The sequence below is a fragment of the Poecilia mexicana genome, unplaced genomic scaffold, assembly GCF_051168715.1.
Source record: "Poecilia mexicana isolate PSO_F unplaced genomic scaffold, ASM5116871v1 scaffold_13, whole genome shotgun sequence".
NCBI classification, from domain to species: Eukaryota; Metazoa; Chordata; class Actinopteri; order Cyprinodontiformes; family Poeciliidae; genus Poecilia; species Poecilia mexicana.
The window spans coordinates 11,392,605-11,600,989 of NW_028263382.1; the positions used below are offsets into that span (position 1 = coordinate 11,392,605).

The 208,385-nt window shown below is 37.2% G+C and overlaps 14 protein-coding genes across 18 annotated transcripts in view; 4 read left to right on the forward strand and 10 right to left on the reverse strand.

The window, feature by feature from the left end:
• Window positions 1-15,455, forward strand: part of cadm2b (cell adhesion molecule 2b) — a 151,480-nt gene extending 136,025 nt beyond the window's left edge. For all 3 annotated transcript variants that reach the window (XM_088011661.1, XM_088011662.1, XM_088011663.1), the window contains 4 exons: window positions 1-62; window positions 229-407; window positions 13,304-13,426; window positions 13,527-15,455. The exon at window positions 1-62 is cut by the window's left edge and continues 29 nt beyond it. In XM_088011661.1, the coding sequence (XP_087867787.1) occupies window positions 1-62; window positions 229-407; window positions 13,304-13,426; window positions 13,527-13,645 (483 nt within the window). In that variant the 3' untranslated portion in view covers window positions 13,646-15,455. The remainder of the gene's footprint in view (window positions 63-228; window positions 408-13,303; window positions 13,427-13,526) is intronic.
• A 12,065-nt stretch (window positions 15,456-27,520) lies between these two features.
• rwdd2b (RWD domain containing 2B) lies at window positions 27,521-30,665 on the reverse strand. The gene is made up of 4 exons (XM_014990551.2): window positions 30,332-30,665; window positions 30,180-30,247; window positions 28,747-29,115; window positions 27,521-28,652 (listed from the first exon to the last, which is right to left on the reverse strand). The coding sequence occupies exons 1-4, from the start codon at window positions 30,542-30,544 to the stop codon at window positions 28,400-28,402; spliced, it is 903 nt and encodes a 300-aa protein (XP_014846037.2). The 5' UTR covers window positions 30,545-30,665; the 3' UTR covers window positions 27,521-28,399.
• A 276-nt stretch (window positions 30,666-30,941) lies between these two features.
• On the forward strand, window positions 30,942-36,805 carry usp16 (ubiquitin specific peptidase 16). Its single transcript, XM_014990549.2, has 18 exons — window positions 30,942-31,298; window positions 31,428-31,495; window positions 31,594-31,784; window positions 31,878-31,981; window positions 32,072-32,184; window positions 32,540-32,772; window positions 32,849-32,944; window positions 33,044-33,174; window positions 33,276-33,363; window positions 33,635-33,716; window positions 33,824-33,915; window positions 34,359-34,412; window positions 34,508-34,675; window positions 34,793-35,441; window positions 35,542-35,636; window positions 35,716-35,802; window positions 35,881-36,022; window positions 36,401-36,805. The coding sequence occupies exons 2-18, from the start codon at window positions 31,435-31,437 to the stop codon at window positions 36,520-36,522; spliced, it is 2,508 nt and encodes an 835-aa protein (XP_014846035.2). The 5' UTR covers window positions 30,942-31,298; window positions 31,428-31,434; the 3' UTR covers window positions 36,523-36,805.
• A 42-nt stretch (window positions 36,806-36,847) lies between these two features.
• On the forward strand, window positions 36,848-43,599 carry LOC106919886 (transcription regulator protein BACH1-like). The gene is made up of 5 exons (XM_014990550.2): window positions 36,848-36,978; window positions 38,786-39,043; window positions 40,235-41,383; window positions 41,468-41,674; window positions 42,468-43,599. The coding sequence occupies exons 2-5, from the start codon at window positions 38,804-38,806 to the stop codon at window positions 42,819-42,821; spliced, it is 1,950 nt and encodes a 649-aa protein (XP_014846036.2). The 5' UTR covers window positions 36,848-36,978; window positions 38,786-38,803; the 3' UTR covers window positions 42,822-43,599.
• Window positions 43,600-48,197: 4,598 nt separating this feature from the next.
• Window positions 48,198-70,016, reverse strand: LOC106919877 (glutamate receptor ionotropic, kainate 1-like). 2 transcript variants are annotated; one of them, XM_088011664.1, is made up of 16 exons: window positions 69,586-70,016; window positions 61,870-62,037; window positions 61,515-61,772; window positions 57,326-57,507; window positions 56,873-56,926; window positions 56,479-56,652; window positions 54,912-55,055; window positions 54,381-54,488; window positions 53,645-53,683; window positions 52,446-52,559; window positions 52,148-52,351; window positions 51,835-52,058; window positions 51,418-51,536; window positions 50,516-50,733; window positions 50,146-50,371; window positions 48,198-49,417 (listed from the first exon to the last, which is right to left on the reverse strand). In XM_088011664.1, the coding sequence occupies exons 1-16, from the start codon at window positions 69,785-69,787 to the stop codon at window positions 49,128-49,130; spliced, it is 2,724 nt and encodes a 907-aa protein (XP_087867790.1). In that variant the 5' UTR covers window positions 69,788-70,016; the 3' UTR covers window positions 48,198-49,127. The 2 variants fall into 2 exon arrangements, with proteins under 2 accessions (XP_087867790.1, XP_087867791.1); XM_088011665.1 differs by lacking the exon at window positions 53,645-53,683.
• A 1,600-nt stretch (window positions 70,017-71,616) lies between these two features.
• LOC106919878 (claudin-4-like) lies at window positions 71,617-74,311 on the reverse strand. The gene has a single exon (XM_014990538.2). The coding sequence runs from the start codon at window positions 73,446-73,448 to the stop codon at window positions 72,609-72,611; it is 840 nt and encodes a 279-aa protein (XP_014846024.2). The 5' UTR covers window positions 73,449-74,311; the 3' UTR covers window positions 71,617-72,608.
• Window positions 74,312-74,454: 143 nt separating this feature from the next.
• On the reverse strand, window positions 74,455-76,545 carry LOC106919888 (claudin-8-like). The gene has a single exon (XM_014990552.2). It carries the CDS (start codon window positions 76,341-76,343, stop codon window positions 75,270-75,272), a length of 1,074 nt encoding a protein of 357 aa, XP_014846038.1. The 5' UTR covers window positions 76,344-76,545; the 3' UTR covers window positions 74,455-75,269.
• A 147-nt stretch (window positions 76,546-76,692) lies between these two features.
• Window positions 76,693-78,932, reverse strand: cldn8.1 (claudin 8.1). Its single transcript, XM_014990553.2, has one exon. It carries the CDS (start codon window positions 78,684-78,686, stop codon window positions 77,913-77,915), a length of 774 nt encoding a protein of 257 aa, XP_014846039.1. The 5' UTR covers window positions 78,687-78,932; the 3' UTR covers window positions 76,693-77,912.
• A 3,499-nt stretch (window positions 78,933-82,431) lies between these two features.
• Window positions 82,432-83,849, reverse strand: cldn8.2 (claudin 8.2). Its single transcript, XM_014990539.2, has one exon. It carries the CDS (start codon window positions 83,764-83,766, stop codon window positions 82,867-82,869), a length of 900 nt encoding a protein of 299 aa, XP_014846025.2. The 5' UTR covers window positions 83,767-83,849; the 3' UTR covers window positions 82,432-82,866.
• A 1,963-nt stretch (window positions 83,850-85,812) lies between these two features.
• On the reverse strand, window positions 85,813-86,930 carry LOC106919880 (claudin-17-like). Its single transcript, XM_014990540.2, has one exon. The coding sequence runs from the start codon at window positions 86,809-86,811 to the stop codon at window positions 86,122-86,124; it is 690 nt and encodes a 229-aa protein (XP_014846026.2). The 5' UTR covers window positions 86,812-86,930; the 3' UTR covers window positions 85,813-86,121.
• A 4,752-nt stretch (window positions 86,931-91,682) lies between these two features.
• Window positions 91,683-142,961, reverse strand: LOC106919890 (rho guanine nucleotide exchange factor TIAM1-like). The gene is made up of 27 exons (XM_088011667.1): window positions 142,336-142,961; window positions 120,514-120,600; window positions 119,511-120,426; window positions 117,370-117,829; window positions 116,165-116,337; window positions 115,038-115,262; window positions 113,200-113,385; window positions 112,116-112,262; window positions 111,875-111,949; window positions 111,137-111,307; window positions 110,878-110,982; window positions 110,398-110,479; window positions 110,171-110,257; window positions 109,199-109,411; window positions 108,237-108,337; window positions 100,317-100,502; window positions 98,192-98,260; window positions 97,787-97,912; window positions 97,569-97,677; window positions 95,779-95,958; window positions 95,545-95,663; window positions 95,337-95,445; window positions 94,787-94,845; window positions 94,585-94,690; window positions 94,414-94,501; window positions 94,121-94,293; window positions 91,683-93,292 (listed from the first exon to the last, which is right to left on the reverse strand). The coding sequence occupies exons 3-27, from the start codon at window positions 120,414-120,416 to the stop codon at window positions 92,757-92,759; spliced, it is 4,791 nt and encodes a 1,596-aa protein (XP_087867793.1). The 5' UTR covers window positions 120,417-120,426; window positions 120,514-120,600; window positions 142,336-142,961; the 3' UTR covers window positions 91,683-92,756.
• Window positions 142,962-143,661: 700 nt separating this feature from the next.
• Window positions 143,662-170,558, reverse strand: LOC106906776 (SR-related and CTD-associated factor 4-like). Of its 2 annotated transcripts, none has more exons than XM_088011668.1 (18): window positions 170,343-170,558; window positions 168,767-168,850; window positions 168,599-168,643; window positions 168,111-168,272; window positions 167,892-168,009; window positions 167,650-167,750; window positions 167,427-167,573; window positions 167,266-167,339; window positions 165,892-165,985; window positions 165,677-165,754; window positions 165,455-165,534; window positions 160,499-160,680; window positions 158,384-158,484; window positions 158,171-158,284; window positions 157,924-158,080; window positions 157,733-157,824; window positions 144,820-144,958; window positions 143,662-144,644 (listed from the first exon to the last, which is right to left on the reverse strand). In XM_088011668.1, exons 1-18 carry the CDS (start codon window positions 170,370-170,372, stop codon window positions 144,184-144,186), a joined length of 2,259 nt encoding a protein of 752 aa, XP_087867794.1. In that variant the 5' UTR covers window positions 170,373-170,558; the 3' UTR covers window positions 143,662-144,183. The 2 variants fall into 2 exon arrangements, with proteins under 2 accessions (XP_087867794.1, XP_014827677.2); XM_014972191.2 differs by having other exon boundaries at window positions 167,650-167,771; window positions 170,343-170,557.
• A 31-nt stretch (window positions 170,559-170,589) lies between these two features.
• On the forward strand, window positions 170,590-173,564 carry mrap (melanocortin 2 receptor accessory protein). Its single transcript, XM_014972193.2, has 5 exons — window positions 170,590-170,693; window positions 171,795-171,940; window positions 172,028-172,124; window positions 172,242-172,309; window positions 172,754-173,564. The coding sequence occupies exons 1-5, from the start codon at window positions 170,674-170,676 to the stop codon at window positions 172,783-172,785; spliced, it is 363 nt and encodes a 120-aa protein (XP_014827679.1). The 5' UTR covers window positions 170,590-170,673; the 3' UTR covers window positions 172,786-173,564.
• Window positions 172,530-189,556, reverse strand: urb1 (URB1 ribosome biogenesis homolog). Its single transcript, XM_014972190.2, has 39 exons — window positions 189,295-189,556; window positions 189,078-189,217; window positions 188,836-188,987; window positions 188,196-188,322; window positions 188,009-188,105; window positions 187,837-187,922; window positions 187,633-187,758; window positions 187,421-187,551; window positions 187,139-187,334; window positions 186,348-186,485; window positions 186,097-186,267; window positions 185,897-186,017; window positions 184,829-184,951; window positions 184,630-184,742; window positions 184,431-184,550; window positions 183,212-183,328; window positions 182,856-182,994; window positions 182,609-182,767; window positions 182,223-182,419; window positions 181,115-181,333; window positions 180,853-181,038; window positions 179,933-180,767; window positions 179,634-179,838; window positions 178,995-179,181; window positions 178,851-178,909; window positions 178,565-178,752; window positions 178,359-178,469; window positions 178,193-178,256; window positions 177,930-178,098; window positions 177,704-177,806; window positions 177,443-177,603; window positions 177,254-177,365; window positions 176,941-177,047; window positions 176,562-176,705; window positions 176,262-176,371; window positions 175,398-175,604; window positions 175,043-175,284; window positions 173,843-174,403; window positions 172,530-172,913 (listed from the first exon to the last, which is right to left on the reverse strand). Exons 1-39 carry the CDS (start codon window positions 189,419-189,421, stop codon window positions 172,723-172,725), a joined length of 6,741 nt encoding a protein of 2,246 aa, XP_014827676.2. The 5' UTR covers window positions 189,422-189,556; the 3' UTR covers window positions 172,530-172,722.
• Between the last annotated feature and the right edge of the window lie 18,829 nt (window positions 189,557-208,385).

A 208,385-nucleotide genomic window follows, 5' to 3' on the forward strand; every position in this document is an offset into this window, starting at 1 on the left:
CTGATAATTCCACAGGAAGGACAATACTTCAAACTGGAGTGTGTCTCCATAGGCAACCCAATGTAAGTTTGACTTCATTCAAAATTACAATTTGTAGTTGCTCACTTTCAAAAACTGCATTTCAGGTGTCGTTTCTGCCCTTGTCTCTCCTTTATGTAGCTTATTAATTAGAAAACCTTTAGGAAAAAACACAACCTACAGGATTTTCTTTGGTGTTTTCTTCCTCAGACCTGAACCAGTGCTCTGGTCTAAAGATGGAGGAGAGCTGCCAGACATTGAGCGCATGATTGTGGAGGGCAGAGAGCTGACCATCACGACACTAAACAAAACAGACAATGGCACATATCGCTGTGAGGCCAGCAACCATGTGGGGACCAGCTTTGCTGAATATATTCTGTTTGTATATGGTGGGTACTTAACTGAAGGCTTTGTTTTGTTGTTTAAGATCGAAAGTTTTGCTTAATGACACGTTACTGCTTCATATCAATAACTTATTGATTAACGGAAAGAAAACAGAAGTATAGCAAGTCTTTACCTAGCACAAGAAAAACAGAAATAAAACTGTTAGAAAAAGATTACTGGTAAGCATTAACTCCCATTTTATTGATAGAAAAGCTTTTTTATTCTCCGAGAAAAGTCTCCTAGAATTTGTTTGACAGCTCCTGAAAGTTTTAAAACAAAAAGTACATAATTAAAAATATGCTGTAATAAAGAAGTGTAGTAAATTGAATAAAAGTAAACCTTGTTGTAAGTTACTATTAATTCATGTTTCCTGTAAATGGAAAGGTTTTTAAACTGTTCAGCTAAATATTTTATATATAACTAAGCCACAGATTATTTTAGGCATAAAATGTACAATCTTAAGAAATTAAGCCATAAAGTATTCTTGGTCTGGTTAAAACTGGACAGCAATATATTGAGGTTTAATTTTGTAGTTTATTAATAAGTGTGATATTGTAGGATGTCATTTCTCTTCTACCGCCCACTCACTGTATTTCAAACTGACCTAATTATTGTTCTGCTTCCTCCATCCACCATGTCATATGTGAATAACACATTTAAATGTGTGAGCATTTAGAGTTTTTCACCAGCATCTAAATCACTGTGAAAAAGTATTTATTCTCTGCCAGATTTGTTCTGCTTTTGATTTTTATTTGTCACACTTAAATGTTCCAGTTCAATTCAGGTCAATTGTAACATCAGATAATCTGAGTAAATATATATATATATATATATATATATATATATATATATATATATATATATATATATATATATATAAATATAAAATTCAATTTTCAAATGTGTATGGTTAAATAAGGGGGGGGGAGCTGCATAAACAATTCTGGTCCTTTGTGGAAAAAGCAATTGCCCCCTAAACCTAATTTTCTGATTGTGTCACCTTTGACATGAACTGCTGTCAAACGTTTTTTTAATAACTGACAATCAGGCTTTTATATCGCTGAGGACTTAACCCCAATACTTTTCACAGAGTTGTTCAATCTAGACATATTGGGGAGTTTGCAAGGATAAAAGTTTTTGTGAAATGTCACAAAAATGTCACAACACCTCAGTTGGGTTAAGTTGAGGCTCTTGCTAGAGAACTCCCAAGTATTTTTAATTTTTTTTAAATTCTTTGCCATTTAACTGGGGATGAGACTGGTGATTGTCTTACTGTACAGTCCAAGTATATTTGGGCTTGATGTCATGAACTGACTGTCAAATATTCACTCTTAGGGTTATCTAATAAAGAGCAGAATTCATGGGTTTATCAATTACAGCCGTGTCCTAAAGCAGCATCACCCCATCACACTGCTACCACCATGTTTAAGTGTTGGTATAAAACCTTTTTCTCTCTCTTGGACATGTTGGTTTACCTAGTCTGTTTCCTATTGTCTGGGTTATTGAGTAGAACAATCACTTTAACGAAAGGAAATGAAGCCTGCAGAACATTAGATGTAGTTCAAGATTCATTTGTGTCCTCCTGGATAAGTTGTCAGTTATATTAGTGGAGTTATATTATATTATTCACAGATGGAGAAAACTAAACAGTATACCACTGTTTAGTTTTCTCCATCTGTGAATAATCCCTCTCACTATGTAGTTTACTGGCGTCCCTGAGTCACAGAGATGGCTTTTCAATCCTTTTCATAGCGATACATGTTATCATCTGTGCTTGAATATCCTTCGATTCGGACATTGCTGCTTTTTGAGATCTTCCAGCTTACTTTCTATTGTTAGATGGGTTATAGTTAAGCAGTTTCTTGATTCTACAGGTCAGCCAATAATCAGACCTGAGTGTGTGGACTGAAACTGAATTAATTCATGATTTCGCAAGTGGGTGTTATGCAGTACGAAAATTTGTGTGTTGATTTAAAACATTTCATTTTGGACAAAAAAAAAAAAGCAAAAACCTACAAGACGGCAAGCATATTTCTATTCAGCTCTGTATCTCAATATGTATTGCCTAATAAAAAGATTTTGTGCTGTGTACAGAATGTATTTAGAAAAACTGTCAGGTATTGGGAAAACATAAAGTACCTTGAGTAAAGACACTTCAGAATCTGAAACACAGACTGTTTTATATATTTTATTTAATAGTGAACCTAAAATTGCTAGAAAATCTCATTCAATAATAAAATTTGGCCATCCATTACTCGAGACATACCTACATTTTTTTTTTTTTTTATATAATTTTACAAAGGCATTACCCACATGTTTAGAGAAGACCTCATTCAAGCCATGAATCGTCTGATTATGTTGTATTAATTGAGTGGAGAGCAGAGGTGTGCTGTTGTCGAGGTAAAATGCAAAGGCTCCCTTGTAATTACCATCATTATTTTAACATAGCTGTGGGAAAGAACATTCTAAGTTAATTTTAAACAGTTATTATTGTGCACCTCTTTGTGATGGCCAGCCCAATTCTCTTGGCTCACTGCCAAACCTTGTACGCAAGAATCTCCTCTCAAACGGCTCTGATAAAGTCCAATATCGGAGGATGAGGGTGTAAAATTTAGCTTAGTTGCGGTTCAGGAAAAGACATTCCAATCCCAAGACAATCACTGGGTTGAAAAAGCAGATGCTATGTTTGCAGGAAATAAATCATCACTGCCTTTCTATTGTGTTTATAGGTTTTATTAAATTAATCAATGAATACAAATTTGAAACAAGAGCACTGTGTTTTTGAGGAGAACTTCTTTCGACGGAGGGGAGTTTCTCGCCTCACAGGTCATTACTTGATGCATAGCAGGATCTTTGGGAGATTTGGGAGGGCTTTAGGATAAGGATAAAGAAGTGGCACTATTTTTCTTTCAAATCATGTTATCTCTGTGCTCTGTTCTGTTATTCAAAGAGTATGCTGAGAGAGGACAAAGTACGGTCTATATTATCCTATCATACCTGCTGCCCTTTGGTGAGTCTTTTGTCACATTTCGTAGCTAAGCGGCTGCTTAAAAATTTGTAGTATTTCAGACTTTTTTTTTTTTTTACTTATTGCATTTACTAGTACTGCAAGGTTTTTATATGTTCAGAAGCTTTTTAAGTCTCACAGTCAACTAAAGAAATGTGAAGTACATCTCTCGGTAACCCTCGCACACCGAGGTCCTAGTTACTTGTAAAAATGAAAAATTGAGTCAAGCAGGTAAAAGATGTGTTTGACAGACTCATTTCCACTGATGATGACACTCATTCTTCAGGGCTACATTGTGATGAGCTGAATTCTTGCCAGGTCTTTTCGGATCATCTCAGCCTCTAAACCTAATTTGCTAATGACAGGGAAGCCGAGGAGCCATAAATGTCATCCATCAAGCACAATTTATCACTGTCTGAAAATACTGCCTTTAATAAACCATCCCAAGCACAGTACGAGACACTGGATACAAGACTTTGAAGCTGCACAAAAATTAGTTTTCCTAAATAAAGATGAAATTCCTATGAAGTCGTTTACGTTTTACCGTCATATCACTCTGTTTTTTGAATATACAATTCCATCTCAATAGACTTGAATGTGTGTTAAAGAAACCCCGAACTCTTCCGCTTCTGAAAGTATTTGCTCCAAACATACTTGTTTTTTCCACATTTAAATGTCTCAAATCATCAAACAAATGTTAATATCAGACAAAGAGAACCTGGGTAAATCCGAAACACAATTTACAAATAATAATTTGAGATTGAGAGGGTAAAATCAGTCTTCAAGCTACACTAAGCCCATGTGGAAAAGTAATCTAGTACCTGGTTGTGCCATCCTCAACACAGCAACAACTTCCCTTACGCACTGGTGATAACTGGCAATGAGTCTTTTGAATTGAAGTGGACAAAGTATGGAGATTATTTAATTCAGCAGCACTGGAGGGTTTTTAAGCTTGAATAGCTTGTTAAAGGTCATGTCTCCTGAGTCTTGCTGTATAACCCATTGGGAATGGGCTGAAGGTCATGAACTGATAGCCTGACATTGTTCTTCAGGGCAGGGGCAGAATTCATGGTTTTACAGATCCAGCAAATTATCCATTTTCTGAGAAGATGTTGTCTCATTTTAAACTGCTTCATGTTCTCAGGCACTATTTAAAGGATTTCCTCTTTCTGCAGATCGGCTAATAATTGAGCTGGATTTGAAAACTCAAGAGGGGGCAATCACTGTTTTACATAATGCTAGATTGTTTTTTTTCTAATAAATGAAATGGCCATTTGAAAACTACTGCTTTAACGTTATTATGAGAATTAATAATGTTAATTTTCTGGAATCAAGCAAAAAATGTATAAAACATTTTTTTTTGTGCTGACCTATAAAATTGACTCCAGTAACTTTACATTTTCAAAACATGACCAACCTTCCATTTGTCAATTTTTAATTTTTGTAATGCAGAGATTCCATCATCAGTTTACTCAGAGCGGCATTAACAGGGACACTTACACCCTCACCAAGGCCCCCCAACTCTTCATGCACTCACAAACATGATACTGAGCACACACTTGATGATTGATGAGCTAACAACCAAGCTATGAGCTAGAAAATAGACTTGTTTCAGATGATGAATTCAATGTGCTCTCCTTTTCGCGTTCCCTTTTTTGTACACAGAACTGTTTTATTACACTGTTCCAGATTAGTTCAGATATTACAGGAGCAAGTTACCACATTATTTATTTAATATTCACAAATGACTGCACAAATAAAAATATATTTGCAGAGGCGGAAAATAGAAAACTCAAGCTGTTTGGAGTGTTCTTATGCTGAAGGGTTTCTACCTGCTCAACAAATCAATAAGCATGCACTTGTGCTACAATGATTGCCAAAATCATATAATCCATGTGCAAGCTTTGGTTTATATCTCTGAATGTTATTAGTGCAGTAGTGTTTATTATGCATGACTGTTTCATACTGATCCACAAGAGCACTCTGCAGGCAAAATATAAATGCTTACCTTGACAGTCAAAACAGCTTTTGTCTTATAATGGGAAAACATAAATAATGGAGAAATATTTCAGATGCAGTTCATTTTGATAAACTAGTCATAAGCTTTCTTTGGAGCAATGATACATTTACTTGTAAACAGCCAAAGGTTTTGTTTTTATCTGATGCTTTTAGTGAAATGAATTCTGTTTGTCATTAGGATTTGTCAAAAATGTTGAAGGAACATTTGCAAGACTACTTTAACCATTTCAAATTATTTGCAAAATTGAATCGACTGCAGCAAAGAAAGTCAAGATGCTGGAAATGCTGTTTAGCAACTCCAGAAAAATGGCTTACATGTTTGGAACGAGGAACCTATAGTAAACCTAAAACAATAATGTCCACCACAGGGTTTACAAGGAAACTTTGCTGTCACAACTTTAATCTACGCCCACTTTGCCAGCATGAAGAACTTTAAAAAAAGCATCCCTTTTCTATATTTTCTGTAAATAAAAATTTGATTATTGTGGTGAAAAGTGAAAATAATGTGAAAAAAAATCATCTAACACAGGGTTAAGTTGTCAAATAATATTTCAACCTTTGGACATCTTAAGGAGCTCTGTTCAATCTATTTTGTAAAAATAGAAAGAGACTCTATGGCAAGACAAATTTGGTTTCCACAAATACTATTAAACCTGTTTGAGCTTAAATTGATTTGTAGAGAAGAATGGGGATAAGAGTTCCAACTTTAGATGTATAAATCAGATCTCAAAACAACTGCAGCTACAAATGCAAAAAAACTGATTCTACCAGGGAGCTGAATAAATAAATACATGTCACATTTTCCTGATTTTCCTGATAATCTATTCTTTTTTTTTTCTACCTTACAATTTTCTCATACAATATATAGCTCTGTCACTAGATTGTATTAAAATGCATTGACATTTTTGGCTGTAATATGCAAAATTGTGAAAAAGTTTTCGTGCTAAGAATAGTTTTTGCAATACATGGTAGATTAGGAGTGGACAGGACAAATAAGCAACAATAACAAAACAAAACAAACATTAAAAAAATTTATAAAGTCCAGTCAATTTGACAGAGGAAGTGCAACTATTTAAAATTGAAACAGTAACAGTTTAAGATTTAAAACACAGGCACTGTTTGAAGGATTTCCATTTGTGGTTTCTTAAGATGAAGTGGAAAGCATTAAGTAAAACAAGTTCTGACATTTTCAGTTCACATTGGAAGCTGTTCCAAGAAGAGGGGGCAGAGAAACTGAATGCCAGCGCTGCTGCACAAGAGAAACATAGACACACAGAATGTCACAACGACATAACCACTTTTATTTCTCAGAAGAAATGTGCATAAATAAGTAGTATCCGAGCCAATAAGAGCCTTGTGAATCAGTCATCCAGTGCGTTTATCGTCTTCCATTCCAGGCATGCCAGCTTTAGAATATAGTTCATAGTTCACAATGCTGGAACTTAATTATTAGGAAAAAAATGTCAAGTTACTATGTCCTCAGCACAACATCAAAGCTTTTTCTTTAAAAATATGTTATGGAGACAATGATAAATAGGCATATTGCCAAAACATATGCAGAGCATTCAAAGAAATATGCAGGTAACAAGCCCCAGGCACAGATTGACTGAACAGTCACTCAAGACCATAAAAATAGAGGGATGAATCTGTTCTCTGCCTATGACTAAGGAAGACTATATGTGTGCTGCTATGCAAAAAAAAATAAAAAATAAAAATCATCATACACTGAGAGCTTTAATCCAGCTCTCAATTGGACTTTAGAAGAGAACTAAAGGCCCACTGAAAGCTGCTTTCTGCACAAATTATTGCCGCATGCAAGAAGGATTTGCTCTGTCCTGTTGCTTTTCTGATCAGCCTTGGAGATCCCAGACATTCAGTCACAACCCAGTCTACTCCAACAATTTAAATAGCACTAGAGTAAAAACACAAAAGAAGACTGCAGACAAAGGTCTAAAACACCTGACATTATCCCATAGATTTACTCGATACTATCCAGAACATAAAGTCAGCGGATATATCAGTCATACGAATGTTGAGAGAAAAACCTTAGAAGGAAGTGGACATCGAAAGAGCCACACCAGGTCCAGAAAAAGAAGTGATGGCTAACCAACTGTATGTTGTCTGAGTTTGATAAACTGGATATAAGACCACCAGTGAAGAAAATCAGGCCCAAGTAACTACTTTATTGAGAAGAAATGATAAGAGAAGAATGAGACAATTCAAATGTAAAACAAAATGTAACAAAGGAATAGAAATTCAGGTCAAGAGCAGCACCATTCCACACCCAAACTCAAGGAGAGCCTTCCTAGGAATATTCATAGAAGAAGGTAATTTATAATATAAAACACTTTATAAAATATCACCTGTTTATATAAACTTTTATAGCCAATTCTTTGTCCAAAGTTCGACTGTTAATCATGCCTAGCACTAGCTACTACTAACAGTAGCTACCACTAGCACTAGCTTGTGCCCACTACTTAGTTGGTAAAATGCTATTGTTACGTGAAAAGAAAACAAACTCATTCAAGTAAGACCTGCACATTATTATAAAGAAATGTTTTAATATTTCCTATTTAAAAAGGTTCTGTAAATATGTGTCAGGTCATTCCCTAGGTTAAAAATGGCGACTTTTGAACAGTGAGGGTCCTTTCAGACTTTTCTTTCAACCCAACAGACAAGGTCACAATTGCCCTCTTGGTTGGTTTAAAACTATCACACTTCTGTCTGAATAGCACAAACCCAGAATTTGGATTCAATAAAGAAATGTTTCCTAAGAGATTAAAGGCCTGTGCATTCTGCAAGAACCGAGAAATGTATCCTTTCTCACAGAGCTGAAGTTCTCACAGTTTGTTCTCGACACATAAGCATGGCAGTTCTTTTTACTGTTGTTGCCCCCGGCAGTTCGTTTTATTGTTGTAGCCCTTGACAACCATTGGGCGGCTGGTCAGAAATTTGTGAGTGTAGTAAATGGTTGACTTGGCCTTCCCTGGGGTACTTTAACTGAGTGCCTCGTGAAGTTTAAAATACCTTCAACAGAAGAAGCACTATTGTTCTTGCCAACTTTGAATGGGTAAACAAATTTCTTGATTCTTGTGGAGTGTACACAGGCTTCACGTGTTCCATGAAGAGAAGGGGAAACTCGTGAATTTAATTCCTCATTGCTAATGTTGGGTAGAATACTAAACATGTACTTTGAGTTATGTAAGAACATGTATATAACATAATCTTCTGTTGCTCACCTAGGGGATCATTTTTCTTCATTCTGGCTCGGCACGACAGCAAGCTTCCCTTTTTGTCACTTTCGCACTCAATTAACCAGAACCCAAGATCATGCTAAGCTATTACGTTTTGCTTTGAAACCTGTGGTCACCTTTTATGTCATGGTGTTGTTCCCCTCATCTTTTCCTACTGCTGTCACTGTCTACAACCATGGCAACAGCCAAAGACTTTCCAGGGCCTACAACAGGTAAATATCCCAATGGATGATCATTGCAAGCCAGAATTAGTGTGTGTGATGCTGGAACTGGCTCTGGGTCAGGACACATCATGGCCTCACCCTGCATGAGCCAAATCATCAACATGCATGGATGCTCGCTCTGCTGACACTAGACGCTTTCTCTCTATTCATACCACGGACTGCATAAGTTATAACACAACATGTTGGTATTTTGGTTTGCCTTTTTCATACTAAGTTATACCTCAGAGAGGGAAAAAGTGGACCTTTGTGTGATAGTGTTGGTAAGTGTTTCATTGAGCATACGAAAATGGAATGGAAATTCATAAATTATTTGTGGAGTCTGTTCATGTTACGAATTTAGCCGAGACATTTCTGTTGACTATGCGTTAGGTTCTTTTTGCATTAATCTGCTTGATACGGTGTTTGTCGCTTAATCATATCTGATATGAGTGCTGCAGGTTTAAACTGAATGGGCAGTAAAATTAGTACGACAAAAGGGTTATTTTCTCAATGTCACTTAATATCAGATCAGCCAAAATATTGCAAGGTAATTTGCTGGTCTCTTTGTGAGCGGCTTAACCAAAGTGACTGCAGTTTTCCAAGAGATGCATAGAACCAAAAGTGGCTGGTGTCATGCCACTCCTGCTGTAGTAGCATATGTCGACTCTTTTGTGATCATCCGCGACTCTAGAATGAGATTTAGTGGCATATGCCAAATCAACAGCAGTGACTCACTGTCCTCAGATGGAATGCTGCTCATGTTAGAACGACGCCAAGAAATTTTCGATGCCTCAGACTGTCACATTAGTACTGCTTGCTTGGTGCTTAATATACATTGTAAAGCAATTAGCCAAGCTTTATTGTCAATGGAGTGCTATGAAAAGTACTTGAGGAAATGTAATAGCACCATAATTTCCGTTGCTAAGTGACATCGTTATGAAAGGCGGTATTTTAAGGAAATGCTTTTCAAATGTCTTTTAAATAACAAAATGAGTGAGCTCTCTAATCAAGTTAACTGAAAAATCAAGCAGTGTGTTAATATCACTTTTACATTGTAATCCTTTCAATAATATGCCAAATTAACACATACTGTTAGAACATCCTTAAAGTATCAGTCAGAAAGTTGCATGACAATCTGATGTTAGCAGAGAAAAAAATAATTTTAATATTTAAATTCAGGAACAAAAATTCAATTCTTGGAGAATGCCATATTACTTTTGGACATGATACATTATATACCCAGAAAGGAATGCTGACACAGCATACATTTTTGCAAGGCTCAAAATTGTGCATGCAGTGCACTCCCATTCATATTTGGTCATATGTCCTTTAGCAAGTTACAATCTGACCACAGATTCTTTTGAAACTGCCACACTTCAGGCATGCTTCTCGTTGAATATTTGACCACTTTTCTAGGCACAACTCTTTGACCAACATAGTTTCAGCTTTTAATTATAATCCACACATTGTTAAAAAAAAAAAAAAAAAGGCTGAGATCAAGCAATACTAGAAGTCTGATCCACTCCAAAACCAGTTTTCATGTGTTTGGGATCATTGTCTTATTGGTGCACCCACTTGTATGAAGGTTTTTAGCACCTGATCCAAACTCTCATCCTCAGATAAAAGGTGAGGATGTTCAAGGACACTCCAGGAGCTACTCAGACTCAAGCCACCTTAAACTTAAAAACTGCCGGAGTGTTTCTGTCAACGATGAATCAAACTTAACGTCGCTTTGGACTGAGTCAAGGAAGTCAAGTCAGTCAAGGAAGAAGCTCCTGCACCATAATTTTAATTATGCGCAAATGAAACCTACAATTGCCTACATAGACATGTCAGAGGTCTTTTAGAGTAAAGTTTTTTGTTTGTAAGTGATAGAAATGAGCTATTTGATGAGATGATGAGAAAAATGTAGGAGTCAAAGTAAGACTTACAGCCTAATATAACACTGTCAAATGTGGTGGTGTTAGTACCATGGTGATGGTCTGTTTTGAAGCCAGCCCTACTGATCCATAATGTGGAACACAGAAGATTCTTCAGCACTCCGCTCTCCACACGAGACAAATGTACCAGTGATAAAAGAAATAATAATAAAAAACTCTGCAACGCCTCAACATTGTAAATTATAATCAAATTGAGATACATGTTTGCATTTGGACCAATGTTTACTTGTTTGCACACCAGAGTTCAGATGAGATTGCACACCTGCTGAAAGAAATTCACGCTGTACAAAGAAATCTGCTTTTACCTGTGCCGATTTCAAAAAGTTCACAAATTCAAACTTATTCATCCGATTTGTGTTTTTAAAAACAATGAGGTTGAATATTGTACAAGACTAAATAAAATCATCATAAATGACAAATTAATATAGCATCATCCATGCAGATAGTTGGTGTAAATAAACATTGCATTAATTACAACAAAAAAAAAAATCTAAAGTGCACTTCTGTAGAACTGGTATCTGAGCTAGAAAAGTTTCCCCATCAGCTGTTTCGTGGTATTGGCACTCTTTAGTTTTCCGTTGTGGCTTTCTGTGATGCATTACATGTCATTCTGCTGTTTTTGTGGCCTTTTTCTTAATTTTGCTTTTCATTTTAGCTCAGGATAAAAATAAGAAAGGATTTATTGGTTACATTTACAGAGCATGTTTGGGTACATGTGGTTGCCTATTCCAGTTTGTATTTTGTAAGGAACTGCCAAACAATAATTACCACAGTGATGAGAGTGAATGTGAACATGTCACATGACATTTGCTTATGCCATCTGCTGACAGCGGATTCATTGGTACGAATCATTATACCCATCAACATCTAACCAAACCCAGGTTACTTTGGAACGTGATCATTGTCTCAAAACCTGATGTTGCAGCTCATGAGTCCCTGTATTGTATTTAAAATGCATGGGATAAAAAAAAAAAAAAAAAAAGAAGAAGCATGACACACAACTTCATCCTTTCAAGTTTTGTATTTTGGGATGGTAAAAATCTTTTGTGTTTACAGGATTTGTTAATATAACCATCATTTCCCAGGGTCACTTTGCAAAACTGAGCATGAGCCATGGCTATTTATCAGGTTGAGATAATGAGAACACAAGAGGTGCACCATAAAGACACAGGCGCTCAGTATATAATAGGACGGACACGGGGGCATCATACTGAAGCTTGAAGAAAATGCTGTGCTCATTTTCTGCTCAGAAACCTAAATGCGCATTCTTTTCTGAAAAAAAAATTATCAATAAACAAGAAGTATAAAATGAGCACATTCAACTCTGGCAATATTAAAGCATTTCTTCTTTATGGTAGCTTTTTATAGAGGTTTGTGGTTGCATCTGAAATTATTTGTGCAGTTCAGGAAGATTTGTTCATTGTTTTGGTCACTGGTTTAATAGGCACACAGCAATTTTACAAACATTTTTCTTCAGTTGAGTTCTGGTTATTTCGTTTATGACTGCAATTTAAAGTTGAATTTGACACTTCAAACTCAGTCATCAGTACAGAGCCCAATGTCCACCCAAAACAAAAGTAGTAACGCCAAAAATATTCATAAAGTGAAGACTTGTATAGTAGTTTCTTCAATGAGGACGAGGAGGCCAGGAAAACTGTTGTCTAGGAGCAGAAGCTTGTTCACCCCACGATCTGGCACACAGCTGAAGGATTTTAAGAAGTGCTGTCGTGAGTCCAGTCTGCCTGTAGCTAACCACTGTTTAGCTGTTTAGAATAACCATTTCTGTCAAAAATTGTACTTCAAAGCCCAAAAAAAAATTGCCAGCATTCTGATTGACATAACCTCATTGTTTTTGCAAGTCTCACTACTCTACATATAATAAGTTTGTTTGATCCACGACAGTTTATCTGTGTCTTACCACTCTTCTTTAAGGCTGTCTGCAGTTAGCTTACCTTAAACAGCTTGCCACTTGTCCATGAAAAGTTAAATAAGCCTGGATCTGTAGATTTTTTTCCCCCATTAAATCTAAGATTCCTATTATTTCATAATCCTAAGGCAAAGTTGTTTCCATGCAGCTCACTGTTTTTGATACGAAACCACACATGCTGTCGCCAAATTCCCAATACAATATTTTAGTTTTTTTAAATCAAGAAAACTCTTTGAGGTCTCATAAAGAGTCATTGGGTCCAATCCCATTATGTTTATCTGGCAGTGCCTTCCTGTTTTAGTGGACGTGACAAAAATCTGTTTTGCTTTCAGAAAAGTATGCTCTAAAGAACGGCTAGCTGTTTTCAAGATTTTTAAGTTTTCTGGCTGAAAAATATAAAATAAGCTCCTTAAAATCGACATCTGACATTATCTTCAGCATACATGCTGCAGCCAAGTAGTTTTCTAAATGTCAGAAACTCTTAAACAGTGGCATCTTGCTATTGATTTTGCTCCCTCGCATCCATGCCGTCTCTCATTGTTTTCTTTCAGATCCTAATGCTTTAGGACAACGTGGACCTGACCACGCTTTAATCGGCGGGGTTGTTGCAGTCGTGGTCTTCATCACCTTGTGTTTGATAATAGTTCTTGGAAGATATCTGGCTAGACATAAAGGTAAAAGAGGTCACTTGCTTTCTTTTTTTGTATTGAATGAAAAGATGCTGTGAGGTTTTCCACCGGTGGGTTTTTGATTTGTCTGCATATACATTTACAGGAACGTATCTAACACATGAGGCCAAAGGAGCAGAGGATGCCCCCGACGCCGACACGGCTATTATCAACGCTGAGGGAAACCATGTGCATGCAGAGGAAAAGAAGGAGTACTTCATTTAGACCTCTGGCTTCTTTCTCCTTCGTTTCAATGTTCAACAAGAGACATGCAATTTCAAGCTGCCTCAGTGTTACAACATGATCTGGGTTTTACTCCTCATTTATCTTTTTTTTTTCAGAAAACTCCTGCTTGGTTTAACTTGACTTTAAAATAGCGTTCTCCTTTTGTAATCAATACAAACTAATGGTTGGATTAGATTTTAGTTTTCTGGTGCCTAAACGAGACGTTTTTTCTGCATTTCTTTCATTGACTGCATTTACAGGTTTCTCTACTCCCTTACATAACTGTCTGCAGAATTGTTAAACACAGAAGGGACAGAAGATGTGCTCGATTTTAAGACAGTCAAGGTTGAGCTTTTCAAAGTGTTTTACTGTGAGAACAGAATAGCTGGAACACATCAGTTTATGAAACATTTACATAATATGACTTTTCTTTCTGAATTAAGCAATTGTCTTGGATGTCTCCTGGATTTTATCCTACCATAGCCATAATGTATGACATAACATGACAGACACTTTGATATAACAAAACATAGAAGCACAATCTATGCGATTGTCCCAAAAAGAAACCACCTCCCTCTTATGAAGGTGTATACTCTTACACCTATTCGTTTTCAGTTGTCTTTTATCTTGTTATTTTATACTATGAAAGTCGGAATTTTAAAGCACAAAGTCTGAGGACTAAAAAAAAAAAAAAAAAAAAAAGAGGGAAAATACGAGAACTGTATCTTGTCTCAGGATTCAAAATGAGTCTAGATGGAGAAATGGAGTCTGACGTGTAATAAAAATTTTGGTCATCATAATGGATCAGGAATATTTGTTTTTTTGGTTGGCTATTTAATGTAAAATCCAAACTGAATGAGTGGACTTTGTGGGGCTTTATTATTTATGTTGAATTTTATTGAACAACAACTATGCTTAATGTGTGGATATTGCTGTAAAATACTTTGCTGACGTGAATATTTGTGAACAATATTGTTGAATCTTGGGATCCCTGGCACATTATGTTTTGTATATTAGCATATACACCATTTAATGTATTCCACATCTCATGACTTTTTTTTCTATATTTATCTAACCAATTTGTTTTGCCACAAGCCATGTATATAGCTGTGAAACAGTTTGTGTTTCCTTACAGATTTTGTCTGTTTGTGTTTTTCATTTATTACGGCAAATGTTTCAGATCAGACAAATTTGAAACTTTGACAAAGATAACTTCAAAAATGACAAAACATTGTTTTTTAAAAGCTTACCAAATCAACCTGGCATTAATGTATTTTTTAAAAGTCCCCCATCTTATTAGACCACAATGCATTTTTTTATTCAAATTTTTCTTGCCACACCCTGGTTTGATTACTTTCAGAGCTGTATAATCGATAAATAACTTCAATAAAACCTGTCTGACAACATGAGGTAGGCTAAAATATGCCACAAAGCCACACATTAGGACCCGGTCCACATAAATTCAAAATTATTTACATCCATCAATCTGCAAAGTGTAGCGAAGTAGTTCTTGAGGCTTTGTTACTCTGACGAACCACAGTGAAAGCTTTTATCCACAAATGGAGAAAACATGGAACAGTGGTGAACCCATCCAGGAGTGGTCAGCCAAACAAAATTACTCTAAGACCACATATAGAACTAATCCAGGAAGTCACAGAACAACATCTAAAGTACTGCAGGCGGCACTTGCCTTAGTTAATGTCAGTCTTCATGATTCAGCAATAATAGGATCAAAAAAGAAGGGAATGGTTATGGGATAGTATTGGGATCAAAAGATAGAAATCTTTTCTGACAAAAAGAAAAATACAAAGTGAAATACCAGTTTCATATTTGCCAAAAGCTATCTTGGTTATCATGAAATCCTTTGGGAAATTTTTTAGTGGACTACAAAGAGTGGAGCTCTACCGCATTGTGATGGACTCTGGCTGCTTCCAGAGAAGCATGACTTACTCTATGGAACCATAAAACCAACTCTCTAGCATGGCAGAAAATCCTCCACCTTTTGTCGCCTAGTCAAAGTCTGGACTTAAATCCAAATGCAGCGACGCTGGGTTTGTATTTACTCAGCTTATCTTGAAAAAAGCTGTTTGATGATCTGAAACATTCCAGTGTGTCAACAAAGCAAAAACAGAGAAGATCTGAAAAGGGGAAAATACTTTTTCACGGCACACCAGATGTTTTCAGTAGAGGGAAGAGGAATGCATTCCATTCCTGTCACGATGAGTGTTTTCACACTTTTGAAGGTTTCTTCAAACAGGGATTCTAATGAATTACTTACAATTGAAAAAAAAATGACTATATGTATTTATTATTATGACTGATTCAGATTTATTATATGATACTATATTAATTAGTATTATTGTTGTTAACACTGAAGTAGTTGTCTGACATTACCTTTTCCATTTTATAATTCTGTAATTTATCATGAAGAACAGTACAAGGATCACCGTTATGGCCTTTGAGTTTGCTGCAAACAGTACATGACATGACATGTTGAGGACCTGGTGAATCAAACATCCTCAAATTGTATATAATCATTGTATCAAAGAAATTGAACCACATTCCCAATGCCCATACATGTTATTTTATTGGTTCCGTATGATGCTATAAATAGTCATTTTGTACAAAGATTGAATTGCTGTAATTACTTTGCTTTTTATGGAGGGTGTCTGAGGTCTGCTTTATCTCTCAGTACTGAATATTCATTTTTCAACTATGCCACTGTAAAAAAAAAAAAAGAGGGACAAAGTGCGAATTAAAAACATGAAGAACTTGAAAATTGTAATTTTGTTGTGACTAGATTTGTGGTGTGAAAAGAAAACTCAAGATCAAAGATTTTTACGTGGGAATTACAGAGCTCTTATACCTGCAGTCATAATATGAGTTTTTACGTTTTCTGGTGAGTGAAAGTGGCATATTTTGATTGACAGCGCTTAGGCTGAAGCTGCACTGCAATTGTTACACAATGGAACACTAAATCTTGCTCAGCCTGCAGTATAACACATGTATACAAAGTGCCTAATTTTAGAAAGATGGATGGACTCTCCCGCTTCCAATCATTTAACGAGTATTATAAAAATAAAAATCTACATGATTTTCTTCCCATTTCATGGGAAACAGAGTTCAATATTATCAGAGATGTCAGCAGGCTGCCTTTTAAGTAGTTTTGGATTTTATTTGCTTTGACAGCTTTGACAAAGTAGAGAAAGTACTGTGGGAAGTGAAAACTGAACATAAGGTGCTCGCTTGAAGCTTTGAGTCATGAACTTTTGGGATCCGAACCTTTCGACCCTAACAAAATTTTCCTTTAAGATATATAGTATTTGATTAAATAATAATCAACTCATGGTAAGTATTCATGAGACAAACAACTGAAGTGTTATTTAGGAGTTTAATACTATAAAAAAAATCCGCATTTCTCACGTATAACTGCAAAACACAATATGTTTCTTGGGTATATTATGTGATAGACCAAAACAATTTAGTTCATAGTTATGAAGGGAAAGGAAAATTATATATATTTACACTTCAGCTGTTTAGAAAACAACTGAAAAGTGTGGCATGCATTTGTATTCAGTCCTGTTTAGTCTGACACCCCTAATTCTCTTGTCTACTATGACGTATACTGCTGCCTTTCTCAGTCAGGTCATCTTTGTGAAAGAGGTCTCGATCTCGGCGGCATCAAGCAGTGGGAATGTTTTTTTTTTCTCTGCCAGAACAGGGAAGCTGGTCAGAGTTGATGGGAAAATGGACAAAGTTAATCCAGCCATCAGAGGGACTCTTACAAAACACCATTAAGACATTTATTTTTAAAAGGCTTTATAAATCATGTGTCTATTTTCATTAGAAAATAGATACATGCCTTTGTGCCCTGCCTTTGTCATGATCCTTGAACTTTCTTTTTCCATATTATTACTCTTTGGACTTTATTGTTTACAAGGGGAAAATGACTCTATGTGTTTCACTCTTTTTTTTATTTATTTTGTAACTTGAATTTTAACATTGTTGTGTTTTTTGTGTATAGGTTCAGGGTCTTATTTTAGTGTTTGTGTTTAGATTTTTATTTAGAAGACTCTTCTGTGTCCTGTTTAGTTCCACTGTGTATTCAGTCTGTGTTCATTATTCACTCTCCTTCAACAGTTCACTCCTGTTCCCCACCCATGCCGACACGCACCGCGTTAATTAACTCCCCAGTTTGACATTCCAGCAATTACTCCTCTCTGGTATTTAAGCAACTATTCTTTTTTTTTTTTTTCCCATTCCTTACTTGATTCTATGTTAATTTACATTATTTCTGGTTCATCTGAGTTTTTTTTCCTCCGTATTATTTTTTTATAATTATTTTTCCTGAACTTCTATTACTATATATACACACACACACACACACACACACACACACACACACATATGAACATATATATGTTCATGAGTCCCCCAACAACAATCCTAATTTGAGAATGTTGTGTTGGTCTATCACATAAACCGCTATCCCCACAAAAAAAAATTACTTTTAAATTTGTGGCTGTAAGATATGAAAAAGCTCAAGAGTATGAATATATTTTCAGGGCACTCAAAGGCTTTTAGTGAGGATAAATGTTCTCACAAACTAAATACACATAAATTTTTTTAAAATTATTTTTTAACAATTAAAATTCTAAAAATAAGTGCACAAGTATTCTTTTTATGCACAGCACATTAGCTTATGTGTATGTGAATAAAGTGTAATGATCTGTGTAAGCAGTGTAAAAAATCTGGGTGATCAGAAGTAAATCGAAAGCTGATTACTGAACCTTAAAAACTGATCTGAAAGCCACCTGCATACTGGCTGAAAGACATACCAATGAAGCAAAAATAAAATAATACACCTTTTATCGTCTATTGTCACTGCTTCAGTGACACAAATTGCCCTTTTGAAATTTGGGAATTAATTTGGAAGCGTTGTGCAGATTACAGGGGTCACATTAAATATCGCAACATCCTTGCAGGAAGATCTCGTTCCAGGACACAAGACGCAAGTCGTAATGTTCCTCCATTCTTCAGCTCCCATTGACCTTGAGCATAATGTTGCTTCCCAATAGACTAATGTCGCCATTATCAACAGACTGTCCGGCCAACCATCTGCCTGCTTCACGCAGCACAGCTCCCCCTCTCCTCTCACAGACACCGCTCCCAGTGCTCACTTCATAATCATTACCAGCAAAAGCCCAGCCAGTTCAAATAAACATCAGCTCCCTCTATTGCACTCCTTCTCATTATTAAAAGCTCAGTGCTTCGTTAAGCTATGTAAATTGTGATAGACTGTCTTGAGTAATGCCTTGCAGAAAATAATGCTTAAAATCCATCATAATTTAGTAATTGGATATTGAGACAGGGGAACATTTCTGTGCAATCACAAATAGTGAGCTGGCAAATGGATTTTCTCCTTACCCTTGAAATTTGAGAACCGTACCCTGGGCTATGTGAGAATCACAGCGTGACCTCTAAGGAGGCCTTGTAAGTCTGACAAAAGTGAAGAAACTGATCCCCGCTGTACCCTGTGGGCACAGTCCACATAAGTCATCCCGCTCACAATAAGCTCTTATCATCGCAGAACAGAAGAGTCTAACAAAAAAAAAAAACCTCTTTGGGGAAAAATTTGTATCTCAAAAAGAAACATTAACATTTGCACACATTATGTATGAAATACTTTTTTTGATTTTGAAATTACATTAATAACACGAGTTCCTGTTTTTAAATCCTTTTTTTTTTTTGCGTGCAGTGTAATTTAATCCTCTTAAGTATTTAGTCTGTCTAGTCCAAGCATCAACAGCCTGGTAGGTTCTTCTTTATCCCTCAGTTTTATTCGAGATTGGTAAAAATCTAGAAAGTCCATATGGGACACAAACTGGGATTTTAAAGATGAATTGGAAGCTGCATGCTTAATAAACAGGTATGATGAAGAAATGTTGTCACCTGGACCAAGCTTTAATTAATTTTCAATATGAATGAGCTTTTTAGTCGGTACAAGTAATAAGAAGCATTGGCAAGAGTTGTATGAATAATGCCTTAAGATCACTCTTCCTTCTGTCACCCTAAACACACTAACCTCAGATCTACACACCTGACAGAAATTATATGTTACATGGTTTTATATGTAACTTATCAGAACAATTTTGGAACTATTTTTCCTCATCAAGAAAAAAATTATAGAAATTTTGCAAACTGCAAATCTGGCACTAAATACAGTGCCAGCAGCCCAACATCGCTTTTTATTGTAGATATTGTAGATCACTAAAAAAGGCAAAATTCCAATTCTCCTGATAATTTTTGTGAAATTATTGTCAGTTACATAAACATGGTATGACAGACTGCACAAATATTTTGACATCTATATTTGAGGAAAGCACAAACTATTCGAGTAGGTGTAAATGTTTTTCTCTGGAATTTTGGACAATTTTATTAGTGCAGACATTACTATGGCCTACAGCAAGCAGAAACCTAAAATTAGGTTTTTCAGAAAATTAGAATATTCTGTAAGAATTCATTCAATACGGAGAGGTTATATTTTGATCATGTTATGTTCTACACAGCGATGGCAATGCTTGCAAAGTCCCATAGTTTGGAAGAAGACTGGAGCGGCTCAAAATCCAAGTTGCTTGAGGTTTGATGACTTGGGAGCACTGTCGCCTGCTTTTATTTATCCCAATATTTTGGGATACATTGGGATCAAATCGACCTTTCCTTACCTTACAAAATCCTTCCCAAGATGATTTGAACACAGGATTAAAGAATATTTTCTAGAGATTTCTCTGCTATTGATCATATTTCCTGAGATTCTGCAGATCACTCAAAGCTCTAGTGATGTGCTCCATAAGGATGGTGTCAAATGATCTGGAACAAAGAACCTAAACTTATAAATCCCTGAGGATGCATCACCATGCTGTTAGCTTGGATGAATGTGTACAGTCAGAAACGATTCCTTGATTTGCCGCATGAGGGGCTCCTTTTTTGTGTGATAGTGGCTTCCCTGCTCGAATGAGGCCACACGCAGGCCCATGGATTGATGGCAGAAACGGGGCTAAGCATGTATTTTATACCCATTCATCTAAACTGACTCTCACTCTCAGTGGTTCATCTTTAAATAGCCTGCTCAGGGATGGTATGTCTGCCATTTGATTTATTCTGCACCGTACCTTCAGACCTAATTAAAACAAACTGTCTGCAATTGTTAGGGTAAATTTAAAATGACATGGACAAAATAGCACAAAAGGGGCTACTATATGTGGAAGTGGTGGAAGAATGGAGGGGAGTACCTGTAGCACAAAGCTATGCAATAAATAGCTTGCCATCTGTTGGAATCTGAGCAATAACGATTGCTTCAAATAACTCGCTAGGGACTTAATTAAAGCTGGAATGTTATTGAATAACTGTTGCTTCAGTAAAATGACATCAAGAAGATTTCTCTGTTTTTTAATATACATAAGTTTTCTTTTTAAAGCCAATAAAAAGGTTTTAATCGAAGATTATTTTAAGACAGACCTCTTGTAATTTTAGATGAACGATGGAAGAAGAAAAGTAAAGCAAATGTCTAGAGATGGTACAGTGTAAATGATTTAAGAGAAATGCTAAATACGCATTCATTTACAGTACCACTTTAATTAATTTGAAAAACGTTTTTAAAGCAATCATCGTCTCAAGACGAATCATTTTCTTTGGAAATATAAAGAGCTGATAGAGCTTGCAGTGCTATGTGAACTCTGTAAAGCACAAATGGACTAATATAATTTGAGGCCCTTTTGGAGATGACTGGCTTTAAATATCAAATATCAAGACATGTCATCTTGGGTTTGAAATATCTGAGAAACAATTATATGTTTGTTTGTTTGTTTGTTTTTTTTTAAGTTAGATGTACCTAATTATATAGCCTGGTAAAGACCAGATTATATTTATGTTAAAATCATGAAATCTTTGTCAATATTTGTCATGACTGTGAATCCATCCAAAGTAAGAGAAAAGGCACTATTTATAGCAATACCATCACACTTACAGATGCATCTCATATTATAAAAAACTTTCATGTAGTTCCATAATTGAGTTCTAAAAGTCAAACTCGTTATCTGTGTACACTGAATTGTCATATTTTGTCATTTTCGTTTTCTCGTAACAATCAACTTTGCTGATAAATCTTTGCATCTCTTTGTGCATAAACACATAAATATCAATTAAAAAAGACCAAAAACACTTCAAGACTTTGAACAGACTGTCTGAATTTGTTTTAAGCAAGACGTTGCTGTCATTTCCTGAGGCAATATTCTTGAAGATATATGAACAATAGATTAATTATGCATAAATGGTGGGATATAATTCAGGGATTAATTTATTTTTATTATGATATCTGATTGTCAGCAATTAGGAGTTGACATTTCTACTGTCAGTGATCATTTAGAGTCATGTCATCTGCTGGTGTCCTAAACCAGTGAAGTGGTGTATCAGAATATTCCATAGCTCTTCATGCTTCCCTCGACTGATAAGCCTTATGGAGATACAAATTAAATATTCCAATAGAATTTGGCAGCTTTCCACACTGCTAAAGGTTCTGATACCTGTTTTATTGACCATTGTACCACTTTGCTTGATTGGCCATAAAACTGGCCTGACCTAAACCCCATAGAAAACCTTTGGAGGACAAGAGGACAAACAAAGACACCAGACCCAGCTATGCAGATGAGATGAAGGCCGCCATTAGATCCGTCTGGGCTTCTTTAACACCTCAGTCACGGGATTGTCGCCTTCTAGGTTTAAATCCAACCCAAGCATTTCAGTGTTGTGTTTGCTTCTTCTCCAGGTGCATGAGTGGGTTTTCTCTTGGTACTTTCCCATCCTAGAACATGCATATTAGAATAATTGCCCACTCTAAGTTGCCCTTAGGTGAGAGAGTGTTTTTGCATGCATGTCAGTCCTGTGTCTCTTTGTTGGACCTATGACAGACTGAAGACTATGCTAAAGTATACCTAGTTTATCCTCTGTGGACAACTGAAGGTAGGAAGCGAAGCTGATCCTGAACGGACGAATGGACATCTATCTACATATTCTTTCCAATGTTCCACTGTAGGTGTTTTCCAGACAAACTGGCAGCTCTTACTGCCAACAGAATATTAATATGTAAACAGCATGTTGAAAAGGTTCTGACAAACTGCTGTGCCTGCAGGATGCCAGCTGTCAAGATGTGGGTGGGAATCAGGTGGTGCCATTAGCTTCATTATCATAGTATTATCATAGGACGACATGAAATTTAATCTTTGTAATTCAACATTTGGTTCTTCACACACACACACACACACACAAAAAATCTTAATCATGTTGTTCAAAGATAATCATAACAAGTTAAGCACAAGCAGTTAAAACAGAATAGTCAAAAAATGTTAATTAAAAATGCGTACTTATTCAGAGAGCGAGTATACAGCTGTTACTTTTTTATTGTAATGAGATGTTGGCAGTGCTCACCTCAGCAGTGTTCACCTCAGCAGTGTTCACCTCAGCTGACTCTTTTGGATTTTCAGCTGTAGGATTGTGGTGCAGTTTGTAGGATTTTGGAAAATATACCAGAATAATTCAATAGTCGAGCTGCAATATGTTATTATTTTTAATATTAATATTTTATGGTGCTGTTTAAAAAAAATAGTTACCAGGGCTTGTCCATAAAATGTTAAGATGTCTCACTGATCCAGGAAGGACCCAGAGGTTACTAAATGGACTTTAGATCTATCAAGGCACTAAAGGATCCTCCAAAATGAGCTGATGTGTGGCTGAAGGGAGAAGGACTTCTGGGTTCCACAATCTAAACCCTCATATCAGATATGCGGAAGACAAAAGATGGATGGATACATGGGGTGCAGAGTGGTGTATTAGTCAGCACTGCTGCCTCTCAGCAAGGACTCTTTCAAATTTCCTTTTTGATGTTCAGTCTGCATATTTTTCCTGGGTGCTCTGCGTTTTCTACACATACCAATTTCATCTTCGACCAGAAATTCTAAACTGACCTTTATTTTTCTGCCTTGAGACAACATGTGTTGTGAGTTGGTGCGGTATAAATACATAGAACTGAACTAAGTTGGATAGAATCATGAATGATTAATCACACCTTTCCCCCCATTCCAATGTGAAATAGGGGAACTTACTACAGTGCACTGAGATAGAGAATCCAGAGAAACTGGGTAGAGAAAATCCTGTAACTCTTAAAATCAAAAATGTTTAAATTGAGAAACAAAGACACATTACAGACAAGCAAATATCTATAATACCTGACAGCTGACAGAATTGATTTGTAGCGCTGTAGTGGATAATAACTGCTTAAGGCAATCAAAAAGCACAAAATGGTCAGTGGGATGTGAGGTTTACATTTTTCCAGAAGAGAAACCATGGCTATGTGCTTTATAAGGCCAGTCAGTGGAACAGTGGAGCTCTGGGACTACTCTAGTCAGAGAGCTTGGTAGGAAAACTGATTAAAGAGAAGTGAGACAAGAGAACATGTTTAATTTAACCATATTTGGTATTCAGAGGGCGACAAACCATACAAAGGTTCACCTTGAGGGGTCATCAGGAGGGAAGGTCCAGAATCCCAAAGAGAGACCAGGTAAAGTTTTAACACAACACTTAGAAATACAATTGATCGCATTGTTAATTGCTTTGATTATCAAGTTTATTTTGGCTGAATTGAAAATGGTAGTTCAACACATAGAGAACTGACAGACTGTTTTTCCTTTAGGAGTTCTGGAGCACAGCCCCCGTGACATAGTAATGGATTTACAACTATAATCAATGTAGAAACTTCAAGCACTGAATACAAATGAATACATTCCTTCATTCTTTCAGTGTACTCCATCATTACAGTCAAATCAAATGTACTTCTGGTGTACAGGCTTCCTGCCTGTACACCATAAGAGCAATGTCATGGTGAGATATTGCTCTTTTAACGTAGTGAGTAATTTTGTATGAATGCATTTTCCCAAGTTCTATTTTATAATCGTAATGAATTCACTATGTCAAGGCACAGCACAGAATTTGCTCCACAAAGACAGAAAACAGTGAAAATGTGACCCATTTTGCTAAACTATTTAAGTAGAAATACATCTAGCGGTGTGGTCTAAATGCGCAGTGCTTTTATATCCCTTTAATCATTTCTGATTTTCACAATCTAGGATTGCAAACCTTAGTGTTTTCATGATATTTCCCTCCCCTATTTGCTACAAATGGAATAGTGTTGTGAGGGTAATACACTGTGTTCATTTCCCATGACGCATAACATTTTGCTCGTGCATACCTTTTGGATGCTTTGCTGTTTAATGGTCTATTTCCGTTTGAAGTTGTGCCGTTTTTTCCATGTACGTCTAGCATGTCTATGTATGTCCAGTCTGGGAGAGCCCAAGACCAACACAAACTGCTACTTCAACCATATGGAACTCCAATCTCAAAATTGTTATTGCATATTATAAGATTGCTATTTTATGAACCTCTACGTTTAAATTGAGAGGATACAGATGCAGAAGTTGTTGATTATGTGCTTGGAAATGGATGTAAGAGGTGTTGGACTGCTAACAATCTTCCTGTGTGAAGCATCCTGAGAACAAAACGTGAAGCTTTTTTTTTTTATGGAGGGTAAACATCTCATAGAAAAGTAAAGAGGTGTAGAAAACAAAGGTTGTAATGGTGTTCCACCACCTTCAACATAAATCTTTTTTATACAACTGCCCAACACAAATATGACAGCTAAAAGATTTTAGAAATACCTTCTTGTGACTTTTTGAGTCGTTTTAAGGTGGCAGAAACACAGTTTTGTGTTTCTGCCACAACTCTTTTGGATGCTACAAGCCCCCATGTCCAACTAATCTGGTTTTACACAAAGTGAAGACACAAAAAGTACCTCCTGCAACCAACATTTAACCTGTCTAAAACCTTTTATTTGAACATATAGCTTTGTAAATCCTGAAATATTCAATAAACATTTCACAAATATTGTGGGATGGTATCAATCTCAATATTCGATATTAACTGACACCTTACATTTAAATTCTTGATTTCTATTAAGTGAACCTTCAAACATACCTACCATTCAGTTTATGCTTGCTAGTCACAATCAAGCTCTTACTTCACATAAAAATATTACCATGTCACTGAACAATGAAATACAGTGAAGCGAATAGGTGGGGGGGAAATAAACCGCACTGTTGCCCTAACCTTCACCTCCTGCACCACCGTCTCGCTGCCATTTTGTGATAATGATGCTGAAGTCACAGAGGCCCATGAAAACCGAAATGCCCCATAAATTCCCACAACCGCAGAGCCTTGATCTACTGAACCATCTCATTGACATGGAGCTTAAATTCACATTGTCCAGGTAAGAAGGATAATCATCCCACTCCAATATCCTGCCATATGTGGAGCAGTATTATGATCATACAGCTTGTTAAAGAAAGGTAACTGAAACTTTGGACTCGCGGTAGAATAGCACAGTTACATTCCTATGGCAATTACTGAATTTCGAAAAAAATCTAATTATCTGAACATCTAAAAGCTTTCTCTAAAAAAAAAAAAAAAAGCTTCTGTGAGCAAAGAACATATATCCAGATGACCTCTAAACTACGCCACAGAAAATATTCACTAATTTAAACACTAAAAATGTGTTTATCTCTAAGCCAGCTTTAACTTAACTGAAGGCAGTTGCCCCAGAGCTATTACTGTTAAATATGCATGATAGTAAATATCTTTCATGCTTTAAATTTTTTGTTTGAAGGAAATGTGAGATCTCCTTAAATGAACCTATAGAGGTCTAAATGTCAATTTGGACCTCTGCTTAACAAACCAAGCTTGATTTTCCGAGTCTTTGTTTAGGAAAAGTTTGGATGGAAGCTTTAGGCTATAAACGTGCAGGTTTTGCTGTATTTTTTGGGCCAAATAAAGAAGAGGACTGGCCAATCTTAATAAGCCACAAAAAGATGCTCACAGATGCCCAGTGTTTGGAGGGTAGTGTTTATTTAGCGAAAACTGTTATCTGAAATTGAGTGAGGAAAGCAAAGAACATGCAATGAGTAGCGATGGGTTTGGTATCTCGTAGAAGGAATCTCGGTAAATAAACGCAGGGATAGTCTGAATTCAAATTAGTAGTTTGGTCTTCACAATCACCAAGAAAGCCTGCTGTGAAAAATTAAGTTTAATATCATATTAATATTTAGAGTTGTTTCTTTTTCTTATCAATATTTTATCCTACTTCACTTTGTCATTCAGGTTCAAATAGTTTTTTCTTCCCTATAACTTTGGCAATAATAAATGAATTAAGTTAGTAAAACTGAATACTGTACAACTTCCTAAGAAATGTTGGTTAATTCAGTTAATTTATGATTTAACAAAAGAAGTGATTACTTATTTCATATGGCCAGGTTTGGCTGGATAGTATGTTTAAAATTAAATGAAAATAATTTAAAAACAGCATTTTAGATATGCTTGTGCGATCTTTGTCTGACTTTACAATTTGTTGGATTATCTCAATTATTTAGGTGTGACCAAAACAAATTGAAGAAAACTACACCAGCATACTTAAACCACAAGGAATCACTCCACCTTCTTCCTGTTTAGAACCATGGGCTCAGATTTAGAGAAGTTGGATTTCATTTCACCTGTTTTACATTTGCTGTGAACTTTTTCACCTCAAACTGAAGGTCAAAATACGACATCATCTGCAAAACGCAAAGATGAGACCCTGATGTTTCCCAAACAAACATCTTGTTCATGACGATGCCTTGAGATCTAGTCAATGAAAAACCACAAACAGATTTGACGACATGGGGCAACCCTAACAGAGACCAAATCACACCAGAACAAAATTTTCCTCGATGCCAAGAATGCAAAGACAACAAGACCAGATAGTTTATTTCAACAAGATACCTTGAGTCAATTGTTAATCACCAAATTAAGTATGCAAGTATATATGACTTCCTTTGGATATCTGTCTGAAAAGGGCTTACCAGATTAAATAACTGGATTGTTAACCATAAATGAAATATGCAACATTGATTTGGATTAATATATTATTATACAAAATGAACGTTTAACAACCACATGGTTACTGTTACAAGTGTTTGAGTTCATATAACCCAAGTTCTCAGAATGCAATGTTTGCATTTCCACTGTCTATTAGTGCCATCTGCTGGACACTTTTAGTTTGTAAATTAAAACTTTGCATTCATGTAAAAATGTTAATAATTGTTCAAATTTAATTCAACAGGACTTTCTGGCATTTAGTAGTCAATCTGAAAACGAAGTGCTAAAATACATTTTCAGTGAGCAGGTAAAAATCTGGATAATGATGTCTATACTTTGAAACAATTGTGCTAAAAATGATTTTTTTTTTTTACAAGTTAAAACACATTAATACTGTAAACTGATTTTCACAAATTGTTCAGCAAATATCTATAAAGACATTTCATACAGTACAAGGAGATTTTGCTGTAAGAACAGCTTGTTTAAAAATGGAAATCATGCATCAAAATAAAACTAAAAACAATGGAAATTAATATTAGGAACATACTGGGGATCTGCCAGTGAGCCATCATTTTTATTTCCATCCGTTTTCTTTAGTTTTGCCAAAATAAGGAAATAATCTCTAAAATGTCAATGTAATTCTTTCTGTATTTTTATCATTGGAGCTGCTTTAATAAAACAAAAAAATATATAAATTAATTTATTTTACTTTTATCACAACCTGTGCACAGACATTGACTGCTACCTGCCATCAATGCCAAAATAAATCTGAAAGACATCACAGCAGCCCTTCTCATTTAAGAACTGGTAGAGCTGTCCAAGGTCCATGTGATTGCCTCTGTTCCCATGAGGGTCAAACATCGCCTCTTCAAAGCCTGTGAATTTGCGGAGGGAGTCTAAACTCTCAACAGTGTTGCTGTTGTCGCCTTGGCGATTAAGGGTAATATCCTCTCTGTGTCGAATCATGATCTTCTTCCATGTCAGAACCTTCACTCTGAAATAAAAAAAGTTGTTGTTTTTTAACAAATGGCAATCTTTTTTTTTTCTGTTACAAAATTCTCAAAAAGTAGAAGTAATCAAAAAAGCACCTGGACCAAAATTCCTCACAGGCAGATTGAGGACCTTCAACACACACAATGCCAGGCTTTCCAGGCATGCTGAATCCTGAGAGGCCCAACTCTTTTGACCACTCCAAAATGTTCTTCCTCTTTGACTTGTTGTAGATGTGGTGGCTGTAGATCCACAGTCGACTGAAAACCTCTTGCGTAGGTTGAGAAGCAGACTCCAGCTTAGGAGCCGGTGCTGTTGATAAGCTCTTCTTAATGAAATGTACCAGGTTTTCTTTCACCCAGTCCACTGCAGCAAGCACACATAAGTCTCCCAGGCAGTTTTTCATGAGGTACTTATTGAGATCTGTCTGGATCTCTGTCTGCTGGGCCCTGCTAAGAGCTGAACACCTAGACCATCAATAAAACATTTGATAAATTAATACATACATTTTGGAAAACAGATCCAAAGAAAGTGCTAGAGTGAAGTAAAGGGATGATTCATTGCAAGATCCTTGTCCTAAACATTTTTCCGTCAAGATTCTATAGTTTACCAAACTCATATTTCTCCAGTTCTCAGATATTTTCAGCCAGTCAGAATGGAAGGAAGAAAGCCAGTAGATGTATAAATGGATCATATAAATCCAAAAACAAATCTGAAAAGTGTCGTTTGAAATTGTATTCAGTTCCCCTGAGTCAATATTTTACAGAACATTTGTTGCAAATGCAGCTGAAAGTTAGTTGGTGTATGCGTTTAGCTATACACACTTAAATTCTAACGTTTTTTCAATATTTTTTTTTTCTTGCAAAAATACAGTCAGAGTGAATGGATGGTAGAAATTGAAGTCTATCATACAGTTTATCTTTATTGTGATTTATTGTGAAAATGCTAAACTCTAACTGAAAATGTTTGCCAATCCCCCAAAATGACAGTATGGTTTGAAATGTAGCATTTGCTATTTTCCACTTTTGTTTCATGAGTTATGTAGTTAGAAGTAGAACATAATTATACTAAACATAGAACTAAATACCAGTGTTATGCGTTTGTGTATCCAACTTTTAGGACACTGTTTTGGAATCTAACCCTGCTGTCTCCACTCAGTCTTTACCGCGACCTGTTTGATGTGTTCCCTGGTACTCATGAGGCTGTATGTTTAGAAATATTCTCAAACAAACCTCTTAGACCTTCAAAGAACAGCTGTATGGTGATATTGAATGACACAGTGTCTGGTGGATACTTAATTAATAAACTGATTGTAAACCATGTAGAATTATATTTCCACTTCACTTTTAGTCACTACTTTAATTTGCTCTACCACATGAGCAGCCAATGACATGTTTCAATGAGACTTATGGTTGTAATGAGAAACTATGAAAGCAGTATGAAGGTATATCAAGTATGTTGTAAGCATTTGGTCATTTTTCCAAAACCTATTCTATTTAACATTTATTTTAATAACCAAAGACATGCTTACCTTACTGTTATATCAGGTAACACACTGGGATATTCAGACGGATAGGCACAGGTCAGAATAAACTCTGTCTAAGAACAAGTTAAAATAGAAAAGACTAAATAATAAACCTTTATAAATTAACAACTTTTAGCTTATCATTGCACACTTATTACCTCATTCATAACTGAAGAGTCCAGTCTCTGTTTGATGAAAAACTGGGGTCTGGAGGGAGGAGGCTTTTCCCCAGAAGTCGAGTTTTCCACGTAGCTCCTAAGTTCAGCCAAAGCCAGCTGGTCGGTGAGCTCCAGCTCGTCCTGACCGGGAAACATGCTGGTTAGCAGCTCAACTTCAGCGAGTTGAGACTCGGCCCACTCCATGTAAGACATGTTTTAAAAACAAATTGTGACGTCGAGTTACATTTATATTAACCCGACCTCGAAATCCTAAATAATTTTCTAGTTAACTCCCGGAGATTTCAACTCGGACATTTACAAACGGCGCACACAGGAAGTAGTCGACCATTACTAACGGTCCGTCAACACTTCCGCCATATTGTGAGTGGTTTATTGGTTCCTTTTGGAAAGCAAGTGTGCATATATTTGCTTCTTTCCCAAAGGAAACAAACACATTAGCTTACGTTAATCTTATTTGATTAAGAATTTATATAACAAAAAGGTATGCTCATTTTGTGTAGCATGTTGATCGATGAGACAAACATTTAAATAGTTCTACTTGCGTGCTTGGCCTACCTGTGAAAATCTATTCACTTAATTTGACTCAGTTTCAAGATAATGGTCATATTTTAAAATATACTGTGTGTGCGTGCGTGTATGCGTTCTTCAATAAAAAAATGCCACTCACAATATGGGGGGCGTCATTCACGTTCGATCCCGGAAGTTCATGTGGCTTCTTTCACACACATCACATTTTTGTTCCTCTCCTGGTCGCATGTGTGTCATCTGGTGTTTTTGAATCAAATCACCTTATCGCTCTGATCCAAAGTTATATGTATTTTGAATTCGTCTAATCGTTCCTGTTTCTATTATCGAAAATAAGTTAATGATGTCCGGACTTAAGAGCCCAGCTGAACAAAGTAAACGAAACTGAAAACGGTAAAGGCTTTAGCCTCTGTGTGCGACAGTAAGTTGACTTTAAGAGTTTCTGTCACATTTGTTCTTTTGAAATGTTACAGTGTTGTGTGACTCGTTGTAGACGTTCTTAGGTAAACCTTGTCTCTTTTGACATTCATCACTAAATTAATTGACTTAGGTAAAGAATGGGAAAGAAGAGGGGGAAAGACAGGAGCTGCAGAGAGGATGAAGACGTTGAGTTCACAGGTACATTTTGAAGTCAGATGACTTGGATGTTATTTAATAACCTCCCGAAAAATATAAAAATGTTTTTTTTTTTTTTTTTGTTTTTTTTTATTGCATAGGTCCATCCTGCAGACATATTAGGAAAGGCACTGACCAAACTCTTATAAAGAAACTGTCTGCTGTTTCTGATTGGACGAGATGTCAAGAATGCAAGCCTGAGGACAATAAAGAAAATATTAGTATGACCAAGTCAGAGGACTCTGAAGAGGAAACAGTTCCTTTATGGATGTGCTTAAAATGTGGACATAGGGTGAGTTTATAATAGGTCTTTATTGCACTGATTTTTTTTTTTTTTTTCAGTGTATAAATCTTTTTAGATGACTACTCTTTTGCTTCTTACTAGGGATGTGGGAGAAATTCTGAGAACCAGCATGCCATCAAGCATTATGAAACTCCTCGGTCAGATCCACATTGCCTGGTGGTCGGTTTGGACAACTGGAGTGTGTGGTGAGCATGTTTTTTGTGTGTGATAAACAGGGACAAATATAATGTATAAAAAACCACCGGCCATTTGTTATATATTTTATTTTCTTCAAGGTGTTACATGTGTGATGATGAGGTCCAGTACTCGGGTACAGGGCAACTGGCACAGCTGCTGACCATCCTGAAAAAACAATTTTCTACAGATCCCATGAAGAGACCTCAGAAAAGTAGGTTGTAGTGAGTAACTGGATGTTTTATGCAAATATGGGATTAAATGTTTTTATTATTATTATTATTGCTTTAGTAGATTTAATGTTTAGAAGACTTACTAAAAAAATAAGTATTCTCCACCTGAATGCGGAGAATAAAGTTATTGTGAAGATGTAGTCTGCAAAGACTACATCTTCACTTAATTGCTCTTTCTTAAGCTCATCCATCTTTTCTATTAATAATAGGGAGGCTTTAAAATTCTTGTGGAGACAAAGCACTTGTTCACAGAGAGGACAGGAAAAGTCATAATTTTTCAGCCCAATGAAATAAATGACATGCACTTTGTATTACCAAATTGTTTTCCCTATTTAGGAGTGAAAGAGGATGTGGATCTGATGGAAATTAAGCCGGAGACAGAAGCTGTAAACACAGAGGAAAGTGAGGACAATGAGAACAAAGATGGCAGCAACAGGCGGAAGAAAAACATCAAAAAGGAGAATGCTGTAAAACCCCAAAACCATAGCGCACCCGAAGAAAGCTGCAGTGTTCCAGTGAAAGGGTTGAGCAATCTTGGAAACACGTGTTTCTTTAACGCAGTCTTGCAGGTAAAGCCGTGCCTTTAGCATATTTTCGTCTCGAGAGAAGTCGGAGTTAATCATTCTCATCACTGTCCATTTGCAGAATCTTTCTCAAACTCAGCTCTTGAGACAAATTCTCAACAAAGTAACAGAAGAGAAAATGAGCCTCGACATTAAACCCGACGCCTCCTTGAATCTGGTATGTTTTCACTGTGCACAGCCACTTCATTACCCACGTAGACCTCACCCAGTTTTTAGATCGTCATTAATAAAACATTTTTATTCACTCTGAGTGCAGGAGCCCATCCTAGTGCAGTTAGACCAGCCTGGGTCTCTTACATTGGCTATGTGTAAGCTACTCAATGAGATCCAGGAGTCTAAAAGGGGTGTGGTAACGCCGCGCGAGTTGTTCACACAAGTTTGTAAAAAGTAAGTGTCATTATTAGTTAAGTTGGAAGTGCTGTGCTTTACTTTTGGTTCTGTCCCTGGATGCATTAGAAGTTGTTCATCATTTCCTCTAATCTTTGCAGGGCTGCCAGGTTTAAAGGATTTCAGCAGCAAGACAGCCAGGAGCTTCTCCGCTACCTGCTGGATGGGATGAGAGCTGAGGAACTTAAAGTATGCATGTTTTTAACGGAGTTCCCTTCATGTCAAACCAGAAATAAAGTTTCCTCTGGAACTATGCTACAGCAGACACAGTATTTGTAAATAGTGATTCTTATAAGTCCAATAAATATGGGACATTATAATGTCCCATATTTAGTACACAAAATAATCATGTATATGTATATTACAAAACAGTTACTGAGTCTGGCTGTAAGACTCGTAATCTGTACTGTGTTCTACTTATGATTTTTTTCATAATTTATGTCTAAACTTTGTTCTGCAGAGAGTAAGCATGGGAATAGCAGAGAGTTTGAAACAGTCAAGTAAAGTTACAGATGAAGACAAGATAAAAGCTGCAGTTAAAGGTAAGTTGATTAAACCTGGTGTGGTCTATCTTGCATGCATCAAAATCGATGGTTTGATTTTGGTTTAGTAGTCTTAACTGTGTTTCCTTACATTTTATTTTTTAAAGAGTATGAGAAAAATGGAGTTCCTAAAAACTTTGTGGATCAGGTTTTTGGCGGTGAAATGACCAGCACAATAATGTGCCAGGAGTGCAAAACGGTGAGTACTTGTAGCACAGAACTCATTCACATTTCTTCCATAGTTTGTCACAAACTTACATGTGTTTTATTTGGATTTTAACTGCTATGCTAGCTAACACAAAGTAAACGGTCATTAGGAATTTGCAGGAAAATTGTATATGGTATTTGAAAGTTTTCATAAAAGAATATAAACCAAACTCAGCCATATCTGAACACTATTTTTCAAATCTGGCCTGTTTGTAGTTTCTGCTATCATCTCATAAACTCTGACCATCAGGAAAACCCTGCCACTTTGTCCACTTCAAAATTACATACTGTAATGTAATTATGATTACATTAAGATCCAAATTAAATACATTGAAGCTTTTGATTGTAAAATGACAAAATATAATATTCCATATCACTGTACAGAATAATAATAATAATAATAATAATAATTAATTTACTCTAATTTTTTTTCAGGTGTCTGTTGTCACAGAGATGTTTTTGGATCTTTCCCTTCCTGTTTCCGATGAGGTGAATCAAATGTTTTCCTTTGACCGTGTGTTGATATTTGTCCTAGAGATGTTTCCATTAACATGCTTGTGTGTCTTTTTGACAACCTCTTGCAGGCGTACAGAAAGAAAAAACCCCAAAAAGTGTTGCCTAGGACCAGTGAATCAAGCCAAGATGAGAGAAACGGCTCTGATTTGATCCGCGAGAATGACGATTCTACAACTGGGGGCAGCAGCAAGTACCAACAGAAAAAGGCTAAAAAGCAGGCAAAGAAGCAAGCAAAGGTATTTCACTAATTGCAAATGCGTCTTTTTTTTTTTTGGAGCTTTTGTATAAATTAATCTTTCCAGTGTGTAAAAATAAATTTAAATATACATTGTGTTTTTTGGGGGGGTTTTTAGAAACGTCAGCACAAACTTGAAACCAGAATAACTTTAGGAAATATGACATCTCCAAGCAACGCAGACGGTGACCAAATTGATGTTACAGAAGATGCAAAGGACACAGAGAATGCTGACCAAATGCCACATGAGGAAGTCTCACTGAACGAACAAGATCCTAAACCTGTCTGTGAATTTGAGCAGGATCAGAATGTCGAGCAGGAGAACGGGGAAGACAAGGATTCACCGAGTGGCGATGTCTCATTAGCTGACTCGTCAGTCAGCAACCGTTTTACTGTCTTGTCAGAGGAGCAGCACTCGCACGACAGCACTTCATGTAACGAAACGTCCAACACGGATCTGGAAGGAGAACTGGACACACAGTTGGCAGATCAACTGCAACAAGTGACTCTGAATGATGCATTCATAGAGGATCTCGATTCCATGGATCCAGCCGAAGAGAGTGAAGACGAAGTGGAGTACACCATAATAAACCAAGACCCAGAGCTGGCCTTCAACACCCTGTCCACCAGGACAAGCCCAGAGAAACAAGAGTGTTCAGTGCAGTCGTGTCTTTTTCAGTTCACCGAAGTGGAAACGCTCACACAGAACAATAGTCTGCTGTGTGTCGCTTGCACTAAGCGACATAAGAAGGGCGAAAAAACTGGAGGTATGAAGGTTATTGGTTCGGACTAACATGACCCACAAATATTTAGTGTTTTTAGAAGTGACTAAATGTAATAAAAAATATTATGTTTTTATGGATTTAGGATCTAAAAAGAACATCTACACTGATGCCTTGAAGCAAATGTTGATCTCCTCCCCACCGTCTGTACTTACCCTTCATATGAAAAGATTTCAGCAGGTACGACAGCTTGATAAAGTGTATTTAAGCCTTTTAAAAAAAAAAAAAAAAAATAATAACTTTTGTCTTTTTCCTGTAGAACGGTTACAGCATTTGTAAAGTGAACAGACACGTTCAGTTTCCTCTGATTCTGGATCTTGCTCCCTATTGTGCAGCCAAATGCAAGGTTAGTGCTGGAAATATTTCTTTATGTTTTGAAAACAAGCAGTTTTGCAATTACTGACAAATATTTTGTTCCACACAGAATATTTCTGAAGGAGACACTCAGATTTTGTACAGCCTGTATGGCGTCGTAGAGCACAGTGGGACTATGAGGTCAGGTCATTACACAGCCTATGTAAAAACTCGACCCGACTCTCTAAAATCCTCATCAAATGGTAAACAAGGTAGGTGCAGTTGAGTATGTCAGTCAGTAGAACAGATCGTTTCTGAAAATAGTATTGGTGCCCTTGAAGTTCTTCCGCATTTGAACCACAGTCTTCCATGAAATCTTAAAATATAAAGCTAGTGAAAAACATACTCAAAGACTTGCAGCAAAACATGATTCTACAAAGCAATAACTCCCAGGGTGTGAATACAAATATATGCCACATTTTGTAAAACATTTTTTTTCATAGATTTTTATTTCTACAGTAATTTAAAAACCACATATCACTTTCCTACAGTAAAACACTACTTTTGTGTTTGTTTTCACATAAAGTTCATTTTTAATGTCTACTTTTGCAAGGTATATTACATTCAGTAATGAACAATTTCCCTTTCAGGAGAGACAGACCTTCCCAGAGGATCCTGGTTCCATATCAGTGATACTAGTGTTCAACCTGTCAGCGAAAGTAAAGTTCAGAGCTGCCAAGCCTACCTCCTGTTCTACGAAAGAATCCTCTAATTTAACTGTGCATATATATACTCAGGAAAGACCAACCGACTTGCTGCTTCAACTCCATGCACAAGAAATCCTATCTAGGACTTGTATAAGTTTTGCATAAAGAATATTTGACAAAAAAAATATTTGAGTTACTTGTTGTTCTGCTAAATATGTCATTATATTCAGCATAATACACATTAAGCCAACTGGGAAATGAGGGACGAATGATAATCTACGAAATCTATAAATGCCTGCGTTTATTTTTATGATAATTTCTCATGTAATTAAAAGCTTTAAAACCGGAGTCTTTTTGTGTGCAGTCGTTCTCTGACGTTCACTGAGCATGCGCAGTAAGCGCTGTTTGGTTTTCCTGTTTCTAATGTCACATGATAAGAATAAGAGGAAAGTCCAGCTTCGGTCGACCACAATCTCTTTCCCAAATTTACTTATGTCAGTGTCAGTCATCTAACATGGCAGGTCAGTGAATGTTTAACTCTTTTCTAATAAACATCGTTCGTTTAAAGTTATTGACGGATGCTCCTTTTTTAAGGCAACAATAGAAAGGAAGATGTAGTTAAAGCTAACGGTGTGGCCCGCCTATCGCAAAAAATAATAAAAAAAACGTTTTGTAAACATTCATGACTGTAAATGTCATAAAGATTTTGGTTTTGAAAGGAAATACGTAGGAGTCTGAAGAATTTTCAGATATTCGGCGCTTTCCGTTGCTACTCTTGCTTCTTGGCAAAACATGAGTCAGCATTTTTTTGCTGTTGAACTTATTTAAAGCTGAAGTGTTAAACTTTAATCCATTTTGTGGGCAGGAAAGTACACATTGATAACCCTGCAACTAATTTCAAATAGGTATGTTCACCATAGTATTAACAATCGCAGATTTCTTGTATAAAACATTTACTTTTTTTTTCTTTTGTATTTTTAATCTAATCTAAACATATCAGCTGTTTGTTCTCTTTGTGTCTATACATGTACCAGTAGTAGCAGTAGAACATAAATGCGTTGTATTTTGTCATACTCTTAATGTATTGCCATAAGTTTATTTTGATTATGACTTTGAAACCGAAAGCTGTCGATTATCTTGATTATGACGTAATATAGTATGTCGCAATACACAATCGAAATAGAAAAATGAATAGATATCAAAATGTTTAAAATATTAACAAACTTTTGAAGCATATTGATAAAGCATATTTTGTGAATAAAACAATGTTATATCCACCCGCTTATACTTAGAGGCGAGGGACTAAAAAAAAATGCTGATTGTAATTATGAAATCGACCTCAGCTAGGAGATAATGCCTCTTAGCCAATAGCATTTATTGTTTAAAACCTCTTGCCATTATCAGACTGCAATATTTGCAGGTCATTAAAGGTTACTGACTTTTAGCATTGCTTTCTTACATACAAGAAAAAACATTACCCTGACTGACTAAGAGCAATGATAAAAAAAAAAAAACACTATTACATTATAACAGTGCATGACCAAAGAAAAGTCATCAAATAGTGCCTAAGCAAATAGGCACTATTTAGCAGCTACTGCAACATTATGAGCCCAAAGAATTGGACCTGGTGAATACTTGAACATGCTGTATGATCAGGTTATTCCATCAGTGGATGTGTTTTCTTCTCTGATGGCAGTAATTCCCAGATGACAATGCCAGCATTTATGAGGCTTGAATTGTGAAACAGAAGTTCAGGAAGCATTAGCGATCATTTTTACACATGGATCGGTTCCCACAGAGTCATGATGACTATTGTTACAGTAGGAGGAAATAGAGGGAAGCTTGCCAAATTTATAAAACCATTCTGGGTCACAAATAGACAAATAGCTCTTCTAAATAGACAAAATTAAGTTAAAAAGTGGCTTACAGACAACAAAGTGAATGTTTTGAAGTTACCATCATAAAGTTCTGATCTCAGCCCCCATAGAAAGTGTTTAGTCAAGTTGAAAAGGTGTAAAAGATTCAAGCAGCTGACAGTTAAAGAAGTTACATGAAATGAAGAAGAAAGTTATATATAAAAAAAGATCCTGTAGTTATTCTGGAATTTACCTTAAAAAGATCATTTTCAAACTGAACTAAAACAACAGAGAATCCCAAATGATTTAATAATCACATTTTACACACATCGCTTGTTGTCGACTTGTAATATTACTTTATTCTCGCCTAATAGAATTTTGGCTTCACTTCATTGTGTGTGAAATAATATTTAAGACATTATGCATGTCTTGTTTTTAAAAACTATTACAAGAAGCTATTTTTGCCTCCTAGGCTGAGCCTCTGAGAACCATGACTCTGCAAACTCCTCGCACATCAGCATTCACCTTTCAGTCTGCGTTGCACAGTGCCCACGTTCTCCAGTGTCTGAATGAGCAGAGGCAGCAGGACATCTTGTGCGACGTGACGTTGTTGGTGGAGGACCAGAGTTTTCGGGCCCATTGCTCGGTCCTGGCCTCATGCAGCGAATACTTTCGCAGTAGGGTTATTAGTGTCACCAGACAGAATCCCATCATCACCTTACCTGAAGAGGTTGGTCCGCCAGCATTCACCTAAATGATTTTATAAAACTGCTAGTTCTGTAGATTATGTTAAAGCATAACCTGTTTGAGGTTTTTCAATTGAGGAATTTGATCATGTTGCAACCACAAACGTCCACATTTGTACTTTATGTGGTGGACCAACTCAAAGCATGGCTATTCATTCCAAGCTTTGTGCTTCTCATGGTGGGTTACAGTATAACTACAAACTTCCAAGATATACCTGTCCACCAACTGACTTCCTGAGAACGACAAGACAGTTACTGAGAAAAACATTCAGTTCTGGGGAAGCTGCAAAGATCCCCATCTCCTGGAGTTTGCCTTTTCTGTAAAAGAGGGAAGAAGGAAGCTATTATGAAAACAAAGCAGAAAGAAGTCTTACTCATATTTCCGTTTGTATGTTCCACTAGTCTGAAAACAAAACTTCCAGAAAACTGCAAAACTGCTGAAACACTGACTAAAAACCCACTGTTTTAGAGTTGATGTTAATAACACCTGGAACATTGATCAATATATTTGATGTATATATGTTTGATGATTTTGATGGTGGCATTTGACAAAATGGAATGTTTATTCCTTGTTTCGTAATTGGGAACTGTGTTGTGTTTTTGTGGTGTAAAACACTTTGCCTTGTTGCTGAAATGTGCAATACAAATACACTTGACTCATTTGCAGTTTGCTGCTAACCATGTAGGAGCCACAGCAAAGATACTGTTATCAGTTTATTTCTGATCAGAGACCAAACGTGAACTTTGTGATTTTCTTGCACAATGCTATGTGTCAGGAAACCAACACTGTGCATCACCTAAACAAACCAACCCCACAATGAAAAATGGTAGAAGCAACATACAATGACGAGTTTTTTCAGCAGAAGCATCAAAACTGGTCAGCGTAAGATAATTCAAGCTAACATATGAGAAGAAAATGGTCAGAGGTTGCAGAATTGTTCACTTATGAACTACTTTGTGTTGGTGCATCACATAAAATCCCAATAAAATGCATGGAAGTTTGTGGTTGTGACTTGACAGTATTTAAGAGCATGCTATGTTTAAGTTAAAAAAAATAAATAAATGCAGTTATTTTTATTTTAATAACCAGTGCTTCTTTACAAGGTTAGTCAAGTTTTATTTCAGCTTCTTATGGCGGTGATGCTTCTGGTTTAACAAATGTCCGTTTTCCACAGGTGACCGTGGAGGGGTTTGAACCCTTGCTTCAATTTGCCTACACGTCAAAGCTGCTTTTCACCAAAGAAAACATCCATGCCATTCATACCAGTGCTGAGATTTTAGGATTTCGCAACTTGGAGTCAGGTTGCTTTGATTTCCTCATCCCCAAGTTTTTAGAGAGTAAGAAAGCCTCCCAGGAGGTCAGGAGTAAGAGCTGCTGTCGAAGCTCGGAGCCCGGTACCAGTTCGGACTCTTGTGTAGAAGGTAGCCATGCAAAATCATTTGAGTCAAACAGCTCAGCGCCTTCGGGGGGTGATGAGCAAACCGACTTCTCATCACAGTGCCCTCAGAGCACACAGGGTCAGACAAACAGTGTGGAGGAACACTTTTGTTTTGAGAACAGTGGGCCGCAAATGACTCCCTTATCTTTAGAGTTAGCAAATGGCGTGTGCCCCCTGTTGTCTCTGCCGTGCCCAGGCCCCGATAAAGCCGATCATTCCTCTCATTTTTGCGAAAAAGACATTTTACAGTTGGGAGATGTAAGTGATAGAAGTGAGTTGAGTGTGGCAGGGTGTGACGCACGATGTGAGCTGTCAACACCAGGGGATGAGAATCCACCAGAAATCACTGAGCCAGGAAGCGCAGATAATGAACCGACTGTTGAGACGCTTGGTGCTGAAGCCAGCTGTGCCCCAGCCTCCTGTCCACTGAAGACGTCAACGGCAGAAGATTGTACTGCAGTATTACAGCAGGGTGAGGTTTGTGCTGGCGAGTTATCAGGACCTGCTTTAAACCCCCAAAGCTTAGAGGCAGCGAATGGAGAGCGCAGCCGCGTAGAGAGGGAAGTGGCCGAACATTTAGCTAAAGGGTTTTGGTCTGACCTGTGTCCAGGTCAGTCTCCACCACCATCCCTTGATTCGGCAAGCCAAAACAATTTGACCAAGGCCTCAGACTTTCACTGGCTCAGACACCTGGATCTGAACTCCAGCGTAGGCGACTGTCCCTTCCTACGGGACCTTGATACGGATGACGAGCCTGGTACACATGCTGACAACTTTTCCCAAGCAGAGAAGAGTCCCTGCATGTCCTCCCCACTCAATTCTGGGGATGAAAGTGAGCTGGAAACAGACGGGGACACTGAGGCCAATCACAAAAGAGCAGCAGAGGTCATCGTCATAGACAGGCAATTTTTATTCTAGAAGTTTAAATAGATAAAAGTAAATCTAACATCTCAGCCTTTTATTTTATAGATTCAGCTCCCATTCCCGGTGGAGCAGATCTCTGAACTGAGCAGAAGTGCATTCCAACAGCTCCTTAGAGACCATCGCCTGACAAAAGAACAGCTTGAGTTTGTCCACGACGTCCGCAGGCGAAGTAAAAACCGTGTGGCAGCACAGCGCTGTCGGAAGAGGAAGCTCGACAGCATACACCAGCTGGAATGTGAAATAAAAAAATTAGTAAGTTCACTTTTATGTCTTCAGCTTTCTTATTATAAATCAAGGTTTTAGTCATAACACTTGATAGGATCATCATTCACATTAAATAAATAGTGCAGGTCTGATAAAAGGGTAAAAGCAGTTACATGTAGATAATCCACTTGGCATCTTCTTTTGGCATCAATCTAAGACCAAACTACACTTATAGCATCTAAACATAACTCCTATTCCAAAAACATTTTTGGTTTATGCAAATGCTACTTTATGAACTTTTAAACCATTGTCACATTGCTTTGAGTGATTATTTACACAAAGCTGATCTTATATGTAAGTAAATTGTAAAAGACCTAAAACTTCACTTCAGTTTAAGGGTACATTACTTTATTAATTTTAACTCTGTTTTACTCTCCTATTAAGTAACTAATACCTTATATTCCCCTGAATAAACCATGATGTTCGTTATGTAGCTGTTTCAGCATCTCAGTGACTGAAAATATAGACCAACTGTGGACAAAAATGGTACAATTACAGCCTATCTAACTGACCTAATACATTAGTATGGTGGCTGTGATATTCCTAATTATAGTATCTTACCAAATATTGAAGGAAAGCAGTCTGTTGTAATTGTGGTATCGCACACACCAATATTTTAATCAAGAATGCAGATTTATTTTGGTCCAGAGTTTCAAGTATAATAAAAAAATATGTATTTGTCTAAAGGGAATCTTAAAAAGTAAAAATGAAAATGTACAAACTAATGAGTTACCATGTTTAAATTCTTTTAATCTACCAGTGGTTTATTTCTCTCTCACAGAAAAGTCAAAAAGAGCAGCTGATTCAGGAGCAAAGAGAGCTAAAGAAAAATCTTGCAGAGATTAAGCAGAATGTGTGTGGCCTCTGTAAGAGCGTCAACATCGAGCCCAATCAGGACCACTTGCAGCTTCTCGCTAACCTGTCTTCATCTGACTTTCCCGTCTCATCACCCAGCCTTGTAGCAAATAACACAGAGTCACAGCTTGCCGTTGAAATGGTGAGTTCCTCTTTGGAGTGTGGACCGATTGAACCACCTTTAGTTTCCGTTCAAACTGCAGAGCCACAACCCTGCACAGAGGACACAGGCTGTCCTGTCTCTGCTCCTTCGCTGTTGGACATGTCCAACAGCTTGTAATTGGGTGTGAGTCTCAGTGTTGTTCTGAAATTTACACGACCAAAAAGCAAACGGTTAACCATCGTTTTACACTGCAGTCTTCTTTTTGCAAATACATCCTTTTTATTTCATTGACTCATTTCCTGCTTTAATGGAGGAACTGAATCCTAACACAAATATGTATAATTTCATTTTCTGTGAACCTAACGGGCATTTCTCCACAATAAACACAGAAATAAGTATTCATGGTTTCAACAGTGATGCACTGTTCCCAAATGATGTCTTCAGAATGTTTCTGAACTGACGTTAGTTTTTCTCAGGGAAAATTACAGCCTGACTGTATTTAAATCCCACTTCATAGCTATTTTAAAGACAAAATTATTATCCGCTTTTTAAAAAATTAAACATGCACAAAAAAATAAGTGTTCAGTAGATTTCAAATAAATGTTAGAGCTAAACTACCTTCTCAGCAGCATTATGCAATTGCACATGCAGACAAATTTTCATCCTCTTACATTTTGAGAAATGGTTCTTTTAAATTTGATAGTGTTTTGTGAAAACGTTAGAACTTATCTGATATGAATAAAAATGTGCCTTATGCTTCAGTATACTATCAATTCAACAAGATTATGTTGTTTAATGAAAAAATGTTTTTTTGTCTTAAGCACTGTTGCACATTAACCCAATACTAATGTTGATGGCATTATCTTTAAATGTTAGTTCTTTTGCATGTTGAGCATTGTTTTTATAAAATGGTTTTATGAATTACAAATTCAAATAAACATTTTGTTAATAATCAGTTTTCTTTAAATCATTTTAACACACCACAGTGTTTTTTTTTTCTGTTTTCTGTACATTTGCAAACTTTGGCCAGCAGATGGAAGTGTAGCTCTGCCTCAAAAGCTTGACTTTATTGATTAAGTACAAAAGTCTTCAAATTTACAATTTCTTCATACAAATTGCCGTCAGTAACCTTATTTTGCAGGCCATTATTTTTGAATAGTTGATGAAAAAAACTAACAAAGATTTCAAACAACATATAAGTTTGATCGCATAAAGCCCAAGGTATTACATTATAGTCATCATATTCTTATGTAACCAAATTGACCAATTGAGCATCATATGGCCTCTTGCTCCTTTTGAAACTCAAATCAGATCACTGAACTGAGACACACACACTTTCTCACTAAAGTCCTCTGTCATATGGATAAAGCAAATGAAACTATTTGATTTTAAATTGTACAAACCATGAATTGATGTGCTTTTTAATCTACAAGGGTTGATATTCTAAGTAGACACTTAGAACAAGAATGTGGTGTAATTTAGAAATGCATAACCTTTAATAAAAAAATCCTGTCCCTAAGATACAGTCTTCAAAACATGATGCTCACAAAGTATTGCCAAATCCTTTGTTGTGCTTATTACATCAATCTAGCTCTTCTGAAGATGAAAAGTGTTTTCGCATTTTAGTCAGTGAGAAAGGAATTTTAAATTGAGCATGCAGGAATGTTTTAAATGAGATACAGATTACCATATGAGTGTTTTCTCCTCTCCTGAACCGCCATTGTCTGGCAACTTTTGGACACATTCCTGCTCCACCTGAAGCAAAGGACTGAACTACCTGTTAACAGATTTATGTTTGCTGCAGCACGGATCCATCTAAAAGTTGATGACAAAAACTAACTGGCACACAGCTGTTTTAAAGGGATGGTATTATATATTTTCTGGGCGCTGCATAGTTTTATTTTGTAGCACAATCAAGTAACTATGATTGTTATAAAAAATGCCATGTATATAGAAAACATGACTCAAAAGAAATTTGACTTTGTAATTTGACGCCATGAAATTGGGCATCTATCTCTTTAAGAAGCTCCTACTCTTTCCCTCAGGAAGTCATCACACAATCCTTCTCATGTTGTTTACATCAGTTATTAGAAGCGCTGGACTCAGAAGTAGTTCCTATGATGAGCTCAGCAGACTCGCAATTCCAACAGATGTTTGCTTACTGCTGCTGCTGCTAGTCTGAAGGAGTTGAGTGGGGAAGTTGTTAGGGAAGGGTGCTCTGTGACGCGGAAGTTTGGCTGGAGATTGTAGCTCCGAGGAGGAGCCTTGTGGAAATAGGCGGCACTTTGTGAGAGCAAGCATTTAGGTACCCGCAAATGGTTTCCGCGGGAGAGTCAAGGATTCCTAAAACATACATTAAGAAATCAAAACAACACTCCAGGTATGTTTTTGATGAGGGAATAACATAACATGATATAAAGCTAATACTCCCCCTTTAAGGCAGCATTTTTTTTCAACCTTTTTAATATTATGAATTGTTAGAAGATTGAATTCAAAGTCGTTGCAAATTTGTCTTTATGCTTTTGTCCACTGCTAATTTTTTTTATATCAGTTGAAATGTAATGGCTATAACTTATGGATGGTAAAATAACTTTAAAAAACCTTTGCGTGATATATTACCAAGTTTAAGTATTACATTTAGAGCAACAAAAACAAACCATTTTCTCATTCAAAAATAGACAATAGCAACTTCCAAATCAGCATGGGATAAATTAATTTGTAAAATCTTCTTCACAGAAAGAATAGGGTTCTAATGCTCAGTGTGTGTGTGTGTTTTAAACACAGTTTAGATCTTGGAGCATTGTAGTGCAAAAGTAAGATTATCCTGTTTTTCAAGCTAAACGGGACGAGAGACTTGATTTGAGGCGGAAGCAGCTGTGCAGCATGGCAAGGTCAGAAGCCCATAATCCGCGGCCTCATTCATGCAAGATTAAAAACCTGCTCTGAGTTCTGATTAAGAACGCAGGGTTAGAAGATTAAAGACCAGCAAACAAAATGAAAGCAGTTAAAGCCCAATCCTGGAATTCATCAGAATACCAGAACCTTAAACAGTCATATCGTGAGATTAATGCAAAGCCTGCTGTATCTGTCTTGATGAATCTTCTGTGTCAAAGCCGAAAATTCTCCTTTTACCCTAAAATCCAAAAGATCTGTTTCTGTGTTGGCATTGTTTTGTTTGTTTGTTTTTTATTCCGTCCTTCACACCATTTCAAGCTGCAAAATTGTAACATTATTATTATGCATGACACAAATTATTATTGGAGGATCTTTTTGTTACATATATTTATTGTTTAAATAGATAAATCTACTTATTTCTTAGTAATTTCTGTATATCTAATCCTTAACCTCTAACAGACTTTACATTTAGCACTGGAAGAGATGGAAGTCAGAAAATAAAGCATTTCAAAGTTAGTTTGTGAAAAAACATTAAAGGTTATAATAACAATGATTATATGTTGTTTAATGTGACATACTGTTAAATAAGGTTTAAGCTTATTTTTTGTCAAGATATACCAAAAATTATGTTTGTTTGTTTTTTTATATACTTATTTTTTTATTGCACCATTTCTACCTAGCAAAGATACCAAAGTGACCGAAATTTTAATGTAAGAATAACACCCTTGCCTTTTCCTCCACCCTAGCAGTTAGCTTGTCAAGTATCACCACAACAAAGGCAAAGGAAATTGTGAAGATGCTGATTGAAGCTGGTAAGAGTATCATTGACCACGCAGTGAACAGAATCCTATACAGACATTAACTGAAAAACCACTCAGAGAGAAAGAAGCCATTACTAAATCTAGACTTTTTCAGACTTCGCAAAAATGCATAGGAATTCTGCAATTAATGTTGATTTAAATAATAAATATTAAACAAATTGAAGTACATGAGTTCTTGCTATTCCTCACAATAAAGAAACAGTGAACTGTGAAAATTTATAACATGAACATTTCTCCAGCATGGGTCCTCACAGATACTAAAAAATGACACAATACTTGAATCAATCCCAGTTTAAGATCCATGACCTCACAAAGTCTTAAGCCGCTGAACTACTGCGTGCTCGCTGATTACATACCGAAGTGACTTTGAACTTAAGTTTGATGGTGGGGCTGTGCCCCATTCATAAGGTTATATAAACGAGGTCCATAATACTGTAATCTCAAAGAGAAATGAGAGAAAGCCGGGGACATGCTGACCCTAGTTAGCTAGAAGCCTGATATGCAACAGTCAGATTAACAGCTGCTTGAAGTGTGACAAATTACACACTTGTTGGTGTTTAGACTTGACAACCATCCCGGTTACACCGCAAACACTAGATGAACAAGTTAAAGAGAACATAAGTGAAGCATTTCATAGAGGTGATTGCAGGAGTTGAGATTATTTAACATGACAAAGTTTCAAAAGCTTTTGGGGAAAAGCAAAAATCCATACAGATAATGGTTTTTTGTTTGTTTGTTTGTTTGTTTGTTTGTTTTTCTTGATTTGGAAATAAGTCATTGTTGTTTTTATGTTGCCACAGATGAAAATGTCGCCTTATTGTTTTTTTTCCTTCCCAGACTTAACCAACACACATATTGTGTATTCAGCTGTAGTAATTTGCCAATTTCTGATGATTAATTGCCAGTTAATGCAAACAAAAATCTTCGAAAACTGGTAGAAACAGAACAGCAGTTCTAAAACCAGGTTTATTCTTGATCAGGACACTTCAGCCATTCATTTGGGGGAGTCAGGATGCTTGCTGTCAATTCTGCTTATTGAACTAAGAGCTACAGATTATATTGGATTGGAATCATCAGCAAAACTTTCATCTGTCCAATGTTATGATTGCAAAGAAAAGCTTGAACACAATATTTGGTTGCCTATAATGTTTTAGGTGTTATGAATTAATATTCTGATTGCCCGTTGGATGGAATTTGACTGCTCTTTATGCCTGATGTATCTTGATTGCCAAGATCCTGAGTCCATACTACTCTTAGAGAGAATAGTAGGGACATTGCTATGATGGAAATTAAATAGGAAAGTGAGGAAACCCTAAGTTAGTCATTATTAGAATATTCATTTTTTTTCACACAAATGCTTGTATTTTCATGCTTTATAAACTTTTTGAGCAGAAAAAAATTGTAGGTTACCTTCCTAGCATACTGACTTAACACAGGAAATTTTTAGTCAGATTAAAGGTGACAGGTTGAAAATAAGGTTAAATGTCTAATGTATTTCTAAATGGCAGCATTCTTTTAACCACAATTTTGACAATGCACCACAAAACATTTGCAAACATTTCAGATATCTCTAGCTGGAAAACTGGGTTAATTCATATTTCTCTGACCTGCTTTAGTTCTAGCCAACACCACAGAGAGTTGATTTTGCCCCTTTTCTTTTCCTTCACCAAAATCACCACCAACTTTCAGGCAATCTGCTTAGATCCTCTGTGTTTTGTTGTTGTTGTTGTTGTTGTCATAAAAACATGCACATTACTTCCCCATTAATGTCTGGATAATGTCTGAAGTGATGCCATTTACTCTTAATTGCTCTATAATATTAAGCTTTCCTGAAACAAAATCTGTTGTAAAGCAAAGGTGGAGTATTTGAGAAATGATCTGTTAAGTGCAGTGACAGATCTGTGATGTTGTTGGTTTGTTTGTTTCTCTTCCGAAGACCCAGTGAAATACCAGGACATTTTGAATGCAAATCCTGTGTATTTTGCCAGCAATATGAAAATAGCTTGTCGTTTGAGCATTCAATAAGATGACTATCCAACACACATACATACCTATTAGAGTTTTGTATTAATACCTCTTATCAGTAAAAAATGGAACAAAAAAAAGTCGAATATTAAAAGGTGCAACGTTCTCATACGACTTTAGTCATCCCAAAACAAATTCAACACAACAAATCTTGAACAAGCATGTTCATAAACTTCATATAAGACAAAAAAATGTAAACCAACTTCATGAACAAGTATTTCACTGAACAGTCATTCATAAACAGTTTGAAAACAACAGTGAGCGAATAAGTCCATTTCTGTGCAATGCTGTGCTAAGATTTAAATCCTCCAAAAAACACAATTTTTGAAGCTGCTATGGCAGAAAAAAAATGTTCTCAAGCCTCTCCATTCAGACGAAATGTGACGGCTTAACAATAATGCTTCCGACATGCAGAACAATGTTACACTGCATTCCAAAAAATATGGCCAGCCCAGATAGTCAAGTATCACAACTCATATAATTTGTTTTCAGAGAAAGGGATTCTAATAAAAACTTTAATCAAGACTAACATCTTTGTGTTTGCTACTTTAAAAACTACTAAAACACACAACGTTTTTGTTAAAAACATATTCTTTGATTGTAGCAATGCAGTTTTTAAGTCTAGGTTTAATCGGACTTATATTTTTTTATTATTGGCTCTCTTACAACCATAGTCCTGTAAAAGAATATGATAACACAAAGTTATAGTAGGTGCATTGAAGTCTTTGAGTCCCATTATTTGTTAATATTTGTTGTGCCACTCACACTGGCCAACACTCACCTCCTCAATGTCCAAGTTTTTTCTGGATTTGTAAATAAATTCTCCAATTGCAACAAAAACTGAGAGGACTAGTCCAGCTGCCAACACTATAAAGATCCCTCCTATGTTCTCCACACCCAAAGCACTGGCCTCTTTGCTGTCCTCCTCTGGACACCCATTCCCTCTCCACCATTTCTCCTTCATCATGTGCAGCTTTCCTTCTTCCTGAAGCTGCAAGATGGCGATGGTGACCTTGTCTCTGTAAGGGGAGCCTGGAGCAGAACACAGCAGAATTATGCTGATATAATGCCTTACTTTGCATAATGCTGTTTATTGGACAAACATTCTATAGAACTTTTCATAACCTTGGAAACTTGTCTCATTTTGTCCTGTTACAAACACAAAATTCATAAACCAACACATAGCAGCACGTAAGTTTGAAGTCAAAGGAATATGTGTGACGTTTTCCAACTGTATATCATAAAATCAAAAATACTTGATCTGCGTTTACATTCAGCTCACCTAATTTAATACTTTGTAGAATCGACCCTTTATTCAATTAGCATCCTATGTCACATGATGCTGTCAATACCATGTTTCAACATGGTGACGGTGTATTACAACATGTCTGAAAAACATCACAGAGCTTCAAATGGTACTTATACTGAGATGAAATTACATCTAGGTGGACTCCATTTGCTCATTCGGTGACTTTTGAAGGCTAACCGTAATGTATAGGGTTACTATGAGTCTAAATATAGAAGCACACCACACTTTTCAGATCTTTATTCAGAAGCAACTTTAAATATTATTCCTTTCACAACAGAACCGTGTTCTACATTGTGTTGGTCTATCACATGAATTCCTAACATAGTGCACTGAAGATTGTGGTTGTAATGTGACAAAATGTAAAACAAGAATTAAAGGGGTATGAATCCTTTTCTACAGCAATGTGTTAGTGTCCCTTTTTCTTACAGGTGTTATTGGTCTGCTGTCTTACCAATTGGAGTTCCCACACCGTAGCCCTTAGAATCTATCAAGCCTCCAATCTGCGTGAGGTTGCAGTTGCGCTGGCTGATATACTCGATGCTGGTAGACTCCATCAGAAGAGCGTAGTCTGTGGTGAGGACCCTCTGAATCCCTTCGCGGTTGTTTTTCACCAATGCTGTGTTTTTTCGGCTGCTCATAAATGCCCACATTTTCTCATAGGTTGAGATCTTAGATTTCTGTTGAAAACAAAATTACAAATTGTGTACAAGTGAGCAAACATTTCGCATTCATTTCAACAATAAACTACCCAGCCGCTGCACTTAACTTTATGTATCTAGACACATCTGTCACAATACATTTTAGCATGAATAAAAATGTACCTTGAAAAAGGTCATGGTGGACCCATCTCGCACTGCACCGTACTCGATCTTTGTTTGCTTGGCCAAGTCGTCTGCAGAGTCAATCGGTGAGTCCATTCTCTCCACAGTGAGGAAAGCAGCCAGATTGGCAGTGTATGAGGAGATTATGATCAGAGTGAAGAACCACCATATTCCTCCTACTATCCTTGTTGAAAGAGCCTTAGGCATCAATTCAGACCCTGGAGGGGTAGTAAGACATATTAGATCATCCGTCCAAAATTAAAATAATGATGAAACCTGGAGTTTTAGCAGTATTATGCATGTGGTTATGCTGTGAAAACTACATAAAAAATATGCAGTGCCCTCCAAACTCATTGGCACACATTATAAAGCTTTATAAAGCTTTACTTTAAAAAGCTTTATAAAATAATTATTTATTTCAGAAATGTGATTCCACAAAGAAAATCAACTGTTTTACAAAAGCTTTACAAAAATTTATTTTTTTAATTTAATAAAATTATCTTTGTAATTATCTTTGTAATTTTTTTGCTGGCCAATTTGTTGGTGAGCCCCTATGCTCAGTTTTAATTTTTTTACAGGACTTATTGGAAAGCCAATACTTGCTGCACCAGCAATTTTATAAAATAAAATTTAAAAAAATCTTTGTTATATTATCTACATTTTTCAGTTTGAGGTACTGCAATGTCCATCCACCTATCCAGACGAGGGGCAGGGTACATCCTGTGCCATCAGTCCATTTTAAGGCAACAAATAAGCACAGATGGTAACTGAAAACACTGATGCATAAACTGACATACTCACTCCTGAGGAGAATTCAAATACACTGAGTAACCTAATACGTATTTTTTTGGACAGTGGGAAGAAGCCGGAGTACTCGGAGAGAAAACCATTAATAAGCATACCTTGCTGCATAAGTGCTCCAACTCCAAACCAGACACTGTTGATTAGGGTAAAGTTGTTTTCAACCACATCTGAGTCTGGATTGCAGGGGTGAGGGTTATACCATTCATATGGAGTGAACCTGAAGGTCATGAATAGAAATTGAATGAAATACAACATAAAACAACCACAAAACTTACATTTACTCTGATCCTTTATTGTTTAGTGAAACATTCCATTGCTAAGTTATATGCCAGCTGGATATTGGTCGCATCCTAACAATTACATCTCTAAAAATGTCGTAATCATAAAAAAAAATCCTGCTTCTTTGTCTATTAGTGCATTGCTGTGTGAAAAAAACATTTTGAATTTGCATAATTAGGTTAAAGCTGAACTCGTGAATTAACCAATTTTGTTTTTTCAGTCTTGTGTAAGAATACCTGGCGATGACAAACAGCACACAGCTGACTCCAAGGCATGCCAGCAGCACATACATCCAGATATCAGGAGAGAGTGGGTTGAGAAAGGAAAACACCCCAGGATTTGTGCCATTTGGTTTGTGGTAGAGGATGCTGATTCCTAATGTCATGAAGGGCTTGGAGAAGTCTATCACCTTTTCCCTGACGTAGGTAATGGTGAGAGGGGCCACAGCGAGGTCAGCCACCTGGGAACAAAGAAAAGCCGCACATTCAGGTGATGCTGCAGACGTTTTGTCATTCCCATAGGAAAAAGATACAATGGAGTAATACTCACATGATCAATAAGTTCACGCACCATGCCGTTCCACTCCCCCTTGTCATTCTGTGCTCCGTATTTTCCATCTGACACCAGTTTTACCTCGTAGGAGAAGCCCAAAATGTTTGAGAGCTCTTTGAGTAGGTCAAGGCAGTAACCTTCAAAGCGGTCATTCCCATATAGTGGCTTATCCGATTTTTTATACATGACATAGGGATTTTCCTGGTAATGGACACAAAGGATGAACTACCTTAGTTTGAAAGATTCTTATGGTAATCAAATGTTTCCTGGTGACAAACTTTTTTTCTGCTCCTACCAGAATAGTAGTGACAACGAGGGTCCTGTTGGCCATCGAATCTGTGACATTTGTGGAGGAGTCCCTGTTGGTTTCTGTTAAATTAAGGCCTGTCTGGGAGTTCCAGATACCAATCTGTAAGGAAGAAGAAAACAAGAATAACTAAACCAGAAGGAGAGATGCGATCTATGACTAAATCAACTAACACACAATCAGGGAAAGCAACGCAGGAGGGAACAGAAACACGTACAGATACAGGTACAATTCCAGGCAGAACTTTAAACATGTATTTTCAGCATGAATCCTTTTTTTTTAATTTTGAGTTTTTAATTATTTATTTTGACCTGTTCTTTCTTTAGGGTGCAATTATCACACAGCATACAACAGTAATGTTATTAAGTTCCTGTTGATGTGGATTTTCTCTAAAACATGTGGTCAAAATTGTAGCCATTAGCAAACTTCTGACCGGAAAAAAGCTTGTGGTTCCTTTAGGGCATGCTAAGTGATAGTTAACCAAATATTAGGGGGGCAGGAGAGAGGCGGGAGGGCATTAAAATTGTTGGAAACAAACAACATTAACCTTTTGAGAGGATCCTGACCTCTACCTTGTTGAAAATGTAAGCACTATGCTTAAAAGTTGGGTTCATAGCTGCAAAACCAAGCAATTTAAATGAAAGCCAGAATTATACCAGCAGCTCTCTAAAAGTGAATGTTAGAGGTTTCACTAACAAAGCTACGTTTGGCCAAATATTAATTGAGGTGTGTGTTTGTGCCTAAATATATAGTTTTGTCCCTTTTTATATTAGAAAAACATTATAATAAGTTCAAATGTCTGCACTCAATATTATTGTTTTTTAATCACCGCAGCTGTGTCATATAATTATCCCCCCGAGGGAAAAGGACAGTTATTGAATTATTGTGACATTAATCCCCATGATGAATGATTGAAAACTTCTGACCAGAACAGGTGCTGTTAGCAAGAAAATAAATAAAAATGCAGCAGAAGGAAAGGTTTGGATTTTTTTGCAAATTGAAAAATACAGGGAAGGGAAACAGAACACAACAACTAGAATCAAAATAGCCAGAGCAGAAATGTTAAACATTTCTTCCCATCAGTTCCCAAATCTCTTTATGAAAAAGAGAAAACATCACAGAAAGCACAGGGGTAATCACTAAGTATTATTAATATCTTAGCCTGCAAAGGCAACTAAAATACAGACCTTTTTCCACACTTTATTCAGGCGGCTGCCCGTCATTGACTTGCAAAAATAATAAAGAGAAAAAAATTTTATCACAGAGCCCTGAGCTTAACTCTAAATACAAGAATGGATGTTAACTCTAACTTCCTGGTAAGTTTTCAATTAGTTCTAATGTAATTTTTCACTTTTAATTGTTTGAACTTGCCTAAAAGCTTTTAGGTGTTATTATTCCATTACCAGATAATAAACCTCTTACTGCACTGCTGTAATGTAGTCTGCTATTTTCAGTGAGCTTAAAGGAAGGTGAAAAAAAAAAAAAAAAATCAGGTCCAATTATTTGCATCACGGTATAAAAATATTTTACAAATTTCTTCATGTGAATTATATTTTGAACATCACATATCAGGGTCTATGTTTTCATGTAATTATTACTGAGCAAAAAAATGGTTGAAAACCTGTTGAAAAATTAATAATACCAGTAATCAGAGAAAAATGTGTTGTTGTCTTAGTGTCCGTTAACTTAAATAAAATACATTTATTTCACAAGTGTGCCGTGGCAAAGTATTTGCCCCGACAGATTTCTTTTGTTTTTGCCTTTTTGTCTTAGATCATCAAAAAGACTTGAATGTTAGACAAAAATAACTTGATACGGTTTTCAAATGAAGATATGACTTAGACAGGGAGAAAAGTCTTGCGAATTAAAACTTTGAAAAACGCCAGTGTTGTTCACTAACAGTACATGTGTCAGAGGGTTCACCTTCTCCAAGCCATCCTCCTTTAGGCTGATCACATCTAAATCAAATTCTTTGCGCAGACCGTCTGTCTTGTTAATGGCGATTTGTCCTGTCAAACCGTCCCATTGTGTCTGAGGCAAAAAAGAGGACAGAAAACACAGTTACTCTTTTGTTTTAAGAATAACTGAAAAATCAAGCAAAAAGAAAAGAGAATTTTTTAGAGAATTAATAATTAAGCAGAGAACCACATTAACCACATTAAGTGTATTTCAATGGATTTTTTTTTACATATGCTGGTTTACCTGATGAAATATAAAATATTTCCATCTAGAACATTGTGATGTTGAAATAAGCTAATTTCATCCTGAGTAGGAAGCATTGCTCAGACATATCTGATGGATGGATGGATGGATGGATGGATGGATGGATGGATGGATGGATGGATGGATGGATGGATGGATGGATGGATGGATGGATGGATGGATGGATGGATGGATGGATGGATGGATGGATGGATGGATGGATGGATGGATGGATGGATGGAGCTAACTCACGTCCTTCAGCAGGTTTATGAAGCGCGATCCGAAGCGCCAGGGTTTGTGTCGGTGGCACTGCAGGGAGCTGACGGTGATCTGTGAGGTGCGTTGTGAGGCAGCAGCCACCATGTAAACAGCATCATACATCAGAGCCGCCTCAGTCTGGAAGAGAAACACGTCCATCATCATAATCCATCTGCGGGATCACAAATCGCATGCCGCGCACTTATCACATCAGGACTGTTGATGCATGTGCACGGCCTCATGTGGTTCTTCGAATCAGATGCAATCACACAGAAGACCACAATCACTCATGGTGAGCACAGTTTGGTGTTCAATTTTCAGACTGTACACACAACCTGTTGCATCCACTGCATCAAATAAAATGAAATTAATCTCAATAAAAGCCTTTTTGCCTCTAAAATTATTTCATTTGCAGATAATTCCTTGCTTTATGATAACAAAAAAAAAATACATTGTTTCATTTAACATAACTTTAAACATTCTGGCAAAAAAAAAAAAGATATTGTGCAAAATGAGCGAAGAAAAAAACTCAGGGTTTTTTCTTACTTTTTCTTTATCCTAATTAATTGCTCAGAGCCCCAGGGGTGCTTCATATTAAAGTTTTTCTCTGTAATCTGGTCTTGAAATTAGACTTTAAATATATTTCTGGTCAAAACAGTCTTCCTGAGCACGAATAGCCTATTACATTTAGGCTGTTGTTGATTTTCTTTAAAGTACATCTAGACCTGAGGGGCACATGTTTACATTTACTAGACATGTTCTATAATCTACACATCCTCAAAACTATCTATAGAAGGGTTTTAAATATGTACAAACCCTCCACAAATGTGTTGTTAAATATCCTTTAGAAAACTGCTTTTCAACCACACTTTTTTTTTGGCATCAACAAGCATTTGGCATAATTCTGGCTGGATATTGGATCACATTTTTTGGCAATAGTAGTAGAGTGCTTTTCAATTGATTGGTTTTCTGGCACAGGTTTGACTTTTAAGTAAAATCTACAAATTGTCATTACAGTTAAGGTGGGGATTTGGGCAGGCCATCTGGAAGCTGAATGTTAGCCTTTTTTATCCATTTAAAACTCTGTTTTTATGTGTCTGGAATCATTGTCCTGTTGGAACAGCCAGTTAGGTCCATGTTTTAACTATCTAATCAGATCATTTCCCCTAAGAAGAAACAAACTTGGTTATAAAGGGTAGGCAAGTTATCTGTACGCCTTCTACTCCAAAATCAGTATCATCAAAACTGCCCATATGGATAAGCCAAATGTCTTCTGGAGAGAATGTTAAAGGTCAGATAAGACAAATATTTCCGACTATGAAAAATAATAAAAAATAATCAAATACCGTATCACAGTATTTGATACTTTCCCTGTAACCTGCTGAGCAGCATTTAATGAATGTGTGTGGGATCTAAGCATATATTTAAATACGCAATTATTGACCCTAATCAGGAAAAATAAACTGTTCTAATAAATCAGGCCAGTAACAAAAGTCATTTCTGTGTCTATATTGAATGTCTGTAGGCTTCTATCCAGATTTGTATGTCAGATTAAACTTACGGTCATCATTCCCTCCATCATTCCAGTCTCGATTTTGGAGGGAGCCTGCAGGCGCTCCATGGCCCACCTCTCCAGCACCGAAGCCACTCTAGGATTGTCCACGTTGAGCAGCCTAAATCCCGTCATGTTGACCCCACTGTAGCGGTAAGGCTCCAGGTCAAGGGCGAACAAGTCCTGTAAAATTCAACAACTGGGTCAAAGATGAAGAATCAATACAATGTGCATTAAGTTGAAAAGAAAAATGTCATGTTTTCTTTAACTAAAGGCTTTTAAACGTTCGTTTCAGTGTAACTCATTTGTTTCACTTTAAAAATATTAAATGTATTGAATAATCATAAAACAAAGCGCTTATACGTGCCATAAATCAGCTCATTGATGGACTATTTTTTCTTACCAATGTGGTGAAGAAGTAGTGATAATACTCAGTCATCATTCCCATAGACAGGATCTAAACAGAAATAAACATGGTGTTCAGTTTTCCTTTTAGTTACACTTTTTACAGGGATGAAGTGAGAATAAAATATAGTCTTTTTTACATTTTAGATCACACCCAAACCACAATTTTGGCAATGCATTCATTTACTTTGATCCATTTTGTGCTATTTGGATAGTTTGTATTAACACGAATCCCAGTGAGTAAATGTCATAATTTTGTTATTTTTCCAGTTAATCTGTGCAATGTCTCTTCCTGGACTGGGAGTAGAAAATAGGATTTCAGAGTAGAATTGGACTACTCTTGCTCAGGGTCAACATTAAACCCAAAACCACAGCAACACATGTCACCTATATTTGAGAATGTTAAATAAAACTTCTATCTGTAGTACGTGTATCTATAAAACTTGAGTACCTGCTTTAGGACGTCAGCTGATGTTTGGTAAGAGCAGTCAAAGATAACAAAGAACTCCTTCCCCTTCTTCATCTCTTTCAGTAGGGGACGGGCATCTTTGCTTCCTGATGGCAGCTGCCGGATCTTGATTTTGATTGTATATCTGGATGGAGCTTTGATCAACTCTTGCAGACGAATCAGACCTTTAAATTAAACAGCAGGCCACAATTATTGGACTATACACATTTCAGTAGAACTAAACCAAGAAGTAAATAACATTTTTCTATCCCGTGTTGCCCTACTATTCACTTTTATGTATCTTATCGGGAGTTACAGTCCAACACATTTTGTCACATTTTGTTGAAGGGAAAAACACAGAGTACAGATATTTTGCATTTTATTTCTACAAATAGAGTCCGGAAAAACATAAGTGGGCATTTGAATTGATAGCTGCAAGCCTTTAATTATGTCTCTGCCAGCTTTGTACATCTAAAGACTGGTGTTGCCCATTTCTCTTTGCAAAATGGCTCAAACTCAGCCAGAGTAAATGGAGAGCACCTGTGAACATTAATTTATAAGTCTTGCCACATATTCTCCATTGGATTTCGGTCTGGAGTAACAAATCAATATGCTCTCAACTAAGCACTGCTTCAAGCTCTAGGTGAATGCTTAGAGTTATTATCCTGATGAAAGATAAACCTTAGCCTCAGTTACATGTCTCAGGAATAGAATCAAGTTAGCATAATAGTACCACTAACATGTTTCACAGTACATGAAAGATTGGCTTTGTTCTTTCTAGTAGTGATGGGCTATCTGAATCCAGGCTTCGAGGATTGTACCGAGTAAAAAGGGGGCGTGTCCGATGGAGCCCCGCTTCGAGCCTTGTGTTGTCTTGCTGAAAACCACGTGACTGGCAACAAACAAGGCCTCACATTGCATGGGTCACGCGACTGCTTTATTTTGCGTGTCGGTTTTCAAAATAAAAGCGCGATGAGCCATGCTGCTTCATGGGTTGTTGTCCATTTGGTCGCGCATCAGAGGAGAATATTTGTCTTCAGTGGCCAAAATAAAATGAACATTGACCAACATATTTGATGTGTATTGATGATGGCACTCATCAAAATGTAATGTTTGATACTGATTTTCTCAATTGTAGATTATGTTGTTTTTTTTTATAACTATATTTTTGTGATTTTATGATGTAAATCTCTTTGAACTGCATTGTTGCTGAAACGTGCTACACAAATAATCTTGATTGATTGTCTGAAATGGAGCCAGCAAGAGGAAAATCTCTGACATCTGGGAATACTTTGAGATTATCCTCACAATCACCTTCTGCAAAGTTTCACTATTATTTGTAGTCTGATTAGCAAAGATAAATCAGTCTTGCACAGCAGAAACAGATTTAATCCTGTTGCAGAACTAAAATTCAACATGTAGCCAAACATTAGGGATGAGAGCCAACTAGAAATCCAAGAAAAAGTGAATGCACCAACAGCCACTGCACTCCCAAGACACTAAAACATCAAATGTCTTTATTGTCAAATCTGTCGAAGAAAACCCAGCACAACCACTGACGTTCAACATATACCAGGATTAGATTGGCTACAAATAATTTTAATAATTAAAACTGAAGTCCTAAAAGGGGTGTGGGTTTTAATTTTTTTATCTTTTTTAATCTTTATTTTTTTCAAAATCTCTTTCTCGTTTTTACTGTTTATTCAATGTCACATGCTGTTTTTTAACTATGTAAAGCACTTTGAAATGCCTTGCTGCTGAAATGTGCTATACAAATAAAATTTGATTGATTGATTGATTGATTGATTGATTGATTGATATGACAATTAAATATGGTTTCATTGATTCTCCTGTTACTAAACATGAGTTTGATGAAAACTTTGTGACAATATTGCATTTAGTAGTTTCTGGAAGTATGATTCAACTGAGTGACAAGGGTTAGAAAGCTTTATTGCTTCATGAGGCTTCATTTGCCCATCACCACTTTCTAGTTTTCCATAAAGGCTACATTTCTTGGGTGTACAAAGACTGCTGTAAGATGAATGTGAGAGAATTATAATGAAACAGTGACATTTTTTTGCTCAATTTGTCAAGTGTAACTTTGACAGATTGGTTTTTGAGATGACCTGTAGGGGGCAGTGATAGGAAATCTCAACCAATACGTTTAGAACCACACAGTAAAGGAAGCCAATCCTGATTAGTTTTGCTAGGTTAGCAATACAATGAGTAAAATTAAATTAAAATGATAACAATACAATCCGTTTTTTGTACAAGTAAAGCCATAAAGGACGTCTGTTTGTTGCCATAGTTGACCGTTATACAGCTAATTGCTATCCTTGTAGCATTAGAAAGTTGTCGAAGAAGCGAGAATGTTTGACTTCCACGTTGGTAAGTTCTTGGTTGATTTTGAGATAAAAACTTATTCGTATCAACTGAAATATGCCTGTAAATTCCACCTTATGAAAACATTCAAATAAATTATGCGACTTTCGATATCGTTTTATATCCTCCTATTTAGAATGTTATGTTAATTTCGGTATAGTTACTTCGTCTCCCTCTGGTGGACACGAGGGGAAACTACAAAAGTCACTTTTCTGCATTCGATTTAATAAATGAATAGCCTACTATTTTCTGGTAAAACTGAGAAAGTGGGTTTCGTTTGTAAAAGTGGGTTTCATCCTAAACAGTGCAGAAATGTTGTGCAGAAAAATAATTAATATTACTTACGAACTGCTAAAAAAATATATGAAAATTGTGTTTGTGATTATTTTCAGAAGCACATTTGGACACCGACAGTTCCACGAAAAGCTGGGAAAACCGCATTTGAAAAAGAAGCTGTTTATTTTAAAGGTAGGAAAGCTGTTTTGTTCGCTGGGTGGAATTTAAACATTTCAACTTTATTTCTAGTACCTATTTTTATCCCCTATGAAGATATGTTCTATTTCTGTTTGATTTATGTGCAATAGATTTTATTATCATATAGTCGTGCTGTTGTGGTCTGCTGGTGAGTGACAAATGTTGTACATAGCAACAGTGGAGTGTAGTCTCTCACAATGGAAGCCGGTGTTTCAATATCAGTAGGGTATGTTGCCCAAGTGTAACAGCTGGAGAGTGATGTGTTTTCTTTTAAGCTGTGATAAGTTTGATTATTTTTCATGTCCAGTTGCATTTGACAGTAGCCAATTATTCTATCTTGTTGTAAATCTGTAGGTTATTCATGAGAGCTGTGGGGCTCAGTTAAATTATTTTTGCTGTTTCCTGTATTTTTAGAGTACATAATAACTGTTTAAAGTGGGTTAGTTCAATTCAGATTTTAAGTAACGACCAAAAGTATAGATTTTTGTTTTATTTTTTGTAATATTGTTTTGTTTCAGAAGTAACCTGAAAAGACCATTAGAAAAACCTAGAGTAACTGTTTAGGAATTCTTTTCTCTTTTTTCCCCGCTCCTATTTGTAGTACAAATCAGTAAATAAAAAAAACATAAACACATAAATAGGAAATTAATTAGTATCTGACAACCATCCATTGCATTTACATGCATGTTATTATTTTGCTATTATTTTGCTATTTTATTTATTTCGTACAGAAAATAATACTATAGGAACAAAAAGATTTAACAATTTTTTTAAAATACTGGAATAAATGTTTGTGAAGTAATTCACAAACATTTTTTCCATTATTTAAAAAAAAAGTGTTAACTAAAATTACCTATATTGACTGATATCAGCTCACTGGTTCTCAGCTAGATTTCACCGGACCACACCAACACTTGAATGCTTTATTGTGAACCATTCCTTTGTGAATATGGTTACATGTTTAGCATTGTCATCCTGGTGGAAACTGAATACATTTGCCTTAAGATCAGGACTTTTGCAGCCTCTGCCAGGATTGTCCTAATAGTTTAGCTCAGAGGTTTACCACCTGTGCAGTTTCCAAAGACAATTTGTTGAAATTGACTTTATTTAGGTGTAGCGGAGGAGTAGAAATGCACCTTTCAGATTGGCAAAAAAATTAAAACCATTGACCATTTTCCTTTAAACTGACAACTTTGCTACTTTGTCTATTACATAAAATCCCAATGAAATGCATCAAAGTTTGTGGTTGTAATATACAAAAATACGAAAAAGGTACAAGAGGTGTGAAAAACATTTTCATACCTCTTAATTTTGTGCATATGTCATTTCGACTCACCAGTCGCATCCTCATAGACCACAGTGACTGCTTTCCACTTGTAGAACTGAACTATGTCTAACACAGCTCTGCTGATGGAGGCGTATTCAGGGTGGAGGTTAATGTAGAAGCTGTCCTTGTTGTCCACTGAGGGGTGTTTCCATCGGGTCTGGATGTGAGGGACTTCCAGTGCGTTACAGATAGACTGAACCGCACTGACCGATGAGCTGTGAGATGGACCAAACACAGCCCCAACTCCCAGAGCCAACTGGTCACATGCTGGAGGAACACATGGAACAAACAAATAGCCAAACAAAGGGTCAAATTCATAGCTCTGCCTCAACTATAAAAAGATTAGGGAGCGAACGATCCTTACCTCTTCTGGAGGCTTCAAAACTGTCAAATAGATTTATTCTCTGGATGTCGTAGGTCAGCGTGGTGTTTGGCATTAAGGTCCGGTTCCTGTTTATGTTGGTTACAGCAAATTTAAAGGCCAGTTCTTCAACGCTAATTGGTTCATTTTCAAGGGTCTCAAAGATGCCCCCTGTAAGAGAGAAAATATAGGTTGAGAACCTTACGAAAACCTTATCAGGTACAGTATATAGTCTCACCATTGTTACCAACACAGTGTTTACATTTCGTACCATTGTGTCTCTGTTTTTTCCCTCAGTTTGAACTGAATTCTCACAATTGCATTGGTTCAGTGTCATGTTTATTTCTGCCATGTAATACCTGCTAAGAGTCCTACATGAGATGACTGGATTTAGTTTCATTCGGCTCAGAGCTTGACCCTCCCTGACGTGAGCTTATTTACATAACCTGATTTTCACAAACTGACACAATAGCTTTCAAAAAAGTATCAGAGGGTTGGATAAGGTCGATGTACCAAAAGATATATTTTCTTGCAGTCCAGTGGAAGAGTGAAAACAATGTTGGAGGTTAACATCTCCAGCACTATGACAACGTTGGAGATTGTAAAGTTTGGAATCTTGGCATATGCATACATATAACATATAAGCTATACATATAACAGCAGTGTTACTCTTTTTCGTCCATTTAAGTATAACATTTCTTCCTGTTATGGTACATACTGAATTTAGACATGTTGGCAGCATTGTAGGAATCTCAGTCTCATTTTAAGGATGCTTATTCCCCTATAATATATACAAAGACACTGCTGTTTCATATATTAATGGAATGCTTCTAAAAAAAAAGGCTGGATTGGATTGAATTTCCTTAAAAAATTGTATTTCATAACATCAGGTTTACAAAACCAGAGATGGCAAATCAGTAAAGAAACAGATCAGTGGATCTCTAGCCATAATGAACACTTTAAAGAGACAGTAACACTCTACTCCGAGATCTTTCTGTGTAAAAACCACTGAAAGATTGCACTTTTCCCCCAATCAAAACATTCTAAATCCAATTACATCATCGCAATTCATAAACACTAAATATTATTTCTTAACTTAATTGACATCCATATTGTCTTCTTTATTTTCTGCAGCGTTATCTTTCATCTACTGTGACTGCGCGCTCCTCTGCCTCAAGGAGGAGGGGGGTTGTTCCAGTGTTTGGGGGGAAAAAAAAAATTCATTCTGAAAACTATCCAAATCTTAATCCAGCCTGCTGCCCCAGAAACATGGCTGCCCTGGCACAGCTGGCAGTATACACATACGTAACTCCAGCCAGGCATGAGTTCTACATAAAATATGTAGATAAAAAAGCTCATGAAGAACATTGAGATTAAGGCCAGGGAAATGTTGGATTGTCACCACTTTTGCTAGTGAATTAGTGAAAATTAAACCTCACCTTTTGAGGTGAGGTTTATGAAAAGACACTCGATATACATCTCTAGAATTGCACTGAAAAGTAGATTTATTTCAGTAATTCAATATAGACTCATCACATGAATAGTATTATAGTTTATTTGCTTATTTCAGTTGATTTTGATGACTTACAGCTAATAAAAAACGATTTGTTTCCCAGAAAGTCAAAATATTACATAAGACTCATAAAAAAATAATAATTTTTTTTTACAAATGTTAAAAGGTTTTTAAATATTATGTCATGGCTTACACAATCATGGGAAATACTCCTCATTTGACAGTTTTCCAAAAGACAATATAAAAATGGAAAATTAAGCGGAAGGAAAAGTTGTGGTAACATAAAGGTACTTAATTAACTAGCATAAGCACAGTTTTGTGAGTGTTGTGAAGCCAAGCCTAAAAAAGAATTTAGGTAGATTCTGAAGATGTGGGTTTTTCTGTGGAATGTAACTCCAAATTATTTGTGGAATTTTTCACAGAGCATATCAGAAATATGCAAAAGAAAATACAACTTGGGAAGCTAGCATAGCTAGGGACAATGCTAGTTGACTTGCTATTGGCTGACGTTTTGTCAAGCAACCAATCTTGGAGCGCTATTTATTTTCCTTGGCAGTTCCCCCATGAGTGGCGATATGGAAGACTGATATTAGCCTCTGTGGGAGACTGTTTCCCCTGTGCTGATTAAACGTTTTCAGAAGATTTCAACTGTTTGTAACTGGCTGTGGTTCCTAAACCCTACGAATATTGGCGGCATACCATTTTCCAATTTTTTTGAGAATCTGAATGTTTGATTTTCATAATTTTAATCTTAAAGACATAAGACTCTCACCTAAAACTATTATATTAATTCCCCACAAAGTGACACATTTATATTAATAAAACAGGGACTAAAATATGGCAATTTAAAGTTAGAAAAGTTCAGAATTGTCAGCTTGTAATTATTTTTCAGAATAACCTAGATTATTAATACAGATTCAGTTCTGATGTTGAAACTAGCCTGACTTTAACACAGAGGACACAGACGTAATAGGTCATTGCACTGAACGCTCTTTGAAGAATTGCCTGTGAAATTGTAATTGATTTTGGAAGGAGAGACTCCTTTAAAAAAGCTCCCCTTGAGACCCTGATTGTGAATGACCTTTTTCTTCGGTGTAGCATAGCCTGGAACCCCAAACTGAGAGAGCCTTGTCCGGACTCCCTGGTCACTAAAAGCATGCTTGAAAGTGCCAATCCTAATTATGGTTACCAAGCCTCAGAGAGCAGCTGCTGGGATCTGTTGAAGTCCTTAATTCTCTGTCCACTGGAATATACAATTCTCAGACATGCATGCGATGCCTACCATCCTAAGTGAAATGTGGGCACATGCTCCACCTGAGATGGTTTTTTATATGCTCTGACAAAATGGGAAATAGGCCTGTTCTTGACCATCTGGTCCATTTTGTTAGCCGGGTGTGCCAAGGCTGCAGCTTTAATATCGCTCCAGAAACAAAACAATCCAAGTGGCAGTCCCACAGCGGGATTTTTCATCGTATTTGAACACTTTAAAAAGCATCCATTATTAGCAAGGAGTGAAAATAAATGCTGGTATTCAAATATGTTCATTCACATTTTTTTTATTGCAATCCTCATTTAAAGAATTTCCCTTACATTTTAGCCAAAAATGTCTTATTAATAAAACATTGATTGCCAAACACGGATGATACAATAATAATTATAAATGCCTGAACATTTTCATCTACTGTTGTTGTCAACAAAGGACAAATGTATCTGATTTGTTTTACTGTTTTTCATTTCCTCTCTGAAACTCAGTGGAAAGGCACAGAGAGAGAAGGTAAATTATTTCCCGTTCATTTCCACTTGAATCAAGAACTTTAGATTTTCTGCTAAGTGTAATGAGTTTCTTGATTTGAACAGTGCAAAAGAGAGGATTAAGAGCCATGGTTATTTATCCTCAACATGAGGAGTGTTGGTCTAAGAAATCAACCCTGTTCCGCATCAGGACATATGGAGAAAATGTTCTCACTCTGCAGAAAACCTAATATCTAGGATGACACACATCATGAACATTAGATGGCAACACAAGAGTTCCTCTTGTATTGTGAAAAATGATTTTCAAATGAGCTTATACATGCATGGTGGTGAAAACTCGGAGCTTTCAATTATTAGACTATGCAAATTATTCTGCTTGTATCAACCAATAATAATTATGTTTGTCTATGCTTTAGGCTCTGACAAATGCACTCCAATGAGAATGGGTAAACGTTGTCCGCAGTGGCTTTTCATGATTGCCCCTGACTTCTGGAGAGAATATTTATAATGTGCAAAAGTGATTCTGAAATTGTTTTCCATATCTGGGAATCGGTTAGCTTTAAAATACGTCAGTACAAATGACAGTAGAAATTATTCATGTTTAGTAGAAATCCTTCACACTACCAACAGACTCAAACAAGCTTGCAGAAGTTACAATAAGCAAATACAAGCCCAAATAAGTGTTTAGTTTTTCAAAGATTGTGACAGATATGGAGAACGAGTGACACTATAACTAATCCTTCCAACTTGTGCAGTGTAGCTTTTAATTTTAACGTGATTTGTGTGGAGTAGATGCAAATCTTTGAATGTATGATAGGAATTTGGTTGCATGCAGGATAAAAAGACGCAGTGAAACATAATTTCATGACCCAATTTAAGGTTTTAGCTACATGGCATGACTTTTATTATGCAATATAGTAGAATTGTTTATATTGGTGCAACATTGTGGCTTTTGTCGGCCAATAATTCAATTTTTTCATCAAAGCTTTTGTTAATAACTTCAACAAAAGCTTATTATTAAAATTCATATTTTATCTGATGCAGATTTGATGTAAATCAAAGTACATGCTGCTTCCTGATGTATTTATAGAACAGAAATTATTTCCTTTTGTTCGCGTATTTAACGAATGAAAATAGTCAAATTTTTCAGAATTTGTCCTTTTCACTCATCAGAGCTGATGAAGGAAAAGTCGTCAGATTCCAATTTATGACCATTTGATTGATGCATAGCATTTTGTCCTAAAAGCTGCAACATAAAAAGACCTTCATGATACCTTCAATTTTTATGTCACATTTTTTTTTATCATTATTTAGTTTAATAAAAAAAAGTCACAATAGATTGAAATTCATTATGTGTACTGAGAAAAATAACACAAGGAGTAAATATTTCACCCTGTCTGTTTAGTGTTGACACATGGGGCAATCTGCTCCCTTTCTCCGCAAGTTACCAAGAAAAACAAACAAAGGGATAAGAAGGTCACAGCATCAGGGATGATGAACATCTCTGACCTATTTTTGGTTTATTATCTGACTTTTAAATTGTGCCTACTTGCATCTTTCGGGAAGTAATGGGTAAGAAGGACTTGAAATTTTATCACTATATTTGATAGTTGAAGTTTTTCTTTTTTTTTTAATGTTGCAGTCTTTTGGAAATAAATGTCTGTGTGAAGTCAGAGCCTCCCAAAAACAAATAAACAAAATGAATTATTCATTATCTAAAAGCATACTTCACGAAATGTGTTGCATTAAGTTATGCTGGTCTACTGCTAACAGTACATAATATTAAATTCAATCATATGCAGCACAAATTGATGATCTGAATCAACTAATAGCTTTACAATAGTTCAAATGGTATGAAGAATAATCCTTACCACACTGTCAGTTCTTTTTGTAAGAGGCACCATCATAGTTTTACTAAGCAACAAATTCCTGTCATTGTTTTTCACAATAACAATATAAATTACAATACTTGTTCATCGCTGTATTTTGCTACCTTTGTTTATCTGTTTAGAAACTAAAGAATTAAAAAAATAATGGTCAAAAAACAAAGTATAGGTTAAACATTGTTACACACAGTATTAGGATTAATGAGCTCTGGAAAAATCTATTATTGCTGCCATCAATAATTTCATAGATAACATTTAGGATCATTGCCCTTCCATTTGTTTTCTAATGGACCGAATAATGAATGCTAGCAGGTCACTAAGATAACAGATTCTGCTCTGGTTTCTGGCAGATTCTGATAACCTTTAGGCAGTGCTTGTTATAGACCTATTTTCCTTTCTTTTATTAGAAAATAACTATAATGCCAATGACTTTTATCCCTCTGGTCGTAAATTTATAGGTTACTCTGAAGAACTTGATTTTGTGACTCAGAAATATCTCTTGAAGAGGAGTCTTTTTAAGCGCAGAATCACAATGACATAGTGTTGTCTTTTTCTTCTCCTCACCATTCTGGGCTGCTACCCAGTGAGAGCTCTTTCCCCCTTCCCCTCCCAGCCCTTCAACGCCACCACTCCAGCATGGGTTCATGCCAGACTGTGAATGAAGGAGGAGGGTCCTAAACAGTCTAGTTTGCTCGTTTGATGTGGAGCACTGAGGTTTCTCTGTGTACAAGATAGTTGCTCACAAGCCCACGAGCAAAAATATGATCACCATAAATAAGCAAATCTTGTATCATCTACATAAAACACACAGACTTCAGAAAAATAAATCTTAAATCGGGAAATATAGTGGAAACCCGAAGCTGCTGCTTCTCCCCAGCGATGAGATTTATGTGCTGCCTAAGTACCATATTTGGGGAAGAGACTTTTCTGCATAAAGAAGATTAGTGTTAGTTGTTTAAGGGCTTGGGGGAAAAGATTTACCATTATTACCAACCCCAGTGAAAAGAGAGTGAAAGCCGGTCATATTCTCAACACTTGCCAAGTTAGGAAAACGTTAATTGAGTCAAGCCACACACCATATGGGGGAGATTAAGAAGTGTGGGGGTCATGCAGAGAATGACAAAGATTAGGTGACCTTGGAGAATGATAGACGATTGAGAGAGATTAACAATACTGAGCTCAGCTGGAAAAAGAGGGTGATAGCGAAGGCCTGACAGCCGTGGTAGTTATGCAACTCCACAATTATACAATATTAAAGACTTAAGAAGTTAAAGAAATTGAGAAAAACACAGTGCCCGTGGCTATAAAAGTGGAGAGCAGGGAGTCCTGAGGTCTAAATTTTAAAAAGCTATATTTATGATGCAATCTTCTAACCCATCGGAGGAACACAAAACTAATGGCAGGGAAGAAAAGAAGTAGCGATCTTTAATTTGCTTGCAAACACCAGCTCATTGTTGCAGACTTGCATCAGAAATCAAAGGGGAATAATGAAACGGGAGCAATGGGATTCACTTGAGGCTAAATGAGCTTGAAGGAGGGCTGGCCCGAGGTACAAGTAAACTCTGACAACTGAGGGTCCCTTGGTTGCTTTGGAGCCCCTTCCCCCAAAAATAAGACATATTGCCAAATATATATTATGTCTTACATGTGACAATTATTGCCATATGTAAGCACCATTAGTTTACTTGCATGTGAAATCCTTCATAATTTGAGAATTGTGTCAACAAAGTCCTACTTTTAAGCTGAATTAATAATTTTTCCTTTTTTTTTCTGAGCTGGAAAAACATTTCATTCACACCTTAACTGAGTAATTACATTTTTATCTGTTTGAATGTGAATGTAATAGAAAAAAGAAGCACAATCATGGACAATGTAATGGTGCGTAAGTGATGCTGTGGTGGACGATGGGCCCCAAATTAAGTTATGCTTACAACCTTGAGCCGGCTCTGGTTTTCAATATAAAGGCTGCTCATTTTTCTGTTTTGTGTATTTCACACTGCTATACTACAAAATATATTTTTTTGTTGTTGTTTTTTCTAGAACATGCTGTAAGTTTCAACTGATGATTAACTAATTCATCCATTTCACTGCAGGCTGTAATGTCAACATGATAGCATAGGAGCGAGAGAAGGGCATTGGCAAACCAAAGGGGATTAGCATGATTTTGAATAAGAAAATTAATGTCATTGAAGAGCCAACAGCTGTATCCATACCAAAAAAAAACTGCTAGTTATGCTACAATGTCATTGTGTTCTACATAAACATTCATATTTAACTGACAGATATTCTCTAGTGTTTCTGAGCGTTAAAGTATCACATTTTATTGACAGCAGAAATTTTTTGACTGTAGCTAGAATCTGTCTTTATGTAGGTGTTATGATTGATTTTTGTTCATTTCTCCTCATATATAAAACATGCAATATATTAATGCCACAAAATGTCCTTTATTACATTTTAAATTATTGAACAACCCCCAGGCTCATTGAAAAACAATGAAAAGTCACACACTAAAAGAGCTAATGAGTGCAAGGCGGAGATTACTTTTAAAAATGACTCTTTTTAACTTACCAATTCTCAGGACTTGCTGCGAAGTGAGCCAAAGCTCCCCCATAAAATACACCAGTGAAAATAACAGTCCCGTTCTTTTCACCATGGTCAGTCCTCCAAATTTGAATTTAACATTGAGATCAAGTTGTTTTTTTGTCCTCAGTAATTCATGCTGATAACTTGCCAGTCCTTGTATCCATGGCGAAAATAAACTGGAATCCATCCCATATCCATCCCTCGCACATTGTGAAAAACAAAACAAACCCAATGATAAAACATATGTGTCACAGTTTTTAGCTGCAGTTGCCACTAATCAAAAAAAAAAATCCCATTCTAGGATCTGTTATATGCCTCCATTCTTTTACTTTCCAGATTCATTCTCAAAGCGAATTTCTTATTATGTTTTCCCGGTGAACACTTGAGTTGTAAGCTGCGACGGAGGAGGAGGAGGACCGTGCACTGTGCTCCTTCTGTCAATTATGAAAGAATAGAAAACTCTTTCTGTCAGAAATTTTCAAAATAAAAGTTAGAGAATAAAATATTACTATGCAAAAGGAGTCAAATCCTAACTATGCTTTGAGATAATATTTCAGACAACTTCTATTAATTATTTTCATTTATTTCTCAAAGAAGAAAAGTCAAAGTCTGCATTTCTTAAATGCTGGTCTATATCATGTAATTTTGGAATGCATCCAAATATGAATGCTCTCTAACTTTATTCTTATGTCTATTGTGGTCATTATTCTGTTTTTTGTAAAGTCTATTTATAGTTGAAGAGGTAAATTTGGATGTTTATTTTCGGATATACAGATTTGGAATTTATTTTGATTTTCAGCTCAAGGTTGTTTTTTAGAACTTTTTTCTACCTCTACTTTTTAAATAATAAGACTCTAATTATTAGAAATATCTCTGCATTCACCCTGGCTCATCTTAGCGTTTATATTAATGCTTTTATTCTGAAATCAAGCCTGTCTTGTTTCTCCTCTAACTGCATGTGCCTTTGGCTGATTTGACACTGCCGAATACCCCCACCACTACCACCACCTCCACCCCACACAGTCGCTCGATTGAGGGCACAGCCAAGCCGTTGATCTCCAAACATGGATACGTTCTGAAGATTAACTTCAAATCTGGCAACATTCGACCTCAACAACATCTTTGCTTTGGTACACCGAGGAATGATTAAATCTTTGCTCTAGTCCTGATGGAAATGCAAATTTAATCCACAAACTGCATGGAGATGCTCCCGATAAGATTAACTATCTCAGACTGCTTATATGACACCATATTTAAGTTAAATGCAATATGTTAGTGTTACTTTATTTCAATCTGCTTTCTTCCTTAAAACAGTGGTTTGAGAAAGAAGTTTGTCAGGCCCACCGGTCCTGATAGATATTTTAGCCCTTGAAGCATTAGGGCTAAAATGCTTGTGCCTCATATATAATTAGATGAAAACATAAATACATGAGGTATATATATTTAATTTGACCTGTAGGTAATTAAATAAATTTTAGATGAAATCATAACTTTCTGACTTAGGCAAAAATCCAAATTTAGAAAAAAAAAACACAATTTCATCACATACTTTGTGTAACGCATAAACTTGTTTGGTATTTCTAAATTATTCCTCTTATGTGTAGTTTCTATCAAAAAATAATCATGGAACACAGTGGATGGAGAGAAGTATTCCTCTAACACCCGCTTCATAACATTTAGAGATATACAATCATGTGTCCAGGATCACATCGCTTTCTTTTGTTGTCATCTAGTGGTTTAAGTGTGGAAGTACAGGGGTGGTTCTAGATGCATAATTATTGTATTTTTACATAGTTTTTTATTTCTATTAGAAGAGTTATAGTAAGTTACTTTTGACAGTATGATTTTATAGTATAGTATAGACCGTATAATTTTAAAATGCAGCATATACTATGTGTGTATATATACACACATAGTATAGAGAAAAAGATAAGTTAATCCAAGAACCTTCGACTTGGACTAACTCATCTTTTGTAGACTGTCCCACTTCAGGGTAACAAGAAAAAACAAAATATACCAAGTTAATCTGCTTTATTATGCAAAATATACCTATTTACTATCAATCTTAACTCAATTTCTTTTAATAAACATCCATCCATGTTCTATCACTGATTAGGAAGGGTGGTACTGATCTCTAGTTGTCAACAGGTAGGATGCACCTTAAACAAGTTGCCAGAGACAAAAGCACATGAGACAAACAACCATTAATACACTCATAACTATGGACAATATATTATCTCTGAATAACCTGCCGTCTAAATTTGGTATTTAATAAAATACCACACAACCCAGAGAAGTGTGATGACTGAGTTACATCAGTTCAGGCAAACTATTGTGAGAAACTTTTTGAAGGATACTGCAATTCCAGCAATTACTAAAGACAATTCCAGCAACTACTAATGAATTGTGCATAATCTTCTGAATCTAAAGAAAGACAAAAGAAATTGTCTAAATCTAAAGTATTGTTTCTTTATTCTGGCATTGATTTATTTTGGTGACCCTGGCATAAAACAGAAAAAGTTTAACGTAATTAATTAAAACCGTGATGATGTTTTTATACAATGGATGCAAATATCTGGTGTCTATTTTATATTCAGAGTCTGAGGCATGATGCTCCTGAAAGATTATTTGTTTTTTCCAATAAACTTTGATTGGGTCAAATGTCTGTTCATATTATAACCATAAATTCACAGTTTGCGTATGCACTTATTAGTTCTAAACACATTAAATTACATCATAGATCATGTTTGCTTACGAAGGAAACTGAAATCTATACAGCAGTGTTTCATAAAGATTCAGAAACTGTAAATAAACAACAGAATAGTTTTGTAAGGCTATCAGATCATAAATACAACTGCTAAAAGCACAGGGATGCCATAAAATCATATGTTATCTATAACTGGATAAATGGATAAATCACCCCACATTAAATCATCTTGACCTATGTTCAGATCACGTGCATATTTTTCCCTGTCAAAATTCATAAAACGGAAACATACTGGCTTCACTTAATAATAGCAGTTATATGCAACTGGGTCACACAACCCATTGAATGGTTTGATGTTTGCAGTAACATACAGTGAGTTCCCGGGAATATGAATGCTTCCAGCCTGGATAGAGGATGTCGGCTGGATCACCAGCGCTTCACTGTTTGTCATTTCTCGAGCAACATTGTGGAGTGGTACAGGATGTTGTAGATCTAAAGTTTTGCTGTTGTGAGAATTCCTAGTTGACTTGAGGGTTGAGACGGGGTGATAGCTTGTCATAGTTGGTTTGTTGTCTGTTGGGAAACATCGGCAGGTAAAAAGCAAGGCTGAGGCAAAGAGGAAAGTTCCAGCAACCCAACCGATGTAGAGGGCTCCTCCCATTTCTCTTTTTTGGGTATCAGTCAGTGGTGGATCATACAAATCCCTTAAGATGACTTGACCAGTCCATGATATGGGTATAAGAATACAGATGCAGGCCATGAACTGTGTTCCTCCAGCAACCATTAGGATCATAGATTTAACCCATTTGATATCCTGAAACCAAGGAATGCATTTCATTCCTGCTAGGGCGAACAATAGCCCTAACCCTGACAAGGTTACTGAGGAGCACATCAGGCCTCTTCCAGCTTGCAGATCAGGGGACAAATGCAACAAGGAGTCATACACCTTACACTGCATCCTGATGTTTGCCTGATTGTAGCAGTTCATCCACAATCCCTCCCAGCGTCTCGCCATCTCAGTTTTGTTTTCTCCACTGGTAACTGTGACCTTCCACATTGGCAAGCCAGTCGTAGCAGACGCACCAATCAGTCCAATGAGGCCAATGCAGATTGCAGCGATCTCAGAAAAACCTTGAGTCATTGTTTAGTATCCAAGAGTCCCGTGCTCACATTTACAGCTAATATTTTCGTACTACTTAGCACAACATTTGAGAGCTAAAGAACGTGCCTTGTTGAGATGAAGACATGTCTAGTGCAATGTGAATCTTTTCCACAAGCTTGTTTGGTGTAACAGCCTGCTTGTTATGGGTAGATGCTGTGCAACCCCCTGATTGGTTCAGGGATTTTTGGGTAAATACAAAATTTATGTTCTGTGTTTATGAAACACCAGCAAAAACCATCCATAACCTCAGGAGCTCTGTTTGCATTTATATATTTTATAGAAAGCACTCTGTAAGCCATAAGTTTTAATTTTACATTAATTTGTAATGCTTTTTGAACAAATGTTACTGTTGACAAAACATTAGCCTCAGGTATGACTGTTTGCTCTAGTTAATTGGAGGAAAATTACAGTTTGAACATTGGGAATTGACCTCTTCAGTTCAATGGAGTGCCATTCAATTTCCACCTGCTATTGAAACAGTAACAAAAGTTGAAAATCTTCTCCTCTAAACTTGTGCAGTTCACTTTAAATGTAATAAACAATAATTATTTGTATTTAGGTAGGTGTATCCCCTACTCCTCCCCACACTTAGCTGTTCCCCTTAGTGTGACTTGGCACTGTCTACTATGGTGGAAATTATGATGGATTTTAGCTGACCCTGCCCAAAATGTGGCATGCATTTATATGTCGTTCAATTTAGTATCAATTTTGAAAGAAAAAAAAAATCATTTAAAAAAAAATCAAGTGGGAAAAGAATTTAAATCAGTGGAAAACTATTTGATGGCATTACAGCAATTAAACCAACTTCCAATGGTGTTCTGACAATGCCGGCAAAGACGATATGTGCTTATGTTGTGTTTACAGTTTTGCAGTTCATGAGGAAATAGCACTTGAATGTTAGTTTCTTCAGCAGTAGAAATAAATAAATAAATAATAATAATAATAATAATAATACCAAAGTAAAAAAAAAAGACAGCCATAGGAATGACTTAAGAAGGTCTGTTTTTTTCTGTAATTATGTGTGATACAAAACAAAGAAAGATTAGTACACAGCACACAGACTTCCTTAAACATGACTCACTTTCCTGTTTTGTCCACTGGGGAGCAGAGAAGAGCTTTGAGTTGATGAAATAGGAGGTTCATAGTATGTCAAATAGGATTGGAGTTTCTGGCATTTTCTGACATTCAAAATGAAAGACACCACCAATATTTTGTGATATTGTAGACACAAAATACTAACATAATGTATGTTTTTCATTTGTTTTACATAATTATTTGTGTGTTTCAATATTTACTTGTCACCATTAGATTTGTATTTATATTTTGGGCCTCCGGCCAATCTGTAAAAAAGAAGTGAAGCATTTATATATCGGGATATCCTTTTAATAAACAGTACAAAATTATATATATATATATATATATATATATATATATAAAATCACAAAATGATTATTTTTACATTGATCCTAAATCTCATAAAAATGTGAAATAATTTCCAAAAATAAGTATTGATCAGGCTGTATTCGTAAAGTTATGGCAAAAAGAATTACAGTAATAAGTATAAATTCATTTTACTCTTACTACAAATTCACTACATAAAATAAACCAAAACAAAAATGTGAAAAAGCAAAAAAAGCACAATACAATACTTATGTTCCCAAGAGCAGATTTGATACATTGAAGAAATAAACCCATATCAGAGTGATGTGATCTTAAGTGGTTTATAGCTCAGGAAAATTTCTTTTTCATGAACTTTACTTTTACATACAAGTTTACATAAGTTTACATATAAACTTTACTTTATATGTACACACCATTGTGGCTGAGGCTGCGAGACTCTGGGTGAACCATGGATTCCTTATAGGCTATGAAAACTGGAGTTTGTGCAACAGGATGAAAGCTTGACTGGAAAGATGAAGGTGTATTGCCGGTGTAAGTTGTATACAGAGTGGGGGTTTGGTTTCCTGGAGTGTATATGTTTCCAGGGTGGTGAGAGCTCCGCACTGAAGATTGATGAGCCATGCTTCTTTGATAGAGGATTGATGCATTTTCAGGAGGACCAGGAGTGTAGACAATAGTTGGGTTCATCAGGGCTCCATTGCTTGTTATTACTTGAGGGACATTTTGTGGAGGAAATAAGTTTTGTTGCCCAACCAAGCTGTTGGTCTCAAGAGAACTTTGATGTCCATTTGACTGGACGCTTGGAATGCTGGAGACGGGGTGATATCTTGTCATTGCAGGACTGTTCGCCTCTGTCCTGTAATTCAGCAGTTTAAGTGGGGGATATACGTCAAATGACCCTTTTTCTGAGGGTATCCGTCTACAGATAAACAGTAAAGCTGAGGCAAAAAGTAAGGCTCCCGTCACCCAGCCAATGTAAAGAGCTTCTCCCAGCTCCCTCCTCTCGGCATCAATCAACAGTGGATTGTAAAAATCACTTATAATGACATGACCAGTCCAAGACACGGGTATAAAAACACAAAGACAGGCCATGAACTGCATTGCTCCAGCAACCATTAGAATAATTGTTTTAGCCCATTTGCTACCTTGAAAGCAGGAAATGCATTTCATCCCTCCTAGAGCTACCAAGAGCCCTACCCCTGACAAGGCCACAGAACAGCACATCAGACCTCTGGCAGCTTGTAGGTCAGGGGGCAGATACAACAAGGAGTCGTACACCTTACACTGCATCCTGATGTTTGCCTGTCGGTAGCAGTTCATCCACAAGCCCTCCCAGCGCGTCTCCATCACAATGATGTTTGCTCCAATGAAAGCGGTGACCTTCCACATAGGCAAGCCAGTCGTAGCAGAGGCGCCAATCAGCCCAATCGCTCCAACACACATCGCTGCGATCTCAGAGATGCCTCGAATCATTGTTTTTTTTATTCAAAACTCCTCTGTGTAAGTCCAAAACGTTTTATGATCTTGTAGGCAGAAAAAGAGAAAAATGGGTATTGTCGATCTTTATCAGGATCTTTGAAGAAAAAAATTAGTTTAAGGTGAAGGTATGTCCAGGCATCGAGGCTTTGTCCTAACCGTTTGCTGAAAGAGGCTGTTTGTTATGGGAAAGATGCTTTACCATCACCTGATTGGCTTGGAGAGATGCAGGTAAAGAGGATGTGTTCTTATTTTGTGTTTACAGGTAAGCAGTTCATGTGGGCAGGACACTGATCATTTTTCTCAAACATAACTTCTGAGTAAAAATAATACACAACTCCAACAGTTAACAATGTCAGATTTTTATTTAAATGTGATCAATGTCATATAAAACAAACAAAAATCAGTATACTGTAAAATGAACAACTGTGAAAGCTTTCTGCTTTGTCCACCGGAGAGCAGAGTCGAGCTTTGAGGTGAAGAAATAAGAAGTTCACGTTATATGAAAAAACATGTATTTTCTGACATATTAAGACCAGTGATATACTATTACATTTGAAATTGTATTTGTTTGAAATGGAAGAACACATATGCATGTATCAACATTTCATTGTATTTAAGGTTTCAGAAAGAAGTTGTGCTTCTAGAAATTGAAATGCCGTGACCTTTTAGCTTAACTTGATCATTTATACACTTTGCAGAAAAAATTCTAAACTTGAAGCTCAACAAACAAAATAACAGGGATGTGTTGGTCTAAATTCAAAGTGACTTGCATATTCTGGTCACATGATCCCTTTCTCTGTTTACTTGGCTTGGTTGAGTTCCCCTTGCGTCCACGCCCTTAGTGAGAAGTGTTATCTGAGAATCTCATGCTTGTGCTTCCTATTCAGTAGCTCCCAGGAAAGCATTACAGAATGCCCATCTTTAGTCAATATTCAGATTAAATAGACTTGAATTGATTTTTTATATAGCTATTAGATTCAGTGTAACATAATCAGTCACTGTTTTAACTTGTACTTTATAAGTCATTATGGCACACCTGCCATTGTTTGAATGTGTAAATAACACTGGGTGAAACTGGTACCAGAAGTTTGGGGAAAACAAAGGCCTTATTGAGGTTTGTAATTCTGGTGAAGTTTTGGCTCGTAAAACACAATTTAAAATGTGTTTTTGTCACTTAAACTGCATGGATCATATGCCAGCAATAAAATACATTTCACCAATGAACACACATACACTTCTGTTACATTACCAAATGGTTGAAGATTGCATAATAGATATACACAACATACAGATTTTCAATATTTTGTTCCATTTTGACAATACAAGTATAACTTTTCACTTGGACAAACAATAAATTTTACATAAACATGAGTGGTTATCTCTTGCAAGCTTCTAACCTATTCTAAACTGTTTTTTTGTTGTTTTTTTTTTACAAAAAAATATAAGTACAGTTAAATGAGTACATAAAATGTATTGAGATTTCACCTCTAATTAAGAATTTAAATTAAGTGTTTTTACCTTGTACCACCATGCCAGGAAAAAAAATATAGATATTTTAAGGGTTCACAGATAAGCAACTCCACTGTGGACAGAGGGGTATCTAGATTCGGAACTGTAGACGGTTGACGGATGTCTTGACAGCATTGAGTGAGGTTCGGATCGAGGGATAAACACCAGCTGCTGAGGCAGAGGCTGGAGTGGTGGCTGTGGGGTGTAGGGCCTGTACCCTGAGGTTTTTAAGTACGTGTACTTCTCTGGTTTTTCGTCTTCAGACTGTATATTGCAGCAGATGAAAATGCACCCTCCAGCAAACAAGAAAGCACCTGCCACCCAACCAATATAGAGAGCTTCTCCGAGCTCCCTGCGCTGGGCATCAATCAGCAACGGGTTGTAGAAGTCCTGAATGATGACGTGGCCTGTCCAGGACACAGGAATAAGGTCACAAATGCAAGCCATTAAAATCATGGTTCCTGCAATGATGAGGACCAATCTCTTGGCTCGATCGTTGTTCCTGATGCACGCTGTGCACTGCATCCCGACCAAACTGATCAGCAGACCAATGGCACCCAGAGCCAGAGAGCAACACATTAACCCTCTTGCAGCCTGCAGGTCTTGGGGAAGAGCCAGCAGAGAGTCGTAGACTTTACACTGCATCCGTATGTTAGCTTGGCGATAGCAGTTCATCCACAAACCCTCGTAGCGAGTCTCAAACACGATGATATTCTCTCCAATGAAGGCTGTGACCCGCCACATTGGCATTCCGGTGCTTGCAGCTGCTCCAATCAGACCAATCAGGGACAATAAAAGTCCCACTATTTCCAATGTTGAGTTGGCCATCCTGTCTCTAGTCACTGATCCAAGTTTAGAGGCACAATGGCAGTTGGACACTGTTTGGATACAGCTCAGAGCAGTATTTTTTTTCCTGTTGAGAGGCAGTTCAGTCAGATGGAGGAGGAGCAGGTGGTTGTTCCCTTGTACAACCTCTTCCCACTGGGTGTTATAATGGGAAGGGGTGGGAATTTGTACCTGTAGCTAGGAGACAGAGTCCTTTGTGTGTTTTGAACCTCTGTACACCAACACAAGTACGCTGCTACTTTGATTATTTAGAGGTATCCATTTACATTCTAGGTTATCTCTTTTACAAGAAAGTATTGAGGGAAAAAAACTAAGACTTTTATGCAAGTCAATAATTTTTTTATAATAGCATTTTATCTGCTGATTTCAGCAGGTTTTATCAGTAAGTTTGACTTCCAAAATGAATAATAAAAAAAAAACTATCATCAAAACAAAAAAATAACTTTAGTTTGAACTGCTGACAAGTGGTTCAGGTAAAATGCTTTGGCCCTTGTTTTCTTTTTCTCTCATTTAGCCAAGTAAAATGCTTCTGACCTTATTTCTGGAGAAACAGAGCAGTTTTGTACGGAGCCCCCCAGGGGACATGGGGAATTTTTTTTCTTTTGCGTTCCCTCGCAAAACTTTTGCGTTCCCTCGCAATACTTTTGCGTTCCCTCGCAAAAGTATTAATAATAATAATTATTAATACTTATTAATAATAATAATAATCATAACAATATTAATACTGTAATAATTAACGCAAAGCGTTAATAATAATAAACACGTTTTCACTGAGGCTCTATAAGAGCAATATGAATGAAATAAGTAATTATTGATATGACAGGAGCAGCGGCTTTGACACCTGGTGGTGGGCGTGTCGATGTGGGAGTGACTGTCATGAAGTATGAATGGGAAGGTGACGTTGCTGGCTCTGTGTGTGAGGCAGCGGGTGAGCTGGGGGGTCAGTCCTTGCAAAGTTTGGAGCATAATAAAAATTTAAAAAATCGATAATTGTGACAGAACAAAGAAGAGGTTAGGAGTTGATTGATACACGGACAGATGAGATTCCCCGAGTTAATCCAGTGCGGCCGTCTACCACCATTAGTTTGCTGTGTATTATAATAATAAAACGTGTTTATTATTATTAACGCTTTGGTGCAAAAAACTGATTGAAAATCGATTTATTTACTGCATGTTTATGTCTGTTAAGGCTCAGATGGAACGGCACAGAAAGCAGCCCTTTAAACCATTCAGACACGAACACAATAGAGACACAATCAGATGACTTATTACCCCGCGATAATAACTCAATAGTCCGTGGAAAAACCTTATAAGCTTGTATTAAAGCAGAAAGTACGGCTTCCACCGTAAAAAAGGCTTATAGTATCAATTATGCCGCATGAACTGATCAGTAGATTATTGCGAGGGAACGCAAAAGTATTGCGAGGGAACGCAAAAGTTTTGCGAGGGAACGCAAAAGGTTTTGCGAGGGAACGCAAAAGTTTTGCGAGGGAACGCAAAAGTATTGCGAGGGAACGCAAAAGTTTTGCGAGGGAACGCAAAAGAAAAAAAATTCCCCATGTCCCCTGGGGGGCTCCGTAGTTTTGAACTCTTTTGAGTTAGCTTACAGTATATGTGGTGCCTTTAAAAGCACCGATCCTACCCACACTGCATCCTGACCAAACCTTATTGCTGCACATGAATGCCCCCTCCCCTCTACTCCTCCTACTACGAAGGAGCAACACACTACCAGCTCTCCATCTGACGGGTAATATGAGTTTCCTGAGCATGCTGAATATTAAACTGTTCAGGACTGAGAAAAACTCTACTTAAACTGACCTGTCAAGGAAGACTCTCCTGGTTTCTAATGACCTAATTCTGAGTGTCCCACCCTGCTTTCCTCCCCATGAATTAGTCGGGCTGAGAAGCCCAGCAGCAAACTAGAAATGCATCATGGACTTCAAACCCCATTGCCGGTCTATTGGAGAAATGAGCTCAGGCAGGAGGACCAGGCAACAGAGAGCAAGCAGCAGTCCTCAGAGATGATTGTCTGTGACCCCTATTTACTAGATAATGATAGAAGTCCTTGCTGAAGAAAAGAGTATTTGCTTTTGCCTTGGTTATTTGCCTTGGGCCTCTATTGCCTTAGCCAACAATAGAGGCCCAAGTCAGAGTCTTTCAAAATTGAGGTTGATTCTTCATATGCAAAACAGCATTTGGCTGACTGCAGGTCATAGATTCACTTTGTGCTGTGTTGCAGGGCCATTAGTCCATCTTAATGTGAGCATGATGAAGGCTTGGAAGGAAATTCCGATGTTCCTCTGTGGTAGACTTTATGGGGTTCTTCTTGCTGCTGTCGCACATGCTCTCGCCGATCTCAGAAAAAGGAGAGATGCAAACTTCATCTTCAACCTGCCCATATTAGCCACTACGCCTGCTTTAGATGGAACTCTTGTTCCTGCCAAGACGCTTTAATCCAGGGTGGTTCACCAGCCACTTTCCCAGCACTTTGTCTTTCCCCTCGCCCATCTGTTTCAGTTCTTTCTTTTGGCCTGCGTCTGCTTCTCTGGTGATTCTACGGATCAGCACTCATTCTCGGTTTCTCTCTTGCCTCTGTCTCTGCGCTCTTTGTTCCACATTGGCCAACACATGTCTGCTCTCAGTTCCTCACTTCCCTTGACCTCAAACAGATTGCATACTTACTTATGATTATCATTGCATTTATAGTGATCACAGAATTATTTATCTTTAAAATCATCAATACATCTGGGCTGCTTCTACAAGCCCTGTCATTCCTAGTTAATCATAATGGCATTTCTGAGAATCACATGAAATATTGTATTCAAAAAGTCCAATTTCAATCATTCTTTGTTTTAGTTTCCCATGGGAGTAAGGGTCAATCGCCCTCACTTTGACAACCTATAAATCTACCCCAAACTCTTGCTATCTAATAAAATCCACTAGTTCTTTAAATAATCTTAAAAATATATATATATAAAATTAAAAACCGTGGGATGTTGGTGACTGTCTGAATATCTGTCAAGACAACAGTCCCCCATGATTGTGTAGCCTATAACATTTTTGTTATGTTAAGCTATGTCTTACTAGACTTTTAAGTGTTTTTCAATTAATATTGTATTTTATATAATATTTAGCTATTTTTTGCTAAATGTTATATTTGCTAAATGTTATATACACCTATTTTAATAGGTGTAAAATTTAATTTTACACCTATTATTTTTTTTTTTTTTATTATTTGGGAGATTATTATTCTTATTTATTACATTCATACATGAACCTGTTTTCGTAAAAGTCTATACATCATGATGATATTGTGTAATATGACAACAAAAATCTCAGATTTCACACTTAAAGGCTTTTGTAGACATAATTAAATAGATTTTAATATGTTTGCATAATTGCTTAATTGTGTATTTTTAAGTTGACACAATGTGTTCTTTCTGAATTGTATTGACAATTTCTTCTTGTCTGTCATGTAAGTCTGTAGCTAAAATCTGGAAGTTGCACCTTTTAAGTTGTTGAGACGTAATCTTTCAGTGCCTGTGCTTTTTTTAGATGTGCTTGTTGGGCTGGTTTGGGTACATTTCTCCTGGCAATGATTAAGATGACACACCCGTAAGTGAAACAACCGGAGTTTCGGCAGGAATATCTAGATTCCCAGACAAACAAAAGCTTTTGGAGAAATGATTGTTAGATTAAAGAAATAAAACTGATGAAAACAAACAACTTTTATTACCATTTTTTTATTTTGTATAACAGCTGATATAATTTTTCAGTATCGGTTTTGAAAAAGAGTATATATATATACACACAATCTCACAAGTAAACAGAAGTTACCTACAGGTATGAAATAAAGCTAGTGCATAATTTTAACTCAAATGAGCATGGTGTACAGATTCTATAGACATCGTTATCACATTGCTGCTTTAACATTATGAAGGATGTAAAACACCCACACAATAGGTGCAGTAAAACAAAGAATCATTTCGGCAAAGGTCTTCATGATCAAACTCAATCACATTCATAAAACATTTCAGTCTTAGCAATAGACTTTTTAAAGTAATAAATGGGCCTTGTCTAGTTATCCCCTGTCTTTGTCACTCCATCATCCTTTTCATTTGAATCATGTTTTTCTGGTTTAAAAATCAAGTCCAAAAATCACCTAGTACTGACTCGGAGCATATCCCACAGATCTTGGTGGGGGTGCAGAGTATGCAGGTTGGTAGTTGTATTCTGGTTGGTATGAGTATGGCTGGTATCCGTATGCAGGTTGATAGATACTTCCAGGGTTGTATATGACCCTCTCCTCTTCTATATTGGTGCGTGGAGCATGGCGGCACAGCAGGATCACTCCAGCTGCGAAAAGTAACCCAGACGTCATCCAGCCGATGTACAGAGCCTCCCCAAGCTCTCTTCGTTGGGCATCAATCAGCAGTGGGTTGTAGAAGTCCTGAATGATGACGTGGCCAGTCCAGGACACTGGGATCAGGGTAGTGACACAGGCCATGAGGAAGAGACAGCCTCCAGTCACAAGGACAATGTGTTTTGTTCGAGCACGGTGGTCCACCATCTTGGTACATTTCATTCCCACCGCTGAAACAACCAGGGCGAAGCATGTGAGAGCCACAGCGCAGCACATGAGGCCTCTGGCTGCTTGGAGATCTGGTGGTAGGTACAGCAGGGAATCGTACACCTTGCACTGCATCCTTATGTTGGCTTGTCTGTAGCAGTTCATCCACAAACCTTCCCAGCGAGTTTCCATCACAATGATGTTTTCCTGAATGAAGGCTGTTACTTTCCACATGGGCAAGCCAGTCACCGCTGCTACTCCTATCAGTCCAAGAAAACCAATGACGAGAGCCACAATCTCACAGCAGACTTCGTTACGGCGTTTCCTCTTCTCAGCTTTTTTCTTTTCCTCGTAAACAGAGTCCTGGTAATCTGGGTTATTTTGGTAATCTGTGTAGGCCTGGGGTGGCTTCTGCAAATTTGGGTCATAGTAAGACCCAGCATAGGACATTGGTGGCTTGGTATAGCCACTGTAGGCTGTGTAAGAGGCCATCGCAGGAAGCACCAAAAGCCAAAGATGCTCTCTCTGGCTTTACTCTTACAGCTCCGGAGGCAAGTCTGAAGGAAAGAATGATGAACACAACATATACACCCACAAAAACATGCAAATGATGCAATGCAGCCTGACCGGTTCATCTGCCCTGCACCCATCAGGCAGGTGACAACAAAGGAGTACTCCTTGTTCAATTGCAAATGAAACTGCTCTGACTTTCAGTGAACTGTTTAGTGTTTTTGTCTTGTCTTTATTTTTTTGTTATATGAAAAGTGCAATAATTTGATAAGTTGAAGATAATCAATTTCTGTTTGAAATATTAGCTGGAGAAAGAACATAAAAATATGTAATTTACACAGGATTGGGAAAGAGTTCAAATATACATGAATCATGATTATATTTAGTTTTGGATACGTATCAATTTTCAAAGCAAACAAAACAAACTTATTTGTATAAATGCACTTATAGGGATGTTTTTTATAGGGATGACTAAAACTGGTCACAGATCCCAAAGCGTCTACATTTTCTATGTAAAGTGAGCTGGTAAGAAGGTGTCGGATGCAGAAACATGAGGAGGATTGGTTTCACTTGCCAGAATTTCTCAACTCTTTGCTAACACATTGACGTGTTACTGACATATTTATTGTGATAGCTTCAAATTCATAATTTTCTGGTGGAAAAAGATTAATTTTATTGTTACCGACCTTGAAATGGTTCTTTTTTATTAGACCACTTTGACTTCTCAGAACTTTTTAACCTCAGCTTATTTGACATTAAAGAAGCTGTTTAAACAATGCCATGTTTGCTTTGGAACTGGAGCCCTGATGGGTGCAACCACTGTCAAGAACCGAACTCAACTTGTCACATAATTTTATAAAACTCTAATCGGGTTGTGGCTAATCAACTTTGTATGAAGCAGTGGTGGTTAGTAAGTTTGGAGCCCAAGAGAGGACCCTGATAAATATGAGCAAACAATAAGTGTGTTCATTATACACTCAGCTTTGAAGTGTGAATCAGTGATACAACTCCATGTCTACCAGTTACATTGTACGTCAATAATCCAATCTGGATAAATAGATTAGGTTTTTTTTTTTTTAGGGATTTATTAATACCTAAAGTATTTGACTTGTACTGCTGTAACTGTAGATATCTTAAAATGCAATTTCTCCTAACAAATGAGTAATTAAGGATACCCTCAATTTCAGTTTCAGCTAATAATCTTTAAATTTTGTCTCAAAAGATTCTCTTTTTTTTGTGATGGCATGAGAAATATCTTTTAACATTTATCATTTATCCATAAAATAACCTACCTGATGAGCAGCTACTGATATGCCAGGAAAGTTGCATCTAATGCCTCATTTTAAAAAAAGGATATATAAAGAAAGAATAAAAAAAGAATATTGTAAATAATAAATGGTGACTGCTCTCTGAGGTTAGACATGTTCGGTCTGCTGCGTTTTTACCTACATATGTATGGAAACAATTACACATGTTTGACTGCTTCAATGTTATTCAAATGCAATCACCTTTACTCCATCCTCTTTTAATCACATGTATTTGTTTACTTAACATTAATATATAACTTACACATTTTTAGAAAAGAAACACTTATAAATACCATTTAGTACACAGTTAAATTCAAATTTTAGTAAGCTATATCAGATAATAGAATATATCCTTTGGTGTAATTAGGATTAAACTGAGGCCTATTTTGTTTTATTTCTTAATTTAGACAAAATTTTCCCTCTGAATACTCTGGCTTTTTATTTGTAAATGCATAAATAGTAAGTTTATGCATTTACTTACTATTTAATGGTTAAATTATTTAAAATAATTTATTTTTAAAATACAAATGACCTGTCTTTGGGGAAAATTGTTTGCTTTGATTAATAGCAAATTTTAAAAACATTATTAATATAATGCTTCAGACTGACAGCTCTAATCCAGTGCAGTCAACTAAGTTGGTTAAATGACTGCTGACTGACTCACAAACATTGTTTTAATGTACAATGACCCATGTTGAGATGGAAAAGCAAATTCATCAAGAGCAGTTAACCAAAATTATTTTATTGGAGCACAAAAACGTCAAGGACATGCAGGACATTTGTTAAAAATAAAAGTAAAAAAAAAATGCTCTTAATAAATGAATACTTTTTATGTACAAAATTGGTTGAATGGTAAAGAACATTTGATACCAGTACTGCTTGTAGTAACGTAGCCACACCTATGAGTCACTAAAGCCCTTAATTTTGACAGGCACGTGCAAATCGGCTTGTGAAGCTTTTTTTAGATTACATGTTGTAAATTTTAAATGCAAATAAATACATTCAGCAGAAAGCAAAGATTATCAATTATTTACACATATTCTTGAAATTTATGCAAGCCGGATCCTGTCTGGGGGAGATATACACTGTCCTCTTTGATGGCACTCTTTTCCTCCATACTGTATGCATCATGGTAGACGTCTTCTTCTTTGGATCTTCGTTTGCTGTGTCTGACGAGCAGGATGATTCCAGTGACCAGTAACACACCAGAAGTTCCCCAGCCAATGAAGATGGCTTGTCCAATCTCTCGTTTCTGAGCGTCCAGCACAGTTGGATTGTAGAACTGCCTGATAATCGAGTCACTCACCCAGCTGACAGGAATGAGTGTGGTCAGAAAGGAAATCAGATACAAACATCCCCCGGCAGCCAGAACGATGTTTTTGCTCCTCATGTTGTCACCACAACAGTTGCTCCTCTGGATTCCAAAAGCTGTGACAATCAAGGCACTGAAAACCAGGGCGATGGAGACACACATGAATCCTCTGGCCGCCTGCAGCTCGGCTGGGAGAATCAATAGTGAGTCGTAGACCTTGCACTGCATCTTGACGTTAATCTGTCTGTAGCAGGCCATCCACAGGCCTTCCCACAGTTCCTCCATGACTATAAGATTAGCCCCAATGAAGGCAGAGACCTTCCAGGTAGGCAGAGCTGTAACAGCTATTGTCCCAAATAGGCCAAAGAAGCCCAGGACCAGGGCTAAAATTTCCAGCTTCTGTTTCATGGTTTAGCGTAAGATGTACGTCCTCGTCTTGTCTTTCTTGTCTAATGCAGGTACTACCTAGCCTGTCTGCTTTACAAGGCTCTAAATCTGATAGTGTCACAATGCATGCGATGTCACCCAGCTGGTTGGAATGATCTCAACTTTAAAATAACAAGTGGTTTCAGTAAAGGGAAACTTGACTACGTTTGTCTGTCTCTTAAAAAAAAAAAAAGTCAAGACTCCTTGTCATGCATAACACGAACAATGTACATGTGATACAAGACAATGGATCACCTGCCAGGTCAACATGGCTGCCCAGGTGTTCAGTAGTGACTAAATCTACAACTTTAGATTTAGTCACTAAACTAGCTGTTCCTTCCCCAGCTAATTTACCATTCAAAAAACATTGAATGTTAAAAATCAGGTGCTTTGGAAATAAATCCTGTTTTAAATAAACTGCTGTAACTCAAATTACTAAAACTGAAAATTATTTTTATTTCCTCAATCTATGGAGTGTTAAATAAAGGCCTTAACACATAAATCTAGGCCTTTATGTTAACACATAAAGTCCTAGATTTAAAAATACACTCTTACTAAGACTAAATTCACAAAGGTAGACTTGATGCTCAATTCTGACTGGTCTGCTGAAATATCTTTTGTGTGTGTGTGTGTGCGTGTGTGTGCGTGTGTGTGTGTGTGTGTGTGGGTGTGGTCATTCATACTGCTAAATTAAAGGATGAATGAACTAATTTCATTGTCACTATAGTTATAGTGACAATGACAATGACCAGCAGGGTGACATCACATGCACTGTGACACTATCAGATTTAGAGCCTTGTAAAACAGACAGGGCAAAAAGAGCCAACTCCAAAAACAGTTCAGGCAGTGTAAGAAATACATTGTAAACATAAAAATTGTGACTTTTTTTTTACAAGATAGATATAGAAGTATATTAAAAAAAAAAACAAAGCTGCTACTACAACATACACACACATACATATATTCACCTTAGAATCAATGCTAATCACAACCAGACTTGTGTGTGTGAATGATTTACGACCTTTCTTCTTCTGCATACACAGAAGAAGAACGTTGATGTCACACAGCAGTCCACTGTTTACGGGAGTAATAATAGATGGAGCCATTTATGGATCATATTTAAAGTTATTCAGCAAAGGGAACTGACAGTATTGTCACAAGATTGTAAGAGTGTAACAACACAAAGGAAGCTAATAAAAATAAAGCACAATAAACCACAACATTTTGTTGAGCATTAACTGAACTGTCTGTAGGAAGGTCTGTTTGTTTGTGTACACAGAGCCAGAAGTTGTGGGATTATGATGTTTCACTTCAGTAACATCCTTCTTTCATATGTTCATAATTATAACTTTCATCCATTGTTTACATCCATATTTAGTGTCTGGCTTCTGCTGGTGCAGAATTACAATGCATGTTTTACATCAATGATAGAAAAGTCGGATAAAATGCGATATGAACGTTCTGACTGCAAACGCTTTTAAGACAATCAGATACTTATCCAATTTTCTATAACCTATGGAAGTGGCGCAGATCAGGTATAAATTGGAGGTGTAAAGATCGGAATTAAGTCGTTCAGACTGCCATGAAAAAGTTGTCTGTCGGTCGCATATGGACCAAATAATCTGACTTGCATCGTATTTGTCTGTTTGAACATAGACCTAATACTTGGACAAATGTTATCAAGCAATTTGAAAAAAAAATCAGCAAGCTTTTAGGATATTTTTTGGCAGGATATTTGACTGTAAGGGTGAAAGATAACCAGCCAGAAACTTTAGTTGCAGCAAGAATTATAGTCCTGCTCACAGTGTTTCTGTTTGAGGATCCACATCCTGCTTCTATGCAGATTTATTACTGTCCATGATCAGTTCCATCGTGAGGCTTTTAAACCGCAGAACAAAGCAGAGTTGTATGATTTTATCAGGCCATCTTAAAAAAATAAAAATAACCAAATTACTAAAAGTCAAAAATGAATAGAGCATTCATACTGATGAGTGCATCTGTAGGTCCAACTGGATCAGCAGGTCAGTTTTCAGTGTTAACTCACACGGAGGCAACTTTCTGAATGACTTTGACTTAAGGTGTGAATATACTTTCCTTCTGCTAATCCCGGGGGAGTAATTGTTCAAGATTTTTCTCAAACTGGAAAACTTGGACTACCACTAATTGTATCTACAATACCCATATTATATATTTAGCACAATACTCTAAGGTGTTGTGACTATTCAGACTTCTGTATTTGTATTTCATTCCATGACAACACAAACGGCATATTTAAACAAGAGTTTTAGTTTGCTTTAACTTTAAGAGACACTGTTTTAAAACAGTTTGGTATTTCAGGGTGGTGAAGATGAACCACTCCTTCCTCCAAACCTTTTATGGTCTATAAAAGGTGACACCCAGTCGATCATCGTGTTTCTGAGAAAAGTAAGAGACACGAAAGAGTACCAGAGGGGGGAAAAAATGTGGCATGAGAGGTCATAAGACAGGAACAGAAACTGGAAAACCTGCTGAACAGGTTCTTAGGGCAATACTGTCGCCAGCTGCTTTGAATGTAAACAGATAGCATCATGATGAAAAACCCATGGAGAAAAAGTTGGATATGAAAAGGCAGGCTGTGTTATGGAAACTCTGTTATTGCTAAAAGTTTAATCTGTGAATTCTAATTTCAATCCTGATTTGATAGGAAGAAAATAACAGATTTTAACCAAAAATAAATTGATATGAATGAGTGAGCAGTATGTTGTTACCCTTTGTTCGAGGTTCATAGGATGAAAACAACAAAATTACAGCAGGCTCAATGCGCCCTCTGCTGTATGCAAATATGACTGCAGATCAGTCAGTGTTTACGTTGATGAAAAGCCAAGTTTTCCAAGTACAAATATGCACAAACACATTTTGAATTAATAGTTTACAGGACTTGAACCTTTTAGTTGGTTGTGTATTTTATAATGACAAAAAAAGAAAAGAAAATGTTTTGTAAACCCGTCTTAAGATGAGAATTTAATTGTGAAGGTTTGAGGTTTCTCGCAAAGCTGTCTTCAAAAATCTGTCATAAATTTCTCCCTGACATTTTCTTATTGAACCTTTCCTTAAAATAACAAAATAATAGTGTTCGTTTGCTATTACATTACCGTATAAAGGACTAAAAACAAAAAGAAAAACATTAACGTATTATAATAAAAATGGAACAAGAAAATAAGAAATGGCATAAAGTTATTTTGAACAAAAATTTGCTAATATTTTAGTACTGAAGTACTATTAAACTTCTATATTACCACTGTTGCTTATTGACCACCCAGTAACAAATCTTACATAATGTTTTTGATCTGCATCTGTTTTTCCACACAAATAGACTAAGTACATTTATTTGGTATGTATATGCAAAAGTTTTTTTTTTTAGAAAATGATATAAAACATATTTTTGATTTTTTTTTTAAATATTTTTGATAATCAGATTGAAATGACAAAATCCAGCCCCATTCTAAAATCCAAAAAGGAATGATGGCTACTAACTCCTGTAGAAAACTGAGTTTTATGGTTTGTATCTCTCACACACATGCTATACAACCTACAAACATGTTCCTTCTATACTTAAAATGCTAAGAAACATGTTTTTTATTTTTTCAAATTCAGTGCATACAGTTTCACTTTGAACAAGGCTGTTTGATCTCATTCCCAGATTCTAGTTCCTAGTTCTGACTTTGTAGTCATGTGTAACAAAAGAGAAACACCCAATAGTGTTAGTTCCTGGTTTATTCTTGTCCGCATGAGCTTACACTGGGAGGAAAATTCATCCACTTCACTCCTCTTTTGAGTCGTTTGTCTTTAAAGCATACTTGTATTAGAACGACTCCTCTTTTTTGCTTATCACAGTTGGTTTATAGTAAATACTGTACTGTATTATGGTCTAGTTTAGTATCTACTTTAATAGATTTATAATGTTGGAGTAACATTGTAAAAGAATTGATCATTTTTTTTCTGATAAAATTTATTGCCAGCTAGATGAATTATTTTCGTATTAATTTTCATAAACATTTTAACACTGTAAAATGGTCTAACTGTACTTACAGTGCTAGAATATCAACACAATATGGTAATAATAGCAAATAAAAAACAATACTTTAACATTGATACTCAGAATGATTTCAAAGCAAATGTGTTATGTTGCACAATTATTTCATATTTTATGGGGGAGTATAATTTTTTCATTAAACTGGATTAAGAAACCAAGAATCCTTTTGCAACTCACCTTCATATCCTTTTCACTCTTAGGTCTACTTCTGCTGATAATGCACAGCCTTTTCTTGATGCTGGTTTTCTCGTAAAATGATCGTTATCAAAATGTAGGGATTGATTAAAGATGTTTAATTTTATGTAGTACTGATATGACTTTGGCATTACAGTTTTTCCTCTTCTGTTGTGCAGTTGTATACAAATGCTTTGTTGCATGCAGTTAAGGATTCATTTCAGAAAACAGTGGTGGTTCTTGCAGGAATTGTACCCTGGGCATGCCCCCTGCTGATTGCTGATCTTCAAAAGTTTGACATGCTGATTTTCAACTGAGGCAGATACCAATTTCTTTTTTTTTATTATTATTTATCTGAGAAGTTGCTAAATTGGCAACAGCGGAGTGACTGTTAGCTCAACTTCAGACGTGAGCTGGTGGGTAGACGGGACAGGACTGAAGACTCTGAATTTCAGATCTTTATGGAGGTAGATGTGATCTACCTCCATTTGGGTGCCGGTCACCCAAAATGAAGAAATTTGGGGCATATTTGGTGGTGCACTCCAGAGAAAACTTAATAAGCCGTTTAAAAATGAAAGCAAATAAATTAAAACACAACAGTTCTGAATTAGAAGTAGGAAACAAATGTATTTATTATGATATCAATACGTTTTATATATACACAAAATAAAAATGCAGTCCTAGAAGCATAATGAACTTTTTTTAAATCATGACTTCTTTCATTGGTCAGACATCTTGCCAGTCTTTCACCTTGATTGCATGAGCAACTTTGGACTTTCTTTGTGGGGAAAAAAAAAAAAAAAAGATTTCTGTTACTAGCAAATTATTTTACACACAAATAAATAAAACAATTGCTTTGAAATCCATTACTAAAAAAAATAAGTGAATACAGAAAACCTTCTGAAGAAGCTGAAGTGTAAAGTATCTACAATATTTGTGTGCATTTGATGTGTCAGTGTGTCTGAGCTGCAGTACTTTAGGTAGTACCATTGGTAAAATATAACGTGATTTCACAGTAGTAAAAAAATGACACAGCAAATACAAATTCAAGTAAAAACAGGATAAGGTTAAAAAAAATTAAAAACCCATTGCTTCAGTGACATTACGGCTTTCACATCATTCTGTTATTAAATGTTACAAGAGAGCTAAAACTAAAGATCAAAATCATGACACATCAGTGTATATTTATGTGAAAATGTACAGTAATCTATGCAAGACTGTCATCTGGAATTTATTATTCTATGTCTTTAAGGACAAATAATATACAGCCCTTAGCTATGATAATATCTTGAGTCACAGAGACGAAACAAATATAAATGTTCTCACAATACCCAAATTTGGCAACAGCAGGCAGGACTACAGAATGCCGCCCAAATGTGCAAACCATGCCAATCAAAGCAAGTGATTAGATCCCATGATTGTACCATTATTTCACCTCTCTAAGCAAACACTTGACCGTTATGAAACAGCATCTGATTTGGGATACAGCCCCCTCATTCTGGGTTAATTATTGCTCCACAAATGGTCTTACCTATACAAAAAAGCATTCAGCATAAAGTAAGGTAAAGGAGGGTGTACTGTTTCTTTACTAGCTGTGTGATATACATCAATGCTCATGCACAGTTTGTGATGAGTGATCGTTGTGCGGCAAACATGGGGAGATTCCTGTCCCCTTCAGCTCTTATGTGGGGCAGTCTGGAGATGAATCCGACGGCTCCCTTCGAACCCAAACCTCAGCCTTCACTGCTTGATTCTTGTCCTCGGAGTTGTCGGTTATGGAGCCCTTCCTCTCTGTGTCGGATATCTTCTCTTCATCTGGTGTGTCGCTCACAGTTGGAGACGGCAGGCTCTTACTCCCGTCGGTTTCTGCACCCTCCAGGGATAAAGCCATCAGGGGGCTCTCCAGATCAGCCTCTTCAGATAGAGCTCTGGGTGTTTGGCAAAACTCGTCGTCATCATCGCTTAGGATGTCTGTCTCCTTCATTTCTTCCTGGTCTTCATACTCTTCTAGGTCAAACTGCTCCTCCACCCAGCGGTCTGTATCTCCCGCTAACTCAGACTGCTGCTCATCCTTCTGCTGCAGCGGAGCTGAATCAGATTCCTGTGGTGAAGTGATATCCTGTTGTTCCGAGTCCCCATCAAAAACAATGTCGGTGTCTATGGTGAAACGATTGCGCACCAGCTTTCTCCTGCCTAGAGTCCTGGTTGGGGCAGATGCTGTTAGGATAAATAAAAAAAATAATAATTTCAGTAGAAGTAAGAATTATTATAAATACTTTTGTCTATGGCACTGAGCATTTGTATTGAGCCATTGCTTTACATAAAATTCTTCTGTATTTTTATAGACAAGTCTTGTAAAGTATACTAGTTCTACATCCACCTGGCCATTATGTTGCTGTGCAGTTCTAATCTGCTCAATTCCCATCTTCATTCAGTGCTCCTAGAATTTCTCCTATTGAGTTTGATTTCTCTGGTAGAATTTCAATTAAGCCGATCAGCGAACAGAAGGCATCGGAAACAATGTTGATTTTCTGAGATGTATTTGAGTTGTGGTCTGCCTGTGTGTGTGTAGGGTTATATTTTGGCAATGGAGGAAGTGAACAAAGCTGTTCAATCCATGTTGCTCTCGCTTTCAAATACTGAATTAACATTAGAGTTGGGGTATTATTTTATAACCTATCTCTTTTAAAAGTTGCTTAAATTTAACCCTGACTTGTCTGGTGGGTTTGTTGGTCTTCATGATGCCGTTTGTTCACTGACATTCTCTAACCCCTCCGATGGAGTTTCTTGCACTGGATTTTGTCTATAAAAATTACAAATACCCTGGAGCTTTTTCTTTTTAAATGTGACAAAACATTGAGAAGATTAAAGCAGTATTGCTAACTTTGCAAAGTAATATATTAGCTGGTTGCAAATTGTTTGGTCGCACAGTTGAACATATAAATGAACAACCTGGATTCCGCCAAAGATCCTATCTGTGTCAGTTTGGAAGGAATTGGGACACTTTAAGCTGTAGGGTGAATGCAGCCACCGACTGGCATTTACCGGCTCTATTTATGGCTGGACGGGCTCCCTTCAGGGCACAGAGTCGCTTTCCTCCAAATGGCACATACTGCTGGTTGAGGGGTAAACTTTCTGTCTTTAGGAGCTGTCGGCGGTGCTTTTCTCTCAAGATGGAGTGGACTGTCTTCAGAAATTCCTTTCGGCTCTCTGGAGAGCTGAGAAAGGAAAAGGAAGGGTTGGGTTATCAGTTTGTCATTGTGTTGAGAGCAGCAAGGAGCAGTAGACAGGCTTAAATCTGAAGCTAAACTCCGCCTCCTTCAGACGAAAATCCTCACCTGCAGCACAGGTGAAACGTCCTCTCTGGTCTTCCTTCCGACTCTGATTTTGTGTGAACTATTTCACACATAGCAGAACTCTCACCGTCTGTGGGATACAAACAATCTGCATCATTCGCAAAGAAACATGGTGAAATTAAAACACAGAGCCGCATTTAATGGAGCATCTACCTGTGTTTGACATGGATCGGATTTGAAGGGCATCTGTAGGAATCATGTGACGGAATCGGAAAGGATCTTTTTCTTCCGAAGATACAGAAACTCGATGTGAGCCGCCCTTAAATCAGATAAATATAATATTTATATTAAAGCTGCTTCTAAATGTTGCTTGTACAGTTACAGAATGCATGTGCCTTTTTGTGTGAAAACGTACAATTTTCTTCTTCTGCTTGGACTCTTCTTTGCATACAAACACGACAGCAGTTTTGAAAACTGAAAGGCAGAAGAAGATGGCAGACATCAGTTACCTCCAAATAATCACTAATTATTGTGTAGCAGACTCTTGTACCCTTTTGTGGGGGCTTTGCATTTTTAATCCATTGGAAATGGAAATGCAGATGTTTGTTTCTCTACTGTATCTGACAAATATTAAAAGAAATGAAATTTTTAAAGCACATTTTATGTTTGTTCATTAATTGGATTTGTTTGATTATTTTCAATCCTACATATTTTTGCATATAAATATATTTTGTTACTAAATAAACCCCAAATATCCTCACTGGGTTACCTTTCCTTAATTGAGCATAAGATTACTTGTGGTTATTATCATAATGGATACTAAATGTCAAAGTACAAGTGATAAATGTTAAATTCTGGGTTTTATAGCCTATTTTAACAAAGTACCATATTCTAGTGCATTTATTGCTGAAACAGTGTAGGAAAACAAAATAGATTGATTAAACTGAATATCATCACTGACATACCAAATGTTGCCATCTGTGGTTCTTTCTTCCATTTTCCCAGAGAAATGGGTGGGTTGATCCATGTCACAGTGTTGTGAAGCAGCAAATCGCCCATCGATAGATCAGCCACCTGGCAGTTGTGTGAAAATATCAACATCGTCATCCCACAGGGACTTTTTTTTCTTTTTTTTTTTTTGACAACAAAAAGGCTGCACTTGTCCAAACCTACGTCTTTCTTTTCACTGCTTTGCTCAGTGATCAGCTGGTCAAACACTGCTCCAAACTCCTCGTGGATCTTCTGCATTTCATTGATGTGGCTGGCAACCTTGTTCATGGCTTTTATAGCAACTATGTCAAGCAGAAAACATGTTTTCAGCTAAACTGTTGTGTCCGTTCAGGGATTCATTTCAGTTCTGTGATAAAAAGAATTTTGTATCCTCAGTAAACTCTGACATTGTCTTACCATCCAAGTGGTAGTGTTCCTCACTGTCTGGGTCTGTCAGTGAGTAGAGCTCCCTTAGCAGAAGGGGGTATTTTAGCACCCTCTGTATGGGTTTAATCAAATAGGATTCTAGGGTGGAGGAGTGCTGCTGCTTGGGGTTCCGCTCATCAAGAAAGGCCTTGAAATTAGGGTCGGTTTTGGCTGCAATGACAAAAATAACATTGTGTTTGCAAAAGGTTGGAAGAGATCATGCAATCCTTAGCAGTGTAAATAAATATTTTTTTTTTTACATGTGGTTTCGCGTAGGTCAGGTGAAATACTTGTATTCAAGGGATATCAAAATATAAATTGCCTGCTTAGGTGAAGCGGGCAGTAATTATTTGGAATATAATAGAAAGTAACATGGTCATTTTTAAATATAAGCTTCAGTCTAGGACCTACCTCGTTCATTACCCAAATGGCTACACTGAACGCCTCGAACGGGGCTGCAGTAGGTGACACGGCTCATTAAACATCACCTACTCTAACCGGAGAAAAGCAGCCTGATGCAGGTGTGCGCACAGGAATGAGTGGAATCAAAGCAGCATAACACACAGGCTGAAGTTAGTAGTAAGTTCCCAATTATCACAGATTCATCCAGCAAGACCTAAGGTGAGGAGTAGCAGATACTCCATTCTGTATGACAGGTTCAAACTGGTACATTACATGTAATTCCATTGAAAAAATCTAATTCATTGTCAAAGACAGATATGCTGGCAGCCGGATCGTTTGTCCACAATGACATCACATGGCAACAAGAATTTTGATATTTGACTCTGCTTTATGACTACACTTGGAAAGTCGTAGGCTTTAATAGTTTTTTTATTAGTAGTAACCAATTAAAAGCAAAATTTTGATTAAAACTTTGTATGAATGCAAAATACGCATTTTTTGTCTTTTTTTTCTTCTTCATTAGACCTGTAAGGTTGTACACAAATTGAAAACAAAGTAAAATGTTATAACTGTATGAAAATACCATAGAACTGTGACAGTTTAACTCAGAGTTGTCATATTATGAGAATCCCATAGTCACCATGCCCAAAAGTACTTCAATTCAATTTAGTTTATTTATATAGCACCAAATCACAACAAATGCCATATTGAGTCACTTTGCAAAAATAAAATAAAGTCAATTCAATCACGCATACATTGCCATCAAACAGTACATTAAGCTCTGTTAATTATCCTAACAAGTTCAAAAATGTCTCAATCTGCTAAACCCAGTAGACTGCAGTAAGTCATGGACTTGAGAGATAACCAAGAAATAGTGGTAGTAATAAAGGCCTTGTTATTGATCCAGAGGGCACACATTTCTGCTCGTCTCTCAGAAAAGCAAAACAAAACCACAGGCTTACCAAATACAACCCATTTTGTATTTTTGTGTGAAAAGCGAGGAGGAAGAATCAATAAGCATATTTAAAGTGCTTTATTTTAATACCGCCATCAACACCTGCACAGCAGAAAAGCAGTTGACTCACTGAATATGAATGTGGCAAACAAAGCCATCCAGTGAAGTTAGAAAGGGAGTGGGTGTAGTAGCTTCAGAAGAGTCTGTTCAACACTTCTAATTACATATCATATAATCTAGCCAGGCTTTTAACCTCAAGAACTTCTAGCTGGAAAGTATATGGGGGTCAGATGGACAACTGCGGCTGGCAATGATGAAGAGCAGATTTATGGAGAATTGCAGTATACAGCAGATGGTTAAATACACACTGTCCTTTGAGCCAAGGTGGAATGTCAGCCCAATGAAAAAAAAAAAAAGGACTCACCCTTCACAAGAACCTTTGGGACTTTAGTATGACTGGCACAAAAAGCACTGTAGATCTTAAAACGGTCCGCATAGTACAAGAAAGAGCCTCCCAGAGAAAAGAGTATTTTCTGTGAGAGAGTTCACAGAGTCAGAAAAAAGTTCATAGGTTGTCTGAATGCTTGATGCTGTTTATATTCTAGGATTATGTCTAAAAAAAAAAAAAAGAAAGATTTGTACCTTAAACTGATCCACACTCTCCAACTTCTCCAGATCTGGAACCAATCTGGTTCCGTCTTCCAGCGTTTTTAGGAACTCAACCTGGAATTCCACCATTTCTGGCAAATTGCCAAATAGAACATCCAGCTGGGGAAAAAAATTATAATTTCCATGTCTAGTAGTGTCAAATTTTTAGTACTTTGTGACAGTTACAAAAACTCAAGCTAACATACAACATGAATTTTAATATTGCAAATGCATGTAAAAATCTCTCTCTCTCTCTAATTACCATCCATCCGTCTTCTTCTACAAGGCAACACTTCACATGATTATGCAACAAACCATTAATAGAATATTTCAGCAGCACTGGCATCTAAAAGCCAAGCTACCTCTTAAAAGCTCATGCATGGGAAACATTTCACATACCTCATCCTGTGTGAGGAAATTCTCTTTCTGCAGTGGGGTTAAATATCTCCCAATGAGACAATTGAGATCCTGCAAGGCAAGAGTTAAGTGTGTTTAATTGTGTTCTGTCACTATGTGGGACGCTATAGGAAATAGACTCTGGGTGATAAAAGTCAGAGAGAAATGTTGCCAGTCTTGAGGACTTGTTTTAATACGAATGAGCAAAAGACTATTATAAACCACTGCAGGCACCAACAGATTCATAAATGTGATATGTGGAAAGTTTTTTTTACAAATAACAGTGTGTAAAATGGCTGATTCTAAATCATCCTAAAACAAGCAGTTTTTCAGAAACCAGCACTAAAGAGACATCTGAACAGCAAACGATATGATCTCCAGTCTAAAGCCAAAAGACAAACAGGAGTATGAGTGGAGCTCAATAATAGAAACAAAATAATTCAAAATGCTGATTAATTTCAGTAAATTAATTTTGAGTTAATTATATCTAGATTTATTACCCACAGATTGATATGGTTAAAATATTCATATATATTCAGTACATTTTGATGATTATGGTTTACAGGCAATGAAAACCCAAACTTCAGTTTCTCAGTATGAATGATTACATAAGATCATAGTGACTGGATTTTTCATAAAATAGTGCTGTTTCTACACACTGCAATCAACTGGGGGCAAAAGGTTGCACATTTTTAAGTATTTGCCCACTCACTATTCTTAAGACAACTGTGTTTTTAAACTGTAGTAGGCAACCTATAGGCAGCAATTCACTCAAAGTTCAGTTTCTCAGAAAATGACAATATTCCATAACGACAATTTGAAGAAAAAATATGTAATACAGACGTGTTATGACTCGTACAATCATGGGAAAAAGTGTGGACTTGATAGATGTATAGCAAGGCAGGGGTAACCAACAAATTCTCATCATGAAATGTGGCTGGCGTTTTACATATAAATTGACTGAAAGGAAAAGTGTGGTTTGAATTTGCGATTCACTATTTTGGTCAGGATTCAGTGTGACTGGAGTTGGTGCTTCAAGAGCCACCATATGTAGGGCATAGTCTACAACTGTAACTTACTTTGTTCAGCGTCTCTTCAACCAGAGACATGACCTGTGCTACGGTACAACCTGTGCTAAGGAGAACTGGACTGTTGTTCAATGGACAAGCAGCTATATGGTGGTTCTTAAGGCACCGACTCCAGTCACACTGAATCCTGACCAAACTAGTAATACCAAAGACTGACCTTTGGTATTACTGTCACATTAATATAGTAGCAATGCCAAAAAAACAACAAACATCTAAGTATTGAACATGCATACTGTACAATACAAGAACAAATCTTTATGAAGGGAGACATTCCCGTATTAAGCCTTTTATTTTTAAATTTGTTCCTCAAAAAAATCAGATTGTTATGAGACAGAGTATTGGGTTTTCATTAGCCATGAACCTTTATAATAAAAATTAACAAAAATATCGCTCTGTGCAAATCATTACGAGTTTCCCCTTTTTTAACAGAATTAATTAAATAAATGACCATTTGGACAATATTGTAAGTCATTGAAATGCATGCGTATAATAAACTTGTATACCAGCAAACTTAAAAATTAATTTGACAGCAGCATTCATTTCAGATCATTAATTATCACTAAAGACTTTTATTCCTCTGGCTTTTAAGTCCCTGTGGTGTTTTTCAGCAGCAATTAAACCTACAAACATAAAGTGCACCAGATTAAAACAAATCACCAATTCCCCTTGAACCTTGTGCAATATACAATCAATCATTTGTAATGTGATTTCTATAGTAAGCCCATTTGTGCCCCCTGGACTGAGAATCATTAAGACAGTCTTGACATTTTCCCATTACATACCATCTCTAACCCAGTTATTCCACCAAGCCATTTTTATTCCAAGCTGGAAAAGATTAGAAAATATCCAGACAAGGACACAGCTGTGTCCCCCATCACATCTCCGGGGACGCAGAGATAAATATGGATCGGTTATATAGAATAGACAATATGAAGGCGGATCATATCTCAAGATGGATAGAATCTCTGACTGCTGCACAGGAGAACATATGCACTCACAAACACCATCTGCTTGGAACGAGTCTGATGATCGATACTGACTTTGACATAGGTGCGCTCGGTCTCCACGAGTTCACAGATCACTTTGCGGAGCTTGTCGGCATCAGACAGCTGTCGGGGAGTCGCGGTAGGCGGGAAGGGTGAGTCCGGGCTCGGCGAAGAGGACACACACTCTGAGGGATTCATGTCATGGAGACTGCGGCAGAAAGCGGCGACCTGCTCTGTGCTCTTTAAAGGAAAAAAGGAAGACAAAAGAGACAGGTAAGTGATCAAAAACAGGCAAAAGTGTAATCCAAATGTGAGGATATGAAAGGAAATCTACATGAAGCAACCAATCAGCACCTTGGAAGAAAGTGTGTAGGCATCACCTTCTACTTACTGATGTGCACAGACTCATGACTGTGCAGAGAGTGAGCCTAGAAAGAGGCAGAGAGGCAGCTCTAAAAAAATCTTTTGCACTAATTTGGTCTATTTCAGTCTATCACAACTATGACTTTCCGACCTCCTCTTTTTTGCTCACTTTCCCGGGTGCTTTCTTCCTGCTGATGGATTAGTGGTGTAATGATTCAACTCTTTCACTGGATCAAAATATACACACACTGTGTGTCCACAAAGAGTATGAGTTGCCATGGTGACTGGCCCTGATGTGCATTAGACTATTATTTTGGACAAAAATAGACCCCTCTCAACAAAAGCCTACATGGCTGAACAAATAGTTACTTTGTTTGCAAAAGGCTACAGCCTCGCCAGCCAAACAAAAAAATAAATGAAAACAAGAAATGCTGGCTTGTAACATCAATACAAACACAAAAGAGAACGCACAAAGAGGCTCCTTCCTTATCCATCACAACTTGATGTCATCATATTGTGGATTATCATGACACAAAAGAGATCAGCTGAGAAAATCCAGCAGAGTGGTCGGGGGGCCATGCAAAAGGCACAGCCAGCAGGAGTACATTAAAAACCGGGTGAAGGAGGGCAAAGATCTCACCCGCTTGTAATATGGCCAGTTTTATAGGCTTGATGGAAGCAATTTATCCTGTCTCACCTACAAATACCTCTGGGAAATAATAACGATATGGACTTCACACAGCTGCAAATGATGGATGCTTGTAATCTTAATTAAGATCAAAGTCGCTGCCAGTCAGCACATCTCACAATCTCAACACCATCTCCTGGGCATAAAACGCTCGCCAAACAAAACTGTGACATTTGTTTCTTCAAAAGGCCCGTTTCATTACATGCAATTCAATTAAGATATTCATGTTTGTTTTTAATTCATCATTCAGTTGGATGTAATGACTGCAATAAATTCAAATATCATCAATGCCAGACACGTCTAATCTCACGCAGCTTTTATAAATTAAACTGATTGTCAGCATTGTTATCTAATCAAGGAGACATTTATGTGGACCGTTTGTTCCGCTTGAAAATTCCCCAAAATTCTCAGACGGCTTGCACACCAACTCAGAAGTGGTAAAATGGCTGTAAATGTATTGTCACAAATGCACTTTATAACATATAAGTAGGACGTTTGCTAAATTTGTGGAGCAAGCATCTATCAAAAAGGACAACAAAACAATTTCTGAATGTGTTTGAGTATTTGAAAACTGAAGACTGAAAGCACTTTAAACTAGAGCCACATTCAGATACCCAGTTCTTTCTTTGCTCAAATACCAAAAAAGTAGAAGTGTGTCTTTAAAAGCTCATTAAAAGTCTCCAGACTTTGGAATGGTACATTATTTCACAAAGCAGGGACATTTTTGTTTGGACCTTGGAACGTTCAAGTGCAATTTTATTTTCATTTTTCCCCCTTTCTGTGTTTGTGGATGTATAGCAATGGGGGAAATCTTTAAGACCCTTAAAAAAAACCAGTAAATTTTTGTAGCAATTCTGTAATAAACAGCAAACCGTTGAAGTGAAGCCAGAACTGGAGCTAGGTGTTCCTGTTTTCTAGTTCCTGATAGTTTCAGTGTAACAATTTTTACTGCCCACTTTGATCCATCTCTTTATGAAGTTAAATTACACAGAACTGACCTTTTAGGTAGTGTTTAAAATCCATGAGAATTTGGTTTTAAACAAAATGAACACATTCACAAATAGATAGCATTTGGCATGGCATTTGACAAAATGTAATGTTAATTGCTTGTTTCACAATTGGTGTCTGTTTTATGTTTTTATGGTGTAAAGCACTTTGTTTGAACTGCCTTGTTCCTAAAATGTGCCATACAAATTAAACTGACTAGACATTCAGCAATACTCTGAGTGTCGTCGGTTTATTGAGATGCAAGCAGTAAGAAGTGCTAATAACTTTTACTACTTTTTACATAATGCAGCAGTTATTTAGATCCTTAAATCTGGTGCATTTTAACTCATGACAGTCAGCACCTTTAACACACATTAGAAGTGTCGAGATGAAATAAATGATTAGACTCAAGAATTGTACCATCGCAGACCAGAGGCAGCAGGTGTGGTATGTTTGATAGAAAATAATAGAGCTTGTTTTTTGGGTGGTTGTGGTGGTGTGTGTGTGTGTGTGTGGGTGTGTGTGTGTGTGTGTGTTTGTTTTTGGGTGGTGGATTCATGTAGTGCTTTTAGTTTTCCTAACGATGCTGTTTAAATCTTTTTTTTAATTATTATTATTATTATTTTGATCTCAGGCACATGGAATTGTTCAACTGTGTCTAAATAACAAAAATAAAGAAGCCATCAGCAGTTTAGAAGAGCCTATTAATCCAAGATGAAATAAGTAGATGTGTTTTAGGATCTCTAGTTCAGAGCTCATCATCACACACAAGAGGAGTGTTATAATTGCCTCTGACTGCCACCTTCTGCCTGTGCTTCAGATCCAACTAATTATCCCCTGCTTAGTTTTGTTCTTTAAGGCGTTTGTGACCATAAGAAAGAAAGAAAAATGGAAATACATTCCATATGATAACTAATCAGTGGCACTCATTTTCTACTCGACTGTTAAATCAGTGGTGAAGAAGGATGTGCAAGAACATTTGTGCAGCACTAATGTAGAGAGAAAACTAGAGAAATAATCCAGACTTTTTTTTCCCACTACTGTACCACTTCTCAAATGGTGAGAAGAAACATAAAAACACTGACATATATTAACATGATTAATTATGATTTGCTGTTTCAATGCATGTAAACAGAGAGCACTATAAAATATTGGCAAAGCTGACTTGAGTCTGCACACACAACAAAACGGGATGACAATTTATTAATTGTGACAGCTTTTAGTCAGAACACCCGCCTCGTTCTATTATGTGATATTAAATTGAATATGCCAGGACCAATGTCTGTACAAGACTCCTGTTGATCTTCAGCAGGGTTGGAAATCTTGCCAGACTGATTATTAAGAGAGGTCAACAAAGCATGAATGTGTGCCCAATTTGGCTCCATGCCATGGCATAGAGAGCCTCTGAAAGCAGTGACTGAGATGGAGAAATCCTTTATTAATCTGGCCTTTTTCAATATGGCACTTTATATCTGCATAAATGTTCAGAACAAGTAGTATCTGTGATCAAACTCTCTTTGAATATTTAAGAAAGCAGCTCAATGATTCACAGCGCAGATTACTTGCCAGATCATTTGACATTCTAGTAGATGAAGCGCGTTAAAATGCATTAGGACTGTTTAGTTTTTAGGGGGTTTTATATGTTACAAGTAGTCTGCACCAGTTACTAATATCGAGATACAGCGAGAGATTTAAAGTCTCACTTTCCAAACCACAAAAATGCTCATCAAAATGAGACACCAGAGAAAGTTCAAAGCAACCAGAATTTTCTCCAGCTGTATGGAGCATAAAGCTGCACAATGTTCCCTCCTTCCCCGTTTGTTGCTGTAGACCAAAATGAGCTTTTACACACTTTCCTTACTTACAGGAAAGACAGAAAATGCAAACATTCATGGTGTTGAGCCTCAGGACTGCTACTCATAACACTCATCTCTAAATGTATGTTGTAATATGAACCACAGCATAATCTCTAAGCACATTTATTTCAATTGCTTTATCAGTAAAATTTAAATAATCTGTCACATACAGACTTATCGAACAACATTCTTAAGGCATCTCAGATTATTACGACTTAGTAATGTTAATAACTTAGATGTTTGTCTGAAAATTAGAATATTATATAAGACCAATGAAAAGGGACTATTAATTCAAGTTTTTTTTTTTTTTTTTTTTCCTTTTGACTGTTGACAATCACACGTATGATTGCTGACAGCACAGAGAGTCCTGATGCCTTCAAAAAGGAGGCTCTGTCACAAAAGGCTGTTTGCAAAGCATTGTCTGCAAGTATGTTAGTGGAAAGTTAAGTGGAAGAAAAAAAAACTATAGTATAAATAGGTGCACGAACAAGCCAAGGATTGTTCATGCCATACTGTTAATTAACTCTGTCCATTAACAGAGTTGGGGGGGAAGTGTGAACTGCAGCTGGACTCAGAGGATGCAGGCGATAATCTACAACTGTTGAATTGTAAAAGCATTCTTACTCTCTGTATAATGAATATTTATATCAGTTTCATGTTTGAATTGCATTCCTGACATAGCTTTTTGTTTTCCAGTTTGTAGAACTGCACATGTATAGCCCATTAAACAATCAGTGCCTTCGCTAGAACAAATATGCAAAAAGCCATAAAGTAAAGTCATCTGGATGATTGCAATAGCCATATAAGAACTAAGTATGAAGTCTTCCGATTCCTCCTGCCTTGGTAAATTGACAATACAATTTAACAAGTTTCACTGAGCCACGCAAGACGGTCACAGTCTGGTCATAGTCCTCACAGTTTAGACTAATTAACACCATTGCAGTTGTGAGCTTCTAAACAGTCATGAGATGGCAAAGAGACAGGCGACAAGAAAAAACGACAAAGCTTTTAGGATAAGTACGAACAGAGTGTAAATCAAAGACACTGTCATGGGTGAAAAAAAAAGTGTGAGACTCCAGTTCATTGTCTCCCCTAGCTTATTAAATATGGATGAAACACATAAAGCAGCACAGCGCTGATGAGGTAGAGAGAAGGTTACATATCTGCTCTGTGAATCTGACAAGAGATTGATAACACAGCCCAAGACTGCGAGGGAGAAAGCTCCCCCAGCAGTCAATCACTGCAGCAACGCGGAGGGTAGTTTCTCAAAGTCGTGTCAGGTCCAAGTTTCACGGGAATGAACTCCTGCACGTAGCCGTTTATTTCCTTATTATCTTGTGAAGAACTCCTGTGATTATGGGGCAACTATGCGACACATCGATGACTCACAGCTTCCTGTCCTTAGCAGCCGAGAGGGGGGCTTTAAACAAAAGCTACGAAGGTGTTTTCCTCCCCCTAACTAGGACAAAACAGCTACGACCGCAGCGACAGCAATCCAGGTAAAGAGATACATGACAGAGATCTCACCAGATGAAGCATGTCATAGATGGAGTCTGCGGAGGGCTTTCTGTGCTTGCTCCACTTCAGGACGGACATTGCCCAGTGCCAGTCAGTGGACAGTCAGCGGCAGGTAAAGTGCCCGAGAGATAACTCCAGGTTTTTTTTTTTGTTTTTTTTTTAAAAGTCAAGCCTACATCTCTTCGCCCCCTTTTGTCTTTCCCGTTTTAAAAAAGAAGGTGCTGTGGTCCTTGAGTGAAGCTGCACAGCCTCCTCCTCTCCGCCCACCAGCACTTACAGCCTTCCAGCTCCCCCTCTTTTGCGCCTTCACAGTCTGCTGTAGCTCTGTCACTAATATTCTCCCGTTTTCTCTCTCTGTCTTTCTCTCTCCTTTACAGGCTGGCTAAACTCGGGCACACGGAGTGAGTGTGAGGATCTGTCCAGCTTTGACAACATTGCAAATGAGTTTTAATAATCCCTGTGACTGAACCCAGAGCAGAGCAGAGCAGGAGGAAAGGAGCCTCCTCCTCGAAGGTTGCAGTGCAGCAGGATTGGCTGGGTGAGCAACACAGCAGTAGAATATAAATGTAGGGTTTGATGAAGAGGAGGGGGGTGAAGGGAGCTGCAAACAAGCAGGCTTTGCAGGAACAAAACAGATAACGGGGAATGTTATATATAAACTCTTATAAATTAAATGATATAGAAGCTTAAGTGGGCTATATACTCCTCTTACAATGATGACTTCTACATGTGCTTGTAAAATTTGGTTACCAGATAATTTGATCATAAAAGCAAGTAACACTAATCATAGGTCAGAGAAAAGACACTTCATTTTGTGTAAGCCTTAACAAGAGGATTCACTGCATCAGGACTGCTTCAAGCTCAGTAAGTGGAAATGAAAAAACTGCAATTGATACTCAGGAAACGTGAATCGGTGAACATAATAAAACAAACAGTGCCTTGCAAAAAGGCTCATATACTGCAGAATTGTATGTGATAGACCAACACAAAGGAGTTATGAAAAACATGTGGTCTGAAGACTTTTGATAAATAAAAATCGAGAAGTGTGAATTTCTGTTCGACCCTCACTGCGTCTCTTGGTCCTGATGGTGCCGTTTGTTCTAACAAACCATGAAGTTTCACAGAACAGCTGAATTTATAGTGAGATCATAGCAAACAGCTCGCCTCGACTGATTGGATCACTTCTGTAGCTCTTCATCAGAGAAAAGAGCTTACATATATCTTATAGATTTTTATTTGGGGAAAAAAAAAAGTTTTTCGTTCTGTTTCACAATTAGGTTTGTCATGCTAAAACACTTTGCTGTACGATAAGTAATTTTAATAATTAATGCAATAAACAATAATTGTTTTGAGACTATTCTCAAGTAATATATTGATAATGGCATAATCCTGCAAGCTCACCCCCTCAAAGACCAATAAACTTGAATTTAGTAAAGAACACTTAACACTGGAACTGGGAGATATTTTAAATATGCAAAATAAAAAATAAAAATAAATAAAACTGAAATAGTACCAAACCATAAATATGATGCTCTGAAAGCAAAATTGCCCTTCAAAAAAATATTAATCTTCATAATTGAAATTATCAAGCTCATTTTAATTCATAATCCAATGAGTAATTTCTTATCGTAGCAGTTTATTCACAATGATACGCTACTTTTTGTTGGTCCATCGCAATCCCATCCCAACAATCCCAATAAAACAGTTTTTGTAAACACAATGTAAAAAAGTCAGGGGGTGTGAATACTTTTGCAATGAACTGTACACCGTGTTTAGTCATCAGGAAAATAAACATCTTGCAGAAGCATAAATATGCTAAGCATAACCTTATTTGGATTAAGAAGACCAGACGATGCTGTCTACACAGAGACTTAATCAGGTCCTAAACTGGTGTGATGACTGATTAGAAATGTTGCAATCAAGAAAAAGACACTGGGGAAACCTTTTAAAGTCGGTTACGAAGAGAAGATTAGAGATCGGTGTCTTAATTAAGCCATATTTCTCCATCAGCATGGAAAAAATGTTACCATCAGCCAAAAGCAAATTAATGACAATGTTACTTCTTCATCTTGACAGTTATGCTCTTCTGCAACTTGTCCTTTGATGAATGAGCCTCATTCATCCTAATGGCTAGTAACTGTGCATGATAAAGACATTAGAACTTAAGCTTAATAAAGACAAATATCACCAGCATGTTTCATTTAAAAAGCTTTAAGTTTATGTACTTTTGTTGAGGCATTTTTAATATTGAGCTGTTATTAATGTTATGCTGTCAGAGGCTGCTATATTCCTTTACAGCAGTAGTCAAAAGGAGGCGCGATACAAACTTGCACTTAACAGCAGCACCCATAAGTGAATGTGAACAAAAACTGCAGAGCTTTCGTAAAGTGCTGAAATGAGCCAGTAACAGGTGGTGACTCAAACTGTGCTGCAGCAAATGTTCATAAGAGGGTTTTTTTTTTTTTTTTCCCATAACAACAGAAAGCTGAGAAGGGTTGCTGTGAAGGACAAGTAGGAAGCATCAAAATAAGACGTGCTGTCACATGTTTGCTGCAGTCTTACCTTTCCGCACTCGTCAAATTCGCTAAAGATCTCCGAATCATCATCCAGGCTGTCTCCGGAGCTCTCCAGCAGCAGTCCCACACCATCGTCCAGAATCTCCTCTGCATCGAAGCAAAACACAAACACAAGCTCTTTTTGTTTCCTGTTAAAGCATTTCACTATTTTGCCATGTAAGAATGATATTTCTAAAGCCATGGTTGTTTAAAGCTAAAAGTCTAAAATGTGCCACCTTTCATTTCTCCAATTTATCTAGAACTGTTTCGGGACACATTCTGTGTCCTCCCAATATTTCCATACATTTTGCAATTAAAATGTCTCGTCACCCGTGAAAGTGAACAGCTATTCAAAAGCTGTTAGAAATACTGGGAACATGAATTAACTTTGGACAAATTTAGTACATTTGACAACTAAGCATCTGTTCATGTAGGTGAACATCATGCATCACCGTCTGTCTTTGAGAAGCCATTACAGCCACCAACTCTTCCTGAAAACATGTTTATTTATAGTTGTGTTTGTTTATGGCTCATTTCCCTTTGGTTTAGTTACACGTACATTATTTACAGTATTTTTGTTGAAATAATAATTATATTAAAAGTCAATTTAGCTCTATAAGCCCCAGTGTTTTCATATATCATATCATATCAAGTTTTAAATCATATGGAACCATTAATGTGCTTGTTGCACAGAAAGTATGAATGCAACTGCAATGAAAACCTTTTAAATGTCAGGGGGAAAAAAAAAGAAAAACAATTTAAAACTTTTTTAATGTCTAAAGATAATTTAAATTAATTTCTGATGGAGGTCATGCATGACGGGGTTAACAAAGTTTTATTTTCCGTAATTTTATTCTCTTATCTCACTTATATGTACGTTTATATGTACAAATGTGTTTTAACATTGCAGGGGAAGCTATTTTCACTGCTACATTTGCTCAAGAGGCTTTACTTAAAAGTACTTTTTACCTTGACTTTGGGAGAAGATGTCAGTGTAGAGGTCTTCTGCCGCATCAGAGCGCCGCGGTGGAAGGTAGCACAGCTGACGGCGGTCCACTGAGGGCAGAGTGTTGACCGTCAAAGCCAGAGACACTTGGGAGAATGCAGCCTTCATGTCTGAGAAATTCAGACTGTGGGAGTCTTTCCAATTCAGCTGGAGAATTTCATCGCCGGCATTCAGACCTGTTAAAAACGTAAGAACAAGATTCACTTCATGTTATTCCCCTTTAAATTATTCATGCAAGAGTTAAACGTCTTTAACTGTCTGCAGTGACAGATAGAAATATAGGATGTCCAGTATTTCCAGGAATGTCTAACAAAATCAATAAAAGTAGGAGTTTGTTGAACTTTTACATTCCTTGACATTTTATATGCAAACCATTTACTTTTCTTGAGTTTTAGCTTTAGTTGGAATCGTCTGTCTTAGAAATGAAATGGACAGTTTGGAAAAACTGAACATATGACAACATAAAACAGGTCAATAAAAACTCTCTTTTTGTCACTTAAACCAGGCCCAGATAAAAATCCACATGAGCAATCTGACACCCTAGAGGCAAAAGAACTGCCAAAGAGCGATGTGCCAAATCCAAGATAAAGGACATGAATGGATCATAAATCATTCATAAATAACTTTTCTGGTTTTTATTCTTTGACATTTGAGTAAGAAATAGACTCTAGAAACCGACCAGAACTGAATAAATCAAATCTTTCCCCGACTTTTCAAGATTGCGTAAAAACCCATTTATCCTCATTTATGCAGTAACATTGGCCAAGTTACAAGTTCATCACTAAACTGCATGAATATGAAAACGGTAATCAAAAATATGTAAATAAAAATTCATAAGTGCAGTGAAACATCTAATGCATTTTTTTTTACTGCTCTTTGCCATCTTTGTAACAAATTAACTGCAGCAGAAGATAGCTATCCTATGAGACACAAACCTTTGGCAAAGGCTAACCCCCCGGCCTTCACATCAGTGATGTAAAGCTGCTGTACTCCATCTTCTTCCACCACTGAGATAGAAAAACCTGACGGACAAAAAGGGAAAACCAGAAGGGTTAAAAACAGGAACACGACTCGTGTCAGGGTTAAACATGATCATTTCTTTCTGATCAAAACAAAAGTGAAAAATCTGACATTTTCATTATAAAACAAAAACTGCTCTCACCATAACCAATCATACAGGATTCATCTCTGTCAAACTGGATGACTTTAGTTATTTTGGAGCAGAGTTCGATTTCTTTGTACAGCTGTGAAGAACAAAAAGCAGTTATTATATAAATCCTGAAGCTCTGTCTAACTTTAGTCATAGAGTGGTGGGCGGGTTATCGACAGCAGAAAAATAGAGCATTCATTTTCTTCCTTCTCACACAAAGCAGCACTAACAATATCTTGACAGGGATGATGTAAATACAAGAATGTATCAGTTTATTGTAAAAAAAAAAAAAAAAAAAAAAGAAAAGGTCTCCATATTCATGTTTTGGAGCATGATCTCCCAATGATTCTCTTTTTTTATGAATGAAGTATTTTGCCTTGTGAGTCCTCATATAGCTGAAGCACTTTAAGGTTAATTTAATTAAGTTTGACTTTATGAAGGCTTTTGGGATGTAAAGAAAAAGATAATTTCCAATCAGGCATTTAAATATACCAAGTCATAGATGTCCTCTTCTGGCTTGGGAATGTAGAATTGCGTTTGGTTTTCCATAAAGAACTTAAGTCGCAAGTAGTGTTTGGTTGGGTCAAGCTCATGGGTCTGCAAATTCAAAAACAAGTTGTGTTTAAATACCAAAGTAATTGTTTTCCCCTCATATTTTCATAACAGCACATGCATACAGATCCTTGCAGAGAGCAGACTTAGCATAAAAAGATACACGGTCAAAGTGATATTTAAGGCATAGTTCTGATACCTTGCATATAGACTCCAGAACACACAGTGCAGACTCTCCTGGCTGGATGGTGGTTAAAACAGGCTGGTCGTTTGGCAGACAAACCCAGGAGGGAGTGAGGTTTTCAGGAGCCCACATGTCGCTGTCGGTGTTTGGTCGAGCAAGGTTTTTCACAGTTCCGTCTTCTGTTTTCTGACAACACGGATATTAGAAGGCTGGTAAAATACAGCCCTTTAATTAACTGCCGTCCTTTAATTTCATCATCTCGGTAGAACCTCGCTTCCACTCTTCTCCTAAATAATTATTCTTACTCAAGAGTTCACCGATTTAATTTCGGTAGTTATTCATAATATGCGGGAGGCATTCGTGAAGTAGAATAACATCAAAAATCAAGTTTATTTCAGTAACTCGGTCTGAAAACTGGATGAATGAAACTGATTCTTTCATTGATTCCTTCATGTGAATTTAGGTGATTATGAGCAAAACTTAAATCTTGAAAAAATAGCATATAACTTAAGCCTAATATCAGTGGTTGAAAAAAAACTAGAAAATTAGTGGTACCAACCAGGAAGCACTGATTATAAAAATTAGAATGTTACAAATAATCTGCCAGTGAAACAAGTACTTCTTCACCAATGTGAAGGAATTATTTATTTAAAACAACTTTTAGCCTGCTGAAAAGTTTGCATAGAATGAAGTAAAGGATGTCTGAACTATTCTTTACAGACTAATTCGTGTTAACAGAGAGCGAAAGCTTACTGTGTTTTCTTTCACAGAATCAACAAATATGCGATCTGCTGGTTTTTTCTCTGGCTCTTCACCATCAGCAAACACCTGCAAGGCCAAAAAGAAAGAGGTGTAGTGTTACCTCAGGCAGAATAGTGAAGGGCTGTTTTTAAACAAAAGGGCAAAGGGAAAAAAAGATCTGTGCGGATAACTCTGCCGTGCCGGTACCTTGAGATTTGAACATATCTATTCAAGAATGTAGGACCACACAGACCTGGCTAACCGTAGGGTGGGCTTTTGTTTTCTTCTTGGAGGTTGTGTCTACACCCCAGAGGGAGGAAAACCTGCTTTTGCGCTTGCTGCAGGAATGAGACATGGCTTGCGTTCTGCGTCTCACTCCAGTCTCTGTGCGAGCTGCCACCTGCAAAAACACGAATTAAAAAAAAAAAATAAATAAAAATCATGTTCTACGAAATCTTCGCGACAAGACACTAACACATATTTTGAAGATTTATCAGAAGACATTTAACTCACAAGCATCTAATTGCAGTACACACACATCTAAAGCTTTTAAATAGACTCATCCTCGTACACATGCTTGCATGCTTGTGAATGTAGGGATAGGCAAATGAGACAAATAAAACAGCAAGCCAACTCTTCAAATCACAAACTGCTACCAAACAGCCTGAACACCCACCTGCCCTAGAACGCTGCGTTGGTGGTTGCAGAAGAAAAATAGCACCTGAGCGAAGTCTAAAAATCAAATTGACGTTTCTTTCTGCAACAGTTCGCTTTGTATTTGGAGTGCATGACCCCGCTGTAGCCGTAGGAGGCTGGCACACAACTAAAGCCCATCAAATGGTGACCCCTGGTAAACTCAAGCACCTAAATAGCCATCTTGGCATAAAGAAATGTTATTTGAGGCAATTTTTTTTGTGCCAGGTGAGTCATCAAGTTAACTCTGTGCTGCCAAAATATACTATGAAGGAAACCGTGCCAATGCTTTCTCAAAAAAACATCCTCCAAACTGGAAAATGGAATTTTCAACAATATTACTGTTGAATATTACAATGAAAATATTGGTTGTGATTAACCAACATTTTGTACCATGAAGTATCATGATGTACTTTGATCAGGTTTACCCATGAAAACGCAAAACATCCTTCCAACTGGCCAATAACGCAAACTGGTAAACCAAAGTTTGAATAGATGACATTTGCTGTGTTTCAGTTTATCCAAACAGTCATTTACAGTTTTTCTTTTTAAATTACAGTTTGGTTTAAATGCATGTACACATGCAGTAAGATCATATATTATGGTTAACTAAAGTTAGAATGAAATATAAAGAGGGTAACTACCAGTGCATGAAAGGAAGAGACTGAGAATATTCCCAGTCTGCCCATGGTCAGCTTGGTGGGGCGGGAGGCAAAGGCCAGGAGGCGTTTAGGGTTGGGCAGCTCTCCTCCTTGCAAGCTGGCCAGGTAGCACCGAAAGCGAAACAGATCCATGTGGAACTGCTCCAGGTTCTGCTCCCACAAGAAGATCTGAGGGTCGAAAGAGACACAACAACCCATATATTTAATTATTTGTCAACATTAGTTTACTCAAAGCTATCTGCACTTTCTGGGCCAAACAGTTAAATGTTTACTGGGCCAGTAGAGCGGGAGATTGTGATTATTCACTGGGCCGTCTGCTCCCAGTCACGGTTCTGAGCTGGTGTTTGGAAAAGGTCTCTGACATCGCCATTGCCATTGGAGAAAGTTCTGTTTTACTGCCAAGTAACCCAGAGATGGAGCAACAATGCTGCACATTCCACTGGCAGATAGAAGCAGGAAGAGTTCCAGTTTTTTTAAAGAACCCAGTCCTGTAGCCATTCAGCTCTGCAAACTTCCCAACCTGACGCTGCCAAGCAGAGCAGCTCCAACCAGGCAGTTCCTAACCGACCGAACAAAGGCCATTTGATGTCCCCTCTCTGTAAGCAATCCTATTAGACACAATGTGAGCTTCTCAATTATTGGAGAATGGGGCTCTGTTCAGCAGTGCCAACAGCATGCCAAGTTCAGAAAAAGTATGTGTGCAGCACCACCAGGTGTTCAGACAATAACGCTGGAAAATGTTTTAGCTCGTCTCTGCGTGCAACTCTTCTTCTCTGCCCCACTCTTTTTTTGTCATGATAAATCTCTCCAGCACTGATTGTGAAACCAAAAACATTCAAATTGATAATGCACTCTCTTCCTCTTCTCTTACTTTAACTTAAATGCATTAGCAATTAGAAATGTCCCCCAGTATGTTGTTACTTGGAAACTTTAACAGTCACAATCAAGATACTTATAAATATTTTGAGAACTACCATTTATTTGTCGTAATTTTATTATCACTGATGAACCCATTGAAGATGTAAAACACTGTTTACTCAGAAGAGTTTCATTAATGAGGTGGAGCATTATATAAACCTAATTATAACCTAGAAATTTTAGCGCTGTTTTTAGTCAACATACATTAACATCAATAAAATAAACCTTTTCTACTTTTAGATATTTCGAAAGCAATATAAGTGAGTCAAAGCATATTTTGCATTTTTAATAATGAGGCTGTTATTTTGGTTTTATTGCAACTCTAATACTGAGTTTAACTCAGCTAAAGCCAAAATGATAGCATGGAAAATATAAAGTTAGCTCTTTTGGAAACACTTGTTTCACATAGAAAATAACAAAAAAGGGGGTAAATTTCATTGTTCCATACTTTAAATCAGTGTTTCTCAACCCTGGTCCTCACCTGCATGGCCCTGCATGTTTTAGGCATTTCCCTTCAGCCACACACCTGAATTGTATCTCTGGGTGATTAACAGGCTTCTGCAGTACTTGATGGTCATGCAATCATTTGAATCAGCTGTTCTGGAATAGAGGCACATCTAAAACATGCAGAGCAGGGGGGCGCTGAGGACCAGGGTTGAGAAACACTGCTTTAAATAATACTTCCATCTTTTTTTGCCATCATCAAAGTGAACAAATAATATTTCAAGCAGAAACTGTCACGTAATTAACAGCTAAAAATCTCAAAGTAAACCGATTGTTCAAGCTTGACCTCGATATAATGAAGGATCGGAGAGCAGAAAGTTCAACACATCAGCCGATGGGATAAACACCCAGCACGCCGGCAGAGTGAGGGGCGTATCAGCGAGGGTTATGAAACCTACTTGATCCAGGATTGTCTTCCTCTTCTTGGTGTCAGTGACAGCAGACAGTTGCATCTCTCCCATCTTTTTCATCTTTTCATCCATGTCGATCTTCTGCTCCAGCTTCTTGATCTCAGCACGCAGCAGCCTAACGGTGTCCTCTCTGTGATGCTGGCGAGCGACGGCGGTGGCGCATGCCGAGTGGATGGCTGTGATCCAGTTTTCTAGCTCTGTCTGGCTGCAAGTCTTCATGGAGGCAGAAAAGACGTTTGGAGGTTAAACGCATCGACATGCAATTTCTTGCAAAATCATTTGTGTTCCTTTTATTTATTTTTAGTCACATTACAACCATGAAGTTGGATTTTATGACAAATCAAACTTTAGCGCATCAGTCGAGCAAATGTGTAAACTGTAAGTGAAACTATACGTTTAAAAAATTTATAAAACAATCAGTTTGCCTCTTGAAAGTGTGTGCATTTACTCTTTGTCCAAATATATCATTTCTGTTACCATCCTCAGATGTTTGTTAGACAGCAATAGTTAACCAACGGCATCATGAATCACAGCAGACGGATCAGGAACAGATCACAGATCCTTTCAGAGTCAATGACTCTGAAGAGAATGGCACAACTGCAAACCTATACGATGTCAGTTGTCTTAATTAAACTGAAATTCTGCGTAAGAAGAGCATTAATCATAGAAGCAGCCAAGACACAGATGTGATGAAAATATGGATGGAGCTAAATACAGACAAACCTGGGGGAAAAAAAAAAAAAAAAAAAAAAACTTTATCAAGGCTGCAAAATACTTGAGAATGGGGAGGACGTTCATCTATCAGCTGGATAATGAACCTACGTACAGTAGGAGGACAATTTAGATTGAAGCATGTTCCTGGGTGGTGGCTGAATTCAAAAGAATGGATTACTTTTCAAAACTTTGGTCTCTCAAACAAAATTATAGTAAAACAATTGGAAATTTGTGTTGAATACTTATTTATTGCTTTGATAGACATTCCTTTTAAAATCTTCTACAGTAAAGCTCAGACTTTGATTTTAATGGAAACAAGAATTATTTAAATATGTTGAACCTTCATTTTTCAATGGCCACCTGGTGACACTGAAACATTTATATTTATTTATTTTTTTTACCTGGAAAAGGTATGCATCCCCCAAGGAATTGCTGAGGCAGAACACAAAGTCCTTTTTGGGGTGCTCTGGCACAGCCTGGACGATACTGTTCTCCACCCATATGGCGTGCTTGGGAATACTGTTGTTGTCAATCCCAGACCGGCCATCGGTTTCATAAAAGAAGAGAGTGCATCCTGGAAACCAAAACATATTTTTTAAGAAACATACTTGCTGGTTTCAGTCTTCATTTTCCATGAAAGCCTAAATCGCTTCAGCAATTTACTTCTGCTCTCCAGTGGCCGAGATTAAGAAGTGCAGCAGTGCTGACTTGGACAAGGCCATGATTTTTATTTTAAAATACTGTCAAGCAACACAACGGTAAAAACACAAGATTATATGAATTGCTATTTCCATGATGCACCTTGCCTGTACCAAGGTATGCAAAGGTTTTAAGTCAAACATGTCATTGTTAATATACAGTTTAAACCAGAAGTTTACATACACTATATAAAAAGCTTGGCTACAATTTCTACATGCCTGGATGTGCTACTTTTACCTCTTCAAACAATTAAGCACAATTAAAAAGGACAATGTCCAACCATCACACTGTTCAGTTAGGAAGACGGGTTCTGTGTCAAGGAAATGGATGTCAAAAATGTGCATTTCAATCGCAGAACAAAGGCTAAAGGATTCATAAAGATGCTGGCTGAAGGGCCATTCAGCAACTAAGATGCCATTTTCACTCCAAAAGTACAGTTTGCAAAGACACTCAGGGACCAAGATCGTTATATTTGGAGTCACATCTTGTGTTCTGCTCAAAACTACTTGAAGAGTTTGGCCATAGCAACCTTTTGTACATTGGGAAGAATAAAGAGAAAGCTGGCAAGTCTCAGGGGTGACAAGTGCAAACAATTTGTGATTATAGCTGAAAAGTTGTGTGAGTGTAAACAAGGTGGCCTACGAAACCTCACCATTACTAAAATTCTATGAAACTGGTGTGAGAACTCATTGAAAGATACCCAGAACATTTGACCCAATTCAGGCAGCTTTAAGCTATTCAAACAAATAGACAAATAAACAGAAATAATTTTAGAAATTCAAATCTAAGACAGGAAAAATGTGTACTGATTCAATGTCTGACATTGAGAATAAAAAGGTAAACCATGTGGTCTTGGTTATAATTTTAGAGTTATTTAGTAATGTGTGATGCCAATGTTGGAACTTACCTTTTAGGGAAACCCAGTAAGTCTTCCACTTGCGTCTTGTGGCAGATTCAACTTTCTTGTTCTTTTTGTGCACAAGGAAGTTCTTTACAGCAAGTTTTCCAGCTTTACGGACCATCCCCTGGACGACGCTTAGCAACAGATCGGACTGGTAGGCGGAGCTCATGGTGCTTTGCTCATCGCTAAGTGCGGAGCCCGCTTCCTCCAAGCTCTCCGTCTGGCAAGAACTCATTTGTAGTTCTTGACGGAAGTTCTCGTACACACCCTGCACGCCCTCGCTGGCGCCACCGCCGCCACTGCTGCTGCCGCTGTCGCTGCCAACAAACACGTTCCGCCCGTGCATGGAACAGACGGAGAAGGACGCCGACATCGTCTTGTAGCGTCGAGGTTGGTGCACTGCCTCCACCATCACCCCGTCGATCCCGCTGTCTTCATATTCACTGCCGTCTCCGGCCGTGACATCCTGGAAGATGAAACAAGGCAGATGAGACGGCATGGCAACCGCCTTTTCTTCATCACCAGGAGCACAGCCAGGAAACGATGAGAAATCATGAATGACAACTCAGTGATATCTCCAGATACATGATAGAGCTATTCCTGAACAGCAAGCAAGTTTTAAAAAATCCTAGACTACTATAAGCTAAAGATGGATCTAGAATGTCTAATGCTGAGATTCTGATTAAAATTAATGAACAGGAAGGATTCTTCTGCATGAATACGGCCTGCCCTCCCTGTGGCACCACAAGGTCTGCACTCTCCTCCTCACAGGGCCAAAGGCTCCTGGGAGATAAAAGGGGATACACAGAGCCTGGTATCTCCATCTGGTCACATGATCTAATCATGCGCGCTGGAGCTCCATTCAACAAGGTTGACGGTGCCCTGTCATGACAGGGGCCACCACACACGTTTTACTGTTACACTCTTGCACAGGCCTCCCCTCATTATCATAACAAAGGCCCTGGGCATTTCTAACACAGTGACTAAATCTGCACTCACTCCCTCTCTTCTCTCCAGTCTCCTTTCCCAGGAAAAAAAACAAAAAAAAACATGGTTTCATCAGAGGTGAAATGCAGAAACTTTATGGGTTGGGTTCAATACAAGAAATTCTCAGAGACAACGAGGATTATTAATAATCATCAAAAGTAAAATAATGCCATGTGTTGTCCTGTAAATGACAGTGGTCATTTACAGTTTTTCTTTTGCATTAATTAGCAAATTAATGCAAAAGAAATCTCTTTCTTAGAGATCTTAGCTATCTTAATTTTTCACACTTATTTTATATAAAACTAAATTTTGATACCAAAGATAACCAGAGTAAGTACAAAATGCAATTTTAAAATTATTTAATTGATTAGGCTAAAAATGTATCCTTATTAACTTGATCCCAGTAACCATCTCCTGTACATAGTAACATCCTTTAGCAGCTACAACTGTCATCAAGTATTTGAGACTGGTATTCTTTTACATCACTGTGGAGGAATTTGGTCCAACTATTCTTCATGGGCTGAAGGTTCATGCACAATATTTCAATATGGAATTTGACTATGGCACTCTAAAAACGTTAATTGGGATATTGTTTATTCATTCAGAGGTGGGCTTAGTGGATCGGATCATTGAGCTACTAGATGACAAACCCTAAAATTACGGCAGGTCCAATGGACTCTGAGGAAGCAAAGTAGCCCCAGACCATTACACTACCACCGCCACTTTTGACAGTCACTACATTGTTGTTTTTCTGAAAATTGCCACCATCACAGGAGATGTGCCTATGGGAAAGTTTAACTGTTGACTCTTTTGGGATCATTAAGATGTTTTTTTGGACCTTTATAGTCCAAAAGAATAAAGAATATAGACAGATGTGGTTTATTTTATATTTTTGCTTGAGTAGTCAATTACAACTGTAATATTAAATATGCTAAAGGAACAAATGTGTCTTTTCCATTCTAGGAAATGTAAAGGTCATGTTACATTTTGTGTAAATACCTTTATGTGACAACACCTTGGTGTGTTTACCTAAGCTTATCCTGTTATGAACAGCTGTTGCTGTTTCATTTTTCATGAATCCATGTTGCATTTCAGAAATGATACGCCAAATATTATTAGAGATGTGAAAGGTGAACTCACAGATAAAGCAAAGATCTCACCTGTATGGTCTGCGCCCTCCGGCCCTGCATACTCTTGCACATTGTGGCTTGGAGGTTGCTCAGGCCTTCAGACAGGCAGTGAGAACGTCGGCAGGGAAGAGTGTACGCGCCGTATGAAGTCCCATCCTCCTCTGACGGTGACAGCCTCTTACCATCCTCTCCCTCTCCCACGGACCTGTTGGTGTCATGCCACTTGGCATAGCGGCCGTGGGTTCTGGAGGCAGGGCTGGTGTCACTGTACAGTTCATCCAGCGAGTTTGCTCTGTCGGCGGAGTCTGTTGGGCTGAACTGCATGTGGCCTTCACAGTCAGGAAAGTCTCTCTCATTAGCCATGTCGATGATCTCCTCAGTGCTGGTTAAATTATCTTGACTGACATCAGACAGGGAAAATTCTAGGCTGTCATCTCGCCAGGTGTCTGCAGATTTCGATCTCTTTTTGAAGCTGATTGTCTCTTTGGAGCACTCTAAGGTCTGCTGAATATATTTAACCTCATTTGTGTACACTTCCTCATCCTGCGTCTCTTCCGCAGTGGGACCAGGTAGGGTTATGTGCATTGTATTCATATGCACTGAGGGATTGGCCAGATCATTATGAAAGGATATAGGGCGCAAACTCATTGCCACACGATCCACCCAAATGGGGCTTCCAAAGTCAGGGAAGTTGTTTGTTTCATTGAAGGGTTCCAACCCATTGTCAGCTAAGGATTGTGGGATGCTGGGGGTGCTACTTGACCGAGTGCTCGTCTCAGAGTTTCTGTGCTCCATTTTCCCCGACGAAGCATGCCGAGAACGCCTGGACTGTTTGTTGGAAATGCGGAGAGACCGAGACATGTGCTTCCGTGACAAGTAGCCACGTCCAGTACTGTAGAGGGCATGTTCCCCGTTTTGGCTCTCAGTGTTCCCCATGGTTTAGAGTCTAAATGGAAAACAGATACATTTATTTTGTGCTCCATTTACAAATCAAACCAATAGACATGGAAACTGTTCAGCATTTTTGGCATACCTGCAGAACTTTAATGATTTTTCTGGCATCTTGTCACCGAAACTTCAGACAACTTGAGACCTCAGCAGCTGTCAGGTCCACAAAACCCTAAAAAAATACAAATCCATGTTTGTTTTTCAAGAAAGCATTCTTTATTTTATTTCAGTAAAGAATCAATGGCAACATTACAAGAAATTACAAAGTATACAAAACTAATTAAAAGAATTGTAGTTCGGGAAAAGAAGATAGGAGGCAGTTTGTCACTAGTGACCTTCCTATAAGGAACACACGTTGACAACAGACCAGGTAAATTGTTTCCAGTCAAGTACAAAATATGTTAATTTAATTAAACACTAATTTTATTGAATTTTTTACTCTTAAACTTATCTATCTTCCCATATTTTTAGACAGGAAATGCTGAACATGAGTAATTCTTAGTGCCTTTAACAAAGAAGGATCTTTGGTGGCACATCACCTCTAACCTCCATCCTCCATCTAAATTACCATTGGGTCCTTTGTAAATAACAACCCAGTGCAACCATCACAATAGTTTAAAGGTTCATAAAATTTAAAAAAAAATGCACAAATTGTGCCATTTTGAGGGTTTTCAAGGGGTAGTTTTAGTTTTGGTTCTTCTCAAACTAGCCATTAGCTTCACCCCAAAAGCCCAATTACTCTGGATTTATACTAAATAAAGACTCTCTATTGCAGATAAGCAGTTGCCTTACTTATAATGTTTTGACGGAAATGTCAGCAAAAATCCTGCATTACACCTTTGAGCCACTGAAGACAAGAAAATATAAATATAAGAAGTGATGTATGCATGTAACGTGCTACACTTCCTAAAGGAGATAACAAAGGGACATTAATTTCAATACAGGACGGAAATAGCAGTGTAATAGCGTAAAGCAAATGCAACTTCAGCTGGTTTACTCAGCTAAAACAACCTTTTACTTTCTGAACAAGTTTTGGTTGTATTAACCAGCCAAAACCTCCTATTAAACCGTGACTATATGATGATTGAGTCAGCCCCTTTTAAAATGCACCACAGACTGCAGTGACAGGCTGAGTGAACATGAGTTATTTAAAGCTGAAGTGAACCAACGTGTTGTTCAATTACCATTTGTTCTCAGAAGCTACCCCCTGCTGTATAGGGGGACTGCAAGCAGGAGGAGGGTTTTCACCAGACCACTTATTCAGACTCCATCCTCCGTCCTCAAGGCAGGACAACTCCCTCCGTTTTAAACCCAGAGACCATCAGCAGATGGGAGTGAAGATTACCCAGGGATGTAGCTCTTATCCCCCCTTCATGTTTCCTTTTCTAGCTTTAGGACTCTTTAGGGGTTGCAGTGTTTTAGTATGCATGTGTGTAGCTGATGCATGTAAGTGGGAAAAAAAAAAAATCCCAACCTCCTGCTGCTGCATGCACTCAAGCTTGCAGTGATGGGCGTGTTACATAAACTCTTGCTGACCTTGTTTTTCTACCTTGTTGTGCCCATTTCTCTCTTAATTATGTTCTCTGATCACCACTGACTTGCACTGCAATGGATAATGTTTTAGATTATTAATGTAATCCACCTCTTTTTATATAATTCACAGGAAAACAAACAAACGGGAACAAACACAAAGTATAAGTGCCTGCAACATTACCCTCTGCGCTACATCAGGGCCGTACCATTTCCTGCTAAAATTTCTTCATATTTTATTTGTTTGAATGTTAAAAATTAATGGTTCTGCAGATGTCATCTTGTGTAGAGAAAAAGAATGTATTTTAGGCCTGAAGTCTAAATCTGTGTCTGCTAATGAAGGTTCTGCTACTTAAAGAGGATCTATAAAACTGTGGAATAGTATAATATAATATTATATTACATAATATAATGTTGTTATATTATATTATATTATACTTTATGATATTATACAAATCGTCCATCTATTAATGCTGCATCGGGAGTTAATCACTTGCTAACAAGTTGGACAGCAAACTGCACACAGATGTTTTTCTTGTGGCACAGTACAGTCTGTTGTCCACTGTAGCTTACTAGTGAGTGTATTTATGAGAAAACAGAACTTATTCAAATGTCAACAGAACAGTCACTGATCACTGTCCCAGATATCCTCCTATAAAAAAGATAGTACAGTTCTCTATAAAGGCTTTTTTTTTTGGCAACAAAACCCGTAACAACTGTGCATGACTGAACCTGCCTGCCTCTGTAACCCAATATGAGTTGCAACATATGTGTGCTTTTGCTTTTTAAGCCTGGATCCACAAATTAAGGTAACCATTTTAAGGCACATGAACAGTTAAGTAACAGAAAAACAGAAATCTGGGGTAACAATATCTCTCTGTCTTACTAACCTGCAATAGGAAACAAGTAGAGTATTGTTCCAACTTTTTCTAACCCGACTTTCCAATCCCCTTCAGTACTTGTGTGTGTAAATTGTGTAGTTGCAACAGTATTAAAAAAAAACACTCCAAATTAAAAAAAGGTTTCCACAGTGCCAGGGCCAATCAAACTAAACAGGAATAGAGCCGTTTCTCTTCTTGACAGCACAGAAGAAATGTAGCCACTAGTGAGAATGTCAATCATTCCACATTGATGCATGTGCAGGGAAAGCATCATGCCACTGGGACTGTTGGACACCGATCCGGGTCAGTTCAGCTACGTGTCATAAATCCTCATAGAGGCTCATCAACATAACCATGCTCTCCATAGAAAACAACCTTTAGTCGCATCACAAACTGCTACCCCTGTCTTGGAAAAACAAAGTACACATGAACATTTATGGATTTTGCTTAAAGCTTCATTGGTGCCCTGGGACTTTTAAGTTTCCTAAACATGAGGTAAACAGCGATTCGCCTCTCATTTCAGCGGGATGTGTGGGTGCGGAGAATAGCTTGACTCATAATTTGCTTCTGTAACAATCCAAAAATAGGAACACAACCACAAGACTTTTTTTAATGTGTCTACATAACAGCAACAAAACCGCTTCTAGGAAAGTAGAGATTCAACAAAGCTACCACCTATTTGGGAAGGTGTGAATACATGGAAAGCAATATGCTGCCTTTAGGTAGGCAAAAAAATATACATTTATCTGTACCTTTATTTAACCATGAACATTTTCTATGTTCTCCCTGTGCATGCAGGCGTTCTCTCAGGGTACTCTGACTTCCTACCACAGTTACCAAACATCACTGTTGGGTTAATTGGTCCCTCTAAATTGTGTCCAGGTGTGAGTGTGTAAATGGCTGTTAGTTATGTAAATTTTTGTGCTTCAGGTTAAAATCTTATTTTGCATTTGTTAGATGTTTTTCATGTCGTACTTACTGTCCATATGTAAATTAAAGCTGTTTGGAGTCTGAGCTGCAACCTTAAGGTTTTCTGTTTGCAGTTTCTCAGGATGCTGCGCTTCAGCGGGAGCTTTCTGGGACATCTACACTTTGGAGTATTGCCAACTCTCTTAAATGCTGTATCCACAGAAATCATTCTCTCTGCAGAACGGGTGTGTCTGAATTATCTTGGACTGGCCTTATAATCCATAGTGATTCTCCAGGATCAATGCTGAAGTGCTTTTCAAATGCATTTTGTAAAACTGGACGCTAAAGACCAGCAAACTGCAACAACATCCGGTCAAACTTAATGATAATTAAGTAAATCGATGCATCTAGCAAGATGTGCCCCGCTGCTAATTAACCTCATAATTCAAATACACTGCTTTTCCATGATAGATGTGGTTTTCCATTTGGAATTGTTATCTTTATGTATTCCCTGGTAACACCACGATTTGTATAATGTCCTTATAAATAAAGATTTTTCTAAACAATGGCCTGAGGGAAGGGGGTGTCATTATGTCAGGTCTAAGCTATGTGAAGGGTACATTTAAGGTCCTTTTGTTGCAAAACAACACTTAAAGGCACATCTTACGACTGAGAAATTCCTAGGCTTGCTGGAACAGGAAGAGGAAACTGTCAAAACCCCCATTTAACTTTGTTCCTTAGACACTCGGGGACCCAAAGCCAACTTACTTTTATCTTCTGAAAATCCCCCCAGAGGCAAAAACGGATTTACCAACAACTAAAAGTGAACAAAGATTCTTCAAGTCATCAACTTTAAATATGCGGTCTAAATAGTTTAGCCACAAAGCCTATAAAAAAATAAAGGGTAATATAAAAAGGCAACAAAAAAAAAGATGTTTGCAGGGATGAGAGACACCAACTATGCTGTTGAAAAGAATGCGCTGGGCTCACTAGTGACGAGCTGAAACATAAAACCCTGTAATCTAAACACAGCAGGCTCTTAAGATAATAACACAGGTAGGTATACAGAACAGGGGAGGGGTTCGGCAAATTAGGGCTGCACTGAAGACGGATCATATTTTCCAGTTAACTCGCATCCGTATGTGTGCAGGAATAAGACCCAAATAGCAACACTATGACTGCTTTTCTTCAATCAGTCGTTGTTTATCTGCATATAGCTGTAATCCTTAGTACTGTGCAACGGTACTATTCCGACAATAATTTTCCTACCTTCCTTTTATTTTATATTGTCTTTTTTTTAAACTGAAATCTCGTTTTTTCTATATTTCTTCTCTATTTTTTTTAGTTCTGGTAATACTTACAGTACAGAACTATACAGTTAAAACCAGAAGTTTACATACACTTAATAAAAGGCACACCTTTTTTTCTCACTGTCTGAAGATGGACTGGACCAAACGTCTCCTGTTATAGGCCAGTTAGAATCCTCCAAGTAATTTCTATTTATCAAGGTCCAAAATAATGGCAGAACAAGTTGCTATCCTCGTGGCTATTGATGGCTGCATGCTCAGTGTTGGGGCCAGTGGGGTCTGAGCTCAGTGGGGTGTTGTGTACTAAGCTGACAAGTGGCCATCTGGAGTGTCAGTGAATGTCTGGCTGTGTTGTATAATGTGTGTTACTCCAATGCCTCCGTCAGAACCTGTTAACACCGTTTCTCCCCCTGATTTAACAATGGTAAAATCTGTGGTGTCATTAACTGAAAATTAAAAGCCCATGTCATATTATTATGATAATACTGTACATATAAATGTACATTAATCGAGCAAACCACACGTGTTGGTTTAAAATGAATTGCAGGTTTTAGGATTTACAATTACAATAATGCTATTATACATATTGTAGTTTATAAAAATGCAGACACGATAGTTTTCACTGGATAATCAATCCTTCAGTGGAGACAAAGACGACCTGTGTGTCTTATTGGACACATTGTTACATTTTAACAACTTGAAAGCATGACACATTGCACTTGCAGGGTATATTTGACTATGTCTTAGTATCAAAATGTTCTGAGATATCATTTAGGTTAATAACTCCTAGTGAAATGCATTCTATATTAATTCATTACAGACTGATGTTTCCAAGCGTTTCGTTCTATTAATGATGATGATTTTCTGCTTGCAACCAACAAAACATTACATTTAAGATTAGAATATTGAATTAGAGTAATACAAAACGTTTTAAATACAGAACTGTAGGCTTAAGGAAAAGTATATTCATTACCTGCTTAAATGTTTTCCTTTAAAAAGGCCAAACCAAATGGCATCATCGGAACATGTTTTCTTGTCATTAGGTTGGAAACTGTGATTTTTTTTTTTAAAACGTCATTTTCCACCAATAACGTCTCAAAAAAGCAATTGTTTCTGTCTTCTTTTTGGAAAACTTGGATATTTTTCTTTATTTTGCAGCCTATAAATAGAAACATAGTGCCCTCTTAAAAAGGGCTGCAGACCCCTGTTTTAGACCAAACAGAAAAGTTCTGCTTCAAACAAACACGCTGGGCTGAAGGAACTGAACAGCAAGACAATTTATGCGATTGCTGTTTGTCAATTAGTTTGTTTTCACCTTCAGGAACACAGTGTGAGTTGTTAAAGTCGGTGTACACATGTTTGTGTAAAGCGCCGCGTGTTGTTCTTCCATCCGAGCCCATCAGAGCCTGGAACCAATACTACTACAAAGTCATTTCATGAAGGAAAAAAGTAACCGCTTTACACCTTCACATTGGTCTCAAAAGCAAGATGACAGTGTGGTTGTTAGCAGGTTTTAAGAGCAGTGTAAAAAAAGGTCCCGTGTTCTTTAAAGTGACATGGAGTCCGACGCTGAGCTGCAGCTGTTGTTAAAAAAGCCTAATGACATCTTGGTCCCTACCAGTGTTTCCTCTAGGGTATCCCTGCATGCAGAGGTCACTACTATCCCTGGCAAAAATATGAAACCACCACATTGCAGAATGGCTCACTCAGCTGTTTTGCTTTGTACTTAAAAAGAGCAAATGTGACATTTTTACTTGACAACTCCACATTCTGGTTTCGTAAATCTAAAAAAAAGCCTAGTAATCGGATTTTTTTCCGATTAAGGAAGTGTAATTCTGCAAATGAGTTAGAAGTTTAAAACTAGAGCTCTTCTGTTTTGCAGCTCCACAATTTTCAGTCAAAACAATGCAAAGGATCATTTTTGTACTTTACGTTAGAATATGTAACATCATTCATATAGAAACTTAATGTAAGAAAAAAAAATGCAGGAATTCATAAATACCTCAAAAATGGAGTGAAGAAACGCTAATATGGTCTGGTCTTGATATTTAACATTTCACTTCAGGATTGGAGTTGCCAGTTCCAGGCTTTCTTCTCCACTGAGCTGCTACTCAAATGCCAACTCCAACACACAGACTCACAGTTTCTCATTGACAGCTTTTCAAAGCACCTCAACAGCTGCAAGTTGAAAGCAGTCATAAACCACTAGACCTCAGACCAGCATTAGGTTCCAATATTAGCACCTTCTCATGTTTATTATTTTGCCGGGGACGAAATTTGCATTTTTGAATCATGAAGGAGCCAGAGGGAGTTTTGATAAACAGTCCACTATCTTGTCTTTCAGTAAACAAATATCCATATGCAAATCAGAAAAAAAAAATCATTTACATCTGCAGTCTCACAACGGTTACACAGTTACATCCAATCAGAGGAATGAAACCGGTGACGATGTAGGAAAGAAAAAGGGCCCATTTTCCTTTTGACATTAATATTGTGAAACAATGCCCTATGTCATAAATGACTCTGACTGGCTTCGTCTGAAAAACGTTGGGTGGAAATATTAATGAGAGTGGAGCCAGATGCATAAAATGTGAGATTTGCGATGTAAACTGATCTCTCAGGACTAATACGTAACTTCAAAATATAACAGTGTTCTCAAAAGAGAGAGCAAGATTCAGAATTTCTTCTACCTGGAGTTTATCAGGATTTCCGTAAAATAAATATTTATATATTTCATCATTAGGCGCTGAGAGCCCTTTTCAGACTCAGATGTTTAGAAATAATTGAAGAAGTAAGAAGCTACGTCACATCAACGTAGGGTTAATTCAGGATGCGAAAGACAGCGAGTGAAACTAATAGATAACAAGAAGGATGAAAAGAGCTACGCTGTTTTATCAGTTTGAGTTTTCAACCTTTGTCATGGAACATGCTAGATTTGGAGATGTTGGCAGCTTTTCCTAAATCTCAAAGTCAAGGTAAGGATGGACATTCGTTAAAATACTCGTACACAGACTACATTGTTAGCAATGCTAGCTGCGCTAACATAATTTGATCTCTAAAGATCTCCTAAATTTGTATGCCAAAATATTTCCAAAGGGTCCAAACTTAAAGTGTAATCAAAACAATGGAACAATATTTTCCAAAAGATTCATTCATGCACTTCCCTTGGGCATTTCCAAAAAGCCAAACATCAGATTCCAGGTCAGTAAATGGAGGAAAACCATTCATGGCTTCAGTCTGACTGTGTTTCCTTTTATACACCACTATAAGTACCCACTCCACTCAAAATCACAACTGGGTCAACGTCAAGATGAATGTTCACATTTATGATTCCAATATTAATGAGCAGGGAATTCATGTTCCAGGTTGTTTTGCAAATAGAAACTAGAGACACAATAAGTCTATTCCTGTTAGATGCTGCAGTGGGGGAAAAATGCGTCTGTTTGTTCCCTACCTCATAGTAATTACAAAAATAACTTTCATGAGCCGAGTCTGCTTTTAAAGTAGATTCAAACTAAACCTTTTTCATTTTTGTCTTGCATTTTTTGTCTTATTGTTTGTGGTTTGTATATTTTGTCTTTCCTATTCCTTGGAAGAACTTTGTAAATTAAAGTGAAAATATAAATAAATATATTGAACACAAAAATAACTTTCCAAAATAAAAAAAATGTGCAAAAATAATTGTGCTATCTTTTAATTCCTGCATAACGTCTCCAGCTCGCCATCAAGGCTGCATGTTCAATGTTCAACATCTTTAAACTATATTTCTAAACCCATGAAGTTGTCTACAGCACACCCAAACAATAACTTGCCTGAAGCTCCCAGCTTTCTGCTGTGATGCACTTGTTCCACAGAGCAGAAACAAACAAGATCTCGGCACACATGACTGCACAAGGCAAGGTAGAAAATTAGTCAATTTCCTCCCAGCAACTCTGTTTACAGTTCCTATAACAGTCCTCTTTACTAAACTGCATGTGCTGGACCCTAGTACATCCAGGTTAAACTCGACGTCACTGCTTCCCTGTGTGTTACGTAGCACATTATGAAGGTTAATGCAAGCATAAAGGAACTAAAAGCTAAAAATAAGTGTTTAAATGTTAACAAATATGCGCGCATGTGAAATAACATTGGCTTTTACATTGTGTGGAGAGAGATGTCTGCATCGTGGCCGTGATCCTGCATTCTGCTTCATATGGTCAAAGCGTTACAAGCTTAGTTCTGAGAGACCACATGATCCTGACAAATGCTTGTGGCTTGTAAATCTACAATATAGCCTTTGTTCAACTGTACAGAGGCTTTCCAAGCTTAAGACTGTGCAAGCAAGCTCCTCCACACGTTTGCCTTTTCTGGAGACAATTTTGTTGAACGAGAATAAAAGCTAATTACATTTTCTGCATATTATTTTTGGGTACAAAGCGTTTTTTTTTTTTTCTTTCTTTTTAAAGAGAAGATTTGTTTCATTATTAAGGTTGCTCTACTTGATTCAGAAGCACTGTTAAGATTTACAACCCAGGCCGTCAGAATCTGACCTCCTGTCCTGCTGAGCCTTGAACGGCACATACATTACCATAACTATGACAGCAGATGACCATTTCTCGCCCTTCTCCCCACCGCAGGAGTCGCAGCGCCTTTTAAGCACAATGCTCTGATTTTAAATGAACTCGGACATCATGAAGTCTGCAGCTACCCCCCTCCAGGATGTGCTCTGGGGATTCTTTCTGACTTTGACCACCTCTCACATTTGCAATTCATCATTTGTCTTTCCCAGCATCACAGAACCACCAGTGCCAGCACCAGCAACCGCTTTGTCATTGCAACGACAAAGACAGGCTGCATTGTTTGTTTTCCTGTCGGGAATAGAGCACAATTAAATGTAGGTAATATTTTTTTTTGCTTTACACTGGAGTTTGACAGGTATAAAATGGTGGAAAACGAAGGTCCCTTTCCTACGTCGCACGTTAAGGCGGGCCTGAATCACCTTTTTTTACACATTGGGTCCTCGTGTAAAAGCACAGATGAGGAATGGGAGGTTGTAACTGATACACGGTGGATACGCCTCTCGACTGGCAACCACACCAGGCATAGAGTCAAATTGCCATGTATGTGTGAAGAAGGGGGTGGAACGCGCAGCACACCTCTCTAACCAGCGACACTTTTGTCAGTCGCAATTTTAGCTCGCCGTCTGTAAAAACACAACGATTCGGCTGTGAGCGCCTCTGTTTGGTCTGTGAGAATAACCAAACAGAAACAGCTGTGGTGTCACAACGACATCCATTTACACCCAGAGCGCTTAAGGAGTGTTTGAAACTGGCTGAGATTTATTTTTTTAAGACCTCAAAATATGGTCACAACATAGAAAATATATTTAAAAAAAAAAAAAAGTAAAAAGTGGAAACCGAATTCAACAAAAATATAAAATAGTGATAAAGCAGCTGGATGAATCTGCATGAACAAAAAATACCAACTTGCATCTGAAAACCTTAACCTGCATACTCAACACAAACTCAACATGCATCACCTGTGGAGTGTTTTTTGGAACACAAACAGCGTTTCAAAAAGCCAAACAACAATAACCAGCGAACATAATGACTTACCTTGTTATGTAAAACCAGGTGGGGTTTTTTCTTTGCTTTCTGCCAGTGAAGTAAATTGTTATCTAAGTTTAAGATCCTCTGATGTGAATTCCCAGCAGAATGACTATTTGCACAGAGGAGTTGGAAAACAGGAGGAGGGAAAGAAGGGGAGTGACTCTTCATTACCCTAAGCCACCCACCCCCCAAACACACTCCAGCTGATACTCTCCTCCCTCTCTTATTCTATAATTTCATCTCCGTAAATTGCAAATCTATTGCCAGCAGGAATTCTTGTTCTCTCTATATATAATTTCCCTCTAAAGGAAACATGATATTTACACAAATTGCTGACTTTTGAATGCAGAAATTTGGAGGTTTGTTAGTTTTTCAGAACATCTCAAAAAATAATCAGTTCAGCTAGACTTTGTGGCCAAAAATATCAATCTGCCTTTGCATGCACATGAACGTGAAAGACATCCCATTCTATAGGATTAATATTTTGTTGGCCAACCCATTTGCAACGATGGCAGCTTCAACTCACAAGTCCAAGATACACTGCTTGCCTTCGACTCTTCAAGTTCTGATCCGTTTTTCCCTGACCCACAGGCTCCAACTCAAAAGTCCCTCTACGGACTACTGGACTTGCAGGGTTGAGTATTCACAGAAGAGTACGTGCCATAAATCCCCCCAGCATGACAGTAAACTCAAAATTCTCAAACAAGCTCAAAGAAGATTGTCATTTCACGGTTCCATTTATTTTCTGTACTTCCGAGCTTCTACCATGGGTACGTAGATGACTTTTTTGCTAGTAAAAGGTTTAGTTTGTATTTTTCCACAAAGCAAACTTGTTTGTCTCACTTCCCATTTCACTCATAACATTGTCATAAAATTGCCTCATAGTTCTGACCAAGATAGACATGGAGGCTATTTTGGTCAGACATTTGGAGACACAGTCGCAGGGGATCGCTAGTGGTCTGTGAGGCCCAATTAACTTTAATGTGTTCTAATTGCTTATTTTGGTCGAATCAGATGCCAAAATGGATCTGGTGCGTCTTGCTGTTTATAGTCAGTTATCAATCAATCAATCAAATTTTATTTGTATAGCACATTTCAGCAGCAAGGCATTTCAAAGTGCTTTACATAATTTTAAACAGTGAGAAAGAAAAAGAAAGTAATAAAAAGATAAAAAGAAAAGATAAAATCACAGCCTAACAGGACAAGGCCTCCAGCCTTGCAGCACCAGGCTCCATCCGCCTGTTTCGCGAAAATTTTGCGCTAGGACTTTCGCTGTCCTACGCGGATTTTGTGCATTAATCGGTTACCTGTTAGTCTAGAATTTACAGGGTTAAACAGTGAGAAAGAAAAAGAAAGTAATAAAAAGATAAAAAGAAAAGATAAAATCACAGCCTAACAGGACAAGGCCTCCAGCCTTGCAGCACCAGGCTCCGTCCGCCTGTTTCGCGAAAATTTTGCGCTAGGACTTTCGCTGTCCTACGCGGATTTTGTGCATTAATTGGTTACCTGTTAGTCTAGAATTTACAGGGTTTTATATACGCGCAATGACTCCCAGTCACTCGCAAATACATAGAAGGCATCAATTGCCATAAGCAACTGTAAACAGGTGGGTTTTAAGTTGAGATTTAAAGGCACCCAGTGTTTCAGCTGTTTTACAGTTTTCTGGAAGTTTGTTCCAAATCCGTGGTGCATAGAAACTGAATGCTGCTTCTCCTCGTTTGGTTCTGGTTCTGGGGATGCAGAGCAGACCAGAACCAGAAGATCTGAGGGGTCTGGACGGTTGGTACAGAAATAACAGATCTTTAATGTATTGTGGTGCTAAACCGTTCAGTGATTTATAAACTAACAACAGTATTTTAAAGTCTATTCTTTGAGCTACAGGGAGCCAGTGTAGGGACTTTAGAACTGGTGTTATGTGCTCTATCTTCCTGGTTCTAGTGAGAACGCGAGCAGCAGCGTTCTGGATCAGCTGCAGCTGTTTGATTGATTTATTAGTCAGACCTGTGAAGATGCTGTTGCAGTAATCAATACGGCTAAAGATAAACGCATGGATGAGTTTCTCTAGATCCTGCTGAGACATTAGTCCTCTAATCCTGGAGATGTTCTTCAGGTGATAGAAGGCCGACTTTGTGACTGTCTTTATGTGGCTCTGAAGGTTCAGGTCAGAGTCCATCACTACTCCCAGGTTTCGGGCCTGAAAGTTAGTCAGTTTTATTGTAAAGACAATCCATTTTGACTACAGCTTATAAGCTTGTTAGTTCCAACCATGTTTGAAACGGAAGAAACCTTTTGGATGAGAAATAAAATCTCAAGAATGAAGGAAAGAAATCTAGTTGCTTTCTACTTAAGGTGTATAGAAGGAAATGAGGTAATAAAAAAAAATTACTTCCTCTATAACTTCAAAATGACTAAACAATACAACAGGGTGTTAAGCTTTAACTTAACTTAAAGCTTTCTGCCATTCATAATATTCGACTAAACTTACGTCACCAGATAAAGCCACACGTTGAAAGCAACCGAGTAGTGTATTTTCGCGACAGACTGTCTTTGCCAGGAAATATACTGAAAATGTCACTTCAAGATTTTGTTTCACCCCAAGAAAGTAATCCAGATTTAACATCCTGTTTTAAGGATCAGAGTAGGCTCGGTAAAACTTGATTCTGGAAAATTGAAAAAGGACTACTCTGTTGTCATGTATAATTCTAAAGATTTAGGCAACCTAATGGACTACATGAGAAGAGCACAGCACATCTTGTATGGTAATCACGTCAGCTCTGACGCAGTTTTTTTTTTTTTTTTTTTGAGGTAATAGAACTGCAGAGGACGCAGCAGAGAAAAAAATAAATGGGGGGAAATGTAAGAGTGAGGGCAACACATCGCATGTTTAACAGCAGCCTGCATCATGTGCCCCAGAAAACAGCTTGGCATGCACACCGGGCAGTGAAACATGCCCCGAGCAAGTGTGTGTGAGAAACCTCCAGCCAAGGAGGAAAGACAACAAGAGCTATGAACTTATGTGTCTTCTGTTCAAACTCAGAAGTTGGAAAATTTGACTTCTAAGTTGAAAGATAAGTCAAGTGGAAAACTCTCAAGACAAAACTCTGACTTGAAAAGTCTGGGTTCTCTGGCTAATGCTGAGATCACCCATGTCAGTTTCAAGCTCACATCTGGTTCTGTGTACTTCACCTCTAGTAAATTAGTACGAAGCCCAAAAAACTGATTTTGGACAGGTTGATCTATTGCCCTGGGTATGACTAAGGCTGTGCTGGGCAAATCACTGTGGCTCATCATTTCTTCGCATAGTGTTCATCTTAAATTTGTAGTGTCTTTGGAAACTGATTTTAAAAAATTAATCCATTTTTGTTTTCTAGCAAAAAGGGGAAATAAAACCAATAGTAAAGTGGGCATAGACACCATATTCCCCTATAATCACCAGATATCTAGTCAATATGTATGTTTTTATTTGGGGAGAAACAAAGGAAAAAAACAAGAATCATATTTTCCATACGGTTGCGACTGAACCGTTCGGTTACACGTCACCATAGGCCGACACTGGGACTTTTTGAAACCAGGTCTCCAAGTGGAACTTTTTAGTAGCACCCCACATGAAAGTGTGAAGTACTCTGCAGGTGTGAAAGCGACCATTCGTAGAACGCACAGCTGAAGGACGACGTTAACGTTCAAAGGACGTACGAGATTCGACGACATGCTAAAATCCCAGTGCCATCTAGTGCCCTGGCATGGTAACTACAGCAGGTTCCAAATGGCTTGGCAGTCTCATCTAGAGATGGATGAAGTGCTATCTAAATGCGACACTTGTTCCCAATCAACATCAGAAGATACCAGCAGTTTTCACACAGCAAACGTATGTAAACAAAGTATAAAGCATTTATTTGATCGTGGACCAGAGTTGCAAATGCAAATGTCAATCTCAGTTTGGCAAAATATTGTTATTCTGGACAAGCTTTGAATTTAAGACTGACTTCCCATTCTGAGCCAACCTTCACGTGGTTCAGAAGGTTGTGACCCTGATAAAATAACTGAAATGCCCTCATAAAGACAAAGGTGCCTTGTTTAGAAAGGGATTACATGAGATGAAGCTCTGAGCCAGATTCCACCAAACTAGGGTCAGGATATTTCAAAAATACAAATTATACAAAAAGTTCCCTATTGATACTTTCATACTTTTTAATTAGCATAAAGGACTTGGAAGCACATGACAAAGCATGAAAAATGTCAATTAATACATTCTGTAACCCAACCCTATGCACCTCTCCTTTAACAAACAGAACATTGATTGGAATAAAATTGCATGAATGATGTGGGTTAACGCTGATGGCTTGTCGACTGTCACCACAGGCATTTCAGAAATGTAGATTGCTTGGTTGCAGCTCAGCTAAACTTAAAACTGTTTGTCACTGCTGGCAGAAGGCTAATAAGCCCACACACAGCCAGGAACTGATGTAGCTGAACATCCAAGGCACTGATTGCTCTGGAGCAATTTGCCAGGTATTGCTACAAATACAGACGTTTAATATTTTACATTACTGGTACTGTCCAAGGACCCAGATGTGCTAAGCTCTTTAATAAATCATCATTTAATGCATTTGCGGGCAAGTAAATAAAATGATTTCCACTTTCATCATTGCTAATGAATAGAGGCAGACAGTCAACATAGGTTCCCTCTAAGTGTTTGTTTCTTTCATCAATTTTCCTTAAAGGGACGAGGAAATTTTTAAAGTCCAGCTCTGTTAAAATGTTACTGACAATAAATATCTTACACACAGTAAATAACTCTCTTGGCATCTTTATTCAGTGTAAGCCCAGAATATTTGGTCCACAAGGTTGAAGCTAACAGCTTGACAGAACGGTCCAAGAACAAAGGGGACATTATCATCTTAAAACAACAGCACAATAAACAATAGTCATCAGCTTTACACTGGGTGTTTACTGACTACAAAGAAAATGGTTTACATGCAGCACTTGTGATATTCCTGTGAGAAGCAGGTAATATTTTTGCTTTTTACTTTTATATCCCTCTCCTCTGACTAGAAATACTTGATATTTTCCATTCTCGGGGAGTGTTTCAAACAGGAAGAACATTGTGGGCGTACCTCCTTCAAATTGCAACTCCCAAGTAACAAATCTTTGACTTGTGTGTAAATCAATACCCAATACCAACATCCCAATGGGTTACAGGTTCATAAAATACAATATAATGCTTTTGAGACTGTCATTGTTTTAAAATTACAGAAGTCCGCTTTGGTCTTGGTCCCACTAGGACAAGATGTAATCTCTATCTATCAATCTTTATAATCTCCACAGAAAGGGTGAAATATAAGGGTGAAGTGAAAATGTCTGTTTTACAAACTTTTACAGGTTGCATCTCATTTTTACATAACCACAAGGGTTCGACTGCAAGCTTGCATGCGCCAAGCAGTCTTTATATTAAGATTTCTGTCCCAGGTAATAAAAGGGTACATGTAGCTGCATCTGGGCAAGGTTTACGGCAATGACCTTCAAACAACGCAAAAATGACAGAGATATTCAGAATGTCCAGAAGATACACAATTGGGAGTATGAAAAGATGTTTGAAAGCCTAAGACCAACCGTTTTAAATAATTCAACTGTTATTTTTCTTCTTAGATTAAGGTCGCTTACATCCAGAAGTATTTTACATGCATCTTAACTTGTGCTGGTTCATAAAGTAAGACAGCACGCAGATTTCCAAGTAATGAGCAACCTCTTGTCTCCGGTGGAGACGGCTTCTTTTGTCTCGTACAAATTTCTAAATATGACTGCTGAGACTTTTTTTAATGCCATTTTGGGTTACTGTGTAGGGATCTGACATATAAATTATTACTTTTTTCTTCTCTGGAAAGGCTGTTAATACCACTAGATGTGGTAAAAGGTAGCAGAGTTCAAGCCTTTCTAAAGGCAGCAGAGCCCATGTCTAACTGGCTAAATCACAGCCCTGTTGCCCAGAAGAGCTTGGATAAAGGTCAGTTAATAAATAGCCATAGTGTTTTATTATAGCATCTGTGCATAGGCCACTTGATGCAGTATTATTCAAAATGATGTAGTTGTGATATCAAATTCTTTATTATTTACTATTAATTTGAATACCATGCAGTAAATTCAAACAATGCTGATCACAAACAAGTTTTATTTCAGTTCATAAGGTCACAGCAACCCTGCAAAAATGTATTTTAGAATTATTACACAAATCTAAAGGTCATCGCCAACGATAGGACAACAATTCAGTTCTGCAAGTGGTGGGGGAAAATAAAATCCATGAGAACGAAGGTTCAAGTGTTTTTATTTTGCACGCATCCTCCTCTTTCACACCGCCCCCTTCCACACCTATATTCCTCAGAGGAAAGAGATGATCCATTGTGCCAAACAGCACCCAGCACAACTGATATGTGGAAAAAAAAAAAAAGAAAAATGTAAGTGCTGTGCAAGACATGAAAGAAGTAACCAGTGCAGGGTAGAGATCATTAGCGGATGATCCAGTGGTCTCCAGCTGAGAGTGGAATCTCAAGAGTCAACATCAAAGACGAGGGTATGGGAGAGGAAAATAATTTAGAGTTCAGAGAGAGAAAAAAGCTCAGATTCATTGGACAAGACTGAGCCTATACTAGCAAAGGTGGCTGCTCTCCAGAGTTACTTATTAGGGAAGCTTTGAATATATTAAAGTGCAACATCGCAAGTGGATTTATTTAGTCTGCTATATGCTGAGTTAGTTACACAAAACACTCCGCCCATAATTTACCTTAAGTGAACAGGAGAAAACAGCTACATTAAGCATTTCTTGACCACAGTGTTAGAACAGGACTGGATTAGGATGTTTTGAATTGCTCTAAATGTATCAGTACTTAATAATATAATTCCTATTTAATGAAACACATTAATTATTCTGCCAAAAAGTTGATATAATCAGAGTTTCTTTAACTAAAGACAACCAAGTAGGTCATCTGTCATCTTTCCACAAAAACAAGTTAAAACGGGTTGTTTTTTTTAAGACAAGGTTTTCTGTTTCAGTTGAACACTAACATAGTCAGAGATAGATTCTTCAAGGACAGGATTAGATGAGCATAAAGATCTGAATGTTCACACACACCCTGAAGGTTTGGAAGTACAAAAACTCTGTTTTCTTGCTGCAGCAGGATGTCGCAGTGGGTAAACCAGATGTTAAGCAATATTGGCGCCAAAGTTTCTAAACGAATGTGAATTGAATCCATTGATCTTGTGATGGAAAGAATATCCATCAGGTTTAGTTCAATTGGCTTTGATGCTCACTTGAATCCACCACATAGACACTTAAAATCTCTGTGAAAATTCCACTTCCAAAGAGGAATTATTCTAAGTATGCTACTTTAATAACAGTTTAGCTACAGGTCAACACAAAAGTACTTAGAATGAATTTACTGTAGTTGTTTTTCTGACTGTTGCAGTGCGGGGAAGTTAGCCTAACTCCTGTCTCCACAAAGTGACTCATAGCCTCAGCAGTTTTGTGCACTTAGTATCCATTATTCATCCTGGAACTAAAAGACTGGATCTGCCATGTGAAGCTGAAGACCATCACCATGCACATTTTTGACAGCAGCGCCTGTGTTTCTGCTCACAGCTTCAGAACAGGTGAAAATGAGATGTGATGAGATTTCTGAACATTTATTCATCCCCATAAAGAAAGATGAGAATGTTTGGGGAAGAGTACTTCAGTCCAATATACGGTTAATTTCGAATACCAGCCCACAGTAAGTTATCAAAATACTGTTAGAGCTCTTTAAAACTGGCTTTAAAGCTCAAAACACAACTCAATCTCTGTTTCTTTCTAGAACGTGCTACTTTTTTTTAACACTTTGATTATAATTTCTGGCTCAATAATTCATGATCATCCAAGCTGGAGGATCAAAGAGCCGCAGATGCATTTACTTTAGTACTACTTTTGGATCGTATGTTGCTTTCTCAACTTTTTTTTGCAAATATTAAATGCATACATCAAAGTCGTGCTGATGCGCGGAAACTGTTGGCCTCTGGAAAGCATCTGGAAACGAATCTTGCCAAGCCATCTATCAGATAATGTTGGCAGTCAGCACATTACCATTCCATCAACTAAACTATGATGCAAGATAACATCTTCTTAGAAAAATAAAGGCTTTATATTAAGCAATATGTGTGCTATGAAGAAGGGGGGTTTCCAATGTTTAGCAGTGAAAGCACAAAAAAACAAACCCATATAACCTTTGGCATACACCGCAAGACTGAATGTAGAGAATTCCTTTTATTAAACTACAGAAAGATGGCAGAGGACCAAAGGAGAGCAGCACATCTGAGATATTTGCTAACAAAGACAGATATCCTGTCAGGCGAAACAGGGGAAGGTTGAGCTCTTCTCTGTTACGGACTACAGCTTAGATGCAAGCAGAACAGCATTGGAAAGCTTTCTTGTTTGTCATCAAAAACACAGCTAGACAAATTGTGATCATGTGCTAAACATGTAAGAAAATTGGGGGTAACTGGTCTTTAAAGACTGGATTTTAAACAGGCAGAGAAGTTCATTCAAAATGTAGTGGCACCCTGATGCAGCGTATTTGTAATGAGGATGTAAATAATTCATTTATTTAGAAAATATTATACGTTATAGAGTGGGTTTTAAAAAATCTGACATGTGGAATGATTAATAACATTAATAATTCAAATATTAATATTTTTGTTAAATCTATGAGAATAAAAATAATAAAATACTCATAAGGCTCAAATTGTTTGCATGGGCCAATAGATTAATATTTGCAAAGTATTGACATAAATGTCTAAAACAGAAATGTAAACCAGGATCTAAAAGGAACAACTGGGCTCTTTGGGTTGCATCTTAAACAATTGTGACATATTTGTTTTCGTGGGTAACTGTTGGTGTGCAATGTATTTATTTTCCAAATTTGACAATCTGCATTTTGTGCAACTCAAATATTTCTAAATAGCTAAATCGGTATCTGTTGTAACTGAGTGTAAAAGACATGATGCCTTTATTTCAGCCAGCAATAGGTGGGAGAGGGGTAGGGCTGAATCTTTCTATGCTCCATATCAACAGAGGAACCTTTGATCAATCATGCATGTTCTCTGGCATCACATTAAAAACACTTTCAATTGTAACTGCATGGCAAAGTAGAGTTTGACTGTAGCCAGTCAATGCCTAATGCAAGTTAACAATATTAAGAGTAATATTCTTCTAAAGCTTCTGGAAACTATGGGAAACAGGAACCAAAACATTCCAATGAATTAATGTTATCACAGTATGCTTTATTTATTATTCACTTGGCACTAAACATAACATCAGAATGTCATTAATATGTACTTTGCAAATGAAAAAAGAGTTATGCGCCAGTGGGATGGAAATGAATTATTCACAAGAACCCTTACTAGGGTTAGATTATGCACATATCAAGAAAACACCGTTTTGGTAGCACATACATGAAGCACAAAGTCACGGATTGTCTGAAAAGCTGACAAATTACCATATGAATGTGCAGACATTCTTTCATGAGCAGACAGTTGGTCGAACATTGAAGATCCTTTAGCGTTACAGAGCATGAATACAAGCCAGAGAAGAGCAAAACTGGCTGCTGCTCAACCACACAAATAGGGACAAACAGAAGGTCAGCTCTCTGAACAGGCATGTCACACAGATGGGTTCATGTTACCACCTTTAGGACACATCCCTGAACACTGAGGTCATTCTGCTTGGGGGGTCTTGCTCACTTTTCCACTTTCACATGCTGAGTGTTTTTGTTCAACCTTGCATGAATTCCGAGACCACGATTTTGTATTATTATTGCTTGTTTAACCAGAAACGGCCTACAATTTGAATTGGTAAAATGTAAAAAGCATAGATGCACATAAAGCAAAAGCCCGATCTAACCTTCTGCTTTTTAACCAAATGTTCAGTCTAGCCAAATAACCAAATATTAGTAGGACCATATTAACTTGACAAAATCTCCCACAAGGGTAGAAATATCAAAAGTATTTGAAATATGCGAGTTATTCATGGAAAACAACATTGAGTTAGCTTAAAATGCACTTTTTAGGGTTCCTGTGTCTGTAAACGTAGTTTGAAACATGTCAATATTTCAGAACAGAACAGAGTAAAGAATAGTGTAATCTGTAAAACTAACTATTAGTCCCAAGATTATTAATATAAAATGAAAATATTGAGCCTTGGGGGACTCATTTTAAAATTCTCTAAAACACTGAAATGTATCCATAGGGAAAACTGGAATTAATTAGAAGCGACGTCCCTGAATCTACAACATCTCACTGAACAGATCAACATTCAGGGCAGCATACTGCTGTTCTGTCACCAACGCACTGATAATGTACTCTATTACAAATGTATCTTTCTTTGTAATAAAAATCTGGCACTGATGGAGTATTTGTATAGGATGATGATTACTATCTCAGGGGCTCCACTCTTTAAAAAGCCAGTACATAAAATATATTACGTCACATCATTATAAAACTGGTGAACAGGTTGCTTCCCCAAAACAATTATAAGCAAATATCTGATGCGTCACCTCTGTTAAACTTTGAGTGTTTAAGTTGAATAGTACTGCCGACAGAAGAGGCACTGCTGCAACAACCAGTTCAATTCACTTTTCAAGTATTGCTGCAACTAAAACAGCATTCTTGACACAATTCTGGAGGAGTGAAACTGCATTCTGCAGCAGATTTAAAACACTACCCTGAATTTGTGGGTCATGCTTGTGTTGGCTCACCATAAATACAAGCTGCTGAGAGAGAAACTGCCCTCCAGCAAAGAGTGAGGTTGTCTTCAGTGCAAAAGCTGGATTTCTCTTAGCAGACTGAACTGCATGGCAGTAACAGGAAATGCATTTAAACTGGTCCTAAACAGACTTGTAATGAACAAATGTCATGATTAGACTGCATTTTGCTGAAATAGCTCACAACATGTTGTGGAGCACATCTCTGTAATATACAGAAGAAGAAAAAATGAGAAGAGGATACCGCAAACAGCGGATTGTAGCTGTGACGCTGCAACAATGCATGACACCATAAGGTCACTGGAGTAAAGCAACAGCACCGGTGACAGACCACCTTCCACATGACTCACCTGTATTTATGAATTTTTAATACGGGCAGCACCGGGTTAACAGCAAAAAAAAAAAAAAAAAGTCAAATGATCAAGCCAGAATTTTACCGCAATAGATCATGAGAGGTAGAGGATGTTTTGGGGACCTGGACGGAAGTAATGCTGCTGCCTGACCTGCATCTCTAGCAAACGCTCCCCAATCATGCAGCAGAATTGAAATTCATATGTCTGGACATGGATGCGTTAAACCTGACGTGTCTCGCCATTCGGGCACATGCCCGCTGTTGCTCCCCCAAAACAACCGACGGTGACTGGATCGGCCCCATTGGACGCCAAACGCTGCGCACCCTGAGGGTAAAAAGCGCATCCTGTCGGCTTGCCCACTGGACCGCACCGCATCGCACTTCAGTGCGCCAGCGTCTCGCCTCCAGTAAACTTGTATGACTGAGTGACGCGCTCATGCGTGCACGCGGCGATGGGACCACGCAGACGCATGATCGGACGGTCACCGAGCTTATATTTTCCTCCCTCTCATTAATAAAGGACAGCATACGTCCCGGTCCCGCTCACATGTTGACGTACCTGTCTTCACCTCCTCTGGGACATGGCTGCCTTTTTACAGACGCTGAAGTATCCATTCTCCCTCATGCCGGTTTGATCTGCGCCGCCGCCGCTCCTCCAAGGTCTGTGTGCGTCCACGGACCATGCGTGTTGTTTCCACATCATTGAGAGAGGCGGAGCCCACGACCCTTGGAGACGGCGCGCAACTGGATCATGACAATGCCACTAACTTACTCTTTGAGCCAATCAGATGCCAGTCCATGCAAATCACCTACTGCTGTTTGGGTCCCTTTAGGTGTGGGTATAATGTTTTTCAAGATGAAAGTGCAACATTTCTGCTTTTAGAAATTCTGGCTATAATAATAAAAAAAAAAGAAAAAAGAAAAAAAAGAGTTTGACTCAAATGTATATTAGTACCGGGTCCAGGCGTCCTTTCAGCTTCTTTTCATTTTATAAATGCAACAGGAAATTTGACACTGAGCATAACAAAAGAGAGGGGAAAAGCTGATTCACCACAACCCCATATTACTGGCAGCCTATGCAAAACGTAGATCACAATTTCAAAATATAATAATGCTCAAGTTCATCTCCATAAATCTTAATATTACCAGAGATTAAAATGACGTCAGTAATCCAATTTTAAAAAGCACAACTTATACAGATGTTTTCCACAAAGTGATATATTTTATTTTGATTTCTGCGAACATTTTGATCGGTAAAGTTAAGATCAGGGAAGAAAAGTGGCAAAAAGGCTGCACATGTTATTGATATCCATGTTAAGAGGATTATGAGAGAATGTCCTGGAAACAACTCTTGAAGAACTGCCTCTAACAACAATACACCCTGTGGGAATGCCTGCAAAAACTTTTTTAAATGTGTTTAGTTTCACAGTATTATTAAGGCAGATATTCAACTGCATGTGCAGTTTTTTTTTTCTAAAACACTTTTTCTTTCTGCTCAACTTCTGTTTAATATGTAATATTACACAGCCCTCTATGAAAAGATAACTTTCATAATTAGGTCTACTACTTGAAAGTGTTAAAGTTACCAGTCTTCCTCATGCTTGTGTTAACTTCTGTGATCCAGTTTTCTCTTGTAGGTTAAACTCTACAGAGTTCACATGTTTCTGTTTGTATTGAGAATGAATTATTTTTGCAGTTATATACTTCTTTATATATAATTGCAATTAATTTATTTTTGTAACATACTGCATGCACCTATAGATAAAACAAACAAAAAAAAAAAAAAACAACCTCTTTACCCCTTTTCAGAACTGACCTGTTTAATAGAAAAAGGTAAATAGAGTTAGAACTGCAAACACACACACAAAAAAAAAACATTAGCAAATGGTGGATATTTTTTATTCATAGTCCATATTTTTACAAGTTGTGACCTCAGTGCATCACAGAGGTTTCGAAAAGTATTTGGGTTTATTCCACCCTCTACTGGCCGGAAAATGAAAGCTTCAAAAAACATGTTTTTTTTAATTATTATTATTTTACAATGAAATATATCAGTTTCTAAAATAAAATAAAAAACGGATAGGACATTTTCTCTTCAGAAGAGAAAAACTGACTGTTCAAAACATGCATGTCTAAGTCCTGTCAACAGAGTTGAGCATATACAAACTGAAATATACAAAAAGATGAATATATACACACATGTTCAGTATATACAGCAAAAAACTAAAACCAACCAAACAAGAAACATCTCTGATAAAACTTACAGGAGCAGCTTAGGGACGCGGTGTTTTATTTGTTAGTGTTGGAAACGGAGAGAGGGGGCAAGTCTGAACAGAGGATACAGCGCCACCTGGTGCTCAAGAGTTGTTTTACAGACTCTGCTTTAGTTTAATCATTAAACTATTCTCTACCACCTCCCTCTTTGAAATGGTGGGCGTCCAAATCCTGGTCTAATGGCTGGTCCCATTGATGGATGTCGTTGGAAAGGAGGGCCCCGAGGAGGGAAGGGCATGGGCATTCTGAATCTATCTGGCGGAAACATCGGCCCTCCTGGCATCATTTGCGTGGGCATGCGGTGCATGTTTGGTGGGCCAGGAAATGGAGGCATATGAGGGTTTGGCATGCCAAGGGGAGGCTGCAGAGGTGGCATTCCCGGTCTGGGGGGACCCTGCATTCCCATTCTGGGAGGACCCTGCATTCCCGGTGTGGGGGGACCATGCATTCCTGGTCTGGGGGGACCATGCATGACCGCAGGGTTTGGCAGCATCATAACCTGTCCTGCTGGAGATCCCAGCTGGTTGTCAGCTGAGGAGGGATCTTTACCTCCAGTAGGACCTGCAGTGGACTCCACTGGAGCTTCGAAATTTCCTGTGGTAAAAAAAGGAAACCGTTATTGTTTCCACTTAATAATTATCTATATACGCAGAAAGAACAAATGTAGACAAAAGGTTTACAGAATAGCAGCATATGTAGATCACCAGTGTATCCAGGGGTAATAAAATGCTTAATCCTAAACAACAGAGAATATATGAATACAACTTGCCTCCTACTTGATGTGCAGCGTCAAACTCTGCGTGTAAGAAAGGAGCTCCACTAGGAGGCAACGACGCAGGAGAAAGCATGATGGGGCCCGGAAAAGCAGGCGGACTTCCAATCGGTTCACACTGCGGAACTGTTGGCATCTGGAAAACAAATCAAACGTAATGTTGTCTTATCACAATTACTGTTAAGGCTTCTCAGGAGGAGATGACCTGAGAAGCCTTGCATTTCTCTAAGTGTGTGAACCACACTTAGAGAAATGTTAAACACCCCATGATTCCAAAGTGTGACGTAAATTCATCTGAGGGAAACGGTATGAAAACTGTTCTTGTAAAGTCTTAGTTGGAGACAAAAGTAGGCAGTTATGGTTGAAGGAAGCATTGAACCAGGTTAAATTACTAATGTGTTGGATACATAGTAAAACTTAAGGTAAAAAAAAATCTAGTAAAAATGTATTGCATAGTTTGAACCATGTTTTCCTCAGATGCAAAAAATTCCCCTTACAGTACAATGACTTATCATCTCCCAATATCCAAGTCCTGTACATACCAAGACTTAAAAAATGTAACATTGCAAAATGGCAAAATCTTTCCATCATACACTGGTTTTGGAGCTCCTTTAATGAGATTTCAGATCTACTTCCAGTGCTGCCTCTCCTCCGTCTTTCTGCACCCTGATAGTCAAACTAATTCACTTTTCTCTCAGTTCAAAGAAAAATACATTTGGGTGTTTCAAACATGTTCAGACTCACAACACCATCAGAGAACACATAAACATCAGGCACAAGCTAACTCATAAAAATGTGAGTACCAGAAGAATATAAACACAAACATTTAATTTGGCTTTATTTTTGAAGGAAGATACTCTAATGAACAAAGTACATATTGAGCCCTAAAGCGTTATTGCAAATGATTTCTTCTGCGGTTTAAGTGTCATCAGAAACTAGAAAAAAAGAGAGGGAATCAAAACATTTTTGACAGGCAACGTCTTCCCTTAATGAAAGTATCCTTTGGTGTTTTTTTTTTTTTTTTTTTTGCAAACCATGAAGTGTTGATTGGTGTTTGATCTCATATTTCTGAAGATGCATAAATCATCAATAACTTCTGGCAATAGGAAACAATTTTGTTTCCATACACATTCTTGTCATATAATAACCAAGACTAGTTCCTATTAGTTAAAAGTGTTAGACAGTAATACCACATTATAAGTCAAATTAATTGAAGGTGTATCACAGCAATTCTTTACTCCTCATCTGACAGAAACATGGGTTAATACAGAACAGTTAGAGAATGCAGATGGCATCATATCTAGTTAACTTGACCTAATACAGAAGTAATAAAGTCTTAAATTTATGTCAGTTTTCTTACTCATCACTGTCCACACCACAGATGATAGACAGGAGGAGATGACCTGAGAAGCCTTGCAGCTTAAAAGCTTTTGCATTTAACTAACCAAAAAAAAAGAGGTTTATTCATAGTCTTAAAATACTAACTTCTAGTTGTAAATATGGTCCACATTTACCATTTTATTAATATTATTAAATCATGAAAATAAGAAAGGAAGTGTCTTGTAACATTATGCTATAATTATTTCACTTTCAAATTGAGTTTTGTTTATTGTTGTTACATGAAGTAGTCATAAATTCATGTTACGACCTGATAAGTTCATCTACATAATTAAGCAAAAGAAAAACAAATCAAATTGTGGAAAAAAGCTACAAGAGCACAGAAGTGAGAAATTCAAAATGCGTAATTATTGAAAACAACAGTTAAGAATGATTTTATATAACATATTTAATAAAAAAATATGTAACATAAAATAACCCCCTTCAAATAAGTATTCAGCAGATGGTTGCAATTACAGCACAGTCTGTCAGGTTCGACAGCCATTTCACCCATTTCAAGTTCTGCCAAAAATTCTGTATGGGATTGATGTCTGCGCTTTGACTGGGCCACTTCACAACATCCACCTAGTTGTCTTCAAACCATTTTTGTGTAGCGTTAGCTGGATGCTTCGGCCATTGTCTTTTAAAATAAATGTTCTCTGAAGCCATAGTTCTCTTGCAGATGGAAACAATTTGTCCTCCAGCCTGATCTATACATGGGCAATGTTTGTTCCATTTCTGGAAGATGGATTTAACTGAACTCCACGGGATGTTCAGTACCTTAGAGATTTTTTGTAACCATCCCCTGACTTATACTTTACAATAACCTTTTCTCTGATTTACTTGGAGTGTTCTTTGTCTTCATGCTGTAATAGCAGCTAAGCAGAAAGAACAAATGTTCTTACAGATTAATCAGTAAAAGGACCTTGGAAAAACGGGTGTTTTTTTTGAGACTCATTCACTGAACTCAAGCGATCTCCATTCCAGTCATTGTGAGACTACAAGCACCAACTCACTGGACCTCTGATGAATTAGGTCAGTCCCCTTAAAGGGGTGAATATTTATGCACTCATATTTTTTTTTCATTTTAAATATTTTTATCAGTATTTTGTAGAAATCAATTTTCATTTGACATTAAATGTTTTATTTATTTTTTGTAATTTTTTCATGTAAAAAAAGTCAAATTCTGTTAAAAGCAATAACAAAGAATTCAATATCCAAGGAGTGTACATTGTTTTGCAAAATTATTTACCCTAAGGGCTTTTTATCCAACATTAAAATCATACACTTCAGTGTATTTTATCTGTTTATCAGTTGTTGCTGGTTGCCCTGCATTGAGCTGAATCTGACTTCCCATCAACTCTGAAAGTGGTCCTCACAGGTTCTCCCACCTGAGCTGTGGATCTCTGCAGCTCCTCCATAGTTACCATGGGCTTCATGGCTCCTTCTATGGTTAATCCTCTCCTTGCCTCTCACCAAGAAGAAACTTATTAATCCAAAAGAAATATAAAAACGCCAGACTGCAAACCTTCAGTGCACAGAATCAACCAAAAAAAAAAAAACGCTGCTAATCCAGCATAACTATGTACACAATGCCATTAACAATTTCCAAACATGTTGTAGAGAAGGCTGAAGGAAGTATTAATTCACTGATTTCTTTTTAACGTAAATTGTGACAATTTCTGCCAATGCTTCTAGGCAGTTACTGTGCAAAGCCAGTGATGCCAAAATTTCTTGTTTAGTTTGGACCCAGTGTCCTATCCTCAAGGATGCTGAACATACCATGACAACTTTACTTAAATAATAATGCAAGTTCTTTGCATTATTACCAAAACCATTCTGATATAATGGTTTCTATATCAAAAGGGAAATAAACTGCATTCATTATTTCACATACTTATGTCTACCAGTCTTATAACATCAGAATAATAACTATTATTTTGAAAATTATGAATCTGAGGGCTGATCGTGTTTTGACCGGGTGTAGTTGATGTGCTATTTTAATGAGGGAACAAAATACTAGTACATTTCACTTCATTTGTATTCTGAGGTTCCACTGCAAATCATCACTAAGCAAATTAATAACATGCATTAATTGCTTCTCTGAACAAGATTCAGGCCAGCCAGAATATTATGTACTATAAGTCTATAGATATGTACTTGGGCTGCAGATAATATATTCCATTAATATACTGGGAATACGTTTCTCACCAGTTTCCATTCATTAAAACAATGACTGCTTATGTCTGGCAATGCATAGCAAAACATTGCTGTTTAAAATCATCACCAAAAAACTACATTACACCAATAATACATTATGTCAATAATAGCATCTGAAATTACAGCTAAATCTACTTTATATGATACCTAATCTGACTAGGACTTATTTAGATTAGTCATTGGACAATGTTTATTGCATAGTAGTGTTTTACAGTATAAAGGACACTGATCTACATAATTTAAAGAACACAATACTTTTTAAGAAGTGTGGTATTGAACTTAAAATACTCCTAATACAGTTTACAATGTAATTATTGTAAACTGCATTTACAATACTAGATCTGGTGTGTAAAACAATTGTGTACATCATACATAATTCTAAGATTATTTAGGCATATGGAACACATTGAGTTCATACAGCAGTGAAAATCAAATTGAATAGGTTAAAATTCCTATTTTCTTGTCTGAATTTAATTGACTGTAAGATGCAAATATCTAACATCAATGTCCAAATTCAAAAACATAGCCTCACAAAACAGTGCATGCACAATTTATAATGAAATTAAATCGAAATATTTCCCAGCTTATAGCAAGAAAGAAGACAGGTGCTTTTTTTTTTTTTTTTTTTACCTTGCTAAGCCAATCACTTGAGTTTTTCTGTATTTGAACTACTAAATGGAGAGAAGAAATAATAACAGAGAAACATTTAAAAGGTTCTGCTCTTACCCTGTTATGTGTACTCCGTCAGCAGAAAAAAGGAACAATAGCTGCATTTTCCCCGCTGCTTAATTCCTCAAAGCAAACCTCAGCAGGGAGACAGCCAGGCATTCGAACTTTCAGCGGGAGTCTGATCTTGATAGACTTTAACACTGCTTTTTGTTGGCTACTTCAACAACATGCAGAATTAAATTTTTTTATTATGAGATGATGATAAGAAACTTCAGGTAATGAGCCATAATTCACCTTTTAAAAATATTCTAAGAAACACATTTTTCCTCCTACTCACCTTCGTAAGGCCAAGTTGTCCATGACTCTAGTTCATAGATGTTTGGCTTTTTGTAACTGAAAGAAATCCTCTTCTTGAAAAGTTAAGCTATTTCAAATGTCTGACAGCATATACCTCCAGAGATTTTTCATTTCATTCAAAGTAATTGAATTTCCATTTTACTGTAAGCACTATTTAGGTGCATGAACAGTTCTTTTGGAAATATTCTACTGGGCTCAGACTAATTATCACAATAAAAATACACGTTCAGGGATTTTAATGAACAAAAATTTCTTTCCACTCCCCTCTTTGTGGAAAGAAAACCAGGCCAGCTTGTCAGGCTTTTTCCTTTTTGCTGAAACTAAATGTTAAGGACTTTATCAGACTTTTAGCACTTTTGGTAGCAATCTTTCTATATGCCCAAATCTGATGTTAATCATACAACTAAATGCAATTCATATATACATTTACAAATAGCAAGTGTGCTTAAAGTTTTTCCCCTGTATTCAGAAACCTACAGCGTTTTAAAAAACAGGTTTACCTCTTAAAGCTTTCCACATTTTGTCATGTTACACGTCACCAACTTCAATGTGTTTCACTGGGATTTGTGATAAACCAACACAAACTATTGCATGATTGTGCTATGGAAAGAAAATAATCTATGGTTTTTATAATTTCTAATACATTTTTTTTAAAATGTGGTGTGCAAATGTATTCAATTTGTCAATAAATTGCAGAACAACCTTTGAAAGAGCACCAATATAGGCTTTGCTGCTAATTTTTGTCCAGCTTCCTGTTCCCTCTGGAAGGCCATCATGGTGATGGCAGCATGATGCTGCCATCACCATGTTTCATTGTGGCTTTAACGTGAAGCATTAATTTTTATCCACGCACTCCTTCCCATTTGTAGGAAACTGTAAATGGGACTTCTTACAGCTTTCTTTCAAAATGGCATTTTTGGCATCCTTATCCTTTTAGCAGCCAGACTGGAAAAGTGCACAGCTGACAGCTTTTGCCTATTTTGTTCCTTGGTTCTCATGAGGCCTTTACTGTGTCCTTGCTTTGTAACACTTCAAAAATATTGAAAAGTTTAAGAGGCAAGAATGTCTTTAAAACATAGCTTCAATGTGATCACAGAAGGGAAAGCAAACCTGGCTTCAAATTCCTAGAATTTCACAAATTTTAAAATTACATCCTCAATGCTAAATATAGTTTCACTAGCAAATTTCAGCTGGATGGTCAAGAACTAAGTCTCTTATATTCCTGACTACTAAGCTGTTCTCCAGCACTTATCTTCAGGATATTAAACAGGCACATTGAATTGTGTTGCATAATGTATACTCATCATAATAGGCGTTGAAGAAAGTCGGTGCCACAAACCAGACAGAGTAAGCAGAGGCAAGCATTGCAGCCAAACTGATCCAAGAAGCAAATTCTATACATTTGTAAAGTTTTACAGGAGTGTTTATGTCACATGAAGGTTAGTAGTGGTCAGTAAGATATCCACAAGATCCAGGAAATTGTTGGCATCAGGAAATTACTGGAAAAGACTGTTTTAATGCAAGTACTGCTGAAAGTAGGAAAGTGTTGTTTATCACACAACACAAAAAGAACCAATTTGTAAGTACACTCTAAAGAAGGAAACGACCTGATTTATCCCAGGTTGTATTCAAAAGAGAAAATCATATCGTTTTCACTTGCGCAGGCATAGGCTGATCCAATAACAAGCAGAGAGTTCTCAGTACCGGTCCAAATGTAGGACAACTTGAGGACACACTCAGACCAAGTTAGCTTGGGGTCCTTACAGATGAAGCCACATTCCTTTGGAAGTGTGTCCAGATCCACATCGAGGAGCAACCGACTCACCTGATGTGATTCCAAAAACAAAAAAAAAGCCCCTTTTCTCTGTTGTCGTCCAGAAAGAAGAAAAAATTATATATATATATATGATGCCGAGTCCACAGACAGATCTGGATTCTCAATCCAGCTGGTCCTACAAACTATTTTAAATCCTGAAGCCAAAAGCCTAGAAGCTTGCATATTTACATTTGTGAAAACAGCTATTTTAATCTAAAAAATACTCTGTCAAATCCATTTCTGTTATAAGTCAGTAATGTGTTTTTGCACATGCTGTGCTTACATTACCCATGTATTTCAACCGGTTTGCTGCTCTGAGCAGAACATTCGTTATAATGAGCAAAACATTTGGAATGGAAATCCCCCGTAGGATTTCAACCCGGTTAGTGAGTCCAGAAGGAAAACTACAATAAGCTCAAAAACCTCAGTTTTGTCATAAAGAAGAGTTGCACATTGAACTCCACAACAGAAGTCTAAAAACCTGAAGTTACTCTTCTCTCTCCTTTCAGAAATATTACCAAACGAATCCCATTGCTATACTTGCCAGAACACAGCTTTGAAAACAAGAAACAATCAGACATTAATATGAGCAAGAAGCTTCCAAAGCAAAAACAAAAACACTTGATTAGATAATATGATATACAAGAGTGCTGATTTTTACATTTGCTTCTAAAAATGTGTACACTCAAGAAAATGACTTGGATGGTTTATATGTGCTCCAAAATCCATAATCTTAAGATGGTGTAGACGTTTTATTTTTTGTCTAAAGATCTAAAGAATTTATGTTTAACTGTAAAAGCAGAGTGTCATATAAAAGATGTTAACCCTCTATGGCATACCGTTGCCCTCGGGCAACAAACCACAAATCTGTCCCTCACGTTGCTCCTTTGTGTTATTTTTGGGGTTTGATGATTTAAAATACCTCCAGACACATTTCTGTCCAAATAAAATAGGTATTGAGGTCCATGTGACCTTTTATTTAGAAGAGCAGCAGTCCTTTTCATGAAGCGAAGGTGCATGCTACACCTTGCCTCCTACCTGTAAGTTATACATCACTTTTCTTCATGTTTAAATTTGGGTCACTCTAACTAAAAATATTTTCATATCTGTGAATATGTAAAGAAGCATTATAGATCATTTCAAGACAATTTTTTAAATTATTTATATGCAAAAACTGTGTTTTTTTGTTTGTTGCCTCAGGGCAACATTGCACAGTTAGGGCCCTTCTGTGCAGACAATATTATTCTAATGTGATGATATTCAATTGATTACAAAAATAATTATCAGAGCCAATTTATGTACTTTATTATTGACTAACAGCAACAGGAGATGGATGCAAGGTCATTTCATGGACAAAGGGTGCATGGTTCAGAAGTTGGGGTCATTTCCAATGAAAACATGAGGATCCACTGTACAACCATTATTTCATTGTTTGTTTATCCTCAAAACTGACTTCAGTCCCAAAGGGTGAAGAGCTGGTCATCAACGAACAAATGGCCCCATTCCAAGGCAGGTAAAGACTGAAGCAATACCTGCCAAACCCAAAAATATGGGTTTGCAGGGAACTTCATATGGCTGGTGCAGATGGTGTTCCTTACAACCTATACAGAGCGAGTTGTGCAACCACCAAATCTACCAGATATGGGAGCTGATGAAAATATTATCCTGTGCTTGGCTCAAATTCTAACAAAGAATCAGAACTACAAACTCTTATAAAAAGAACCTGCAGCCCTAACTATAGTGACTGATGTGAATCTGGTCACTACAACCCATAGATAATCAGATAAACAGGTGGTGATTCCCAGGTACGCCAATAATCAAGTGTCAAAAGTGTGATATACAATTTTTTCACATCAGCAAGAAATTCCTTCCTGATGTTTAACATATAATGGGGAAATAGACTGATTTCAACATCCTTAGTGATTCTAACTCTGCCAACCATACACATGTACAAACACACAAATGCGCGTTTTAGTAATTTGCTCAAATGTACCATTCGTTAATGAAAGTTAGTCGTTTATTTTATATTTGGTGAGTTGGAACCATGTCTGATTTATTTTTGTCAAAAAAAGTGTTTTTATGAATATAGTTTTTGTTTGATTTGTATTTCATTTCTCATAATCACTGTAGAAAACTTGCCGTTTTAGACCCCTTGTAGCTCAATGTTGCCCTGAGGCAACAAACCCAAATCCGGTTCCGGGAGGCATCAGGGTCCAATTTTATGATTGATATGTAATTAAGGGCCAATAAGCTCCCAAAAAATGCAGGAAAATATTTTTTCCCCAAAAAAACAAAAAGTCATGCCATAGAGGGTTAACTTGTCCCAATTAGAAATAAAAACCATGAAACAAGTTCATGGAAATCTTTCAAATTGAAAAGGATGACTCTGCATGAACAGTTTTCCTCTTTTCTTCCCCTCCAAGCTAAGTTATATCTACCAGAAAAAATCTTCAGAAGACATATCTCAGAAGGATTAATCCTTATGTGCCAAAAAGAGTGTTTGAAGCTGCAGATTAAAGAATTACTTAGTAATTAATTAAGTTGCTTCCTCAGAGGCTTTTGCTAGGTTTTTCAATGCTTCTGCACATTTTGTACACGCTCATATGGCTTGTCCATTTTCCAAAAAAATAAAAAAATAAATCACTGAAATCACTGACAATAAAATGTTCTATGTGGAACTAGAAAGTCATAAACTTAAAACTTTACAGTATTGCTACCTGTTGGACTGAATTAATTTTTTCCTAGCAGATCATTCGGTGCAATGAGGGATTTAAATAGTCATGGTTGTTGCACAGAGATTAAGATTAAAACTGGGTTTCTGGTGTTTTAAATGTGCAATAACAAAATGTTAGATACATTCCTGCTTTAAAGGGGCAGTATTATGAAAAGTTTACTTTTTTGAGTTTCACATCATGTTATGTTATTCCCTCATCAAAAACATACCTGGAGTGTTGCCTTGATTCTTTCATGCATGCTTGAGAAATCCTTTAACCTGTTGCAACCATTCAGCTGTGCAAAACACCTGGGTGAACCTAGTGCTGCCTTCGAGACGCAGCTCCTCCTCGGAGCTGCAGTATCCAGGCTTCCGCCTCACAGACCAGCCCGTCTCGCAACTCCCCCTCTCAGATCCTTCAGACTAGCCAGCAACAATTAGCAAACACCTGGAGGTACTGCACATATGCTGAGCTTATTATATTAGCTATGCTGGTAAAATGTTGTTAAAGGATTAATAGAGGAGCGTTGCTGTGATGACTTTGTGAAGGCAGAGTGTTGAAAAGAGCGCAACTTTCTTGAAGCGACAGAGGCCCAGTTTCAAGGCATTAAATTACACAGTAAAACTGCTTTTATGTCAAATCTGCTATGCATAGTATTTTTAAACAACTGCCTGGAAAAAACATAATACTGCCCCTTTGATAGCTTGTCTGTGATACTGAACAGATTAATTTGTGCATTTAGTCTTTTTTCATGCCACCTTCCTTCCTGACTCCTCAACGTGATTGGTCCTGTATTACAACTCCAGGTTTTGTATTGCGTAGATATCCAGCTAGTAACCCTGGGTAACTTACCGAGTTGATGACCAACTTCGTAGTACTGCTTAAGCAAATTCTTTGAGAGTTACCGGATCTCTCAAAGGCAACTCTATGAAGTTAAATCTATTAAAGGATGCTGCCGCTATATTAATGAATTATCGCGACTCCCAAAAATGACCGATACAACGCACTTTGCAGTCATATTCGGAGCTCGGCCCTTATTTTGAAAGGGTCAAGTCTTAAAACTGGGACCTTGTTGCCGAGAAGTAACAGCCTTAACTCTTGTCTACTTGCACCAAGCCCCGCCCAGCTCCATGCTCAATCTAAATTAAAACTTAGTTAACTGTAATACTGAAAATTTGGATTTTGCACTACTTGTTCATTGTTGATTATTTTGAAGTCACCAACAGATTGAAGCTTTATTAGTCAAGTATCAAATTAAGGTGGAGTTATTATTTTTGTGTAGGAAAAACATTTCTGGGCTCTTAATACGTACAAAAGTGTTAGGGCCACACTAAGAAAATAAAATAAAAAAACAACTTACAAGAATAAAGTAATAAAATTAGGAGACCAAAGTCATATGAGAATAAAGTCGTAGTCACACATACCACAATAATGAAAGTTTTTAAAAGTATGAGTATGAGTTACTCTCATACTGCGACTTTATTCTGGTAAGCTATTATTCTCATGTTATGACTTTCATATGATTTTATTCTCATAATGCTATGCCCATTCTCAAAATATTCTGACTTTATTCTCATTATTACGACTTTACTCTTATAATTTTATTTTCGCGTTTCTTTTTCCTTAGTATGGTCCTAATACTCAGTCGTAATTAAAGATAATAAAAACATGTTTAAAGATGCCTCTAAAATCACCTGACCAGACACCCACTAGCAACCAGAAGGCTAGGCAACGCATTTGTGAGCTTACCTGGTTTTCCACTCTGATACTCCTCTTCCCAGTCACAACTTTATGTCCCACCAGCAGCCAACAGTTTGTTTGGCTTTGAAGATCTTTGTAAAGCACTTCAGCTTTGACTCTCCAGGTAAAGTGCTGAGCCAATCAGTCCCACAATATATGGAATAATACTGATAATCAATTTTATTTGGGTCATTTGCTGGTCATTCATTTAGTCTTTTCATTTTTTTAAACAGATTATTATAATTTTTTTTTTTTTTACATTTTACAAAGCTAAATAATAAGTTGGAAATCTTTGTTTTCCATGTTATTGGATACTTTCAGAATTTCATTTCAAATTAAGACACACAGTAACATATTAATACATGTTCAGCACATTCTACCATCTCTTGATGTGTAATGGTTGAGAAGTATTATGAAATTCACATGAATTAGCATTAAGCACATATCTAAAATTTAGCCAGAAAACCGAATGCTAAAGAAATGCTGGTGTTAAATGAAGCTTGGTGCTGAGCACAGAAAGGATAACAGAAACGCCTCCCTTCACACATACCACAATAATGAAAGTTTTTAATTACCATTTTTATTTGAATAAGATGTTACAGAACAAGGTTACTGTGTAGATATATGCAAAGACGTAATAAGAAAGAAAGAAGTAAAAAAGCACTTTTAAAGTGAGATCTACAAGCAGAGGAGCCTATCTGAATTACTGCAAGGTGGTCTAAGACCAAATTTAACTGTTTGCTAAACTACAGCACCAACAAAAACATGACACAAGACTTTAAATCAGTCCTTCAAAATACTATAATAGCAGAACTGCTATTGGCTTTAAAATTATTAATGAACCAAAAAGTAAGAGAATAAGTAATTAAGTAATCAGCTGATTTTAAAAACCATAAATGGACATAAATGAGGTTGGCTTTCAACACCAACTCCACAAGGCGCAACACAAATTATTATTTTGTAGCTAAACAATCAGTGCCGCAATCATTAGCATCCCTTGCAATGCAACTTTATTTATACCAGTTTTAGTTGACTGTAGTGTGTAGAAACATTTAATTAGTAATAAATAAGTCCCTGTTTCCTTGCAATACAAATGTTTTAACACAGGTCCATTTCTAACGGCTATTTGAAATATTAAAGATGAGAATGTGTCACCTAGATATCCAGATTTTGCATTTGTACAAAAGGTTAAAAGAAGAAAATGAGACAAATGTAAGGCTATCATGTAGCTTTCTTAGGCCTTCAGTAGGAGACAAATAGTATAATTAAAAGATTGTATAATGATTAACTATAAAATGCTGCCCCAGTGCACAGAAAATGTGAACCTTTTCTTATTTCTCTGCAGGAGCTGGTCATTCCATTTCTTTTGCATTTCATACCTTTGTAGATTTGTTCATTTCATACTCATCTTTATTTCTGTACAAAATGGAGCCATCTGCCGCATGTTTTATACTGACCATTATTCAACATATTTCAAACCCCGTATGAAATTGAGTGACCTGATGCTTTTTTTGTTGATTTTTAATTTTTTTTTTTTTTTATGAAAAAGTTTTGCAGAGGTAATCCTCCCATAAATACTGTGTTCTTTTCTAAATTTGTGTAACAAATTTAGTAAATCCTCAGTTACTAAGGAGCTGGAACTGTGTCTGTCATTAATGTCATTATGTCATTGACATAATTACATAATGTTTTGTTTTAAAATAATTATAACAAGCTAGAAAAGCTATTTTCTCCCAGTGTTTGAATAACTACTGACAGAACTGGTTAATACCAAGCAAAAAACTTTTTATGTTATATTTGATCAAATTTAAACTTTACCTTTCACTTATTTCTTTGTGTTTTAATTTTGAAATGCATACAAAATGATTCAGATAGGCTCCATGTGTATCCAATAAAACCTTATTTTTGTCATTACTTCAATGATACGTATTGTAAAATAATCTCTCAAAAAGGCCAAAACAGGAAAGAAAAGTTTTTGTACCAACAAGAAAGTGTTTAAAGACTGCAAAAACGTTACCTGAACATGAGCACTGACAGCCACATCTGGTACTATATCCATTGCTCCATTTACAGCTGCCTGGCCCTTAATCTCTTTGGCATTATTCCACTCTAGATTATCAACAAAGACAAGGATAAAGTAAGGAAACATGTATTGTAAAACTTTGTGGTATGTGAATTGAGGTCACACTGAAAATATCATGCACTTACCTGGATTTAGGGTCTCTGGGTCCAGCATGCCGCCCTCCTGATAGCTCTCCAACTCTTCAACTTTGACTTTGCTCCAAGGAATGTAAGTAACCCCTTGCTCCACATCCCAGAACTTTTTGTGTGCCGATTTTATACCTTTGTTTAAAGCCCAAGCAATCTGGGAGAAAATTAAATTAGGTGCAGTGATATTGTTAAGCAAAAGAAACTTTGCAATTGAAAAACAAATCTAAATGTGTAAAGCACATACCTTAGTAGGTTTCTGGTTGGCTTTGTACGACCCTTTACTGAGTTTTTTTAAGGCCATATAAGCGTCTTGTCTGTGAACCATAACAATATAGGCACAACCTCTCGGAGGAATCATCTGAACACAAAGTAAAGGTTCAAAGTGAAAACAAAGTTAGCATGATCCGTTGGTCACAGAAGGTGAGAATTACATTTCACACAAACTGTCCAAACTTACATTGATGGACTCAATCTGACCAAATTCTTCTAAAAGGGACATTACGTCAGATTGCTGGGTTTTCTTGTCCAGCTGCCCAACCCAAAGTGTGGTACTGCAAACTAGAAACAAAAGAAAACTGAAACTACTGTGGGGATTAAAATTAAATATAGGGTTTGACAAAAAGTTTTCTCAGTGATTTTAATACTTGAACTAATAGTTCAATATGCCAAATACGCTTTACTATGGATTAACATGCACAGTAGAAACAGTCTACTGTGGAAGCTAATATCTACAGTCTTATTTACAAACTTGGTACAGTCAATCAGCACCGAGGAAAATAAATGGCACCTCTTGATTGGTTGCCTTGCAAACACCAGCCAATAATGTGTCAAGAAGCATTGTGTATAAGGTATTTCAGCTTCCCAGTATGCATTTTCTTTCAACTATATTATATGTGCACAACAAATAAAATCCTCAAATAGGTATGTTAAGACCTTTCTTGCTTTTGGAAAGGACTGCTCTGGAACACGAAGAACTTCATAGTGAGGGGTCCACTTAGAGTCAAGAAGGTTTCATTACATCCAAGAAGCTCAAATCAAGTATCTTTCTAAAGAGTGTGCTACAGCTCATATAGCCACCAGTATAGAGCTAACATTGGCCACGTTGGTGACAACTTAATATAAACTTAGAGCGAGGAAAAGTCTTTTGCACGATAGGCTTCTAACAAGAAGGGCAGAAAAAAAAAGCCACTTATGTTTTAAAACAAAAACCTCGAGAACAGACTGAACGACTTCAAGAATTACACAGACTGCTGCTAAATGTTTTCAGATGACTCTTATTGTTGGAGACATATGGAAAAACAAAGTGTATTGCTACGGTTTGCATGTCTTGCAGACTAGTAAACAAACAGAATCCAAGTGTAACGTTGTCGCCTACGAAACTGGAGATACTACTCTGCCACATTGGTTTGAATAAAAGTAGTTTCAGTCTCCAACAAAATCAATCCAGACACAATTAACATGTAAATTTAGGATCAGAAGTCAGAAAATGTCTCAGAACTGAGAACATGCTCTCAAAAAAGCAAGTGGATGAATAAATGCTGACAAATTGTGACTAAGTTTCCACTACCCCAATCACATAAGAAGGAACCACTATAATTCATGAAATGCCTACAATTTCATATCCAGCAAGCCTTTGAAAATACCATAAGCTATAAAGAAGGGTCAACATTATAAATAATTCTTTAAAACTATTTGAGGTTTTTGCTAAATTTAAGCCTTTAAACTCTAAATGTTTTATTTTATGTTTAGTATATCAAAAGAAAACACAAAATATTACAAACGTCAAAGACGCCTTGTGTCACTGCCAAGACATTGTCCATTACTGTACATTGTGGCAGAGCAGACTTTCTACATAAACACATCAGATAAATCATTTTACCCAGACCCAGCTGACGTCAAAAGAACAATGAAGAATTGATAACACCTACCGTATTTTCCGCACTATAAGTCGCACCTAAAAACCTTCAATTTCCTCAAAAACCAACAGTGCACCTTATAATCCAGTGCGCCTTATATATGGACCAATATTGAGCCACAACAGGTCTAGCAACTACGGTAAGCAGCCACCGATTTCATTTTCGCCCGTAAAAGAAGAAGCGCGCGGTGCATGCAGGGATAGTTGTCAGAACGCTGGTTTGTTAATAAAGTTTGACTTTATTAACAAAAAAAAAAAGGGGGGGGGGAGAGACAGAGACTGCGGCGGCAGCGTGTCGGTTGGTCTGTGTTACCCAGAAAGCAGTTGGGCACAATATCGCAACACCAACACCGTGAGTGAAACAATGACAGGGGCAGCCTATTATATAAAGTACTCGGGGACCACTTCTGTAGAGTATGGAACAAATCGCGTCCCATATAGGTTCAATATGGGACGGGTGGCAACCCTAACCATAGCGTCTATTCTATGCGCCTTATATATGAAAAAAAGTTTTAAAAGAAGCCATTCATTGAAGGTGCGCCTTATAGTGCGGAAAATACGGTACTTCTAATATTACGACCACATGTGGCACATTTGTGTTTAACTTAATGCTGTACAATATATTACTCAGTGACTTGTTTCTGTATTGGTACATACCGCTGAGAGTTTGGCTCTTTAAGCTGGGAAGACCTTTCTGTCTGCGTTCTCTGTCCTTCTCTCTGTCACTCTGGTCCTCTGAACTTGTACGAGATCTCCAGCGGTGTTCTCTGGAGCGAGAGCGTCTGTGCCTTGACCACCTTGAGCGAGATGAAGACCTCGATCTTCTTCTCCTTGGCGACCTAAGGTACAAATAAAAGACACAGCTTAGGTGCAACAGAAAAATATGTTTCTCAAATGAAAATTGACATCATTATCTGATTAGTGGCAACAGAACAAATCCTGACAGTTGAGCTTGCGCTGATGTAGAATCTCTTAAGTCAGGATGTACTTGTAAGCAGAATTTGATGATGACTCAACAGTGAAAAAAACTCAAACTCATTAAAAAGGCTCTGTGTTTAGAAGACCCTTCATAACACATTACGGCTGTAGAGAGACAGAAGGATGCCATAAAAGCTTAGATTTGTCTTGATGAAACCCAACGTAATTCATGGTGGGTGCAATTAAAAGCTCCTTTAAAGCCAGGCTACAGCAAATAGCAGTATAAAACATTCTTACTCTCAGCAGGAGTGTAACATGGGTCAGTGGTCCAAAAAGACCAAGGCAGGGTGCAATGCTTCAGTAGAACCTTAGTCATAAAGTCACAGATGAAGGTTTATTTGCAGTCTTTTCAGTGCATGTTTATACAATTGCATTACCTTTTTAAGTCAGTGGACATCTTTCCTGACTCTGCACACTAATCTTGCACATACCTATCCCAGGACATGTATGGTTTGTTGAAATAATAAATCTGCATGTTTATATGAATGGCTTGTATTCTTCATATACTAGTACAGCTAAAGAATGACAATGTTGTGGAAATATTTTTTTCCAGTCATCTCAAAGTGAAAAATATAATCACCACACAAACAGAAATACATCCACATCATCTTGCATGCTCATCCCTAGTGGGGCCACCTATCTCCAGCGGTCAGCAGGTGACAGGTGGTGTACAACCTGGACATGTCGCCAGTCCATCGCAGGGCCTACAGAGATGCATTCCAAGCCTTTGTTTTGTGCAGTTTTGATGATTATGGCTAAAAGATCATGGAAACCCAAAATTCAATGTCTCAGAAAATTAGAGTAGTGTCAAATTGATTTATTCGTACAAGAATATCAATGTGTGGAATAATTGTTTATTTTTTAGTAAATTCTTGTATTTATGGGTAAATAGCTTATTCTTCCACTCTCTCCTCCTTTCTGTTGGATATGCTGGCTTTGAGATACATGCCAGGTGTACAGTCTGATTGGCTAGTTGTAGTGAAGCCTTATTAATGGTAGCTCTCTGACTGCACAGACGCCTGGGTCTGTTTTTCCTTTATTTTAATTAAAATCAATAGATGGCAAAGTATTTAAAGCAAACTTTAAGTGTGACATGTGACCTCCCACCTGAATATTAAACTGAATTGTAAACATAAAACCTGCAGGTAGAGACTAGTTTATTACAAGCATAAAACACCCAAACACAAAGCTCAGCAGTGTTATATGCAGCCCAGCGCAGCATGAACTGTTCAGAGTTCTACACTGGAGAAACTAAATATCAGCAAAACAAATGGACTTCCCAACACAGAAGAGCAAATATTGGTTCAAGAAACAGCAATTCAGCTACATCTCAAAGATAAGCGACAAATGGAGGACAGCAATGTAAACATTTTGGATAGGGAACACAGGTGGTTTGATATAAGTGAAAAAAGCAATTTAAGTTTAGCATGAAAAAAAAAAAAAAACTAAACATAGGAGGTGGCCTTAGATTGAATCTTTCCAACGCCGACTCTGCAGCCCCGTCTCATCTCAGGTTGTGAATTGCAGTTTTAAGCAATTCACAACCTTGGAAAATGTTACCAAAACAACTCAGATGGCATCATTAAGGACCTGTTTGGATAATCAGGCAACAACCAAACATTGCAATGACTAGAGTCTTAATTGCCTCCTTAGTGACTTTATTGGCCCAATTACTGTGATTGTTGTGTCCAAACATGTTTAGAACTGAAAGCTCTTGTGTGTGCTGTGATAACTTAGAAGCCATAGTTATTCATGTAAAACCTGTTTACCATAATTTCTTTCTGCTATACAGACCACCATCATATTGCTCATAGTGAGTTTTAGAAATTTTAAAGACTGCACCCATATGTGAGAATAAAACATGATCAAATCACATTAGAGTTGTTTAGATATTTTGATAACCCAGTGTACAAGCTGCACCTGCCTGAATGCAGGAGGCGCTACTGCTGTGAAAATACCTTCTCGTAAATGGAGATTCCTCCATCTTGCAGGATTTTTTTTATTTTTATTTTTTGAGCTGGTTCCAAAGTCTGTTGATTTTTCTCTAGTATCTGTGAAGTTTATATTCAGCCTAATATATTGTTTCAAGTGAGTACCTTGGTTTAAAAGTGTTTATGCTGCCATAACGTTTTGGTTCGGACACAATACATCACTTCTGCATAATAGCCCTCAGTCAGACAGTGGAACCTGAAGTAATTCTCCTAGTCGAGATGTTGGTAAACAAAATGGTTGTCTCACTAAAGAAGAAGTCATGTTATCTTGGGACATCTTTAATGTTTAGAGTTATTTCATAGTGAAAACCTTTAGATTTTTTATGTGGAGTTAAATATTTAAAGCCTTGATTTTGATAAAGTTGATAAAAACTCTGTTTGTTTTGGACCAGAATATTTTAATTTTGCACAAGATCAATAAAAAAAAAACATTTTAAAAAGAAATGTCAGTCTTCAAAAAATATCTATGTAATGTCAAAATATATTTTTAAAATGTTTCAACTTAAAAAAAATGTAGCCCAAGAATTTGAGTAATTTGATTCTGATTTAATTAATGAAGGCATTTCTTTTGGGACTATTTTAGATATGTGTATTAAAAAAATCATTTTTAGGGGAATTTAGGCATCACATTTACTAAAGACTGCTAAAATCCTACTTTGGTCATGAGCCAAGGATGTGATGCCCATTTGGTACAACTATAACCACCAAGACAAATGGGATCTGTATGTCTAAATCCTCTCAAGGATGAATAAAATACCTGTTTTAAATTTATTTCATCCTGCACTGTCTGTAAATATAATATTTGGTAGCCAATACATTTAAATTCAAGTCATGCACTACTATTGCTATACCTGCATCTACAATAAGCTGTAGCACCCCTGCCCAAAATCTCCTAAATATTTAGTATTATAACATACGTTCAACATCAATCATAACAGTCTTGAACAATGTGTCAGGTGTCTGATTTTTTTTCCATACAGGCCAAAAACCAAACTAATAATCTTTTAAAAGGACACATTTCAAGCACTCCACTGGTCTTGTACCTCAACTTCTTCAAAATCACAGGCAAACTTGAATCACAGTTATTCACCCCTAGGGCTAAGTGTGCAGTTTAGAGATGCATGGGAGAAACTCACCAAGTACTTACTCTTTTTGTTTTTTTTACCTCCAAGGTCACTGAAACTATCCCAGGAGTCATTATGCAGTGTTTAAAACTCAGTTGTGTCAGAGAGATAACAAGTTGGTGTTACTGTTCTCAGAAAGGAATAAGCATAACGAGAAGTCCAGTTGCCTCTATCTAAGAACCTTCACCGGCATGTTAAAATTATGTTGCAATTTATTTGTTTCCAATACGCTAAAAAATATATATTTTAGATTCAGACTCAAAATGGAATGTCAGATTTCAGAATTATATTAAGTTCAATAAATCACCATGCAGTCACAAGCTTAGCATTTATATTAACTTTCCCTACTAGATAATGTATTTACATGTTGTGTAGAAACTTTGTTTCTGTTGCAAACTGAGCAACAGCTTTGCAGATATTTAAACCTGCAAATTATGCGTTTTCCAGGCTTTTAAGAGCATTGGACTGAGAAGTAGTTTGCACGATGAGCTCACCAGGTGTTTGCTAATTGCTGCTGCCACTAGTCTGAAGCTCAAAGGCGGACCTTTGGGAAATAGACAGTGCATAGTATGAGAAAGCATTAAGGCACCCCAAAATGGCTGGCACGGGAGATTCAAAGATTTCTTAAACATGTATCAATGCGTCAAAGCAACGGTCCAGGTATGTTTTTTTGATGAGGGAATGACATAACATGACAATAAGCTCAGAAAAAGTCAAAATTCCATAATACCTCTCTTTAAGCATGAATACCAGGTAAACAATTACCAAACAGAACTACTCCCAGCTAAACAGATGAAACGACTAATCAAGGTTGTAACTGAAGTGATTGGGATTGCCAACATTAGCAAAACCACGCAGAACTTCTTTATGTGATGTCTGAGATAATAGGAGAACCCTTGGCTGTTCTACTCCACCTCATCTGTTTTTCCCAGGTAAACTGTTATAAGTAAGTTTTCTGAAATGCTTGATTTTCCTCAGTGTTCTTTAAAAAGTTCTTTCCGGGTGATAGCACTCAGTATGACTGGACTAGAGATCCTTTCGATACAGATCTACTCACAACAGTACAACAGTTGTGGGTAGATCAGAACTGTTACAACAGTAAAATTACCCATGTTATTGCAAAATGCAGCAGTAGCATCTATAAAAGCCTCTTTGAAACACCTGGACTTAACACTCATCTCAAAGGTCAGTCAGTGCCTGTCAGCTTTTAAGTGAAGCCTTGCTAAGCAAACTGAGTCTTAATATGGTCTTCTTCGCTGATTTCAAATAACCTTAAGATCACTCCCTTCTTGTGGTACCAGCAACAGAAAAACATTTGACCAATCAAATATTTGCACACCTTTTAATAAAACCATTTCCTATTGCAACATGAACCTTTAAAAATTGCTTTTTGCTTTATTACTGAGAGCTGAGCTGATACTGCTTATCACAGCAAATTTAGTACAATAAAGACCGTCATTGGCTAACGTTGACCTCACAACCGCTTATTTGTACATTTGTAAGTGACGAACAGTCATTACCTAGAAGAAGATCTGGACCTCGCACCATAGTCTCTGTCTCTCCCCTCCTGCCTCGTGGAAGAATTTTCTCTTGAGTTTTCCTGTTAGACACAGACAACAAAGACACTTTGAAAAAACATTTTCCCTATTTAAAAAGGCTAATTATTACAAATTTTACTTAAAGAATAATCAGCAATTGCATTGTTTCAACTAAACATAAGGTCTTAAAGTTGGTGAGCTTACCCATGATTCAGACTCTTTCACAGAATTAAATCCATCGGGAGTCAAATTTTGTTCAACATGACTCATTCCTCCACTATGCTGAGAAACAAAGAGATAAAAAACACAAATTAAGTAAAATACCCACAAACACACAACCCTGCTGTAAAATATCGACAAATCTGAAATAAGTTATTATTCTGAAAATAATTAATATTTTGTGTTTTTAACAAATTTACCTTTGTGTCTCTAGTCCGACCCAACATATCAGGGTGAGCATCTGTGTTTAGCATCTGAACGGTGAACTGGTTTGACATGTTTTCAGGTATACCTCTGTCAGGACAAAAACACACATTAACACGTAGGCACACTAACATACAATGAACATACAATGACACTAAAATTCCAGACCTTTTCACAATCAACTGCACAATCCTTTTCACTCATTCAACTGCAAAAATGTTTTTAACATTTAAAATCATTTTTTAAAAAACAGTGTTTAATATGTAATTTTAATTGTGCAAAAAGCTCCAAAACTGCATAAAAACAATAGTCATAAAAACTGGATGGTGGACTTAAATTCATTCATTTAAACACCCAGTGGCCATCTGTATTAGCTAAAACTATCTATGAGCCAGTTCTCCAACTACATAAAGATGACAAGATCGCAAACTGGTTATGAACTGAGAATTCTGCAAAATTATCTCAAGAATCTCAAACTGATCCTGTTGAGCTAAGCGATCATTAACTTACCGGAGATAATTTGAGCTTGTTCCCTTGCTGCAGTTTTATTTTCAAATTATCTTAAATCTGAGATGCCAAGCTTGTTTTCCCACATGAAACCTCATTCTTTGTAAGGCAGAAAATAAAATGACAACTTTTGTATTATAATTTTAAGGAATATTGAGACTTCAAAATTTTGAATGGCAAAAATCGCTCATAAAGACTTATAGCTCTGGTAGAGATTTTCTTATGGAAGACCATGTTCTCTGAAGAAGTGCATTTTTAGTATAGTTTTTTGTTTAATTTTGCATTTTTTGTTTATATTTTTACTTTCACCTATATTTTTTGTTTCTACAAATAGACAGATAAATACTGGACCTGCCAGTTAACATGAGTCAATGGGGGGGGGGGGGGGAGACACCAGTCTCTTTTGTTACCCTTCCTACCATTAGGGTTACTGTTTAAATATTTTGTCCAGAAGATATATATCTTCTGAACAAAAACAAAAAAAAAGCTTTGCTGGCAGTAGGATACTATTAAAAACAGCGTTATTATTTTTGCATCTGCATCTTTTAGCTTCAAATGAGCATTATTAATAATTAAACTAACTCATAGGCCAAAACAATAAAGAAAAAAATTTAAAAACTGTTAAAAAATAAAACCTTGTCACTGTGCTTATTTCATGTTCTGCAGTTTAGATCCTTAAATGGCTCTACAAAAAGCGCCAGAAATTATGCAAAATTGAACAAATAATCCCAGAATGTAGGCTTTCAAAACAGTCGTTAACTGAATAGACAAAAAGCTAAATTTGTAGAAATTTAAATAAACTAGCAATTTTCATCTTTAACTTTGATGTTTTTTTGCCTCACAATTTAGTCCTTAGCACTCACTGTGTCTGAATGTTGCCTTCTGACATTGCCATATCCTCAGGTTCATCATCATAGTCAAATCGGTCAAGTAGTTTCTGACAAAAACAAAAAACAAAAACATAAAAGTGTAAATGACAGAACTGAATTTCAAAAACATTTGAGACACAGAGAGTTATCAATACCTCAGCTAAAGAACCTTTCTTCACAGTATCAGTCCTTGGGTAGGGTTGGGTTACTGGCATTTGATGTTGGTTTGTTATGTTATTTGCAATTGTAGATGTTTCGACTGTCCTTTCAGCCTGCTGAAAGTTCTGGAGCATCCTCTGCAGCTGGTGATCAAAATGAAATGTTACTAAACAAAATCTTGGCTCATTTGATGGAGATCTAAAACAGTTCATCACTTACCTCCTGAGCGTGAGAGGACTGGAAGAGTTGTGCCACAGCAGCTAAAGCTTCTGGAGTGGGTAGAACAGAAGGTATGTCTGAAGCATTACCGGTCAGAGTCTCTGGTTGGAGGTCAACAGGAACTGATCAGAACAGGAATAATAAATTATTTAGCAAAAGAATATTACTCACTAAAGTATGAAAGACACTACATTTCTTTTAAGTACATTTATGTGTGTTACAATGTTTTAACACTTCATTACCTTCTGCAGCAGAATGTGGCACAACAGTGCCATTGGCCATTTCCATTAGAGGCTGAAGGATCTCCATATCAAACACACCATTCTTCTGCCAGAGATTTAGAACTCGGATAATTTTATTCTGAAAAAAAAAAAAATAAATAAAAATAAAATATTCAAACATTGGCGTTTTATAAATATCTGAATCATGTTACAAAAGAACATTAAAAGTACAAATAGTACCTTGTCATCCTCCGGACAGCAGTAAAGGTTTCGGAAAGTATCTGTGAAGTTCTTTAAAAACCGGGGTCCAAAAACATCCTTTTCAACACCAAACTGATGGCGTGACTGCCGGACGATGGAATCAACCACATATAAACCAGGAACCTTCAATTCTGGCTTGCACTAAAAAGAAAGAAATCAAGAAAGAAAAAAAAAACATTTTCAAATGTTCTCAAGATAAAGTTTAAAATTAAGAACCTATTTTGTAGTCTGAAAGCAAAAGGAAGCATTTTACTGTGTTTGTTCAATACGGAGTGAATGCATACATTCCATCTGAAACTAAACTACTTTTTTTGTTTTTCTGTCTTTAATAAATATTTTATGTCAACCACGCCTCTATAGCATATTTGTTATCTCATAGATAATTATATGTTTAGGGGCGTTTCTAATAATAATAAAAAAAAGGAAGTTCAGGAAAAACAACCAAACAAATAGACAAATATACATACCTTTTTGATGAACTTTTCAACAATCTGGACAACATGTTTGTACAACTGAATAAAAGAAATAGAAATCAGTACCAGATAAAAGTATGTATATATTACATTATATACTATGTACACCATATCATAGTAAGCAGTTTTTTTTTCCTTCATGAATATTTTATACACATTTACCTTAATGGCTTTAATAGCTGATTTGGTAACGGACATCATTTTAGCCCGGGATATTGGAGGCTTCATCTCGATCATAGCGAACAACTGGATGAATAAAAGAGATTAGATTAGGAATGCAAAAAGTTAGTTAGCTTAATATTAAATATTGATTAATGGTGTCATCCATCCAGCCATTATCCAACATCCTTATCCTTGCAGGGTCGCAAGAGAGCTAGTTCCTATCTCCAGCGGTCAACGGGGTACACTACTTGCCAGCCCATCACAGGGCAAAACAGAGACAAACAGCACAAACTAATGAAAATTTAGCCGGAGCATTCACAGGGAGAACATGCAAACTCCATACAGTAAAACCTTCTGGCAGGATTCAAACCCTAGGCAACAGCACAATCAACCGCATCACTGTGCAGATTAAAGGTTTGTTAGATTCGTTCCAATCAAATAACTAAAAACATCCACTTAAACCTTCATTTAGTGCTGTAGTTTGGCTGCCATCCAGAATATGGAGCTGCTGGTCATCTTTAAAGCTGCAGTATGTGACTTTTACAAAGAAATGTCTTTCACATGTATAAATAAAGTTGTATTTACTTACAATGTAAGTATTCTCAATGTTTTTTAGTGTTTTTGTTGAAGTACTTAAGTGCAGAAAATAAGTGAACCCTTAGGAGTAATATTATTTTTACTCCAGTATTCCAGGAAATAGATGATATAATTATACCCCAATATTGATTTATTAACACTGTTTCTATACAACGATCGTTGCTTTTGCACGTTTACAATCTTGATCAGCTGATCTCTTATCAGCACCACCAGCGCTAGAGAGCTGAAGTTAACACAAAGCTTCTAGCGCAAGATTTATTAACACCACCGTGGGAACATTAAAACAATGTTAAAAAAACAGCCAGAAACAGTATTTATGGATCTAGGGACAATATTGAGGCTTTTGTGTCGATAGACACGCAAAGAAGTGTGGTTAAGTAAGCTTCAGCAACAGACTAAAACCAGTTTGGTGGAAAAGGCGCCAGACGCGCGTGTTTACATACCTTCTTAAACAGCGCATAAAAATGTATGCATATAAGAAGTTCTATTGTATTTACACATGCGATCTTTGCAGTTTGGTTTGTGAATGCACGACAAACAAATTATATGTTTGGAATAATTTCGTAACAAGAAATATCAAAGCTACAATAAATAAAAGCGAGATAGCGATTTAACTATTCGCCACTCGATCGTTTCTAAACAAATCTTACAATTTCTTATTAAATAGCACTAATGTACGCGAGGTACTACTACCAACTGTATTTAGAAGGCAGTCGTTTTCTGAACATTCGCATTAAGTTTGTGTAGGAGTTTGTTATTATCTGTAGCCCAATATTATTGGCCTTAATAACAGTATCCAAACATTAAAACTAGGTTACAGACAAAGAAATTACGTGCATCTTAAAAATATCGATTAAAAAATGTGGGTTAACGGGTTCTATTTATATGGCAGGGCAACTATAGATCTCACCGAGTAAACTAAAAGAACGGATATTAGTTAGCTTAGCTCAACGGTTTAGCTATGGGAGTAAAAACTTACCTCCGTGTTGAACGCGTTCACGGCATCCATTACGGCTTGTTATTAATGCAAACAGTTCGACTCACACATTCATTGAACTAAACTAACTACAAACGATTATATAAAGTTATGTAGCCAAAAATATTACAAAGAATTGTGTCAAGTGGCTTTCTAGAATCCGAATTCAGGAGAGGCTAAGCTAAAAGCTAGGAATACCACCCTGTACAAGAGTTAAGGTGCAGAAATGTATCTGGCGGAGCTCCACAGGAAGCGGAAATACGAAATGGGAACTACAACCTTTCTGGAGTGAAAATATTTTTAAGAAACTAATTAATCTTAGGTGGCCCTTGAAATGAGCAAATTCCGATTAAGGTAATAACAGATGGCCTGTTAGTAAGATTTACAGAGTTTTATCAAAGAGTGTAGGTTAGTAAAGAAGGTATAGAAATACGGTATGAATGTTTTGACATTTGCTACCTTGCTCCCCCTCCTGTTTGGGGGTCAAAAGCTTGACAGTCGTTACCTCCGATATCTGAAGCGAATAAGTCTGGAAATATCACAACAGTTTTGCTGTATGTGAATTGCCAAAAAAAAAAGATTGGAGTTTGTTTCAAATGTAGCAGAGAAAAAAGGCGCGGTTTATGTCAATACTGACTTCACATTTCGTAAGAAAATGTTACACTTGAATTTCTCTACTGAGACAATATATGTTTTTATATAATATATTCCTTTCATTCCAGATGTCGTTTACCGGTGAAGGACAGAAGTTGTGTTTATAAATTAGTATTTATTCTGTGAGGGGTTTTTTGTGTGAAAACTCAGTAAATTAACGGGAACATTAGTAATTTTGTAATTGCACAATATGGAAATAACTCCAAACACTGCTGAGTTCTATCATGTGTTGATTTACGATAAAGTGTGATGTCACAAGGTAGTGGTGCCTTCAGTACTGTTGGAAAAACGATGCATCTGACAGCAACTAATCATGTCTCAGACAAATGTGTTAAACTGTCTTTACACTCATTTTAAATAAAAAATAGTAAACTCACTTCGAGGTATGTTGGATGACAAAATAGAGGGGTGATGTGGAGAGTGAATATTTAAACCTAGCGTTAAATACTAAAAGAGACTTTCAAAGATGTAAAACATAACATTAGCAAATTCATTAAATCTTTTGATATGTTTTTATTGTATGTATGATTAAGGATATGTAGTAAGATGAGACTCATTACCCTTTATAGCTAATTAAATAAACATTTTCCCCACCGAACCACTCATACCCCCTCCTGTGTCAAATTTTAAGTACTACACGCACCTCCAGTCGTGCTCTGTACTCAAGCCTGCCAGAAGAATGATCTGAAGACCACTCAAACACACGAGTTGGAATAATTCCTGGGTTGCATAGGTTAAACATTTTTCTTCTGGTTCTTTTGTTTTTACAATGTTCGGATCGACTTCGGCTCTTCTCTCTAGAAACAGAACAGCAAGCTATTTCTCCAAAAATGACACTGTTGCTGTTCCCGGAAACTCCACCAGTGCTCCTCTGTATGAATGGGAGTACTACTTGGATTATCTGGATCCTGTTTTTGTGGATGAGAGCCAGCTGAAATACCACAAATGTAAGTTTTTATTAACTCTTAACTTCTTTTCCCCCTTATCCTTGTAAAAAAAAAAAATTAAACAACAATGTCCTTCTTTCTTTTCAGACTCAATTGTCATAATACTCTGGGTATCTCTGGCTGCTTTTGTGGGATTTCTCTTTCTCATTTTGAACCTAATGTCTCTCAGTGTGGAGTTGCCAAAGTAAGTATAGTATGTCTATTGGAACAGTGGATTTGAGTAAAGGTTTTTCACCCAAATACATTATGCAAAATTGATCTATTCTATTTACATATGTGTGCTAAAATGTGCTCACTCCAGGATAAACAAATCCAAAATCAAGCGTCACCACAAAACCCCAGCTGCTTCGCCACTGGCTGATACTGGAGGTTAGTAGTAAAACTTGTTGGCAAATACTAATTTATTTTTTTTAAAATGGCACACTTTAAAATTACTATGTGTTTAGTAGTGAAGGAAAAACATGCGAATGATTAATTGTTCCTGTCCTATTACTTACAAAGTACAAGGCTGTTGTTTACACAGATGTTATATAAGCATTACATGGCAGTGTGTGTACATGACAATTATTCCAAAAATAATAGAAAATGGTCAGATTGTCTATTTTATTGTAGATAAAAGATTAGTAGTTTGCATATACATATTACAAATAGAAGTCTGCAAAGAGGGAAATAAACAACTAAACAGATAAAAAACTAAAAAAAAAAAAAAAAAAAAAAGCAAAATTAAAGTCTGCCAAACTGTAAGGGTTTGAAAATAAACAGAGACATTTTCAAGCATCTGATTAACTTTTCATCTCAATTATTTCACTACAGATGGCTCCGATGGCTGTTTGGATCCTTGTTGATTTGAACCCTTTTTGTCTTTTGCGCTGGGCTCTGGTCACCAAGGTGACGTGGGACAGGAACAGGTCTGCTGAAGATGATCCACTCCACAGCTCATGGATGTACAAAGACAACAAAAACAGTCCTGGTTCTGCAAAGAAGAAAAAAGTTTGTAAAACCCCAGCTCATTACAAAAGAGTAGCATTGTGTGTGTGACTTTGCCATTTAGTTAATACAAAAAAGAAATCATAAAAAATGTCTTAACTTCAGTTTTTTATTAGTTGGCATACTTCCTGGTGACTTATGAGAAATATTCATCTTTAATTCCAAAAATTGAAATAAAGATTCAATGCCAATTATCATAAACTCTTGATGTGTGGGAAAACGCTACAGCAGGATCTGAAGCTATCCACTTTGATTCTTTTGGGACTATTCAAATTAAAAAAGACAGAAAACATCTCATGGAACTTGCTCTTATTTTTACTTTGTTAGCTTGCTTAATCAAGTCAAATTTTCTAACTACTGGTTTTGTTGCTGTGTTTGTAATTTTTCTGCTTGTTTGCTTTAGAAAAAACAGGTCTATCTTGTAAATGAGATCTTGGATCTCAATGTGACAACATGTATAAATAAAGGTAAAAAATATATACATATGTACCAATTTTTGTCTTTTAGAGCAGGAAAAGTTCGCTTAGCTTCTGTTGTATCTGTTGAGGTCCATTTTACATGCCGTTGTGTAACAGTTGGAATCAATGAAACTTAAAATGAAAGTAAATCAATAAATACCTGTACTATATATGAAAAATTCTTGAGCCATTTCGTGAAAGATCAACACACAACTTATTTCCCTGAATTGCATGTTCTTTTGTCTTTCACACATTGAAGGCAGGCAAAATATTTACCGCACTGTTCAATTTTAAGCAGCTGATAAACACTAGGTATATGTGATGATAAGTTGCTGCAAAAAATGTTATTTACAGTAGTTTATTACATTTTAGACATCAACTTCACCAGGGGTACCAATAGCGCTACTGCTCTCATTTAAATTATGGACCGTCTCAGAATAAGCTGTCAGGTTCTCACCATGTCTAGACGGGTCCTGATCAGACATGCAGGCAGAGACAATGACCCGATGGAGCTCCGGAAGCTGGCCTCGCATCTCTAATAAGCGGATCATAATGTTGGTGAAGAACTGGCAGGTTTCCGTGCTGGCGCGACTTGGAGCTTCAAACGTGTCATGGAAGAGCTGAAGGAGGTCAGCTTTCACGCCAGGATCGAGCATCAAAACATCCACGATTTCCCTGTGTTTGATCACGGCTTTTTCAAGCCAGGTCAGGAAGTCCTTTGTTCTGTTTTCGTCGTACCCGTCCTCTACCAGCCACCTCAGGGACCATTTTGTAAGCAGGTGCGTGGTATCGCAGGCCAACTGCCTGGCATCCAGTTTGCCTCCAGGCTGAGCTGACGGTGGTTCTGACAGTTGAAGCACAGGCTGCCAGTAAACAAACACGCTGCTTAGGTGAACTCTGCAGCCTGTCAGAAGACTCTCTTCTTGTTCCACAGTCCTGCTGTCCTCTGAAGCGGTCCCATCTCGGGTGCGTTCAAAGGTAAGGCGACCCTTACTTCGCACCCTATGCTTCCCTAAGCCTGAAGATAAAGAAAAACATTCAGTTTTTATTTAAAATAAATCATAATGCCACAGCATGAAACAATGACTACCTAGTGTTCACTGCTGCTTTCATACCCCGAAAGTCTTTTTCACATTTTGAGTGGACATAGAAAAAAAAATGATACATGGTAGTTGCAGAATCATGTAATGAGGATACTTTTCTACAGGATTCTGGTGAAAGATGATGAGAAGACAATTTTGGAAGAAAATCAATTAAGAGGCTAAAAAAACTGTCTTACTGAGCATCTATTTAAATACGGTAGCTTTGAAAAGACCAATGGGCAAGAATTTTGTTCTTTTTATGTGCAAAGACTGGCATAACAGTAACTTACAGCTGTTACCTGTATGCACAAAGAACTGACTCAGGTAATAAAAGTGCTTGCCACACTTTCAAATTTTATGACTAGAAAAAGGCTAAAGTAATAAATCATGTCTCTGTAGAATTCATCATCATACACTATTTTGTGTTAATCTATCACAGGTAAATCCAGATAAAGTACATTTAATTTCAGGTGTAAATAGAGGTAAATAGAGGCTGTTTTCCTTCCAAAATGAAGGAAATCAGCCTTCATTTTGGCTTTCATTACATTTTTCTCATTACATTTTTCAGCACTCACCCATTAATTCCTTTATTTTGTGCTTTTCAGACAGGGCTTGTATTTGGGCTAGAACGATGCTGTTGTGGGACAAGGAGGCCCAGCAGAAGAGCAGGGAGAGTGTTTCAGTAGAGGAGAGCGGCTGCGGATGAAGGGTGAGTCGGTCTGCTTGTTTGTTGACATGGAGAGCGCTGCCCCGATGCACGAGGACAGAGCCAAGAGTCTGCACAAACAGGCTCAACTGAGCGGCCTTCACACCCAACCTGCAAAGAAGAGGTCACACAAACACTGGCATCCATGACCAAAAGACACTCTGTATTTATGCTACAGCTTGCACTTTCACTGATGAATGTATTTGCTATGTATGAAGTTTTACCTGAGGTGTCTGCTGATGGCCAAAGCCACACAGAGAAATTCACTGATGAGTGGGAGTGGAAGACATTTCACTAAACACAGAGGTTCCTCCTCAGTGGACAAGGTGGCGCCATTTCTACCAACCTTCTTCTCCTTCTGCCCAAGGCTGGTAAACCACAGAGTATGAAGCAGATCAATGACCGCAGATACTGTCTGCTGGGTCAGAGTCCTGCGGGGACAGAAGAACAGATTATTGTTGCAAATGTGAAACAGACCATAAAGAATACATAGCACTTTAACTCCTTCCCATTTTTACATATTACAACCAACATGTACAAAGAAAACAAGAGGGATTCTCAAAAACTTTTACAAACAAAAATCTGAAAATGTGTGAGGTTTTGACTATGCCCCTGAATTATTATTTTGTCAAGACACCGTTTGCATCTTCTGAGATATATTTCCATAAAATGTACACACTTAAATATTTACATATTTAATCACTCTTTCACTAAAGTTTTCTCACAAATTCTCAATTGGATTAGGTTGCAGACTACAAATAGAATTTCTTACTATTTCTTTCAACAATGGCTTTCTACTTCTCCATCAATAATGGCTGTCCTGTTTGATCCATAGCTTATTTTCCAACATGAGCTTTGGATCAAAAAACATCCCTGCAACGTAATCCCTAACCTGTCTGCTGTGGTTGTTGGTTGGTCTTTAAAAAAATCTTTTGGGCCTTCAAATAACAGCTATTACCACACAGATTAAATTAGCTTAAACGGTTCTCACATTGCTCCAATTAGAAAAACTTCAGAGGGAGTGAAAGCTTTTTGAGACGCATTATGCAGTTTAATCTCCCAAAGTATTCAGAAATATGATAACCTACTTCTTATCAACTACTTGTATCATCCAGCTCAGGAGTCCGCAGCTCTTGGTGAGGTCATAAACCGCTTTTGGCACATGGGCAGCCTGACACAACACCTTGATTATCTGTACCTAAGTGAAGATTTACACATCAACATCAAATAATTTCTTTACATTTTACAGAGCCAATAATCTTCAGGAATGTTTTCTCAACTACCTAATGGTTCAAAGTATTAAGATAATCAAACATCATGAAAAGTAAACAAAAAAAGGTCATTATTTATGGTGATAGTTACATAACTGCGTCTGCAGCTGTGTATACCTGGATGTATTCATTGCACAGGGGGCTGCTGCTGAAACCCAAAAGGACCTGAAAGATACTTTGATGGCTGCAGAGATTATAGCTATGTCCATCACTTATTCCTTCTTGCAGCAGATTCAGGATCCACTCACGCTCCACTTTGTGCTAGAGGGGGAAAAAAAGGGTAAGTCAACCCTTTCCCACAGCTGCCCTAACCCTTCCCCAGAAAAAGATAACATCCCACTGAAAAAAGGTTGAGCTGAACAAACAAACATACGAAGGTTACATGCTGTTGATGCAGAAAAAGTTTATTTAGTCTTTTATTTACTCCAGAAATATCCAATTTCTTATCCACCATTAAATAAAGGTGATTTAAAAAAAAAAAAACAGAATAATTTACCTCCAGGTCAAAACCATAAAACAGCTTGAAGAACTCTGGAACTCTTCTCAAGTCTAAACTTTGGTGTGACAGCAGAAATCTGTTTAACGCCACATACATGTGGTCCTCTAAGGAAACACAGAGACAGAAAGTAAAGTTCAGTAATCCTGAAATGCATGGCATCAGTCCTAAACAGCAAAAGCAACAAATGGATTAAATTAAATAAGCTTAAAGAAATAGTCGTGAGCTAATTTCACTAGCAGATGTTTCAGGAAGTAACGAGGGTCAAACAAGAGCCGTCAGGGACTAAATCCAAAGGTTCAGGGATACGCACCGGGTCTGAGCATCTGCTGAGCCACTTTGCTGATATAAACAGCCAGGACAAATGGAAGCTTCTGATTCTGCTTTGGGATTCCATTCTTGAGGCTGTCCATCAAATACAGCAGCTGTTGGAAAAAAGAAAAAAAGTCGTCAAGATTTATGAGGCCATTCCCAAATCCACACGGTGTGCATCACCACATACCTGTCTCTTCTCTCTGAACCGAGCGCCCTCCAGATGTTGGTAGAAACAGGCCAGTACATGGTATGCTGCGGCTCTCACGTTCGGATCAAAGCTACTAAGAGCCATCACGGTTACTCCAAGGGCGTGGCAGGACACGAATTTACAGCAGTCAATAACACATTCTGTCATGGAGCCAAAAGAAGGGTTGGATTTTGCATTAATGTCATTTCGTCCATGCTAGACATATTTTTCTCAACGACGGCTTGTATTAGAACATCTCACCTGGTCGCAATATAGCACTGAAAAGCGGCAAAAGGAAACACGGATCATACAAATCCCCCAGGTTCTTCACGGCGTCATTACTATACAGCTGCTCAGTACCATCCTGAATGAGAAACAAAGAAAAATTACATTCTAAAACCACCTTAACTAGGCGGAAACTCATCTTTCACAGCAATCTTTTCCGAAATGGTACATTTACAAAACAAACACGATTTGAGGAACGTACCTGGGGGATGATTCTGCGCTCCTGTGGAAACTTTAAAACCGTTTGCACCATCTTGTCGGCTTTCAGCAGAGCCAACACGTCGTCTGAGCTCGGCTGCTTCCACAGAGAGGCTCCCAGCGTTTTTCTGGTTTTGTGATGCTCTACAGCCGCAGGGCCCCACAGGAGCGATCTGCACAAGAAACCTCACGCTCAGTAATTGGATCAAACAAGTGTTCTTCTTTCTGGGCGCCACATAAAATACTAAAATAATAAATCAAACTCACTGAAATTTCAGCAAGCTGACTTGGTGTCTTTCATATTGCCAAAGAAGCATTAACAGTTTTTGATCTGCAAGGCAACATGTGCGGAGAGATGAAAGCGCATAAAATCAGAAATTACATGCTGATCCATCCCTGAATTATTTTTTATTTATTTTATTATTTTTTTTACCTGAAGTTGAAAGTGTGGCTCCGTAGGCTGCCAAAAGTACAATAAAGTGATTTATGTTGCACACCTTTGGGCATTTCTCCACCAGACACAGAAGTAGTGAAACTAACGCTTCTGAAAAGAGAGTAAAATGGATATTTATGTCCAACAATAAAATAAATAAATGACTAAGTTGGCTGCAAATAATAGGTTCTAATATGAAATTCAACCTTTGACTTGATACTTGTTAGACTCTTCGCTGGAGTCCAGCATAACTGATAGGAACTGGGAATGGCTTGTGGTCATCAGATGAAGAGAGGACAAAGGAATCAGCTCCTTTTGGTGTTCTGCACTTCCATGCATAACTTCCAACAGACTGCTCAAGGTGTTGAGGAAATGTTGATTACAGTACCGATACCTATAATATTTAAGAAAATCACAAAGTCAATGATAAATGTATAAATTCATTGGTGATGATGTATTTGATGGAAGAAAGCATTTGGATGTATAGATTACTTCAATCCATTTTTGACAAAACTGTTCCAGTCAGACACACCGACATCTTCAGCAGATTTCTGTATGAAAAAATATAATTGAATTACTTAAAATGAAAATATATATACATATCTTTAACTGTATGAATAAGGAAATTAAACCCACCAGGAGTTGTTGCAGTCTTTTTAAGATGCCCTCCTCCTGGTCTGATGGAGAGGCAGTCTGATCTTTAGAGCGGCAATAAGAGGCTATTAAACACTTTAAAGCGGCAGCGACAACTGATCTCCTCCATTTTTCTTGCTCTTCTGTACTGTCAGCTAGCTTTTCTGTTATAATGTCTACTAGATTCCATCTGAAAAAAAAACAAACAAAAAAAACCTGTTAGCTGAGAACAGCTAAAAAGGTTTTAGTACAACATATTCTGTCATGTCACACCCAAATATGTCAATGTATTGTCTTGGGATTTCATGATGAACCAAAAACAAAGAAGAGCAAAATTTTGAAGAGAAAGGAAAACAGGTGTTTATGGGAAGGTGATAAAAATAAACCCACGGTTAAAATAAAACCCTAGGAAGAACAGTTTGAAGATTACCACAATGCAGGGAAAGAGTTGAGCAAACACATGGAAAAAGATAAAGAAAAATGTCTTTATTAATTTGTCCTACCCAGAATTCAGATGGTTCAAATTCTGTATTTTTATTTATCCGATTAATAGGTCGATCCTCAGGATAAACAATAGAATAATCGATTGCTAAAATAGTTAACTGCAGCCTTATTGTACTTTGTGATTTCTGAACACTTTACCTTTCAAAACGTTCTGGCTTTTGAAGAAAATCCGGAAGATCGTTGATCAAACCTTGGATGTCGTTCACGTCTGCAGAGAGTTTGATCAGACTTGCAGCAGCTTCTACAAGGTGGACTCCATGGTCCTCACTCAGGTTTCCCAGAATCCTTTGAGAAAACTTTGAAAGGAGTGCTTGTTTCATGGCTTTTAAAACCTCTTTTTGCACTGTGGAGGGAAGAAAATGGGATTTTAATTAATGAATATTTAAATATGAGCACAAAAAAATCCCCAAATCTACATAAAATAAATCAGAACACACCCTCATTTGGTCTGGCTGGGTCTTCTCTTTGCGCCACCTTTAAATAGGTATTGATCAGTGGGAGGAAAGCCTTTGTCTCGGACAACATCTCCATATTGGCGGGTTCTTCACACCACATTTCAAAGCGGAGGCGGTGAGACGAGCTGTTCTGCAGCAGCAAAGAGACGACAGCCAGAGAGTCTGGGCGAGAACGTCGCAGGCAGCGCAGCAGCACATCTGTGTGGATAAGCCTGGCACTGTCCGGCTTGCTGGACAGAGCCTGCAGCAGAAAGGCGTCCAGCTCAGGGCTGGAGCAGGACAGAAGAAGAGCGCCTAAGCCGTGGAGGTGCGCTTGTGTCAGAAATGTGTTCTGGTTCTGAGAAGAAGCAGAGTAACACTCTGTGAGGATCTGCAGAGCTACATGGCCATAAACGCTGAGCTCAGAGTGCAGCCCTTCAGCGCTGGGACAGATGAGGCTTTCCTGAGGCAGGAGAAGCAGCCTAGACACCAATTCTCGGAGATTACTAGAGTCCATGTAGCCGTGCAAAGAAAGGAGCGCCTGGAAAGACTTAGAGTGCGTCTTTGCAGGGCGGGAACCCCTTTCAACCAGTTCCTTCAACGCAGCCCGTTCTACAGCCGCCATGTAGCCAGAAATAAGCTCCAAGTGATTGAGTTTGTCGAGAGCAGGAGCACTGATCTTCAGCAGGCTCAGGATTCGCTCGGTCAGCTGAGCACATAAGCGCTTCAGTGCAACAGGTTTCAGAGAGTGAGGAGGCAACGCAGCCAGCTCCAGAGCCAGAAACCACTGCTCCAGACACGGATGCTTGAAGACGGAGCCCAGAGCTGAAACAACAACCTAAACACAGGTGATTTCGATTAGAATAAGTTAAGCTGAAAGCTTTATAAATAGTTTCTTTAAGAGGTTCCTCCCACCCCCCAACCTGTTCTTTATTGCATTCTATTGTCTGTGGCTCGTTCAGTTCCAAGAAGAGGTCCGATCCCTCCTGGGAGTTTTCCACGGCTGGGTCTGTACTTGTAGTTTCCTCAAAACTTTGTAGTTTGATTACTACATCCTGGAGCATTTCCATCAGGGTCCGAAGAATCGCATCTCCGGGTTCTTTGGAGAACTAAAACCAAAGGGCAAGATGCACTCAGTGTGTTTATTACTTATGTCTAGCACTGAGGCTTATTTTGTGCCCTTACCGTTCCGAAGCTTTCCACCGTGGATTTAATGTAAAGTAAAATCTGCTTGATTAATACTGGAAACTCTGACAGTGACATGACAGCCAGAGCTTTTTCTGCATCCCGTCTGAAAGAGTCCTCAAGCAAAGCACCTGGTCCCTGAATGTACGCAGCTTTTATTAATGAAGAGTACGAGCTTGGGGCTGCCAGATCCTTGGAAAAGCCTTCAGAAGACTTGAACTGCTCAGAAAAAAAAACAAAAAACAAAAAACTAATAAAGACATTATTCTTGTTTTCTGAAAGCAGAACGACTTGCAAAAGTAGTAGAGATTTTACATATTTTATGATGTTACCACCAGATCCTTAAGGGGTTTTTTTTTTTTTGGGGGGGGGGGCTTTTATAATGATAAAACAACACAAAGTGGGGTTTAATTGTGAATTGTAAGGACACATGTCCACTTTTACTCTGATACCTCTAAATGCATTCACTGTAACTGCTTGCCTTCAGAAGTATCCTACTAAATAGAGAGGTCTCCTGTTTGTGAATTAATCTCAGGACTCTGTTCAAGCCGACATCTTAAAATGGACGCAGAACGACTTCAACGTCCAACAGGAAATGACCATAAACATTCAGCCACAGCTACAGTGGAATAGCTTAGATAAAAGTATATTTGTGTGCAAGTTACCTGGGAGCTGGGTTTGACGTCAGACCAGATGTAACAGCGTTCTAATGAAGAGTCGGAATTTCTACATGGCACCAGCCATAAAATTTCCTTGCAGTAGCTTTTACAAACATCATTTTAAGCTTTACTTTCCTGGAATGCAGCATGGGAATGTTCCAGTCAAAGTTGAGACCTAAATCTAAATTTGAATCTGTAGCAAGACTTCATGGTGAGATGTTTTCTATCCTACATTCAGCCCCTAGATTTACAATGCTGGTAGCTTAATACAAATGAATGCAAAACTTTTCACTTTTTTTTGGTAGTTATTTTTTTGTGTTGGTCTTCCACATAAATTCCTAAAACATTTGGTTAAGAGGTTGTAACAGGAGGAAATCGGTTCAAGAGGTATGAATACATTAGCAAGACACTGATATTTCCTCTAGGGCGTATTAAAGGCTCCGACTCACCAGTTCCTCTCGGCACTGCTGTGGCAGCCATCTGGAGTAATACTGATGCAGCTCTGCGATGGACTGATGAAGAGGAGGGAGTTGGGAAGAGACTAGCTCTTTATCGTACTGCTGAAGGGCCAGACAGAGGGGCAGAGGGTCTCTCTGGCAGTGCAGCACATCAGACAGCACAGCTGACAGGTACTCACACACAATTCCTGATTGAGGAAAACGCAGCTGGTTACCGTCGTCGCAACATACAGTGTATTTTTTTAATGCTTAAAGGTGAATTTTACTAAGAAAATGTGCAGATTTGATTTTTAGAAAAGTCATAAGACATGAATGTTATCATAATATCTGAATGTGTGTTTTATTGTAATTGAGACTGCGAGGTGTTTAGCATTTGCCTTTGTCTGCAGGAAGTTTGTTCCGAGCTTCCAGAGCGGCAGGTACCGCTGCACTGAATGGGAAGGTTTGGATGATGAGGTCTTCGCTCAGAGACGGCCCAAACTCTTCCATCTCACCCTCACTGCCCTCCATAATGACGTCCAGCATGTCTAAAACATCTGAGGGTCAAAATAAAACAAAAGACCCTTCAGACACAATAACTGCTTAAAAAAAAACAAGCTCTGGTTCTTTTGCTTTAACGCTCACCATCGATGTGAGACACTGGAACGCTCGCTGCCTCCCCCTCCTGGACGCTCAGATTCGCTTGGATATTTGCTGCTTCCTGAACGAAACCAGCGACTCTGTCTGTGTAATCGCAGGAGTTGCACACCAATTTGACCAACACCTGGAGGAGATCAAGAGGAGTTTGTTATGATGAAGCAGTCCAAACATAATCTCCTGGAATGATCCCGACCACAACCTGTCAACAATTTCTGGATTATACAAAAAAATTCAATCAATGTGCATTAACTCTAACAATTCTGATAAGGAGCCAGAAATGGAACAGAAGCTTGTTGTGCGCAGCAAAAATTGTTTTTCTACAACCAGCTAGCTAGACTTACCCTCTCCAAGAACTGGATGACTGTCTCTTGTTGGTCTGGTTTTATTCTTGCCAGCTGGTCCAGCCAGAGGTGGAACTCAGTGAAAGTGTACTCAAACACCCCAGTGTCCCTCAGCACCTGAATATATTCCAGGGAATAAATATGTAAATATATTAGCTACACAGTTAACAGAGGTTTCTGTGCCATTCTCACTTTAGGAATGTATTAAATGGCATAAATATACAAAGTTCTTCCTACTAAGAAAAAAGCTCCAATTTAAACCTTGAAGTCCTGATTTACTGTTGAACAGTTGAGCCTCCTGAAAGAATTTTCTGCCATCATATTCAATAAAACATCCTTTAACAGAATACCAACCAAGACTGACCAAGTACAAAACTGTACAAAAGTTGTTTACTTGGAAAAGGAACCTTAAATATGTACAAAACCCTACATAATTATTAAGACCCAGTTTTATTTATCAGATCGATAAAAATATGTTTAAAAAATTAATATCAGCCAATACAATGTTAGTCCCTAGTTTAAATTTAAAAAAAATTTCTAAGAAGTTTATTTCAAAATTAAAAGGACCTACAGTTATTAGCACAATTACCATTTTTTGTTTTAAAAAATAACTAAATAAATAAAATAATAATAAAAAAAAGGTTTTTTTTTTTTTTTTTTTTTACAATATTACAAAAATCAACAATTTTGATAATTATTTTTTTAGGAAGAAAGCTGAACAAGGATCCAAGTTTTCCAGCCAGCATGGACCGAGACCCAGATTCTCTGCTGTAAAAAGTGGCATTTTCCGGTCACAGAATCTTCATTAACAACCATTACCTACATATTAACTGCTGGATTAGGAAGCATTCCACAAAAGAGCCTCTTGTATCACACACAATCACAGACATAAATATGTGAAATATATAAATTCTACTGGGACTTTAACAGAAACTTGTGAGTTTTGAGTATAGTGGATGATACTAACAATCTAATGATCCTCATCTTAGAGAGGAAGCTGGAGGTCCTTTCCAGAAAACTGAAAATAGGTCATGTTTTTTGAAGATTCTGGACAGATTTCACAAGTTTTTCTCCGGGACTGAACAGAGCCTGATTGGATGTAATATCTGGGCACACTGATGGTGTTTCCGTCAAAAATAATGTCCAGTGTTTGATATTTAGGCTGCTGCAGAAATATCCCACACTGAAAAATAGCGGCAGTGTCATAAATGCTTCTTACTTTTAGAATTAGCTTCCGTGTGGTGGAGCTCAGGTGGCTCCTGCTGCTGGACACAAACATTTTCAGAAGCAGGCAGAGGACAGACTTCTCCCCGGATGATGATTCTGAATTAGCAACATCCTGTGAGGAACATTAACATAGAGTATAAGGATAAATGGCTCTCAATGGAGATTAAATGAAATAAATAAAACTTCATCACCTGCAAGCGAAACCAGGAAAACTTGTTTGCAGGAAGATCTAAAGCCAGCTGGAGTATTTGATACTGTAAGACCGGAGGAATCTCCTCTTTCATTCCTTTCTCAGACACAATTCCTGAAAAAATTGGTTGGGAAAAACTAGTTTTATTTCAACATGGCAAATAAAAAAATAAACACCAGACATCAGGAGCAATACTTTACCTTTCAGTAGTTTGCTGAAGTCAAATTTGCACTGCGCAACAAGATGTGGGACCACTTTCTGGTAAAGACTTATGACCTGAAGAATAAAGGCCTTCAGCACAATGACCTCAGCCTTCTCTGCAACTGTTCAAGAATAAAGAGCATGAACCGGTCAGCTGAGGATGACTCACATTCGTCATAAATATTAGAACAAACCAGAGTTCATACACTTTTCCCACAACAATGTTACACTTTCCAAGCAGTTTCAAAATAACTTTTCAAACTTTTCCAGCACTACACTTTGGAGATAAAACAAAAACAATACAAATAAACTATAGAAGACAGCTTCAATTCACTATTTTATGAAATGATTTATTACTGTTATTAATCATTTTTTGGTAGTAGTATTCTACAGCAGGGGCAAGATAAACAAAAATATGGCAAAATTGCATATTTTGAAATGTCTCCCTCACATAGACCAAATTCGCCCGAGTGGTTCGAGAACCAAACACTAATTTATCCAAAAGAATTCCCAATCTCAATAATGTTAAACGTATAAAATATAGGACAACATATTTTTTTTTCAATTACACAGATCAATAACTCATTGAGCCATTAGGAATAATAAATATTCATTACACTGAAACAATCATGTTAAGGTAAATTCAAATTAAATGCATAAACAATATACAAAGAAAGTCACAAAAAATATCTAAAAAATGTTCTCACTAAGTTTTCTGGCATTTAGAAAATAGAAATAAATTTGGTAATTCTAACTCACCTAAAAGTAGAGAAGTTTGGTCTGATGTAATTTCAGACAGTGAGGGGAAAAAATACTTATTAGATGTTTATTAGGTGCATGTAAATAACTGGCTTCAAATGTAAATAACATTTTCCAGATTTAGCCTTTTAATCAAGCGTTGGATTATTACAAAACTTTGCAGTTTAAATACCCAGCACTTTCAATGACTTTATACAAAAATCAAGCACTTCCCAAAACTTTAAAGCACCTAATTAAAATACAAGCATTTTCAAGGATTTCAAGCATCCAGACGAACCCTGAACAAAACAAGAACCAAAGGTTCTTACCAGGCACGTCAGTTTTACCGTCAGCCAGTTCTTCGCTTTTGATCTTCTTCTCACCATCTGCCTTTTCTTTCTTGCTCAGAGACTGCCATGTTGAAATTATCAGTGTCATATCAGGCAAAATCTGGAATGGAGCATGAAGAATAAATAATATGTCAACCCACAACAGCAAACCTAATAAAACATCTCTTTAATGAGCTTACCTTGCCAAGAGTCTCCCTGTATTGCTGCACAAGCTCCTCCATCATTTCAACAGTGTACAGATTTGAGTGGTGCAACTGTGATTTGTCCAAAAGATACTCTATGTTCTTATTGGCTTTTTTCAGAATGAAATTGATCATGGACATGGTTGTAAGCTGCACTGGGTTTGAAAGCTGTGGATTAAATTAATATATAGTTGAACATAATCATGTACTAATATGCATAATTTATAAAATGCAATTAGGTGGCTTACACTGAGGCCCTGTGTAAAGAATGCCTTGTTGCACACAGGAGGAAGAGAGATGACCATAACCATGGACAACAAACGAGGCAAAGGAATCATCTCAGTGCTGTGAAAGATTGTAGAAATCTCTGGCTGGGCCTCATAAATCTGATTAAGAAGCAAAATAGAGGAACGTTAGCAGCAGCTGGATTTTTTACTTGCATCTTTTAGTGCATTTCTAATATAAGCCCAACACAGCAACCTCTTGAAGGAACAGCACCAAGATATGCCCATTAGAGCACAGCCCCAAAATCCGAAAGGTACAATATACTTTGTTTTCAAAATGGAAGAACGTTGGAATGAAATGGTATGAAATTAAGGTGTACTAATTGCAGATTTCTGGCTGATCATCAATCTTCAAAAAGCCTGACCTGCCAATTCAAATTTTGCCCAGTACTGACCTTATTGTCTGAAAAGTTGCTGAATATAGTAACCAAGTCGCTAACAGTGGGATGACTATTGTTAACCGTGAACACTATGAGAGCTGGTGGGCAGTTCTCTCTCACAACAGAACAAAATGAATCAGTGGTTGATTTTCAGACATTTGAGGCGGTAGATAAGATTGGTGGATAAGATCACTTTCACATTCAAGTACTGGCCATTCGCCAATCTGTGAAAATTAAGAATTTTGAAACCAATTTATTGGTGGCCCCTATCATGAAATGACCATACAAACTACTAAATGGGCAGAATGACCTAAAGCTAAGGCTTTTAACCCACACAAATGTTTCCAGATAAGAAAATAAATCAATAATAGTTACCCTTTTAAGGAGTCTGACATTGTCTTGCCAAGCACTTCTGATCCGCGGGGTGTATGAATATTGAGTCTCCTTGAAAAACCTGGACAAGATGTCGGGACTTTCTTTCAGTATGTTCACCACCAGCTCTGCCACCAGCTCATCCTCAGTCGCCTGTTTCAGTCCAACCAAGAACTGAAGCAAGACGAGGTTGCCAGGTCTGCACAAGTAAAATTTTACAATTATCATTCTGCTTTTTTAATCTTTAAATTAGTCAAATATGTGCCTAACACATCAACTGCTGACCTCCCAGCAGTGCCAAAGCTGGTATCGTGGAAGCTGATGCCGTGCTTTCGAGAGCAGCACAGGTCAACGAGGAAGCTGTGGACAAGATCCCGGACAACCAATATCCCAGCAGCATCCGAGTCCTCTCCCATCTTATGAATACGAGATTACATACAAGTTATCAGGCTGCATTTAGCTGAAATGTTTTTTGTGTAATCAGAATGTCAACTTACTGTGTCATAATCAGCAGCCGCATCAACAATCCCATTCCATTTGTACAGAGATGCGATATTGGCCAACACAGCAGGGGTGAAGAAGCGCACTTTCTGGGTTTTACTGATGGCTTTGTTTAACACAACCTAACCACAGACAAATATTTCAACACAAAGCTCATAATCAAGAGATTTCACTTTAAATGTGAGATCTGATGTGCTTACTCTTGTCTTCAGTGTTGACAAAATCAAATTGACAGTGGACATCCTGTCCTCCTTCAGACCCGTGTTCAGGATGTGTGGCAGGAGTTCTAACCCAACAGATGAGCAGATCATCAGCATAGAAGAAAATAATAAAAGTATTTTGTACAAATAGTGATCCATATTTAAATCTTACCTTTAACCTCTAAAACCTGCCCAATGATTGCACTATCTCCAGACACTAAAAAGGACAGCACAAACTGGATGAAAGCCAGTCTGACATCAGGTTTGCCCTGCAAGAAGGATTCAAAAGATACAGCTCGATTTAGCTGAAAAGACTCTGACAGGCAGACGGAAATGAAAGGACAACACCTGCACCATACCCTTTTATCTTTTCTCTTTGCCAGTCCAAAAAGTGTTTTGATGTGAACATGACTGAAGATGTCTCTGGCAGCTTCAGCACCCTGAGACACCATGGCAGACAGCAGATTGAGGCATTGACGGACAAATCTGTTAAACAAAACATGAGGTTATTGTTGCAGAATGGCTGTGGATAGCAAAAATACATTCACTCCTTAAAAGCTGTCACATTTTCTATACCACAAAGAAAAGCATTATAGTTAATAATGATACAAAGGCTTTAATGTTTCTATACTAGTAAAAATCTAAAACGTCTGGCAACCACTGAAATGTGTCTGTGAACATAAATTTTCAAAACGCATTCAATATAATGTATGTCTAGGTCTGGACTCATTCTGCGCCTATACATCATCGAGCTGATAAATTGGCCCAGATTTTGTTCATTTTGGGCAATCAGACGATACTGCACACGAAATCCATCTTATCCAGCGATTTTATCTACCTCTGCAAAGGTCTGAAAATCAACAACTGCGCCTTTTGCTCTGCTTGATGTTGGATCATATAATGACAATTAAATACAACGAGGATATGTGTGTTCTTAATGTAATAAAAATCTGAATACAATAAAAATCTGAATATTTTACACATAATTATTGCACCAACCCGTGATTCAGTGAATGAAAAGACCCTTGCAGAAGCTTCATGTAGTTAGAAGCGATCTTTTTCACTATTACATTGCCGACCATGTTGAAGTGGGAGAGATCACTGGCTGTCCTCAGAAGGATCACTTCCAAGCTCCCAAAAATCAGCATCATCTGGACAGAAGCGACGCTCGATGAGCAAGACAAGACAAAAACAAACCACGAAAGTATTTCCATCCTTTGAAAAAGCTTGCTCCAGCTTACCTCGGTCTCTAGGGGCTTTTCTGCTTCAAGCAACTTGAATATTTCTGCACACTCCATCGATATTTTAATATAACCCTCGACCACATCATACAGGTCGGAGCTTGGTAGTTTCTTCGCGGTTGATATGAACCTTTCCAGCCCTGCAGGCAACAATTAAGGAGTTAAACTTGGCATAATATTCGCCATGTAATGTCACCGACTGTCAGAATAATCTTACCTTTCATGGCTGTGGTGGGATTTTTCAGCATGGTTTTGAACACAGTTCCGTTAAACTCCGGAGCTTTCTCCTTTTTCGCCGGAGCCTCCGACTCCACGGGGGCATCGCTGGGGCGCTTTTTACTCATTTTGATCAAAACAATTATTTGCGTTTATGCAGGTAATTTTTCATCTCATCACTTAGACTTCAAAATGCCATCAAACAAACCCACGTTGAGGCGTAAACAGAAAAATCCCATCTGAGATTACTGTTCGAGCTGAAACTCTTGCTGCTGAATTTTAGTTCCGCATTATTCACGTGGACTTCAGCAAAATTAAGCTCTTTCATTTTCGAAAAAGAAGACAATAATGTTTTCCATTACACACTTCCTGTAAAATAAAATAATTTATTTCACATGAAGTTAAAATATGATTTCGGCATTTTATAGAAGGATAGTACAACGACAGGAGGTAGTACAGTGCCTTGCAGAATGATTTTATTTTGACTGTTCAAGCAAGTTCACCTTGAAAGAACACCAATTATTCTAATATTCTGAAATGCCCTTTGCGACTGGTGATATGAAAAATATATGGGAAGCATGATGGTGGCTGCATTACAAAGTGGGGTATAGAGCACAGACAGAGAATGTAGAGCTGATGAGAGGATGAAGCTAAATACAGGGCAGTACTGAAAGACAACCATAAGGAAGAGCTCTTCCACTCCTTTTATATTCACTTATTTTAATCTTAGTCTGAAAAAATAAAACAATAAAATGTAAAGTAATTATTTATGACTAATAATTCCTTATATAATTCCTTATTGGTTAGTCTGACACATTGCTTGTATAGTTTGAAACAGCAGCAAAGGTATTACATTGTTATTAATTCATTTGCTTGCTTTGTTTCAGTTCCAACATGCCCTGCTTTAGTTTCCGCCTTGTCCCAGTAAAAAAAATAGTCAGGAACCATACATTTAGAGCATGTAAACATAGTTCTGGCTAAGGTTTGTTGCCTTTTTGAAGGGTTTGTGGTTCACGGCTAAAGTGGAGCTTCTTCTTGGTTTTTCTTTCAATAGATGGCTTCAGGGGCTGACTGACCAAACTTTAAATGTTATCTTGAAACGATGAACAGCAATTTGTGTTCAGCAACACCTATAAAAAGAATGTTTTTTATTTTTTATTTTTTTTATTTTTACAGGGTAGTTATTGTGGTCCCACAAAGAAAAGTAGACCTTCCTATAATACAATTTAGCATCAATGCATTGATACAGACACAGCCTTTCCAAAATACTTTTCTCTATTTGATAGTTACTGAGAAAGTCATGATTGATGTTGTAATAATTTGAAAGACAAAACTATGACACCTACAACAAAGTGAGATCTATGTGTGTTGTCATTAAAGCTGGTCCATAATGCTGTGGGAATACACTGAGAAGTTCATCCTTCTGTCCATTATCTAACATGCTTATCCCTAGTGGGAACTCGAGGGGTGCTGGTGTGGTCAACGGAGAGAGGCTGGTTACACCCTGCAAAGGTCGCCAGGCCATCACAGACAATAAAGAGTTAATCTGTATATTTTCCTCTACCTTCAGAGTTTAAACTGAACCCTTATAGGTATCATTGCAATGTCTTACTCTCGTTATTGTGCTTTAAACTGTCTTTTATTTCTTTGATTAAGTCAAGAAAGCTCATCTCCTGACAAGCATTGTAAATTATTTTAGGATATTATCTCCACCAGGGGTCGCATTTGCCAGTTGCAAAGCTTAGCTATGATGCACAAAACCTCATCCTGAAAACAAAAGGCCTTAACAATGAGCAGATGGTTGCTTAATCCATTGGCTCTCTTGTTAAAATTTAATCCAGTCAGATAGTCATGTTCATAAAAAAAAAAAAAAAAAATACCACGGTAGGATAGTGTAATTTGTTGTGAAGTTTATTTACAATTAAGCCACCGCTTTGCTGCATGTAACTTATGATCATTTAACATCTATTGTGAGGTCAGCCTGGCAGAGTCTTCTATTGTCTGGAATGTTACTTGGGTTTCAGAAGATTAAATTATAGCTCACTGCTGCACATTCTATAAAACACATCTGCCTGTGCAGTAGAGACCACTAAAAACTACTTAAATGGCTTTTCTGGACTAAATCTTCCTAAATATTTTAGTTATGACAGCATAAAAACATTCCCTGTCTGTTCTTTTAGTTAAAACAATTTAATTATGGTTTTTGCAAATATTGTATCTGACAATGACCATTTGTAACTCTCTTTTTATATATTTTCAAATATTTGGCCAACATCTTCTCACAAAAAGCTCAGATGTTACACTAGTTGATATGAACTAATCCGTGTTGCTAAATATCCAAAGGAGTTTAAAAAATGTTTAGCTTACAAATGAAACAGATTATATCTGCCTCTGCTTAACTTCCATATTTTCATTTTTTTTTATTATTCTCTTGTGTTTCTCTTTTCAAGAAATAGTTCTCCAAAAGACCAGGGTCCACAACAAGTGATATGTTTTGTTTTGATGATGTCTTTTGGTTTAATAAGCAGCATGATCATAACATGGGCTAGCAAATATTTGGTGGAGTGGGGATGGAGGAAAGTCAAATACCAAAGAAAACAAGGTTCAAGTTTGATGCTAAGATGTCAAAATGATTAAGTGGCTAATAGGTTTCATATTAAAATCAATCTTGTTATTACATTTCTACTTTAATCTATTCTTTTCTTTTTCTCCCAGTCAGCTACGTATGGATTATTGTTTTAGCAGATTTTTTTTTTCTAATTTGATCCTGAGCATCCTTTATCCTTCTGAATTTTATTTTACCTATGTTCTTGATTACATAGTATTCTGTTTCTCAGTCATGTCCCTTGATGGAGGAATTAACAACACATAATCTTTGTTTGTTGCCTTCCTACAGAAACTACCACTGATATTGTGATTGTCTGTTTAATTTCTGCTCCTTTCCTGGAGGAAGCCATCAACAGAGCTCTTACAACTGAGGGTACTCTGTGTTTTTCCTTCCCATAAATAGTACCTCTGGTTCCATGCTTCTATCTTTTTTTCCATGTCTGCTTCTTGTCCTCTCAGCGTCTAGCTGGTCACAGCAGATGGCTGTCCTTACTGAGGTCGGTTCTGTTGGAGTTTTTTTTTTTTTTCTGTTGAAAGGAAGTGGTTTCTCTCCACTTTTGCCACATGTTTGCCAGGGATGAGAGATTAATGTAAAATCTTCAACTGAAATAAATCAGTTGGTCTTCAATCAATAGAATAATTTCTATCCTTTGTAGCATTACATCATCAACTAAATTTTACTGTATTGTATACACTCACTACTGGCAACTTTCACACCTTTCCTGTACTGGACCTCTTGCATGCTTTTCTTTTTTTATTTTCTTTTTCTTTTATTCAGTGATTAAATGTTACTACTTATTCTGTGCATTTCTTTCATGTAATGTCATTTTCTTTAACCTATTGTAATTTATTTTCATGTAAAGCAGTTTTACTATGCTCAAAGGTGCTATGCCAATGCTTCATTTTGCTTTCAGGACAGCCTCAATTCTTCATGGCATAGATTCAACAAGGTGTCATAAACATTCCTCAGAGATTTTGGCTCATATTGACCAGAAAGCATCACACCATGGCTGCAGATTTGAATCTCCTAGTACGCCGCAATCTCAAATACAAATACTCCGTTGGGTTGTGATTTGGCGATAGTAAACGGCATTAGAGCATGGTGTACTTGCTTTCAAATACTAGACATCAGGGGTAAAAACAAATGCTGTGGAGAAAATTAAAGCCAGAAAGCCTTAGTCCAATGTCAGTCTATCTGTTGCTTCTCATGGTTATTTACCCTTTTTCAGACCGTTCTATGTAAACCTGATCAATGGGTGTGGATGAAAATCCCAGTAGATCAGCACCAGTTTGGCACTAGCAACCATGCCATGTTCAAAGTCACTTAAATCCAGTTTCTTCATCATTTTGATACTTTGTTTGAACTTCAGAAAGCCATCTTTTCATCATATCTGGATGCCTCAATGCACTGATTTTTCGGCATGTGATTTTATCACTGTGTTAACAAGCAACTTAACAAATGTATCAAATAAAGAGGCCAAGCAATTATATTAGGATACAATTGGAGTGCAAGTACTTCAACTAATTGGATTGTATTGAAAATTGTATTGATGTGAACCAAATTTAGACTAAAAGTTGTAATTGCATATCAACTGAAGCTATTTGTCTAGTAAAGTGCCCTAGATTGGCATTTGTTGTGAAGTGGGTGGCAGAGGTAAAAAATGATGGGCATCTTTACTAGCCTATGATATGTACAACTGTATGTTATTGTTAACATTACTAATAATTTAAAGTCCTCCACAGACTATACATATTAGAGGAAGTAGGGGTGGCGCTGTCTACTGGCTCATAAAATGTAGATTTATTTGGGGAGGTTTGGCATCATATGAGCTCTTTCCTAATATAAGTTCCCTTTGAACCAAAATGGTGGGTGTACAAAGCCTGTCACGGCTCTGACAGGGATGGTTAGGCCTTTATGGCTCCAGGATGTAGGAGTAGGATATTCCAGAGTTCAAAGTGGTTAAGCCATGTGTGATCCTGTCGGGGCAAACCCTTTCCATTTCTGCCAGCAGAAGAAGAAAGGGGTTATTTATTACTCTGGTTTTCTTAGTTCCAGCTTTTTGCTATACCAATTATTACTGATATGGATCAAAAATATAACCCCAAAAGTTAAATGCAACAAAATACTATATAGGGGTTTTTATTTTATTTTTTAATTTTTTTTTTTTTCAGTTCTTAAAATATTTTTTTACATCTATTATTGAAAGCCTTACTGAAGAATGTTTTTTTTTTTTTTCAGCTCAATTGTAAATCACAAGCCTTTATTATACGTGTGTTGACTTCTTCTGTTACAATGCCAGTAGCGCAACTGGGTCTGGAGCAAAGCGCTGGGTGGCTTCCAAAGAGCTCTTTTCCACAGCTGAAGCCACTTTACCATGGCTGTTTTCACCACAGCGAACCACAGGCCCTTCTGTGAGGTTGCTGCGCTTCCGTTGTGAGCCTCTCAGAACATTTCGGGCCCTGCTCACCATAACAGTGCAGCCAACGCCGCTGACGGATCAAAGATCACCTTCTGCTTAACAAACAGCAACACACTCTGCCAATCAAAAACATCTGGGAGTGGTTGGTTGCAGCTGCTGGCGTGTGCCCACACCCTTGAAACAATCAGAGCAGATGTGAAGATCATCTCACGTAAGGTACAGATGTTTCTGCTAGTCAGAGCCATTCACCACAGGACGCTTTTTGAGGTCCTATTAAATTTAGACTGTTTGTGCTGCACCCAGATTGGGTTTGGTGCCTTGGGTTATGCCGCTGGCTTGTGGGTTGTCGCTATTCAGTAAGATGATTGAAAACAGTGTTGAATGCAAAGTGCTCAAAGAAAAGAGTGCACAACAGTGTTTTCTCTAAGTGGGTGGAGGGGGGGGATGTTATCGACGATAACAGAGGGATATAATGCTGCAAAATCTTTTAGCAGATTTCACCCAACAGATACAGAATTTACCTAAATTAGATGATTATTTACCAAGTGAGATTTGTAATGTTTATTGTTCATTGTAATTTTGAATTACTGTAAATCAAAGCGTGCAAGTTGTTTTCCCATATTACCTCTCTTCTGCGTAAAGAAATACATATATTTTCAGGTTACTTGCAATACAGCAAAATAAAAAATTGAGTCGAATATAATTTAAAATATTACAATTTAAATTAGCCTGGGTGTCTTAAAACCTTCAATAGAATTCAAATGAATATATATGAATTCAAAATGAAATTGCAATAGTGAACAACCATGAAATGCAACAACCTATGTGCATGAATTTTTATTTTCAACTAATACTCAGTTGAACAGAGTTAATGACAAATAATGCAGTATTTTTTTGATAGGAGCCAATGACCTTGACTTGGTAAGTCTGTCTTGCAAAAGGTTCTCGAAATCAAACAGTCTTGAGGAAATTTCATGTCCATGGCCTACTTACGGTAACCCCTAGTTACTTTCAGATTTGAATTAAAAACTATGTATCTGGTGAAGCCATCCTTGGACGGTTTTAGATGTTCACTAGGAGTCACTGTGATGCAAAAAATTAAATTCCTCTTGAGGTTTGTTGCAGAAACAGTGTTTTTTAATTTCTTTTAGAACTATTAATAATTCATATAACTCAACAAAACTTTAAACGCTATTTTGAAGAAAGGTTGCCCCAGGGCATTATGCTGCCACAACCCCTCTTCACTGTGGGATGAGGTGTTTTTTCTTGTGTAGGAGTTGTGACCAAAGAATCCAGGAATAATTTCATCATAACATAACACATTCTCTCACAAGATTTTGGTAAATTTTAGCCAGGCTTGGATGTGTTCTGTCATGTTGCACATACACAGTATGTGCAAAATCCTGCAGCTCTGCTGTCAAACCTTTGAGTCAAGCTAAATTTCATCTCGCCTTTTCACAAATTTTGGAAAAAATTATGACGTTTTTATAATATTTCATGAAACTGACCTTGTCTGTTTCTGCTGCACAATGTATTGCCGCGAAATTCTGTTGTGCCTTTCTCCCGATTGTAACATTTATACACACCGCAAACTGTGAAAGGCGGCAAGTGAGAAATTGACTGATAAATTATTAAAGAAATTATTTCCTATGTAAGCCTGGCACTGCACAGACACCTAGAGAGTGGTTGTAGCGTAGACACAGTCATGAAGTGTAGATGGTGTTAAAACCAGACCCTCTCAGATCTGGAGAGAATCCTTCACTCCTGCAGACTCCCTATGGTGATTAGAAAAACACTTTGGTGGACATTACACCCTGTTTTTCTTTTCCTCCACTGTCTCTGCCTGCTCTCTCTCTTTGCACCCTATTAAAACAACATCTTTGGCCCAGCCTGACCGAGCATGACATCTGAAGCAAGGTTCAGTAACCTACCCTCACCATGACCCTTCATAGCTCATTCATAGGAATAAAACGGCTCTGTTCTGTACATCAAAGAGGGATCTTCTGTTTTTACTGCCTCTAAATCTTCCTCAGGTCTCTCCGGCAACTTTTACATAAAAAAAAAAAAAAAAACTATGAGTAATCTAGATTTTATATGTATGTATGTATGAGTGTATTTTATTTTCTTTTTTCAAATTTAAATCGTGCAAGAACTATTTATGTACACCTTTCTCTTCAGCATGAGTTTGTTCTCAAAGTGGATATTCTTCTAGCTGTCAGAAGACTGCTGAAGGCTGCTTTATTATCGCTGACATTTAGGTCCAGAAATGAGGCAGTGAAATGTGCGAACATGTAGAGGAGGGAGTTAATAAGGTTATCTGCGCTATAATGGCACTTTGTGATAAATCTCTCTGAGGCTTTTCAGCGAGCTGTTATAATTGTTAATCAATCCCTTATAACTGCACAACTCAATGGAGGAAATATAGGTGAAATTGCTTCAGACTTGTGCCTTTCACTTCTAATTGAAATATTAGTGGGAAAATTAACATAAGTATCAGTGTAAGAGTCAAATTCTCATGAAAGCTGTTTGTTCCAGACATTTCATCTGAATTTCTCTGATGTCATATTTTTATGACTCATTTGGCCTTTTTTTCTGTTTGGATTTATTTGTTTACTCACAGTGTTGAGCACAAGTACACGATGAAGCACTTAGTCAAAATGTTGGAAAATAAACCTTGAAAACTTGTCTTCTACAACGTTAAGAAAGCCAAGGCTGCCTTTTCAACATGTTGATCTTTCAAACAGTTGTAGCCAGGCTGCTACTGAATCGGTTTTGCCATCTGAACCATTTCTGAGTTATTTGGTTGAAGATTCTTAAGCTGATTATTAATTAAAAAAATAATAATAATTTTACTTCATGAAGGTTTTGATTCAAATCCTCAGTGACTCATCAATAGGGTTACAGAGGATGGAGTTATTTTTAAATAAATGCTTATAAAATATTTTCCACATTAAAAGGATTTTGTCGGTGCAATAATTTGTAATCTTTAATGCTCAATCCTGACTATGGGCTCTGTACCATTTTTAAGAAGTGCTACTGAATATAGTGTTTGTGAAAACCAAAGCGCATGTGGCTTTTTGCAAAATAGCAGCTCTCATGTATAACATCTGTGCATGACTAATACTAAAACACGACGTACTGATGTAGAATCTTCCCATGGGTGCCTCATATATTACATTTACTCCACATCATATTCGTGCTCCATCCTTTTTGCCCAAGCGTACCATTGATTTCTCTGACTTTGCTGTTTAGAATTGTTCTTAAACTTTTGACATTCATTTATTATGTTTCCCAAGATGGATTTAATTTGTGCAACAGGCTGTATTCCATGCTTTGAAGGGTTTCACAGATAGCTGATTTGCTGTCCAGACCTTCAGAGATGAATGTGTGTAGTTAAAGCTGGGTCTTCATGGCCCTTTGATGTCAATATATTCCCCAATACTCGAACAGCATCAAAATAAGCTGGGATTCTTAAAGGGGCAGTGTTATGTAAAGCTTTAGTTCATACATCATGATATAATGTTATTCCCTCATCAAAAACATATCTGGAGTGCTGCTTTCATTCTTTCATCCGTGTTTGAGAAATCCTTTATTCTCCCGTGGCAACCATTCAGCTGTGCAAAATGCTTGGGGGGACTGAGCGCAGCTTTTGAGGACAAAACTCTTCCTCGGCACTACAGTTTCCAAGTCAAGCACCCTTGTCCCACAACTAACCCACTCAGCTCCTTCAGACTAGCTAGCAGCAATTAGCAAATGCCTGTTGGAACTGCACATCTGCTGTGAAGCACTGTGATAAATAAATGATGACATTTAAAGAGAGAGCGTCAAAAAGAGAAAGAGTTTCTTAAAGAGACAGAGGCCTGATTTCAAGGTGTTAAATTATGAAGTCAAATTTCTTTTAAGCCATATTTTTTTATAACAACTGGAGGTAACATAGTGACTTGATTGCGCTATAAAATGACACAAAGTGGCAATAAAAGACATAATGAATGACTATATTTTATTAAATCCCAGAAGAGAAATTCACATTTAATACTGATCCTTTAAATTTCAGAAGACCTTAGAAAACAATATTCAGTTTATCTATTCATTCATCCATTGTCTATACTCTCTTATCTGGTTTCCAGCTGTCATTAGGTAAGCTGATGGGTACACCCTGGACAGAGCCTTTCTGAATGGATGTTCTCCCAGCACATATGTAGATTTCGTATCCTTCAGTTATACGTTAGGTTAAATGGTCTAGTTTTGCTTTCAATGGGCTATTTAAGTTTAATTTGACATGTTCAGAGCTTTTCACGTTATTGGCCAAAATTAATGTATTTCTATTTTTTTGGAGACTTGTTTTAGGATCTTGTGGTCTGCTTTCATGGTGAACTTGGAGGGATAGTTAGACTTGGGTCTGTTGGTAGATGTTCTGGATGGCATCCTAATGTTAATAACAATGTTTGCATCAAGTACTCTTGTTGGTCGATGTACATATGTGCAATTGTAGGCATTTTAAGTGAAAATAAAAGTTTATCCTTTACCAGATTTTTTTTTAAAAGCACATTTATTGAACATATTAAAAGTTTTTTTTCTTATTGTTTAGTTCATAAAATACATACATATATATATATATTTATATATATGTATAGTTAGAATTTATATTAAATAAATGTGCAAATATGTTATAAAAACATAGATTGTAGGTGGAACTCAAAGCAGGCACATCTTTTAATTGTGCAACAAAATGAATTCATTTATATCATGTTATTAATGCAAATTGGTTGCCTAAAATGGAAAAAGAAAGTGTCAAAATTTATGCGATAAGACCCAGGGCCTTTATTCTGCTCAGTAATAACATCTTCAGTTTCTTGCCAGTGGCTATTTCATATTTTAACTCTAATATAAAACAGGAAAACCAACAGCTTTTTTGCGCAATTCTTTCACAAAACTTAAAAACCATTTCTGAATGTTCCATCCTGTTTCTCTTTATACAAATGCCTGCTGAGGAGCATGATCACTTAAACCACCAGCATGACCATTTAGACCTCTGAGATCCAACACCTGATATAACTGACAATATCATTAACTGCACATCTGTTATTTTTAAAATACAACTTCATTCCAAAACAAACAAAATCTTTTAACACATTAACTTTTCATGTCTTTCATAGAACTGTTTAGCTTCTTCAGAATCTAATTTACTAAGTGTTTACACATCATTATATTTATTTACTTTTTATCAAAAATTCCTTGCTTATTCAATTTAGGGGAAATGAGAAATGATATGACTTTTATTATCTGCACTATATAAATAAGGAAGAATAATTTACTGTGCTCTAGGTGGGTGTGGGTCAGTCACGTTTCCTGTGGAACCAACCAAAAAGTTTCACATCTGCCAAGAAAAATGATCACAGCCACTGACTCAGGACAGGGAAAATAGTTTTCATGGTTCTAAATTATTCCTGTTTATCCTGTCATCCATGATGCTTTCATGATTTAGTAAAGTTCATTAAGGCTACCATGGCAAACACATGAAGGAATTCCCTCAGGTTTTTTTCTGCTCTGACCCTGACTGTGATTGCTCACTTAAGTGCCAAATTTTATCGCTCAGAAAGCGATGGAACGAATAGACATCAAAATCTAAATGTTCTCAAGTGACAGCAATAGTAAATGTGAAGTAATGAGATTATACCCCTTTTTCGCTGAAGGTTTTTTTTTTTGCCTTCAAAGAAATGTTTGCTTGAGCAATTTAATTGTTTTGGAAATTCCAGGGCATCGCCCTCAGAGCTGTGCATTCCTTGTCTCCACCACACAATGCATTCCTCAGGAATAAAGGTGATCTCCATCAGAATTGGTCAGACCCCCAGGAAAGTCTCAGGAATTTCATCCAACAGGAAAACAAAATGTCAGACAATGTGATTGATAGTGTATTAATTAGAGAGAAGTCTTGGCCGTAGGTGTCTTTGTTATATGCCAGACTGCAGAGTGGCCCAAAAACGGTTCAATCTGAAGCGGTTTTTGGAAGCAATGAATCTGAAGAATAAGGAATATTTGGGATTCCAGTGTTGTCACATACATTGTAGCTGCTACCATAAAAATATAAGAACAACAACAAAAAAGAAATACTATTCTTTATGTGGCAGATATTTTAAGAAGATTCCATATGCTTACATTACATTACTGTTATGAATTTCATGCTTTTGAATATGAAAATTAGACTTCATTAATGGGAGAGGTTTTGCATCAAATTTGTGTCAACGTCAATCCTCTTTGATAACTAATGAATTAGGTGATAATTTCCCATAATAAGCTCGTTGTCCACTCATGGAACTGTGATTATGTGACTAATATTGGAGGTTATTTAAAGTTGTTTTGGTTTGATCAGGTGTCCTACTGCGTCATATTTAATAAAGGTATGGTAATATAAAAACTTACCAATTATATCAATATATGGACAGACAGGAAAGTGTACAATGGGACATCTAGGGAGTCCTGAGGAGAGCTCCTCAATCAGACGCAGAGAAAAGGGATAGGAGCCTAAAGGTTGGGTATGAATAAGAACGGCCAAGAAATAAAAAGTAGTTCTTTGGTGCAGTGAAGTTGTACACTAGAATAAACACTTAATTACGGAGAAAAATGGAAGTCAAACCTTCTATTTTTCAGGTACTTGCAACAAATATCAGTGGGATTCACTACATTGCATTAAATTCTATATAAACTATCTATAAATTTGTTTGACCTGATGAGAAAATACAGTAAACTCTTAATACATTCAATGTAAAATAGAAAGAAAGAACAGAGAAAATTGTAAAATAAAATAAAATTAAATAAATAAATAAATAAATAAATAAATAAATAAATAAATAAATAAATAAATAAATAAATAAAAATCATTAGTGTATTTCCAAGAAGGGAATGTTGGAAATACACTACAGTACAATTTAACTGCAAAAGGCAGTTAAATGTTAACAGCCTGGGGGCTATGATGAAGATTAACAATAAAACAAATTAAGGTTAGTTTGATGATGATGATAATGATTTATAAGGAAATGTACTGTCGTTGGGTAAGTCTGTGCTACAACAGTATAAACCAGAAGTATGTAGCACCAAACGCAAGCCACATTTTGTAGTTTTTATGAGACCCAAATCCAGGTAAGAGGTAATGCAGGATGATTTTGATGTGTTTCTAAAAAGGAGTAGAAGGATCTTGAGCCACAAACCATGGGGAAACAAGAGGAGAAATCAGAGGAAGCCAATTAAGACTGGAGGATTAAATACGAGGAAACAGTAATTATTGGAGCAAGGAACCAGTGAGTCTAGCTAACTGAATGGACAACAACACTTTGGGGAGCATGACTACCGGGAGGAAAAAATTACTGATACACAATAAGTACACAGGAAAGAAAACAGGAGAGGCTAAAACCCATAAAAAGAGCAAAATCATTAAAAGTTGCAAAACACAAGATTCTAATTAAAATGAAATGAAATGAAAAAAAAAAAAAAAAGAAAAAACCTCAGAAACAAAGTCCAAAAAAGTCCGACAGATCATGACAGGACGAGTTTCTAAATGAAGATTTGGATTAGTTGAAAACCCCTACTCATAAATATAGAGATTACAAAGCCATCCAGCCATCCATCCATCCATCACTGGGTAAGAGGCCTGGACAGGGGTAAGAGGCAGAGTTACACACCAAACAGGTTGCCAGTCCATCCCAGGGCACTGCAAAGTTTTCTTGCAGTAACACATTACAGATGTTAGACGTGCTTAGCTTCATCTCCTTGTGGCAACTGTAAACAATATAAAATCTGTTGACATGCAGTAAATAGGAATAAAACAAGTGACTCATAGACAACAAGCAGCTTACTGCTTTGCTGTAACAGAAAACATTGTTGTCAAAACAACGCATGAAACACATAATGTCACTGCGTGGTAAAAGGACTTTTCAGCCCATTGTATATTTACAGTGATTTTGAGGACCTCTGTCAACCATAGCCCTGTTTTGCATTCATAGAGTCACACATATTTGAGTTCAATTTGTTGCACACAAACAAATCATTCCTCCGAAGTGCATGCTGTCGAGGAGAAGGAGGGCTCTGCCAAATTTAAATTTCACCTCTGGAATGAAATTCAGTGAAGAAAACAAATACGATCCTTTGAAAACTAGGCTCGCTCTTTCCTCGAGATAATCCTTCTTCTGTTTCAGTGCGGGAATAGAGAAAGGAGTTTAGCATCCACACTGATAAAACATCTCCCTTCCCCCAATTACTATTCCAACCCACTAGCCCCTGAAAAAAAAAATAAATAAATAAGTGATATACTTTTGTTTTTTCCAGAGTTGGGGCAGACATAGTATTTTACTTTGGCATTATGAGTTCATGTGAATGTCACAAATTTTGAATATATTTTCATACACACACACGCACACACACACACACACACACGCACACCCCCCCCCCCACACACATATATATATATATATATATATATATATATATATATATATATATATATATATATATAGGAAAAAGAGAGAACACGAGAGAGAGACTGTGTTCATTGTATGCAGAAGCAGAAATCGATCAAATCTATTAATTAACCTCATGACTAAAAGCAAGGAGCTCCTAGATCTGTTTTCACACAAATGAAAACCATCTGCGCACTCAACACCATATATCCTCCTGAAAGGATCACGCAGTGTAGGTCTATGTAGAATATGTCCTTACAGTGCATACAGTGAATATGGACAAATATGCAGTGAACTGGTCTCAAATTTCTCAAATTGATTTATACAGATTGTTTCAAATAACCTATGAACTTGCCCCATTTCCATCTTTCAGAGGTAACATTCACAGAAGTGGAGCTCATATTACCACACATGCAAAACAATCTGCAGGAAATGTTCTGACAGGGCTTCTGGTTAGTGTTTGGTCTCAGTAAAGGTCTACATCAGACCTCTTGTTGAGATAAGTACCCGACTCTCATAAATTCATAGCTAACCCATGTCAGAAATACTTCCCAAAGTATTTTGATCCAGATAGCTGGCAAGTCCAGTCTCTCCTTATGCACTTTTAAATTAAAATTAAGAGATTGTACTGTCTGAAATAACAATATGTGTTGTATAAGGTAATTTGTGTTTTGGTAACTGTGCGTTTTAGCTAAAATACTAGTTTAGTGTAGTTTTATCAGAAACAAACAAACTTTAAAACTATTTTAAAGTTAAGAGGATTATTGAAACAGTATTGTATCTAAAAACGTAGGTTATCTATCTATCTATCTATCTATCTATCTATCTATCTATCTATCTATCTATCTATCTATCTATCTATCTATCTATCTATCTATCTATCTATCTATCTATCTATCTATCTATCTATCTATCTATCCATCCATCCATCCATCCATCCATCCATCCATCCATCCATCCATCCATCCATCCATCCATCCATCCATCCATCCATCCATCCATCCATCCATCCATCCATCCATCCATCCATCTATCTATCTATCTATCTATCTTCCTTGAATCTGTTACTCAAACGCTGCTCACTGTGACTGACAGCAAAGATTAAGGAAGAGAAGCCAGTAATCTTAATCAGCAGTCTGGGGAAATGTTCTAAAAAGCAAGAAGGAAATTTGTGAAGCTCTGGAAATCTGATTGGAGCTGAGTTGTATACTGATTATTTCTTATATTTTTACCAAGACAGGGAAAGTACGGTTGATCCCAAGTCAGATGAACAATTTCATGGACAAGTAAGTGAATGATGAATCTTACTTCTTCCATAAGGCTGGCTAATCTATTACTATCTATTACTGGTGTTGTTGCTGAGGGCAGACAGACAGGTGAGTTTTATATCATGTTGTGTTCTTCTTCTAATGGACCATCGACAAACTCTTGTGGATTGAGTTGAGATTCAAAAGAGAGAATTTCAGTCATGGAGTGAGCCATAAATAAAAATTAAAGCTTAAGGTAGGCTGTTTGAGGAAGCTGGGAGATTAAGCTGTGATTTATTTATTTATTTTTTTACTGAAACCATAATTTATAATAATCTAGTAGGATTAACACAATCAAGACAGATAATCTGTCTGATGAATAGGATCAGTGACATGAGCAGTGGAAGCAGCACTGCTCTCAGAGAATATCCTTATTTCTTCAACTCCGCACTAAGTTTAAACATCGGCTGCAAACACACACACACACGCACGCATGCACGCACGCACGCACGCACGCACGCACGCGCACACACACACAGTTGTCTTTGTGAGACGTTAAAAAGTAAAAGTAAGTAAACAAGAAACATACAGAAATTCATATGTTATAAAGAGCAACTAAAAAAGTGATCCTGTCTATTGTCTGTGGTAAACCAATTCAAAGGTTTTTAAGCTGGGATCGTTTTTGTTTTAGATCATGGTAACTTTTTCTGGTAGACTGACCTTTTCTACCCTTAACTTTATCATTGATTAAATTTGATCTGTTTATTATTTCTGCCATGGCCTCTGAGCAGGGCTTAGTGAGCCAAGCTCTGTGGGTTTTGTTCCAATTCATGGTTTAATATCTCTAAAATAGGCATGGCAGAAAAATTACTAGGACTACAACCTTGTGATGTGGACAGAGTCTAACCTCAAAGTAGAACTGCAGATTTATTCTTCATTACCACACCTTAGTTTTTTTGTTTTTTTTTTAATTCATGATCTGTTATGAGTCACAGGAGCAGTGCAATAAGTATCTATGGGCACTGAGCTACAGTCACTGCATTATACATGTGCTCGTACCTTTTCACAGAGTCTGCACTAATCTGCCTGAACCCATAACTAAATGCATCAGTTTGACATTTTAATTTCAGTACATCTTTTCATCGTTGAGCATACATCACAGTGAAAGGCAATTCTCTCATCCTCACATGTTTTCTGATAAGAATACTAACAGGAAATTTGACAATTCATAAGTCTATAAGATTTATACTGAAATGAATTTGCAGACACAAAATTGATCTTGATAAGTGCCTTCAGGCTTCCTTAAAAATCCAGAGATAAATAATGTCATCTCATTTATTACTTTAGCTCTCACTATAAAACAGACTTAGCAGTGGTCCTTGAATGAATGGCACCCTGGCAAGAGTGACTCAGTTTAATTGTCTAGGCTTTTTGGATTTTGAACTAGAGATAATCAAATTCATTGCATACAAAGCAATTCTTATAAAAAGCAAACAAACAAAGCACTTCAATAGCTGAAGTTTAGTTTAGATTTCAAATTCAATTCAGATACTAACTTTAATCACAGCACACCACCATATTCTTTCATGCCATGCACACCATAAAAGAGTGGCCACTCCACACTGACTGGAAATAGAAATAAACAAGAGAAAACTTTTTTTTGTGAAGCAGGACATTTGCTTCTTTTTTTAACTGAATGCTACTGCTGCCACCTGGCTGACTGGTACCCTGGGTAGAGAACCACACCACTCTCATCAAAAACGGTCTCTTATCAGTTTTTGTGAAAAGAGAAAACTGAAGAAAATGTGTTATTTTTTTGTCATTTTATCATATTTTTGTGTAGCCCTACCTTTGTACACTAACTTCTATTAAGCCCTGAAATTAAGTTGTGCAGACATTGCATTTTTTATGCGCTGTGCTTTATTATCCTTTCTGAACTCTATCAAACTTTATGTCCAAACAAGATGTGTATTAAAACAAAATCTAATTTCCTGAATTGAAACTGTGACAGTTTTTGCAGGTAGAGTAGATGATTGTCCCTGTGGAAGCACAGTTCTGGGCTATCGGTTTTTTATTTTTTTTTTAGATGGTGCATAAATGTCTGTGTGAGTTTGCGTACATTGCTGTCACAGTTATAATGAGAAGCTGGCACCTCTGGAAGTCATTCCACTCTGTGATAGAGAGGTTCACATAGTGGGGGTAGATGATTGGGCTGCCGGGAGGGAAAAAAAAAAAAAAAAAAGATTTAGCTGAAAAAAATCTGTGCTCTGGCAGGGAACACATTGTCCAACCACTTTTCATTTATGGCTTGGTTTTCCTATTCACAGCATACAAAACAATACATCTGCATCATTGCTTTAAATCATGTGTACTGTCATTGGATTTGTTTATTATAAATCAACCTATTTTATTTTGTTTAGCCAAGAGTAAGTATGATGTTTTTTTCTTTGTGATCACGACATAAATCCTGAAGATGTGTCCAAACGGTATCAGATGTTCCTCAGTGCGACACTGGCACGGCGGATAGCACTTTGTTGTGCTCTCATTTATCAGCTCGAAACAAAACATGGCACAGGTTCAGTCTGTTTTAATGCTTCCAGTGACTGACAAGGTAGCAAGGCACGGTTATGACTCCTGCACTACGGGAGATAAAAGCGGGCTTCCTCCAGGGAGCTGACAGATGATGCAGCCGATGCGCCTTTCAAGAGTCACAAGATCCCAGGAAAAGTTGCAGGCTTTGTTTCTTTTCTAGACTTTAGATGAAAAATACCCCCAGGGGGCTCCTTGACTGCTAACATCTGAGGGAAAATGCTTTGTATATGATGGCTGGGCCCTCTCGTGATGCTGTGTTTTTGTTGAGGATATTAGGGCAGTAGTAAATTAACCCTTGGAAAAGAGCCTGAGTGCCCTTAAGCCAGAGCCATTATTTTACATTACAGTTGTTTACATTGTGTCTGATAAGTTTCTTGAAGGTTTTTCTCTCATGTTAAAAATAATTTAATTGATTGTGTCACCAGTCTGGGCAGTTCTCAAAATAGACAATCACATTGTGCTACAGTTTCTCACCACTCATAAAGCATCGTCATAACAAACTTGAAGAGTACCTATCATGCCAAATTCACGTTTTGCACATTTTTATACTTTATTTGGGTCTTAATTGCGTCTAAAAATAGCCAAAGCACTCAAAGCAACCACCCAGTCAGTTTTTGGCTACAAGTTAATATTTTTTGGTGTCTGGAAAATGAGCTGTTTCCAAAACCTCCCAATTGTTAAATCACAATCAACTGGTGCCACGTTGTTACCTAGTAACCCCAGCTGAGCACCAACGTTAGCCTAGCAACCCAAGTGGAGCACCAGAATGTTTGATCAGCTGGTTTCAGCTGCAACAAAACAGCAGTCATTGTGTGTGCTGTACAATGATGGCTGGAAAAGACAAGTGTTTGCACTGACCATCCAGAAACTACTTGCTGCATACTTGTTGATTGGGGAGGAGGCTCTACTTCTCCTTTCCGAAGAGGAATGGTTGTACGGTTGTGCATCTGTTTACAGCCATTTTCACGTGCGAGTGTAAACATTGAGCATTAGGATCCCAGGATCTTAGGCTGTTTCTTAAAATGATTTGATTCTAGTTTCATTATTATTTTGAAGGCTCTCTTCCACATCACGGAACAGTTTAAAGTGACACAAACAGTGGTGGTGAATATACACAGGTCAGTAAAAACTCAAAGAGATTTGTACCCAATAAAGTTTTGAAGACTTGTCATCATGGCTCGGGCGGTTCTCTGAGTCAAACTTTCACTCAGATATGTAAGAATGAACCCTATGCAACTATAGTCTTTCAAAATCTATGTGAAAATCTGTTAAAAGTTTACCATCTTCCATAATATTTATTAAAGGCAGCTGTTCAGCTCGACTCATGTGAAGACATGCACCCATAAACAAAGTGGAATTGTTAGCTTATTTTCTTCACTGTGGTTTTGAAAAATAAAAAAATAAAAAATAAATAAATAAACTGTATTGTTTGTGAATTCCTGCTGTTGAAATCCATACGTCATCATCAACAACACAGTGTGCTTGTTGTTGTCAGTAGGCACTTAAGTTCTTTTTTTTTCCTTCAGTAATTTAATTACTGGATATTGAGCTTTGATTTTAAATTGAATTTCAATATTTACTATCATTTGAAAAGAGGACTTTGGATCAAAGTTAGAGTCTAGCCCTGTTTCGTCTTTGTCCAGGTAGCACCTGGCTCCTTTTGCAACATATTTTCTCCTTCTACTAAACATTTCTTTGGTATGCCTGGATACAGAAGTATGCGAACAGCCAACTTCGTTTGCCATGGCCTTGTGAGAATTACCCTCTCTGTGAAAG

Coding starts and splice junctions, on each gene's coding strand:
- rwdd2b (XM_014990551.2), bottom strand. CDS start 30,544: ATGTCTTACATGGAGTGGGCCGAGTCTCAACTCGCTGAAGTTGAGCTG. Junction 30,248..30,331: donor ACTCTTCAGTTATGAATGAG/GTAATAAGTGTG, acceptor ACTTGTTCTTAG/ACAGAGTTTATTCTGACCTG. Junction 28,653..28,746: donor TGTGAGGAATTTTGGTCCAG/GTGCTTTTTTGA, acceptor TTTTTATTTCAG/AGTGAAGGTTCTGACATGGA.
- LOC106906776 (XM_014972191.2), bottom strand. CDS start 170,372: ATGGATGCCGTGAACGCGTTCAACACGGAG. Junction 144,959..157,732: donor CTGTCAGTGCTCATGTTCAG/GTAACGTTTTTG, acceptor TTTGTTTTCCAG/ATGCCAACAGTTCCGCAGTG. Junction 144,645..144,819: donor CGCTGCACATCAAGTAGGAG/GCAAGTTGTATT, acceptor TTTTTACCACAG/GAAATTTCGAAGCTCCAGTG.
- LOC106919890 (XM_088011667.1), bottom strand. CDS start 120,416: ATGGGGAACACTGAGAGCCAAAACGGGGAACATGCCCTCTACAGTACT. Junction 116,338..117,369: donor TTACTGGGTTTCCCTAAAAG/GTAAGTTCCAAC, acceptor TTTGGTTTCCAG/GATGCACTCTCTTCTTTTAT. Junction 94,691..94,786: donor CCAAGCAGAAGAAGAAAATT/GTACGTTTTCAC, acceptor ATCTGATTTAAG/GGCGGCTCACATCGAGTTTC.
- cldn8.2 (XM_014990539.2), bottom strand. CDS start 83,766: ATGGCCTCTTACACAGCCTACAGTGGCTATACCAAGCCACCAATGTCC.
- LOC106919880 (XM_014990540.2), bottom strand. CDS start 86,811: ATGAAACAGAAGCTGGAAATTTTAGCCCTGGTCCTGGGCTTCTTTGGC.
- LOC106919888 (XM_014990552.2), bottom strand. CDS start 76,343: ATGATTCGAGGCATCTCTGAGATCGCAGCGATGTGTGTTGGAGCGATT.
- mrap (XM_014972193.2), top strand. CDS start 170,674: ATGAGCAAATTCCGATTAAG. Junction 171,941..172,027: donor CCAGCTGAAATACCACAAAT/GTAAGTTTTTAT, acceptor CTTTCTTTTCAG/ACTCAATTGTCATAATACTC. Junction 172,310..172,753: donor GCCACTGGCTGATACTGGAG/GTTAGTAGTAAA, acceptor ATTTCACTACAG/ATGGCTCCGATGGCTGTTTG.
- usp16 (XM_014990549.2), top strand. CDS start 31,435: ATGGGAAAGAAGAGGGGGAAAGACAGGAGCTGCAGAGAGGATGAAGAC. Junction 32,185..32,539: donor CATGAAGAGACCTCAGAAAA/GTAGGTTGTAGT, acceptor TTCCCTATTTAG/GAGTGAAAGAGGATGTGGAT. Junction 33,175..33,275: donor TTCACACAAGTTTGTAAAAA/GTAAGTGTCATT, acceptor TAATCTTTGCAG/GGCTGCCAGGTTTAAAGGAT.
- cldn8.1 (XM_014990553.2), bottom strand. CDS start 78,686: ATGGCCAACTCAACATTGGAAATAGTGGGACTTTTATTGTCCCTGATT.
- LOC106919878 (XM_014990538.2), bottom strand. CDS start 73,448: ATGACTCAAGGTTTTTCTGAGATCGCTGCAATCTGCATTGGCCTCATT.
- LOC106919877 (XM_088011664.1), bottom strand. CDS start 69,787: ATGGATTCCAGTTTATTTTCGCCATGGATACAAGGACTGGCAAGTTAT. Junction 54,489..54,911: donor TCATAAACCTGCTGAAGGAC/GTGAGTTAGCTC, acceptor TTTTTGCCTCAG/ACACAATGGGACGGTTTGAC. Junction 52,560..53,644: donor TGAATAAAGTGTGGAAAAAG/GTCTGTATTTTA, acceptor TCTTCCTTACAG/ATTGGTATCTGGAACTCCCA.
- LOC106919886 (XM_014990550.2), top strand. CDS start 38,804: ATGACTCTGCAAACTCCTCGCACATCAGCATTCACCTTTCAGTCTGCG. Junction 41,384..41,467: donor ATCACAAAAGAGCAGCAGAG/GTCATCGTCATA, acceptor TTTATTTTATAG/ATTCAGCTCCCATTCCCGGT. Junction 41,675..42,467: donor AATGTGAAATAAAAAAATTA/GTAAGTTCACTT, acceptor TCTCTCTCACAG/AAAAGTCAAAAAGAGCAGCT.
- urb1 (XM_014972190.2), bottom strand. CDS start 189,421: ATGAGTAAAAAGCGCCCCAGCGATGCCCCCGTGGAGTCGGAGGCTCCG. Junction 182,420..182,608: donor CAAACTTCCTGCAGACAAAG/GCAAATGCTAAA, acceptor TTCCTCAATCAG/GAATTGTGTGTGAGTACCTG. Junction 172,914..173,842: donor TCAGGACCCGTCTAGACATG/GTGAGAACCTGA, acceptor TCTTCTTTGCAG/AACCAGGACTGTTTTTGTTG.